Below are 231,196 nucleotides of genomic sequence, written 5' to 3' on the forward strand. Positions count from 1 at the left end.
CCCCGGGTGCCAGTTACATTCGCTATGCCACTGATCCAGAGTGGTTTCCCATTGCCATCTCTGGGGTGCGATGTTATGTGAGGGAAAATCCTTCCAGGAGGACTTGTAAGGAAAACTGGCCCCTATTCAGGTGTTACAAACGTAGAGAAAACCTGGAAAACTCCACATGGCCAGCCTGACTGAGCCCAGCGTGAAGCTGAGACCGAATTCTCAGTATTTAGCGACAGAACTGCTTGGCTACTGGTGGGCTAGTGTATTCACTTACATGTAGTAATAAAAGTAATGTATTCACTTACAGGTTTACCTCAGAAACTCAGGGTTTTACTGTATTAAAACTGAGAGGTAGAACTAGCTTTAGACTTGTTATGTCTCTAAGTCACAACATACTTGAGGTACTTTTGCCTTTACTAGATAGTTTTTCAGTGAAGCAAAATCCTTTGTAATCTTAGGCCCTAAGCTGTGGTTTGTTTAGCTTAAATATATAACTCAGCAAAACCAGATTTGCTGAGAGGACATTACAATTAGAAAATTATCAATGATTTCTTATTGTCATTCTTGATAATTAAAATCCATTATTTTGAACTTATTTCTTCATTCCTTAATATTTTTGCACAAGAAAGTACAAGATATGCTTTAAAGAAGCTAAACATATTGCAGTTTTAGATCATAGTGTTAGTACAGGTATAAAAATATTTAACAACAATAATGAAATATGTTTATCTCTGTAAACTATAAATATTTTCTTGTGTAAAATTTTTATTTTATTTATAATCACTTAAAATAATCTTCATACTACAGAACTATTTCTTGTGTATTTTCTTGATACAGAGGGAGAAGGAAGATTCAACAAAGTCTTTTGAGTATATTCATACCCTTTAGGAAACTTCAATCTTAAATAAAGAATATTTTATTGTTACTTCATTCCACCTAGGTCTTTCCATACCAAATGATAAAATGCAATCCATTAAAATTATAGTTTCACTTTTCCTCATTCTACATCACTTTCAATTTTTCATGTCTTTTTGTAGGAGTTATTTTTAACTTTATTTAATGTTTTATTAAGTTGTAAAGCTTACATATAAAATATTATGAATACATTTGATTGAATCTGATTTCCCATGGAAAGAATTTTTTGAAAAAATAAATGAATTTATGTAAATTATTATTATGTATTAAATTTTTCAGAATAAGCATCATTTAATAATAGAATATGAAAATTTATTGGATAAAAGAAAAATTAAATTGAAATTTTATAGAAATTAACTATAATTAATTACAGTAGAGAGTCGTTAATCGGAACACTGGTAATTGGAATCGCCGGTAATCGGCACGATTTTCAGTCAGACTGTGTCGTGCTGAATTGAACGTTTTTGATACTAAATTTACTTCTAAAGTATAATTTTCATGTTTTTATATTCTTCAATATACTTATTTTGTTTGTACAAAATGCAGAAATAATTTTTAACGATATGATAGCCTTGATTATTATTATAAAAATTTTCGTTAGGCTTAAAATCGATGAAAATTCAACACGAAGCGACACGCAACGGAGAAAAATTTGAACATTGGACAGGTTAATGTATTTTTTCGTACATAATGGGTAATCGGAACAAATGACTAATCGAAACAACCCCAGTCCCCAATTGATTCCGATTTTCGACTCTCTACTGTATTTATATATAATTTATATTATTATTATTATTTTTATTATATATACTCATCATAATTGTATAATTAAGTTTCTATAATAATAGAAGAATATCATTTTTCTTGTTTAAATGAGTACAAGATACAATATATTTTGACAAACTTTTCTGGTCTGCTAGCAAAAATTTTCCTATAGCTTTTTGGTTTTTTAGTATGTATCTTGTTTCAAACAAGAAAGTTTATATTTATGTGAGGAAAAGTGATTATTGCTTATGCAACTTACCTGAATGTAGTGTATAGTTAATGCAATAAGTATAACTAAAAAGCGCTTCCAAAAACTAAATGGTTTTAAAACTTACATATTGCAAAGTGTTTTATGGTTTGGTTGCATTTGACAAAGCAACCAAATCACAAATAATAACTTGCTATTGTTGCAAACTGATTTTAATCATTCTTAAAATAATCTTTAAATATAACTTAGTTAACTGAATTTTAGGCCTTTCTTCATAGCCTATACTTTCTACACAAAAAATATCTTTCCGTCTTTGTTTACTTCATCTTAACAGGTTTAATATATTTTATTTCAAGTTTTTGGATAATTATATTTAAGATACTTATAAATTTCTAGTGAATTAATTAACTAATATCCCTATAGAACATATTATTTTGAATATAAATTTATAATTTTATAAAGAATTTCCTTAACTTTTTTTAGTAATTGTGTTTGATGCAAGATGAAAGTAATATATATCACTATCAAGAAATTGTAATGTATATTATTATTGTTATTGCTGTATCTAAACTTTCTGTATTCACTTTTTTTTATCTGTATTAAATTGTTTTACAAAAATTAATGTCCATACACAGAACTACAGAAAGAAATTTATAAGATTTACTTAATTAACCTCTAAACAGAAACATTGGTCTGTGAAACCATTGCTGTTACATTATGCTACAGTGTGGCAGAACTGTTTGAGCTTCATCTTGTCCTTCCATGATACCTTATTATCAACCATTTGCCTATACTATGCATGCATTACTATTCAGTTTGTGACTTTATTTCAAAATACATACAGCTTTTTTAAGTCTTAATCTTACTGACTATTGTGTGTTGAATGCAAAGGTATGTAAGACTGGATGTTTCATATTTGGACTTTATAGAGTTTTCAATTGTTTTTTTTGTTGCTTCATGGTAAGCTGTTTCTCAATTTTATAACTCTTTATTGTGGATATTCCATCAACAAGTCCTTGTAAATCATCAAGAGCTTTATTTGTGAAATTGTGAAAATCCAGTAAACAAAAATTTGTATTTTATTAAATGTTTGGCTCACTCTCTTTTGTACCCACATATCAAAAAACTGCTCAGTATTCCTAATCTATCCAGAGAGTTTATGGCATTGATATAGGCGGAAATACTGAATATGAAAATGCTGCTGGAGATGATCAAGTTTCAGGAAACAGGCTTGAGAAGAGGAAGACCTGTTCTAAATGTCCATCTTCCAAGGACAGAAAAATTTCTTACAAGTAGGCCTATATCAACTGTAACAATCTAATTTGTCTGAAGTGTTGCAGAAAAATTTGAATTTATTCCTAATTTTGCTTTTTATTGCCCCCCAAAAAACCAATAAACTTGTGTATAGTAACGAATATACAAAACATGAAGTTCTACAAAAATACAAGGTCTCAGACCAACGATAATAATAATAATAATAGTCTTTCTAATATTATTAAATTTGGACATTAAAAAGAATCTGTTGAAATCACTGATACTGTTAATGCTACCAATTAGCTTCAAAATTAGTAATTATGAACGTTTTGAATTGAGGCCAGATTGCTGAGGCAGTAAAGATTATTCTACCTCTCTGGAGACTCAGATTTGAATCTGGGTTGAAAATTTCAAATATTTTTATGGATTTGTATCATACACACTCATTCCTCACTAATTAGTTTGGTGGGTTTAGATAGGCCTACAATCCTTATCATGGACTTCTCTAAACCCACCCAAACTAATTGATTGTAAAAATTCATTAGTCTGAAAAAGTCCTTAGTGCCTACAGGACACAGATTTCAAAATAAAGTTCTGAATATTTAATTAATGCATATACGTTCAAGATTTCTTAATTATTAGGATGTTTAATTCATTTAGTCATTATAAAGTTAACAGATATTAACATTAATGTTAAAGCTGACTGCCTATAGAAAAATCATTAAATTTTTAACACAATCCACATGAGATCGTGTACATAACCTAAGAGGTTACAATCAGCCTTAAATTTTTTTAGTAGTTGTAAAATTTAAATAAATTAGGCTGTGTAATTTCTTTACATAACCAAATGTAAAAAAAATCCAGCTACAAGTTATGCAACTTTCCTGGCTGTTAAGAGATTTTATTTAAAAAAATAACTTTATTCATTAGTAGTATGATTAATAGTATAAAATTGTTTAATGTAAAGCTAATATCAACAATATTTACCAGATACAATTTATTTTTGTAACCACCAAAAAGGGGTTTGTAGACAAACAAGTTTATGTCCTTCCAATCTGACTTTCACCAGAGGTCAAGAATCACTCAGAAGACAATTTTAATATACAGATCTTTATTTATATGCATTTCTGATCAGAGTTTGCACCGATCCCTCCTCAGTACAGGTGTACTCTGACGATTTTGACATTTCTTAGTAGCCTTATATAAGGTTACTAAGAAAAATTGAAAAATCAAAATTGTTCTACTCCTCTCGAGATATACACGAGCATCCTTAATCTCCCTATTGTTTTGATTTTTTGCTACCTAGATTTAATAGTACCATTCCCCTCTATATACAAACTACTATAACAAATTTTGTTCCTTAAATTATTCTTTATCTCATCCTGAGATATGAAGTGAAATAGACACCAACACACACAATCCATGGGATTTTTCCCTGTGTTTATGGCTCTGTTATCTATAGAGGAGAGTTCGTACGGTACCAACCATTACTAATTTTTCGCTACTGGAGTTAAGTAACAGCATTCTACAGACACACACACAAGAAAATCATCATCATAGGTCATATATATTGGTGACTGTTTCGTTCAGATTATGGGAACCACGAGCCAGAGAAGGCATTTGTTAGTATTTAGTGCAACAAAAGTTATTTTCACAGCTTTAATTCTACTTTGAGAATGAGTAGTCAATTTTATTTTAAAATGTATTTTGTCTATAGTAGTATTAGGTTAAGAAAAGTCATAGTTTCACAATATAAAATTATATACAACAATCTCCAAAATGTTACCACGTGGCAATCGTCCAATACTGACCAAAAATAATTTTTAAGGAAATGGCCTTGGTTTTCTTCTCAATTTAGAGAAGAAAAGAAGAAAGTAAAATTGATCGAAGCTGGCATGAAAATGGCAATAGATGAAATTCTTGTGACAGTATGACTCGACAACAGGCAGCTTCAATATTTTCAGTTCCAAAAAACAGTAGATCGAACGAGAGCAATCCAAGTTGGCAAAATGAGAATACGGTCCTTCAGATGGGTAGATTGCAAAGCATTTTCTATAAAAAATCAGGATTAAAAAGTTCATTCAAGAATGAGTACAGTGTTTTGCATGTAAGGATTGAGCACTTCAAATGTGCCGATCAAGAAAATATTTTGTATTTTATTTGTGACAATTGTAAGCAGTGAAGTTCATTGAAAACTTGAAGATTTGTTCCTATGTTTTCCTGGTATTCACTTTTTAAAATAAATGTTGTTATTGGTTATAGTACACTATTTTACTATTGTCAAAGAAATCTGTACTTTTATTTGCTTAAAACTCTGGAACAGTAACTATACTGCAATACTTTCCATTGTTACTTATACATAACAGCCGGGAAAAAAATGTTTAAAAACATTTCCTTTTTATACATGTGTTTTAAGATTATTTCCATATAGACTATCTACATTAAGAGAGAATACAAAAATAATTCAGCAATAAATTAAATTTTGCTAGCACTCTACTACTCGTATTAGCAGTTTGTAATGAGCTGTAATAGTGATTGCATAATTTATAATATAGGGAAATTTAGTGTATTGTGTATGTTGGAATTGATATAATAGAGTTGCCAAGTTCCTTGTATAAAAAAAGGAAGACATACAATGGAGAACATATAACAAGATAAATATTTGTTGACTAACTTGCAAGTGTAAATTATAAAACATTAGACAGTAATTATGGTTTTAAACAATAGCGAGGTTGAGGCCGAAGTTTTAAACGTGAAAACGTGTACGTCAGACGTATACGTTTTCGCGTTTAAAACTTCGGCCTCGACCTCGCTAGTGTTAAATTACTATAAACTAGGGTTATGCGGGAACGGACGGGGGTGATGACACTCAACAACTAGTAAAATTAAGTTGATGAAGATTATTGTTATTGTATATCGCGGATTTTATCCCAGGCAATATTTTACGTCTTCGTATAGTTTTATCTTCATAATGTACCATCCAAAAATTTTTCTTCTCTTGTTGTTATGTTATCTGTATGTTGTTATCTGTATGTTATGTTATCCCGTGTATTGTAATTATGTTTACACATTGATACCGGACAGGCGCATTAGACGTGAAAGAAAGTTTAAAAACGTTTCAAAATAGGTTTCGTTCTTTATAAATCGGATGTTTTTTCTTTTTATTTTTCCTGAAGAAGGTCAATCAACTGACAGAAAGCGTTAGAAGATTTAATAAAAAGACTGCATATTAATTAAAAGGTGTTTTGTAATTTGGTGAATTTTAAATGCAGACAGAAATGACTACAATTGCAGCTAAAAGTAGATTAGCAGGCTTTCACGTTATAACTGACTAATAGTATTTGAAAAAGTTATAAGGAAGAGGATTGATCGAAAATTATTTTTATATAAAGCTTGATAAAATTTATCACAAGAAACTCGAAAAAATTTTGCCTGATATAACGGCCAGGATTGATCCAAAACGTGTTATTGCGCAGCGAATGAATTCAAGGAAAAGCGCAACATGAATACTTCAGTGATTTGAATTTCACAGAACACCATAAAACTGGAACTGAAATTCATATACAGTTTGTCAACTGGCATCCATATAATCGTTTTAGGAATTGTTAAAACCGAAGGAAAACATCAACTTGGTTCTTCTGATTTTCTGCCTAATATTGATTCTATTTGTTATTTTAATATAGATGAATATTTCGATGATTATTTATCCACTTGAGTAACACACGGCCTAATCGGATTGTTAACAGGAAGAAAGTTTGTCACTCAAAGTACTTGCGTAACTCGAACAACAACAACTTTTATTAGCAATAGTAAGATGAAAATTGTCATAGATTCTCTCACCCGAGTTTAGAATATCAAATATGGAGAATGATTTCGTTGAAAATAGCTCTGAATATTCTGAAATATCGTGATTTCTACCAGAATATTTCAACTGACAAATTGAAGAATATTTTAAAAAGTAGCATTTTACCAAATCTTAAAACTACTCAACTCTTTCCGCCCTGTGGGCACTAAGAGGACCTCATTTAGCGAGCCCATTACGGGTTCGGCCAGGCCACAATGAGGCGGCTGGGTGGTGACGGACAGAGCCTGACATATCCAGACGGACCCTCTCAGTTCCTGGGGATTTTTCGACCCGTCCGGATTCAATCCTGGGTCCCCCAGAGTGGTGGGCTGCCACCTTGATCGCTTGGCCATCCGGCCCCATGACACTTGCCTGCATGTAGTAGTGTTGTCCCCATATATCATACTTTTCTTGTTAGCAATAGAGTCATGCCGGTTATGTATCTAAACTCTGTTCGGGGATTAATTTCAAATTGAAATAACGTGACTTGGGTACAAATCGGAAGTTCACATATAGTTAATCTGGTTCGCTTTCTCTTGTGGTTTCTATATCTATTCTCGACTTTTGTCTATCTTCTTCCGTTCTCGAGTTTAAGGAAGGACAGAGACGGACGGACGAATGGAAATTATAGCTCTACAATTTTTTCCAAATTGCAGCCCAATAAGTACTATCCAGTAACCGAGTGGATAAAACCACCGAACACTGGTAGTCAGTCGTGGGTTCGCGAATGGCCAAAGGACTGGCCACGTGGAATTTTCCGGGTTTTCTTCGCGTTAGTATAGGAGAAGGTGGTATTATGGAACCCCATTTTCATTATAGTAAATTGTAAACAAGGTATCATAACTACGCCCACATTTTTTGTGCGAAAAGTACTAGTAACTATCAAAATAAATGTTCCTAATTGGATTTTTCGCCAGTTTAACTATAAGTATAGTTTTTGAAAGCTGTAAGAAAAGTCAGAAAGTCGTTTTTGGGAAGCTGGGTGGTAATATGGAACTCTATTATATGTTTTCAAAAAAATGCTTTAATGTATTCAAAAACAAATAGAAAAGCACAAAAAATAATTAATTACAAAATCATTTACTCCAATGTATTTTATCGAAAAATGCTTTAATAATAATAATAATAATAATAATCCACAAGACATGCCAAATTTTCTTACTCGGCATCACCTACATGAAACCTAAAAACAACAATACCACAGACCCCACACAATACAGACCAATTACATGTCCTCCAACACTACAAATTATTGACATCCTGTATCGCAAACAAAAAATACAAACATATTGAAGAACACGACATTCTAACGGAACAGCAAAAAGATTGCCGTAGAAATCACAGGGATGCAAAGAACAGTTACTCATAGATTCAGTCATTCTACGGCAAGCACACAAACAACACAGAAACATACACATGGCATATATAGACTACAGAAAAGCATTCGACAGCATTCCACACAGTTGGCTGCTACATATCCTACACATGTACAAAATACATCCATCACTCATTACATTCTTCCAAAACACTATGCAGCACTGGAGAACAACACTACATCTCAGGGTTCATAACACTTCCATACAAACAAACCAAATCTTTATTAGGCGAGGAATTTTTCAAGGAGATTCCTTGAGTCCTCTCTGGTTCTGCCTAGCCTTGAATCCATTATCTAACATGTTAAACAACACACAATATGGCTACAATATCAGGCATGAAAAAACAACACAGTATACACTGTCACATCTCATGTACATGGATGACATAAAACTTTATGCATCCACACAAAAACAACTTCATCAACTCCTACAAATCACACATTCATACACCAAGGACATACAAATGGAATTTGGCCTAGATAAATGCAAAACACTTCACATAGAAAAAGGAATCCTGAAGAAAGAAGATTTTGCACTTGGAAATGGAGACATTATTGAATCCATGGAAGAGGGCGAGTTCTACAAGTATTTAGGATTCCAACAGGCCAAACTAACAGAACATGCACAAATAAAGCAAAGATTAATTAAAGAATACCAAAGTAGGTTAAATGCTATTCTCAGAACACAGTTAAATGCAAAACACACAGTTAAAGCAATAAACACATATGTCATCCCAGTACTCACATATTCTTTTGGAGTTATACATTGGACTCACACAGATCTTGAGCAACTCCAAAGGAAAACGAGAACAACACTTACTAAGCATAAACAACATCATCCTAAATCCACCACAGAAAGATTAACCCTTCCACATAAAGATGGCGGACGTGGCCTGATTGACATAGTTAACCTTCACTACAAACAAATACAGTCATTGCGAGAGTTTTTCTACAAAAAACAAGAAATATCACAATTACATAAAGCAGTAACTCTAGCAGACTCGAATAACACACCATTAAACTTACACTCACATCATATGGACACAACACAACATATAAAAAGCATAGACACCATTAAGCAATCGTGGGCTCGAAAGGCACTCCATGGCAGGCATCCTTACGATCTGGCCCATGATTTTGTTGACAAAACTGCATCAAACAGCTGGTTAGCTCGGGGATGCCTCTTTGGGGAGACGGAAGGATTCATGATTGCCATACAGGATCAGGTCATAAACACTAAAAACTACAGAAAACACATACTCAAAGATGCAACACTCACAAATGACACATGCAGAAAATGTCACATCATGCCAGAAACTATACAACACATCACCTCTGGTTGCAAGCTCTTGGCACAAACAGATTATTTACACAGACATAATCAAGTAGCAAATATAATACACCAAGAGCTTGCAAGGAAACACAAATTAGTAGACATCCACGAACCATATTACAAATACATTCCACAGACAGTATTGGAAAACGACACGCACAAAATGTACTACGACAGAGCCATAATCACAGATAAAACAATTTACCACAACAGACCAGACATCACAGCTCATTGACAAACACAATAAAATCATATACATTATAGACATATCCATTCCAAACACTCACAATATACAAAACGCATGCACTGAAAAAATTAGCAAGTACACAGAACTCGCCCAGGAAATAAGGCATCTGTGGAGGATGGATAGGGTGCTTATTGTACCTGTTGTTCTCTCCTCTACAGGTGTCATACCACACACACTACACAAAAGCCTGGGCACATTACAATTGAATAGAAACATATACATCACACTACAGAAGGCCACTATATTGAATACATGTCATATTGTGAGAAAATTCCTGAATACAGACACACACACTGATACACTTCTTTAATTTCTGTTTTGGTTACTATGCCTTGACTTTGGTCCGGCATAGTACACAGCCACTGGTGTTAACCGAGTATCTCTCACTTAACCCAACATAATAATAATAATAATAATAATATGATCTCCATCAACAATATATATTCCAGCATTTCTTTTTCGATATTTCCAGGAAGAAATGGCTAAGACAAGAGTAGAAATGGCTTTCTACCCTTGTCTTTTTCACAAATTGCTCCCGACGAATGTCTGCTTGCAAAGAGAGAGTTCGCAAAGTAGTTTTTGGCCCTTCGTAAAATTTTGCAGCTTTCTTCAGCCCCATTTTCTTGTCCCTTACCACACACACTGTCTGCCATTTTTTCCTGGCTCCATGTTTGTCTCTTCAAGTTTTTCTTTGGATTGTTCAGCTGGGTTTTAAGCATCTGAAAATTAAAATAAAATCAATTTTAAAAATCAGTTAAAAAAAGAAAAAAACACTTATCTATCCAGAACAGTTTTTAAAACTAAAAATAACTTCAGAATTTAGCTAGATCTACTTATCTATAGTTTCAGGTATCTACTTATAATTTTTTCATTCGTCTACCACATACTTTTACAAAATTATTCCATGGCTTTAATTTGTGTATTACGAACCCCAGAGGAGTCGGGTTCCATATTAAAAGCACCAATGGGGTCCGTATTTCACGCATCTCCACCTTGGATTAACTTAACTTTCAGTCAACACCAAACTTTAAAAACGTAAACATCAAACAGATTAACATGTTCCTCTAGGCCAGTGGTTCTCAAAGCGGGTGCCGCAAGTACGCCACAAGGGTGCCGCGAAATTTTTAAATAATTAAATTAAAATTACTTAAAATAATGGAATTAAAGTATTAAATTAAATAAATAATTAAAACAACTATAAAAAATGAATATTGGTTTTTTCTACTAATCTTGTTACGTCACCACTTGTCTCAGTGACTCGGTAATTGGCGACACGTAAATACTAGATAAAAAACGAACTAGTTACTAGTTGTCTGTTCTTCTGTTCCTGCAGCGAGTAGAAGTGCAATATAAATGCGTTGAATGCAGTAAGTAGTTGTTTTTATTATTGTTACATGTTCAGACAATAACGAAAAAGCTTTATATACAAATATTTTTCTTCTTTACAGCAAGAAAAAATAAATTATTAACTTGTAATTAAATTTTATAATAAATAATATATTGAAATAATATTGAATATAATAATATTGAAGTTAATTATGTCGTTCAATATCATGAATAATTTTTTCATTAAAAAAAAAAAAGTGAAGATTCTAATGATCAAGAAATGGTTACTGGTAGCAAAGCTAAGGAATCAATTAGCACTAGTAAATCATCAAAAATTCAGAGCTCATTTTATCATCTTTATAATAATAACTTTTGTTTTGAATGTTTTTGTGTTGTTTGGAAATAAACTTACTTAGGCCGCGACTGCACTAGCCGTAAAAGGGCCGTAAAACCCCTCACCGTAAAAGCTTTTACGCCTGAGCAGGTCGTAAAATATCATGGTCACGTGATTAAAAGCTTTTACGGTGAGGGGTTTTACGGCCCTTTTACGGCTAGTGGAGTCGCGGCCTTACTTTAAAAAACTTATTTTTTTCAAAGACTTTTCATCCTTCATATCTTTACTAACCGTAAAAAAGCAAAAATAATAATAATAGGGGTGCCATGAATTTTGTTTAATAATTTCAGTGTGCCACCAGACAAAAAAGTTTGAGGAACACTGCCCTAGGCCTATAGAACGGGACACATGCACCAGTTACCTACAACTACATGATTTATATTTTAGAAATAATTACATTTACTTACCATTCAAAAGTTTGGAATTGCGAAAAACACAAATGTACTATTTCACTGAACTCAACCGCATAACTGAAGTGTGAGGCATCCTCCCCTTGCTATGGATGTCTGCCTAGTGCAGCACAGCCAAAATTTTCTAGAGTTCGAATCTATTATCAATCTGAAATGGAGGGGTTCCATAATACCACCTTCTGCTCTAACACTTAAATTGGGGCCAGATTTACATCCTCCTTGGCAGATTACTCAAGTGTCGCGTTGTCGTAACCAAATAAACCAAAATAATTCTAACGAGCGATTATTTATTGTGACATCGTCATAATGTTCTCAATTCTTTTAGTGGTGTCTTGTCCCTGCACATCATATTTTTCCTGTTAGCAATAAAGTCGTGCCGTTCAGGGAAAGATTTGGAATTAAAGTAACGCGAATTCCGGTCCATACCGAAAGTTTGTATATAGTTAATCTGGACCTACTGTCCTAAGCTTTCCACATCTGGTCTTGACTTTCTATCTATCTAACTCCTTTCTCGAGATTAAGGTAGGACAAACACGGACAGACAACAGGAGAGGACAGTCAGAATTTATAGGTCTACAATTTTTTCAATTTGCAGCCCAATAATATTTCTGTAAACGCAATATGTACGAGAACATACTTCCCACGTAGTTTATACAATCTGTTGCCAAAATTTAAACACCTTATTATCATATAAAATTCAAGTATTTTTACTGATTTTTTAAAATTTAAACAAGTCTTATATAAAGTCTTTCGGACGTTAATTAATATTAGCAACTTCGATCATATGCGTTCTATCACAACCTGTAACACGGAGACACTTTTCAAATATTAATATTAGACCGGTATTAATTAGCAATCGTTGAGCATCATCTCAGGACCCTCGTTATCTCCTCTACCCTTAAACCTGTTACAAAAATTTAATAGCATCAATCCCTGCACGAAACTCCCTGCAACATTTCAGAAATATTCGACAAAAAGCACAGGAGTTATTAAGCTTCAAACAGGGTGAACAAAATCGTGCCACACACACAAACATACACATTAACATCCACACATACAGAAATTACCCCCCCCCACTCCACCATTTTTTTTTCATTTCTCGACGTTTCAAGATGTCCTAAGTTCAAAAATGTAAAAGTTTTGGAGAGGATTCATTTTTTGATCTCTTGACATACTTTCCCTCTGTTATATATAACAACCGGGAAAGTAGAAGTGCAGCAACGAGTTGCGTAACTTCCCCGACGAAAAACACTAAAACACATTAGCACAAAGTTAAAATTATGCGCGGGGCTATGTATTGAGATTTTATTTTTTTAAAATAAAATAAAATTTTAATCGTTATTAACATTTACAATATTTTAAAAAATTCATTTATCTCTCAAAATTAAGCCATTTGCCGCTTTATGATAGTTAATAACACAGTATAAAAGTTAAGTCCGATCTCGGTCGAGACACGGCCACCTGTATCGCCCGCCCCTAGACTTTAAACACTACAGTTTAATGCATCAATACCTTCTTATACGCAAGCTACAACGGCAAATTTCGTTTCGTAATCTACCTCATTCCGATATATTTTAAACGAAATAGAAATTTAAAATTATTTCAGAATTATTTTCGCGAAATTCAAATTTCAGACCCCGCCCATATCATGACGTAACAGGATTACTCGAACAATAGAAATAATAAAAAAGTATTCAAAAGTTTCCTTAACATGACGTCATTTCCGTAAAATACAATAGTTATGTATTTATACTTATTAAAGATATTATATTAATTATACATATTATTTAAAAAATTAAATAAATTATTAAATGACCTCGAGTTTTATATAATATTTTTACAAGCGGAAGTTATTTTACGAAATTCGTCGGGAACGAGGTTATATATCTATAGGCAGCCATGTTTAATTGGGTATAGTGAAATGTGCTGATCGATAAGAGCATCGTTTATAAATCTGAAGTTGATGTCGATGTGATAAGGTAAATAATCACAGCGTAACGTTCAGGTAAATCGAATAAGTTTATTTGATATTATCATATATTTGTAATGGACGAATATATTATACTTCATTGAACGTGAGTGAAACCATAAATGAATACATGATGCAAACACCTAATTTGGTAAGGAATAATGTGGGTTTACCTGTTTTTATTGCTAAATTATGGAAGATAGTAGAGGATCCCGAGACTGACGATCTAATTTCTTGGGGATCGGACGGTACGAGTTTTGTTATTAAGAATCAAACTCGATTCTCTAAGGAATTGCTACCTCTGTACTTTAAGCATGGCAATATGACGAGTTTCGTACGACAATTAAATATGTACGGTTTTAGGAAGATGACGAATATCGCACAGAGTGGACTTCATCATGAAAACGAAGAGATAGAATTTTATCATCAATATTTTATTAAAGGACAGGAGTTACTCTTGTCGGAGATAAAACGAAAGATTCCCGTTACAAAGAGTAGTCCAAATAAGAAGAAGACGGAAATACTGAAGGACATTATAAGCGATGTCGAAACTATTCACGCCAATCAGGAGACTCTCGATACTACCATACACGAAATGAAGCGAGAAAACGAGGCTCTGTGGAGAGAGGTTGCCATACTTCGCCAAAAAGATCAGAAGCAGCAAAAAGTGGTGGAGAGGCTGGTTCAGTTTTTGGCTTCGATTATTCAAACTAATCGAAACGTTGGACTTAAACGAAAGATACCTCTGATGATCGAAGGAGATGGCGAAAAGATTTTGGTGGGCGAGAAAATTCCGAGATTAAGTAGGCAGTTGTCGAAAGATAAAAGACTGAATGCCGATTTGTGTAACAGTTCCTCTTTTTCGATTTCGGCGAATAGTCCTACCGGTCCCGTAATTCATGAAATTACGGATTTGGTTAACGATCCAATTTTTACCGATAACGATTCCGAAATTAATCTGTCGTCCGAAGTTCAAAAAGACTTAGCTTCGCCGATTAAAGCAACTGTAGACGAAGCGAGTCCAAACTCATTTGCCGATTATCAAGTAGAAACGGAACTGCCAAACGTCTTGGACGAACATCTATTTGAATTAAATGACCCTATCGAAGTGATTAGCAGCTCTGATCCTCTTGATAATTTGAATACGCTTGTTGAATCGAGTAAAGATCACTCCTTGAAAATGAACAAAACTGATGAATCTCCAAAATCCAAAAAAAGCAACAAAATTAAAGATCAAGAATCAAAACACGATCAAATGCAAATTGCTATTTCGTCTAATAGTAATAATTTGTCAAATTCACTTCAGAATAGTTTTGCAGATATACTGGAAAATATTTCACCAGATTTGGACTGGATTCACGAACTTATGCCTAATTCTTCTTTATTAGAACTTAGTGCAGATGAAAATTTAGCTCATCTCACAGAATTTTTACAAGAAGAAAATGATGACGACATAATTAAAGGAAATGAAATAATGAAGTATTCTCCTGTCAATATTGATTCTTCAACTCCATTTCATGAAGATTTGTTTAATGATGTTAATATTGAAAATGAATTGGATATTGATTAAGAAATACATGTGTGTGTATGTATGTATCACTCAAACATACAAAGGAGCTGTGATGTATTTATTAAACAATAGTATTTTTGGATTCTTGAAAAAAATAAAATAAACAAGCTTGTTATTTCTACATATATTAAGAATTTTCCTTGTCAACATTTAATGATTCCTCTAACTTAAAATTGTTACTATTTTTAATGTATATTTTTATTTTTTGTGATTCTTTACAATTTTAAAGAAATGAAATTTCTTATAAAATTGTAATTATCAAAATAAAAATACAAGAAAATAAGTTTAAAATATGTAAAGTTTTTTATTTTTATTATTTTTATCGTAAAAATTTTTTGGATTTAACAAAATTATAAAACAACAAAAGGCTTAAGAAAAGTTTCTCTTGAAATTTTTCTAGTAACCGAATGGAAGAATTTCAGAGTAATAATATACATTGTACTAGCTATGCGAAAAAGAAACTGTTTTAGTAGCTTTAACTACCAATATTTTTCTCATATGGAGGAAGATTTATTAAATATAACCTATGTTGATGTATGATGATTGAAAATTATTTTAGAAATTAAATACTGTAACTCCTTAAGAAATACTAATTCAAAATATTTTTGTAAAATAAGAAATCAAAACTATTTACATGTATATTTAATAAGTATTGCCTTTAATGCATATTCTAGATGTTTCAAAATTGTACATTTACTGTAAATGTAAAATAAACAAATTAATTAAAATAGTAAAAAACTTGTAAGGCAAGTTGTGTAATTTTTAAATATAGTATTTGTAAGATGAAAATACAAAATTTGTGTAAATCATGAACAGAAATTATATAAAGTAAGTTCAAGGACATTTCCGATCTGATTTAAAAGATAAACAATTATAGATATATAATATATGCTAAGCCCGAATTCTACGTTCAATCAGATGTTTAAATCGCTGGATTATTTTTTGGTTGTAACTTAAGTTAAGGCAAAGTTAAATGACTGACTAATGCTAATAATTATAGGTAATTAACTCTAACGCCACTTTAAGTTGTCTTTAGGCCAAATAACATTGTTTAACTTATTCTTCAAAGTTAATATAATAATCTGTATGAGTCAATTTTCATATTTAACTTTAAAATATCAAAAGAGTTATAGATTAATTTTTGAAAAATATGTTATTGAATGAAATGTATTAGTAATAATCAAATATATTAGCTGATCCAATAACCAATCAATAGAAAGTTGTAACTTCAGATTTTGCCCCAAGTACTAATTTCATGTATGATTAAGACTTTAGTTTTAAATTAAAAAGACAAACAGCAACTATTACAAAAAAAAAAAAAAAAAAAAAACAGTATATGTAAGTAAAATACAATGATTCTGCACCATATGAATTATGTAAAGATTAATTAGGTAAGAATAAAGTTTGATAACATAAATATAAAAACTTCACATTAGAGGAGGAGGAGGATCTCAATATGTAAACTATTTCTAATATAGAATGATTGACTTGTGATTGTTAATATTTTTATCGAGATGATTCTAGAGCTTTTTTAATTAATAGAATATATTTTAATGCTGAATAAAATGAAATTTTTTTGATATATTAACTATAAGATATGAAAACGTTTGTTGTTTGAATTTAAATATTCTAAATATCAAAATAGCATTTCTACATAGATTAACAGGATTATAAATATTTAAATATATTGTCCATGCCCAACATTTCAAAACGCATTAATTGACTTATTTTGATAACTTCACTTTTTATTCTGCTTTGCAATATTTTTATATTATGAAACAATTTATTACTTAATTTTTAATTAAAATGTTGGTTAAATAAATAAAGTTGGTAATTTTTTATTTCTTACAAAACTGGATGTTTTGCAATATATATATATGTTTTAATTTGAAACATAAGGAGAACACTGTATACATAACATTGACATATCATATTATTTATATAACAGCTTTAATTGAAACCTAAGGAGGAAAACAAATATGAAAATATTTTCAACTAATTTGTCATCAGGGGTACAAAAAAAAAAAAAAATTGGAACAAATGGTATTGTTTTCTTTCCTATGGTTCAATTTAAAGTTATTCATTTATATATATATCAGCTGAAAGTTGTAAAAAATATTTAATAATTAAATAATTGAGCAGATATTTAGCATAGGAACTTGCACAAATGTTATGGAAAGTGTACATTGGTGGATTTGGTTGAATCTTTGATATTTTTTAGTTCTAGTTCTGGTTGAAAAACTCCATAGACAGAAAATCAAAATGTGGATAGTTTTTGAGTTATCAAGCATTCAAGATGAATAAACAGCATAATTTATACAGCCCTACATTTTTCTAATTTCAAAATATTAAATATTTTCAAATATTAATGTTTGGCACATTATCTAGATTTCCTTGTTGAGAAATCATTATCTGAGTTTGATTCTTGCACCATTTGGGTTTAAACCACACTAGATACAGCATGCTCTTCTGTATGGTGTTTGGATGCCCTTCTTGCAAGAAACACTCATAGATTTGATAATGGTCAATAACAAACTCTAAGAGACATCAGTTTATATTTTCAAAACAAAAAAGACTTAGGACTTCACAACAGTTTGTGAATTATGCTGGTTTGCATCTTGGATGCTTAATAACTCAAACACAATCTATTTGGCTTTGTGCCTACAGGGACTTTTGATCAGGACCACTAGAACTACAAAGAATGAAAGATTCTGCCAAATCTACCAGAACTCATTTCCCATAATGTTTGTGCATTGTCCTTTTTTTTAATATTTTATTGGGCTGCAATTTGAAAAAATTGTAGTTTTATATAATCCAACTGTTGTCCATCCACCCATCTGTCTTTCCTTAATCTTAAGAATGGAATTAGATAGATGAAATCCAAGACTAGATATAGAAACCTTAGGAGCAGGAGGCCCTAATTGACTATATACAAATTTCTGATGCAAACAGGAAGTCACATTATTTCAATTCAAAAATTTTTCCTGAAAGGTGTTACATAGATGACTGGCTTTTTTTAACAATAGACGATTCTATTGTTAAATTAAAGGAAAAGTATGGTGTACAGGGGCAAGACACTAATAATTTGAGATGGAAAGCATATATTTTAAATTAAATAAATAAAAAATTGCAGCCTGGCATTGTGACAGTGTCATAATAAATAATTGCTTGTATTAAATAAATATGGTACTTTGTAATATTAGTATTAAAAGATCTTTATCAGAAACATTCATCTAATATTGATCAAAACATAATTGAAAAATCAATATTTTTAATTTGAAATTGCAGTATTTTAAAATTTAAATCTTCCAAACTAAATTAGTTTTATCTGCTAGATTAGAAAAATAAATATGTAAATTTGTACTTTGTTATTATGTAGTGAAAGTTTTTTATTCTGGCATTAAAGGACCAGTATGGTGCCAAATTATCAGTGAAAACATGAAAAAGAAAAATGTGTGATTATAAAAAATTAAGTGATGCCAGGAAGCATATTTTGTTTTTTCTTGACATGCTCTTTCTTGGGGAGGACCATTAGGAAAACTCGGCAAGATGGCCACTTCTCATTTGTATTGTCCTTTTTTTTTTGTTTTAATTATAATTTACTTTTAGAATTCTGTTCTATTTGTTTCACCACAAACTCTAACACTTTTTTTTACCCAACACTAGATGTTTTTAAATATGTCTCTGAATGGCTCAAAAACAGGCTTTTATACTCCATGTTGTGGTGTCATTGTCTCATTTGTCTATGAACATCTTTTCAGTGACCTTTAATACAATATATGGATACTACAAGCAAATGATATCTAATTCCATGAAAAACATTATCTAGATTTCATACACAAATCATATATATATAGAATGTATATGTTACTGTGAAAGACTGAAATCCTGCAAATGTCATTTATATATTAAATTCAAACTCCCTGGCTTTTCTTTAGGATGGAGAGAGAAAAATGAAAAAAAAAAAAGAAAGTTTACTGATGATGATGAAGTTCTGTGTTCTCCTTATGGATAACTTAAATTGAACTGTTTCTTTCCTTATATGGATCCTTTGTTGATACTAAACTTTTCAAATTTATCATATTTTTCTCATTCTTTCTGCCTGAATTATGATTTATTGTGTTTTTTTTCATAAACACTTTTTTGTTCACTCTTGTTTAAAAGATCAAATATGGACTTTAATTTGGTTCTGAATAGGGTTTCTCATTTCCCAGTCTTTTGCTAGTCCCGGGATTCCGGGATAAAAGTGAACTGTTTCCCGGAATCCCGGGAAATCCTGGGACAAAATTAATTATTTTTAAGATATACAAAATATCATGAAATCAAATGATATAATTATTTTTTATTTTTTTAAAGTAATTTAATACGTTCTGCAACCTCCAAAATCATATTAATAATGCTGTGTAAGATATATATTAAAAATTACCTTTGAATTACGTAGAAATTTTCACAAATAGAAAAAATTTATTAACTGCTGGAAACTGCATACAACAACAAAAAATGACTTTGAATTGAGTTGAAAATTTAAAAAAAAAAAATGAATTTAGATCAAACTTCTAAGTTAGAAGGTAATTTTTGTTTTTTCAAATAAAATATAATACAAAATATTGTAAATTTTTATAAGATTTTAAAAAGCAAAGATGGTCAATACTCCGATCACTCAATCTAATTCTTATTTTAGTAATGAAAAGTCTTGCTACCGAGAATGCCTTTTCTGATTCAATTGATGTGATTGGAATCGTGTTTTTCAGAGAAGACAAATATGTGTTTTTCAGCTGTATCCTGAATGATTTCTAGTTCGTTTTTGAGATTGTAGTACTTCTTTTGTTCCCTAGTATTCTTGATTTGTCTACCTCGACTACTTTAATAGAAACATCATAGCCCAATAATTCGGCAGTTCGTTTGTCTTTAATAATCAGGTTATGAAGAAAAACTTTATACTCACTGACTTCGTACTCGTTTGTATCCTTGCCGAATTTGCACAACTTGGCGTTACACAGTCACTGAAGCTACTGGGCATGGTTAAAAATTAAGACAGCATAAGCACAATTATTCCAGATATTACTGGTAAAGAATCTTGAGAGTCCTGCTACAAATAAGCTACGTATTGATTATTGACCATTTGTGATATGCAATAATGAGCAAAAATTTAAAAAAAAACTAATAAGTAGGTTTAAAATTAATAAATACAAATGTATTCTGACGGTTTATGAGTTAATTATACTTTCTATTTGCAAAATTTCCTCAACCTTAACGTAAAATAAGAAAAAAGTGATTTTTAAGAAATTTGCAGGATTTTCCGGGATAAGAAAAATTTCCCAGGCTATTTCCTGGGTTAAAAAAACAACCGAGATCCCGGAATCCCATTTGAGAAACCTTAGTTCTGAATATATAACTCTGTTAATTTCATCTTTTCCAAACTTTATACAAGGATAAAGTTTTAAAACAGTTGCTATGTATATAAAGGATGGGGCTAATTAAACAAAATAAGAATTGATAAGCTTTTTTTATAAGAAATTTCAAATTGAAAATACTTATGTACATATCCTCATGTTCATAATCAAAAAGAGTGAGCAGCATGCAAAAATGACTACAATCCTACAAATAATCCATTCAGCAACTTTCTCCACATCTTCCTGTCCAGATATACCTCTTGCTTCATGCCTCTTCTAGCAGACTCTTATATTCTCTTTGAGTCAACTCTTTAAATTTCTTTCATGTACTCATCCACTTGTTACAACCAAGACTTCCCCCTATCATGCTTTCCATCCACTCTTCCCATGTATACTCTAAATTAAACATTAATTAATATACTGAAATTAGTTTAAGACCATGTAATAATCTGTATAGTGTGATATTTTCTTTATTGACTTAAATTCTCTGTTGTCTGTTTGTCTGTCTTTCCTTAATCTTGAGAACAGAGTTAGGTAGATGAAAGTCAAGACCAGATATGGAAATCTTAGGGGCAAGAGGCTCTGATTAACTATATACGAACTTCCAATGCAAATTGGAAGTCATATTATTTCAATTCAGAAATTTTCTCCTGAAAGATGTTAGATGACTGGCATGACTATTGTTAAAGAAAAGTATGATGTACTGTACAGGGACAAGCCACTACTGATTTGCAGTGGAGAGCATATATTTTAATTTAAATAAATTAAAAATATGATTAAAAATTGCAGCCTGGCATTGTGACGTCACAATAAATAATTAAAATATCTTTAAAACATAGATTTTTTTATGTAAGTAAATATTCTCAATGATATTTTCATATTAGAAAATTTATATACAGTAGTAAAATCCTGTTTTAAAGTAAACAGAAAAAGTTAATCAAATTTATGCTCTCAACTTTATACTGTTTTGCAAAACTAAAATAAAAAAAAAAAAAACTGGGAGGAAGTAACTTGTATCAGAACAGAGTTAAACTTATGATTCAATTTTCAAAGAGCAAGAATGAAGTAAAAATTTAACTACAGTATTTAAATGTATACTAGGACAAATCGTATTACTAGGACTTACTATACCAGTGTCCAAGTCCTGCACAATGAGGAAACATGTTCCTAACCATCCAGCTGACCCCCATGTGGGTCTGAGAAAAAGGCTCTTTTGGTGACCACTGGCAAAAATAATTTTAAAAAATCAATCATTGCTGGTTAAATATATTGAAACTATTTTCTGGCTAGATTTTATTTTAAATATGCTACAAAATTAACTTGCAAAATAAAAAGTTTATTAAAAATATATTAAAACTTTTCAACTGTATTATTCACCAAATGAGAGATCCAGAACAAAAATTGGATGAGAAACCAGAAATGAAATAAATGATTGTTTGTAAAAGAAATATTTAAATTATTAGTACAGTACTCTGATTCAAGTGATAGAATGATGACCAAGACCATATAGGTATCAGTCTGCCTACTACTATAGCAGACCCAAGTGGGCCAGAAAATTTTACTGGCAAACCTAAGTAATGGTAAGAGATAGACAACCACGATGAAAGAAGAAAGACTAACTTGGGCCTAACAGGGGGCTCAAGAGCATATTTTTTTTAAGTAAATTCCTTTCTTTGCAAGGATCTATTGGAGGAGAGAAAACCTTAAAATATAAAGTTTGGCTGGTTAGGTCCAACCAAGTGGAGAAATATGGTTAGTGTGCTGTCTCTCCATGGGGATTTTGTTTTTAACTCTACCCACAGGGCAGAGAGTTAAAAAAGGCACTAAGAGGGCTCTTTTAGCAAGCCCATTATGGGTTTGGCCCAGTCCACAATGGAGCAGCTGTTTAATGAGGGACGGAGCCTGACATATCTGAATGGACCACCACCGGAAAAATTCCTGGGACTTTTTTGACCCGTTCAGATTCGATCCCAGATCTCCCAGAGAGTTAGGCCACCACCTCGGCCATTCAGCCATTTCTCTCGGTGGAGATGGACCCAACATATTGGGTCTACCCTCACCATTCAACTACCCTCATTACAGGCCTGACCAAACTTGTGATGTGTATGGAAAAGGCTCTCTCAATGTTTTCAGGATGTAGTGTTGTCACTAGGCCGGTTTTCAAATTCATGGTCCGGATTAATTATTAATTTGTTCAGTTTTTGTAGAAATTGTGAAATTATGATGAAACAAAATAAATGTATAAAAATATTTGCAAGTATTTTATTTTAATGGTTAAACAGTTATCATTCATTTTACTTTTAGTACCTGAATGCTTATTGGTTAACGTCTAACTCATTCTTGATCCTTGGGTGAATATAGACATAAGTGACCAGAGCCACCCAGATGGTAACGAGGGCTTGGGACAAAATACATATTCAAGATCAGCACATCGGCTCCATTTCTTATTCTGAGAAATACCATAATTATATAGATGACAAGAAATTCATAAAAACTAAAAGAATGCATGATCGATACAAAACGAAATTATCGGAGTCAGTCTGCTGTTTCATTATAACAAGTGAACATGCTGCGATAATAATGAAAACAATAATTTTTTTATGACGAAAGAAATCATTATCTTTCTAATATTAACGAAGTTTTCTGATTAGCATAATTTTTAGTACTTCTTACGTATATCATTGTAATATTAAGACTAGTCGGAACACTGAGTTTAATGAATGAAAACTTTCAATGTAAATAATTTGTAATACGTTGAAGTGTTCATTCTAACCAGCAATAAATAGCGTTTTTCTGATTGAATAATGCTTCCGGTTCTGTCGGACAGGATGCACCGCTGTTATCATTCTAAATAGCAATAAATAGAAATGAAATTAGGATGTGAATTAACACACAAGTATTTCCATAATATGTGCAGAATATAACGAAGTTTTCAGTTGAAATGTGTTGAAAGTGATTAAGAATCATGATTGAATCTTAGAAGCAGTAGCAAATAAAAGTAAAGAACATATGCATTTATTAAGGGGGGCTAAACATACGGAGAAGCTTTTACAACCAACACTAAGACAGGATGCAATTGCTACTATTTTTTCCAATGTTCTTAAATAACTAAGACTCCTGCATCCTTCCAAACAGCTGCTGCATTTACTACTGTTAAAAACATTTCTCAGCATGTACATGATAAAAAAAAATTGTTAGAATACAGGTATACCTCGAGTTACGTCGTTTGTCAAAAAAGTAGGCCTATATGAAAAAATAAAAATCAAGTTTAAGTCATTTTATTCGACTTTACATCCGTTCGCCACAAATATTTTAGTCGTAATATCACTAGAAAAGCGTTAAAAGCACATAAAACCATATTAAAATATGTACATTTGCGGTAAATGTTAATATAATCATAAATCCTAGAGAACGAAACACGAAAACATTGTGTTTCTGTGTTGTCTTATTTAGCGGTCTTGTTAAGTGCTCATTATTGGCGTTTTCCGCCGTAGTTTCGACTTACGTCGTAACTACACAAGTAACAAGTGAACCAAAGTCGCCTCACCTGGAACCAATTACCAATGTAAGGCGAGGTATACCTGTATTTGATGATATTGTAACAGATAGCAACTTGGCCTTAATCACTTTAGGATGTGAAGATCATTACGGACAATTAGTTTCACACATTATTTAGTTTATCTAACCACAAGAATTCATTTTTTCACAAGAGAAGTTAATAAGTCCATAAGTAGCACCGTCAGTAAAAATGCCAGGAAACTATCTAAATTGTAAGTAACTAATAGAATAAACTTTTATCTATTGAGGAACTTTAATTTTCATTAATGATTTCAGCTTATTTCACAAATCATCATCAGATGGATCAACATTTTAATATCAAAGAAAATTAAAAATATGAAGATTTACAATATATCAGGTCAGTCCATAAGTCCACGCGCATTTTTATGACCTTAAGAAAAATCTTGTTTGCTGTTAAAAATGTCAGTCTGATGTGATAATTTTTACACCGAAGTGTTAAATTGGATCTCGTTCATATAATACTGTTCAGAATTGTGAACATTTCAGTTGTTTATTTTCGTTAAAATGGAAGTAACCGACGAATATAAAAAACACGTTTTATACTTTTTATTTTTAAGTGGTGAGAATGCTACAAATGCAGCCAAAAAATAAATACTGTACATAATCAAATCGTAATTAGTGCAAGGACTGCGCGGAAGTGGTTTGAAAGATTTAGAAACAACGATTTTAGTGTGGAGGATGAGGTTCGTACTGGAAGACCCGTCGACTTCGATGACGATGCTCTCTCTGCACTAGTTGAAGCAGAACCATCTTTAACAGTTGATTAAATTGCGGAACGTTTAAATTCATCCCACGGAACCGTTCATAAACACCTACGACAAATCGGAAAAGTTCCAAAGCTAGGAAAATGGATACCGCACGAACTGTCAATAGCTAACCGACAACAACGTGTAAACGTTTGCACTCCTCTTTTATCCCGTATTGCTTTAGAACCTTTTCTTGGTAAGCCGGTTACCGGAGACGAAAAATGGATCCTCTATAATAATGTGACGAGAAAAAAACAGCGGATGGATGGCGACGAGCAGCCAAAACCGACTGCAAAAGGTGGTTGCATCCAAAAAATATTCTTTTGTCTGTTTGGTGGGATATGTCGGGTGTAATTCACTTTGAGCCGTTAGAACCTAATCAAACAATTACAGCTGAAATGTATTGTGAGCAATTAGGGCGTTTAAATGAAAAATTGAAAAAAAAATCGACCGTGGTTAGAGAACAGAAAGCGGGTTCTCTCGCAGCGTAACGATGCCAGACCACACGCTGCAAAAATAACTGTACAGAAACTCGAAAGCTACAACTGGGAAATTTTACCTCATCCACCGTATTTGCCAGATATTGTTCCCAGCGATTATCATCTTTTTTGCAGTTTGCAGAATTTTTTAAGAGGGAAAACTTTTGAGGACGAGAACGATGTAAAAAAGGCTATTTCTGAATATTTTGATTCAAAATCGAAATTATTTTACGAAGACGGGACTAAAAAGCTACCATCGAGATGGCAAGAAATTGTACAAAATAATGGTGAATGCATTATAGATTGAAATAAAATTTAATTAAAAATTTTTGCTGCTTTTTTTGTTGATAAAAATACGCACGAACTTATGGACTGACCTGATAGAATAACTTACAACATTATTATACAGTCAAACTTATCTATAACGAAACCCCAAGGGACCGAACAACTCTTCCGTAATAGACAGGTTTTCACTATATACAGGTTGGTTACTATAGGTATCACTGGCGTGTAGTCCACGGAAGTTGTGGAAGCACCGCTTCCCTTGTATTTTCTGAAATATAAATACATATTGTGCGATTATTTTCATATTTTAACGTATTTTGAATTACTTAAAATTAATATTTTATTTTAACCGCATTATGTATTTTATTACAAATTTCTATATATGTGAAAAACAATGATAAGATTGCTATTGTACAGGGTTAACAAGAAATAATTTTCCCACTTCAGAGAGCTCTGGAATGCGTTCTACTGCTCGAAATAAGACAAAATTTTGACTACAAATAATTCGAATGATGCACTTGACATTTCTTAAATAAATAAATAAATAAAAATAGTACAAAAATTCGTCAATAGTTGGCCCTGGAGCACACAGTGATATTGAATGTGTGTGCACATATAAATGTTGAATATGTAGCACTAAACTGCTCAATATGTCTTCCTTCATTTTGAACAATATGCTCTAATCGCAAAACCATATTTTCTACAGCTGAACGCAATGAATCTGCCGGAATATCCAGAACATGGCGCTGAATGCTGTCCTTCAGATCTAGCACAGATGCAGGTCTTCTACGGTTGACGTTGTGAGCTCTGAAGTGGGAAACTTGTTTCTCGCTAACCCTGTATATTAGTGGCCAGATGCTGAGTGGTCAAGGTGGCAGTCTACCGCTCTGGGGGACCCGGGATCCAATCCAGACGGGTCAAATAATCCCCAAGAATTTTTCGGGGAGTGATCCGTCCGAATAACGTCGGGCCCCATCCCTCACCACTCGGTCGCCCCATGCCCTATTGTGGGCCATAATGGGCTTTAGCAAGCCCATTATGGGTTCGGCCAGGCCCTGCCAAGCACCAGGCCTTGCGCATTTTTAACCATAAAAGAGGCCCTCTTAGTGCCCACAGGGCAGAAAAAGTGTCCGGACTATATTGGCACGTCACTCTTAGACATAAAACATATTATAATATTATAATTATAATTAATGACGATGTGAACAAAGATGTACTTAAAGAATTATATGATTTAATATCATTAACTCGTTTATTTTTAAAGAATTTTTATAATTTTTTGAAATACAGTAGAGCGTCGTTAATTGGAACGTCGGTAATTGAAATGGCCGGAAATTGGAACGATTTTCAGTCGGACTGTGTCGTGCTGAATCAGAGTCGGTAGATTAACCGACTCTGATTCAGCACGACACGTTAATCTACCGACTCTGGCTGAATCGAACGTTTTTGATACTAGATTTACTTCTGAAGTATAATTTTCATGTTTTTTATATTCTTCAATATATTTATTTTGTTTGTACAAAATGCAGAAATAATTTTTAACGATACGATAGCCTCGATTATTATTATAAAAATTTTCGTTAGGCTTAAAATCGACGAAAATTCAACACAAGCGACACGCAACGGAGAAAAATTCAACAGGAAGCGATACGCAACGGAGAAAAATTTGAACATCGGACAGGTTAATATATTTTTTCGTACAAAGTCGGAAATTGGAACAAATGACTAATTTGAACAACCCCAGTCCCCAATTGACGCCAATTTTCGACGCTCTACTGTAATTGTTTTAACATTATAATAATAACCGACCTCATTGTTTTTAATATTTATTTAGTATTAAATCTTGTTAAATTTAGATCCTTCATATACAAGTAAGAAGACATTATCATAGTACAGCCGTCCTATTAAATTCTGTTTAGCTTAATAATGTTAACAAAATTTTTACATACAGTCTTTTTCTCTTCCGGTGAAGAGAAACAATACTTTTCTCGCCTCTGAAAGGACACAAAATTATATTTTCCTATATGTATTTCTTTTATTGACAGTTTTGGCAGCCATCTTTCTGACGTATAAATTAATAAGCAGCAATCCCAATATTCTTTGCGTAATATTATTTTCCTCCAATAAGAAAAAATAATTTATTGATGCGAGTTGCAGCATGCACAATGCGTTTTTTTAAAATCGGAAGTGATGAATGTGGTGTGTTTTTCGAGGAACACAGGCACTAACGGATACACATTTGAAATACACAGAATTCACACACGTGCGTAACTTACACTTACATTTGGATAGCTGCTTTCTATTAATGCAAAAATACGTTTCTAATGTTATTGATGCCATTATATATATATATATATATATATATATATATATATATATAAAACACGTTTTCCAATTTTGGACCACTTGTAAGTAAAAATGGTTTACTTACAAGTGATCCTTCCCAACACATACGCTCAGACATCCAAACATACACCTAAACATACTCGGAATTTCTGTTTTCTTTGACTTTTTGACTTCAGGGGGTCTCAAAACGTCGAGAAATGTAGTTTCTGAGTTGTAATTAAAAAAATAACGACTTAACCTATTCACATAACAATTTTATACCCCTTCAATTAGATTTTATTTTATTATTTGATTTAAAATTATTCAAAAAAGAAAACTTATTGCAGAATTTTTATTTCAATATTGCAATCTTCAGATCAGCCTAATTAAATGTCTATCCTTTATTCTCGTTTTCTCTTGGACTTTGGCTCGACTAATTCCGAATCCATTGGGCATTCTTCACCATTTCTATCAACCTGTTGACAAGCTCGAACTGATCTTAATGTTTCGTTTACGCTTCTCCCTACGTCCATATCGTTGATAATAGATTGACGAATTCTTCCTCTATCGTCTATGACGAATAGAGCTCTATAAACGATCCCTTCGGCTTCGTTTAACACCCCAAATTTTCTGGCAATACGACAGTTTTTGTCAGCCAATAGGGGAAAGTCTACTTGTCCCACTCCTCCGTGTTCTCTATCGGTGCATAACCAGGCGCAATGACATAGATAACTATCGGTGGAACATGCCACTACTTCGCAATTCATGCATTTAAATTCGGGTAATCTTTCGTTGAAAGCGATGATCTCCGTTGGACAAACGTAAGAGAAGTCCATGGGATAGAAGATGAGAACCAAATATCTTCCTTTATAATCTGAAAGGCTGATTTCCTTTACTCTTCCATTGATTACGGCAGTTCCACAAAAATCTGGAGCAGATTGGTCCAGATTTGAACGAGTTCTCTTTGCACCGCTTCGCTTTACTTTCTTACCCGCCATCTTGATTGTTATTTCGATTGTTGTTATTGTTGATTTTAACAATGTTAAATATAACTTATTTCATAATAATCGAGAATATTAAAGCCAAATTGTGCTACATCTTCTCCTACTCACCATCTACATTTTAGGCCCTTTGAAGCCGCAATTAAGGCCTTTAGACACCTTAGAATTTTTTAATATCTGTGTGTAAACCGATGATTTCTCCCTGTTACAGATGCATTGTAAATTATTCTAAAATGAATTTTATTTTCTATCAATTTATATGTGCAGTATCAACCGAAACAGCTATTTTGAAATTAATATTGAAGAAAATAAAACCTGTTGAGGTTAAATTGTTAAAACTGATTAGGCTTGGTTAGTTCGTTAGGTCGTTGTAATTAGGTCGTTGTAGAAACGATCACGACTGTAGAAGATTTTGTAGAGGTTTTAGAGGAAGATGTCCTAGAAATAGACAATGTATTTGTACTTGAGGTTGTTGATTTTTCATGAATTTCCTACCTTTATGATAAAATTTGTATCTCAATAATTCCATTATAATAGTCAAAACACATGTATTTTAAGAAATTGATTGTAGAGTGCTTCTGAATATTACTGTGCGCTTCTGTACTGAACTTTCATCTTAGGGAGTGGAGTGTCGCTTGTACGCAATAGTGACAGATGTATCAGTACATCTGAATTGTCTTCTTTGCTGCTCTTTAATTAATTAACAGCAGTTCGGGAATCCGGACTTATCTCTCGGCGAATCCGGTGAACTGACGGCTCGAAGTTCTGCCACGGTCGATCAATAGAGCTTGCGGCCGAAGTTCAAACTAAATTTGTACGGCAAGCAGTACACGTTTGACGTTTGAATTTCAAGCAAAACACGTTGCGCCACACGTTTACGTCGCGCACTGATTCATGGGATATTGTTGAAAATGCCGGAAACATTCAAACGCGACAACTTACCAGCGAAGGAAAATAAACAAATTAAACTGTTTCTAGAAATTTACAAACGAATTATGCTGTTGATAGTTAAAGATGCCGTAAAAGAACAAACCTACTTCTACTGTTACGGTAAGCTATTATGAACACAAATATATAAAAATTCTATAGGCACTTCATATCACTTGTAAAAAAATTTAATAATTAAATAATTTCTGAATTAAAATCGTCTGTTTTTTTACAATGTTATTCATAAATGCTTAAATAAACATTATTTTAATAAAATATGTCATAATTTTAGAAAAATGCAGACGTTTAAGCAGAACTTCTACTCGCCATGCTCAACGTTCCAAACGCCATGGTCAAACTTCTAGACTTACGAGATGGCGGCGCTCGACGTTCACATTTTAGAGATGAAAAATTCGGTCGCAACCTCTCTACTGTGAACAGCAGAAGAGGGATTTAGACCCGAAATTCATACTAAAACAATAGTTTAGTTTCAAGTGATTAATTTTGCCATGCTGTTTTAAAACATATCCTGTATGATAAGTCCTACATTTGTCGAGTTGTGAGATTTAAGAAGTACAACAATTGAATAAGACAAGAAGATTCCATCACAAAACGTATTTTTATTTTATCAAAGATTATTTAATTAAAACGATCATTTTCTACAATCATCTATTATAAATTTTTATTGCATTTTAAGATTGATTTTACATAAAAAATTTATACATTTCTTAATTACAATTTAGATGAAATTAAGACAATAGGAATATTTTTGAAAGCTACTTCATTGATCTTTAATTTAGAAAGTTTTATTTTTTGCTGGATATTTCGAAGTTCGTAACAATAGAACGATCACATATCTTTTCATTGCTTAATTATCTGAGATATTAAACAAAATTATTAACCGAATCAATAGCGTATTGCAATGAGTGGGTACTTCAGCAATAATTTTTTGAAATTTATTCAACATCTTTAATGATTAAAAAACCAATAAATGCGTTTATGAAAAAACAAAATCTTTGGCTTAATTTTTATATTAACGAATTATGTTATTGATTTTTTCAGAATTTTTTGACGTTTTTGTTTTTTAGGAATGCAGATTAAGCCGATTACGATTAAAAAAAGCAGAGATCAATTATAGAATAAATGAATATTATTAGCGTATGTTTTTAATAAGATTTAAAAAATAATTTATTAAAAATTATCACCGTGATACTGGTACTGTACAGTACATAGGAATATAGTAGTGATACAGAAAATTAATTAGGTATATAAAATGACTATGGCTAAAATAGATACTTTTTTAAAATTCTTAACGTTGTATCCATACCAAATTCCAAAAAACTTGATAATGTTCTCCTCCAATGCAAAAACGGTAAACAGTTTCTGGCCTCAATGTTCTGACCTTTCTAAATATAAAAATGCTGGATTCTACCTGCTAATCTGATATCTATTGGAATAGTGTGTTTTCTCTTACTGCATAGAGTTTATATACAGAATTGGTGCTCTTTAATTAAATAAAAAATTACTATTTTTGATAACCAGTAAATATTTAATAAGTGTAAAAACTACATTATCATCAATGTATAGACAGGAATAACGGTTAGATTTGACGTGAATATTTATCCTCTTGAATGACTAAATAAACTTCGTCCGGTGTCTTGAAATGGTGAATAACGACACTTCTGATGTTGTCGTAAAATAACGACGCGGATAAACGACGTTATAACTAACGACGTGTTTCCTGGATTATTCGAACGTCGTTATACCGGGGTCTTTTTATTTAATACCTCACTAACTCCACATTTTGTTTTCAACTTATTTTCAAACTACGACAGGTGGGACTGAGAACAGCAGCTCAGTACACAAACCGCGTACAACGCGGGTTAACTCACCCGAATTTTACCTTTAATTAGAATTAATTTATATAAGATTCAAAATTACTTAACTGACCAGTAAAGAAAATACACAATACATTTTTTCTATTCAACAAAGGCATAATCATGCTTATCAAGCTGCCTTTGTTCAATTCGTTCTGATTGTCCAAAAGTAAAACAGTCATTACTTCAGTTCCTGGTATTGATTGTTTGAACATAACTTTGAAAATTTCTATTTCAAAAGCATACCAGTTTTTCAGAACTCAACTGAGGCTGGCTTTAGTGGCTTAATCAACGAATATACAAACATTAATCTGTAAAGGTATAAAAATTGAAAAGTTATGGGACGTGTGTCCCCTCCATTGCTTTGTCGAATTATTCAAAAAGAAAAAAAAAACTCTACAAAATAAGGTATAATCATGCATCTATGGTAACCAAATAAAACATTTAATGCCATTAGTTATGTTGGTTAATTATACCATTACACAGACATATAGATCTACTATTAATTGTCGAAATGCATATTTTTCAAAATAATGGCCGCCTTATACAGGTGACTATTCTTGGAAGGTGGCAGTTATTAAATGTGCCGCTATGTAAATATATATTAAATCATTTGTTTATGTAATACTTTTCTCACTGTATTATAGAATTTTTATTTATTACGCTCGTTTCAATCTTGAATGACTTAAAAATCTTCATTAATTTACATAATTGTTCATTTACGAAGCTAATGTTTCATGTAATTACATATTTTCAATTTCTCATAATGTTATTCTTCATGACTTTGACTATTACTTCCGTGAACTTGTATGAACAAGTAAACCAGGAAAAAATAGGAATATTCATTCTTTTATTATTTATAAATAACGTAAAGTTTTTATTAAAAATACAAAACAACTTTTGTCTTTACGTGGCACCATTATTTTATGAATCCACGAGCCGTCTCTAAATGCAGTTACTTTTAAAAACTTTCTATAGCTTCTTTTTTTTTAACTCTTTCCGCCCTGTGGGCACTAAGAGGGCCTCTTTTAGTAGGCCCATTATGGGTTCGGCCAGGCCCACAATGGGGCGGCCGGGTGGTGAGGGACGGGCCCGACATATCCGAACGGACCATCCCCCGGAAAATTCCTGGGGATTATTCGACCCGTTCGGATTCGATCCCGGGTCCCCCAGAGCGGTAGGCTGCCACCTTTACCGCTCGGCCATCCGGCCGTCTCTATAGCTTCTAGAAAAGTAATCGAGAATGTAAATATATTTTTACCTAACAATCCTTACTTCCTCAGCAGATTTACCAACAATAATACACAAACACCTAATTACTTGCTGAGCTTGCTGATATCTTTATTTTCAAACGTTTTCAACCTAGTTATTATAGGTCATCCTCAGGAAGCGGCCGATGGCCGAGCGGTCAAGGTTAGCAGCCTGCCGCCCTGGGGGACCCGGATCGAATCCGGACGGGTCGAAAAATCCCCAGGAATTTTTCGGGGGGTGGTCCGTCCGGATATGTCGGTCCCCGTCCCTCACCACCCGGCCGCCCCATTGTGGGCCTGGCCGAACCCATAATGGGCTTGCTATAAGAGGCCCTCTTAGTGCCCACTGGGCGGAAAGAGTTACAAAATAAAAAAAAAGTCATCCTCAGGAAAAATTTATTCCATTTTCACATTCGAATATATAGCCTTCGAATGCTCGTGATATTACAACGTTTCGAATTTTCAAAAATTTTAACGGTTTAAATAATAACAAATTAAACCAACTACAAACACATTAAAAACATTACTAATTAACAAACATAAATAAATAAATAAATAAATATTGTATCAAAAGTAGATTAAACTAGTTAAAGCTGCCATGTCCTTTCTACGGGTTTTTTAATCCCATTTCTTTTTCTATTACGTATTTCCATGCTGTTGGAAGATTATTTGCGTCTTTTGCATTTAAACATTTGTTTTCCACCTTACTCTTATATATTTCTACTTTTTCCATCCCTAATGCAATCGTCGGGGAATGGACTGCCTTTACTATTCTCGCTTCATTCCATTTTACGTTCGCTCCTTCCTCTTGTCCCATGATCGCCAAAATGATGTTATTGTGCCCTTTTTTTACATCATATTTGTGTTCTTTTATACGTGTTGCCAAATTACGTCTAGTTACTCCAATATATTCTTTTGTTAACGCTAATTGCTCGTTCTCAAATGGAATCTTATAAACCCCCGCCTTATCCTGCATTCTCATTGCGTCCTTATCATTTCTAAGTAATCTGTATATGCTTGGTGCTCTTTTATAAATCATTTTTGTGCCTTTATATCTACATAACTCTTCTATCACTCCTTCCATTTTTCTGTCGTACGTGAACTTGCTGATCCGATCCTCTTTATTAAATCCTCTGTGTCTATGCTGTTTGTAACTCTTAAGTAACCCTTCTATTACGTTCACTTTATAACCTAACTGTTTTGCCACTTTTTTAATTCTGTCAATCTCCTTAATTTGATCTCGTACATCTGTGCAATATACGTACGCCCTTTTAATAAGCGCTTTAAACGCTGCCATCTACTTTAATCTACTTTTGATACAATATTATTTATTTATTTATTTATTTTATGTTTGTTAATTAGTAATGTTTTTAATGTGTTTGTAGTTGGTTTAATTTGTTATTATTTAAACCGTTAAAATTTTTGAAAATTCGAAACGTTGTAATGTCACGAGCATTCGAAGGCTATATATTCGAATGTGAAAATGGAATAAATTATTCCTGAGGATGACCTATAATAACTAGGTTCAAAACGTTTGAAAATAAAGATATCAGCAAGCTCAGCAAGTAATTAGGTGTTTGTGTATTATTGTTTCACCTAACAATTGTTTGTACGAGTTAATTTATAAATCAATTTCCGTCTTTACATTATAAACGTTGTGTAAATTAATTGAATAATATTGTCAAACAAAATAGCTTCTAAACAATGAAGAGACAATGTAAATATTACAAAAATTCTACTTTTATTTATCTTTTTATTTTGTTTATTATACAGTCAATTATTTTCATAACCAAAACAATAAAAAGTAAATTTATTAATGCAGTTTATCTATATATATAAAAACGAATGTATGTCTGTGTGTGTGTGTGTGTGTGTGTTGTCCTTCATGCATTACCACACCATTTATCCGATTGCCATGAAACTTTGGGAAGTTGTTTAATACATTCCCGCGAAGGTTTGTGGCATATGTGAAGATCACCATTTCCCCCCTTTCAATAATATATTTATATATGGATTAAGGCTTTTATGTCCAACAGATGGCGCTAACTTCAGACGACCTAAGTTTGCTTTTCTGTAAGGCATTATGCTTTTCTGTGAGAATGGACTAAGCAGATCATTTTCTACCTATCTATATAAATAAAATACAACGTTTGTTTGTTCCTACCAGATTCCTTTGAAATTTTGACACAACGTTGCATTCGAATATGCACGTGTTTTTATATAATATACATGTCGAAATTCCCCCACTGGGGGGGAGATGGACAGGATTATGGCTTACCGTGCAAAGAACTCAGCTTCTATTTATACTATTTTACATGCGGTTTTTTGCGTTTTTAATTGCGTTTTAATAGGTGACGTCAACAGAATATACACTAAAAAGGGATTTTTCGATATTCCCCAGCGGGGAAAGAGACAGGATTAAGGCTTACTGTGAAGAACTCGGCTTCTATTTATACTATTTTACATGCGGTTTTTTGAGTTTTTAATTGCGTTTTAATAGGTGACGTCAACAGAATATACACTAAAAAGAGATTTTTTGAAATTCCCCCCACGGGGGAAGTGTTACACATTTATAATAGATACATTTTGAGCCACAACAACGCGTGGCCGGGTCAGCTAGTAGTTAATAAACTTAACATTGCATACAATTAGTTTGTCATACATCGGTATGTCGTCATCTGTTACTCGAGCGCGTCCACAATCGGTGCGTCTTTATCCCTTAGTCACAATTGGTATGTCCATAATCGTTGTGTCATTATACGTTAGTCAATTCATAGATGTCACGTTTTGAGCCAGGATGTCTCTCAGATTGGTGCAAAATACATTTAGTATGGCCGGTATCATGTCAGTCCAGCAGATATAAGTCACAATCGGTGTAAGAAGTGTCATAAGTTGGATTTTTTAAAATGATGATTGCCGAAATGCAGAATTTTATAAATTTTGAAATAATCACGGATAAATTTAAAAAAAAACAAAAAAAAAAAAAAACGAATGAACACGACAAACAACACACACAAACAGAAAACAACAACGATGATGATGATATTTACAATGAACTACGTACAAGCAGATCGAGTCTGCAAATTCGAACTTCTCCACAGGGACGGAGTTCTGTCATGGAATTGTAACAATTAATTAATTTCGGAATAGTTGGTAAAGATATATTACAATTAATAAGCCAAAGATACATACCAAAAGAAGAATCTGAAAAGTTTCTTCAATCTAGAGAATTTTCCCCTCTTTGGTGCATGTTCCTTTGATTGACTGGCATGCACATCGGATGTCATATCCTCGGCTACTCTGTTGTATCAAAATGAAAAATTCAAATTAATCGAAAACTATTAAAATATTAATTTTAATAGTTTTCGATTTTAAGTTTAATATTAAAATATTATTAAAATATTAATTTTAATAATAAGTAATAATCTTTGTTTTTCTGTAATATACTATTAAAAGTATTTTATTCTATAATATAGGAAATGATATAAAAATACGTATTTAAAAAAAAAAAACATAAAAATCTTACCTGTCGAGACAATGGCTAACCGCTTCCAGCTCGACTTTCTGACGATGATTCTCGCATTCGCTTTTATCCACTCGTTGCCAATGAGAATCGGGGTAGCCGAAACAATCTTCGGGAAGATCGAGAACAATATCCGAATAGTTTGTTTGTTGGTAACTTTGCAAGTCACAACCAAAGAAATCATTCCGATCATCATTATCAGGATCAAACTGCTCCTCACTCAACAACTCTGGCTTTCTATAAACAATACAGAAAATGAGATAAAATATTACCTCTTACCTATTAAATGCGTATTAAATAAATACAAGACTCTTACCTGTCGAGACAATCGCCAATAACTTCCAGCTCAACTTTTTCATCACACGATACCTGAGGATTCTCGCATTCGTCGCAAAGAAAGCAAACATCAACTTGTTGCGAATTAGAATCGCCATAGCCGAAACAATCCTCGTCAAGATCGAGAACAATTTCCAAATAATTTGTTTCTTGATAATTTTCCAAGTCAAAACTGAAGAAATCATCCTCATAGTCCAGCTTTCCATCCACAAATCTCTCCATATCGAAATCTGAAAAACACGACGAGTCAATTATTTGTGTCTTAGGGTCATTCGCCATCTCTCATCGTCGAAAGTCGCCTCGCTGATGATCACGCGATATAAAATCAAATCAATCAAGCGTATATTTTTCATAATAACTTCTTTGGATATTTAGCACAAAGAGTATAAAGAAACGGTCGGAGAGAGAAAAATATCACACAACTGATCAACAATCTAAATCACCCTCAGCAGAACAATTCAAAATATATCAGACCTTTTTGTCTGTTGAGATTCGTTTAATTTTGGAAAACGTTTTCAACCTATTAAATAGGCCATCTTCAAAGGCCAATTTGCTTGGAACATCTTTACCGTTAAATATCGTTCCAAAATAGAATACGAGAATAACAACGTTTAAATATTTGAATATAAAGCAAAAATTAAGAAAAATTATGAATAACAGTAAAATACAAAATAAATAACTTAAAAAATATATTAAATAAAACGTGCCCAGCAAAAATTATGTGAGGCTCTGGATAGGTCCGAACCTCACTGAAATTTGCGTTAAAATCATTTCTTTTTAGAAAAAGATTATTTTTTTAGAGGAAAAAAAATAGAAGGTAGAAATAGTTTTTCTTAAAGAAAACGACGCAAACTTTTAAACAATAGAACAATGGGGAAACGTAGATCGTCTATCTCCGAGTGGGAATCGAATTAAACTTCGATTTTGACCTCTCCCGCGCCCCCGAAAGGTTTCGAATTGTCATCAGGTGACGAGAAGAGACCAATCGGAAAGCGGAATCGGAGGAAAACAGATAAAACCTGAGAATTCAAGGACGCGAGGGCTTCTTCTCCCGAAAGTTCCAAGTGACGGATCTATTGTTGTGTGTGTGTCTGGTGCCCATCTTCGTCTCCGTCTCCCGACCTCGGATCGACATCTTTCCATCAACGGAAGTCGACCGCATCGTCCTGGAGTCGCGGAGTCGTCGAGGGAACTGGCCATTCGCGACCTAGAGACACTCCTTCAAAATGAGACTATATTCGAAAGGAGAGGAAGACCCAGAGGCTGCTGCCGACCTAGAACTTCCAAGATCGCGGAAATCTTGTAAGCTTCTTTCGTGTCAAATAAACGGTTTCTTGTCTTGTAACCGTAGAGTCTGTCTCAGTGCCGATCGCCCACATACGACCCTTCGCGACCGCTTGACCTTCTTGACATAGTCGGCACCCAGTCGGCAACCTCACAATTATATAAACAAAATCTAACACCTTATCTTCGCTGAGAGAGTTTAATTTTAAACGAACGTTTTCGGCCTATTCTATAGGCCATCACCAGGCTAAAAAATGCTGGTAGCCGAAACCTTAGGATACAGGAAAAGCGCAATAACAGGAATGGTTAAAAGGTACGAGAAGAACGTAGCAAGAGGCTCTAAACAACGTCCCGCTAAGATCACTAAATTCACTTATAACAGATATGCCAAAAGCATTATGAAAGAAATTGCGAACCGCAATGAGACATCAATAATTCTGAAAAGAGCCCCGAACCTTTATAAGATTTTAAGGAATGACAAGGATAGCATTAGGAAGGAAGAAAAAGCGGGTGTGTATAGGATACCATACGAGAACGCACAGCTGGGAATTAAGAAAGATTATATCGGCGTTACGACAAGGAGTTTGAGTGTAAGACTCAAGGAGCACAAGTATAACATCAGAAAAAGCTCCAACGCCACGGTACTATCCCAAAGGGCTCAGACCGAAAGCTCGATAGTTAAATGGGATGAAGCGGACATTATAAAACCCGTGAGCTCCCCAACGTTGGCGAAGACCGCTGAGAAAATAGAGATTTACAAGAGCAAGCTGGAAGGGGCGTGTATAAATGCGAGGGACGCTGAGGGCCTTCCATCGGCCTGGAAGTATATGGTTAAAAACTCTGCAAGGAACTCTTAATTTACATGTTTATTTTATGGTTCTATGCTTGTGTTTAGAAGTTTTTCTGAGTTTATTTTTGATTTTTATTTTGTTTTTTATTTTATTTTGTTTTTAATTCTATACGATATTAGTTTATTATGTATCATCTTTTAATCCGTTGTTAATTTTTAAATTTAAATATTTGTATTAATCCGTTGTTAATTTAAAGTTTAAATATTTGTATTCGTTCTTATGGAACGATACTATTCGATTTTTTAGCCTGATGATGGCCTATAGAATAGGCCGAAAACGTTCGTTTAAAATTAAACTCTCTCAGCGAAGATAAGGTGTTAGATTTTGTTTAAAAAATATATATATTACTAGTTTCTAACAAACTTATCGAAGATATTTGTACGCTATATTACGGTCGTTTATTAATTAAGTAAAGAAAACCAACAATATAAGCAAACTGTATTAAAAATACAGCAACGAGCTACGTAACCTTCCCGGCAAAATAATTTAAAATTGTTATATCGCCATCTGTTATTACATTTTATTGAAAATACTTTTTATATTATTAATTAATTATTATTATAAAATGGCAAAAAAACTTAATTTTGAAGCTACAGATGAGTTTTGTATTAAAAGTGTTGTAGTTACGGCTAACAGAAATTTTAGCCGGTTGTAGATCCAAAGCGTCTTTGTTATCGACACTCGTGAGTTCGTACCCCAAAATTCGCTCTATACTGAGGTTTTCGAATCGTTTTTTCATTGCTTCGTTCTAGACCACGTCTCAGCACCAAGTGAAGGATTTTGTTCTACTTGTCCGTTTATATCCATTTTCTTATCACCTTAGTTTTGATCTCCCAGAAGTAGTAGCTATTCATTCTCTGTCAACGACCTATCCGGAAATTTATCCGTTACGATTATAAACGCTAATAACGAGTAAAATCATTAAATTCGATTCCACACGAGACCACGCACTCTCTTTTCACTCCGTCAACTTTTAGTCACCGATATTTAACAGAATCAATGCCCCTTATATAAAAGCTACCATGCCAAACTCCGTTTCTTAATATTTACTTTATCCTGTGGTATTAACAATAATTTTTAGATATTCACTCAATTAGTAAACGATTTAAAACTTGACATATAGGCTGAACACTTCTCTTGGTGAAAAGAATGAGTACTACTGTCGACACAGCGTATCTACGGGATTTCTCTCGTATGACAAGGCTGTTTTATTCTGTGGCCCGCGGTAGTATATTCTAGCTTTTTGAGAAATAGCATCATTGTTATATCAGCCATATTTAGTCTGTTTGTCACTGTTTCACTCTCAGTTCGCAGTGTACTGTTGCGTTGCATTAGCGAGGTTGAGGCAGAAGTTTTAAACGCGAAAACGTGTACGTCGGACGTTCAGCGCCACTTTCCTGTAAGCCTAGAAGTTTGACAATGGCGTTTGGAAAGTTAGTGGAACCATGCTCGATATTCCAAACGCTATTGTCAAACTTCTAGGCTTACAGGAAAGTGGCGCTGAACGTCCGACGTACACGTTTTCGCGTTGAAAACTTCGGCCTCAACCTCGCTATTATATTAACTAAAGTGTTTCGTTGTCGTATAAAATGTGGAAAAATTCATAAATAAATATTTTAAAAATGTGAACTCTAAATAATATACATTAAAATTAATTAAATATGGCATTTCTCTAATCGCATGCGTTAATTTATAATTGCTCTAGTGTCGTACGTTTGGAAGCGCCTCTAATGACCGTTTTCGTCATGTTTTCTGCTTTCACGTCCAGGTTCTTGTAGGTGAAGCATGAAACATAAGAAAACAAATGTATTTTCAAAACTGTCGGAATTTGTTTACGTACAAATTTCAAATATGTTTATATTTGAAATTTATGATCATGTAAACACAACATTTATATATATACAGTAAAGTAGAGAATGTTGTATTTTGCGTTAAATTAAGTTCTGCACGTGTGTGTAAAGGTAATGAAAAGAGATCGTGTCTGCAGTTTATGTTATACGATTTAAATGTTGTTTTTGATAATTAAATTTAAATATATTCACAATGAGTTATAACGCAGAACTAAAGTGCAGATTAGAAGAACTAGTAATAAAAAGTGCAGAAAGATTCCCACAAAATGATGCTGTTGTCTTTACTGATGAACAACATTCGGTTTCACTTACTTTTAGCAAATTGCTTGAAATATCTACAGCAATTTCGAAATTACTCATAAAGAACTGTGCTTCAAATCAAGTGATTATGTGCATAAACAAGCCATCAATTTTGACTCCATCTCTTATTTTAGGGTAAATATAGAAAAATATTTTTATATTATAAGTTTGTAGATATTGAGAATATATTTTATTATATTTTCAAAAATAAAAAAGAAATTACCATTATATATTTGATTGTTATGTATGTGAAAAGATATGTTGATTGTATAGGTGTTTGTAATTTTGTTAATTGCTTTGGTTATGCAAGATATTACATTTGTCATATAATTAGAACATTTCCAGAAGTTATTGTATACTTATGATTCCCTTTTTATTTGCTAAAGTTAATGTGTATTGGTCAAATCTTCGGACAAAATGCATAGTCCTTTTTTTTGAAAAGATTTCTCGGTTGAAGTTTACCTTGGTAGTCCCAATGACCGTGCTTTGGTTAGCTTAGGTTGGTTAGGTTAGGCTAATTACCTTTTTAGGTTAATGTTATCTTAGGGTAGCCAAGATGGCAATTTGTCTCTAATTCCAGCAAGGAAACAGTGGGACGCACGTTCTAACCTAACCTAACCTATTCTAATAATTTGGTTGCTAATAATTATGGTAATTTATTAGAATAGGTTAGGTTAGAACGTGCGTCCCACTGTTTCCTTGCTGGAATTAGAGACGAGCCGCCATCTTGGCTACCTAAGGTAACATTAATTAACATTAATCCATTTTTAGTAGACAGAAGCAGTGACGTAGCGAACGTAACTGGCGCCCGAGGCATGACACTTTATTGGCACCCCCTCTCCCCTCCAGAAACACATATAGTAATATAATATATAGAATTTACTCATAATAAGAATATAATACAAATAATAATAGAATGTAGTACCTACCTTAAAATATCTATAATATATTACGAATAGTTACTATTACCTACATGCCCCCTTGCTATGCTACTGGACAGAAGAAAGGAATACCTAAAAAGAAAAAAAAGGAAACACGTACTTAACGTAACTTAACATAATGTAAGCTAACCGAAGTGCAACCATTGGGACTACCAAGGTAAACTTCAACTGATTTCTCTAAAATGGCAGTTTTCAACTTATTTTAATTGCAAAATCCTTTTGATCTTGATAAAAAAAATTTACAAAGAGTTGAATATGATTAAATTCTCCAGGCACTAGACTTATTAGATTTTAATTATTTGATTTGGATTTGGATTATAAACATATTCTGTCTCTTCTTTCTTAATTTGTAAACCAAGTGATTTTGGTTTGGATTTGGAAACAATTGGAATATGGAATAAATCTATTCCAAATTTCAATTGTTTAGATGTAAAAGAAAAGAATGAAATGTTTAGAATAAAAAAACGTGTCAAATGATAGGATAGTTACTTAGTTTGCTGTGGTTCTAAACAATTGAAATTTGGAATAGATCTATTCCATATTCCAATTGTTTAGAACCACAGCAAACTAAGTAACCATCCTATCATTTGACACATTTTTTTTTATTCTCTCTCTAATATAAATGCATTTTGAATCACCTTATCTTTAGTAATTCCTCTTCAGTATTACATCTAAAAATAATATAATACTTTTAAAAAATAAAGATAAATAAAATTCTGGTTATTACAAAGTAAAAGCAAGATAGCTTATAATTGTGGGCTATCTTGCTTTTACTTTGTAATAACCTGAATTGTTTTTTACAGGAGTCTGTCTCCTAAAATGCCTTTTTTTTTTTCTTTTATAAAATTTTGACATGTTTGACAATCATGATTACTTAGCTTACTATTTAATATTTCACTCTGTAAATATGAAAATTCATATTTAGTGATGTTAGATGCTTAGTATAATGAAAATGAGTGTACCTATAGTTTGCAGCTGAGAGTGCATATATTTTCACTGCAGTACCTACAACTTAGTGGTGACTTTTTTCCTATTGTTTATTTCACTTTTCTAAATTAAGATTAAATCTGTATTCATCTCTGAAAATACAGAATCTTTTGCCTTTAGACAAAAATCTTTAAAATACTGAGTATAAAATGTTATTTTAAGTGCATTTATTTTGTCTGTTGTCTATCATCTAATATCAAAATATATCTTCTTCAGTTGAAAAGGTTAATTTTCTGTAATTTTATTTTATTTGAGATTTTCTTTTCAGACTTAAAAAGGCATGAGAGTAACAGTGAAAATATTTCAGACTGCCACTGTTAAAGTACAAAATACTCTGTACAAAGTATATATATAGTAACTCTGCATATTCACTGGAATGAAAATTAATATTAAAATGTAATAATTTAAAGTTTAACAATCATAATTTAAGTGTATTATTTGCTTTCTTCTGTAAAATATTATGTCTCAATATTTAATTTTTGTTCAATGAATGATATGAAGTATCAATTTTTAAAACAAGTTACTGTCCTGTGAACACTGAAATGAAAAGTATACAGTGTATTTCATAATGATATGACCACATGAGTGTTTTAAATAAGACAATAAAGAAAAAGGTCAAGTGCAAATGAGAAACATTTTCGATTACAATATTTAATCATTAATTAAATGAAAATGATCATTCAAACAAAACAAAAATAGAAGTTTTAAGTCCTATTATTTCAAAGATTGTGTGTTGCAAAATGATATAACCATTTCATAAAAATCATAAAATTGCTGTCTTGATATTATGCACAGTTAACTTGTGAAATTTTTACCATTTCAAGTTATGCAAATTATTCATAAAATCAACTATTTAAGCAATGTTTTTACTGCAGAATTTATAGATAACCATGTATAAGATGACTTGAGAAAACCTTTAAGTGAATTTAAAAAAGGCCAGATTATAGCTTGGAAGGATTGTGGCAAATCAATGAGATTAATTGCTAAAATATTTGTCAGTCTCATGATACAGCCCTGAATTTTCTTCAATTGGATGGTGACTATGGAAAAAGAAACTGCAGGTTGAAGAGAAAAGTTTTCTGATAGGCAGAAAAATATGGTTTTGAAAAGACTAAGGATTGGAAAGTTTCTTTTGGACAAGTAGCAAAAGATCCACCTCTTAGACACATTAAGAAATGTGTCTAAATCTATCTTGTCCAGAGTTTCCGGAAGTGTAATGTATGTGAAGTAAAACTCACAGCCACAAATAAAAAGAAAAACAAAGAAAAATGGACTTAACTGGACAAGATAGCATGTTTTGGAAAAAAGAATGTAAGAGAGTGATATTTACTGATGCAAAAAATTTAATTTAGTTGATCTGAACTGATGGTACTACTTGTGGCATAACATCTACAAAGAAAGCCACAAAAATATCTCTCAAACACATGAAATAATGGATAACCTTATTGATATGAAATGCAATGTATGTTTCTAAAGACTGTTGTATTTTTTATCTTTAAAAATATAAAAATAAATTTTCAAAGTTTAATTTTATTTTTAAAATTTAATTAAATTATGAAAAACCTAATCATAACAAGTAATTATTTATTATGGCATCATCACAATGCTGTGCCACAATTTTAATCATATTTTTAATGTATTTAATTTAAAATGTGTGCTCTCCACCTCAAATTAGTAGTGGCTTTTCCCTGTACATCATACTTTTCCTTTAACAATAGTCATGTTGGCCATCTGTCTAACTCCTTTTGGGAAAAATTTTTGAATTTGAGTAACTTGGCTTCTGGTTTGCATAGGAAGTTCACATATAGTTAATTGGGGTCTTCTGCCCCTCAGATTTCCATATCTGGTCTTATCTTTCATCTAACTAACTCCATTATGGATTAAGGAAAGATGCATGGATGGACAACAGTGGGAATTTATAGGCCTACAATTCTTCTGACATTCAATAGGTCTGACATTCCAAACGCCATTGTCAAACTCCTAGGCTTACAGGAAGGTGGTGCTAAACATCCGACGTACATGTTTTCGCGTTAAAAACATCGGCCGCAACCTCTCTAATTTATTTAAGTTTCTTAGATATTCAAGTTTTATTATCTTTATTTATCCTGAAAATGGTCCCCTTTTTGTGAACTTGATACAAGTGTGAAATTACTGAGACTAATTGTCTATTACAAAACAAATAATGGTCTGTCAAAAATTTAACGAAGATTTCTTCAAGTACTGCAGTTGGAGAGACAACATTGATATACATTTTATAGTACGCTTCAGACATCAATATTTCCCATAATTCACATTTAAGTGGATTGAGCTCTAGATTTGACATGGGCCATTCCTCTGTTGTATAACCATGGCATTTCATTATATCTGAACCATGTCTCTAGTCTTTGTGAACAAGAGCTGAATTTTGCTGGAAGCTCCATGACTTATCTGATCTGCAGCAATCTATCATTGGCTTTACCTAGTAGTCCAAAATTTCCTTGTAAATTTTTGTAGTCAGCCTCCTCTTGCTTTTGTCCATCTGTATATTTCATTCTTCTTGATAAGACAAAGCCCATCAAACATTAACCTTCTGAAAATAAGCTGGATTGACACCTTTTCTTTTCTAGAGAAATGCCTGAAGACTTTTTAACTAAAATTCTGTTATTTTGTCAGATGATATATTGCATAACACTGAAGTTCTCATAGGAAAAGACCATTTATGGAAGTTTTGATTTCATATACTGAGCTGTACACATTTCTGATTTCTAGCTTATTTTAGAGCTTTAGTTAGATAATGCCTGTAGTCCATTCAATAAACCTCGAGTCCCAATTCTTCACATTGGTTCTGTGAAGGTTGGATATACTTGTCGTCAACAGTTTAGCCATGACTTTTTGATTCCTTAGAGGATTTCATCAAATTTAAGCTGAAACCCATTTGATAAATTCTGCTATAGACCCTGCTGTTGGTGATTAGTAGATTGATAGTAGGATCTATAACAGAATTGATAGTAAAGAAGGCAGAGAACATCTTGGAGAAGATTAAAGGGAAAATAAAGTTTATGGCTTGATATGTAAATGATTTTTTGGTCATTTGGAAGGATTGCAGTGACATTGAGGATTTTTTGGTTATGTTCTCAGACGAGAGTTTGGGGTTGAAGTTACACAGGAACAAGAATCAGAAACAAGAGTACATTTTCAGTTCAAGAGTACATGTCTTGTATATTGCTATCGTTTCCGTCACACGTGTTTACCGTATATGGATAACCATATGCTAGGAAGATGGATCCTGCAGTTGAAGAGCAACATAACATCCCCAAAACACTACTTTTGTATCTACTTCGAATAAATGGGAGATTCGAACAGCTCCATTCGAGTCACTATGTTGGTCATTGAGTTCAGCTGGTCAAACTATACGATTGCATTTGAAAATTATAAATTCAGAATTGAACGGGAGCTCATACTCTTCACACCGTTGCAAAATGGGATTCAGCATTTTAAATCAACTACTGACAATCTTGTACTTTTAGAGAGCTCTATTTGCAAAGCCTTCATTCAACATGAATGTAGAGCATCAATATTTTTTTTAGTTCTATATTATGTGATATATAAGGAATATAATTCAACAGTTCATTTTCATATATATTAATAACTTTGTTTGTAATATAGCTTTAATGATAAAGTAAATTAATAAAGTTTTTCACTAACATTAACTCTGTTAACATACTGTCTGTTTTAAGTCAGATATATTAAAGATATAAAAGAGATAACTGATGCAGAGTTATATTATTGTATATCATATGGGGAAATATTCGGATATTTGAAACAAAAGCACATTTCCTAATTTGTAGGTTGAGAAGTTTGGATGGCAGTTTTGGACACAAATATATAGGAAAACTACTTTCAAACCTATATACATTCTGCAAGATGTGTATGACCAGCTTAGGTACAAACTTTTTAGAGTATTATACATATTACTACACATCAGGATATATGTTCAACAGACTGTTTGTTAAACATATATCTAGGTTTGGGTCTGTGGTACCAACTTCTGGTGCATATAATACAAAAAATAAACACTGCACAAACATTTTCCAACTCCTGAGTTTTTTTTCAAGTGAAACTGAATGGTTACCTGATGGAATGCTATCAGAACTAATGTGTATTTATGAAAATTTTTAAAACAACATAATTCAAATACTGTTTGAAAATATAAATTTAATTGAACATAAACGTACTCAGCAAAAATATATACTCCAGTAACCACCACCTTATAAGTTGCTGAGGGAATTTTTAATTAAGAAAACTAACATTTTCGATCTATTCCATAGATCATCTTCAGGTTTAAACTGACGAACAAAAATAATTCCATAGAATGGAACACAACGTATTTAAATTAAAAAAAACCGACAATGGCGCAACTAATTAAAATGACAATTAAAGCGTAAAAAATACACAAATGTTAACTAACAAACACATAACAATTCCAAAGTTATTAGTACACGCTAACACCATTTAACAGATAATAAAATATTAAGGTTCTCCAAATACGAAACACATCGCAAATCATGAGCCATTTGTAAGTCTCTTAATTGCAAACTTCCAAGCTGACGGTAATCCCTCAGCGTCCCTGGCGTTAATGCATCTATTATCGAGTCTACTCTTGTATATTTCTATTTTTTCCGCCGTCTTTGCTAAAGTTGGGGAATATATTTGTTTGACGATTTCCACCTCTTCCCATCCAACGAGGGATCCTTCGGCCTGGGCCATCTGGGCCAGTACCGTTGTGTTCGAACTTTTCCTTACAACGGTACTGGCCCAGATGGCCCAGGCCAAAGGATCCCTCGTTGGATGGGAAGAGGCGGAAATCGTCAAACAAATATATTCCCCAACTTTAGCAAAGACGGCGGAAAAAATAGAAATATACAAGAGTAGACTCGACAATAGATGCATTAACGCCAGGGACGCTGAGGGATTACCGTCAGCTTGGAAGTTTGCAATTAAGAGACTTACAAATGGCTCATGATTTGCGATGTGTTTCGTATTTGGAGAACCTTAATATTTTATTATCTGTTAAATGGTGTTAGCGTGTACTAATAACTTTGGAATTGTTATGTGTTTGTTAGTTAACATTTGTGTATTTTTTACGCTTTAATTGTCATTTTAATTAGTTGCGCCATTGTCGGTTTTTTTTAATTTAAATACGTTGTGTTCCATTCTATGGAATTATTTTTGTTCGTCAGTTTAAACCTGAAGATGATCTATGGAATAGATCGAAAACGTTAGTTTTCTTAATTAAAAATTCCCTCAGCAACTTATAAGGTGGTGGTTACTGGAGTGTATATAAATTTAATGCTGAAGTGTTAATATCTAGAGATTTCAAATCTTGTTGACATTAAGTACTTGAGGAAGAAATCTTTTTTTTATTTAGGTTGGTTTTGGAGTATAGAATAGCACAGAATGTGAAAACCAAACAATTGCCATAATGAATCGGGCTATTTTTCAGCTGGAAAATAGCCCGATTCATTATGGCAATTGTTTGGCTTTGATTAATAACATTGAGCTTTGAGATGTTTATATACAGACAGAATGTGTTTTAGAAAAATAGTTATACAAATGCAGGGTTGCTCTGGAAAATTTTAAAAGGTTGCCAATCATTTCACCAGTTTTTAATTTTTTTCTCCACTTCAAATTATTTATTGCCACCAATATTATTTACTAAAGCAAGTGATGGTAGCCTTATCAGTGAGAAGTTTGGAAAGCAAAAGTAACATGTTAAGCTGTCACTTAGAAATAGGAATCATTTTTGAATAATTTTTTAATGAATAATTCCGAATAACACATTTGATCACAATGCTTAAACAGTATTTTGCAGTAAATTACACACCTTTAAAACCTTAAAATTTCAGTAAATAATTTTAATAGACAAATGTTTTTGATGTATTATTAAGATTGTCTTCAGGTCTGTTAATGTTTTGATTTTGGAATGTAAAAATGAACAGTGACATATTGCAAATTTCAGCAATGAGTTACTTAACTTTCTCGGCAACATTTAAAACAGCTTGTGTGGCATCAGCTGTTATGATATTTTATTATTAAAAATTTTTTATAGTTTTAATTATTATAAAATGGCAAAAAGCTTAATTTTGAGGGTAGAGATGGATTTTATAAAAAAATTGTGAATGCTAATACTGAGTAAAATTGTCATTAAGTCCAATCCTACTGGAGATACACATGACTCCGCTTTATCTTTTCACCCCTTACCTTTAATTATCAAAATTTAATAGCATCAATCCCCCTAATTAACAAACCTCTCTGTCAAATTTCAGAAATTTTCAACAAAAAGTACAGGAGCTTCAAAGTGGATGAACAACATCGTGACACATACACACCCACAATGACATCCTTACATACAGAAAAAACCCTCAAATTTTTTTGCATTTCTCGACATTTCAATGTTTACTGAGTCCAAAAAATGTAAAAATCTGGGGGTCTTTTTTTCTGCCAGATTGCCATACTTTTCCTCTGTTATATATAACAGCTGAGAAAGTGAAAATGGAGAGGAAAAATTTTAAAATATACAGTTTTTGCAATATTTTACAAATAACATATTTGTTTAGTGTACAAGAGAATACAAAAACACACTTACGTAAGAACCAGATAACTGGAGTGGTTGATATTAGGGTCGCTAACGTTTTCGTAGTCCCGTCTGGGCTCTTCTTCGGGCTTTGTAGTAATAAATATAAGCCGCACGTTGCATTTCGAATATATTTTCCTGTTGGAAAAAACCGTGTTTCGAATTCAGCCACGTGTAAACGTTCCAACATATTTTTTAAACGAAACAATTGCCGATGTGTGCACCGCACATGCGCTTCGAAACGATGTTGATGCTAATTTTTTAAAAATTATCTTCTAGCAGGATCTGCCACGCTGCTGAAAGGGCCAACTCTTCTTTAAAATTGATGCACGTGATGTTACATCCTGCTCTGTATATTTCCATAGCTTCCAATAATTTGAGATGTTCCGGGTGGTTGGCAGTGAGGATAATGCGGGCTGCGCTAAAGTCTGCCGTGACTTCTTGATCGGTGGCATATGTTGAGAGAGCTGTTGTAAGCCTTTTGTGTAGTATGTCCGCCTTATGTTCTTTAATTCTTATCCCCATTGTACATTTGGTGGAGCCAATGTAAACCATATTTCTGTTAAATCTGTGGTCTCTGAGGAAGATGGTGTATATTCCCGGTAATCTGACTGGGTTCGGAGGATCTTTTCTGTTACAGAGTATTTGGAAAATGGTCTGGCATCTTCTGTAGGCTATACGTCTTTTCATTATCGTAGCATATAACGATTTTAACCGTGGGTTAAAAGTGATAGGGATCCTTTCAGTATTATCTTTTTGAATATTTAAGCACCTCTCCGTCGGATTGTTACATGGTTCCTGGCTATTTCTGTACTGTCTACTTACAAGGTTGGTGTATCCGTGGTCTACTGCTATTTCGTTTATACGTTTGATCTCCTGATTCAGTGCCTGGCGAGAGGAGGAGTGCGTAAAGGCTCTCCTAACCAAAGCTCTGAAGGCCGCTATTTTATACCGAAATGGGTCACAGGATCCTATTGGAATATACATGGAGGTGGTACCAGTTTTGCGATACACCAAAGTGTGTATGTTCGGCCCTTCAAAAGCGATATCTATATCTAAGAAATGGATTTTAGAGTTACTATGTTGCTCCACCTCAATTACCAGACCGTATGGATTTTTGTTCATCGCTTTAATAAATTGATCTATATTTGGTTCCGTCCTCCAAAGGATGATGACGTCATCAATGTATCGAAAAGTAAAATAGCGGCCTTCAGAGCTTTGGTTAGGAGAGCCTTTACGCACTCCTCCTCTCGCCAGGCACTGAATCAGGAGATCAAACGTATAAACGAAATAGCAGTAGACCACGGATACACCAACCTTGTAAGTAGACAGTACAGAAATAGCCAGGAACCATGTAACAATCCGACGGAGAGGTGCTTAAATATTCAAAAAGATAATACTGAAAGGATCCCTATCACTTTTAACCCACGGTTAAAATCGTTATATGCTACGATAATGAAAAGACGTATAGCCTACAGAAGATGCCAGACCATTTTCCAAATACTCTGTAACAGAAAAGATCCTCCGAACCCAGTCAGATTACCGGGAATATACACCATCTTCCTCAGAGACCACAGATTTAACAGAAATATGGTTTACATTGGCTCCACCAAATGTACAATGGGGATAAGAATTAAAGAACATAAGGCGGACATACTACACAAAAGGCTTACAACAGCTCTCTCAACATATGCCACCGTTCAAGAAGTCACGGCAGACTTTAGCGCAGCCCGCATTATCCTCACTGCCAACCACCCGGAACATCTCAAATTATTGGAAGCTATGGAAATATACAGAGCAGGATGTAACATCACGTGCATCAATTTTAAAGAAGAGTTGGCCCTTTCAGCAGCGTGGCAGATCCTGCTAGAAGATAATTTTTAAAAAATTAGCATCAACATCGTTTCGAAGCGCATGTGCGGTGCACACACCGGCAATTGTTTCGTTTAAAAAATATGTTGGAACGTTTACACGTGGCTGAATTCGAAACACGGTTTTTTCCAACAGGAAAATATATTCGAAATGCAACGTGCGGCTTATATTTATTACTACAAAGCCCGAAGAAGAGCCCAGACGGGACTACGAAAACGTTAGCGACCCTAATATCAACCACTTCGGTTATCTGGTTCTTACGTAAGTATGTTTTTGTATTGAATTCTGGTGTGTAAAGGAGATTGGTAGTACAAGAGAATTATTTTAACATTGGTATTTAACAACGGACTGTTTTGCAATAATGTTATGTAAAGGTTGAGTGCAGATAATACAATGATAATACAATTACAAATTGGAAAGAATTTCCATGCATAATTACAAATAAACTTTTTTGTAGTGTGATGCATTTAAAAAATTTTTCATTCTATAAAATTATATTGTACGCTAATGCTTTCATTAAATAATGGTTGTTGAGTACTGATATCACTTTACGTCATAGTTGATAATGTGTCGTCATAATTATAATTACAATCATAATCATAAAATTATTTTCTTCTACATTAAATAAATACTTTGAATGAGAGTTTAAAATCTGTAGCAACATTAATAAGAATTTTGTTTGTTGGATGTTATGGATTTTGAAATTACTGAAACCTTGAAATTTTGAATGTTCTTAATTTCAAAGTTCAAAGATTCTAATTTGTTTAAAGTTTGAAAAGTTCTGAAACTTTAAAATTTTGTGGTTAAAAAAAAAAAATTATTCTAAAGTTCTAATTCTTAATCCCTAAAGATGGACTGTAGAAGTCTGAAAGTGCTTATATGTTTGTTTTATATAATGTGTTCCAATAAAACAGTTTTTTATTCAGATTAAAAAATATAACTTTAAATAATAGTAAGTTATTAATTAATGTTATAAATATACACTCCTCAAAAGTGAAATTGCAACACCATGAAGGAATGCACATAGCCACGTGCAAATTGCAGGACCAGTAGAGGTGACAGATATGTAAATGATTAAGTTTGCACATGCATCAGGTCATGTACCCAGTTTCAGGCTATAAAGACTGGCAGCTGGCTTGGGCCATAAATGCTATCAGTATTGGCTTGCGGCAGTTGAACTTTCAAAGAAGTATAGAAAATGCCTTAGAGACAATAACAAGCTGAATACCACTAGTTAACATTGGAGAATGAGACTGTATCCTGGAGATATATGATCTCAGTTTGTCGATATGCATAGTTGCCATGTGTGTTGGCTCATGATGTGAGTACCATTTAGTAATCTATGACAGGAACATCTATGAACATGGCTGAAGAGGGACTGGTACATGACAGTGCATAGACTGGCAGATTTGCAAAATAGCCCATTGGGACCATTAGCAATGACACATGACATCCAAAGTCACCTGTTGCCATCAATGAATCCATCTGTGTTCATCCAAACTATTCCCAACAGGTTGCATGAAGTTGGGCTGCATGCACATCAACCAGCAATGGGGTGCCATTAACAACTTGACACAGCTGCATACCTGGCATGATGGTGTTGTCATCGCAACTGGACCACTGAATGGCATTGATATTGTATACAGATGAATCCCACTTCTGTCTGTGGATGAATGATAGCTGTGGACAGGTGTGGCAGTATTCCATGGAATGTTATGTGACAGCTGTTTTCACCAAGTATCACACTGGCCCAACACTGAGAATCATGGTTTGGGGAGGCATTATGTTCAACCAGTGGATAGCTTTGGTGCACATTTATGATACTCTGATAGTGGATCTATACATCATGCAAATTGTGGGGCCTGTGGTTTGGCCATTGGTGCAGGCCACACCCGACACTGTTCTAGCAAGACAATGCCCCACTACATGTTGCACAATGAACTCTTACCAGGCTGAACGGAATTCACATTTTTTCCTGGCTGGTAGCCTTGCTCGATCTCTTCCCCATTACAAATCTGTGGGATCTTATCCAATGTGAGGTGCACCAGAGACCATTGCCACATATTGTAGATGGCATGAATGCCACAGTGGATGCAACTTGGCAAGGGATACCTCAGGCAACTATTAATTGCCTCATTGATAATATTCCTCACCATATATTGGCCTGTATACCTGTTTATTCAGTAACAGTAATACCTGAATAAATGGGTTTATGTTGCATGTCTTTGTTTGTTCTTTTAATCATTTGCATATGTCTGGTCACCTCTACTGATTTTGCAATGTGCATATGGTTACACTCATTCCTTTGTGGTGTTGTGATTTCACTTTTGAGGAGTCTGTTAGTGAGACAGAAACATTTTTTTATCATTACATTCTGTTACTTTTGTTTTAGAATTTTCTAATTAATACAAGCTTTCAAATTTTTTCCTCAGAATTTTACAAGCAAATGCATATTTTTCCTTCGTTGATTTAAGAAATCCACTGGAATTTGTTAAAAATTCAAAAAAATACATTTTCCTTAAATTCTTTCTAATTGAAGCTGATGTTTTTGAAGTAAGTATTTTCATTTTTCAAGAAAACTATTATTTATATAGTTTATCATAATGATAGTCATTTAAGAACTACTATAATTTTAGGTGGATAACCCATAATAGCATGTATCTTGCAGAAAATTTAAAGAATAAAAATAAAATCTTTATATAACTAACCTCACCATATAACCTGCACTTCTGGGGCAGCCTTTAAAAGCAAGATAATTACTAGTGTACAGTTTAATAGTTACCATCTCAAGCATTAAAATATTGCTTTTTCCGTTTCATGTCTGTTAACAAATCATTGTAGACATACATAAATAATCAAGCCCAATTATTCTATAACAGGGGTCACCAAACTTTTTTCACAATGGGCCAGATAACTGAGAGAATGACACGCGTGGGCTGTAAAACCATTTTGTTCAATACAGCACATTAAATACACAAAAAATAACAACAACTAACATATTTATTTACCAATATGCAAACATGATGGCTGCAGCAAGCTGGTAATCAATTGCTTTCCTTAGAAGCTTTATTGCAGGTACTTATACAAAAAGCACTCTGATATCCAAAGTTTCAAAAAGCTGCCAAATTTTTTATTTCACTGATTTATCTAAAAATTATATTACTGTCAGATGCAAAAAATCAGATTGGACCAATTTTGGCATTTTTATGTACATTTATTTAAATTTTTTGGTATAGTAAGTTTATCTACAATCTATGATATTTCCAGGCCGGTTGAACTGCCATGGGCCATAGTTTAGTAACCCCTGATCTATAATAATCATAATAATTTCTGGATTATTTGAACAATAGTGGCTAACTATTAAAAATTAATATAAAATAAATTTTTATAAAAGTAGGCAGTTAGAGTGCTGGTCTAGTACATTTTGGTTCAACTGTTTTGGTGCAAGAAAAACTTTCTCCATTAATTAACCATTACCATTTGACATTAATGTTCTAAATGTCAATGTGATACCTCTTTTACACTGATTCGAGGCATTTCGGTTAATGACTGACTATTCACAAAAACATTCTATGGGCTATTCTATTTTGTGCACATACCCTACTCTCTTCTAGTAAATAATTACGGTCGGTCTGTCTTTTTATAATGGTTTTAATTTATATAAATTTCAATCTAATTTTTTTGTATCTGTTGTACAAGACGACCCCGGATTTTGGGGGCCATTTTTTATGATTCATCTATCGTCTTATCTGCCGAGATATACGGTACACATTGTTACATTTTAAATGAAATTAAAAATATTGTTTATTTTCAATAACCCATTGCATACTAATTTATTTTGCATACTTTCAGATTAAAATATCAATTTTAAATAATTATGTCAGATAGATATTTTATCCAGTATTTATTATTATTATTATTTATTTTTGTTGGAAACATGACATTAATTTTGTTATTTCAATGATGAAAACAATGGATGTTCCAAAATGTTCGCTGTTGTTCAAAACATTTAAATTAAAGCAACATATACTTATCAATAAAGAAAAATATTGCACATTTGGATATCTTCTGCCTTTTTTTTAAATTTGTTGCAGACCTTGGGAAAAGCTTGGTGACTTAAATCTTGTTTGGGAAAGCAATTTAAGTTGAGCTAGTTGTTGGTGGTTAACTGTTAACTGGTTTAATATTAAGTCAGTTTTATTCACATTGCATACCTTGAGTTGACTTAGTTAAGCTGGCTTCAAAATTAGTGTGAAAAGGGTATTATTGTAAAAGTAATGTTTAATGAGTCATTCTTTCACTGCTAGAAGTAGGTAGTTACGCTGACATTTTATGATAATTTTAATTTAGAGTATTCTGGAAGAAAAGAATTGACCTGAAGTGGAACTAGAACCAGCTTACTGTGCAAATCCATTGCCAGTAACACTACCAAGTCTTCCATTTGATTTTTGCTTCCAGAAGTTTTAATTAATTAAATAATTATATCTATAATTAATTAATCATACTAGTCACTAACCATAAAATTGTTAATTAGAAAAATACAACTAATTAAAAATATTTAGTTATAAGCGCTTGATCGTAACAATTAGCCAGCATCGCTAATTATTCCAAAATTTTTTGGAATATTTAGTTATATTTCTGTAATTAGAAATTTTATCTTTTTAAAATCACTGAAGTATTGCAATTTCAAATAAGATGTTTTATTATATTGCACAATTGCATTAAAAATGCCAAAGAATGACTACATACAAATAAGGTAGTGCTTATCAAGGCTGATAAGTCCAAAGGAGTAGTGCTCCTTAAAAGAGATTCCTACAACCATAAACTGCAGGATTACATCAGGGACACCGAATGCCAACGTGCTCCTGACAAATATTTAGAATCACTACAACAGAGAGTTAAAAAATTCATTTCAACTCCTTTAGCTCGCAAGTTACGTATGCATAACTCTGTCGTACAAGCACCAAGAACACCGAGAATTTTCGCCTTTGGCAAAACTCATAAACCTAACTGTCAGATACACCCTGTTATAGAAAAATGAGGCTCCCCTACGTTTGAACTTGAGAAACAACTTGTTAGATATATCCAACCACTGACTTCAAGATCACTCGTATGCTATTAATAACTCTGTTCAACTGGTGGATAAGCTCAGAAATATTAGCCTAGAAGACAATGAATTTATGACCGTAATGGATTTTAAATCATTATTTCCATCCATAAAATTACCACCTTGTTTTTGCGAGATAAGAGATTTCCTTTTTACAAATGTTAATAATGCAACAAAATTTCATGAACACATATTAGAACTTGCACACCTAATTTGTTATACTTTGTTTTTTGCATTTGAAGGCAACACATATTTACAACAACGAGGAGTTCCAATGGGGAGCCCGATATCCCCACTATTATGTGAACTAGTATTACGACATTTAGAAAATAAAGTACTGCCTATCTTCAACGACGACATAATTTTATATGCAAGATATGTGAATGATGTGTTCATCATTTGGAGGAATATTAATAACACTAGCGAGTTCCTAACAAAATGAATAACAACCCATATGTCTATTTAAAATTTATTTCGTATACTAGTACTTTCTATATATTAACAGGACTTATTATATGTACAGGACCCAAAATGTATAATAAAAAAATGGCTTGAGAAACTAGATAACGACAAACAACCAAAATCAATAGATAAAGAGAAAAAATTTATTAAATTAAGATATGTTCCAAAATTATTTGAAAGAATTAAAAATGTAATTAAAAATAGAATCAACTTAATACCGGAAAAAATAAATTCAACTAAAAAACAATTATGTTACAGAAAAGAAGAAAAATATGATATAACAGAGGAGAAAGGAATAGTATATTCATTTGATTGTAATTGCAACCCAAAGAAAACATATATAGGAGAAACTAAAAGAAAATTAAAAATAAGATTAAGTGAACATATCAGAGCAATCAAAGGAAAATATGCAAATTCGGCAGTATCGGACCATTGTAATACAGAAGGTTGTGCAATAGATCTAAATACGGTAAAAATTAGAAAAAAGGAAAAAAATAATTATAAAAGACAACTGTACGAGCATTTAAATATAATTAAGCAAACTAATAAAATGAATAACAACAATGGTAAAGAGATCCACCAATCGTGGTTAAGCATTATAAAAAGGGGGGAGGAAGAAGTATAAAAGAGGAAATGGGAATGTATTTGAAACAAAAGTAAGTAGAAACAAACAAACCAAAAGAAGTAAGTGAATTGAAATAATATTTTAGATAATAACTCAATTTATTGTTTTAAACTGATTTTAATGTAAAAAAATTAGGAATGTGTAAAATTGTATGGTTGCTGTGGATCGTAAGTTTAAGTGGAAATGTAGAGAAGATCGGAAATACGGAAATTGTAAGAATTTTTAAATATTTATTGTCGGGAAATGTTTGTGTTCTTAATTAATTTTAGTGATAATTGTATCGAAACATGTTTTTATTGTTGATTATTGTTAATTATAGAAAGTGTCGTTTAAAGGCCTGCTGAGGAGGGACGAACAAGTCCGAAACACATGTTTAGAGTGTATGTGTTCAGGTGAACTAAATAAAGAACATTATTTTTGATCTGTAAGACTAAATATCTGCATCCATAATTTTCCAGTATAATAAGTCCTGTTAATATATAGAAAGTACTAATATACAAAATAAATTTTAAATAGAGTTAGAAAGGACAAAAAGGCATAATAATTAAACAACCCGTATGGTTTAACGCCATCCTTGGAACAAAAAAGTGACCTGAATGTAAACTTTCTGGATCTATCCATCACTTGTAAATTTGGTGAAATATGGATGAACATTTATCGAAAGCCTAGCTATCTACCTATTATTATTCCAAAGAATTCATTTGATCCCAGCAACTTTAAACATGCAGCCTTTAGATCTTGGATAAAGTGGGCCTATACCCACTGTACAAGTATTTATGACACATATAGAGAACTAAATTATATATGCACAATAGCTGTACAACAGGGATATCATTTACGGGATATTAACGCTCTCATTGATAAATTTTGTAATCCAACAAATAAACAACCTACTACCACCAACCAAGACCAAAAGGTAGTTCTCAACTATATTCCTTTCCTACATTCGATCTTTAAGAAAATAGCTCTCAAGAACAATGTTAAAATGATCTATCGATGTAATCCTACGAATTACAGAATTCTATGGAACGATAAGTTGAAACTAAATCGAAACAATACATCAGGAGTATATTCAATCCCATTAACTGACTGCCGTTTTAATTCAGAGTTAGTTTATGTTGGTGCTACCATGAGGTCTTTAAAACAGAGGTTGCAGGAGCATAAATATTCGATTACTAAATTCTTGGACAGTACTGTCCTGGCAGCCTTCGCAAAAGAACAAGATATCAATATTTATTGGGATAAAGCTTCCATAATTAAGACTGCCACTAACAAACATGTTATTAAATACATTGAAAAGCTTGAGATTTACAAGGCGCATAATACCAAAGGTTGCATCAACCATAGAGATGCTGATAGTCTTTCTAGTGCATGGAAATCTTTTTACTACAACAATTAATTCTCTTAATACTTTAATTTATTTTACTGTTTGTACTATTTTTATGTTACTTTTATTATATGTTATTTTTATTTTATTATTTTAAATTTAAATGATGTTATTGCTGGCATTTTATTTTTGTTTTAATTCATTTTAAAGAAGCATTCATTTTATGTTCCATTTTCAATTTAAAGAAACTAACTGAAGAGGACTAAAAATAGTTGAAAACGTTTTTATTTTATTAAATTTACTTTGTTGCTGGAAATACCAAGGTGTTTTGTTTTCATTTTTTATATTCCAGTAAGTTATTTATTTTACAATTTTTAAACATTTAAACAATCGTTTAAATGTTTGAAAACATAGTTGACTTCTAAAATACTTTAATATTCTTTTCTTAAATGATCATGTTTTGTATTTTAATAGATTTTTTAAAATATTTTAATGAATTTATTTCTGCTTCTTACAATTTATATCATTACTGATAATATTCTAAAAGTGACATAACTAAGACTGTTCCATAGTTTAATTCAAAATTCAGTTTCTATATATAATATTTGAATATTCCATTATGTGATATCCTGATGATGGCTGCAGAAATAATGTTTGGTTGAATAAATAAATTTGTTAGTTTAAGGTTGTTTTTTTTTTTGTTAAGATGATTTAGAGATTATCAGAGATTAATTAACAGTTTTTTATTTCAGATTTTAAGAAGACAGAAAAAGTTGAATTTAATTGTAGTAGATGAATTATTTTCAGAATTTAATAAGATTATTTTACTGAAATTATCTGCAAATAATGAAAATGAAACTGATATTTTACTAAGCAAAAATAGTAGTGATTTAACTGATAAAGCATTGGCATATATGATACAAACATCTGGAACAACTGGGCAACCAAAAGTAGTATTTGTACCTCATAGATGCATTGTTCCTAATATTTTACATTTAAGGTAAAATTTTTAAATTTTTTTTTAATTTTAGCAAATCAGTTGATAAAATTATTGATTTTAATATTGAGTTTACTTGGCATTTGAAGAGCAGAATAAGAAAGGAATTAAAGAGAAAAATAAAAGGATTTTAATACTAGAAAAACTATTTATCAATTATTCTTAAGAATAATATTTATCCAACAATGGATATCTTTCTGTTATCAACTTTTATTTCACAATATCACAGACATACAGTCAGTCATAAATGTACAGTAAAGCGTCGTTTATCCAAATCAATTGGGGACTGGGGTTGTTTGGATAACTGATTTTTTCGGATAACCGATTATGTACAAAAAAATATATTAACCTATCCGATGTTGAAATTTTTCTCCGTTGCGTGTCGCTTCGTGTTGAATTTTCGTCGATTTTAATCTTAACAAAAATTTTTATAATAATCAAGGCTGTTGTATCGTTAAAAATTATTTCTTTATTTTGTACAAACAAAATAAATATATTGAAAAATATAAAAACAAAAAAATTATACTTTAGAAGTTAATCTAGTATCAAAAACGTTTGATTCGGCACGACACAGTCCGACTGGAAAGCTTTCGGTTAACCGGCTTTCAGATAAATGACGCTCTACTGTATTTTGGTTTCTCTTAATTAGTATAGTATCTATTAATAATTTCCAACTTGTATTTTTAACATTTTAAAGAAGTTTTACACATCCCAATTATTTATAATTTTTCTCATACACAAGTTCCACACTTGCAAAACTTTACTTTTCTAATTACTTTTCTAAGTAATGAGACACTGCACATAGCACATGAGGTGCAATATTGTAGCCACATTTCTATGCCATCTGAAAAAAGCACTTCTACTTGACTTTGCAAGCAACCTGCAATTCATTAGTGGTAGAATGTTTCATTATAGAGAGCTTTACTCTAGTTTGTATATAAGTGCTCCATTTCAGAAATAAAACAATGCCATTTCAGAACACAACATTTAGATTTTAACTACAGCAGTCTGGCTGGCATCCTAGTGAGCTCATTGTTGTCAGCCTTTATGACAAAAATTATGATGAGGCAATTAGAAGAACATATGTTTCATAGATCTTTTGCAATCTCATACCTTCTTTTTTGATATAGACATTTGAATGATATTTTAATAGGGTAACAACCGTAGTAAAATGACTTGGGTATTTTCTTCAATCATATTAATACAGTGGAACCTGGTTAGCTCAAACCAGGATAACTCAAAGTTGCATTTACTTGAAGTCATTTTCTTTCCCGAGTCATCCCAAATGTGTTAAATCAAACTGGTTAACACAAATTTCTTGAAACTTTTTTAACTTAAAGTCCAAATTTTTTTCCCGAACCAGTTCAGGTTAATCAGGTTCCAGTGTAGTATGTTTCCATGTATTCAGTTCTCACTAGAGAGACAAAATGTCACAGCAGTTGCCTTCCTTGACTAATTAATGTGTTTTCAAGATAACAACTTTAAATTTAATATTTATTGTAAAAATAGCTTGTCTTCAATATTCCCAACTAGAGGGTCATTTCAGTTTAGTAAATTTGTTAATGTTATTTTTATATTGCACATATGGAAGGCTTAAAAATATTTTTTTTCTGCAACTGCATTAAAATTAGATTAGAAATAATTTAGAACTCTATCTGCAATAGTGGATTCTTAGCTTGAAATTTTAATACAGTGGAATTAACTAGTGAGTTTAACTATTTACATCACAGAATTAAAGAAAAATGATTTCTGCTCATCATTTTAACACTAGAAGAAAGGAAGATATGCTTTTTATATATAAACATCTCAGTACCTGATGTTACTAGTTAATGCCAAATGATATCATGATGCATTGGATTATTTATTGGTTATATCATTAATTAAATTTTAAGTAATTTGTTACTAGAAGCTATATTTAGTAACAAATTACTTAAAATTTCATTAATGATTTAGCTGATAAAAAGCTTGAGGCATTACAGTATCATTTGGCATTAACAATATGCTTTTATCCCATCCCTATGATCTTTACATAAAAGTCTTTCTGGGATGCATCCTCCTTGGCAGATTGCTCATGTGTCATGTTCCTATAACCAAATAAACCAAAATAATTCTAACAAGTGATTATTTATTGTGATATTGTCACAATGTTCTTAATTCTTTTAGTGGTGTTGGTATCTTGTCCCTGAACATCATGTTTTTCCTGTTAGCAATAGTTCTTCTTCCTTCACCCATCTTTCTTATCTTTTAAGGCTACACCTTTGAGTACAGCCTTTTTTTCACATGTATGTATGTATGTTAGCAATAGTTCGAGAGAAGATTTTGAATTAAAGTAACATGACTTCTGGTCCAACCCAAAAGTTTGTATATAGTTAATCTGGGCCTCCTACCCCTAAGCTCTCCACATCTAGTCTCGATTTTCATCTATCTAACTCGGTTTTCAAGATTAAGGAAGGGCATGCAATCACAGGGAGGACAATGGAAATTTATAGGTTACAATTTTTTCAAATTGAAGCCCAATAATTGTTTATAAACATGATATATATGAGAACATAATTCTCATGTGGTTTATACAATCTGTTGCAAAAATATAAAGACTTTATTATCACATAAAAGCAATTATTCTGGCATTTTTACAAGATTTTTTTTATTTAAACAAGCTTTATATGAAATCTTTTGCATGTTAAGGTTAGCATCTTTGATCAAGTGCAGGGTCATCACAACCTCTCCAACATTTTTCAAATATTAATAGTAAACTGGTATTAGTAGTCGTTGAGCATCCTCTCTTCCAGGAGGAGGTCAACGATTACTTTTGGTCGAATTACTTTGACCAAAATACTTTTGGTCAAAGTAATTCTACCAAAACACTTCTGCAACAGTTCCTTCTTTCTATTGGACCAGTTGTATGGTGGCATTTGAATAGGAAAATTACATAATACAAGGTTACCAGCCAGCACAAAATATGTTTTAAGTAGTTTTTGAGGGTGCTGAGTTTAAATGTTTGTTTTGTGTTTTGCAAAATTTGATTTGTTGGCAGATTCTTTATTCCTCTACTGTACAGTACATAATTTAAAGAATTTTTAAAATGTGTTAGATTAGGTACTTGGTGTGATAAACTCTTATGTAAGATAACCTTTGTAAATATAAATCAAATACTATAATATAATATAATTGAAGAATTAGAAGTATGAAATAATCTAATAATCTTAATATATATATATATATATATTATATGTATAGGGTGCATAGGAAAGTCCCTTTAACTAGAAAATTCTTGCAAACAGAGAGAGCTACAGCTATGCAAGTGAGGTAATGGTATAGTAAAGCGAATACGCCCAACCTAATGCAAACGACAGCAGTGCCCCTAGTGGCAAAATTTGGAAGATAGGCAGTGCAAATCGAAAACAAAAACAGATAGAGCAAACTTTCCAATTAGAAAGTTTTAGAACATCAATTAATTAGTACGAAACAACATGGGGTTCACATGGATAAGATAAATTGTCGCCTGTATACCCAAAAATGTCTGAAAGCAATGCACGCCATTTTGTGTAAACGTTTGAAAGGAAAAGCCATAAGTATGAAGAAATACGCACAATTTATTGCATAAAATACGTACTTACGTCAATACAGTTTGATAACAATGGCATGTATCGTGAGCAGTGGCAAACTTTTCGAACATACTCGACATTAACTTGTTATCACTGTGTGACAGTTTGCCTTTCTGTTATTTTTTGTGTGATGTTATCAAACTGTATTGACGTAAGTATGTGTTTTATGCAATAAATTGTGCATATTTCTTCATACCTATGGCTATTCCTTTCAAACATCTACACAAAATGGCGTGCATTGCTTTCAGACATTTTTGGGTATACAGGCGACAATTTATCTTATCTGTGTGAACCACATGTTGTTCTATACTAATTAATTGATGTTCTAAAACTTTCTAATTGGAAAGTTTGCTCTATCTGTTTTTGTTTTGCACTGCCTATCTTCCAAATTTTGCCACTAGGGGGTGCTGCTGTCATTTGCATTAGGTCGGGCGTATTTGTATTTGCTTTACTATACTGTTACCTCACTTGCATAGCTGTAGCTCTCTCTGTTTGCAAGAATTTTCCGGTTAGAGGGACTTTCCTATGCACCCTGTATATACACTATTGTATATACTTTTTGATAATAAGTTGATGAATGAACTACAACTCCTGGACAAAAAATCAGAATATTCACCTAACTGAAAGTTTAGTGTATATTTTCTCTTCAACAACACAGAGTATGAAACTTTTTTCGATTCTACATAAACAATGTCTATGTACAGTATATTTATTATACCCATTAATCAGACAAATTAACTCAATTTTTTTTTGTTACAAACAGAAATGAAATGACAAAAAAATAGGGTTAATGTTACCCTAGATATACAAAATGGCGGCTCGTCTCTGACTCCAGCATACAGAAGCAAGGAAACAGTGGGGATGCACATTTTCTAAACCTAACCTATTCTAATAATTTAGTTGCTAATAATTATGATAATTTATTAGAATAGGTTAGGTTTAGAAAATGTGCATCCCCGCTGTTTCCTCACTTCTGTATGCTGGAGTCAGAGACGAGCCGCCATTTTGTATACCTAGGGTAACATTAACCAAAAATAGAATAACAGTTTGACCATGACAAAAAATTAGAATATTAACAAAAACAACCAAACAAACAGCCATAAAAAACTAAACTGTAATGCAAATTTCCATATTGCTGGACAGAGCAGTATAACAGTGTGTAAAAAACAGCAGTGTGTGTAAAAAAATGAATGAGTTTTTATTCTAAAACTGTGAAACTGTCAGCATTATATTAAAAACTACATTTATATGTTTAATTTGTACATTTTGTCATCTTTCTAATGATGTAAAATGCTCATGGACTGCCAAAAGTGCTTTTTTATTTAATAAAGTAAAAATTACATTACAGATACTAGACATATCTTCACTGCATGTTGCAATTTTGCAACATGCAGTGAAGATAGGTCTAGTATGTAATGTCTGTAATGTAATTTTTACTTTATTAAATTTCAATTTCTGCCAGCCCTTTTTACAGTGCTTTTTTATGTTTATCTTATTGTAAGTTGATCCAAAAATGCAAAAATAAACGTCAAATTTTAGAAACTCACTGTAAATTATCTTAACTTACATCAGTTAACATCTGCTTTATGTGAAATTTGAGAAGAAAGTATTATCTTTCAGGGTCAGGGTAGATTATCATTTCAACCCACACTAATTGACTACTAATACTACTGATGTCAATAAGCCACTGATGGTTTCAATACCCTGTATATGAAAACTCTTCTGTCAGTTAAATTACAGTGTTATTGTTTTATTGTACTTGAAGAATGTTTTCTTTAACATTTATTTAACAACTAGTTTCGATAGATCTAATTAATTTTATTCAATTCCTACTATTAGTTCACACTCTCCCTATATATATTTATTTATATCTTGTTCAAATTTTCAATCATTAATAAAATACTTTTTATTCATCCACTCAAGTTCAAATACATTTTTTTAAACTTGTAGTGGATGACATTTGATGTTAATACAGTTTTTTTAAATATTAATTCATTAATTAATAAAATTTAAACTGTGGCGCCCGTCAGCAATATGCCAATTCGGACTGATAGAGGGCGCGAGGAGAAAAAAAAGTGAACTTTGAACTACTCATTCACTTTTCGGACCAACAATGACAGGAGACGGACGTTAGAACAAGTGGTCAGCACAAGCAACCTCCGACCTTCGATTGATGTCGGGTAGTAAACGCATTGTATATTACTGTATATACTTGTGAAGAACCGTTTATTTATTTATAAAACTTTTTTGTTTAATTTTATTTCTAAAAGCTCTGTGGGATCATAACACCTAAATCATAACTACTCCATAAGATTTAATACTACAACACTTTGGATCCATTATTATTATTATTATTTTTTCCTTGAGAAACGAAGGAGATGCATAAATCACAGGAAAAAGTAAAAGTAACAAGTAATATAAAAAAAAAATTTCTCTTATATAAGATATTTATGTAAATACATATTTATATTAATTATAATTATTTAATAAAAAGTAACTAAAATAAAATTTTTCTTTGTTGACCAAAGTAGGAATTGACTTTAAAAAAATTTTTTTTATATTACTTGTTTTTAATTGCAGTTTAACTGGCATGCCATTAACCTGGGGGTCTCTCCCGGTCATATGCAGCATGCCGGCCAATCTGTGAAAATATGGTATGAATATACAAGGTGGCCTAAAAGCCAGTTTCTCATTGTAAAGATTAAATTGTTTCCTTATTCAAATACTTACAAACTTTAAACAGTTGTTCAAAATGAAATCTTTCCTATCAAAACATAAATAACCACTAAATATGTTAATGATTCATATTCTTGGGACTTTACAATTCATATTCATAAGATTTTTTGTAAAATAAATACATTTTATTAAAGATGTATTTATTTATATATTTTATTTTATTTTATAGATCAATATTTGAAGTTCATCCCGAAGATAACATTATACAATTGGCTCCTTTAACTTTTGATCCTAGTGTTGTAGAAATATTCTTAGCTCTTACATCTGGAGCTTCAATTGTTTTTGTACCAGAAAAAATTAAGTCTATGCCAAAGAAACTTTCTCTGACATTAAAAAAACAAAATATTACAATATTGCAGGTATATATATTAAAATGTAACATAAATTAAATAATAAATATTAATTTTTATAGTACAGGGAATTAATTATTGTATTTTTTTATTTTTGTTATACACTTATAACTTGACAATAAGTTTTTGCATTAAAGCAAGATAATTTCTAATCAGATTAAATGTTTTTCTTTTCTAATATACTTCTGATCTTTGGTTCTTATAATAGATAACCACAATTTTAGAACTGTACAAGTTAACTCTTTCTTATTAATATTGCTTACCAGATTATTAAGGAACAAACGTAAGAGAGTAGCAGTAGCTGAAGAAGAATTTTATATTAAACAATTAGTCTTTCATATGTTTTACTTCCATCATCTGTTATATAGGCATTAATATCAATAGCAATGATTAATGATAGGAAACTACTGACCTAATGAAAATCGTCAATCTATATAAGTAATAATTAATTTTTAACATTTTTAACTCATTTCACATTAACTACTTACTAGTATTTCTTCTTGTAATCATGAATGAAAATTATGAGTATGATGTGTATTAGTTTTAATGTTATGTTATATGAACTTTTATACTGTTTTTTGTAAATAGGAGGAAAAAATTCTAAAAGAAATGCAAATTCTTGCTGGCAAACAAATGAAGTGCAAATTATCATTTTGGATTTATTAACATACAAAGTCAAAAAATTAAATAACATTGTTTAAATTCTCAATGTAAATCAGTACAAAAATGTTCAAATAACTTTTGTAATTTCTTGAAATAATTTAAATTACTTTTTGTAATAACTTGGCACTCAAGCATTTCATTAGTTTCTGAGATTTCAGTAGATTCATCATTGAGCAAATTGGTTTTGAAAATGGTGTAGGCATATTGTACCTTATAAATATGTACTTTATTACAGTAATAGATAGCACTGAAATAGACTTATGTCTCAATTTTCCTCAACAAAAGAATTTGAGATTATAATTTTTGCCCTTTTACTTTTCCAGCTGTTATGTATATATATAACAAAGTATTGAAACCATGTTAGATTTGAACTTCCAAGTTCTTTGCAAATCTCTACATTTTGAGATCTCCTGAACCCAAAATAGACAATAAAACAGAAAAAAATTTCATGTATAGTGTATGTTGGCATCCATTTTGTTTAATATCTCAGGATGGAGTAAAGATTAAGAATACAAAATTCAGCATGGTAGCTTGTATATAAGGGGTGTGAGAACCTTTGCTAAATTTATAATTTGTTTTTACTTACTTAATTTACTTAAAACACCACACTCATAACACCTTATAAATTTGCAGCCGTGTTTATTCGGTACAAACGAACGTTTTCGGTCGTATTTAACGACCTTCTTCAGGAAATATCCAAAAAAATCGAACACAACGAAAATCCTGCAGTAACGTAACAAACGTTCCAAACGTTTGTACGTTACTGCAGATTTTCGTTGTGTTCGATTTTTTTGGATATTTCCTGAAGAAGGTCGTTAAATACGACCGAAAACGTTCGTTTGTACCGAATAAACACGGCTGCAAATTTATAAGGTGTTATGAGTGTGGTGTTTTAATAAGGTATGCAGTCTACGATGAGTTATAATTTACTTAAATTTTGCTATTTACTAATTTACTTAAATAATTTTGATAAAATTTTAACTATGAACCATGATAACAGGAAATGATTCCATTTTCCCCATGGACTTGCTTCCTTGTCCAGAGATGACACATCTGACTGCATCACTTTTGACTGAATCAGGAACAATATGAAAAAATTGCTATTGGTTTAACTAACTTTCATTACCAAAAATGGCCATAGAACCCAACAGGGGAGAACTTCAAATTAAAGGGAAGGAGCCCGTCATCATGAGGAGTCTGTCATCATCAAGTGTTTGCTCCCGTCTTAGATAAAAACTACCCATAAAAATCATCGTTGCCAATTATCTCCAGAGACTAAATCCTAGTGAAATCCTATGCACCAAGGGGCAACACCCTCCTTCTAAGATCTCAAAAAAGGGCCTACAACTTCAGGTAAATACCAACTCATGATTGTTTGTAAACTCTCTCTTGTGGTTGGACCCACTAAGATCAGTCAAACGACTTGTTTAATATACTTATCCCATGTATGTTTATATACATGCAAATATAAATATTAATAAACGGGTATTAATTTTGCTAAATGAGTTGTAGAGTGCACTTCTTTCGAGTACATGATTTCCATCCCAAATCTGACTGCTTATTTATGCAACTGCTCGCAAGACGGCAAAAAACGGTCCTGACATAGGCATAGCTGACCTAGTGACGACACTTTGATCACAGGGGCATTGATGCTATTAAATTTTAGTGGTTAATGATCAATGGGAGGAGAGATAGAGGAAGTTACATGTCATATCTCAAAAGGGGTCAGACTTATTGAAGATTTTATTTATTGTTAGCATTTAAAATTTTTTATAAAATTTGTTCCTACCCATAAAATTAAGATTTTTGCCATTAATCTTGACTGAGTTGTACAGATGTGCAGTAGCAGGGACCAGTCTATTTATGTAGTGAAAGGAACAGATTGACAAATCCATGATAAGGTCATTCATTGTGTGTTACCTAAAAGGGGTTTTAGAACTTTATAAAACTTTTAGAGACCTGAATACTACACATACACATTGTCCAGCCAATATATATGAAATGAACTGTAATGTTTTTGTCTTCTAATGCAATTCATGTTGTCAACTGTTATAACATGCTAGTGTATACTATTTCTGTTTCTATGTTATTTTAACACTTATGTGAGTAATAAATATTGTGTTTTGTATTACAAGTAATATGCTTTGTGAATATGTGCATTGTTTTATAAGCGGATCTTAATTAATTTTCTTTTATTCCTACAAATTGGGATATCATTTAAACAAAGACTCTAGTGGCAAGATATCAGAAAGGCCAAAGAAAGTGATCTCTTTTAAAGATAAAATTAAAATTCTAGATCATTTGCAGAAGAAGAATCATTAGTTCTCTTTTTGTCATAAATGAATCAATTATTTTTTAAGAAAAACAAAGATAAGAAATGTATTGTCTTACTTTCAAAGATTAAAAATTGTGAACATTGTCAGAAATCCAATCATCAAAAAGAAATTGGAAAAAGCCATAAACATCAGGATTGAAGATTAGCCATAGAAGAATGTCTCTGAGTAGTTCCATTACCTATGAAAAAAGGAATGTTTGTAATCATTTTAGTGCATGTACTAGTCAAGCTCTACTATGTTTAAATTCATTCTGAAGATTAGTTTCAAAGATTTAAGAAAAAAGTACTCTACATAATATTTAAGACGTAAGATTTCAGGGATAAATTAATGAATGCTTGTGTTGCCAGAATAGTTGCATGAGAAAGAATAGCAAGAGTCAAAACATACATATATTTTTTTTAACTATAAATATGTGCAAAATATAATAATAATCATTTTAAACCAGATGAAAAACTATTTATATAAAAATATAGTTTTATTTTCTAATAATGTATTTTTTTTCAAAATTCTAACCTTGTACTTCTCTTTTCTGTACTTGCAGTTTCCATTTGCAGCTATTTTGTAGAATGTAATTTCTGTGAATACGAGCTTATACTATACTGTATTAATGCAAAAAATTTGTAAAACTATTTAGAGCTTTAGATGAATTTTTCCAATATTTGAAATATGTTGGATTTTAACCGAAAAATGTTATAAAATATCTGGAGATATTAAAATATAATACATTTTGAAAAGTTCAAGATATTGTATTATTCAGAATGCTAATATAATTTAAATGTGAGATATAATTAACTGATTAACTGATAATTAACTGATAGAAGGAAATGTTAATATTTTATTTTAAAATTAATCATTTTTAATTAAGCATTTTTATACATCCGAACAGAATAATATAACCAATAATTTATAATATATTAATTATTGATTGTGGTATGAATTACCACACTGGTAAAATGTAGTTTGATGAAAAAAGTGGTTGAAATATCTTTCTCTAACATTATGAGCATTATTTTAAAGTATTACAGGCAATATTTATCTTTCCTCTGATTTTTTTAAAATAAAAATAAACATATAAAAATATTTTTTAGAATTTCAAAATTGGGAATAATAATTTTATAGTAAAACTTTTGCTATAAGTAACAATTTCTTAATAATCAAGCACTAAAATAGATGTAAATGTAAGATTCAGCATTCCATTTAACATTGAAAATTTAATAAAATTGAATTTCAGTTTAAAATTTATTCTTGTTTCTATATAACCTGAAAATAATTTCAGAAACCAAAAACATTTGCTCTTTAAAATTAAATATAATTCTATAATAAGATTAATAAGAAAATATTTTGTTTCTTGTTTTTAATTTTTTATTTTGTTACTTCATTAATAATAAAAAACTAAATATAAAAACACAACAAAAATGTTTAAATACAGGTATACCTCTCCTTACGTTGGTAATTGGTTCCAGGAGAGGCGACGTAAGTCGAACTTACTTATGTAGTTACGACGTAAGTCGAAACTACGGCGGAAAACGCCAATAATGAGCACTTAAAGACCACTAAATAAGACGACAACACAGAAACACAGATGTTTTCGTGTTTTGTTCTCTAGGATTTATGATGATTATATTAACATTTACTGTAAATGTACATATTTTAATATGATTTTGTGCGCTTTTAACGCTTTTCTAGTGATATTACGACTTCAATATTTGTGGCGGACGGATGTAAAGTCAAATAAAATGACTTAAAGTTGATTTTTATTTTTCCATATACTTTTTTGACAAACGATGTATAATCAAGAACGATGTAACTCGAGGTATACCTGTACTTTTAAATAAATTTATCTATTTAATTACATTAAATTAAAAGGAGACAAAGTTTGAAATAAATAATATAAAGATTGTCCAGAAGTATGAATTTTTGAAATAATTTATCACATCTTAAGGCAAATGTTTTATTTTTAATAACATATAGATGAAGATCTAAATATTACTGTACATTTTTTGATAAAATATTTCTCGAAGAATAAATAATTAATAATTACTTAAAGTATAATATTTTTATAAGTTATTAATATTTTAGGCTACTCCAACTTTAGTGAGCAATTTTGGAATAGAAGTTTTAAAAGAATCAATTTTATCAGAATCGTCATTAATTCGTATTCTTGCATTTGGTGGAGAAGAATGCCCTTTACCTAGTAGTATTAATAAGTGGAAATCTGAAAATAACTCAACTAGATTTTTTAATTTATATGGGATCACTGAAGTATCATGCTGGTCAACATATTGTGAAATATTGCCTGAAGATTTAATGTGAGATTATAGAAATTATTGGTCTTTGTTTAATAATAATTTTAAATGCTTTATATAAGTTATGTTTCAATGTTTAGGTGTATAAACAAAGTTACTCGACTGGGAGAATGCTTTGTCGACACTGAAGTTCAAGTATTAAATGAAGAAAATTTAGAAATAGATTATGGAGAAGGAGAATTATATATAGGTAAGTTGTTATTTCAGTTCTGTGTAAAATTAAGTAATATTTAAAATTTTATGTACAGTAAATAGATAAATTTGATCTACACTCATTGCCATAAAAATTAGTGTAGCAAGAAGGAGTTGTCAGAATCAAACAAAATTGTAACTGTGAGTGTAATGGTGATATAAATAAGTGATTACAAAATTAAAGCAAAAGGATCATTTATTGCAGGAAAAATTACAAATAAAGGAGGTTCTAGTACCCTGTTGGGTTATCTCTAGTGTGAATACTTGATGCAATATGGGTGGGCATGGAGGCATACAGGTGCCGTATGGTGTCCTGTGGCATCTCAGTCCACAATTGCAGCAAGTGGTCCTCTAGATCAGCCAAACTCCTAGGTTATCTAATTTGGTGTCCTAGGTGATCCCAGACATGTTTGATTGGTGACAAATTGGGACCAGGCAGGCTAGAGAAGACTAAATTTTATTTATAATTACTTCTGATAATAGCAATATGTTGTACTGGTATTGTTAAAATATATATTTACAATATACTTTTGTTAGTTACTTATATATTAAAAATATTAATTTAGGAGGTGCTCGTCAGTGTTTCATTAATGAAGAAATTCAGATGAAAAATCTAAACAAACAAATGAGAGCAACAGGAGATTGGGTTTACAAAAAAGAAAATGGTGATTTACTTTTTATAAAACGCAAAGATTCTGTAGTGAAACACAACGGAAAGAAAATAAATATTGCATTAATTGAAAACAATATTAGGAAATTGACTTTTGTAAATTGTTGTTCAACTTTTTACCACAAAGAAGAAAAACTGCTTTATGTCTTCATAATTCCTGTAGATAAACAGAAAGATCCGAATCAGATTGAAATGGAAATTTTCAAAATTTTTAAATTTGAGCAGTCAGTGACTATTCCATTTGTTGTTCAAGTTATTTATTCTTTTCCACAAACAACTCATGGTAAGTAATTTATTTTGTAATTTTAACATGATTTATTAGAAATAAAATCATACTTATTTCTTTTGATATTTTAAATAAACAAAAAGTATGGGTTGGAACATAATTAAGATATAAGTATTTTCAAAATACTTATAAGCTTGTAAATAGCAAAGGAATCTTTAATTTTAATTTGAAATAAAAATAACTGTTGCTTATTCTAAGTTCTTAGTTTCATAATATAGTAAAATAGTGTTAAATTTATAACATTTTATTTTGAATTTTTATTTTTGATTATTAAAATCAGTAAAAATGTATTGTAGGAAAATTAGATTATGAAGTGCTAATAAATTATGTTAAATGTAAAAGAAAAAGGAAAAATATGGAAGATTTTAATGTTCATGAAGAATTATTGACACTATGGAAAGTATGTTTCTGTTTTTTTTATCAAAGTAACTTTTGATTTATGTGTAAAATTATGTATTAATTTATATTGTTTATAAATGTAATGTGATTTATTAAAATAAGTACAGTACAGCATCGATTATCCTACCCCCCGATCAACCGTCACATCAGTTAACCGACCTTGTTCTAGTCAGCAAATTCAAATGTCCACTAGTGATGTGGCGCTACAATATTTGGCTATGTCTTGGTTACTTTAATATTATTTTTGTTAAAATTTTGCATGTTTTATCTGGCAACACTGGCTCGACCATGAAAGGGAGGCCAGTATTTAAACGAGGCTTAATCTGACTGTCAGATTGATTTAATCAGTTAAAATTTATCAGTAAAATTTTGTTAGGCTTAACATCGATGAAAATTCAATGCAAAGTAGGTTAATAGCGATATACTAATATACTAATTACATGGGATATACTAATATACTACACTAATAATGTATTTTTTCATACTTTTTCATACTTTTTTCATCCGTTTTTTCAGTTATCTGACCAACTCCAGTCCCCAATTGAGTTGGATAATCGATGCTCTACTGTACTTATATTTTGTTTTTACTTAACACGTTGACTGCCATCTACGAGATGACTCGTAGTTACCGTTTCTGCCTAGGACGCCACCTACGAGTTATATCGTAGTTTGTTTCCTTGCCATATTTGTGCAGCTACGATGTAATTCGTAGTATATCAGTGTAAATATGAATAGATAGCTTCAGGGGCAAGAACAAAAAATCAAGTTTGGCTTACATGAACAGAACATTTATTAATAAATGAACAGAAAATATAATCATAAAAAGTTTATTCAAAATCGAAAGCAAAACAATATTTTTATTGTTTGTGATAATTTATAAAACAGAAATATAAATTTAAACGAACAGAAAATATTATAAAATGTTTATTTAAAATCAAAAGCAAAACGATATTTTTATTGTTTGTGATAATTTTTAAAACAATCTTCTACGCAAAGGGCTGGCTTCTCAAGACAGATTGGACAGAAATAACGCGTTTCTCGGCGTTTTTTAGCTTTGGTACAAATTCGACATGGCTTTGTCAGATGATGTTTTTTCTGAGTAGATGGGATACTCTGTAAATAGTGGAGCTTCTGCAATTTAATTTTTTTTGAAACTGGTTGAATCTCTTCTCCAATTAACGCTTTGACGAATGCTTCTCTAAACTTTATAAGTTTTATTTTAGAAGAAGTTGCTTTTTGAAAGAGTTTGTGCGCATTATGTATATATATTTCTATAATATGTAATGCAACCTTTTTGGGCCATCTAATAGTCTTTCTTAGAGCTGTGTAGTACGATAGCATTTGATCTGATCGTCAATGCCAGACATTCCATGATTATAATCTCGAATTATATTCGGTTTCATCGAACATTTTCCATTGCGATTGAACACCTCTACCATTTCAACAACGTGCATGTTTGAAATGGTAAGGACTTCTCGTTTGTCTTTCCATTTACATACAGTAACAGGACCATTTCGCTGCCAAATAAACTCCCCCATCCTCACCAAAAATTTTGTCAGATTCTGAATCACTTAGATTAGTGTAGTAATCAAGTTGTTTTTTACTCAGTGGTCTTTTCTTATCCATTTTGGGATATTTATAATTTGATTATAAAAATAAATAAAAAATAACACTCTCAAAAAAGACGTAATGTGATGTGTTCGCCTCTATATCCGATTTATTACTAATGAATTTAGACGCACATCTCCGATTGGCTGTAGCGAAGTGACAGGACGAATCGTGTCTGTGCACGAATTAACTCGTAGTTTGGCTTTAGCGAAGAGCTTTCTGTTACATAAGCCAACTACGAGATAATTCGTAATACCTTTATTTTAAGAAAAACACATTCTATATGCTATTTGATTATTACTATATACTCTGATTAGAGTTTTTAATAATATAATATAATTAAATTAAGTTGGCGTTTTACAACAGAATCCTAAAAAGTCACGTGGCAGTCAACGTGTTAATACTGTCTTTATTCTTAAATTGGATCAGAAAAATTAATTTAATATATCTTGCATCAGTAATAACAATACTTATGTAGGATAATCAAATGTAAAATTTACTTGAAAGGAGTAGACTTGTCAACATGGGAGCTGATCATGTTTATTACTGCATTTCTGAATGTCTTGATAAATATTTAAATTTTATTTCTTCATAACTCTATGATGAAAAAAAAACTATAATAATAAAAAGATAAATGCCGAGGAGATTTTGTGGGACCCACTTCTAAGCAGACTCAAATATCTTGAAATCCTTTCTCAGATAATTTATTTATGATATAAAGTACTATTTTTAGTATCTTAGGAAACCGACACTAACTGCGGCCGGTAAAACTTCCGTTAACCTAACAGGTAGTTTACGCGGATTCGAGATTAGTTTGCCAGGCTTGGTCTTTTACATGTGCACCGAAAATATTAGTAAGAATAACGACAAATATCAAGTCAAAGTAAAAGTTTCAAATATATTTAATTAGTAAATACTGTAGAATTTACTATGTACAATTGTCTATAATCCAAAACAAAATTTATTAATGAAAATCAACAAGTCAACCCGACAATAAAACTCAGCTACTTAGCTTAACTTAATATTAATTCCCCTTTGAAAATTCGACAAATCAAATACTTAGGAACTATGAACAGAATCTCTTACGAACTAAACGTCTGTCCGTCACCTCACTATACTAGGAACCTGTTTCCTCATTTTTTCACTATTGTCAAATCGTCAATCGAATTCCTCTTTAACACCTTGGATCACCTAATTCTCAATCTGGATTTCGACCATGAATCACCTTGCTCTGGAATTCACCTCGCTTTCTTCGGTTGACGTGCTGGTTTTATGCTGTGAGGTGACGTCACAATTCAGCTGGGTTACTCCCCTTATTTACATACTTAGTTTTCTAACATTAAGTTTCTTTCTGGCAGCTTTAATTTTCCGACAAAAGCTTATAAACCGTTTACAAAGTATTTAGCACAATTTTCTGGGATGTTATGACGGTTTAGTAAGTATTTCTTTGCTAGTGAGTGTGGGGATTCCCCCTCCATTTTTTTTCTGCGGACCGTTTACTTCCGCTGGGCAGCGCAAGTGCACGAGATTTTTCCTATGGCACTTGTTTTTTTGTGAGTTGGTTTATCTTCTTTTTTCGTTACTAATAAGTGAGTGGTGGGGAACCTTTGTTCTAAATAAACATAAGCCCCAAACAAAATATAATAAAATGAAAAATAATAATAAAATAAAAATAACGCTCGGACTCAGTTCCTTACAATGACAATTCTATTTTTTTATTTTTTGGTTAAATGCAGATTATTACTGCTTATAAAAGTTTGTTTACAAATTTTTTTTCTATAAATGCAGATGATTTAGGATATTTTCACATAAACTATCATTGTAATTTTCAGTAACTTTTCTTTATGTAATTTTCCATTATAAAAATTTTATGTTCTTTAGTGTAAAACATTCCAATTATCATAACACTTATTAAAAAAAATCAATAAGATGACATTACACTTGAGAATCAATGATATGTGATGAATCACTCAGATATCACTGGTTTCAGGCACTTGCCAAGGATATCTTTTAAGTAAACTTTTCATTTGATTACATAACATAGGCCTAACATGGTGTCTATTTAAACATTTATCCAAGGTCAAAAGAGATTTTTCCAGCACTGCACAAGTGTATACATGTGCCGCATACTTGTGCTAGTGCTAAAATAACTGAAGGAAATCAATTTAAAATGATTTAGCATAATATACAAATACAGTGAAACCCTGTTTACCTAGATCAAATGGGACCAGACCCAATCCAGATGATTGAAAGTCCAGATAATCTGGAAAATTCATTAATGACATAAATAACACAGTTCAGATTTACATTTTATTTTATTTCTTGCATATTATAATGTATTTACTTGCATATAAGATGATCTCGCATATAGGACGAGGTGCAACTTTAAAAATCAAAGTAAAGAAAATTATATTTATTAATACAATTCTAATTTTATTTCATTTAATCTCAGATAAAATATCAAATACATGTAAGTGCACAACATTGTCCTGCAAAAATTACTGGCATTTTAAACTTTAAGGAGAAAACTTGTAAAATTGACAACATAATTTGTTCACGTAAAGCTGGACAATCGGGAACCTGTTTTTTTGCCAATTCTTAACAGTCGAATCCACTCTCTGTCGATTACACTTCAAGAATTTCTTCGAATTCTGATTTCCGAATAATCATCTATTTTCATGTGGGAATGGATTAAAACTTATATTAGGTTTTAGTGTGACTTTGGAATTTCAATTTGGAATTCAATCAAAAAGCTTTGCATTTCCTATTGCTATTCATCGTTACTCCTGACAATATACAAGAATGATTCAAATGATTCAGATAAAATACTTGTTTTTAAATACAAGAGGGTAAGCATCTGGTAAAAAATGTGAATACATGGTTCACAAAATTATTTGCACTAATACAAAGAATCTTTCACTCGTGCATATAGGACAACCTAGGAATTTGAAACTGTGATAAATGAATAAAAACTTTGTTTTATATGCCAGTAAATGCAGTCTGTACTTTTACAACAATATTAACAGTATAAAGCAAAAGACATATCTACATACAGTATCAGTTAGTTGTTTTCTATCAGCTGGTATAGTACACTTACTGTACATAAGATTCCTGACCATTTCGTGTTGGGTAGAACTTCTCTTTATGACCTTTTTCAAGGTCAACCAGTAATTAGGCTTAGCACTTCATAGGGAAACCAAAGGACTAATTTGAATTGAAGTAATTGTGATATACTGTACTGTATTTATTTCTATTACCAGATCCTTGGTTATAAAATTGCAGGTGTTCAAAATTGTCATTGAATCAAGGGAAAACAGTATTTTTACAGTTGCAACATACTCAGGCAAGCACATACTTACAAAGTTAGTTTTTTGATTTGTTTGCATGTATAGGTTTTACATACGTCTTTCTTATCCAGATAAACTAGAGATCTGGATTAACAGAGTTCCACTGTAATCTATAACTGTAAAAGATAAAGACAATATTACAGACTTTAATACAAAAGTATGAACTTTATTTTGTTAGAGAGCACGTTCAAAATGACTACCTTCAGAGGCAATACAAATATACAGATGGTTGAGTGTGACATTATAAATGGCACATACCATTGCTGATGTCACCATTTCACAGGCCTGTTGTATGCATCTTTCTAGTTCACCAACATTGGTGCTGTCTGTTGGTGAACTGGGCTGTGTTGGCCTATCTGGCAGTTGCCAAACTGCTCTGTGAGTCACTGATAAATGCTGTTTGGGAATGAGGTGGTACATCATTTTGCTGGTATAAAATCTACTTTAGTTGCACCAATGGCTAGTTATAAAACCATCATAATTTTCTACTGTCATGTTCAGAATGTTCAGGTATCTGTCATTATTCAGGGTGTCATCAAAAAATACAAAACCAAGAAGCTGCTTATCCCAAATTCCACACAAGACATTTATGGCAAAATGTGCTTTGTGTTGTATATGTTACTTGCATCTTGGACCATGCTCTGCCCAGTGGTGCACATTGTAACTATTATCCATTAGTTCATGAAATATGCTGAAGGAATTGTGATTTGTCATACTGTAAATTTAACATCATGTTTTACTACTCAAATCACTGTTCAGTAATCTCTTTCATATTGTGCTGATTGCAGATAGCAATGGAATGGATATATGTCATGGCAATGTAATATCTAATGTATTTGTCTGCTGCAGTTTACAATCTAACCTAATCTAAGCTAACCAATACCAGAAAGATCTTATTTGTCCTTGGATAGATATTTAAGTAGACACCCTGCAGATGTGAGTGTTTATTACAAAATTATACAATATTGAAATTAGACATAATAACTTTTACTCTTATGTAATCTTTATGTATTTAATAATTTTTATTTTAAATGCATTTTATAATTGCAGTTTTTTTATTGATTATATCTGTATATTATTTTTATTAGTAATAATATTTATGTTTATAAACAAATCTGAATATTCTACTGTATTTTATCTTACACTAACTTATGACAATTAATTTTAGTTTATATAAAAAAAATTACCGTTACATTCACCTTTAGCTTTTTTTTTCTAATGCAATGTCTCAAGTTTTTTAATGTTAGAATTTAAATTACAGACATTACTTCCAAATAATAGTCTTTATTAGAAAATACTAGAACTAGATGAAATTCTTAGAAACAAATTATATAATTTAAATAAATTTTAATGACAATTATTTCAATTTTTTTTTCAAAGTTGAACTATCTTGGCAATGATAAAGGTGTTAGATTATTATTTAATATTTTGCTGAGCACGTTCTATATAATGTTGAACTATCATTTTACAATGTCAAACATTGTAAAGTGATAGTTCAACTTTGAAATAGAGAATATTAGTAATTAATTATAATTAAACAATACTTCAAAAAAATTTTATATTGTATTCTAATTATGTTAAAAGACTCTTAATACAATCAAATAATAATTAAAAATGGTTATTTTTATTTAAATGCATCCTGAAGATGAAAGATTTAAAGCAATAATGCAGCATAAGAATTAAATTTGAATGATCTTGTCAGATTTAATAATTATTTCATCATTTTGAGTCTAAAATTTATTTAATTCTATTTATTAAAAAATTGTTTAATTTTTTCTATTATATTTTATCTTTATATTTTCCTTATTATTATTATTCCTTATAAAATTTATATAAAATAAAAAAGTTTTGTATTAGTAATTTTAATAATAGATGAATATTGAATTAATTGACATACATTTTATATTTTTTATAGAAATATACAGGACTTGTTTCTATTAATGCAACTGAAAATCATCAATTCATTTATGATGGTGGAGATTCAATAGGAGCTGTTCAATTATCAAAAGAAATAGAATGGTATATTGGAAATGATTACCCATTACTAATTGAAAAATTGCTCAATTGTTCACTGCAAGATGTTTTAAACTATTTAATTGAGTTTAATGATGAAGGAAAAAGAGTATTACCAGTAAATGAGAATACTGATTTAAGATTAATTAAAAGATCAAAAATAAATAATCCTCCTGAAGAAATTAAAGACTTTGATGAAAAAAACACTCATAGAGAATATTCAAAAATACATGTTAAAAACGAAGCAAGATCATGTTTTCATGATTTTAGTAGACGTGGAATTGTAAAAAGATGTGCTTGTTTATTATGTTCAAATACTCTAAATTTATCAAACAAAGAAAATTTTAGTTCTGTTTCTTTAAAATGCATTTGGAATTATGATTTAGAAAAATGTATTGATGCATCACCTCTTGTTATAAAAGATTTAAGGTATTGCAAATAACTTTTAATAATACTTTTATCTTGAAATATATATATTTTAAATTTTAACCTAATATATTCTATTTATAGAGAATATACAACTGCATTTATTGGGTCACATTCTGGTCAGTTTGTGGCAATTGATATTAAGAATGGTAAAAAAATATGGGAAATTGTTTTGAATGGACGAATTGAATCTTCAGCTTGTGTTTCTTATTGCGGCAATTATATTGCTGTTGGTGAGTAGAACATTAAACAATTATTTTCTGCAACATTTAATAATAAGAAAATATAATTTAAAATAAAATTCAAAATCTAGGATTATTTGTTTTGATTAGGTTGTTATGATTTTTCTATATATTGTTTGGAAAAAACAACTGGAAAAGTACATTGGAAAATTACTACAGGAGCAGAAGTCAAATGCTCACCTATATCAGATTGCTTTAAAAATGTTTTATACTGTGGTTCCCATGATAAACATCTCTATGCAATTGACATAAATGTAAGTGTTTTACTTTATTTAAACTATTGTGAGAAAAAGTGAAATAGAAAGTTTACATATTAACAACCAATTCTGAATTTTATTAACAAATTATTTAAAAGCCAGATTTCTTTTAGACTGTTGTTATGGTAGACTTTATTTTGTTTGAACAAATGCTGTTTCTGTTAATCAAGTGTTTTTACATATATCAATTACAATTGATAAATGTAAAAAACTGATATACAGTAGAGCATCGAATATTTGAATACCGATCAACCGAAACATCGGTTAACTGAAAGCGTTCCAGTCGGCAAATTCAAATTTCCGCTAGTGCTTTGGTGCTACAGCATTCTCCCTCTCTCTGCCAACCTAATCTGTAGGCCTACTTTAATGTACTACTATATGTAAGATATGTATTTATAAGACGTGTGATACAAAATATATACAGTACAGTTTTTTGTTTAATATATTTTTTCGTAAATGATCAGATATCCGAAAAATCAGTTATCCAAACAACCCCAGTCCTGAATTGTTTCGAATAATCGATACTCTGCTGTAATTAACATACAAATCTCAGAACTCTGCCCTTAATACAAACTACAATAATTAACAACCAATTCTGAATTTTATTATTATAGATAATTATTGTAGTTCTGAAATTTCTGGAACTAACTAAAGTTTATGCTTATGATTGAATGTGCTTTTTGTTGAGGCTTTTTTAAGTTAATAGCAGACTTTTATTAGTCATGCAATTGAAGAATGAAGCATTGATCTCTCAGATCATATTGTATAATTTATTGTGTAATTTATGACTTTGACTAGTGCCTCAATTATTTGATTATTTTGTTGTTTTTTTTATTTGTTCCATTTATTGAGTTTTTATTTCTAATTGTTGGATTTTAGAATTGGGATATTGGAGGAAATTTCTAGGTTTGGGAATGATAATTTATTTGATCTTTTTGTATTTTATAATGACCACAGTAATTTTTATGGTTGTATATGTTATGGACGAAGTGATTAATATGGGCCTTATGAATAATGACAAACAAAATCGGGCACTGTAATAAATTTCAGATTTTTTATCAGATTGATCTGTCATTATGAATACTGCTAGCATTTGGTTGGGCAAAGTGATGATGATACCTTGAGGAGTGATTATTCGACTTACGCTAGCCAATCAGCACTTGCGGCTGATTTGTGTGTGCAAATTGAATTTAGTATCAAAGTTTTAAAATTCATGCAACCAGTAGTTAATTTTGTGCGAGACATTAATTTTACTTTTGCCTCTTAAAATAGTGTTTTCTTCTTTGAAAAAAGTAACGATCATGGCATAATTATTAAGTGATATGAATAACTACTTCAATTAAGTGATTAAATGAGTTAATGGTATTTAAAGGTCAGAACAGTACAGTCAAACCTGTTTTTATGTGGTCTTTTTTTGTGCGATTTTTTATTTGTGCAATTTTTTTACGTGATTTTTTTTTTAGTGCGGTATAGTTGGCGACTAGTCTCGTGCAATTTGTCATGTCTCACGTTGACTTATTATAGCTAAATAAACTTATTATAGCATAAATGAACTTATTATAGTAATATTATTGCATGAATATGCGAAAAATGAAATAATTTATTTTTTAAGTCAACAAAACACCACCTGGACAAAAATATGGAAAACAGACGATAGATGAGACAATGCAATCAAGTGCTGACATCTGTTGTCAATAAATTCTATTTCGTACGGTTTTGAGTTATTTTCTATGCGAGACTTTTTTTATGCGGTCCCTATTGACCGCATAAAAAAAATATTTTTTTAATTGTGTTGCGAAAACTATTTTTTATAGCCACTCGTGAAGTTTCGTCCGATTTCTTTTTATGCGTTTTTTTTATGCGGTCCCTATCCACTGCATAAAAACAGGTGTTACAGCTAACGGGAATCTTAGCCAAGTACAAGTTCAGGATTGTCGATACTCGAGAGTCCGTACCCCAAGGTTCGAATCTATTCTGGGGTATATGTTTGTTCTTGCTCCGCACTCATCAACGTCTTAACAACAAGGGACCAAGTAACAAAACTGTCTGACCCTACCGGTTCCTCTCGTACCGCACAGGATTACTCTCGCAACGACTTCCGTTGCCGCGTCTAGGGGTCTTCTGTTTTAGGGGTGTTTAGTCATAATCCCATGAACAATAGCTTCGCGCCACTAGCCACTCGAAGAAGCACATGTACCAAGTGTTCGTTACAGTTTGACTGTAAAATTTTACAAAATCAGCATATTTGACAATGATACAAAAAGTAAGTGTCAGGAGAAATGGGAAAATTAATTGTGCCTGTAAAAGAAGGTAATGTGATTAAATATTATACATTCACACTGAAGAAATATGTCAGACAATGCCTAATGTCTGTATTGCTATGTCGGTACGACAATATTCACGTCAAACACCGTATAAACGTTGCGAAAAGTTCACTGAGTTCAGCGTTATATCCACATTTTGAATGTTTTTGAATTTTTGCTTTACGTTCATAACGGCTTTAGTAAAGCTTTATGCATTCTATTCTGCATCGGATTTGTTCTTTTTTAAAGTTTTTCAGCAAATTTATGCACTCGCCTGAAGACAACAACAGTAAGGTTCGTCGAAAGTACTTGCGACAAGCAAATGTGGATATAACGTTGAACTCAGTGAACTTTTTGCAACGCTTATCCGTATTGCTATTGCCCATAGTGACAGAAACCATATGGAAAAAGAATTAAGTATGAAATATAAAAATGTTACAAGGGAGATATTATAATTTACTTGAACTTATGTGAAATCTATCAGAGAAAACAGAATGTTCCTGCCACATGAAAAAGATCTAATCATGGTGATTTGCAAAAGTTAGATGTTATTAGTACTTATAGACTTCTAGACTTCTAGCACATAGGGGATGAAGACCTGGGACTACTCAGAGGTATTGCCTGGGTGTGAAATGAAGAGAAAAGTAATACTCAGAGAAGAGGCGAAGGTGAAGTATAAAGAAAAACAGGAAAGGGGATGAAGGAGGAAGGCTCATGGGCGTCTGCATCGTATTATTTACTGAAACCAACAAAATGTAAAGAAATATTGAGTACCGAGTGGTAACTGGAATACAAAATTTGTGTACAGAGCCCACTACCACTTGTGGGTACAGAAAATTAGGTAATATACAGTATTTACATTACAGACACTTGCCAAGCTGTAGAACAAAAGAAACCAAATACCCGCATTGATTTGTGGGTACAAAGAACTGGGTAGGAAGTTAATACAGAGTTGGCAATTGCCGACAACTAGGCGTAGAAGTTTACTTATGCCCACTACACCTTGTGGGATTAGAGTAACCGCTATTTACAGTTTTACATTGTAGATATGCTCAGCTCCACAATTGATCGTAACAGTTATTGTTGTTGTCTCACCGTAAAGTCATTATCCAGTGCCTTTGTCATGTCCAGGAAGTTTATCAAGCTATTAAATATTTCTTTATATGTGATTAGTTTATCTTTTTCACATGGCCAATTTAGGCCTTGTAGGAGCACAGTTCTTATCAAGGCTTCTCTTTGGTCGGTGAATTTGTCTCAATCAAATATGTAATGTTCAGCATCTTGGATGGAGGTGTTATCACAAACACAAAATGGGGCATCTCTATGCCCGAAACGATGAAGGTACGCCTTGAAATTCCCGTGATTTGTCAGAAGTTGACTAGTGTAAAAGGTAATGCAGAAGTGTTTTAATTTGAGTCTGGTTATTAGTACTACAGAGTTGATGAATGGTGAAGAAAAAATAGTTGATTCAAAAATAGAAGAAAAAATAGTTGATTCAAAAATAGAAGAAAAAATAAGAATCATGTCCAAAACAAGGAAAATGGCTTTGTCTAATCTTAAAAAGCAAGCAGAAAAAATTCCAAATACCCAATAGCTAATGTTGGTGACACAGTAAGGATTCATATACCAGATGTAGATGGAGTCTGCAGGACGGAAAAAATATTTTAAGAGTCGTTTTTGCAGTTGAAGATAAAATCCTTTACAAACTTGGTACGAAACATGGCATATTAATTTATTATATTCCAGAAACCAGTTTACTGTTTGTAAAGAAAACTTCATTTCTGTTGGAGATGTACTGGGTGCAGAAATTTTGCTTAGAGAATGTTCAAGGATGATATCAATTTCTGGAGGCCAAGGCTATAGTCGATGCTGCTGCAAAATTGGTTGCAAATCTAATAGGTACAAATGCTATAAAGAAAAAAAATTATGTAATTCCAAATTTCATCAAAATCTTAATTGCTCAAATAAATAAATTTAAAAAATATTTCATTTTCTATGTAATTTATACTAAAAACTGGCATTCCAGAAGTTTCCTTTAAGTTGATTTTTTGATTGAAATATAAATTTGTTAATAATATTTTCTGTTAACATTGGTTTAATTGATACAGTTAATAATACTTACTTTTTAAAAGATTGCATGTTGTTTTTAAAATATGTTGAAATAATTCACAAAAAACAAATAATTCTTAATGAAAAATGTGAAGTTTTTTAAAAATCAAATTGTCTAAAGAGAACGTAGCTATATTCATAATGGCTGGGCATTATAAATAATGCCTGATTAATTACTTGGTCCATAACATATGTGTTACTAATGGTTTTTATTTTTAATAAGAGTTTTTAGTTTATTTATAAATTAATAATACAATTTATATTAATTATATTAGAAATTTTTTATATAAATTAAAATATTTTATTATAGACTGGAATAATAATGTGGAAACAAAAGATTGGAAATGGAAGTATATTTTCATCACCAGTAGTAAATAAAGAACCATATTATGTTGTTGCAGCATCCTTAGATGGAACCATTTCATCTGTCAATCCTGTAAGTATTTATTTTTACAAAAAGTTTATTTCCTAAAATTTTTAACTGTCTGGTAGTCATGTAGTATCTGTGGGACACCCATTACTCTTGTCTTTAACACTGATTTTTCATGAAATTTTGAAAAATCTGCAAAAATTAAAGAGTTCTCCTAGCTTTTCAAGTTATTGAAAATGCAATACATATGGTTTATGCTATGTGACTAGTTTTTATGCAAAAAAATATGCTGGCATCTCACAGATTCTATGTAACTAACTGGACAAGAAAAAATCTGGAGGGCAAGTGGGTATAGCATCACATGTAATTAGCATGATTTGACAAAGTATTATTGTAGAATAAAATACTTATGTTTTTAAATACAAGAGGGTAAGCACTGGTAAAAAGTGCGAATATCTGCGTTCACCAAAATTATTGCAAAAATGCAAGGAATCCTTTGCTTGTGCATATAGAATGACCTAGGTTTTTCAAGCAGTGAAAAATGAATAAAAACCTCATCTTATATGTGAGTAAATATGGTATATATGATGTTCCAGGACTATAAGATGATAAAAGTTCTAGAAGTTCAATATAATAAAATATCTATGATAAATATACGATAAAACATTTTTTAGGACTAAATCCATGTCATCATCAGATCATAAAACATTGAAAATAACATACTAAACAAAAGAACAAATTAATGTACAAATAAAATATTTCTGAATAACATATTAGATTAATAGTTCAAACAAATATTAAAACAGGGAAGAATATTTTTTTACAACTTTTACTTTTTTTGCTATTATAAAATATAACATAGGAAAAGTATGGTAATCAGGTCAAATTCTGACCTTCCAGATTTTTACATTCTCAATGTTTTGACACTCCAGTAGCTGAAAATGTAAAAAAAGAAAGTAAGTTACAAAACTGTGTGTATGTTAGCATCCATTTTACATTATATTTCAGGACTGGATGAACCAAAAATTTTGAGATGGCAGGTTTATTTCTATATATGGGCATTAATACTATTAAATTTTGGAGTTAAAGATCAAGAGGATGAGGAGATAAAGGGAGGTTTTGTATCATGTATCAAGTGGCATCAAACATAATGAAAGTTTTATTTATTGTTAGCATTTATAATTTCTTTAAAGAGTAATTTCTACTCCCAAAGATAATCTTTTTGCCTTTTTATAATAATTAATAATATAAAAATGATTTTTCAATAAAATCTCATAATAGATTGTGCTATACATAACTTTAACCTTGTAAATTATGAATGCTGGAAGAATTGTGCAATAGCCCTTGTAAGCTTTTCATACTTTAACTTTATTTAATTTAAATAATTCTCATTACTAGTAGAGAACTTTTTATGAAGTAAATGGATTCATGTATAAATTTCAAAATATTTGTGTTTAATTTATTCTCAAGACGATATTCAAAGTAATACTTAATATGAAATAAAATTTTTATATAATTGTTACTTCAGATATTTATTGAAATTTGGTTCATGTAAAACAGTAGATTGAATTCATTTGGAAATATATTATTAACATTGTTCTGCTTTACAACTTTAAAACTGTTAACATAAACATGTATGTTCTCTGAAAATGAATTGAAATTAATTCAAAACATTTAGAACAATTCATTTACTGTGAATAAATCATATTGCTAATTTTCTTTAACATAAAGTTAAAACAGTTTAGTTTTTTCTCAAATTTATACAACTTTGTTTATAAATAATTAAGAAACAATGTTACTTTAAGGTGACCAAAACTGTATTTAAAAACTGAAACTCTTTGTCTAAATTTAACCTTCTTCAGTATCAAATAAATTTTTCCTTGCATCTAGTCCTTTATTTTGTTTGTACAAAATAAAAAAATAATTTTTAACAACACAATAGCCATGATTATTATTTTAAAAAATTTACGTTAGACTTAACATCGACGAAAATTCAACGCGAAGCAACACGCAATGGAGAAAAACTTTAATATGGGATAGGTTAATAATTTTTTTCGTACATAATCGGTTATCCGAACAACCCCAGTCCCCAATTGATTCGGATAAACGACGCTCTACTGTATATATATAACACGTCACTCAATAAGTCTCCGGTCTGACACATATATGGCAACACTATTGACAGACCCATATGATTTCTGGATAGTAACAACCTTCAAACGATACCTGTCAAAATTTCATGACATTTTGACAATTAGTTTACAGGTTACAGTGGTTTTAGTGACCCCAGTTTTGTAATTTTCAAAACAATGGATAAAAAAGAATTTTGTGTGTTGAGTAAACATTGCTTTTTGATGGGGAAAAATACTGTTGAAGCCAAACAGTGGCTTGATAAGCATTATGGAGACTCTGCACCAGGGAAATCAACTATTATTGACTGGTATGCTGAATTTAAACACGGTCATACAAACACCGATGATGCTGAATGCTCTGGTCGCCAAAATCGGCAGTTGTTCCAAAAAACATAAAGTCCACAAAATAGTTTTGAAAGACTGTAAAGTGAAGTTGCGTGAGATAGCTGACACCTTAAAGATATCAGAAGGTAGTGTGTTTACAATTTTACACGAAAATTTGAGCATGCATAAGTTGCTTTCAAAGTGGGTGCCACGTTTACTCACACGGGACGAAAACGAACAATGCGTTGACGATTCAGACTGCTGTTTGGAGCTGTTCAAGTGAGATAAAAAAGATTTCTTGCATCGGTATGTGACAATGGATGAAACATGGATCCATTACTACACACCTGAATCAAAAAGATCATCAGCTGAGTGGACAGCAGCCGGTGAAAGTCGTCCAAAGTGACCAAAAACTCAAAAGTCAGCTGGCAAGGTTATGGTATCCGTATTTTGCGACACACATGGTATTTTGTTCATTGACTATCTTGAGAAAGGTAAAACTATCAATAGTGAATATTACATGACACTATTGGATCGCTTGAGTGTAGAAATCAAGAAAAAATGCCCTCACATGCAAAAGAAAAAGTGCTGTTCCACCAAGACAATGCCCTGTTTCACAAGTTGATGAAAATGATGGTTAAATTGAATGAATTACGCTTCGAATTGCTTCCTCACCTACTGTATTCTCTAGATCTGGCCCTCAGCGACTACTGGCTTTTTGAAGACATCAAAAAGATGCTCCAGGGAAAGAAATTTGGCTCAAATGAAAAAGTGATTGCCGAAACTGAGGCCTATCTTGAAAGCAAAGACAAATTGTTATACAAAAAAGGCATCGAAAAGTTAAAGGAGTGTTGGAATGAATGTATCACTCTTGAAGGAGTGTGTGTTGATTAATAAGGTCGAATTAAGGCTCAAAGACCAAAAATGCTCATTGAACGAAAAAAACGACCACAATGCATTGTGACTAATTCAAAATGACCACGAAGCAAAATTCACGTTGTGGTTTTCATGATATTTGACCACTCTGCATTGTGGTGATTAAGAAAAGCTATAATGCATTTTGAACTTAGCTGATGCAACCACAATACAATGGACAGGTTAAAATTGGTTTGAATGTTTTAGTTAGGGTGCCTGATGTTGATAGGGATATGCAGCTCCCAGAAATGTTTTAGCTTGATGTTATGAGCATTAATCTATCAAGTCTCCATCAGTTAGGAAACAAGGAAGGTCTTGATCAACTTTATTCTTGTAATGAATTTACAATTTCTGAGAGTAACTTTATTAACATTCAGGATGTACCTCAACTTTATTAACATTTTGCTCAGCATCCATGTTAACATCTGGAAGTTAGCAAGGGTTTATAATGTGTCACTGTAAAAGATACTGTTTTGATAAAAAATGAAAATGTTGTTCAAAGAACGTAAAATGCAACTGGAAATATCACGGTAATAATTCTTGTATAAGTAAATACCTCTGCAACATTTTCAATTCTCATAAAAAAGACTTATTTATTAATAAAAGTTCCTGACAAAGTAATTATTTTTAGTAAATTAATTGTTTGAAAATGTTGACATCTCAAGCAATGCAACAGATTTTCAGGAATGATTAAATATTGTTGAAAAGTAACCAAGTTACATTTCTGTATGTGGCAAATAATTTTGTTACCTACTTACATAAGATAATTGAAGGTACTTAAATCATAATGAAAAAGAAAGTTTTATTTTCTTATTATCACCTCGTTATTAGTTAACATCCAGAACTTGTGGTGGCTTTTAACCATAATAAATCCATTGTTTTTAACTTTAGCAGCTGATTTTTATGTCATTGTTTAGAGTACATCAAGCACCTACAAGTACATGTAGTTTGACCTTTTGCACTTTTAAGCAAAACAAAAAAAAAACAAATGTGTATTTTTCTCCATACATTTTATTTCTTTGAAATTTTTTTAAGTATGAAAATTAAATTTCTAGGAAAACTTGTTGAACTAATGTCGTCTACCCATATTTTAAAGTTACAAACCACTGTAAGTCGTATTACCCTCTATCATGGTTGCATCAACTAATGTACAGAATGCATTACAGCTTTTCTTAATCACCACAACACATAGTGGTCAAATAACATGAAAGCCAAGATGAAAACTTTACTTTGTGGTCATTTTGAATTGACCACAAAGTAAAGTTTAGAAGTTACAAGTGCCACAACACGAATTTTACATTGTGGATGATTTAAAGAGACCGCAATGCATTCTGGTAATTTATTTCACTCAATGAGCATTTTCAGTCTTTGAGCCTAATATATATACTAGCAGATGAGCCTGGCATTGCTCAGGCAAAAAGTATTGTGATAAAATAACAATGGTAGTGGTAGATTGAAATAACCAAATTCTTTACATGGTTTTTGTTTTAATGGTTGTTATATTATAGTAATTGATTTATATAACTACAAAGGTTATCTTATGAAAGGGTTTGTCACACCAAGTGCCCAATCTAATACATCTTAAAAATTCTTTAAATTGTGTACAGTAGAGGAATAAAGAATTTTAAAAATGTGTTAGATTGATCATTTGGTGTGATAAACCCTTACGTAAGATAACCTTTGTAGTTATATAAATTAATTACTATAATATAACAACCATTAAAACAAAAACCATGTAAAGAATTTGTTTATTTCAATCTACCACTACCATTGTTATTTTATCACAATACTCAGATGGTAGGAAATGGCACAAATTCAATGGTCAAGTAGACAGGAATTGAAAATATATCTTAAATTTTTCAGATATAATATTTTCTAATGTTAACTCTTAAAAAAATGTACTATTCACAGCTGAATATCAAATAGTTATCTGCCAACCAATCAAATTTCCCAAAAACAGACCAAATATTTAAACTCGGCACCCTCTAAAACCACTTAAATCATATTTTGTGCTAGCCAATAACCTTATATTATGTAATTTTCCTATTTGAATGCCACCATACCACTGGTCTGATAGGAAAAAGGGACTGTTTCAGAAGGGAGTTGAAGTAATTCAACCAAAATTAATCGTTGACCTCCTCCCGGGAGGTCAACAAAGTCAATGAAAACAGTAATACCTTGGTTTTCATTGACTTCAGTTATCATTGGTTTCGGTTTTCGTTGATTTTTTTTGCGAAAAATTTGTCTCAGTTTTCGTTGATTGCCTTGGATTTCGTTGGCGTACTCAAGTGACCTTGCTTCTAATTTTGTGAAAACAAAGAGTGACCCATGCATTTTCTGGCTTAGTGTGGTGTTATTTCTCGTTGTGTGAGCATTATCCTGCGACAGCTCACCATTGGCCAATGGTTTCATTCTCTGAACACTGGGAGTTCGGTCGTGGGTTCGCGTTTTGCCAGGGCAGGCTGGCCACGTGAAGTTTTCCAGGTTTTCTCCACGTCTGTAATGCCTGAATAGGAGCCAGTTACCCTTAAACAGACCTCCTGGAAGGCATTATTCCCCGCGATATGACCATCATAAACGCATACAACTACTATTACATGACAATTATGTCACACTTTACCATCTGGCAATATAGGCTAGAAGCTCATGTCCAACTAGCTTCTACAAGATAAGACATTACCATGCTTGTCTGTCCAAACAATTCCATTGCTTTTATCTTAATGCTAATTATCTTTTATCTTTATGCTAATTGGTCTTTTATATTAATTTCTTATTGCTTTTAGTATTTAATGCTATATTAATTTTCTATAAAATGGTTTTTGGTATGTATTTTGGAATGTCTAGAACGAATTAATTGAATTTACATTGATTCATATGGAAATAATTGCTTCGGTTTTTGTCAGTTTTGGATTTTGCCGATTGTTTTCAGACGGATTATTAATGAAAACTGAGGTATCACTGTACTACATACTACTATTAATATTTGAACAGTGATCTGTGTTAGACAGGTCGTAATGGACTCACACTTGATCAAAGTTGCTAACATTAACATCCGAAATACTTTGTATATGACTGGTTTAAATAAAAAAAAATTGTGTAAAAATAATAGAATAATTGCTTTTATGTAATAACAAAGTGTTTAAATTTTAGCAACAGATTGTTTAAACTATGTGGGGAGTATGTTTTCATAAGTATTGCATTTATAAAAAAAGTTATTGGGTTGCAATTTGAAAACATTGTTGATCTATAAATTTCCATTGTAGTCTATCTCTGTCCTTTCTTAATCTCGAGAATGGAGTTGGATAGATGAGAGTCCAGACCAAACATGGAAATCATAAGAGAAAGAGGACCAGATTCACTATATATGAACTTCTGATTTGTACTTCAAGTCACATTATTTCAATACAAAACTTTTTTCCAAATGGAATTAGATATACTCTATCACTAACCGGAAAAGTATGTTGTACAAGGGCAAAACACTACTACACTCTACACAGGCAAGTACTATGTGTTACCTGTTGCAGTAATGGCACATCTATTTTGTGCTATATTGTTGTCACAGTAATTTAGTGAATATAATATATATTTTTTAAAATTATATCCTTTTTAGTAAGAATTATATTCAGTTAATTATTTTGTTAAATTTTTCTAATAGATGGCGTTATATGTTAAGCTAGCAATCAAATTTAGACAGAAATTAATCAATATATAGAAATCCAATCAATAATTTGGGGTAGAATGTATGACATGATCTAAGTTAGAAGTATCTGAATGTAACTGTCGCGTTTCATAGTAATTGGTTGAACGGCCTAGGCATGTATAGCAAACAAACAAACAAACATCGTCATTTATATATGTATAAATGTATAGAGAAATATAGATAAATTAATATTATATTATATTCCCTTTATAGACATTTTTATGCATGAAATACAACTAAAAAGATATAAAAATAGTTTTGTTTTAGGGATCAGGAACAGATTAATCCATTTTATATTGTTTATGAGGAAATTTGTTTTGGTTTTAGGAAAAATCAGTTTTTGAACAACTTTTAGGAACAAATTAAGTTAGAAACCTGAGGTTTGACTCTATTTATCTTCTCCTAATTCATCTGTTCATTCTCCCAATATACACTTTTTTTACATTACTCTGTCATCAATGTAGACAATACTGTCCACATCTGAATACAGGTAACCCTTGTTTAATGTGTAGTTGGGCTCCATAAAAATGTAAGGTTATAAAAATCACATTAAGCAAGACTCGCATCTAATAATATAAGCCATTGATCACGCTGTTTGTATACTTGTCTTGGTAATCCTAAACTCCCACTAGGGGCACCCTTAGCTATTATTTAAATTAACAATAAATTCAGTATATTATTATTTTTATTTGTAATAGGAATTTATTATTGATATGAATTTATTATTTATACCATAGAATGACACCGCTGCTGCTAGATCACCCACTGTAGGAGTGTCCTGGGCTACTAAAAAAGACATAGTGTACTCAGCACCGTAACTAGCCTTTTATGCGCCCGGTGCGAGCTTCTGTAACTATGCCCCAAAACTTGGTCCAGGTCATTTCTATGCCCCCCCCTGGATCTGCACCCTGTGCCTGGGCACTGGCACTGTGCACTAGTTATGGCACTGAATGTACTGTACTATTATATCAATATTGGAAATATAAAATAAAATAGCTTTTTTAAATACATTTTTAAAAGTATCATGATATTGTTCAGGTGGCCAAAGTTTGTTTCTACAACTCTAAAATTCTTCCTATGAGTTTTATATTTATGCATTTATTTTCTATCATTTTGAACAATTTCATTTTCAGATCTAAATGGATTTTAAACATTTGTGGTGTTTTTTGTTTTTTCTTCTCTTGGCTCGAGTCTATTATTATTAAATTTTAAATGAAAAGAATCAAATAGCCTTTTAATTTTTGTTTCTTTTCTCAGTATTTTTAAATGGATATTTTTCTCTTTTTATATAAATAATCCAATACATCTAATTTGAGCATATCAACCAAAACATGTTTATATTTTGGTTTTCTAATGTGTTAACTGAATGATTTAACGCGTTCAGCCCTTAGCCCGAGATATCTCGGGCAAGTTGTATAGCGTTACAAAAAATGGGGTCCTTTAGGACCCCTAAAAAATTTTTTTTTTTTTTTTGATTTTTCGGATGTTTTCTAAGTCTCCAAATTTTTTGAAAAATTTTTACCCGCGCGAAAAAATTTTATTGCGAGTTTAATTAACCTTTAATGACACGCAATTAACGCTTAATGGTTTTTTTATGGGATTTTTTTATAAAACTTTATTCATCTTTCTAAAGTTCTAGTGCGTCGATTTTACTTCGGTAAAGTTATTTAAAGCTATTTTCTGATGTCAAAAACAGCATCCAATAGTTTTTTAATTTTTTTAATTAATAGATTTTATTATATATACGTTTAATTAAGTCGGGGGGGTCGGAAATTTCAATTAAAATCGTAATTTTAAAAAAATATTTAGAAATATACCGCCATCTAGTATTCACCCTACTTTTTACCCTTCTCCTCCCGAGAGTTTCATGAGAATGTCCCGCGAAAGACGACACCAGCTGTTCTCAAGGTCATCCAGCTGTGTAAACAATGACACATCGGTGTCAAGTTTCGCGCTAAGGCGAGACAAAGGAAATTATACTTTGAAGCTTTTTCTTCAAAATTAACACATTTCTATAATTTTTTTTTCGTTTTTATGTTTAACTACATTAAAATTAAAAAGTATTTAATTCGCCGGAGTCCCAAGGAGTTAATTAAATGTAAACACCAACTGAAACCAGATGCCTAGCAAATAGACACCCACAACTGCTGTAAATAATCGGGCTATAATTTGGAAATAATAATTAAGAATTACAAATGAATTTGACACTAAAGGGAGGTGTAAGGTGCTATCTCGTATTAAAATTAATAATTGTAGTATTTAATTAAATAATTTAGATTAGACTGGAAGAAAAGAATCAGCCTGAAGCAGCACTCGAACTCACGACTCCCTCATACCGTGCAGACATGTTGCCAGCTACTCTACCCAGACCTCCCGTCTGATCTCTTCTGATATATATAAGTTTCAGTATTCAGTATATCCAGATTTCCAAATTATATCCTGATTATTTACTGCAGTTGTGGGTGTCTATTTGATTTAATTAAATCATTGTTTTTAAAACTTTTTCATTGTTCAATATTTAATTGTTTTAAATTGTTTCTGATCTCAGAGTATTATTTATTTTTAAGAATAATGATTTTAATTTATAGAACATGTTTAAAAACAGACTTTCACACAGTGTTTATGTAAATTTTTATAAATTCATTCCTCCTCTTGTCATATTTAGCTCTAAATTCTTTAATACTGCTAATTATAATTTTGTTAGGTATATTATAACAATAATATACCAATGCAAACACCAGTAATAAGTGTAGCGAACACCAATAATAATTATTGGCGTTTGCTACACTCAGGTTTTCTTTTAGACCCTTTGGAGGACTACGGCCTTGCAGCATAAAAACTGCATGCTAACATCAAACATAGAGGGTACTGTAGCCATATGTATGCCGTTCAGAGGGATCCTATCTTTCTCTACTGTCTATCTCCTCTCCCTCCTCCTTCCTCTCTCCTTTCCATTACCCTCTTTTCTGCCGGCTAAACACTTCGTGTACGGCCGATGTCTTTCTTGTATGTATGTATATTATAACAATCAAACTTTTTAATAAAATACGGATATTTAATAGTCTTTTCAAAGTATATAAAAATTTAAAAATTTTAAAATATATCATCTACTTCTACAGTAAAATCAGGTTAATGTTTTGTTAAAATCATAATCTTTATAACAATAATTTTTTTCATTATCATATTTAATTGGCAGTTTTCTGATTTGTTTAATTACTTTCATATAATTGGAATAATATCTATAATGGGAGAAATTATTTATTTATTACAAAAAGTTTTTTAAACTTAAAAATATAGTTGAATCATTGCCAAACTAGAGGACACAGCAAATTCCTTGTCATTTTCAAACACCTCTACAAACTATCTTCTGTGGCATGTCAATTGCTATGTAGAACCTATTAATTTTGCTATTGAAAATAGACTTTGCGATCATGAAAAGCATTAAAGCAAGGAAATTTTTGGAAGTGTTTTATTAGGTTCTGAGAATGACAAAACTTTACTAATAATTTTTATATTAATGAATATCTTTATAAAATTCACACAAGCACTTTTGTGTCTTAAAATAATAATTAAATTATTTTTTATAGAGAATTTTTTAAAGCAACTCGAGTAAGATTTATGTTTCTTATTTTTCCAGTATCTTGATATTTTTCATTAACATATTTCATAATAAACTTTGAATGTTCTATTGCAAGATGCATATTGATCAAAGTTATAACTATTAATTGTGTTTCTGAGATTACAAAGCCCTTCTTGTGTAAAATTAATAGATTCTACATAACTTGTTGGTCTTTGTTGAATATTTCTTTCAATATGTCCTGTATGATTCTCAAGCAATACTTTTAGTATATCAGTTCTCCCATTCCTTCATATTTTTTTTTAAAAGGTTTACACATTACTTTTTTCTTTTACATTGCTAATTGAGAATGGTCTTCAACATCAATAGAATCACCAACTCTTGCATATTTGCTGGCATAATTTCTAATTATATTGTTAAAATTTTACATTTTTTCTATTGCAAACATTTTAATCCATCCACTTCTGATTTTAAACTGTATAGTTCCTATTGCAAAACTGCCAGAGGAAGTGATGAAATCATTTCTGGTGAAGTGATGACAAAACTCACTTCCTATTTATATCAGCTTATAAGTAATGTAAACTGTAAAAATACATAAGTAACTAAATTTTTATTGATAAAAGTAATTATTAATAAATGAATGACAAAATTTGCTTTAATAATAATAAAATATTTTTTATGATATGAGAATACAAAAGTAATAAGAGAATTTGTTAGAGAAAAACATCAAAAAGTGTATGAAAATTCGAAGGATGTAGGAAAGGTCCTCTTACATCCAAGTGTACTTTTAAAAATGAACCTGGTTTATATTTTCTTGTAATGATGTCAAAGATTTTTCTTGCAGAAAAGTTTCAAGTTTGGGTGTATGAATATAAACTTAAAAATTAACTTTTATAACAAGTTGATGTAATTATTCAAAAGTAGAATGAAATACAACAATTAAATACATTGGAACCTCGCTTAACAAGCACCTCGCACAACGAGTATTTCGCATAACGAGCAAAACAAATTGTAAAAATTTGCCTCGCTTAACGAGTGATGAGGAGAGAGGAAAACCCGAATTGTGCGCATGTGGCATGCTCCATCAGTCTGTGTTTAGCACTCGTTCTGCTAGCATCTTAGTGTCACTTGTGATCCCACATTTTTCCAAACTTGTGTTCACGCATATTACTCATAAACATCAACAACCATAGCCCGTTATATAATAAACACGCCAAACGATATGCTGAAATTCTTGGGTCATTAAATTTAATGACCAATTCCAAATTAAATTTTAGAAATGTCTGAATTAAAAATTAACTATTTATAATTATTCAATTTAATACAAGATGGAAACATAACTGCCTACCTCTAGTCAAATTAATTAATTTCTAATATTTAATTATAGCCTTTACATAACCCAAAAATTTGGCATATCATTTGGAGTGTTTATCAAACATATTAGCTGTGATTTTTCTTTTTGTTTCTGCAAATTGAACTCTCATTCCAGGATGGTTCGTTCTGTGCTAGAAGAAAAGATGATGATGATTCATGCTCCTTAACAGTGTATATTGTACAATTTTTTTTTAATAAACGTTATACATAAAGCATTTGAGCATTTTTTTGGCATGGAACGCATTATCGTATTTTATATTAATTTCTGTGGAAAAAATTGCTTCGCATTACGAGTAAGACTCTGGAACGAATTATGCTCGTTAAGCGAGGTTCCACTGTATTAAAATAGAAACTATCAAGCCTCATATTATACCAAAAACAAACAGTCTAAAATTATGCAATAAATTTATTCTATGAAACTTTATGATACTGAAGAATATGATTATAATGTTATTAGATGTCAATAAAGAAATATTAAAAGCAAATTAGCTAAAATTAAGGGCAGACATCCAAATTCTGAAATATCACTACATATTCCTTATGATTAAAACTCATTAAATTTATATAATAGAATGAAGAAACAGTGAATAAGTTAAATTTTTATGGTAACTATTTTGATATTAAAGATGATGAATATACTGAGAAAGAATTAATACAAGGGAGGATCAATAAATAAGATAACAAGTGTATTTCTGAACAACCTTTGTTAGTAGAAATGTGAAACTACAGTCAGATGTACAAAGGTAAGACCACTGTTTCCACATAATCATCAGATTTGTTTAGGCACTTGTTCTGGTGTCTACAAAGGCACAGCTGTTTCATTCTTTAATGTTGCAGTGGAGAAAGTGACATCCTTCTTACCTCAGGAATACTATACTTTAGTAACTGTAATGCTTTAGATATAAGGTATACAGTAGGTCATCTTTTCTTTATTGTAGAGACCTTGTTACCTTATTTATTGATCTTCCCTTGTAGATAAAATTAGTGAATTAAACCAAGTCAAACTTGTCAACCCATCTTTTTTCAATCTTTATCATATTTAACTAATTTATTTTCATAGAAAGTTTCCTTTCTCTCTCCATCTTTTAAATGTTTTATTTTATAAGTAATTAGATCTGTTTTTAACAAGTCACAAATACTTCACTCATAAATATAGAGAGATAATTATTTCTAAATAATGTTTTATATTTAGTTATTCTTATCACTAGGCTTGCCAAATTTTTACAATGTCAAACCTAGGACAGGCAAAAGAAGTACTCCTCACATTCCCCATTACAATTCAACATACTTAAATTTCATACAACACAAGATTCAGTAATTACAATAAGAAAACTATAAGCATGCATAAAGAATAGTTAGCCAACTGATGGTATCCTGTCTTTGCTCTTATTTGATAGGTGGGTAGAAGGTGGTAGGGGTGCATTGGAGTAGGAAGGGAAAAACTGATAATAGTACAGCTGCTGTGCTGGCACTGGATGTCAAGATCAAGTCATTTTACAGCCATCGTTTTTAGCTTACAGTTGTTTTGAAAGTTGCTCCTCTCTATTTCCAATTAATTTACATGAATTTTTGGTACCTTTCCTGTAACCAGGACAAAATTACAAACTGGTTGGGATGCTGGGACATCATCTTGAACCATGATATTTGGCTAGCCTACTTATCACCAGTGGTGATATTCAAAATATTTAACAAGGGGTTCGCTAGCAGAAAATTTTTCCCTGATAATTGACAAACGAAATGGAAGTTTTCGCTAGAAATACAATACCTTTTCTTGCAACCATATATCTAACAATCAGTGGCGTATTTAGAACGTAACGAGCCATGGGAGAAGGCCAGGTAACAATAGTATTTTAGAGCTGTCGACCTTTTTTTTTTTTTTTTTTCAAGGCAGAGAAATTCTTTACCGCAATATGGTACTTCTAGAAATAGGCACATGTCATCATCTCTCGAGATACATTATACTTTTTCTTTCGCTGTCCATAGCCCGACACGTGTTCCACAGCCATCTTGTATTGTCTCGCGCGCATGGCATTCTGGGATCTCTCTTATGACTGGATCTACTTTCAAGAACACTCTTGAATCGATCGCGATTAAACCTCGATTGAAACGCTCGAGAGAGATTGCACCAAGACATACTCCCTGACCTTGCTCACAATCTAGATTGAAATGCTCGGTACAGACAGGGTATAAGGCCCTAGTTTAGTAGTATTACAGAGTATAATACGCATATTTTAATATATTTTTTTAAAAAAACAAATCCACTGAGAAATGTTCCGTGTGTTTAACAAGGTTCGGGAAACTGAAAATTTTAACAACGGGTTCGGGCGAACCCTCTCGGAAAACTGAAAATTTTAACAACGGGTTCGGCCGAATCTGTGCGAACCCGCCAAATATCACCACTGCTTATCACCAACATTGTACTTAGGTTTAGATATAAATTTCCTTTTAAACAAATTTTGATTAAAAATTGTGACGTCATTCCTGTTTAGCAAAACAAGCCTCTGTAGATTTAATTCTTTTGTATCATTAAATAAAACTTTTATTTCTTCACATTTATTTTCACATAATTTACATACTATGTCCTCATAAGCAAATAAGCTTTATACATTACTGCACATGGACGAAAAAGATAAATGATATGAATATAGGGTACATTTGAATATAGGGTAAGTCACAGCATTTTATTTTTTTAATTGTTAATGTTATGGACAATTTCCTCGTATGCTCATGTTTTTTACAATTTAAATATCACAATTCCACCATATCTGAAAATAAACATGAAGAAAATTTTATTTAAATGTAAGAGTTAAATCTAGAGATGCATTTTCTGTAAACAGGAAATGACATCACAATTTTTTATCTCTTGTTTTATAAGCTTTAAATGTGAGGAATAATAATAGTAATAATAACATGGTAAAATTATCACATTACATGTAAAATAGAACTAAACTAAAATTTCAAAGGATTGAACCACTTCATTTAGCTTTAGTGTTTTGCATTTCATTTGCTCTGCTATCACCACTCTTGGATATGAAACTTTCAGACTTATAAGCTAAATATTAAATTCTCAGAGACTCGTTTTTTTGGAAACGCTTAAAAAGTGGGTGCTATTATTTGGACAAGGAGCTGTTTGTGTTTAGGGCTACGTACTCATCACGTTTCATTTGAATCGGAAACCTGAATGTCTGGTCCTCTCCCTGTAAGTGACAGTTTAACAGGTTACTTTTGCTTTCCAAACGATAAACTGATAAGGCTACCAGTACCTGCATTAATTAGTAAGTAAAACTAGTAGCAATAAATAATTTGAAATGGCAAAAAAAATTTTAAACTAGTGAAATGGTGGTGATATTTTAAAATTTTCCAGAGTAACCCCTGCATCTGGCAGTTGATTTCCACCCCCTAGTACATAACAAGCCTAAAAGAAGTTCAAAATACAAAAGACAATGAAAAACACATTCAAATCTATAACACACAACACAAAAAATATAAATGGCAGAAAAATATATATATATAAAAACATATATTCGACAGTATACTAAATAAAAAATGTAATTGTAAAAAGGATGAATAAAAAATATAATAGTAATCATAATAATAAAATAATAATAATTAAGAAGTAAAGAGTAAAAAAAAGATTTGTTATGTAAAAAATGTCGACATGCCCGCTTATAATGTGCTTATAATGAGCAAATTTTTCATGAAGTAGACATTCCATCAGGCCCTTATTATCAGCTGTTTGATAAAAAAAAAATATCTGTGACAATGGCAAACAAAAATGAGGAGTATGACTACATGTAGTATTACGGGTGTTTCTTCCAGAGCTTCTTAGATTTAGCCAATGTTGTGGAATTAGACAGTTAAAAAAGTATTTAAAAAAGAGAATTTGATTGAAATATTTAATTTTCTCAAAGAAATCCAGACGTCCTAGTTTTACTCTAGCAACATTCGGATTATTGTTTTGTTGTAGGTTACTAAACTTATTTAAAAGTAGGTAAAGTTTACTGATTTCTATCAATATTTTAGCAAGTAAAGAGTGAGCACCCATGGACCAAATGGGAAGTAATCCATGAGGGATTGAAAATTGGCAAAAAATTTGGATCGTAAAACAGAATTAGAGGATATGGCTTTACAAAAATGTCATAATATCCCATGAAAGATAAGACATTAAAATCATTGGTTATCTATATGGATTTTAAAAGTTAATTTAGTGCCAACAATAATTCCACAATTGCTGTATGTGTTGACATATTGCAAAGCATGAGTATTTATAAAAAGGGTGATAGGGAGATATATTACAGATCTTGCTGTGATTTAATGAATTATACTGGTAATTTTAAAATACAATGTCTTGCTATTATTTATTTTAATTTCTACAGAAAAATGGTGATTTCTACACTTAAAATATTTATTTGTAAGATGATTTATGATCTAAAATATGACTAAGAGTTACCTAGAGTTGTTTAACATTTTTCATTTGCTATAATTTAGGTTATTCTGTTCATTTGTTGTTTATTAATACATTAGGATGTGTTATATTTTTTATTGAAACATAGTTAGATTTAGTGATACCAGATGGCGCTAGAATACTTCAAAATGAGTGAGGTTATTCAATCTTGATCATATTAAGATACTTTCAACTGCTGTATTTGATAAAACAAAATTCATAGCTTAATCTTTATACATAGACTTGAAACTTTGGATTATACTGCAAGATAATAGGCTAAACATATCCATAAATAAGCACTAATTTTATATTTTGTATTTATATCTTTATTTTCAATAAATTAAAAAATGTTAATAATTATATTCCTTTTCAAAAATGTTGTTATATATACAAATTTACATCTCATTTATAAGTTTAACTGCAGAAATTTTTTGCAAAACTTCTGGAAATTGTTGGTTATTTGATGCCTTTGTTTATGTAAATGATAACAGTGTAAGATCGCCAAAATGGGGGTAGTTTTTATTCCCAACTGTCGGGATGGCTAAGGGCTGTGGTATGTGGGTGGCGGTTTTCAGGAGGCAGAAAAATAAGCATTTCACAAAGAAACCATTTATTTTTGTCAAAAAATGCTTACGTATAATTGACAAGGTCCTCAAAGGCACTGTCCAGTCCGTTAGATGTCCAAGGGTTTTCTTTCGTCCTGGCGATGGCGGACCCTGGGGTGACGGCGTATTAAAGTTCGGCTTGGATATGTAACACCAGATAGAGGCGAGCAGAAGCACGGAGTGCAGAGGGCGACGATTCCAAAAGATTCGATATGTTATGAAGGAAATCTCGTTTTTTTTTTTTGCAGTCGGAATTTAAGTTTTTCGGCTTATCTTTGAGCTAATTGGACAGATTATTCTTCTGCGCTTTCTAATTGGTCTCCCACCTGTCTCCAGGTGTAAATGGAGCTCCATTTAGGTCGCGGGAAAGGTTGGCAATAGAAGGTTTATCCGACACCATCTTTTAGACTATGATCACGTTTAATTGTTGACTATGACACCTACGCTCATTTTGATATTTTTTTCTTTCTAGTTTTGTTTTGCTTTCTAAACTGCGTCTTAAATTTTTAATATTTTTCTTTCTAAATTTTGTTTTTTCCGTTACTCTTTATGAGCGTTGACATCAAAGTTTGGTGTTGCCGACTCAACACTTATAAAAGTTATAATCTTGGGGTTTAACTTAACAAATTTGTACATATCCCCTTTTTTGGGGGCTATTTCCGGGCCTCACAACAGTAAAAAGAAATAGCTCATAGAAAAAATTTTTATTATTACAAAATATTGATTTTGTTTATATAACTAAAATAAGTATCAATTAATTGAAAAATTATAATTACAGTTGAATGTCTAAATGTAACCATTAATTAATGTTTGTGATCATTCAAACATCAGTTAATTTGTTTATTTTTTTATTAAAGTAATAAATAAAATAAAAAGATGTTTTAATTTTTTCAAGTATTTTCCTGATCATTTAAAGTAGGCATTTTGTATTGAGACCTAGTAATAGGTTTTATTTGAATTAAAAAATAATATACATAACACTATTTTGAAATAGTTATCAAAATTATAAAAAATAAAATGATATAATAATATATTACAATAGTTTTACTTTCCTAGCTGTTGTAGAATAAAACATGGAAAGTAAGGTGATCGATCAAGTTTTGACCTCCTCCATCAGTGCCTGATTTAGCCTCTAGCAGGCCCTAGGCAAAAATCGTCTAAAGTGGGTTTCTAAAGAAATGTGAAATAATATCACTTAAAATTTTTATTAATAATAAAGAATACAAACACTAATACGTGTAGTATGCATATTCGGAGTTATCACATATACATAGTTCTAGTACAGTATGTAGCACCAAATCTGATATTATTACTGTATCAATTATTATGATGTTATTTTTAAATAATACAAATGTCATAAATATTCTATTATTAAAGATTTATTTAAAAAATGTGTGATATATATATATATATATATATATATATATTAATATATATTTATTATTTATTTTTATTTTCTGTAATGAAACCGGGTCCCTCTGAATTACGGGCTCTAGACATTTGTCTTATTTGTCTATTGGCTAATCTGGCACTGCCTCATGTTTTTTCTTGACATTTTCACTCTTAAGGAGCCTGTAAATGTAAAAAAATCCCATACATAATTTATGTGTGTGCACGTCAGCATCTATTTTGTATTGTATTTCAGGATTGTATGAATCAAAAGTTTTGAAATTTGGCATGATTACTTCTATATATAGGCCATTGATGCTATTAAATTCTGGTGGTTAAAATTTGAGAGTATGAGGGAGTTAGATTGGGGTTATATGTCATGTATCAGGAGATTAGACTTTAAGACATTAAATGCCATGTGTTGCAAATATGCAACACATCTAGCAATTCACCCAGGCTATGTGTTGCATTTCTGCAACACATAGCCTGGGTGAATTGCTATACATTGAAATTTGTGCTGTGTTATTTTGGAGCAACAGGCTAGCCATATAAATGTAATGGAAATAGTTAGAGCATGGCGTGTAGAAATAGAAATTGCATTTGGCCCAATAATTTTTTTTATCATAGAATGCTAACAGAAATTTAACTTTTTTATTTATAAAAGATGAGAAATATACATAATTTGTTTTTGCTTATGATTTTCCTACACAATAAACATGAATAAGTATTGTACTTTCTCACCACACCAGGCTGTGTGAAAATTTCAAAATGGCAAACATTTTCAATGCCCCCTCCTGGGCTCTACCTCAGGCTTAATTTGTTTCTTCCATTGGAACTGGATTTTTTAATTTAAAGGTTTTTTAAATTTGGATTTAATTTTTTTAAAATCTTTTCACGCCAGTTATTGGCTGTGCGTTCTGTGTGTTGAAATGAATAAGTATAATATCATGAAAATATGAAGCACAAAAACTAATATTTGAAAAACAATCTTTATTATTATTATTTTTTTTTTTTTTTGTAAACGAAAACAGTAGAAAAAAGAAGTATTTTAGTGATCATTCTATTTTTCTTGCATTTATATCAGTCCATTTATGCATTTATATAGTAGAAGTTTTGTTGAATTTAGAACCTGATGAGCATAAGACACAGCTTAACATGATCAGAAAAAAAATCATTCAACTTGTACTTTGCTCCAACCCCACAAGTAAATCAACTTTCTTATTTTCTGACCATTGGCATGAAGTTGTACAATAAGTAGCATCTCTTGTAGTTCTTTGTTAAACACCACATCTTATCATGATTGTTTCTTTGATATATATGTTACAGTCAAAACCCGTTTTGTCTAGTTAAAACTAGTTTTAACTCAAATTCATTTTTGACTAGCAGTAAATTCTATATAATCTCTCTACACACCGGAATATGAAATAATTAAATAACTTCCTTCTAACCTTTTAACCGATGTCGATCTATTTTTAGAATCGCAAACTGAAGAAGAGCCCAGGAGGGGATGTGAAAACGTTTGCGATTCTAGAAATAGATCGACACTGGTTAAAAGGTTAGAAGGAAGTTATTTAATTAGTAAATTCTAGTTTTAACTGGACAAAACGGGTTTTGTCTAGTTAATTTACTGCTGTATATCTTTTGATTTTAGATAAAACTAGTTTTAACTTTTAACATTAGTTAAAACTAATTTTAGCTACATAAATATGTTTGGGGGAAATAAATAAAGTTATGTATAGTGATTTGGGGGAAGATGCCTAACATTTTGCTTATGAAGGAAATTATAACGATAATTTGGGTTTTGGAGGCCTCTAACGAAAATATCATATTCTTGAGCATGTTTTTCAAATAAAACCTTCGAGTATATGAAAAATAATTGTATATTGTGTTTGCAATGACGACTTTTTTACTGTCTGGCATTTTAGGCACCTCACCCCAAGTATCCGGGTGAGATGCCAAATGCCATTAAGGTAAGATAACAAATATAATTGCATAAAATTAATTTTCGAATATCTTAACCAAATTTAATTTATTGCATATGTAGTACAAAGTACTTCATAGTATAGTAAGTATAATAGCGCAGTATAAGTATTGTTAAGTTCCCGCTCATTCTAACGTGCTCTATAGCTAGCTGAAAGCTCTTTTCAGTCCAAAAACCTTTTTGAGAAGTCCTTATATAATTTCTATGCATATCCTGCAATAAAACGAGAAAACAAAAATTTATTAAAAATAGGCATATTGGAATTCAATTAACAAAAAATAGCCATGTTACTTCAAGAAAAATGTGGCGTCTTTCCCATTTGTCGGGGTAAGATGCCTAGCAGAGTCACATGTTCTAGTGTGTTCGATCGGGATCAGTGGTAGCTCACAATGGAAACTTGAGAACCTTAACTACATCACACATTAATTGGTTTTTGCAATTTTTAATAAATTCTATTTTAACTTTTAGTTTTAAAATGATTCTAGAAACATTTCACAACAAAAACTTTGTTCTTATCTTGCTTTTATTCTTCTCGGATGTAGAAAATGAGGTAACGGTAGCCAACTACAGCTTTCCGCACTCAATATTGGCCCAGTGATTCATCATACAAACACATGACAATGTCTGACGTCACCGTTTGAAAATATCAAAAAGTAGGCATCTTCCCTCGCTTACCATCTTACCCCGAATCACTCTATATGTTGCAGTCAAAACCAGTTTTTAGTTAGAATGCATTTTAATTAGTTGAAACTAGTTTATACTGGATGTCTTTGTTAAAACTAGAATTTACTGCTAGTCAAATGAATTTGAGTTAAAACTAGTTTTAACTAGACAAAACGGGTTTTAACAAAGACATCCAGTATAAACTAGTTTCGACTAGTTAAAACGCATTCTAACTAAAAACGGGTTTTGACTGTAACATATACATTTTAATTATAATATTATGAGGTCTTTATGTACAATAAATTATTGTAAACTCTATATCAACCCTGCATGTGTATTTAATTTCTGGGTTCCTTTACTTTGAATTGCCACCATATGATATTTTCAGCTTAAACATTTCTGCACATGATATTTTTTTTTCACAGTTCCAATTTTTTAGTGTTATTTCTAAGAAAAACAGTTTGAATCATCAAAATTGTTAGAGTTTATTAATAAAACCTGTTTTAATTGCATATTAACACCAAAAAACTGATTTTATTTAATTGCTGTGGGTTAATGTGAGCCTAGGTATATAAAATGGCGGCACTTCCGGTCGCCATCTTGTTTGCACACGCAAATCTGCAAACAAGATGGCAACCGTCGACAATAATCTAGACGCGCCTATATTTAAACTTTTTTAAAACTAAAACATTTTTAAAACGTAAATTTGCTACTTACTTTTTTCCCTGCTTTTAGTTACTTTTCCTACTCTTGGACCAGAAACGAAAAATAAAAAAGTCGTCATACTACCTATAAATTTAATCGATGCATGGACGTAGTGAATTACGAGATTCTATACATCATAAATTTTACTCCCCTTAAGAACTGCAGTCTTACGATTCACATCTCTCTCACCTTTTCATCTACGACAGGCAGCGTCTCCATAGAGGGTGACACCTGCGATCCACTGCCACCTAGCCTTCCATGTGTTGTTCACATTGTCTTTCGGGTCGGAAATCACTATTACATATCCTTGGTTATGACAAATTTAACACGTTTAACACACATTTAAATACTATAAACACCCATTTAAACCACATTTAAACACATTTAACTCACATTTGCACACTTTAAACGCACATTTGAACCACATATAAACCCTTTACACAATTTTTACCTTACTTACACAATGTTAACACACCTTTAATACACTTTTATGACATTTAACACACATTAAACACATTAAGGACACATTTAACATGTTAATTGCCATTGGCAAACTTTCCTCCTCGATAACTTGAGACTTTGAGTAAATTGTACAAACTTTAAAAAACACACACACTTTTTTAAAAATTAACAAGGTGCATAATCCGTCTACATCGTAACCAAAATTCGAAATTTACATTATTCGTCATGTTTCCTGAACGGAATTTTTTGATGGATATTTGCATACGAAGGCATCATTACTATCAGCTCCATCTGCTTTTTTTTTTTCTAAAAACACTTGCCATCGAGGTTACCGGAAACGCCACCATTTTGTATACCTAGGCTCACATTAACCTTGCTGGGTGTAAGTTTTAATTAAAATCTTAATTTCACAAAAAAAAATTGATTTATAATTGTCAAAACATATAAAATTATAAGATGATTCTAGCAGTGAAGAAATAAAATGACCCTTTAAAATATTTCATTGCTTTTATAGCAGTAGCACAAAGGGGATGAAGACCCAGGACTACTCATAGGTATTGCCTGGGTGTGAAAGGGGGATAGGAAAGATGAGAAGAGTTGAGGAAGGCGGGAGATGAAGAAAAAGTAAGATAGGATAGATGGTGAAGTACGAAGACTCATGAGCGCATTTATTAACCAAACAAAAGATAATATACAAAATATATACAATGAATACATAAGTTACAAGTTAAAAAAAAAAGATGACAAGGAAAAAACTAAGTAAGGTGTAATGGGTGCATTAATACAGTAATAAACATACAAACATTAATACAGTTATAAACATATAAAAGGTCTAATAACAGTAGGATGAACTAGTTAAAGGTAGGGTCCAGTGTGCCGGTAGCACGGATGAATTTTTCTAGGGCTGCAAAAATATCTGGATCTTCCACGAGAGCTTGTGGTGGACAGGGCCAATTGAAGCCTTTTTTTAGCATTACTCTTTCCAGATTAATCCGGTGATTGTCATGTTTGGTGCAGTCAAAGATCAAGTGAGTGGCATTCTGTAAGGAGATGTCATCACAGTCACAATAGGGATGTTCCGTAAGTCCAAATCGATGTAGGTATTGCCGGAAATTTCCATGATCTGTCAGGAGCTGTGTGTTATGGAAGTTGGCGCAGAAGTTCTTGTTTTGAAGTTTGGACGAGATGTTTGGAAAGTATTGGTAGGTCGCTCTTCCAGAGTCTCTGTCTTCCCACTCGCGTTGCCACAACTGGATGGCGGTACTTTGAATCGTGGTTTTAATAGCGATGTCTGAAGCTTTCCAGTAGGTGGGGGTGGCAGAGGAAGCAGCAGCTTGCTTTGTAGCTGATTGATAATTAAATATTATAGATTAATTAATCCGGTAATTAATCATTTTAATTTAGTAGGAATTATGGTTTTCATTTATGAAAATGATTATATAAAAGTTTTAAGTAATTAAAAATTAATAAAGCAAATTATGTAACTAAACTAAAACATTCTTAGGAACCTTTTTTACTTCCAGGCAAATTTATAATTAAATTTTATTTAATTAATAATAATATAAAAAATTATTTTATAATATTTTAGTAGCATTTGTTGTTCCTCATGCAATTGACAAATTTAAAGCAAATTATGTAATTTGCTTAATTAAGTATTAGCCTAACTACATCCCAGAAAGCTAGTGTTTAGATATTTGGTTATTTCAAGATTATAAATAGTTAAATTATTTTGAGATTTTGTATTAAAGATAGGCAGTTAGACTACCAGTTTTATTTGTTAGATTAATAGTTTAATAGCCTGAAAATAATCCATATAATTAGCCTTAATTTGATTATATAATTTACATTTTAATTATATTATGTACTATGGCTTGAGGAAATTGTGTTTGCACAGAGGTATCTAGCAAATGCAAACATTGGGAACATCTGTGTTCTGTCCGATGAGCTCCAGAAATCCAAAAAAAAAAGTTTAAAAAATTACTGTTTAATTTTTTAATTTTTATGCTTCTCAAATACTGTTTGTACATATGACTTCACGAATCCTTTGCTGTAAAAAAATAAACATGCATTAATGGACATTAATGGTTCTCAAAGGGCGGCATCATTTATATTTTCTGTAAAAGGATCTTTTAGCTCACTCTAGTCTTGATTATATGTATATTTTCAAAACATGACACAATTATCATTAGTACAGAGTTTCATAATTTAATTACAAAATATGAAACAGGTATACACAGAACTGCAGAATTCAATAGATTTTTTATTGAGATTTACACATTAGCCATATTTCAAACTAATTGAATTTGCTATTTCGAAATTTGAAGTGAAAATTCCGTTGAAACTGTGATAAGCGTATGTTAACTTGTTCAGTTAAATCAAAGTGCATCCATGCTGTAAGAGAACAATAGACCAAGAACAACTCCAATCTGGTCAATATGGCTTTGCTTGTATCATCTTACCTGTGGATTACCCTTTTTTTTTTCTTATCTCATAAAATACAGCTGGTTTTCAGGATTGAAAGATTGAGCTCTAGGCTACTACATTTTGGCAACACTACTGTTTTGGTTACTTTAAAAGTAATTTGGGATATATTTTGAGAAATTCTGCTTTACTTTTTATAAAACCTATCTGGCAACTTGTGAGATTCTCACCGGACATGTGCTGTTTACCTTCACATTTATATTATTATTATTAATTATTAATATTAAAAAAAATATTGTTCTGAATACATATCCATATTCCATTTGCTTAATAAATTACATCAGTTACTTGGCATTTGGTTTATTTTATAGAAATATATAAATCTTGGTAATTCAAAGTCACGATTATTTTGTCCCACGAATTTCAAAATAATGAGGATTTCCTATAGTTGTATGTGTTGAGGGAGAAAAGTGAAAGAGATCCTGGTGAACATGGTGGAATAATACCATATATTAAATAAAACTTGCCTTATAAGATTATTTCAAAATACAGTACATTTCAGTTAATTGGGATTGCTGTTCTTTTGGGATATGTTTTGAAAAATGGAAACAAAAGAGATAATATAAGGCAAATTTACTTTGCTTATTTGGGACAGTACATGCAGGGTCGTTGAGAGGGTTGGAGAGCTGGGAATTTTTTCCTGGGCCTGGAGAAAATTTCAAGGTCTGTAGTGATTTCGGCCCCTATAAAATTAATGTTAATTTTACTAACAAAAAATAAAATATTCAAGACTGTCTTTAATTAATAAATAAATACACTACATATTTTGTTTGTTCAAAACAGCTGGCAAAAGAGGCCCGGTAAGGCAAAGGAGGACTTCCTTTACTCTGGGCCCCATACAAACTATTGACAATGCAGCAAAGAGGAGTATATGTAAATGGGCTGATGTTAAAAACCAAATCAGAAGAGTTATCTACAAAGATGGGTTATGTGAATTTCAAAGCTGTAGATGGGTGGTTATCACAATGAAAACCAGACATGAAATGAAATTTAAAAGGACACACAGTGGGAAAGAAGTGCTGACTCTGTGAGTGCCAAAGAATAGAAATTAACTAAATTACCTGAAGTGTTGCAGAAATTTAGTTCTGATCAAATTACAATGCAGATGAAACAGGACTGTTTTACTATACCAGCTTAGATGGTTCCCTGAGTTATAAACATGAAGTTCTGTTTGGTTCAAAAAAAAGCAATGGATCACATTACCATATTGTGCTGCTGTAATATTGTGAGGTTAGCTGACTGGAGGGCTGTCTCGATAACTGAGTGATCAACACAGTCATTGGGAGTGGAAAGACTCACCAAGACAGGTTTTCCATCTTAAAACTGTTTAATAAAAATAGAAGTTTCTTACAACTTTCTTCAAAGCTTGGGCAAAACCCAATTCTGGGAACGAATAAAAAGTTTTTTTCTTTCTTTTTGGTTGAGTGTCCAACATTCGGTCTGAAGTTCTCTCAGTCCCTCAACAATGTATGTTTTGGTAGACGGCCTCGGGGCATGCGGCACAGTTTTTAATTGAAAGTTTGGGAAAAGGGTGAATCTTGGAGAAACACGATGTCTCCAGGAGTGATGGTTAGTTTCGGGCATCGACTAGTTGGTCAATATTGGTCTACATGGTGGCAAATCCTGATGGCGAGCACCAACAACTGAAAACCAAGAACTCTGAATGTCCTTGAAACGGGCATTTTTATGTTTTTCATCCAAAGTCGCCTCCCCATTGGTCTCTCATCGTCACCTGGTGACAATTCGAAACCCAATGGAGGATGCAGGGGAGGTCAATGTTGTAACTGAATATGATTCCTCTCCAGCCGCGTTTCCCTCGACTTTAGTCTTTTCTATTGTTTAAATAGTTTACAAAAAACTTCCACTGTTCGATCAAGACATTTAATTCCTCCTATTCGCATCTGAAAAGGAGATCTTTAATTTCTCAATTGATACGCCACATTTGGACCTCCCAGTCGACCCTCGTTCGGGTCCTCACAATATGTCAGGAAGTGATAAATGGAAGTTATTAGTCATTGAAAAGCACGCTATGTTGGATTGTAAAAATGTACTTAATGGGCATTCATACAATCCCCAGACCCTTCAAATAGGACATCTATCATATTTACCTCTAAATAGTGGACACTCTAAAGATGCTTTAAAGATCTTACAATCTACTATTTACCACTTGAGTATTATGCCAATAACAATGCATAGATGACTTTCAATATTTTTCTCAAATGGCCTAGGAGTTGGAATGCAGCACTGCAAGAAAGTCAAGAATAATTCTGTTACTCTTGAACAACTCTGCTGCTCATTCTCATGCAGTGTTTGAAAAACATTCATCAAGTTTCTTCTGGCTAATATCACAAGCTTGATACAACCATTGGATATGGGAATCATAAAAAATTTGGAAACATATCACAGAAGTCTGGTACAATACATCCTTGAAGCAATTGAAGAAAATATCTTATCATCATCATCTACAAAAGCAGACAAAATTAGTTCAAAGTTAACTATTTAACAAGCAACACAATAAGCTGTAGCACAATTAGAAACTGCAGAAACTTTTCTCATTGCAGTTTTAAGACTTCAGAACAGCAAATGCTAGATATAACCAATAGTGAAATTGCTTATGAACTACAAAAGGTTAGAAATCACAAAGAACTTTTATACATTAATAACAAACTTCCATGTTGCAATGAAAGTAAGGATTATACAATCCTCATTTGTAGTTATCAGATGCAATTATTGAACAAGTTGTTTCAGGAAAATACCTAAAAACTAAAGATAAGGATAGTGATGGAGACAATACTTCTAATCAAGAAATGGTGACTAGGAAGTTGGAAAATTTATTCCTGAACTAAAATGATATTTTTATACAAGATGAAAATAAAGGAAGTCACATTTCTGCATTGAATTCCTGTATTGATTTTGTCCACTTGCAGAGTATGAAGAAATATGTCAAGACCAATACATTTCTTCTAAACTAATTGTTATTTTTTTGTTTGATGTTTATATTTTAATATGTTATTTTTGAACTTGAATTTATTTGTATATATACCACACTAAATATTAATTATATTTTTCAATAAACTCTTTTGTCTTTATTGTTCATTTGTTTTTTATTTTAGAGTTTGTTCATTTCATTAAAATTTGCTTTCTTAGGACAGCTGCTTAATTAAGAGAAATAAGTCAGGTCTTGATATGTCCCATTTAAGAAGAATCAACTGTAATACGTATACAGATAACTTTTATGATATCCTAACAATACTTATCACTGAGAAGTTAATTCTTACAGTATATAGAAGACCACCAGCTAATTATAGATATATTTTTGATTTATTGGAGTAGATAATGGACTATTATTTGCTCCAATAAATCTAATTGGAGAAAATAACAAAAAGCACAAATTATATCAAAGATGCTTACATATTGGATGATTATAAGACAAACTTATTCAACATTGATGACTACAATATTAAATATTTCTTAAATTTATCATGCTCTTATAACTTAAAAAATATCTGTTGACTTTATAATTCCAACAAGAATAGGAATCAACTCTTATTCTATATTAGACTGCAGTCTAACTTTAGATGGAAATGTGATTTATATCATCATAGATTGTTCATTATTGGATCATCGGTGGAATCATGCTCGACATTCCGAATGCCATTGTCAAACTTCTAGGGTTACAAGATGGCGGCACTGAACATCCGACCTACACATTTTTGCATTGAAAACATCGGCTGCAACCTCTCTAATGGCTTTATGGTGTGGAGTAGAGAGCATAATATATTTATGAACATTTTTGTTTTTGGAAGAATAAACAGATAAAGGAATAAGAGATTATTTGCAAAAACCCAAGATGATGGGATGAATTATATGAAATCTTAGATATTGACATTATGACTATATATTTTAACAATAATAAATAAATATTTGAAGCAGAGTGTTAGCAAAGCTTCTTCTATGAGGCTTACAGAATTGTATTCATTCTCAAAATGCATTGGATAGATTATGATTAAACTTTGCCATTTTCCATTAATTGAGATGCAGAATCCAAAAATGCAATAAAAAATGGTGGCCCATGACTTCATTTTTGAGATATAAGGTCATTTCACAAGCATGCGTGACAAAGCAATATCACAGGAATCTCACTACTTTGTCATGTAATGTTTCACGGTCGCTAGCAAGTCTTGTATGGGCTTACAGAATCAAGTTTGTTCTCAAAATTTAATGGATCAATTCTGATAAAACTTTGCCATCTGTTATTAATTGAGATGAGGAATCCAGAAATGTAATGTGGGTCCATTTAAATGTAAAAAATCCAGCAGCAAATTGCTTAACTTTTCAGCAATATTTAAAATTCTAGTGGTGCTTTCTGTTACAATATAACATTAAAAAACTGTTTACATTTTTAATTATTATAAAATGGCAAAAAGGGTAGAGATAGGTATTATAAAGTTGAGGGTAGAGATAGGTATTATAAAAAATTGCAAATGCTAATAACAAGTAAAATCATCAAGTCCAACCCTACTGGAGATATGACACACAATCCTTTTATTTTTCCACCTCCCTGACCTTTAATTACCAAAATTTAATAGTATGAATCTTTCTAATACACAAACCTTCCTGCAAAATTTCAGAAATTTTCAAAACCACAGGAATTAAGCATCAAAGAGGATAAACGAAATTGTGCTACACACATCAACATCCATACGTATAGAAAAAAAACTCTGAATGTTTCTGCATTTCTCAACATTTCACAGTCTCCTAAGTCCAAAAATGTAAAAATCTTGGGAAGGGTCATTTTTTGACCAATTGCCATACTTTTTCTCTGTTATCTATAACAGAGCCAGGAATGCAAAAATAGTAGTCCATGACTTTGTTTTCAATATGTAGTTAAACCTCCATGAAATATCTATGATGAAAAATATGGTTTATTGGATCATCATCAATACGGTTGTTGTGCACGTGTTAATAAAAGGTACTTAATAATTATTCAAATATTTTATTGTTAAGCTGTGGTCACACCAGGCTATTTCCAGCCGTGCAGGTGACTGCAACAAGTGTGAGTCATGTGCATCTTCTTGTGGTCCCACATTGTTCGCTAGCATTGCAACTTGGAAATATGTGACCCTATAATAAACCAATAAAATTACAGTAGCTTGTTTTTGACTACTTTCATGAGTTTACCGACGGTTTACATTTTACTTCAGAGTATTTATGGAATTTTTGCCACTTTTCTTATTAAAATGGCAAGCAGTTCCTTTTCTGCAATGAATAAAAGAAAAAAGGCAATCATTTTCAGAGCTGGTGAGGATAAACAGAGAGTTAAAATCTTTAATAAATGAAGAATTAAAATTCCACAGGCATTCATGAGCCTGAATAAGTTTATTCAATCTCGATTTTGTAAAAGTATCAACCCTCTAATTTTCCTCCATAATGATGAACTATTTTCAATGTTGTTACTGTATGACATGGCACAAAGGCATTTGCTGATTGGATGCGTGTTTGCAATCGGCGCGAGTAGAACAAACTTTTTGTTTCTAGTCGCAGTTGCAGTACACCGGTTTTCAAAGGGGGGTTTACTAGTTAACGAGAACAGCTATCGCAGTTGCAGTTCCTGCGCGGCTGGAAATTGCATGGTGTGACCACAGCTTTAATGGGATAAAACTTGAAAGAACTGAGATGTAAATGACTACTATTTTTGAAATCCAAAAATCAAAACTACTTTTATATTTAAGGAATGAATGAAGAATTTGTATTACAAATGAACAAAATGTTTTTAAAAATTTTTTTATCAAAATTTATGTTTGGAAGTTTCTTGCAATATAAAATAATTTTAAACATTTGTTTTATATAATTAACTATATTTTTTAGCAATTTTTGCTCATTGCATTGTGTTGAATTCTTTATATGTAATGCAATGTGTCGAAGTCATTATGTAATGCAATAAATGTTATTAAATTAAGATTAAAGTTTGTTGTAACTTATTACATATTTTCATAATGTGTAATAAAACGTAATTTAACGAAAAATAAAGCATGATGTTGGTTGCCCTAATTATAACATTTTACCATATCAAATTATTAAATTAATCATTAATCTTACAATTATCAGGTCAGTCCATAAGTTCATGCGCATTTTTATGACCTTGAGAAAAATCTTGTTTTGCTGTTAAAAATGTCAGTCTAATGTGATAATTTTTACATCGAAGTGTTAAATTGGATCTCATTCATATAATACTGTTCAGAATTGTGAACATTTCAGTTGTTTATTTTTGTTAAAATGGAAGTAACCGACGAATATAAAAGACACGTTTTATACTTTTTATTTTTAAGTGGTGAGAATGCTACAAATGCAGCCAAAAAAATAAATACTGTACATAATCAAATCGTAATTAGTTCAAGGACTGCGCAGAAGTGGTTTGAAAGATTTAGAAACAACGATTTTAGTGTGGAGGATAAGGCTCGTACTGGAAGACCCGTCAACTTCGACGACGGATCTTCCGGTACGAGCCTTATCCTCCACACTAAAATCATTGTTTCTAAATCTTTCAAACCACTTCTGCGCAGTCCTTGAACTAATTACGATTTGATTATGTACAGTATTTATTTTTTTGGCTGCATTTGTAGCATTCTCACCACTTAAAAATAAAAAGTATAAAACGTGTCTTTTATATTCGTCGGTTACTTCCATTTTAACAAAAATAAACAACTGAAATGTTCACAATTCTGAACAGTATTATATGAATGAGATCCAATTTAACACTTCGATGTAAAAATTATCACATTAGACTGACATTTTTAACAGCAAAACAAGATTTTTCTCAAGGTCATAAAAATGCGCACGAACTTATGGACTGACCTGATACTTTCAAATTTGCAATGCAAATTTATAGAAAAAGAGAAAAATTTCAAAAAAATTAAACTACTTATTTAAATGAGTAATCTTAACATTTTTAGAACTGAATATTTAGCTAATTAATATTTTATTATACAGTAACTAGCTTGGAAAAATGTCTTCAATAACTAGTTATCAACAGTTCTCAATACAAAAATTTACGTTTCAATAAATGGATACTATGGATATTTGTTCCTAATTTTTGTTTGACTGAAGACTGAAAAAAAAATGGAAGAATTGAAGTCCATAAATGAATCTATTTGTTTCTTTTTTTTCTTTTTTGGACAAAGTTGGTATAGGATATTTGTGTAATTGTATGCCACTTGAATCTGTTTTTAGCTCTCCATAGTATTTTTTTTTTTTTCACGTAAGAATTAGGAATGTTTTCTCTGGTTGAAAATGTGAATTTGATTGATGTTGTTTGTTAAATATGTAGGGATTAAACTATTTGCAGTTTCTTGCCAAATAGTGACACATCTTAGATTTGGCATTTTTGGTGAATTAGGTAATAAAACCTAATTCACCAAAAACCAAATATGAAAGAAAAAATTCTTATATAGTAAATTGTACTGTTTATGCCATTGTTTTGTGCATTATTCATGTAATTAACAAAATAATAAATGTTCAGCACCATATGTTGTTTATTATTCCTTAGTGCAGTTAACGGGGTTGATCGAAGACGTGTGGTATATAACTTTGAAGATGAGTATGTATGATAGCATTAGGGATTGTTACAGGAGTGGGATGGTAGTTGGAAGGTATAAAAATAGCATTATATAATTTATGGATGATCCTAGGATGGGTGGCCAACAGTTTTTGCCCCTGGGCGGGATTGGAAAGAAAAATTTTGCCACGAGCTGAACGGAATATTAAAATTAAATGATGTTAAATAACAGAAGTTCCTGACACATGCACAATGTCATTTTACAATGTGAAGAAATGTACAAGCCAAAAAAAAAAAAAAGGTTGAAGGCAGGCGATGCTGTGTGTCACATGTCAGCATAAACAGAGTGACATAGCGGAATGGCAGATGAGTTTCAGTGAGTGTGGGGTCTTTCATTCTTCAAATAGTGTAAATTTATAACAGACGAATACAAAAGTTGTAAATCTCTACAATGGAATTTTTTTAAAAAATGAAGAAGTATTGCAAATCCATTTGATCAATTATTGGAAGTTAAGTAGCTAATATTGAAAAATTAATCATGGGCCGGATAAACCTATTATGCGGGCTGGATCCGACCTGCGGGCCATATGTTGGCTATCCCTGTCCTAGGACATAAAGAAGAAATCTTAAACTCAGAAGAAAGGATAGCTTCATATGTCCCTTATCTGAAAACCAAAAATAGACTTTTAAAACTGATGATTTGGAATGTACAAATTTTATATAAAGTGATCAAAATGGACAACCTGTTTCAAGAACTATTTAATGCTCAATATAGACAAGATGGAAAGTCAGGCAAGATTGAAAATGAAAAGTTTAACTTGATTTATTCAGGAGAAATTAGGCATGCAAATTGCACTTAGAAATGACTTAGATGACTACATATTGGGGCTCTGGCCACTAAATTATACAATTATGGCAATAAAACCAGATGCAAATATTTTCAGTCTGTTTATTATTCATGAGCCTAAAACAGATTACATAAATGAAATAGATCAATTTTATGAAAATATACAAAATGCGATAAAATCCTCTAAATCAGATGATATCCTCATTACAAGGAGATTGGAATGCCAAGATTGTGAGATCAGAATAGGTATCAAATTGTATGGAAAACCAAGGTCTAGAGAAAAAGAATGAGAGAAGAGAAATATTGATTTACTGTAATTTTGTGTATATAACCTACAATGATATATACCTCATAGAAAATTGCAAGAGCAAAAATAAAACCTTCATATAATTCACCCTACCATATACCTTGCACCTTGGGGCAATTGTTGAAAGCAAGATAATTATTGATATGCAGTTTAGAAGTTGCTATCTCAGGCATCAAATATTGCTTTTTCTGTTTCATACCTGTTAACAAATCATTGTATATATATGTTACCGGCAAAACCAGATTTTACACCAAACTAGTTTTGCCTGGGCTCACAGCAATAGCTGTGAGGAAGTCTACCAGATTTATTTATTTGGATTAAAGAGACATACATTCACATTACGTATATACAGCTACCACATCTGACATTGAGAAGAATAGGTTAGGTTAGAACGCGCGTCCTCACTGTTTCCTGTCTTCTGATTTCTGGACTCGGAGATGAGCCGCCACCTTCGATACATAGGGTAACATTAACCCTGCTTTTTATAATTAAGTAGACTATGTTTGAATAAATATTGTTCATCTAATTGATTGTCTTTTAATTTTATTTTAACCGTTAATATACTTGAATAATAATTCTAAATTAGTTTGGCCTGACACGCTTACGCCAAACTAGTTTGGTGTAAAATCGTGTTTTGCCGGTAAAACATACATAAACAATGTTGGTTCATATTATTATCACAGTAGTAATACATGATTTATAATATTACTAATCATATATTTCTCAGTTATTTGGATTATATTTGGCTGATTATTAATAATTAATATAAAATATTTTTTTCTGTGGGTAGGTGGTTAGACTTCTATTTTATTATAATTATTAGTTAATGTTAGTGTAATTTTTTAATTAAGTTTAATTCAAAATAATAATTAATTAAATCAAACCTAAAGATATTTCCTTTTTGCTTTATTTGTTTAAACTCTGTAATGTAGAAATGTCCATTTTACATTAATTAAACTAACATTTATATAAAATTTAAAATATTAAATAACTTTCAATCTGAGTACACATTTGGAAACTGTACTCATTTGCCACCCTCATTTGCCACCATTTGATTGTAGGTATTTATGAACTGTCTCAATTATGTAAATTAAAACTAAAATAAAACTTCTCCAGAAACTGAGCTGTATTATAATATACAAAAATTCACTACCTTGATATTCACCCAGCTGATTTTTCAGAAAAAATTTCATCTTTTTGGTCTATTTCTAAGATCTGCTTCAGGTGAAAAATTTCAAACATTGAAATGTTAAAAGTTTCACCTGTTTGAAATTTTCCACCTGAAACAGATCTTAGAAGTAGACCAAAAACATGAAATTTTTTTCTGAAAAATCTGCTGGGTGAATATCAAGGTAGTGAATTTTTGTACATTATGTAAATTAAATGTAAAAATAAACAAATACAATTTATAGTTTTTATTTTATGACTAATTTTCTTTGTCCAGTAATAGTAATAAAATAAACCTGAAAAATTAGACAGAAAATAATTGTATTATAGATATTAAGATTCTGTTATTTTTGTTTGAAATGTAACATTTTAAACAGGATTTTATCATAAGTGTTTCTTGTTTTAATTTTGTAATACATCATTTATTATTTTTAGAATTTTGTCACAAGTCTATGATATTAATATTTGTTTGAACTGTTAATGTTCTTTTGTAGTCACGAGTAGAATTTAAAATCAATATATAATCCACACCTTCTTTCAAACACAGAAAACCTGTGGGCTATCAACACTAAATCACAGTATAATCAATTACTTATTACCAATATGCTAAACATCATACTAGAAAATTCTATACTTGGAGAATCCCAGGAGATAAGTATAGGAACCAAATTAACTTTATCACAACAAAGGAGAGACTTAAGATTATAATTAAAAATGTCAAGACATCACCTGAAGCAGACATAAGATCTGACCCTGTTCCACTGGTAGCAAAAACAAAGCTAAAACTAATAAAGAAGTTGAAATATAGCCTAAAAATTAAATGATATAGAATTAAAAGAAGGATTTTTCTAATCAGAAAGCCTCCCTTTCTCTATCAGAATATAACAATACCAGTAGAATGGTTAAAGGTATTAGATAAAAGAGGTTAATATTTAACAGATTTATGATATTGGATGCATGTAAAAAAGATCTGAAATTTATGAAGACTGTAGTAGAGAGAGAGAAAATAGGCTTTGTTGGTGGCAAACAGTAGTTGACCTCCTGGAGATGATGATAAGATCATTTTTTAAAGAAATCTGTAGTAATCTGTGGGCTGCAATTTGAAAAAATTGTAGACCTATAAATTCTCGTCGTCGTCTGTCTATCTTTCCTTGATCTCTAGAACAGAGTTAGATGAAAGACGAGACCAGATATGGAAACTTTACAGGCAGGGAGCTCTGATTAACTATATATGAACTTCTGACAAAAACAGGAAGTCACATTATTTCAATTCAAAAATTTTTTCCTGAATGGTGTTAGATAGATGACTTAAATGAAAAGTATGATGTACAGGGGCAAGCCACTACTAATTTGAGGTGGAGAACATATATTTTAAATTAAATAAATTAAAAATATGATTAAAAATTGCAGCCTGGCATTGTGATGATGTCACAATAAATAATTGCTCATTAATCATTTATATACTGATTGCATTGATAAAATTTGTTACAAGAAATTAAATATCTTGATGTTTTATCATCAAAATATTCTATTTTATTTGTATTTCTGCTTTCATGGTAACAGAATCATTTTACATTTCCTGATGATGAGCCATCTAGGCTTGAAAATACTTGAACATTTTTCTTGATTTATTTATTAATTTTTTCTTCTTATTCTTTTTTATTCTCTTCTCTTTATTCCTCTTTCTTTCTCTTGATTTATTTATTAATTTTTAAGGTAGTTTTTTCCCATATAAAAATCATATACTCTACAAACTATAAAAATATATCATAATTTTAGATTTTCTGATTGTTATATTTTTAAAATTGTAAAGCAATTTTGTTTTAATATGAATTGTAGCTAGGGTTGTCAACTTTCAGAATAGTAAGTTCCAACCATAATATAAAAAGAACACAAACGTAAAAAAGGGATGAGAATTTTAGATTCTCTATGAGAATAAGTTATTACGATATCATCCACATATATGATAATGTTATCTACTGCTATGTGTTTGAACAGATCATTAATGTAAATATTAAAGAGCAAAGGACCCAAGACAGTCCTAGGGAATACCCCTATTTGGTTTAAAGAAGCTATAGATAGAATTTTCTAATTTGACATAGGCCTAATATCTTTTTGACAAATAAGACTGTAACCAGTTCAGAGAAATTCCTCTTAGACTGACGTTTTGCAACTTTTTTCTAAAATCTGGAAATCCAGAATGTCGAATGCTTTAGAGAGATCCACAAAAACCAAAATCACCAAACTTCATCCATTCAATTACAACGTAATTAATTGCTTAAGATGCATTAACGCATTCATTGCAGAAAAACTTTGTTTGAAGGCATATTGATAATGATGAATACTTTTAATTTTATGTAATTTGAAAATCTTCTGTAAAAAAATTTTCTGTAATTTTTGTTAGAATAGAAGTGATTATTATTGGACAATAATTATTGATGTCATACTTGGATTCTTTGTCTTTATATATTGGAATATGAGATGATGATTTAGCTTTTCCAGGAAGAAACCATTTTCAAAAGACCTATTTATCAAATATGATAATGTTTTAGCTATCTCTCTCTCTCTGCATGCCATATTAGAATCCTGATTTTGGCAAGCATCCAGTGCAGGTTAATAAGTGGTTAATAACGTGCCAAGGTGTATCTTGGGGAAGTTACATCCAGAGTGGTTCCCCGTTGCCTTCTCTGGAGCGTGGTGTTATGTGAGGGGAAAGAATGCCTTCCGGGAGGTCTTGTAAGGGAAACTGGCCCCTATTCAGGTATTACAAACATGGAGAAAACCTGGAAAACTCCACATGGCCAGCTCGTCCAAGCGCGGTGCGAACCCGTGACCGAACTCCCAGTTAGCGACAGAACTGCTTGGCCACTGGTGGGCGTTTTAGCTATAATATCAGATATATATTACATTATGTCCATGCTTAAAAGATCCATATCTAGAGTGCTATTTTTTCGGTTCATTATTATGTTACAAATTTTCAAAGGAGTAGAATTTTCCAAAAAGATAATATTTGATACATTAGAACGTGTTATGTAATGTTATGCACTAGTACTGTCAGAAACGATAAGAGAAAAACCATCCATGGATCTATAGTGATTGGCAAATATATTGTTTGTTGTGTGCTGATCGCTGATAGGTTTACCTTCATAAGTTATTTGTTTCATCTTGGTCACTTCTGAAGGTTAATCCTCTTCCAGAATTCAGATGGAGAATCAACATTGGAGAACAATCTTTCATAACAGTTTTTTTTCTTTGTTCGAATATTCCTTCTTATTTGTTTATTAAAAATTTTTTTCCACAAAACATTTATTTTCCTCCTCTTGAGCTATAGTATTTCTCATTTTAATATTTCTAAACAAAGTTTTTTTTTGTTTTATTAAGGCTAGAGTATGATCCAATAGAATTTTCTTCAAGAATGCTTTTCTATGAGTTCTATGGTTTTCTGTATATTTTTTCCTTGGAAAATATTAACAACGATCAGTAAAATGATATGCAGATAATCCGCCAGTTGTTCAATTGTGAGATTTTGGGTTTAAAAATAATTCCATGAGAAACAAGATGACAAAGCATTTCGTAATAGGCAAATCGAAGACTTATTAATTTTAAGACGGGTAATTTTAACATTCTCACCCATGGCAAAGTCTTCTAGATGTAAAGACTATCATAGGTAAATGATCAGAAATTAAGTTGTGGTATATAAGAAACTCAAACTCACTGACATCTGTTAGGCTTTGGTCTATCAAAGAGTGAGTATTCTTATCAAATCTAGTAGGCTGATTCAAGTCTACCAAAACTGTTAAATTTTCTGCAAAGCACAAGTTAACCAATTCAGATGTATTGGGAGATTTAGCCTTCAGCAAATTTATGTTAAAGTCCCCTATTATCTGTAATTTATACTTCTTATATTTGGTTTTATTATAATCAATTAATTACAATATTTATTACGTCAAGAAAAATACCATAATCAGTGGCTGGTGAACGATAAATTATTACTTTCATAATTTTATTTATGAATATTGTTACAATGTGTATATAGTCTTTTGGGTATGTCGGTTTTGATATAACTTCATAATTCATATTTTTATGTATATATAATACAATACCTTTACACAATACCTTTGTGTTTATTAGGTTGCCTTTCTGTTTTTCTATACAATAATCTTTTATTTTTGGAGCAGGATTGTCAGCATTTGTCCAAGTTTCACAAATAGCCAGTATATCAAAGTTTGTCATATTGACCTGCTATATTAATTATGTCTAAATATTTATTATTCAAGCCTCTAGCATTACAATATAGCACAAAGAGACCCTTTCTAGAGAAGTCAGCTATTTTTCTGTGTATCAGTAGTTTGTCCATTCTGAGAAAGGCTATCTATACATTCCAATGATGAGACTCGAACTGAGGGAGAGGTAAGATTCTTCCTCAAAAAATTATTACCATTGTTTATTCTTCTATACAATATCTTTCCCTGTTTTTTTTAACTTTAGAGTTTTGAAAAAAGATTCTTGTTATATGCTATGAGATGTTCATTAATGTATATCTTACATTCTTCATTTATAATACCATATGCATTTCTCATTATTTTAAGTTTTTTCTGTTTAATAGTATTTATAATCCTCTGTTTTATAACAGGACTGATAGTAGGGTTTCTCATTTCCTGGTCTTTTGCTTGTCCCGGTATTCCAGGATAAAAGTGAACTGTTTTCTGGGATCCCAGGAAATTCCGGGACAAAATTAATTATTTTTAAGATATACAAAATATCACGAAATCAAATGATATAATTATTTTTCATCTTTTAAAATTATTTAATATGTTCTGTAACCTCCAAAATCATATTAATAATGCTGTGTAAGATATATATTAAAAATTACCTTTGAATTACGTAGAAATTTTCACAAATAGAAAAAATTTATTAAAGTTGGCTGGAAACTGCATACAACAACAATAAAAATGCCTTTGAATTGAGTTGAAAATTAAAAAAAAAATGAATTTAGATCAAACTTCTAAGTTAGAAGGTAATTTTTGTTTTTTCAAATAAAATATAATACAAAATATTGTAAATTTTTATAAGATTTTAAAAAGCAAAGATTGTCAATACTCCGATCACTCAATCTAATTCTTATTTTAGTACTGAAAAGTCTTGCTACCGAGAATGCCCTTTACAATTTAATTGATGTGATTGGAATCGTGTTTAATGCATTTAAGAGAAGACAAATATTATGTTGTTCACCTGTATCCTGAAAGATTTCTAGTTCGTTTTTGAGATTGTAGTACTTCTTTCGTTCTCTAGTATTCTTGATTTGTCTACCTTGGCTGATTTAATAGAAACATCATAGCCCAATAATTCAGCAGTTTGTTTGTCTTTAATAATCAGGTTTATGAAGAAAAACTTCATACTCGCAGACTTTGCACTTGTTTGTATCCTTGCCCAATTTGCACAACCTGGCGTTAACACAGTTATTGAAGCTATTGGGCATGGTTAAAAATTAAGACAGCGTAAGCACAATTATTCCAGATATTACTAGTAAAGAATTTTGAGAGTCCTGCCACAAATAAGCTATGTATTGACTATTGATTATTTGTGATGTGTCATAACCAGCAAAACTTAAAAAAAAACTAATAAGTAGGTTTAAAATTAATAAATACAAATGTATTCTGACAGTTTATGAGTTAATTATACTTTCTATTTGCAAAATTTCCTCAACCTTAACATAAAATAAGAAAAAAGTGAATTTTTAAGAAATTTGCGGGATTTTCTGGGTTAAAAAACAACCGGGATCCCGTTTGATAAACCCTAGCTGATACACTTTGCCATAATCAGTCTTAATTCAGTTGCTGTAGTTTTTTATTATTATTATTGTTAAGTCTGATTCTATATGCATTTAAAATAAGAGATTGATTAAAGCTGTTACCGACATGTGACAAGATTTTATGGGTAATCTCAATCAAATTTTCATTTTGAAGTATTGGCATGCCTACAATTTCTAAGCTTGAGTTGTTTAAATGTTTTTCTATCATATGTAATTGTTCCTGCAAAGATTTTAATTCAAGTCTTACATGACTCCTTTTTTTTTTATTTGCTTTAAATCAGAAATTGTCTCACCGAGTATAATATAACTTTTTCCGAAGTGCCGATTCTCTCCTCTATTCTATCAAACTTGTTAGACAAAAACTCTATCAATTCCTGTATATCACCATTTGTTTTATTAATATTTCCTAATTCCAAATGTATTATTTTCATTTTGTTCAGAAGTTTTTCAAAATTGTTTGTCAATACGTTGGGGTGAGAATGAGATTATCTTGTATTTTCCCCATATTTAGATCATAGTTACAAAGATACATGTTAGTTTCAGCACACTCACCTAATCTTTTATCTTCTTCTGAGTTAATTATCGTATTTTCATTATTCTTAATAAGTTTTGATGACTTACAGTTGTCGCATTTCCAGGTTCCCTTGTACAATTTACTGAACTTACGGAAGTTAACAGATTCAACTCCAAAACAATAGAAATGTGCAAATTTAGAACATCTAGAACAAAACAACAAATCATTTTTTAGAACTTTATGTTTGTAGAGAAAACAGATGTTCAAATGATGGCTCACCATTACTCTCTGCCAATTATCCTCACCACCTGTAGTGTTTGCATATCATACCAAAGTGTTTTATTTGATAATACCATAATTTAAGATTAATTTTAAAAAATAAATAAAATAGTTTTATTTATTATACATTATCAGTGTGTTCAATTGTAGTTATTCTATTTAAAGAATGATTGATGATGCTTGTAATGTTTAGAAATGAAAGTACTTTTTTAAAAATAATCTATTTAAATTCAATATTGAGAATTATGTATTTAAATTAATTTAATTTATTTATTATAAAGTTTACTTATTGAAACAATTGTTTTTAAAATAAAAATAGACAACCATTCCAACTTCAGCAAAAATTCTTTAATCCTAAGAATGTTTTCAAACGCATTAAGCGTCCATCCTCAGTTACTTCTTTAAATCAAATATGAAATTCGAACAAATATTACGTAAATTAACGGTATGATTACAATAAATAAATAAAAATAAAATAAAATAAAATAAACAGGATTATCGTAATTTACAAAATTATGCCAACATTTCATAAACAAATAAAAATAAAATAAAAATAAAACAAAAAATAAAAACGAAACAAAAAACAAACATGCGGTTTAAACCAATCACGGATTATCGCAGTATTTCTTTACAATTATCCTCATCCGTTATTAAAGACTTAAAACAAGACCAATATCAGCTCTAGGATTATCGTACTTCTATGTTTAGTCCAAATCATCGCACAAAGATTTCCAAGCCGTGGAAAGTCCATCAGCGTCCCTATAATTAATGCATTGCGTACTTCTCTGCGCTCTGTGGATTTCCAATTTTTCGAAAAACTTTATTGCGTGCCTCGATCTAGTAGACCTGATGATAGAGGCTTGGTCCTTAATTGTTTTTGTTGGAACAATAGAAATTATTTAAATGTTAGAATAAAGGTTATTGAAAATAAGATAGTGTCATGCCTCTTTTCTTATATAAACAAGTAATGATATTTTGATGTTTCTATTTGAAACATTAACTTTTTTAAAATTTCATCTATTAGTAAATATATTTTCAGGTGCAGGCTTTGGTTATATTGTATATATGTATAATGCTTTATTATTTATTTGTATGTAATTGTAATTTTTTTGCCTATATCAATTATTATTTTTTAAATTAACTTTAAAATTTTATTGTATTGAATATGTTATGATCAAAACAATTAGTATGTTACTTTACCTATTTATAATTATTTTTAAAATTTCGAGTGTTATATTTTGTAAAAGTTCCATTATGTGAATAGTCATATTTTTATTTGGTAAATGGAATGTAAAGTTAAACTGTTTTGTTGTATGAAGAGAGCACAATAAAAATTAGCAGACATTCTTTAATAATAAAAAGTTATTTGATCAACTTGAAAATTTATATAATAATATGTGAATTTTATTGCATATCTTGAGACTAACCTACTGCAAGATCAATCATTGTCAATGGACATAAACTTTTAAAGACAAACACCTTCTGATACTTCGGATCCATTTTAAAACCCTATAATGATATTAATAATGAAGTGTGAGTAAGTATTAATGCACCCTGGCTACAATGGAAGTTATTGGCATCGCTTGTGACAAGAAGATGCATACCTACCTGAAATCAAAAATAAACTGGACAATGATAAGACCCATTACTCTTTACAAAGCAGAATGCTGGCATATCACAAAAACAATAGCACAACAACTATATGCCATGGAAATGCACATGGTCTACTGGATGTTAGCATCTCTCTTCTTGACCATGACACTAATGATACAATTTGAAAGTTTAGCATTGCATCCATTGACCTAAAAATGCATGAAAGGCAACTTAATTGCATATAAGACGATCTCACATATAGGATGAGGTGTGACTTTAAAGATCAAGATAAAGAAAATTTGATTTATTAATATAATTCTAATTTTATTTTGTTTAATCACAAATAAAATATCAAATGCACATAAATGCACACATTGTCCCAAAAAAATTACTGGCATTTTAAACTTTAAGGAAAAATCTTGTAAAGTTGACAACATAATTTGTTCATGTAAAACTGGACAATCGGGAACCTTTTTTTTTGCCAATTCTTAACAGTTGAATCCACTCGCCATCGATTACACTTATGAGTTTCTCCGAATCCTGATTTCTGAATAATCTTTTTTTCACATGGGAATGGATTAAAACTTATATTGGGCTCCCATGTGATTTTGGAATTTCAATTTGGAATTCAATTCAAAAGCTTTGCTTTTCTTATTCATCTTTACTCCTGATAATGCATAAGAATGATTCAAATGACCCAGATAAAATACTTTTGTTTTTTAAACACCAGAGGGTAAGCATCTGGTAAAAAATGCAAATACAGTCAAACCTGTTTTTATGCGGGGGATAGGGACCGCATTAAAAAAAACGCATAAAAAAAATCTCACGAAACTTCACGAATGGCTGTAAATAATAGTTTTCGCGGCACAATTAAAAAATATTTTTTTTTATGCGGTCAACAGGGACCGCATAAAAAAAGTCTCACATAGAAAATAACTCAAAACCGTACGAAATAGAATTTATTGACAACAGATGTCAGCACTTGACTGCATCGTCTGGTCTATCGTCTGTTTTACATATTTTTGTCCAGGTGGTGTTTTGTTGACTTAAAAAGTAAATTATTTCATTTTTCGCATACTCATGCAATAATATTACTATAATAAGTGCATTTATGCTATAATAAGTTTATTTAGCTATAATAAGTCAACGTAAGACATGACGAATCGCACGAGACTAGTCGCCAACTATACCGCACAAATTAAAAATTCGCATTAAAAAAATCGCACATAAAAAGAGCGCATAAAAACAGGTTTGACTGTACATGGTTTACAAAAATTATTGCAAAACGCAAGGAATCCTTTGCTTATGCATATCGGATGACCTAGATTTTTGAGCAGTAAAAAATGAATAAAAATCTCTTCTTATATGCGAGTAAATATGGTATACTGGTTCAAGTATGTTTTCCAAGCAGCTTCCAATTCTGTTTCAAACGTTACTTACATTCTCAAAGTCAATCCCCAGAATTAAAACAAATGGTGGTTAAAGATCCAAATAGTAGACCTACCCAAGAGAAAAAAATGCTAGTATAAAGAAGATTCAAGTCATCTTAATTTTGATGTGGTCTTCTTAATTTGGAAGTGCTAAATTCAGATCCATTTACACTTTCTGAAAATAATAATAAGATTAATGACATGTGTTTTTAAAATCCAGCAGAAAAATATTTTAAATATCATAAAATTACATTCACTTTGAGTTTGTCAAAAGACACAACTAATTGCATTATTATTTTTTTTATAGATATAATAAATATTTATGCAATGAGTTATTTCAGTTAATTCATTTTCTTGATATACCAGTTTCAGTTGTTGTAAATTGGAGACTGGCTGCTTTTTTGTAATTTTTGATTTTAAACTTTTACTGTGTTGCTTTAAAATTAATTATTAATATGTTTCTTAAATTTGAGGATACTTCTTTTTAATTATTAAACATCTTTACAAATTGCATTATTTTACTGCTGATATACTAAGGAAAATTAATGACTACGTGAACTTGCACAAATTATATGACACTAAACATTTTTTATCAACAAACAAAATTATTCCCATAAATTATACTTCACTGTAGATTATAGGCAGGAATTACAGTAATTAAAACTACAATTTTTCCAAAACAACTTATTATTTGAATGTTATGTGACATAAAATCTTAAAGGATACATTGATTTATTGAAAATTAATAATGGATAAGTATAATTACTAAATGTTTCAGGATAAAAAAATCTATTTTCAGGATAATGTATGTGGAGAATAATCTTAACCGTTAATATTAGAAAATTTGAGTAGAAAGCTTGTAATATAGAATATTTGAACTGTTCATTGATGTGAGGTTGCAAATATAAAATTGAAATAAATTTTGATATGTGCTTCTAGTCCTTAATTATTCTGCCTTTGTCCACTTTTGACTTTCTTATGAACAGGGACTTGTTATACTGAGGGAAGAGAATCACACAATTTCAAATTAAAATATCTTTAATGTAACATAATCCTGTATGCTACTACATTTTAGCATTTCAGGCTAAAGCCCCTCCTCAGCAAACATTACATTTTCTAATTACAATTTAAAAAATTATACATTAATTTATACAAAGTTTTTAAAATATATATATATATAAGTTTATATTTTAACATACCCATATATTCCTTTCAACATTTACAGAACAGACTTTTAAACCACTATTTTTAAAATTCTTTCTATACTGATCTATTTAATTCTAAATTACTGATATTATTTCTGTACTAATTATAAATCATTTTGCCAATAAAATTTCTTGATGTTTTCCTGTTTCTTAAAATGCAATATCACTTATTTAAACAGCACTTATTCTTTATACAAATTACCAACAGTAGCGTATTATGGGGGTATATTATGCACTGGGCACCACTCTCAGAGGGGTGCCCAAATGGTCTCCAAGACAAACTATATGTGTTTCTGGAGGGGGAGAGGGGTGCCAATAAAGTGTCAGGTGCCAGTTATGCCCCGGGTGCCAGTTATGTTCACTACGCCACTGACCACCCAACAGGGAAATTATCATGCCAACACCACTACCGGTTGTGCTTTTTGCAGTACTGGTGTTGTACTTTTTTTGTGCAGCAAATAAAATTGATTGATTGCCAACACCACTAAACCCTACAGCATTAACTTCTCTTTAAAGTTCTTATGTGCCTGTATGTTTACAAACTGTACCAGGATTTATCTATCATTCTGCCCATACTTTCATTTATTTTTTTATCTTCAGATGAAATTATTTCCAAATGTTCAAACAATTGTCTTTTCTAGGTATTCTCCTCTGTTTTTTCTATTTTCACTGTATTTTGATTTATTTCACATCCATATGTATCACAATGAGCCACTACTGCTAAATTAGATAATTATACTTTATTCCTCTTGTGTGTTCGGTTAACTTTTTTTGTAACTTTTTTTTCCTCCATCGTATCTATTTTTTCAAACAATTACATTGGAAAGAGTATACGATATCCATTTTATCAAATGTACCAATGAGTAGCTCTTCTTTATTCAACCTTAGTAATTTGTTAAGTTTATTTGTTTGTTCTGGAATTAATGTAATGCCTTCATTTTTAACAATTGTCTTTATCATTTCAAATATTTCAGGAATATAAGGTAACTTAATATATTTATTATTATTCCTCTCAACTTCTGATTTATTTCTTGTATTTTCATTTAACTATTACTTAATAATGAGTATGGTATTGATTTAACATTAACATATCTATTACTGATTTGATCTCTTCATCTTGTTTTTCTGTTTTTAATTTTTTCAGTTAATGTTACCTTAGATGCCAAGATGGCGGCTTGTCTCTGATTCCAGCAAGAAAACAGTGGGACGCACGTTCTAACCTAACCTATTCTAATAATTTGGTTGCTAATAATTATGGTAATTTATTAGAATAGGTTAGGTTAGGTTAGGTTAGAGCGAGCATCCCACTGTTTCCTTGCTGGAATCAGAAGCGAGTCGCCATCTTGGCACCTAAGGTAACATTAACCATTTTTTTAATGTACATTTTAAAAACATTTCACTGAAATTGGAACAGATGAATAATAGTTTATCACTTTTGGTACAGTAATCCAAAAAAATCTTTAAAAATAGTGGTTTAAAAGTCATGGTTAGAAGTCATTCAATGACAGTTGAATTCTGCTTGGTAAAAGCTGTGTCCCTCCATCATTCAGGGAGAGAGAGATGATGTCCCTGAAATTATGGATGAAATTGTGACAACTGCTAGAGATCTGGAATTAGAGATGAATAAAGATGACATTGAAGAGCTCATAATGAAATCTGAAACTGATCTGATGACAGAAGAACTTCAAGAACTCTTAAATGAAGAACACTAAGAAACTCAGTGAGATGTGTTTTCTTCTGAAAAGGAGGAAGATGAAAAAGGATCAATGCCAACATCTGCTATTAAAGATCTTTTAAAGAAGTGGGAGGATATCAGAACAATGGTCTTAGAATGGCATCCAAACAAGTTGAGGTTAATAGGCTTTGGGATCTCTACGACAACAATGCTATTAATTACTTTCGAAAAATCCTGAAGAAAAGAGAAAAGCAATTGACATTAGACCAATTCTTTAACCCCTACAAACAGAAAAATCATGACTAATAAAAATGCAAGACTAATAAAAATGCAAGACTGTGTATATATGTGTGTATATATGTATTTTTATTACATATAAATAAACATAGTAAGAAAGTATATATACAGTAGAGCATCGATTATCCGACTTAATTGGGGACTGGGGTTGGTCGGATAACTGAAAAGTCGGATAACCGAAAAGTATGAAAAAATACATTATTGGTATAGTGTATTAGGCCTGGTTTAAATACTAGCCTCCCTTTCATGGCCGAGCCAGTGCTGCCAGCTAAAACATGCAAAAATTTAACAAAAATAATATTAAAGTAGCCAAGACATAACCAAATGTTATAGCGCCACATCACTAGCGGACATTTGAATTTGCCAACTAGAACGCGGTCGGTTAACCGATAAGTCGGTTAATCGGGGGTCGGAAAATCGATGCTCTACTGTAATTTTTTTTTTTTTCGGGAGTTTGCAGAACAAATTAATCAAATTCCCATAAAAACTTATGGTAAATCGGTAATCGGTTAACGAACAATTCGGATAATGAACAAAGTCTTGGAACAGATTATTTTCGTTAACCGATCACCCACTGTATTTGAAAATTTGATTTAAAGTTTTGAAATTTCATTTGTTATAATTTTAGATATTTAGGAATTATATAAATTATTTATATGATTTATCTAACTACTATGTCTAAAAATCTGCCCTATTAAAATAAAGCTTAAACAACCTTGTTGTTTTTTTTAATCTCAAAATGTGAGAAATTATTTTTTTAGCTAATATATTGTCACAGAAATCCTAATCTGTAATAATATAATTTAGTAACAGCTAAACATACATAAAACAAAAATTATCAAAGCATTTGTTTTATGACTGAATGTATTAAATGCACCGGAATTTTGATTGTAGTTTTAATAGTTTGTTTTTACTTTTATTTTGACTTTGACTAATAGTAATGATTAAGCAGTTTTGAGAATTTTGTTTATTTACTTTATTTACCTATTATTACTGTTTTTTTCTATTATATTAGTTGAAAATTATTATGGATTACATTATTTTTCTATACATTAGCCATTAAATTTTTAATGTAATATAATCTGCTTCTTATAGTAACAGATATTATCATTAGTTATCTAACATTACCAGTATTAATTACCGTATTTTACGGACTATAAGATACTATGGACTATAAGACGCACCTTAATTTTTAAACAATTTTTTAAAAAAATGCCTATAAGATGCTATGGACTATAAGATACACCTGAATTTTGGAGGCAATTTTTTGAAGAAAAAAGTGCGTCCTATAGTCCGTAAAATACGGTAGCATGTCCAAAGCATGAAAGTTAAAATACAATTATAAAACTGCTTATTGTAATATATTTTAGTTAGTATTTTGTTGTATTTTATCTATTTGTCTTCAGATAAATAGATATTTTTAAGCTGTGTTTTTGAACTGTCAGGCTCAACTTGGGACTAATAATGTCTAATTATCATTACTTATCAGTTATTGTCTGTTTTAATCAGTGCTTTAAATTTTTTGCTATTTTAATCATTATTTGCTCATAGTACAATAATTTAAGTTGCTGACATTTCTTACTTCAATTACACACAAGCAGCTGTTAAAGGTAACATGCAAAAAAATAACTGGCTCCTTATATTTAATTTAGTAAATATAAGTAATGGCCTTATTTTTAAGAAGTTGTTACAACACTCACTCTAACATTTTCAAAATAATTTTAATTTGATTTTTCAGAAATTCTTGTGAAGGTGAAATATGAAATTGCTCTGAAAACGTTAAAATGAATGCTATAATGGCTTCTTAATAACAAGATCATTATTTACTCATATTTATTAAATCGTATTATTTTATTTATAAAAATGAAAATAAATTAGCATTTTCTTTATGTTTTGTAGGAAAATGGAAATATATTATGGACATACAATTGTCAAAAACCAGTTTTTTCTTCTCCGCTGAATTTGAAATGTGGATTATGTATAGGCTCTGTAAATGGAGATATTCTTTTTTTGAATCATCATGGCAAGATTGTAAGTAAAAGTTTTAGAATTTTAATTAAATATATAGAACTATTTGTGTTTATTTTAAAAATATGTTTATTGTATTTTCTACAAATGTAATTGAAAAATTTATGATGTTTTTATGCAAAGCTTCATGAATTTCTGTGTTCTTAAAATTTAAAATTCTGTATTATTCTATATAATCTTATAGAATTTTTATTCTTTCTTTTGAGTTTTTAAAATATTCATTATGTTTTACTTTTATAACTGCTTAACATTTCATTTTGTGTCTCCAAAATCCTCTTTATGTCCTTCAAATCCAACATTTACCTGAGTTCAAGAATTACTCAGAAGACGATTTTATTCCCAGATATTTTATTTAATTGCAATTTTTTTCTTATACATTCCTTATATAATGTTCTATTTGTGGTTTGGTTTGCCTGATTGAGATAATTTAAAAAATGACTGAAAACATTAGTATATGCTAAGATTATTAAAGCTGTTTGTTGCTAGTAGTTTAATGTGTGTTGATATAGTTTAAAATGAAATATGTGTAAATAAATTTTAATAAATGATTAACACATCAATACCAAAAATCCAGCAAAACATGCTTTAATAGACAAACTAATGTCTTCAACTGTCTTAAATAGTCATCAGGCTTAACCTAATAAATTTGAACAGTAATCATAATTAGAACAAATTTTTAAAATAAACAGTACGTTGTGATGGTGCAATCAATTGTACCACATAACAAAACTTAAAAAAAAAGAAGAAAATTGATGGACAGTGTTTATTTGTATTGTCCATTCTGTGAAGAGAATGGCAGAATCTTGGTTAAGATACTTCTTATACAGGCTTTTAAATGGGGGAGAGAGTCTTTTCTGCTTGGTTCCAAGCAGAAGAGACAAGAGAAACAATCTATTTGAACCAAGTCCACTACAACCTTGGCACAGTTTGCTAGCAAGCCTCGGGTGTCATTGTGCTGGAATTAGGCTAGGTTAATGAGAAAAGTTTTTGATAACTGAAAGATAAGAATGTTGGAGTCATTTCAAATCTTTAAATATTTAGTAATTCAAGTAATAATCAGATTTATGGATGTTTATATTTGTATATATACACCATGCTGAGGTAAAGTGATAGCTAGCTGGCCATGTAGGAGTTATTGGCCATGGTCATTGAATCATCCCCAATTGGTGCTGTGAGTAACCAGTATAGTTATATCTAAATTAATAATTCTGGAAGCAAAGATCTTATGGAGGTCCAGATAATGTCATCTGTATAAGTGCAAAACCTGACACAGACCCCTAAGAGGTGCCAAAATTGTTTGTTTTAATAGAGAATTTGATGTTTGAAAGAGTGTGAAAGGTGTTGTTTAATTTATGCAAGAAGCTTCAAACTCTGTGATTCAATGTTGGATCAGTGCTCCCATAAGATGGTGCTGATTGCACTTGAAGTTAACTTGGTCTTGAAAACAAGGGATTTAGTTTTGGTCAACATACAACAAATGAAAAACTACATAAAAATAGTTGCTTGGGAAATGGACAAATATCATTCATTAGTTTCTTTTGGACAGACTTGTCAATAGATAATTCATGACTTCATAGGCTAGAAGTCATGAATTATCTATTGTTGCTGACAATGAAATTTGGAACCTCTTGGGATTAGAAAAAGGGCAACCCAGATGAAAAAGGGGCAAGTGCTCCAAGTATGGTCACCCCTGATTTCTCACATTAATTACTTCATGTTTTAAAGTCTCTTAGTATAAATAAATTTGAAGACAAAGCCTGTCCAAAAGGAATTACCATTTATTTACTGTGTGTTCCAGAATACAAACTTTTCTGATGACCGACCTTTCTTTGTAGGCTACTTGGCCATCAAAATTAAAAAGTCTTTTAAAAAATAAAAAATATCCAATTAAAAATACAAAATTTAAAAATCGGAACTGGTGGCATTACAGACATCATCTTTCTTTCCATCCTTACCACTTGGGGATGTTTTAGCTTTATATCTACTGGAGAATAGGTGCTGGCAAATGTAGATTTTTAGCTGTCGCTTGGTGACAAATCTTTTCAAAAAATTTTCATTTGTAGAATTTTGTTGGCTGGCGATTATGTAAAAATAAATTTGAAGCCTTCCAATGAAATTCTATAATTGAAAATTTTTTGAAAAGATTTTTCACCAGGAGACAGCTAAAAATCTACATTTACCCGTGCCTATTCTCCAGTAGATATAAAGCTAAAACATCCCCAAGTGGTAAGGATGGGAAGAAAGATGATGTCTGTAATGCCACCAGTTCCGATTTTTAATTGGATATTTTTTGTGTTTTTTAAAGGACTTTTTAATTTTGATGGCCAAGTAGCCTACAAAGAAGGGTTGGTCATCAAAAAAGGTGTATTCTGGAACACAAAGTAAAGAAATGGTGGTTCCTTTTGGACAGACTTTGTCTTCAAATTTATTTTTACATAATTGCCATCCAACAACCCTCTTAGGGATGACTGAAAAAATGAAAATACACTAAGTCCTTCAGGTCTCTTACCAATCTTATGATTTTTGCTGCCCAAAAATCTATGTCCACTTCTTTATCATATGCCACTTTACTTAACATTATGTTTTCTTTATCTTAAATCTTTCTTATGTTCTTTTACTTATTTTTCTGAACTTCTGCCTTTTCCTTCATCAGATTTCTGTATATTCCCCCTCCACTGTATTTTTTAGACAAATCTTTTCATTCACCTTCCTAACTGCTAATTCTGCTACAAAACCAGCAATTAGGGATCCAATTGGAAGGCCATGTCTCTACCTTTGTGTTTTGTCTTTTAAATCTATATATCCTTTATGTATAATCAAATGAGCAACCTTTGAAAGTATTCTAAAATAAAATTTTTCAAGTCTTTATGTGTCACTAGGTAATTCCTTGACAATAAATGCAAGTTCTTACCACATTCAAGGGTATAAACCTTTGAAGTCAAATGTAGACAGAATGTACTCCATTTGAGGTTAACATCTTTTACCTTTTCTATGAATTCACAACTATTTTTTACTGTAAACTAGTATGCATTAGGTTATCTCTGTAATTTCCTTGCCAATTTATTTTTTAACTAATAGGTGGATGCCATTCTTTTCACCGTTATTAGTCAAATGCTGTGTGAGCATTTGTGTGTTTTTATAACCAAACAAAGAGGGGAGGCATGTTCTGTTCACATTTGATTTCAAAGCAGAACCATATGAACAGTTTTGGTACCTGGGACAAACCTCATACCTGGCACACCTGTCTCATATCACAATCTCTAAGTAATTGTCTCTGCTCTGCCAAATGGTACAAAGAGACTGTCTTAATCATAGGCTTGATCTGGTACCAGTGCCATGCTGTCATTGGAAGCAATGGAAGTGCTGCTTCCACCTTCCAATAACCTTCCCTTGTATTTTATAAAATATAAATTTTCATATTTTAACGTACTTTGAATTAATTAAAAGTAATATTTTATTATAACTGCATTATGTATCTTTTACAAATTTCTATATTACATGTGAAAAAAATGATAAGATTACTATTGTATATTCAAATAATTCGGTGGCAAAAGGAATATCGAAACCGGGTCAGTTTCCAATCAGCCAAATTATATAGGCATTGGCACATGCGGTTTACAGAGCACCAACCCCACCCGGTTTAGCTGGTAGAAGCGACACACGCGTAAAGCGTCCAATTTTATATCCAGGACCGGTTCTGAGATGTTAGCAGCCTGCCTGTCAACTTCCAAGCAGCCAGATTATAGGCATTGGCGCATGCACTTTACAGAGCACCAATGTCACGGTTTAGCTGGTAGAAGCAACACAGGCATAAAACATCCAATTTTATATCCCAGAGCGGTTCTGGGCTGTTAGCCGCCTGCTAGATATTCGGCCACCCTCGCTTGATTATGTGAATCATGAGCAGACTAGATCAACGGCGGGCAACCTCTGGTCCACGGGCCAGCTACGGCTCGCGAAAAGTTTCTATCCGGCCCACGAGATCTTTAATAGATTATTAAATTGGAAAAATAACTAATTAATAGTTATTTTTCCAATTTTTTGTAATTTTCGAAAACGATAAGAAAAATAAATGTAGTAATTAACTTTTTATTTATTTATTTCATATTTGCAGACTAAAAAAGTTACAAGTCACAAGAAGGCGTCAATTAACTACTACGGCCCACGGAAAAAACGAAAAATTTATTCTGGTTTATGTTATAAAAAAGGTTGCCCACTCTAGACTACATTTATAACTTAACCCAACCGATAGGAGGTTACTGGCACGTTTTTGTGATAGTTCTGTATAGTTGACAGGAGTTTAAAAAAACTCCATTAAAATATTTGATATATTTATTCTGCATTTATTCTGCTCTCCCATCTTATATTACTTACGGATTTCAATGTTAAACCGGTGATATTACGATTTAGTATGTCGCATCTGTAAGGGAATGCAGAAAAAACGTGTACAATTCTAGTACAGTGTTAAAAAATTAACTGTTACTTTGGCAGCATCATTTACAACCAAATTTAATGAATGAGATGTACAAGGTACAAAAAAAGCTCTAGAATTTATTTTCCTTAAATTTACGATTTATATATCCATTGTCATAAAAATTTGTCTTTCCAATGTTTTCCCAAGACTACAGATACAAAGTAACTGGTTTCGACTTACTTCTACTAAGAAGTAGTTAAATAATTAAGAGATTAGGGAATGGGGACATAAATAAAACCCTGCTGAAAGAGCCAGAATTTTACTTAAACAAAAGCTTAACCGAACCAATCACTAGCTCAGTACAGTGGGGAACTGATTTCCGTGTACACCTGGTACTAAAACGAATTACAGTAGTTAGAAAACAAATGACTATTAAGTTTAACATATTTACATCTATGGTGAGAAACGTTTAAAATTTACAACAGCCCTGTGGCGTCCTTTGAGATATACTAGTGATGCGACAAAAGAGGCATTGGACATTGACCGGTATTGGCACCTCGGGATTTGGCAACCTGTGTGCGTGCACGCGCCGCACACCTACCAGGACGTCTCTGATTCCATTCATTAGCCACTCGTAGGGTGCTATTTCACTAAGTGGATTGTTTTAAGATTTAAAAAGTAAAGAATATTTTGTTATTTTTATGTACGTTTCTTCACAGAATTATATTTAATTATAAGTTTCTTTAAAAGTATATTCATACAATTGAAGAATTTTTTGTACTAGGTATGTATATTCATCACACATTTTGTTTTATCAAGTAAGTTTTTTTGATAATTTTAATTTTAGCCCTTATATCGTGGCTAGTGATTCAAAAATTAATTTTAAAAAAGTTTTGGCTCAAAACCATATTGTAGTGAGTATGGTACTGGTAAAGATCGGTCTCACAATTGGTGAGGGAAAGTAAGGGCCGTACAAGAAATAACACGTGAATACTAAGAAGGAAATACTAAATTTTATAAATATAAACAAAAAAAAACGTATAACATTCAAAATCACTAGTATATTAATTACAAAATAAACAAAAACCCGCTTATTCTAACAGTATATATACAATATGTAACAATGATGCATACATGCTGGACGAACTAAATACGTTGAATATCATTCATACAGAACAAAGACCTCACAACAGATTGGCGTACTACGCACACTTATAGGTTGTCCTCCTTATCGTAATTCTCACAGCCACCTTGATTACGCTATCAGTAGGCTCGCCTTGTGGATGCACACGGATTTTCACACGACCTCAGTCCAGCCACTATCCGTCCTTCTCCACTTACCTCCTATGTCCGAGCTTCTCACTCCTATATCCGTCCGCTGGCGTGTTTTCCTCTTACCTTGGCCAAGTCCCAGGAAGTAAAAGGTGCTCCTGCATGTTAGACACACCTTTTTATAACACTTCGCCATCCGGGGCTTTTGGTCAGACACATGAGGTTGCCACAAACGGAGGTACGCGACAATGTATGGCTCCCAAGCAGGGCCGATCCCGATACGCGAAAAAATAAAGAAAAAAAATATACATATACAAAATAGTGACGAAGCACTACAATATGATGAAAAAGAAAACATTATTAAAAGAGAAAGACCAAAGCTTGAATCTATATATATAATCAAGACGAGTTGATGATAATAATAATAATAATAATAATAATAATAATAATAATAACTCTCCCGTGGTCACCACCTGGTCGTGGTGGAGAGCCCAGTAATTTTACTGATCCATAGGGCAATGCAGGCTGGAGCATAAGCTCCTGGTAGGGACACCCATGCCAGTAAGGTCTATGGGGAGAAATGAAGCTAAGAGTGACCACACCCACATTCTGTGGAGATATTCATCATGGTAATAACTAGATCAAAGTGTGATACCGGCTCGGACGTCGCCCGGGTTAACAAGGTCCGCGTTCGTGGGTTAGGCAGAGGCTCACGTTCGAAAAATAGGTCACAGTCTCCCTTGGTTACCGGTGGCGAAAGCAGCACCGGCCCAAGCATGGCTACTGCAATGCCCTCAACAGATGTGAGGAACCAACCCAGCCTTGGTGTTTCTGTGGCAATGCATCCACAGACCACAAAGGCTGGAAAACCACGCCAACGGATGAAATGGACAGTAGAAATGAACGAGTTTATCATCTGTACTTATTACACCATCACAAAACTCGAAACAAACATGACAGCATACAGACAACAACTACACCATAGATTCACGCAACAGTATCCTCATCTCACTGTCACCGAACAAAGGGTTGTTGATCAAAAAAGAACAATTATACACAACAACCTTATTCCACAAACAACACTTGAACTTATCAAACAACAGGTTGCTGATCAAATACATCAACAGACAGAAACATCTAACATTAATGAAGATCATGTAACCTGTCAGGATAATCCAGCAACAAGCATTGATAATAACACACATACAACAATTACCACTAATGATACTACAGACACTTCCTCATCCATCACTGATAACATAGACATGGATTTAGTTAATACGCTCTCACTTATATTTCAGGAAACACTCACTAAATATACAGGTACAGATCCCACACAACGACCACGAATACCAAAAATCAACACGTCAAAGGAAGTAGGAAAAACACTAAATTATGTAAACACTCACTTACTACCACACTACATTCATTCAATTTCTACACTCGCAGACATTCATACATTAGTTTATGCTGGGGCAGTCACAGTAGTGACACACCATGGACTGAAAGTACAATCACAGACAAATACACAGAAAACACAATTCTATCACAAGCCTGCCTGGCAGAGAAGAATAGAAACACAAATAAATGACATTAGACAGCAATTAGGCAGGCTAACACAATACACTAAAAACAACATAACACCCAAATTAAGGAAACAGCTCAAAAACATTTTCAAGAAAATAAAAACACACACAAAACATGAACATCACAACACACACATTACAGAATACATTGATACACTAAAACAAAAACTTGCTGCCAAAGCACGTAGACTCAAACGATACAAAACATGTACACTACGAAAACAACAAAATAAATTATTTACAAACAATAAAAAACTCTTTTACAGACAAATTAATAACAAAGCAAACACTGATACACAGCACAGTGGCACACCAACAGAAGAAGAACTCACAACATATTGGTCTTCTCTTTGGTCCAGTGCTGTCACGCACAATGCTGAAGCAGGCTGGATCGAGGAGGAGAACAAAAACTTACTCAACATACCAACTATGCCCTGTGTTGAAATAAACATACAGGATTTCCAATACACTGTTAACAGAACACACAACTGGAAGACACCTGGTGTAGACAACATTCACAATTTCTGGTACAAAAAGTTTACATCACTGCACCAGGAACTAGCTAAACACCTAACACACATCATCATCAATCCACAAGACATGCCAAATTTTCTTACTCAGGGCATCACCTACATGAAACCTAAAAACAACAATACCACAGACCCCACACAATACAGACCAATTACATGTCTTCCAACACTCTACAAATTATTGACATCCTGTATTGCAAACAAAATATACAAACATGTTGAAGAACACGACATTCTAACAGAACAACAAAAAGGTTGTCGTAGAAACCACAGGGGATGCAAAGAACAGTTACTCATAGATTCAGTCATTCTACGGCAAGCACACAGACAACACAGAAACATACACATGGCATATATAGACTACAGAAAAGCATTCGACAGTGTTCCACACAGTTGGCTGCTACATATCCTACACATGTACAAAATACATCCATCACTCATTGCATTCTTTCAAAACACTATGCAGCACTGGAGAACAACACTACATCTCAGGGTTCAGTAACACTTCCATACAAACAAACCAAATTTTTATTAGGCGAGGAATTTTTCAAGGAGATTCCTTGAGTCCTCTCTGGTTCTGCTTAGCCCTGAACCCATTATCCAACATGTTAAACAACACGCAATATGGTTACAATATCAGACACAAAAAAACAACACAGTTTACACTGTCACATCTCATGTACATGGATGACATAAAACTTTATGCATCCACACAAAAACAACTTCATCAACTCCTACAAATCACACATTCATACACCAAGGACATACAAATGGAATTTGGCCTAGATAAATGCAAAACAGTTCACATAGAAAAAGGAATCCTGAAGAAAGAAGATTTTGCACTTGGAAATGGAGACGTTATTGAATCCATGGAAGAGGGCGAGTTCTACAAGTATTTAGGATTCCAACAGGCCAAACTAACAGAACATACACAAATAAAGCAAAGATTAATTAAAAAATACCAAAGTAGGTTAAATGCTATTCTCAGAACACAATTAAATGCAAAACACACAGTTAAAGCAATAAACACATATGTCATCCCAGTACTCACATATTCTTTTGGAGTTATACATTGGACTCACACTAGATCTTGAGCAACTCCAAAGGAAAACAAGAACAACACTTACTAAGCATAAACAACATCATCCTAAATCTGCCACAGAAAGATTAACCCTTCCACGTAAAGATGGCGGACGTGGCCTGATTGACATAGTTAACCTTCACTACAAACAAATACAGTCACTGCGAGAGTTTTTCTACAAAAAACAAGAAACATCACAATTACATAAAGCAGTAACTCTAGCAGACTCGAATAACACACCATTAAACTTACACTCACATCATATGGACACAACACAACATATAAAAAGCATAGACACCATTAAGCAATCGTGGGCTCGAAAGGCACTCCATGGCAGGCATCCTTACGATCTGGCCCAGGATTTTGTTGACAAAACTGCGTCAAACAGCTGGTTAGCTCGGGGATGCCTCTTTGGGGAGACGGAAGGATTCATGATTGCCATACAGGATCAGGTCATAAATACTAAAAACTACAGAAAACACATACTCAAAGATGCAACACTCACAAATGACACATGCAGAAAATGTCACATCATGCCAGAAACTATACAACACATCACCTCTGGTTGCAAGCTCTTGGCACAGACAGATTATTTACACAGACATAACCAAGTAGCAAATATAATACACCAAGAGCTTGCAAAGAAACACAAATTATTAGACATCCACGAGCCATACTACAAATACATTCCACAGACAGTATTGGAAAACAACACGCACAAAATGTACTACGACAGAGCCATAATCACAGATAAAACAATTTACCACAACAGACCAGACATTACACTCATTGACAAACACAATAAAATCACATACATTATAGACATATCCATTCCAAACACTCACAATATACAAAATGCATGCACTGAAAAAATTAGCAAGTACACAGAACTCGCCCAGGAAATAAGGCATCTGTGGAGGATGGATGGGGTGCTTATTGTACCTGTAGTTCTCTCCTCTACAGGTGTCATACCACACACACTACACAAAAGCCTGGGCACATTAGAATTGAATAGAAACACATACATCACTCTACAGAAGGCCACTATATTGAATACATGTCATATTGTGAGAAAATTCCTGAATACAGACACACACACTGATACACTTCTTTAATTTCTGTTTTGGTTACTATGCCTTGACTTTGGTCCGGCATAGTACACAGCCACCGGTGTTAACCGAGTATATCTCACTTAACCCAACAAAATAATAATAATAATTATCCAACATGTTAAACAACACAGCAATATGTTATCCAACATGTTAAACAACACACAATATGGCTACAATATCAGGCATGAAAAAACAACACAGTATACACTGTCACATCTCATGTACATGGATGACATAAAACTTTATGCATCCACACAAAAACAACTTCATCAACTCCTACAAATCACACATTCATACACCAAGGACATACAAATGGAATTTGGCCTAGATAAATGCAAAACACTTCACATAGAAAAAGGAATCCTGAAGAAAGAAGATTTTGCACTTGGAAATGGAGACATTATTGAATCCATGGAAGAGGGCGAGTTCTACAAGTATTTAGGATTCCAACAGGCCAAACTAACAGAACATGCACAAATAAAGCAAAGATTAATTAAAGAATACCAAAGTAGGTTAAATGCTATTCTCAGAACACAGTTAAATGCAAAACACACAGTTAAAGCAATAAACACATATGTCATCCCAGTACTCACATATTCTTTTGGAGTTATACATTGGACTCACACAGATCTTGAGCAACTCCAAAGGAAAACAAGAACAACACTTACTAAGCATAAACAACATCATCCTAAATCCACCACAGAAAGATTAACCCTTCCACGTAAAGATGGCGGACGTGGCCTGATTGACATAGTTAACCTTCACTACAAACAAATACAGTCATTGCAAGAGTTTTTCTACAAAAAACAAGAAATATCACAATTATTGGGTTGTTCGGAAAGTTCGTAGCGAATTTTAAGAGAAATAAAAGAAATTGTTTTAATACTAAAAATATACTTTTATTCCATTATGTATGCGCCATTGTTTTTAATGACGTGTTGCCATCTATGGGGCAGCTTCATGATACCCTCTTCGTAGAACTTTTCAGTTTTTTCCGCGAAAAACTGATCCACGTGGTTTTTGCAAGCTTCCAAAGTATCAAAGTTTTTATCATGAAGGAAATTTTGTAGAGAACGGAACAAATGGTAGTCTGACAGGGCAAGGTCGGGTGAGTAAGGGGAGTGGGGTAAAACATCCCAGCCTGGTTCCAATAATTTTTGGCGTGTTCGTAAAGACGTGTGAGGTCTGGCATTATCTTGGTGAAACACAATGCCTTTTCTATTGGCCAGTTCCGGACGTTTTTCTTTAATTGCCATGTTCAGCTTATCCAATTGGGAACAATACTTATCAGAATCAATTGTTTGATTCTGTGGAAGCAGCTCATAGTACAGGATTCCTTTCCAATCCCATTAGACAGTGAGCATGACCTTCTTTGGATGAAGACCGGCCTTTGGAGTTTTTAATGGTGATTCATTTTTCTTACCCCACGATCGTTTTCGGCTGATGTTGTTATAAATGATCCACTTTTCATCAACTGTCACTAAACGCTTCAGAAAAGGGTCATTTTCATTTCATTTTTCAAGAGAATCACAAATGGAGATGCGATCCAGTAAGTTTTTTTCCGTTAAGTTGTGAGGTATCCAAATGTCATAACGATTCACGTATCCGAGCTTCTTTAGATGTTGAAATACAGTACTGTTTGATGACTTCACTATGTCTGCAATCTCTCGAGTTGTGTAATGAGGGTTTTCATCCAATAATGCTTTGATCTGGTCCTCTTCAATAACAGGAGGTCTTCCTGAGCGAGGAGCATCTTCAAGGCTGAAATTACCCGTTTTAAATTTTGCAAACCGCTTTCGAACAGTTGATTCTGACACAGCACTCCCACCATAAACATCACATATCTTTTTTGCTGTTTGTACAGCATTTTTGCGTTTACGAAAAAAGAAAAGAAACAAGTGTCGATAATGCACGTTGTTCGCATCCATTTTTGCAATGAGCCAAATTAAATGCTATTTGAATAATCTTAACGGTTTTTTTGTAACGGACGCGTCTCAAGGTCATTTATCGTAATATTCATTGGTTTGTACAATTCTAATCATTTTTGCGTCAATCGGTGTCTCAACTGTCGGCTATCAAAAATCGCTACGAACTTTCCGAACAACCCAATACATAAAGCAGTAACTCTAGCAGACTCGAATAACACACCATTAAACTTACACTCACATCATATGGACACAACACAACATATAAAAAGCATAGACACCATTAAGCAATCGTGGGCTCGAAAGGCACTCCATGGCAGGCATCCTTATGATCTGGCCCATGATTTTGTTGACAAAACTGCATCAAACAGCTGGTTAGCTCGGGGATGCCTCTTTGGGGAGACGGAAGGATTCATGATTGCCATACAGGATCAGGTCATAAACACTAAAAACTACAGAAAACACATACTCAAAGATGCAACACTCACAAATGACACATGCAGAAAATGTCACATCATGCCAGAAACTATACAACACATCACCTCTGGTTGCAAGCTCTTGGCACAAACAGATTATTTACACAGACATAATCAAGTAGCAAATATAATACACCAAGAGCTTGCAAGGAAACACAAATTAGTAGACATCCACGAACCATATTACAAATACATTCCACAGACAGTATTGGAAAACGACACGCACAAAATGTACTACGACAGAGCCATAATCACAGATAAAACAATTTACCACAACAGACCAGACATCACACTCATTGACAAACACAATAAAATCACATACATTATAGACATATCCATTCCAAACACTCACAATATACAAAACGCATGCACTGAAAAAATTAGCAAGTACACAGAACTCGCCCAGGAAATAAGGCATCTGTGGAGGATGGATAGGGTGCTTATTGTACCTGTTGTTCTCTTCCTCTACAGGTGTCATACCACACACACTACAACAAAAGCCTGGGCACATTAGAATTGAATAGAAACACATACATCACACTACAGAAGGCCACTATATTGAATACATGTCATAATTGTGAGAAAATTCCTGAATACAGACACACACACTGATACACTTCTTTAATTTCTGTTTTGGTTACTATGCCTTGACTTTGGTCCGGCATAGTACACAGCCACCAGTGTTAAACCGAGTATATCTCACTTAACCCAAACACAATAATAATAATATTCAGTGCAGAGCCCAAACGGTTAGGAGTTGAAAGTTGAAATTTGGTACACAGTTAGGGTATGTCACGAGAACGCACACTAAGAAGGGATTTTTCGAAATACCTTCTAATGGGGGAGAGGGACAGGATTAAGGCTTAACACTTCCATCACCAATGGAACTGTTAAGTAACAATGGCAATGCCAACAATGGAAGTGTTGCATAACAATGGAAGTGTTGCGTAACAATGGAATTGTTAAGAGAAAGCGACGTGCAAGATGCAGATGCAGTTTTTGCGGGAAATCGAACATATTTTTAAACCCATCTAACAAGTCTGTAATTAGTCTGGAAACAGGGAGAACCTAATTCTTGCATTCTGTGAAAATGGGTAAGGTTGACTGTAACGTAATAATCTTCATTTTTGCTAATATGGTTAGGAGTTGAAAGTTGAAATTTGGTACAGTTAGGGTACCAAAGTGTTAAGTAACAATGGAAATGTTAAGTAACAATGAAGAGCAAGAGAAAGCGACGTGCAAGATTTACGGGCTCTGGAAGAAAAGAAAAAAAAGAAAAAGAGTAATGTTAGATTTTCAAATTTAAACAGATTAGTTCGGTTTTTCTCGACCTTTCTTTCTTTAGAACATTCGATGAAAATCGAATGATATAATCAGAACACAATTGTGAAAATTGAACAATATTAGAACATTCAATTTTCAAATTCAGCCTTTTTTTCGAAATACTTAGTTTGTTGATGAAATTACTCTTTTTCTTTTGTGACTATAACTTTATAATCTTAATTATCGCTATCGTTACTTTTGCCCAAGCAACGCTGGGCCTACCTGCTAGTTAAAATATAAATACGTCAACAAACAAATTTCCACATTTTGACGATAAAACTTTATGACGAACTGACAATTCTTTTGTAAAATTGAAGCAATTTGGAAATCAAAATAGAATAGAATTTAACATTGGTAGACATATAAAATAAATATTGAAAATTATAACAAGATAATTATGATTAATAGATATATCTAAATTAATAGATGTTATATGTTTTTTCTCAAAGCAAGAATTGGCATTTAGAGGGCATAGGGAATTTATTGAATCTAATAAGAAAGTTCAATATAATTACCTTTGTTATTTATTAAGTACATCAGATAATCTATTAAAAATACATTTAAAGAAGTATATGGTTTTACTGGTTTATCGAACAAACGAATACGAACGGGTCCCGACGCGCAATTAATTGATTGCCCCTGTAAGTCGGCTTCTTACAGAAACACAGCTTCCCTAACATCAAATGTCACGGCATGCCACTGTCTGGTACCCACTGCCACTGGGTCTCTTGGACTCTTTTAAGTCAAACCTGAGATAAATGTTTGGGCTCAGACTCCAGCTCTGGTGATATAACCAAAGAGGAACCAAACTTTCCTTGCCTTTCTCACTCCCAAGTCCAACCCTCTTACTGGACATACATTTTGGTGCAGCCTGTACTGCACATAGAGTTCTCTATCAAAGAGTGACCAACTCATAATAACGGTCAGTGGGGGGTCCCCTCCCCTAGAAAAGGGAGCCCTGACCAGTGCATCCACTGAACTTATAGGTCGAAGAGACCTAATACTTTTCCCATCAATTCCTTTAGTTTTGATAGGTTTCTTTTACTAGCTGCAAGCATTCAAAGTACTTGTTTGGAAGGTTTAGACCAGTCCGAGGGCTGACCAGTTTTCGACTTGGTCAGCCCTCGGCGGAAGTCCTCGGAAGAGTTCTGTCAAGCTACATAGTGCCTTGTGTCATAAGCCAATCACATCACACTGGAGTTTGGCGTTACTTCAGGCACGAAGACATATGTTGACCTACTTACTGTACTTTGAGTCCAGCGCTACTTGCCAACATGTACTCATTACAGTAAAGCAGGGATGGCGAACCTTTTGAGTCCGTGTGCCATATTGTAAGCATACTTAGCTTTAAAGATGTTAATGCATGCCAATGTATTAGACTTCAAATAATGATATTTAAAGAAATTAAACGAATATGCTTTAATTTGAATAAATGTAAAAAATATGATTGAAAAAAGATGATCAGGTGATAAACAGAAAGGATGATTGAAAAAGACAGAAATCATATGATACATTGCGTGCCAGATGATTTTTCTTATGTGCCACAGGTTCACCACCACTGCAGTAGAGTACCATTCCTTATATAATGTTCTATACCCTACCTGAAAATATTGGGAGCCGCACTTAATGTTTTTGGTATAAAAATATTTTTTTAAAATTTCAGAATTATAATGTATTTATTTGGACAATTTTTACATATTTATTATATTTTTGTTATTTACTCTTCGCTAGTTGAAGGTTTATGAATTTGTAATTAATTATCTTTTGTACCTTATTCAATTTTCTGTAAGTCCTAAATTCTAATTTATATTTTTCCTTTCTGTTGTATGATTTAAATAGTTAATTCTATTCCTAGTTTCGTTTTCTATTTTAAATTTTATATTCTGATTTAATTTATTAATTTTATTTTATCGATGTCTATAATGCTATCATCATACTGTATATTAGAAAGATATCATTGATGTATCTCATAGAATTTTACACCTTTTATGTTGTTTATATTAAGATCAATAGTCCCTATTGTGAGTTCTGCCAATTTTGGACCAATTATGGATCCGATACTTATTCCTGTTTCTTATGTGTAAAAATTATTATTCATAAAAAAATAATTATTTCTGTAAGTAAACTCTGTAAGTTTTATTATGTGGTCTGGCACATCTAAACTTTTTAATTTATTTTCAATCATTTTCCATGTTAAGGAGGGATATATCTCAATTACATCTAAACTAGCCATTCTGTGGTGTTTCTTTATTTGTATACTTTTTAGTTCATCTATAAAATTATCTGCATTTTAAATGGAAAATTTAGAATTTAAATATATTCAAACCTGTTTTTATGCGGGGGATAGGGACCGCATTAAAAAAAACGCATTAAAAAAAATCTCACGAAACTTCACGAATGGCTGTAAATAATAGTTTTCGCAACACAATTAAAAAATAATTTTTTTATGCGGTCAACAAGGACCGCATAAAAAAAGTCTCACATAGAAAATAACTCAAAACCGTACGAAATAGAATTTATTGACAACAGATGTCAGCACTTGACTGCATCGTCTGGTCTATCGTCTGTTTTACATATTTTTGTCCAGGTGGTGTTTTGTTGACTTAAAAAGTAAATTATTTCATTTTTCGCATATTCATGCAATAATATTACTATAATAAGTGCATTTATGCTATAATAAGTTTATTTAGCTATAAGTAAGTCAACGTAAGACATGACGAATCGCACGAGACTAGTCGCCAACTATACCGCACAAATTAAAAATTCGCATTAAAAAAATCGCACAAATAAAAATCGCACATAAAAGGAGCGCATAAAAAACAGGTTTGACTGTATATTCTTAATTTTGTTCAAAAAATTTTCTAAATTATACAAAACTGTCAGTAATCTATCAGTAATCTGTCTTATTTTTTCACCAACTTTATGTGCTTTCAGTTGAATGTGTAATTTTGGTGTTCTGCTATTCTCAATATTTAGTATAAATTGTTTTATTTCTTTTTCTGTTTTATTTGTTTTTTGTAATTTATTAATTCTATTTTTTTAATTCTACTCCTATAACTTCTGTTGGATCTATTGGTAACATTCTAAATTTTCTATTATTAACTGACTCAAGTTGTTTATTCAATACCCATTCTTCAGTAACAAGAACAATCTGTTTAGATTTATCAGCTTTTATGACTTTTAAATAATTATTTTTTAGAAAACTATTTAATAGCTTAATTTTATTATTATTCTTATATAATATTTTTCTTTAATTTTTCATTTCCCTTTTATTTCTGAAGTGTAACATTTTGCTGTATTACTAACTTCCATTTTTAAATAATCTACTTTTTTATCTAATAACTTTGTATGTAATGTAATATGTAACAATACAAAGTTATTAGATAAAGCAATATCACTTTCAATGGCAAACCTTCATTTTAAATAACTTTGTACACTTGGCACAAAACTGTGAAAAAACCATTCTTTAAAAATTGCACTATTCATCCAAGCACATTTCTGGGACGTGTAAACAACTGGCAAAGAAGAAATGTTTGTATGTTTTAAAGAATGTGGATTAACAGATATTCCAACCAATACAAAGGGCAATTTATGTTTGCCTGAAGCATTACTGCAAGCAAGCAATGTGATCCTCTCTCAGCTTTTTTTGCCACCTCTAGCTGAATTTTCTAATTTTGAAGCTAAGGTCTTTCCTGGTAGCATGTTGTAAAAAGGACCAGTTTCATTGACATTATAAATCTGATCTGATTTTAGCTTTTCAAACTCAGTTATTTTCTTAAGTTCCTTTTTTGAAATGTTCACTACTTACAGTATCACCAGACACTGCAAGTTCATGTACCATGACAAGTTTTCCACCCGTTTAACCATCCTCGGTTAGCCATGAATGAGGGAGCCCCTTCAGGTAGTTGATATTTAAACTTGGTGCTTTCTCCTGTAAAATTGGACCTGATATTGGAATGCCACAGTCCCACTAATCACTGAACCATAAGAATAATGTGTCATCAAGTGATTCATATTTTGCCTTCTTTATTGTACTTCTAATTTGTAGACTGTTTTTGGAAGTCATTTTGCAACAAAAGTCTTTAATTTCTTTATGATTCTTTTTCCAATCTGACACAGTAAAAGTTCCAACTCCAAACTCTGTAACAATTTCACTGATTCACTTTTATTGATTTTGCCGAAGGCTTCTAATTTCTTCTCCATCATAACAACCAAGTTCTTTCTTTTAGACATCATTTTACGATTTTTACTGTACTGTACATCACAAAATATTGAAGGTCACTGAAACTCGGCAGAACAGTAATGTAGCTGTGGGTGTTGAGTGAATACACCTAATACAGTGCAGTTAATAACTTGCAAGATAACAAACGATAAACTTACACTACTGTATTGATTGTTTTCTCTCAGCTGGTACAGTACACATACATAAATTTCCTGACCATTTGTGTAGGGTAAAACTTCTCTTTCATTTTTTTCAAGGTCAATCAGTAATTAGGCTTAGTGCTCCATAGAGAAACCAAAGGACTAATTTGAACTGAAGTAATTTGTTATACTGTACTGTGTTTATTTTTGTTACCAGATCCTTGGTTATAAAGTCATAGGTGTTCAAAATAGGCATTGAGTAAGGTGACCAGACGTCCTGCTTTTGGCAGGACAGTCCTGATTTTTAACAATTTGTCCTGTGTACTGTGGTATCTTAAAAAAGTCCCAAGTTTTGGAAAAATTAAGTTTTTGTCAATTATGTGTCATAAACTTATGTCTTATGTTTAAGATTCATTAAAGGTCATTTTGTATCATACGCAAGGTGTGCGTGAGTATCAGAACTAAAGAATGCTGCACTGACAAAACCCTTTGTGTTCATAGCAAAGACCAACAGAAAATGGTTTGAGGTGCACAGCTGCCGCAACAGAATAGCACATGTTCACAGGCTGTCCAAACGAGCAAACATTTTGTTCATTGCATGTTACATGGCACAGAGCTCTCATCTGTTGCTGCCTTAGAAAGCTAGCGACTAGCGAGAATATCACTTTGCACATCGGTTTGCATCTTTCTGTTGCTAGCAGTTTGGCTTGGGTTCATTTTGGTTTTGACAGTATTATGTAATAAAAAATTATAATAATAAAGTGACACAAAAGGCAAATTCAGAGGAAAAGTAATACAAATTATTATTATTATGTTGGGTTAAGTGAGATATACTCGGTTAACACCGGTGGCTGTGTACTATGCCGGACCAAAGTCAAGGCATAGTATCCAAAACAGAAATTAAAGAAGTGTATCAGTGTGTGTGTCTGTATTCAGGAATTTTCTCACAATATGACATGTATTCAATATAGTGGCCTTCTGTAGTGTGATATATGTGTTTCTATTCAATTGTAATGTGCCCAGGCTTTTGTGTAGTGTGTGTGGTATGACACCTGTAGAGGAGAGAACAACAGGTACAATAAGCACCCTATCCATCCTCCACAGATGCCTTATTTCCTGGGCGAGTTCTGTGTACTTGCTAATTTTTTCAGTGCATGCGTTTTGTATATTGTGAGTGTTTGGAATGGATATGTCTATAATGTATGTGATTTTATTGTGTTTGTCAATGAGTGTGATGTCTGGTCTGTTGTGGTAAATTGTTTTATCTGTGATTATGGCTCTGTCGTAGTACATTTTGTGCGTGTTGTTTTCCAATACTGTCTGTGGAATGTATTGTAGTATGGTTCGTGGATGTCTACTAATTTGTGTTTCTTTGCAAGCTCTTGGTGTATTATATTTGCTACTTGGTTATGTCTGTGTAAATAATCTGTCTGTGCCAAGAGCTTGCAACCAGAAGTGATGTGTTGTATAGTTTCTGGCATGACATGACATTTTCTGCATGTGTCATTTGTGAGTGTTGTATCTTTGAGTATGTGTTTTCTGTAGTTTTTAGTATTTATGACCTGATCCTGTATGGCGATCATGAATCCTTTCGTCTCCCCAAAGAGGCATCCCTGAGCTAACCAGCTGTTTGACGCAGTTTTGTCAACAAAATCCTGGGCCAGATCATAAGGATGCCTGCCATGGAGTGCCTTTCGAGCCCACGATTGCTTAATGGTGTCTGTGCTTTTTATATGTTGTGTTGTGTCCATATGATGTGAGTGTAAGTTTAATGGTGTGTTATTTGAGTCTGCTAGAGTTACTGCTTTATGTAATTGTGATGTTTCTTGTTTTTTGTAGAAAAACTCTCGCAGTGACTGTATTTGTTTGTAGTGAAGGTTAACTATGTCAATCAGGCCACGTCCGCCATCTTTACGTGGAAGGGTTAGTCTTTCTATAGCAGATTTAGGATGATGTTGTTTATGCTTAGTAAGTGTTGTTCTTGTTTTCCTTTGGAGTTGCTCAAGATCTGTGTGAGTCCAATGTATAACTCCAAAAGAATATGTGAGTACTGGAATGACATATGTGTTTATTGCTTTGACTGTATGTTTTGCATTTAACTGTGTTCTGAGAATAGCATTTAACCTACTTTGGTATTCTTTAATTAATCTTTGCTGTATTTGTGTATGTTCTGTTAGTTTGGCCTGTTGGAATCCTAAATACTTGTAGAACTCACCCTCTTCCATGGATTCAATAACGTCTCCATTTCCAAGTGCAAAATCTTCTTTCTTCAGGATTCCTTTTTCTATGTGAAGTGTTTTGCATTTATCTAGGCCAAATTCCATTTGTATGTCCTTGGTGTATGAATGTGTGATTTGTAGGAGTTGACAAAGTTGTTTTTGTGTGGATGCATAAAGTTTTATGTCATCTATGTACATGAGATGTGACAGTGTAAACTGTGTTGTTTTTTCATGTCTGATATTGTAACCATATTGCGTGTTGTTTAACATGTTGGATAATGGGTTCAAGGCTATGCAGAACCAGAGAGGACTCAAGGAATCTCCTTGAAAAATTCCTCGCCTAATAAAAATTTGGTTTGTTTGTATGGAAGTGTTATGAACCCTGAGATGTAGTGTTGTTCTCCAGTGCTGCGTAGTGTTTTGGAAGAATATAATGAGTGATGGATGTATTTTGTACATGTGTAGAATATGTAGCAGCCAACTGTGTGGAACACTTATTATTATTATAATTGTTAAAATATAGTTAACCATCTGTAATAGTGTAAGTCAGTTAAAGAACAAGGTGCAATAAATCGTGCAGATTTCATAAATTACGTCAAAAAGTTCTGTAGTAACTGCTTAGATTATTTAGAAGAGTGACGGTCCATTACAATGATATTGAACATTTTCATTGGGTTATATTAAAACAAGAACATAATTGGGAAGATGTGCAAAAATCATTCAATCACATTAGTCAACATTTTCCAGATAGTAATATTTCCGAAAATGATTTTTTTAATGAAGTATCATTATTAAATAATATATATTGATAAGGAAAAAATCTTGGGCATCATCAAATATCTCAACAAAGAACAAATGGTTAGAAATATTTCATCATTTTGAAAGAAACTATGTTCCATACAGTAATGCATTAAAAATTGTGGAATACGTACTGTCCTTACCATGAACTAATGTCATGACTGAATGCATTTTTCTACCATAAATAAAGTGTGGACATCTGATAAACACAATTAAGTGTTGAGACTTTGAAAGCCATATTATGTGTGAAATATAATTTAACAAATTCTTGTGAAAAAATTTTATGACATTTTAAACTACTGCAATCTAATAAAAAGATTCACTCAACTGAGAAATATGTGAAAGAATAAAGAATTTTTAAAGATTTATAATAGTATATATATAATATATATATATATATATATATTTGTAAATTTTACATATGTTAAAATTAAAAAATATGTAATACAATACAATTTTTGTGTTGTTTGATGATAAAATTTTACTGCTCTACAACAATTTTTTCAACAAAACAACCACTCCCCCGTCAATTTTGTCCTGCTTCACAAATGTTAAAATCTGGTCATTTTAGCATTGAGCCAAGAGAAAACAGTATTCTTACAGTTGCAACATTATACTCATGCAAAAATGTACTACTTCAAGTTAGTTCTTTGATTTTTTCATGTATATAGGATCCGAATAAATAGGGGCTTACTATAAATAATCATTTTGATTTTATTATGTTTATTTTCAGTTGTGAAAATAAAGACATTTTAGTCTAGTTCTTTGATATGCATATAAATGGCATCATTTTAGTAAAAGTTTTTTAATTTAATAAATTATCAATGATGCGTACATATATTCCTTTCAATCTGAGAAATACAAAATATACTGTAGCAGATTTATTGTAAATATATCAGGCTTACTCAATCTCTTTTTCAGAAACATGTTCTCCCAAAGTAACATATTATCACTGTCAAGCAAGAAAATTTAACTTCTAAAAATATAAAATTTTTAGTTATTCTTTATATAAATTTAATTTTGTTAATAGAAACATTTTTAGATCAGTTAATTCAATAATAGTGTTCTCAAAATGAAATAAAACAAATTTTTATTTCTTTTTGTCTTAATAATGAAATGTTAGTTTTAACATAATCTTTAAATAAAATTTTAATGTGATTATAGTTACTTTTAAATCATATTATATTGTCTATGTAATAGAATTTTTAAAATAATAATTAAGATGTGTTTTCATTTAGTTTCATTCTTGCATTAAAAAGTTCTATTAAATGACAAAGAAAAAGTAAGAAGAAATGGATGTTTTACAGTAATTTAATCGTATTTACTCCATTTTTCCCATATCAAAAATTGTATACATCAGTGATGTCTACACATCTATTCTTGAGATTTAATGAAAAAGTCAAAAGGATATTACTTGTAGTATTATTCGGATGGAATTAACTGGAAACTTAAATAATTTTAATTTCAAAAAGGACAGTGTTAAAACAGTATTTGTGCATGATGTACAAATTAATATTCACAACACGAATTCTAAATAGAAAAATCTCGTAATACACTTAACCCATTTTTTTCTGATTGTTGGCAAATACTGAGTTCTATAAATAACACCATAGACTAACATATTAATAACTTTTATAATTGGTAATTTGAAGAAAAAAATGATCCTTTTATCAAACAAAATTTCTTACTTAAACATTTTCAACTTGTTTGACAACTCAACTTCAAGTTACTTAAACTTTGGGTATAGAATGTATCAAATAAAAACAATTAAATATTGTTTCTACATACAATCATGGAACACCGGGGATGTAAATCACACTTTCGAGAACCTCTTACCGGTGTTGGATACAAAACGAAAGATCGTCGTAAATGTTTTTGAACTCGGTAGTTCTTCTTCAGATGGTAAAAAACTAGTAACGCAGATCGAATAATGGAACGAATTATTTTTAAACTGAAATCGAATGCTTCAAGATGCAGCTGGTTGATCAGACATGTGCATTCGGTGTGAGTGGAAGGCGGATTAAAGGTCCGTGTCGATGAGGGTCTGCCAGGCGGTGGACAAATTGAGTTCTTCTTTATAGTTTATGCAGGTGGTGGCGCGGCTGTGTTTGTAAATGGAGATAGCCTCCAACCACCTCAGGTGTTCAGAGTGAGGCGATGTGATGATAAGTCTGGCTTGGTTGAGGGCCGCTTTGATGTCCGGATCGGTTGCATAAGTAGAGAGAGAGCCGTAGAATTTCTCTCATGGAGAATATCTGCATTGTGCTCACGTATTCTGATTCCCAAGGATCTCTTGGTTGAGCCGATGTAAACAAGGTTTCTGTCAAGCCTGGTAGTGTGGTAAATTAAATTAAATATTAATTTTCTCTCCTTTAACTTCTCATTAATTCAGTTTTGTATTTATTTATGTTGGCAATTTTATGTGAGTTTTAAACTTAATTATTTTTTTATCTTGCTGTTAATTAATAATAATAAACATGCTAAACATTATAACATAATATCAAAACATATGCATACACTGCTTGGTTAAAGAAACCAAAACTATTTTATTCATCAGAAATGTTTTTAATCTTTTTGAAGCCATTATCAGCTACTGAAAATAGGACAGTTACACAGGCCTCGGAGTCGCTCAATTACTATCCATGATATAAAATATTTCAATAAAATTAAAAATATTTAAATCTTATTTATATAATTTTAATTTTGAATGTAAGAGCAAAGCGTAGCATACAATTACATTAAATAATAAAAATAAAAAAGTTTGAAGTTTTGAAGTTATATAATAGCGAGGTTGAGGTCGAAGTTTTAAATGCAAAAATGTGTACGTCGGACGCTCGGGACAGCTTTCTTGTAAGGCTAGAAGTTTGACAATGGCTTTGGAATGTTGAGCATGATTCCACTGACTTTCCAAACACCATTGTCAAACTTCTAGACTTACAAGAAAGCTGTCCTGAGAGTCCGACATACACATTTTCGCATTTAAAACTTTGGCTTCAACCTTGCTAACGTTGACATTCTCTGTTTTTGTTACCTATTTATTTTATTTTTTATTTATTATATTTGTATATCTTTTTTATTTTATTTTTTTTTTATGTTTTTATTTATTTTGTACTCCTTATGTTTAATTTACCACACTACACTTTTTGTGTTGCCGAGATAGTTTTATTGAAAAACTAATGTTTTCGGCCTATTGAGTAGGCCGAAAACATTACCCAACCCACAATCAAAACAATTTTTCATAAATTGTGCATCCTGTTGTAAAGTTTGAAGTATTAACCGAATAATCTTCAGGCTTAATGTGAGAAATGGAACATTGGCATTCCATTAAATAAAACTATCTCAGCAACACAAAAGGTGTAGTGTGGTAAATTAAATTAATTATTTGCTGAGCACGTATCTGTTTAACTCCTTATGTTTTTGATTTTGAACATTTAAGATTTAAAAATTAATAATAGAGTATAAAAATTTTAAATCTAATATTAAATTATGTAAGTGATTTATAGTATACATTAACTCTCATCAAACCTTTAACTACTCTTTGGAAAAGGTAGAAAAATCTTTAAATTTCAAGTGTCTTTCAAGTCCAATTGAGTTGAATCTTGTGAATTAATTATCCTTATTAATACTTAGATCAGTGGTATACTAAGATGGGCATATGTCCTGGGTGCTGACCTTGGATGCATCAAAATGAACCAGTAGACTTAAAAGCCCATAGAATTTTTTTGTAAATTAATGTTGAATTGGGTGCCAAAACTGCTCAGTGTGGCCCTGACTTAGATAAAACATGGTTATATATTAGTTCTAATAATCTAATTAAATAACAGCTCTTTAATTCATAAACTGTCTTACACCTAATTTTCTTTATCCATCACCCATATGTTTGATATGTTTATTGGCTAGAGTTGGTACTAAATTTAATGATGTTTGAAGCTAAATATAATTTTTTGTTTATTGAATACATGGATACTAGAGTGAATAACTGACCTAGTTTCTAGGTCGTATAGACCCAGAAAATGTGTTCATTGTCCTGCCTCCAGGATAAAGTCCATCTGGGTCATCAAAAGTCCTGAGTGTCATGAATGAGATTTTAACTATTAGGCAGAAAAATACAGCAATCCTCATCACTACCTTTTTAAATCTTAAAATTTTGATGTTTCACTTATTATTTCATAAATTGAAATAAAATTAAGCTTGAAATATTTGCAAAATAAAATTTAAAAGATATATGAAAAAGTTTTAAATAACAATGTGAAAATTTTGGTTCTCTGAAATTTGTGCATTACATAAGAATAAAAACACAAAAAGAGTATTCATAAAGAGCATTAGAAAAAAGGGTTAGATAATATATTATGTGGATATATGAACTTGTTGAAAAATGTGAACTTTTATGCAGATTAGGTCCCAAGAATGAAGAAATTTAAACTTGTGCAATGTCCATATGTAGAATTAAATTTTTTTTGTGGGTATTATAACATTTTATGATAATTATTGTACATATTTTATGCTGAATTATATTTTAAAATCTTTTTGCACTAATTTCTCTGCCATCTATGGGGAAGCTTCACAATACCCTCTTCGTAGAACTTTCCAGTTTTTCCTGCCAAAAACTGATCCATGTGGTTTTTGCAAGCTTCCAAAGTATCAAAGTTTTTATCATGAAGGAAATTTTGCAGAGAATGGAACAAATGGTAATTTGACAGGGCTAGGTTGGGTGAGTAAGGGGAGTGGGGTAAAACATCCAGCCTAGTTCCAATAATTTTTGGCATGTTCGTAAAGATGTGTGCGGTCTGGCATTATCTTGGTGAAACACAATGCCTTTTCTGTTGGCTAGTTTCAGACGTTTTTCCTTAGTTGCCATGTTCAGTTTATCCAATTGGGAACAATACTTATCAGAATCAATTGTTTGATTCTGTGAAAGCAGCTTGTAGTACAGGATTCCAGTCCCACCAGACAGTGAGCATGACTTCTTTGGATGAAGACCGGCCTTTGGAGTTTTTAATGGTGGTTCATTTTTCTTACCCATGATCGTTTTCGGCTGATGTTATAAACTTCATGTTGCTATAAATCCACTTTTTATCACTTGTCACTAAACACTTCAGAAAAGGGTCATTTTCATTTTGTCTTTCAAGAGAATCACAAATGGAGATGCGATCCAGTAAGTTCTTTTCCGTTAAGTCGTGAGGTATTCAAATGTCGTAACAATTCACGTATCCGAGCTTCTTTAGATGTTGAAATACAGTACTGTTTGATGACTTCACTATGTCTGCAATCTCTTGAGTTGTGTAATGAGGGTTTTCATCCAATAATGCTTTGATCTGGTCCTCTTCAATAACAGGAGATCTTCCTGAGCGAGGAGCATCTTCAAGGCTGAAATTACCCATTTTAAGTTTTGCAAACCGCTTTCGAACAGTTGATTCTACTACAGCATTCCCACCATAAACATCACATATCTTTTTTGCCGTTTGTACAGCATTTTTTCCTTTACAAAAAAAGAAAAGAAACAAGTGTCAACAATGCACATTGTTCACATCCATTTTTTGCAATGAGACAAATTAAATATTTGAATAATCTTAATGGTATTTTTGTAACGGATGCATCTTAAGGTCATTTATCGTAATATTCATTGGTTTGTACAATTAAATTTTTCACGTCAATCAGTGTCTCAACTGTCAGCTATAAAAAATCGCTATGAACTTTCTGAACAACCCAATAGTTACTGCTGTTCAGAAAGCAAGTTATTTGCCTTATAAATTCAAACATATAAAAAATCAAGGACACAAATCTCTTCATTCCCACAATATTATACACTAAAAATGAAAAAATAACCTCTGTAAGCCCATCCATTCTATATTTAGAATCAATTTCACTACATGTAGCTAGAGTTTTAAAAGATATGGGCTTACCATTTCAATCAGGCTGCAAATGCCATTATTTAGATTGCTTTGTAATGATACAGATAGTTTCTCTACATTAGAAAAATTGGATATTTATATGATCCCCTGATAGCAACTAAATACAAACACAAAAACATTTTACATTGGAGCTACAAACAGAAAATTTTTATATTGACTAATTGAACATCAGGGAACATTTTAAACAACAGATATATCACAGAACTTTTCAGGAATGTCTTAGACTGTGACTATATCATTATGGGCTGAAGCATCACTCCTCAGACAATGTACTAAACTCATGTAGCTTGTGTTAATAAATTTTACTCTATTGAAACACAAATACAGGGGGGGAATAATTAACTTTCCAAAAGGGATTTTTGAACTTTCCACATGGTTTATTTGGGGATAGGACTAGAGATCACATTTGACCATCAAGGAGAGAGGAAGAGTTTAAACTTTACAACAGGATGCACAATTTATGAAAAATATTGATTGTGGTTGGGTAATTTTTTCCTCAGTTAAAAGCTAAAAGCTTTTTGGGGAGTGCATTTAAGGGCCTTGCATTAAAATTTTGAACCATAACTCAAAATGAAATTTTTTTCTCTCTGACAAATACCAGCATTTTGTAGTGTTGTCTTCAGATCTTCAAAGGTTTGAAATATTGTCTATGTGGCTCCAGGCTGATACTTTGTGCCTAAGAATGGCCTTAAAGGTTAGCCCAAAAAGTCAATTAATAACTGAGATATATTATTATTAAAAACAGTTGATATTGATTTTGAATGGTTGCATTGTTCATGATCTACCAACTTCCCTAAGCAACTGAAGCAGAAATGACAACATACAGCTATTCCAAACTGATTTTAACTATTCTTAATATAACAGCTATATTAAGTATCTCATTATATGTTTCTTAAAATATGTCTTAATTAATTTTTGGTCCAACATGTATATTATTTGTTTTTATTAATTACTAGTTTGGATCTGTGAACTATTTTTATTTTTATGATGATAAAATACTAACATTTTAGATATACTTTTTCAAATTTATGATAGTTAATTTATTGTATTTCATATATATATATATATATTATATATATAAAATACAATAGATTAATTTTATATGTGCTTTGAAGGTGTTAAAATTACTAAAAGTATTTAATATATAATGAATATTTTTTAAATTATAGAAATAGTAAAGTTTGAAAATAGAGTTTCTACAAAACTAATTTCCAAGTTAATTTCTTTTTTATAATATATTATTATGTACTGTATTTTTTCTCTTTACTAATGAGTTTATTTCTTTTGATGCATTATATGAAATTAAAACTTTTATTTTTTTCTTCATATTTTCCTTTTCTTTATGAAATAAGATCTTGTAAATTTGCAATTTTATGAAAATATGTATTCACGAACTAATTTAATATTATTATTATTAAAAAATAAAAGTTAACCATCGTTATCATAAATTAATTTAATAAATTTAATGTATAAAATTAACTAAATTTTAGATTTAGAAAAAAAGATGACATTTTGTTTATTTTGTTAAATTAGTTAATAAAATACAATAATTTAAATATTATTATTAATCAATAATTGTAATAAAATTTTTCTATTTTGTTTTAATTTATTTGGAAAAGTATGAATTAAAAATTTTTATTGTTAACAAATTGAATGATGATTTTGAATAGTATTATCAATTATCGAACAGAAAATTTTCTATTTTTTTTGTTGATTTTAACATTGAAAAATTGATCGATTTAAGAAACCTACTTAATAATAAATGACGCAATTAAAAAATTTTATATGTAAAACTTTTTTAGATTAATTTTTTATTAAATAAATGTTTTTCATAGTCATATAATTTTATAAATATTGATTTTTAAGAAATAAAACATGTTTACACTGAATCATTAAATAAATTAAGTAATAGAAGTACAGTAGTAATAGTACTTGACAACTCAGTGGAAGGGACAATAAAAGATTTTTTGAGTTACAGAAACTGCCATTATTTTAATGAGATTGTATTTTGATATTTACAAACACGATAGTTAGACTTTAAATACATTACATTTTATTATTTTTTAAATACAATTTGTTCGAAATGACAAAATACTGACAATATTAGTGAAAAAAAGTGTTACACCAGCTTGCTTTTGATGATTCATTGCTTCTTGCTCAAAAATGTTCTTTATGCAGTTGATCACTCAAAAGCATCTTGTATTATAATTGATGTTATTTCTAAAAAGCCCCTTAATAACTCCAGACCTTTTCTGAATTTCTACATGTAGGGAAAACAGGATATTTGTCCTTGACAAGATTTATTTCTTTCACATCTTCATTGCTTCTTTCTTCTACCATAATTTCATATGGATAATCCACAGCAGCATGTAACCTGCAGAAAATTGCAAGAATGAAAATAAAACCTTTGTATAAGGAAGAAATTGTACTGTTCTTGTTGTTTTGAAGTTTCCATGACTAAAACTTTATATACTCGCATACAATGCCAGATATATTGGGTTGTTTGGAAAGTTTGTAGCGATTTTTGATAGCCGACAGTTGAGACACTGATTGACGCAAAAATTATTAGAATTGTACAAACCAATGAATATTACGATAAATGACCTTAAGACGCGTCCGTTACAAAAAAACCGTTAAGATTATTCAAATAGCGTTTAATTTGGCTCATTGCAAAAATGGATGCAAACAATGTGCATTATCGATACTTGTTTCTTTTCTTTTTTCGTAAAGGAAAAAATGCAGTACAAACAGCAAAAAAGATATGTGATGTTTATGGTGGGAATGCTGTGTAGAATCAACTGTTCGAAAGCGGTTTGCAAAATTTAAAATGGGTAATTTCAGCCTTGAAGATGCTCCTCGCTCAGGAAGACCTCCTGTTATTGAAGAGGACCAGATCAAAGCATTATTGGATGAAAACCCTCATTACACAACTCAAGAGATTGCAGACATAGTGAAGTCATCAAACAGTACTGTATTTCAACATCTAAAGAAGCTCGGATACGTGAATCGTTACGACATTTGGATACCTCACGACTTAACGGAAAAAAACTTATTGGATCGCATCTCCATTTGTGATTCTCTTGAAAGACAAAATGAAAATGACCCTTTTCTGAAGCGTTTAGTGACAGTTGATGAAAAGTGGATCATTTATAACAACATCAGCCGAAAACGATCGTGGGGTAACGATCGTTTTCGGCTGATGTTGTTATAAATGATCCACTTTTCATCAACTGTCACTAAACGCTTCAGAAAAGGGTAATTTTCATTTTGTCTTTCAAGAGAATCACAAATGGAGATGCGATCCAATAAGTTTTTTCCGTTAAGTCGTGAGTATCCAAATGTCGTAACGATTCACGTATCCGAGAAAAATGAATCACCATTAAAAACTCCAAAGGCCGGTCTTCATCTAAAGAAGGTCATGCTCACTGTCTGGTAGGATTGGAAATGAATCCTGTACTACGAGCTGCTTTCACAAAATCAAACAATTGATTCTGATAAGTATTGTTCCCAATTGGATAAGCTAAACATGGCAATTAAAGAAAAACGTCCGGAACTAGCCAATAGAAAAAAAAAAGGCATTGTGTTTCACCAAGATAATGCCAGACCTCACACGTCTTTACGAACACGCCAAAAATTATTGGAACCAGGCTGGGATGTTTTACCCCACTCCCCTTACTCACCCGACCTTGCCCTGTCAGACTACCATTTGTTCCGTTCTCTACAAAATTTCCTTCATGATAAAAACTTTGATACTTTGGAAGCTTGCAAAAACCACGTGGATCAGTTTTTCGCAGGAAAAACTGGAAAGTTCTACGAAGAGGATATCATGAAGCTGGCCCATAGATGGCAACACGTCAGTAAAAACAATGGTGCATACATAATGGAATAAAAGTATATTTTTAGTTTTAAAACAATTTTTTTTATTTCTCTTAAAAATTGCTACGAACTTTCCGAACAACCCAATACAATTTCTTCCTTATACTATAGGTGGCATCATATACTCACATACAATGCCATCTATAGTATAAGGAAGTGGGGTGGGTTGATTATATAAAGTTTTAAAACCTTTATATAATCAACCCGCTATATACTCCATAACCTCTGAGACAGCATTAGAAGCAAGATAATTACCAGTATACAGTTTAGAAGTTTCCATCTGAAGCATTCAAATATCGCTACTTCTGTTTCATTTCTGTTAACAAATCATTATAGATATATATAACAATCAAGCCAAAATATTCTATAATAATTGTATTAATTTCTGCATTATTCAAACTAATTTAGCTAACTATTAATAATTAATATAAAATAATTTTTTTTTATAGGTAGGTGGTTAGACTGCTATCATTTACTAACATTTACAATAATTTTTTAATCAAATTTTTGGGATTTAATAATTTTATTTAATACCTATTAAATTAATTCAAAATGATAGTTAACAAAATTGAAATTAATGCTGATGTTATCTTTTTGCTTTGTTTTTAAACTCTCAATTGTAAAAATCCGTTTACCCCTGTATTCACTGGTTACCCTGTAATTTGATTGCATGTGTTTATGAGCTATCTCAATCATGTAAATTAAACATAAAAATAAATAAATACAATTTATCGTTTTTATTTTATGATTAATTTCCTTTGTCCAGTAATAATAATAAAATAAACTTGGCAACAATCAGGGGCAAATCCTGACCAAAATTTTTGGGCATGCTGAAAGTTATAATAAGAATAATGGCCTATCTCTAGCACTAAACAATAGGCAGAAACGTTATTGTGTGAATAAAAAAGTATGGACTGTTATAAAGCCCATTATATCTACAGATGAAATATATGAAATATATTATAATAAAAATGTATTAAAAATTTATGATAAAAATTCAACTTTTGTGGGCCCTTATCCTGGGTACCGCAAGCTCTCGATACAATCTGGTTGTGTTAAATGCTTAGAATGACATCATGTGCATGCACTTGTTTGCCGTGGCAAACCTCCACACAAGCAAGCGATTGTGTGGAGGTTTTTTTGCACTTTTACTTTAGTTCAGGTGAACTAAATAAAGAACATTATTTTTGATCTGTAAGACTAAATATCTGCATCCATATTTTCCAGTATAATAAGTCCTGTTAATATATATAAAGTACTAGTATACAAAATAAATTTAATTTTTTGATAATTGTTCTTTAGGACTTTTAAAGTAAAGCATGTTTAATTTCAATTACTAGAAAGTTATCAAAATGTAAATATAAAATAAGTATTACAACTGCATTTATAGTTTTGTTAATAGATCTTGAATGCGGAAGCTGTTAATCAACAAAGAAGAAGACATCTAATATTTTCTGGATTGTCTCAATACATAATTAAACAACCACTCACCTCACTGGGATATAGTTAATCACGCACTCTGAACCAATTATGGTGTGTAGATAACAAAAACAAACATTTTCAAACTCCTTCCGAGTTCTTCATCAGGTTTTTTAATGATTTCTCGATGGTTCTACGTGCATAAATTATAAAGAGGAAATGGTTTTGTCAATGGCTTGGCAAGAGTTTACAACATGGTTTAGCTGTTTGTTGAGTCCTGGTAGGATGATTCTTTGCACAAGTGTGGCATGGCGTGGCTTTAATAATTTTTTTTAACTTATATTCAAACTCTTGTTTGAATTTTAATTCAAAATGAAGAACCATTGAGGTTATCTACACATTGTAATTGGTTCAGAGTGCATGATTACATAATTAAAAGTTGTATGATGGAAAGTCATATCTATCTCAAAGATATTTAACTTAGCTTTGAATAATGTTTATTTTTCTCAAAACTTCATTAAACAAAAAATACGGTGGTATAATAAATTAAAGCAAATTTGAATTTTTTTTTAAATGTTGTGTACTAAAAGTTTATCATTATTTTGATTATTATGTTACTTATTAAAATTATCGGTTAATGTTATCTATGGTTCCAAGATGGTGGCTCGTCTCTGATTCCAGCAAATAGAAGAAGGGAAACAGTGGGGATGCACATTCTAACCTAACCTAACTCTATTCTAATAAATGACCATAATTATTACCAACAAAATTATTAGAATATGTTAGGTTAGGTTAGGTTAGAACATGCATCCCCGCTATTTTATTGCTAGAATCAGATGAGCTGCCATCTTGGAACCATAGGTAACATTAACCAAATTATCAAAAAGTTTGTTAAAGATTACATTCATGTATTTATGTATATAATATTGTTTGAAACAATGTTTTATTTAACATTGTTAATTTGTTATCATTATTTGATAAATTTTTATAGAGAATACTTAAACCTATATTACGTTAATAAAATTTTATTATTTTCATTTTTAATCTTTTGCCACTTATTTTTTTAACTGTTGTGAGAGTTAAGTGATTAAAATATTGTTTAAAATATCCTATAGTTTACAAATAAATTTTTAACCTTCCCATGTACGGTAGACCCCCCTATAACATGGGTTCATATAACACGGATTCGTATAACATGCTGAAAAAATTGTGATTGTGTTCGTATAACGCTCTAAAAGAGACTCGTATAACATGGTAAAACATCATCACTGACTCGTGTCACGGCAGGATTGGTCAAATCTGGACCAATAGCGGATATTGTACAAACCGTTGAGTTTAAACGAGCACTGGACCTACTAAAAAGCATTTATTATTCAACGGCCATAAAAATTATATTTTTATTAATGATGTCTCCAAAGTTAAGTTATTTTTCTGCGAAAAATTTGCTGATTAAGAAATGCACCTGCCCTTCGATGAGCCGCTCCGCGACAAAAACAAGCTTAAGCAATGGCATCGTCGAACGGTGCACACTCGGTAAGCAATCCTGCAATTTTTTGTTTATAGCATAATTTATATGGATTATTCCCAAAAATTATACGTGATTTGGAAATGTTGAGTTAAATTAGTCTAGAATCGATTCATTTTATGGAAGAAAACCTTTCAAACAGCCATAGCCTCTAAACTACACACGTGCCGGGCTGTGATTGGCTCGTGTATTTAAGTGACTCGTACAACACGGATTCATATAACACGGAATGTATCTACCGTGTTATAGGGGGGGTCTAATGTATTTAAAAAGAAATATTGTAGATTATTTGTTATATAAATTTTCTCTTTCTGTTTGATGACAGAAAATTTAACCGTTTTGCAAATACGTAATAATCAAATGTTATTTATATTTGAGAAGAGTATGAACTATAGTTTACTCAAGTTTATAGTTTATTGGAGTATTGGGACTATTATAAAGTGTGATGCTAAATTTTTTAGAATGATACAAATTAATTATGTTTTGGAAAATATATACATATAATTCATAAAATAATAATGATAATTTATTTTTTACGATAAGGTTAATCTAAAAATAATTTTATTATAATTTAAAATGCATAAAATTATATCGAATCAAATCAAAATTTTGAATTCTTTTTAATCTGAATATTTACAATTCGAAGATTAAAAAATTATAAATATTTTATATACTTATGTTAATATTTCAGAATTATCTTCACTTCATAATAAACAAATTCATTAAACAGATCAAATGTATATATGATAAATTCACAATAATTATAAAAATTAATAATAAAAAAATAAAAGTACAATTTGAGAAAGTCAGTTGAACATCTTTTGTTTTAGGAAGTAAATTTCTTCAGAAGACCCTTTTAAGTAAAAATGCATTATTTTTTTATTGCTATTTAAAAGAAAAGGATTAAGCTTATCTGAAACTCTCAATAAAATTTTTGATTATTGTATTTTTTTAATTACATTTTATATATATATTTTTTAATTTTAGTTTAGAATATCACGTAATATTGATTTTATAAAAATACAAGGTTACTAACTCAAATTGTGAACATTGTATAATCAAAAGATAGAAGTGAAAAATTTTGGCACCCAGCCAAAACTACATTTGTCATTTTGATGTAAACATTTATTTATAGAAAAAGAGGTTGATGTTGAATGATAATATAAATTATAATAAAAGTGAATATTTTAAACATGAATAACAGCAATAAAAAATTAATAGAATAATTAAAATTTTTATAATCATTATTTTAATACTAAAAGTTGAAAAATATATAATTTATATTTAGTTACAATCGTACTGATTTTAAATTCATTATATAAAATGACAGTCATATTTAATCAGCTATAAGTTAAAATAATTTATAAAATATTAATTCTTAATTTATATCTACATATTATATGTTATATGCTTTATATATCAATATTTAAGCTTTAACATTGTTCTAAAATTAATGTTTTAATAAGAGATATTGAGTTAAAATATCAAAAAATTTTGTATTTTGATATTTTAAAATTTATTAGTCATTTGATATATGTTGTATTAAAGTTTAACAATTGCTTTTTTAATGGCATAATTTTAAAATTTATAAATTATTTAACAAATTCAATATATAAAAATTAAAAAATGAATGGAAATTTATGAAAACCATCATACTTTTCTTTAAAATGTGACTTTTTCATTGATTTTCCAAACCAACAAGTATAATAAAGATCTAATGAGTTTTGGATTTGAACTATAAATCTTTAGATAACTGTTCTAATACTCTGCCAGATGTGTCATATATTATTTATTAGCTGGCGACTGTTAAGTTGCCAACTAATTAATAATATATGTAATTTTTAAATATCACAGATTATTTCTTGATATGTCATGTGAGACAGCATACTGATTCTGTTATGAAATAATTAATTGAATGAAGAAAAGAGAAACCAATTAATTGTAAAGCAAAAACAAATGGTCTATTTAATGATGCATTTACTTCCTAAGACAGTATCAGTTGACTCTGTCTTTGGAATTATCAATTACATTTTAGTACCTTTCCTAGTTAAAAACAATTTCTGAAATTATAGAGTTGACCAAATAACATAGAAAATAAGAAAATGTTAAATGTAACAATGGTTGGACTTCACGCCAATTATTGGATAAGCAAGAAACAAGAAAATTATCATATGGGCATTAAACTATGTACAAATATTGACAAAACTATTTCCTTCTTCATCAGGTAGATAAAAATGGTTAAAATCCTTTTTTGAACAAAACTTTTGTGATAATTTTCTTGTTTCTTGCTTAAGAAAATGTTAATGTGAAAATATAGTAAATCCAGTATTGTACTCACTTTGGGACTTTGCAATTCTGATAATAACTGAACATTAAAAAGAGTAAATAAAGAAAACTATAATTAGAAAGTAATCTGTTTAAATTTATGGTATTCATTATTTCAATTATACATTGGACAAATTACTAATAATTAATAAATCTTCATTTTATACATTTTTTTAATTTTTTCAACATGTCCTTTTAATTTCAGAATCAATAAATTTTGCAGCTGATATTCATTATAAAAGATAAAATGTGATTTTAGATTAAAAAAGAAATTAAAAAATAAAATTTGTAATTTTAAGTTAATGTTTAATATGATAAAATATTTTGAGATTAGATCCTGTGTGCTTTTTCATAACTAAATTTACTTATTTGAGCATGAACAATTAGAATTTGTTGCCTAACTTTACTTCCAATTGCAAGCATTTATGCTCTCATTTTCATTGTTCACACTGCCATTGCCAATGTATATGCTAAGTTAATTGTCTTCAAGTTATAATACTCTAATTTATTTTTTGTGATTAAGTTTCACGTTGTAAATGACCAGTTTTTAGATATTTATTAAAATAAATAACCTCACTTTACATAAACAGTATAGTAATTTTAATTTGTAAATTAAAGACGAAAAATTCAGGCAACATATATTTGTACAATATTGAAGACAAAATACAAAAGGTATTTTTGATGTTCTTACTGAACATCCATTCACAAGCATAAAACACAATTATGACTAGTGGAGTTGACCTTACTTTATAGGTTTTTTGGTACAATACTGAAATCATTGACAGATGCTCACAAAAACCCCAGAATAACATTTACATGTGCAGTTTTAGACCACTACCAAAGAGAAGAGGATATTTCTTTTCTTACATTGTAACTTGTGATGAAACATGGATTTCTTACGTCAATGTTGAGTCCAAATAATAATATAATTAAGGTTCGGATTTTTGGGTGCTGCACCCGTTCAGTTTTTGAAAGGGGCTGAGAGTAGAAAGACAAACTAAGTCAGTTTTAGTGCAGTAGGCCCACTTATTGCCAAATTGTTTAGCACCCAAATTGCAAACCTGCCCCAAAATTGTGACTAGCATCCAAACTATATATTTTGCACCAAGCTTCCTCCTTTTTTACATTTTCAATGAATATATTGACAATTATCTTTTTTTGGTGGTCTTTATTCATTCACTTGAGGGTAAAAAAAAACAAATTCGTTAAACCAGACCACGTATGCTGAGAAAAAAAATATGATAATTAGCTTACTCTCTTCTTTTGTTGAGAGTGAGGGGACCGTTAAGGGTACCTCTCGATAGTCGAAGTCGGCTAGATCGGTCAATCCGATCGCATCCACGAAAAGGGTCGTCGTGACGTTGAGTGGTGTGTTCTCGGATCGAAGAAAAAGTCTAAATGCCGTTATTACGTGTTTACTTACAACTAAGTACAATTATATATACAGAAAGTATAACAATGTCAATCGTGGAGACAATGGTCGGAGCGCACGAGGTGGACGTCCGAAACGAAGCACGTCGAGCCCAAAAAGTGGTTAGCCTCGACTCTGACGTCACGTTGGTCGGGGACGGTGGTCAGTCGCAGTGTTGCCGACCGCCGCAAGAGAAAAGGAGATAAAGCAGAATTTTCTGGACTAAACAACTAAGCCTTAGGATTGTTCTAAGAATGTAAACAGATTCACTGAAAATCTGCAACACATGTTTTCTTTTCTAAGAAAAGAGCCATCTAGAAAATTCTGTATTGAGGTCACCTTACCCTGACTTGTGAGCGCAACAGTTTCAATTTCCTTTGTTCGGTGTTGGTGACATTAGAAAATGGCAAAATTGTCCGCATCTAAACTGAACATTTTAGCAAATAAGTTTAAAGATGAAGGTATATGCACAGACAGAAAAGTTCTTCGCTGTTCCATTTGCGATTATGTGATTTTGGTGGATGTGAAACACCAAGGAACGAAAATCAGGCGAACGAGTTTAGAAAAGCGTAGAGAAGGCAAACAAAAAAGGAGGAATTTCAAGCAGATATTTATAGGGGCTTCATTTCAAAGAGGAGAAGAATCTCAGAAAGCTAATAATACGTTTTATGCAGATTTAACACTGCTCTTCTGCAGGCAAATATACCTTTATATAAGGTAAATAATCCAGCCTTTAAGTCATTTCTCCAGAAATATACAGGAAAGCTTGTCTCTGACGAGAGCACCCAGAAAAAGCTATGTGAAACCAGTTTATGATTAAACAATATCTAAAATCCAGGACATTGTCAGAGACAATTCTGTAGTGTTTATACCCATGAAACAACGAATTCTATAAAACAATATGTGCTAGACATTCTTGTTGCACCACTGACCAGATGCTATGCACAACCAATGTTGTTCAAAATGTACCAACTTGAAAATACAAACTCAACTATAGTGTCCCACTCTTTCAATGATGTTTGTGTCAAGTTGTGGCCAAATGGTGTCCAGTACGAAAATGTTTGTTATGTCGTTACAGATCAAGCATCTTACAGTTGTCAGCATTCTCAAATTTGAAGTGTATCTGCAACAACCTAAAACATTTGACTTGTCTTGCCCATGCCCTACACCGAGTATGTGAACGTATTCATGTAGAACAGTGTATCTCAGACTTTTTGGTCCGCGACCCCCTTTTGCATTTAAAAATTTCAAAGGACCCCAAAGAATAAGTATGTGTAGAAAAACATCCCGGAGGTAGTGGGTCAATTTAAATTCAGGAGCAGTTAATTTCTGTTGTTTAATTAATCTATCCCATGTTGAAATTTCTCTCCATTGCGTGTTGCTTTGCGTTGAATTTTTGTCAATGTTAAGATTAACGAAATTTAAAAAAAAAATTATTTCTTTATTTTTCACAAACAAAATAAATATTTTGAAAAATGTAAAAACAAAAAAAAAATATATTTTGAAAAATAATGTAGTCTCGAAACGTTCCAATTCAGCACAACACAGTCCTCAGAAAAACAAGCAAAACTTACCACTCACGATGGGAAAAATGTCTCGTTCAAGTACTGGCGCATCCTTAAGGACCCTTTCATGGTACCTCCCAGTGCTGCCAGCTAAAAACACATATCAACTAAAATAATATCGGAGTATTCCAAGACATAGCCAAATATTGCAGGCCACAGCACTAGCAGAAATTCGAATTTGTGGACTGAAACACATTCAGTTGATCAGTTTTCGGATAATCAACACTCTACTATATTTCTACAGATGCAACGCTGCTAGTGAACACCATTCCAAATGACAACATTGTTCTATCATAGTTTAGGTGGAGAGTGGCACTCGGGGCACCCAATAGCGCATAAATTTATGAATATTATATTTAGGCTCATATTTAAATATTTATACTGTTTTTATTATTTATATGTGCAATTTATTTAAGTAAAAATTATTTTATATATTTTTGATTTCTATTATTTCTAAACATGAATCTATAGTCAATTTATAAAATATTTGGAAAAAATTAATCTGGCATCACTTTTTCAGCGACCCTCCAAATATTTTTTACGACCCCCACTTTGAGAATCACTGATGTAGAGAATATAGCAAGACCAGTGACTTCATTTTGAAAATGAAAATGGTTTTTCTCACATGACCTAGTCAGGAGCCCTTGTACCGAGATGTAACTGGACTGCCATTACCACCCAGTCCAGTGGTCACTCATTGAGGGTCTTGGATAAACAGTGTGGTATTCTACTGCGAGAACTTTGAGAAAATTAATGAGTTTATCAATGAACTTCTACCTGGCGATTCTCGACGGTGTCAAAAAACTGATTGCTGATCCAGTAGTGACCACAGAGCTCTACTCCATGCATTCGTACAAGTTATTGGTGGATAAAATCAACGAGCTGGAAAGACGTGGAATGTTGTAAGTCAGGTGCTTGATGTACTGGACAGTTTTGCCTTGGACAAACTCAGATCTGGGTTATCAAAAAATTCTGATTTGAAAAATATTTTGGATTGCACCAAACTAGAATTCTGAGTAAAAATGAAACATGCCCCCTTAGTCTCGGTCGATGCAGAGAAATCTTTTTCCTTATATAAAGACATTGTATCCTCCAAATGAGTAAACTTCACTTTTAAGAACATTTAAATGGTTACTGTTGTAAATTACAATGCTCATCTTTATGTCTAAATTGCAATTATGTAATTTGTAAATATAATACTTCTTGTTGGTTTTTGTTTTAATTAATAATACAACATTTGAAAGCACCCAAACTAGCACTCAAAATGGGGAAAAAAGCATCCAAACGAGCACCCAATCCATTCTAAAAATGCACCCAAAACTCCAGACCTTAATTATAATCCGTGCAGCAATGTCATTCAAATTCATCAAAGACAAAAAAGTTCAAGCAAAGTTGATCTACCTGAAAGATTAGGACACCTGTGTTCTATGATCTTCTAAAAAGGCGTGCTTTCTGGTAGATTTCATGAAACCAGGAACAACAATCCTAGCGAAGATATATTATTGAATACTTTTTAAACTGAGACGTGCCATTCAGAACCAGCATTATGAAATGCTGATGTTAGGAATTGTTCTCTTGTACAATAATGCACATTTACACACCGCTGCCTCCACTGTTCAGCAGTGGCATGCCGTGACATTTGATGACAGGGAAGCTGTGTTTCTGTAAGAAGCCGGCTTCCAGGGGCAGTCAGTTAATTGCGCATCAGTGATGGTCTAGGGCAGTGGTTCATAACCTTTTTATACTCACAGCCCACCAAATATTTCATAATTTTTTTGTAATCTCCATTTTTTTAAATAATAATTTATATTTGATAATTTATCTATAATAAATTGATTTTTTTATTATTGTTTTATTTTTTATATAATAAATGTAAATCATAACTTTATTATTTCATTATCTATTTAAATAACATTCAAACTTCACAATTAAACATGAAAAACTCATTAATTTTTAACAGAAAATAAAATAAGAAACATGTCGATAAATCGATCCAATGCCGATGCCAGAACTAAAAACGCCCACTTGTCGTAAGGATTTTGCATATCTTTTGCAAAAATATTTAAATTTTCAAAGCCTACTATTTTTCCTAATTATTTTTAAAATTCCAAGCATTAATAGTTTCTTAAAATTGCTTTGGAATAAAAGAAGTAAATACTGCGGTGTAAGTAGCATATTTACATTTATTTCTTCTGTACTAACAAAGTTGTATGTAGGAAGAAATACAAAATAAATAAATAAAAACTAAATAGGAAAACTTTATCTTTCTTATTTCACTTTTCAATACGATATTTGGTTATACATCAATTTTCTTTTTATTATATTCTGAAGGAAATTTTGTATAATTTGGCGGCCACCTGGCAAACTTCTTATGGACCCCCAGGGGCCGCGGCCCCCTGTTAAGAATCACTGGTCTAGGGTCCATTCGTATTCATTTGTTCGATAAGCCAGTAAAAACTGTAGACTTCTCTAAATGTATTTTTAATATCACAATTACATTTTGAATTGCTAGCCATGATATAAAGGCTAAAATTAAAAATAAATTATAAAAACTTACTCGGTGAAATAAAATGTGCAATGGGTATACATACCTGGTACAATATATTGTTCAATTGTATGAATATACTTTTAAAGAAACTTATAATTAAATATAACTTTGTGAGGAAACGTACATAACAATAACAAAATATTCTTTACTTTTTAAATCTTAAAACAATCCACTTGGTGAAATAGCTCCCTACGAGTGGCTAATGAATGGAATCAGAGACGTCCTGGTAGGTGTGCGGCGCGTGCACGCACACAGGTTGCCAAATCTCAAGGGTGCCAATACCGGTCAATGTCAAATGCCTCTTTTGTTGCTTCACTAGTATATCTCAAAGGACGCCACAGGGCTGTTGTAAATTTTAAACGTTTCTCACCATAGCTGTAAAAATCTAAATATGTTAAACTTAATAGTAATTTGTTTTCTAACTAATTTGTTTTAATACCAGGTGTACATGGAAATCAGTTTTCCACTGTACTGAGCTAGTGATTGGTTGGGTTAAGCTTTTGTTTAAGTAAAATTCTGGCTTTTTCAGCTGGGTTTTATTTCTGTCCCCATTCTCTAATCTCTTAATTATTTAACTACTTCTTGGTAGAAATAAGTCGAAACCAGTTACTTTGTATCTGTAGTCTTGGGAAAACATTGGAAAGACAAATTTTTATGACAACAGATATATCAATCGTAAATTTAATGAAAATAAATTCTATAGCTTTTTTTTGTACCTTGTACGTCTCATTTATTAAATTTGGTTGTAAATGATGCTGCCAAAGTAACAGTTAATTTTTTAACATTATACAAGAATTGTACATGTTTTTTCTGCATTTCCTTACAGATGGGACATACTAAATCGTAATATCACCGGTTTAACATTGAAATCCGTAAGTAATATAAGATGGGAGAGCAGAATAAATGCAGAATAAATATATCAAATATTTTAATGGAGTATTTTTTTAACTTTTGTCTACTATACAGAACTATCATAAAAACATGCCAGTAAACTTCTATCGGTTGGGTTAAGTTATAAATCTAGTCTAGGGTGGGCAACCTTTTTTATAACATGGGCCAGAATAAATTTTACGTTTTTTCCACAGGCCATAATAGTTAATTGACACCTTCTTGTGACTTGTAATTTTTTTAGTCTGCAAATATGAAATAAATAAATAAAAGGTTAATTACTACATTTATTTCTCTTATCGTTTTCGAAAATTACAAAGAATTGGAAAAATAACTATTAATTAGTTATTTTTCCAATTTAATAATCTATTAAAGATCTCGCGGGTCGGATAGAAACTTTTCGCAAGCCATAGCTGGCCCGCGGGCTGGGAGTTGCCCACTGTTGATCTAGTCTGCTCGTGATTCACATAATTGGGCAAGGATGGCCGAATATCTAGCAGGTGGCTAACAGCCCAGAACCGCTTCGGAATATAAAATTGGATGCTTTATGCGTGTGTTGCTTCTACCAGCTAAACTGGGTGAGGTTGGTGCTCTGTAAACCGCATGTGCCAACGCCTATATAATCTGGCTGATTGGAAACTGACCCGGTTTCGACATTTCTTCCGCCACTGAATTATTCGAATATACAATAGCAATCTTATTGTTTTTTTTCACATGTAGTGTAGAAATTTGTAAAAGATACATAATGCAGTTATAATAAAATATTAATTTTAATTAATTAAAAGTACGTTAAAATATGAAAATTTATATTTTATAAAATACAAGGGAAGGTCATTGGAAGGTGGAAGCAGCGCTTCCATCGCTTCCAATGACAGCACGCCACTGCTGTTTAGATCCTTCAGCAATTTGGATGGGATCTGTTTGATTACCCTTCTTTACAGTTCTGACCTTGTGGTCAGAACTGTAATCTAATGTCTCATTTCTTCCTGCACTTAGAGAAGTGGCTTGCATTTTAACAATCGAAAGAAACTGAGGAGTTGTAAATGGCAGTGCTGGACTGGTTGAATTTGCTTGCATCAGAACTTTATACAGGGGGCACAAAGGAAGCTTGTTTTATGGACTAAAAGTGTTTTGGGAGAAATGGTTACTACATAGAAAAATGAAGGTAGTTATGTATGTGTTTGTAATTAATAATAAATTTTTGACAGTGTTTCTGTTGGTTTTATGACTATCTTTCTTTTTTTTAATATACCTCATGTTAATATATTGAAATAAATAAAATAAATTATATAAGATAATTAAATTCACTAAGCATTCAGAGCATTTGAGGTATTTAAATATTCAAGTTCTGGTTAATACTTAACTTTGAGAAAAGTGATATTCATCCATCTCTAGTTTATGATTCTTAGATTTTGAGTAATATCTCCTAAGTAAATATATTGTTTGTGTTGTTCAAATGGGCAATTATTGGCTGCAATTTGAAAAATTGTAGACCTATAAATTCTCACTGTTGTCTATCAATCTTTCCTTACTCTCAAGAACAGAGTTAGATAGATGAAATCCAAGATCAGATATGGGAACTTTAGGGGCAGGAGGTTCCAATTAACTATATACAGTGGAACCTCACTTAACGAGCACCTCGCATAATGAGCAAAACAAATTGTAAAAATTTGCCTTGCTTAATGAGCGATGTTTCGCATAACGAGTGATGAGGAGGGGAAAAGTCCCGAATTGTGCGCATGCGGCATGCTCCATCAGTCTGTGTTTAGCACTCCTTTCGCTAGCATCTTAGTGTTGCTTGTGATCACATATTTTTCCAAACTTGTGTTCACACATAGGCCTATTACTTTTAAACACCAACAACCATAGTCTGTTATATAATAAACACGCCAAACGATATGCCAAATTCTTGGGTCATTAAATTTAATGACTGATTCCAAATTAAATTTTATAAATGTCTGAATTAAAAATTAACAATTTATAATTATTAAATTTAATACGAGATGGAAACATAACTGCCTAACCTCTAGTCAAATTAATCTATTTCTAATATTTAATTATAGCCAATTATGTACCTTTAAAAACCTGTTACTGGTGCATATTTAATCATTAAAAAAAATCCAAAATCCTTTTTTTTTTTTTTGATGATTAAAATTAAAAACGATTCTTTTTAAATACACATCGATAGCAGGTTTTTAGAGGTACGTAATTGACTATCTTCTGGTGTTGAGTGAAGAGAAGTTTAATTATAGCCTTTACATAACCCAAGAATTTGGCATATCATTTGGAGTGTTTATCAAACATATTAGTTGTGATTTTTTTTTTTTCCTTCTGCAGATTGAATTATTATTCCAGGATGGTTTATTCCACACTAGAAGAAAAGATGATGATGATTTATGCTTCTTAACAGTGTATATTGTACAATTTTTTTGAATAAATGTTATACATAAAACATTTGAGCATTTTTTCGGCGTGGAATGCATTATCGTATTTTACATTACTTTCTATGGAAAAAATCGTTTCACTTAACGAGTGTTTCGCATTACGAGTAAGACTCTGGAACGAATTATGCTCATTAAGCGAGGTTCCACTGTACAAACTTCTGATGCAAACAGAAAGTCACATTATTTTGATTCAAAGCTTATTGTCCTTGTACATCATGTTCCTATATTTAGTGGCTTTAGTACAAGGACAAGCCACTACTAATTTGAGGTGGAGAGCATATATTTTAAATTAAATTAATTAAAAATATGATGAAAATTGCAGCACACATTTTGACGATGTCACAATAAATAATTGTTTGTTTAGTGTTACTATATATCAAGTTATTCTTCATTTTCTGTATTCTCATTGTTTTTGTTTTATTGCAACTGATTTCTATTCAATAGATAAGGAATGCACTATTAAGCTGTTAACAGTAAAGTTGCCCACTCTCAGCTGTTAACATCATCTGCCCACTCTCTACCTTTGCTATTATACTCTCACCTGTCGAAAATAAAAATCAACACAAAACTTAACGAGTGCCCGCTTGACAGTCTCGCAAATACTATAAAAGAATTGTTTCTGTCAGAATAATAAAAGGCTGGAATTATAAGGGAGAATTTCAAAGTTGTGGGTTGATAAGCCTGTATTAAAATAGTTATAATTAAATTTAGTCTGTTTTGGAAGGGATTCATTTGTCTTTCAGGACTTTTTTTGTATTTTGTAATAATAAATGTATAAATAAATATAAAGTTGTTGCAGTAAATGAATATTGTAATATTGTAGATTTCTTCTCAAACTGTAAAATTTTATTACCAAGAATTTATAAAGTTTTTGAAAAATTTTTATTTTAATAGATGTGGACAGTTTATAGTGAATCTCCTGTCTTCTCATCAGCTTCTCAAATATCCTTAGATGCAAATACAATGGACAGTAAAGACTTTGTTGTTATTGGATCAGATTCTGGTATTGTATTTTGTATAAACTCAACTAATGGAGTTATGGTATGGACATTTCAATGTAATTCATCTGTTTATGCAACTCCATTTGTTTCTATTAATATTAATCAAACAGTTAAATATTTAGTTGTCATTGCTTCAAAACTAGGAACATTATATATTTTAGATGGTCTAACTGGTAAAGAATTATGTAAGTATTTTCTTGGTGGAGAAATTTTTTCTTCACCCGTTATCTGTGATAATTATTTGATAGTAGGTTGTCGTGATAACTTTGTATATTGCTTTAAAATATCATTTTTATAATAAATTGTGTTCAAAACAAAATTTTTTCATAGTCACTATTCTTTGTATTTTGTAAAATGTTAGTTTATAAAATATAATTTGTATATCAATATAAGTTAACATTAAAAAGAAAAATTATTTATTACGATGAAATAAAACAAAAATTTTAAAGATTGCAAATTTCTAAAATTTTTTCTTTCTAAACATAGCACCTTGTTTAAATTCAGGTAATTTACTGAAGAAGGCCTACAATATTAGGTCAAAAATGTTCTGATTTATTAAATTTACTGCTGAAGTTACAAGATTTTCTGTTTATTCTGTTTCTTATTCTCTGGTTAGATCTTATTTATTTTTTCTTTCTATAATAGTACAACAGTAAATGAAAGTAGTTTTTAATCATACAAGGTGTTTATGTTTGGAATTTATTCCTACAATTCATATACAGTAGAGCATCGATTATCCAACTTAATTGGGGACGGGTTGGTCGGATAACTGAAAAGTCCGATAACCGAAAAGTATGAAAAAATACATTATTAGTATAGTGCAGGGATGGCGAACCTTTTTGAGTTCGCATGCTATATTATAAGCATACTTAACTTCAAAGATGTTAATGCGTGCCAATGTCTTAGACTTCGAATAATGATATTTAAAGAAATTAAACGAATACGCTTTAATTCCAATAAATGTAAAAAACCTGATTGAAAAAAAGATGATCAGGTGATAAACAGAAAGGATGATTGAAAAAGACAGAAATCATGTGATACAATACTTGCCAGATGATTTCTCTTATGTGCCACAGGTTCGCCATCCTTTGTATAGTGTATTAGGCCGGGTTTAAATACTAGCCTCCCTTTCGTGGTCGAGCCAGTGCTGCCAGCTAAAACACGCAAAAATTTAACAAAAATAATATTAAAGTAGCCAAGACAACCAAATATTGCAGCGCCACATCACTAGCCGACATTTGAATTTGCCGACTAGAACGCGGTCGGTTAACCGATAAGTCGGTTAATCGGGGGTCGGACAATCGATGCTCTACTGTATTATAAAAAAGCTGTTTTTTGTAATTTGGAAATTCTCCAGTACAAATGAATGAATTATGTTCAAATTTCATCAAGATCAATTGATCAAATATACTCAGAAGATTTATTGCAGTTTAAAGAAATGTTTACAAATTATTAACATCAAGTGATTGACATATTATACTGTACTTTTGTCTCAATTAAAATATATTTACTGTAACATAATCTTGTTAATAAGATTATGTTACAGTATGTTATGTTAATGTCAGCTAATCTTGTTAATAAGATTGTTACAGTAAATATATTTTAATTGGAAATTGTGTTTTTCTCTTCCATCAGTATAACAAGTTTTAGTTCACAAGAAAGTCCAAAGGGGACAAAAGTATAATATAAGTAATTAAGGACGAGAAGTTTGTATCAAAAAGTGTTTGTATCAAAAGTGATCACAGTAGACTGGCTGATATCAAACTGCTATTCATCTTAAGACTACAGGATAACTTCACTATGAGTTTAAAGAAGAAACATTGCTTTAATAGAATAATAACTAACTGTAATCAGAACACATTTTAAATTTTAAATGTGGATTAACTCATTTTAATTTATTTTTGCATTATTTCTGAAGAAGATATTTTGGAACCCAGAAAACATTTTATTTATTTAACTAAGACATTAAACATCAGAGCTGAAGGTTATGAAGTTCTATTCTCTGCAATTCACGAATTCTTTGGTGTAACATAATTATTTTAACATATCATTAATAATATTATTCCTCACGTTTATAGCTTATAGAACTAAAAACCTGATATTTTCTTTCTTTTGAGTTAATATTTGTGGTATAAGCCTTGCCTGTTCTATTGTATAAATGTATTTTTAAAAGATATGAAATTTCATTTTACAAATTTAAATTTACATCTACAAATTTAAAATATTGTTAGCATTACAATGCATTTACATTTAATTGCTAGTGTTTGTTTTTTTTCTACACTTTCAAAAATAATAAATAATTTTTACTTATAAATAATGGTATAGAAAAAGGTTGCTAACCACTAGTGTTGCCTGTTTTTTCATAACAGTACCTCCATGCATAGGAAACCTTAATGGCAACATTTGTGTTAATACAGTTGCCATGCAAGCCGGCTTTGTAAATTTCTAATGCCTCAAGGTTCCAATAACTGATGACATGCAGTGGTGGAATACAACCAATATCTAAGCTCTATCTATAAAGAAATTGCTGCCTGTATGAGCACAAAAATTGCTTATAGGAGATCCATCACGGTATAAGGACAATTATGCAACAGCAAAGACAGGACTGATAAAAGTCGGGCACTGGGTGTATACATGGTTCCCCTCAGAGACAACAGATTTCAAAGGGATTTAGTATACATCAGGTCCACAAAGCACTCTCTAAGCAAAAGGTTACAGGAGCACAGATATGATATCACTAACAAAAGGCATACCACCTCCCTATCCACCTATAGCACAGACTCCGACATATGGACTGACCTCCATAAAGCCAAACTGGTCAGATTGTCACATCGAATTTGAACACTTCTGGAACCTTGAGGCATTAGAAATTTATAAAGCTGGCTTGCATGGCAACTGTCTTAACACAAATGATGCCATTAAGGTTTCCTCTGCATGGAGGTACTGTTATGAAAAAATGGGCAACACTAGTGGTTAGCAACCTTTTCTATACCATTATTTATTTTGTATTATTCACTGTTTATGGTATAGATATATTTCTATCACCATGGTAATTTTTACTTATTTAAAAAATGTTGATGCTATAGATGAAATTGGGACTGCTTTAACTGAATTCTGCACTAAGTGGCCAGAGTTTCAAGACAAGGTATTGAAAATTTAGTAAATCAATGGAAAATATATAATTAATTAAAAGCTGTTAGAAAAGTGTTTTATTTATTATTTTCAGAAGTATAGAATTCTTATTACTTATAGAATGAATTAATGCCATTGACTATTAAAAGATACCCAGTTTTATTGATGTTTGCATCATCAGTAAAACAATGTCTCTTAATTTGGATTTTTTGGTATGAAAGATGCTTATATATTTTTATTTATATTATTGAATATAGAGAGATGAATATACATTTATAGTCTGAAAAGAAAGGTGGTTGTCTTTTCTGATTTCATTTTTAGTTGTAAAATAATGAGATTCAGTTTATTAATGTCATGGTGATTGAATATCACTGTAGAGGATCCAATTTTTTATGCAAAAACAATTTTAAAACAAAAAAGAAAGATAGTCATTACTGTTTATAACTAACTGATCAACTACGTCATTTTCTAAATTTCATATAATAAGACAGGATGAACAAGAAAAATACTTATAGAAAATAATAAGTAAATATGTTCAATGACTTTATATTTGAGGAAATGATAAAATTATTGGTAAAAGAGTTGAGAGGGCTGTCCTTCTTGTGAATCGAAGGACTTAGCTTAGAGTGTGAAGAGGAAGGAAGAGGGAAGAAGGTTAGGGAATAAGAGGGAAGAAGAAATAAAGCAAGACAGGAGAGTGTGAAGAGAAGCTGCCAAAGGGTCTCATGGGACCCCACGGTCATCTGCCTGGCCTTTATTGAATTAAAAAGCAAATGATAAAATTAGAATTATAACCAAAGCAAGAATATATTAACACTTTCAGGACTAGGAAAGCCCATGCAAATGCTCTTGCATGTGGCTGGCCAGATCTAGGTAATTTTCAAATGGGGACAAAGGTTGGTTTAATGTAATTTAATCAAAACTTATAACATCAACATATATAAAAGTAGTACTGTTTTATTAAAATTAATTAACAACAAACTTTTATAAATTACAATAGAATTAAAATTTTACTTTATGGGCCTTTTGTTCCTTAAATTGTTCCAATTTCTCCAAATTTAAGTTATGAGCTGTTTGATTTTCTATAACATAAATGGCAAGTCCAGATAAATGTTTCTAATTTATTTTTAGATTTTTTTAATAAATCATAACTTTTTGAAACTTTACAATTTACAGATGAAGTCAGAAACATGCAATATATCTTCAGTACTATGCATACATTCAATTTCAAGGGTACATTTGTGTCAACTCAAATTCATTGAAAAATGCAAAATGAGAATGTAAGTTTTGACACTCAGCCTTATCAATTTAATGATTAAATGATCAAAAATGATGTACAGTTGTTGCAAAAAGTTTGTTCAGATGTGAACACTCAAGATTTATTTGGAAGCAATTTATCAAACATTTTATTACAAACTTGCTTCTGAGAAAGTACAAGTTTTATTTCCATTTTTTGAGCAATTATTTTTTTTTCTTTCTATTTTTTTCCATAAAAGTGTTTCTTTCATTCTTTGCAAATTTTAAACCAAACTTGCATTAACTCAATAAAACAAAATAATGATGTCTTTTTTCCAAATTTTGTTGTTCACTCAATTAATTTCTCAAAGTACACCGTCCAAAACAGTTGCAGCATCTGAAAAATTAACATTAAAATAAATGTGATTTCAATACACAAAATAGGAACTTAATAAACTTTATTATCAATTTCAGCTGTAAAAAACTTGAATTTTTTGAGTTACAGCTAATACGATGTTGATCCTCCATTTTTGGCAATACAGTAGAGTCCCGAAAACTTGGCCTAATGTGGACTGAAGGGTGGCCGAGTTCGTGAAAATGCCGGGTTATCGGGAATGGGGTTAAAAAAGAATAAGTACGAGTGCTTCCTCAGAAAATACTGTACTGTACTTGTATGTATTGTTTGCTTGAGAATACAACAGAGAATAAACTGCCTAAATACCCTTAAACAAAGGATAAGTACATACTTTATGAAGGCATAGAGCCTTTACTACATGAAAATGAAAATTAATGAATACACAGTGTACAGTAATTTATCTGATAAGACAGCCCTCAGAAAAATACTTTGAGGCATAAAAATGAAAATTAATCAGCTGACTTTAAAAAAAAAGTAGCCAGTTTTTGCAAAGAAATGTGTAATGTCCTGTTGTCTTCCACACTGCACTCTGCATTTTGCTGCTTCATCACAAAGACAATGAAGGAACAGTAAGTCCATTACCAATGCACCTTGTTGTTCAAAATACTGAAGGGCTGTTTCGACAGCCTTTAGTTCCTCACTATGTGATATTTTAGGAGCTTGTACGGTGGAGTCCTCAACGTCAACATCTTCATTATTTTTCAGCATTTTTTCATTAACTGTGACAGCAGCAATAATTTCTGCATCGGACATAATGCGCCAGACACTTGATAGAGGAGTGAGAGTGTGGCCGAGTTATTCGGACTGTCGGGTTATTGAGTGCCAAGTTTTCGGGACTCTACTCTATAAGCAGCCACTCTTTGTAGAATACTCATACAGATTTTTTGTCTTCCTGGGGACCACAAAGCAATTTCTAAACTATTTCTCAAATCATCGTTTGTTTCAAATGGCTATAGTAAAGAAAGAAGATACTGCCCCATCATGTCCCAAACATGCTCAATTGAGGACTTTGAGAAATATTGAAGGCCATGGAAAAACATTAATAGAATGAAGGGCCTCTTGAGATATCTTAGCAGCATGTGAATGGGCATTATCCTGCTGAAATAATAGCATGTTAAGTATGACTAAGAAAGGCAATGCCACAAGTTCTAAAACTTGCATACTACTGAACTATAAGACTCATGAGATGAAAATAAGTAATGAGTGACTAATAGTATACCTTAAACTTTAATGTCTACACATTAAGCAGTGTGGTGCTGAGCAATGTTGACTGAGTTGGAATACTGATCATGACATCACCATACATGTGTATAATTGCTATCTGCCTCCAAGACTATAATTAACTTAATTGGCACTAAGTTCATTGAATTAATTATCAAATAAATATTGATCGATAAGTTTCTGGTGAAAATACTAAGAATTCAATATACTGATCTACCTCAAATCCTTTTATTACCATCCTTTTTATTCTCCTCTCATTTTTTTCACTTACGGGCTATTCTCTTTACATATGCACTACTCCAACACTGTTTTTTTTACCCTCTTTGTTTCCTACTTCTTTTTTTTAACCACTTAGAGGATCTAAGTTAATTCCTTAGTGTTCTACTAACTTTGTAATGTGAAAATAGCCCTTTCCAGAAATCAGCTAAATACAACACAAAGATAAAAGAACAAGCAGGTTTCAACAGACAAAGGAAGAAGGAAAATTATATACACTATGTTTTATTTAATTCTATATCTGATATAAATTGAAATTAACATAAAACAAGTCACATGGCAGGTGATTCCCAAATTTTGATATATCTTTGAAACCCTATTGGTCATCAAAAAATATTAAAAAATTAAAAGTTTGAATAAATACTTAATTACTTATTATTATTAATTCTTATTTGCAACTCATCAAATAAATATATCTTTATTAGTATTGCACTTATTAACATTCGTGTTTCGATTGCTCAAGCTTGCCTAGACGATGACAGAAAGAAGACTAAGGAGGAAACTCTACTTGTATTACTTTAACTAACAAGTAAGGATTATTTGAATCGGATATCAGGTTGATTACTGAAGAACATTGTATGTTGTAAAAGGAGTTTGATTCTGGTATGTGATTGTATGTAGAAAAGTATATATTGTCTGATCAATTAAGAAATTACTGTTTTTTCTATAGATATTAATTGAAAATTTCTACAATCACAAACGAACGTTTTCTACCATTGAAGACGGTAGAAAACGTTCGTTTCGAAGTGAATTTTTGCTGGTTTTTCAGTAATGACGTATTTATTTTATGAAAATTTCTTTTATTAAACTTGAATACATCAGAAAAAAAAATAAATCTTAGTTATATTTCAAAATATTAAAACATGCTAAATGTTAAATCCCAATGTTTAAAGGCAACTGAAGATTGATGAGATATTCTTCCCATAGAAACTGAATTACTTAACATATGTTTGCTTTGGTTAAAATAAATTTAGAAATTTTGACAGTTTAAAAAATATTCCTTGCATTTAAATAAACATTTAGAACAAAATCTCAACTATGTATATAGTGAGATTTTGTTGTAATTTTTGAATTTATTTCTAATACAAAGAAATTCTAATTTAATGTATAATTTAAACTTGAAAATTAAAGCCATTAAAATTGCAAATCTTATTCTGTATAAATATTTGTTTATTATTCAAATCTAGTAGCAGTTCTGTGATGAATAGATTTATATAGAATTTTCATATTTTATTTTCATTTGTGCATAACAGCTTATATGCAAATAATGTCAGTTGGAAACAATGAAATCTTGTTAATTTGTGTGAAATTATTAATATTTTATTAATAATTTCACATAAATCATATTATCATATTTAGTAAATTCTTTTCTCATTTATTTAATCAAACTGCTTCTTTTGATTAGTTTTATAATCAAGATTTTATATTTTTTTTGTAAAGAACATTTTTTTATTCATCCCCTTATTTATATCTTTGTCAATAATACTATACTTAACAAAAAGTTTGAAAGATACCTGGAGTTCATGGAGATACATGGGACTACTTTGAAACACAGCCGTTTACTGTAATGATTCCATGGATGCCACCTTTCCATGTCATCGAGAATATGCCTACCACTTCACCAATCAACAAGTGGTCTCATTTTTGAATATACATGTTCCATCTCAAGCAGTTCCAAGATTGAACAACAAATCCTGAAAATGTCCTTTTAAGATGGAAGAAAACATTTGCTGGATTTTTGTGAGTTGTTTTGCTGGTTTTTGATTATAGAGAATGTGGTGTTTGTAAAATTAAAAGATTGATTTTATTATTATTATTGTTATTATTTCATAAATTTAAAGAAATATTGTAAATATTCTATTAATAATTAAATATAAATGGAGAATAGATTATGATTATTGTTTTCTGTTTCTCTGTATTAAAAATAAAAGAAAAAAGTTAAGCTTATGTAGAAAAGTTAAAATAATGCAGCTTTGAAAGAACTAATTGTTTTATTTTTATTAAAACCAAATTTATATGTATGAAGTCGTGTATATGCTACGGTGGGCATTGGCTAACTCTAAAATCTCACCCACCTGTCTGCTCACTTTGAAATAATTTATTTGAGTCTACCTTACTTTAAATATCAAACAAACAACCATAATGACCATAAAATACACTTCATACTAACGTTCAGAGATTAAATAATTGACACTTTAGTGTTGTGGCATTACAAATAGCGACTTGTTAAAATTCAGATGTACTCGCAAGCACTTTCAATAGCTTATAGCTATCGTCGTCAGGCGAAAAATCGAATATACTTATTTTTGAATGATCAGCTTTTTAATGGACTTTTCAAATTACGTAATGCACATAGATGGAATTTAGAATATAATTATTTCAATTTTAATATTTTATTCTAAATTCCATCTATGTGCATTACGTAATTTGAAAAGACCATTAAAAATTGATCATTTGAAAATAAGTATATTCAATTTTTTGCCTGAGGATGATAGCTATAAGCTATTGAAAGTGCTTGCAAATACATCTGAATTTTAACAAGTTGCTATTTGTAACACTGCAACACTGAACTGTCAATTATTTAAACAAACAACTATTTTTTATTATTCTATGTAAGGCTAATTAATTAGCCTTGAGTGGCCCAAAATAGAATTTGCTGTTTGTTTAATATTTAAATTAATTAATTATCACTTTGTTTGCAAATATTAATATTATCTACCTGTAGTGATCATTATTAGGGGGTCTCTTTAAATACAAATAAATTGATTGTTTACTAAATAATTACACATTCTTAGTAAACTTTTTTCCACTTATATTCATTATAGAAAACAGATCATTAGAAAAGAAAACTAGAGTACAAACCACTATTCATTTCATCATAATCTAGAGACCCTTATATATTTAAAACATTAGCCTAGAAAATCCCTAATCAAAAGAGTGTTTATTCACTCTACCAACATCATCGACAAAAAGATAGAACTGAACTAGGTTGCAAGAGTAGCAAAACAACATGGGTGTCTTTCCAGCCTTGTTCAATATCTCATTTGTAAATATCAATCTGGGTACACATCTAAGAACAACAAATCTAAAATCTACAAAGTTGTCAGGTTTGTTAACCAACATATTTCTAAGGTTTATATTCAAATTGTGAGAGTAAACTGAGTATCTCCTACATGAGAAATATAACTGTACTGTCTTTATTATGAAATGTCAAGGACCCTATCAACACACACAATTCATCTGGGGTGTATTCCATCCCCACTGTAGGTAACAGATTCAACAAGAAATTGGTCTACATAGCAGCAATGGCTTGATCTCTTTACAAGTATATTAAGGAACATCTTGATTCTATTCAAAAGAGCCTTTCCACCACAGTGTTAGCAACATTTGCATCCAAAAACGATATAAAAATACTTCTCACTGAAATAAGTTTGGTCCAGTTCCTACTAGGATATATTAATCTGAAACATCTAGAGATATTTGAAATATACAAAGCTAATTTTTGGAAGGAACACAACCATAAATTACAGAGATACCAAAACATTCTCCAAAGCATGGAGATCTATTTTTGAAGTACTACTATAAGTTAAATTTTATTATATTAAAAGTATTTGGTTTTGTTATCATTGATATCAGCATTTTACAACCAATCAAATAATTGTTCCATGTGTTTTTAATGTAATGTTCAAATTTTCATGTAGATGTTCAATGGTCTTTAACCTGAAGATTTGTTTTATTATTTTTTAGTTTGTGTTGGATATTTCTGGTATAGTGAAGTGCTTTGGATTTAAATTTATTCATATTCCATTTTAGAAGAAAATAGAGAAAATAATATTCAATAGATAAGGAAAGTATATTTATAACAACAATGGTTTATTATTTTTATCCAGCATCCAGAATAAACAGATTTGTTCCTTAAACAGTGAGAGTGAGAATTTATTTCTTTATTGTGTTTTAATAAGATTATAACAACATTAACAGAAAAAACTTTAAACAAATAGGATAATGGATGGAATTATCTGGACTTTTGGAAACAGTAGAAAAGATGTGGAACCAGTAATTAAAGAAAAATTTATGGATTTATACAAAAACATTAAAATATATATTTCTTTCCTTATGTGTAAGATGGGTTTTTTTTTTTGTATTTATTATATGAATTTCAATTCTATGTAGACAAAGCATAAATGTAGAATCTTTGATTAAACATCAGACATTTTTTCTTGAGAATCCTGTTATGTAAAAATGAATTCTTTAAATCTTAATAAGATTTCTGTTTATTAGGTTAAATGTTTAACATGTGTTTAATATATATTAAATGTGTATCCATATAATGTAATAAGTTAGTCATATATTAAAACTATATATATTAACTATATATGAACTATATATATTAACTATATATGTTGAAAATATGAACTACCGTTTGATTTGTGGCACAAGTCACATTATTTCAATTCAAAATTCTCCCCAAAAGAGTTAGATATATAACCAGCTTGACTACATTGCTAACAGGAAAAGTATGATATATGGGAGCAAAACACTACTACACTCCATGTAGGTAAGTGATAAGTGCTGCCTGTCACAGTAATGGCGTAATGGCACATCAGTTTTGCCCTATATCATTGTTGCAGTAATTCGGTGAATATAATATATATGTATTTTTTAAATATAACCTTTTTTTGTAAGAATTATATTTAGTTATTTTGTTAACTTTTTTGCTAATAGATGGCGTTACGTGTAACACAGAAAATCAAATGTAAATAAAAAACGATTTGATTTATAGAAATCCAATTGATAATTTGAGATGGGATGTGCAACATGAATTAAGTTATAAGTATTTGAATATAACTCCTGAATTTCGTAGCAATTGGTCAAATGGCCTAGAAGTGTATAGCAAACAAACAAACAAAGATCCTCATTTATATATATATATATAGATTTTATATAATAAAAGTTACTACTGTAATATTTTATATAATAAAAGTTACTACTGTAAATAACAGAAATTCATAACATAAATTGAAATTTTTAAAATGTGTGTTTGAAAGAAACTATAAAATTAATATATAAAAATTTGTATGTTTTTAGTATTTTCTGAAAATATTGTTGAACATTAATCGGTCCATTTTATTTTCATAGAAGAATGTTTATAGCTTTTGTCATAATATAAAGAATTTTTTAAATTCATTATATTCATTTTATTATTATAAATGCCCATAATAATTTATTAAATATATTTAAGCTTATGTTTTTTATTTCATAATAATCTACAGTTGAAAGTAAAAATTAAATTTACCAGTCTTGCAGATATAATTTAATTTTTAAAAAACTACTGTTTTTTCTCCTCAAATCTTGTATAGTACATCAGGTTTATTAATTTGGTTATGTAAATTGATTTAAATAACATTCCTTTATAGCTAATTTGATTGTGAATGGCTAATTTCCCATAGACTTTATTTATTAAGCTGTTTTTCAGAGAAAATGAAAAGAAAATTAATATAACAAAGATTGAATTTTAATGAACAATTTTTTGATATAATTTGGTTTTAATAACTTTTATATAAAAAGTTTATTTTGAAGATATAACAAATATATAAAAACTTTCATTATTCTTAATGAATTTTTGTTAAATTGCTTTTATTTAAACTTTTTAAAATTATTTATAGGCCTTACACATAGAAGGCTTTATGGGGACAATCTGCAAATTCCCATTTATTATTGTAAATGTTTAATATATATTTAATATGTGCTAAATGTGTAATTAATTATTACTTTATACAGATAAACACTCAGAAATTTGTTCAATATTTTTATGTAATCATCTCTATAAATAAACTCGTCAAAGGGGCTGCCCATAAATGATACAATATGATGAGGGGGAAATGATTCTTGACATCGTTTCATATTTACCATTTATCATATAGTACAGGTTTTTTTAATACAGTATATCACATTTAAAACATATTGTTTAAAACTTTAGTGTCTGTACTTAAACTATTTTTAGTGTTCTTATATAAATTTATGTATATCATACTCTTACATTACTGTAGCTGGTAATAAACAATTTGTTATGGCCATAGTGAAGTGATTGGTGCAATTTCTATGACTGTAATAATGTGGAATTTATATCATCACATTCTCATTATTTATATAGTACAGTATATTACACTCTTCAGTTCCTGCTTTTACAAGCCTGAAGTCAAAAGAATGTTAGGATAAGTTGTTATGAAATTTTTGTGCCATTGGTATGTAGTCATAGGTTATTTTTGTTTCTGATCTGTTGACATAACAAAAACAAGTGCAAAATTACCTTGTTAAACTTAATACTGTTGAGTTAAACAATGCAATCTTCTATACATAGTGGTTGCCACATATTGAGATCACTGGTTAATGTTATCAGCTACTTAATATAATCAAAACATGTTTTCCCAAACCACTTCTACATTTCTTGTGTAAAATCTTATATATTAGGGGTTATGTTGATCAGCCCTCTGCTTATTGCTATCATAGTAAACTAGGGCATTTATGCTATTTATAACTGACAAATTAGAATTAGTTTAAGATTACTTTTCAAAAATATTAGCTATTAATTTGCTTGCAGTATTATTTAATAATTATCTTTACTATTTTTTTAGATGTAGCACAGATTATAGATTTATTAAAATGTGTTCTGTGCCAGTTGGCATATCATTAATTTAGAACACCAAAAAATTTTAACATGTAAATAAATATTGGAGTTATTATTGTAATGCAATATCTGTCAATATTTTTATTTATTAAATAATACCATAAACTGATTTCCTTTAGTTTTATATAGTTTTTTTTATTATAGTTTAATGTGCTATCGTATTAATGCTGTAGGACCAAGGTCTATAAACAAAAGGTCAGGACATGATTCCATGATTCATTGTGGCAGTCACCATATTGGTCCTTTTGGTAGACTGAATTTGGCAATCTGTTTTTTTGAAACTCAGTTAGCTGGATTTCACATTAACTATTTTTGTTCTAAATGGTTTGGTGTTTGGCACCAAAATGTAAACATTTTTCAGTAAAAGTTCTGTTTTCTCACTGACAAAGCCAGGAGAGCTAAATGGTTTCAATATTGCAGAGATAAGTGGAAACAACTTCGAGGCTGTATGAGGTTAGTGGATAAAATAATGTTGAAAATATAAATTTATGAAGTATTTACAATAACTTTTGTAATGTAATGTATTGTAACTGAATCTTTTAGATACATTTTTGAGGAGTCACAATTTGAAGTTAAAAGACCGAATGGGAGAAAATTACTGCAACTGATACACAAAACTTAAATGTATAACTATTGTTAATATGTCATCGCTTTGTTTTAAATTACTAGATATATTTTTTATTATATTTGGTAAATTTTAAATTTGTAGATAAAACTTTTCCATAAACAGTACTGTTCATCTTAAACTGAACAGTAAGACACTGACAATGTATTTTCTTTAGAGTTTGTAAATAAAATCTAGCCACGTACAGTATACTATAATGTCCAAAATTATCCCTTAAAAAGATGTCGTTTATTGCCGTTTTTTAGTGAAGATTTTCACTAAAAGAAAGGTGAAAACAAGGATAAAAAAACTGCATCTAGTAAATCTTCTCTAAAGAAGTTTCAGATATTGAATTTCTAAATAATATTTATCCTTGTACTGCAATGGCTAATATCAATTACTTATTCAATTTAGAAATAGAGTGTAGTATTTTTGTACTGTATTCTATAAGTTTTGATCAAAGAAGTTCGAGTTTTTCAATAGTTTAATCGTTCTTGTAATTATATTAAAGTACAATCTCAGATCAGTACCAATCCATAGACTGTGTTTGTTATAATGTTTGTTTTCTAATCGGTTGTATAACAACATAATGTGACTTATTAGACAGAACAACAGAAACATTAGAATAACAGATTTATTAAACAATAAGTCTGTTATATGTTGTTTGTGGACTGAATATGTACTTTAAAATTTAAAAGAAAATGATTGAATTTAAAACTTTCACTCATTTAAATTATTTTATTATAAAATAAACAATAGAATAAAGATGAAGCTGATATTGCCTACTGTTTAATAAATTTTTATAAATATATTTATTTTAATTCATTATAAAAATAATTAAATTTAGTTTATATGCATAACTTCCTTCATTTAGGGATTTTCTTATTATCTCTTGCAAACACTTCTGAAGATATACTTTACTTTATATATAAAGTTTGTGAGAAAGGTTTTCTTTTATTTTGATCTAATTTCACTTTTTAAAAATGTTTACTCTGATGCATCTCTTGGCAGTTGATGTAAAGTTGCATATGAATATAGAAAAGTAAATATATACGTATTTTAACAAGTATCTCCAAATTCCTTCTCTAATTTTACATTTCAGAACAAAATAAATGTATCTTTCTACTGTAAAATACGAATCATTGACATAGCTTTTTATTTTTAAATCTATTTAGTTAAAGTCTTGAAGTAATTGTCAGAATAGCTTCTGAATGAAAATATACTCTTTTGGAATTTTATAAGGAATTCTGTGTCTTGAATTCGAAGGAACTTGCAGTAAAGAGCGTGAAATCCGTACCTTGACCATGGAACTTAAGAATCAGAATGGCGATTCAATAAGGAACAATGGTGTCCTGATCTTGGTAGGACAGGTGGTCAACTTTTCATTGCTGCGATCGACTTTCATTATATTAAAATCGGTCACCGTCTACTGTTAGACAAAATAAAGTAACAGTTACGTTATTTTGTTTAACAGTACGCTAAGTTTTTGGTAACATCTATACCAATTATGATCCCTCTGTATAGTACAAGAAGTATTCATGTTTTCTCTCGTGATTTAATATTGAAAATAATGTAATATTTTTTTTAATTCGATAAAAAGATGTGTTACGAATTTGTGTTACTGTGTAGATTGATCTATCGATCGCGATCTGGTTGGCCACTCTTGTCTTAAACACATGTCCTTATACACTGATTACCGTGCAAGGTGATGGCTGCTGGATATTGTTTTCAGCCATTTGTTATTGTCAAAACAGTCTTGAATTAGTCTGATCGTTATAAGTGGCGACCATTATGCGTAGAACTTCGATATCAATTATGGCAAGGGACTGACAAATGAGACCAAGTATACTATTACCATGTATATTTAACACTTTAAACAAGTCTAACACTGGGAATAACTGCTTAGACTTGTTTGAAAAAGTTTATTTTCAGAATGTTACTAAAGAAATATGGAGTTGTCATACTTGATGACGTTATCTAAATCTGTAGACTGCAGCACCTTTCCATGGACTACAGGGAAACAACTTTTGAATTTGTTTGGAACCTTTTATTCGAGAATGTAATACAGATATTGAGCGTAAGGATATTGCTGTGGTAGACATGTTAGCACAAAGAATTTTCATGGACGGACGTACCTCCAACATTTCCGTTGTGTCAACTGAAGTACACTTTACAAACCCATTAGAGCAAGGTATAGACATAAATAAAATTTTGATTTAATGTAATTCTATTGTTAAGTAGTGTTTTATTTTGATAAAAGTGTAAATAAATCATTTTATTTTAATATTCATTACAGAATTGACGGCGTAATTAGGTCGTAATACTGCTAAGACTGTTGAGGGTGACGATCGTTTGTGAGGGAAGCTTTGTCATAATCTAACAATGAGGAGGAAGGTTAAAAATATGGAATTTTATTATAACATCATTGGCAGATGGCCTCAAAATTTTCTTTCAGCAATTTTTAACTAATAAGGTTTATCAATAACCATTTTTAGCTTAAAATATCTGAAATGTAACAGAGAATATGAGTGGTTTTTCAATGGAAGATCGAAAGTTGCGAAGAACGTAGAAGAAATAATGTATTTGTGACGTATAATTCATGCACAGACTAAAATATTTATCTTTAGATGCGATATAATATGAATTGTTTTATAAAGGTAAATAATAGTTACATTTTTTTAAAGAATTTGTCATTTTTAAATCTTTTAACTCTGTGAACGAAAAAATCTTTATCTTTACAGCATAAAATTTTCTTTAATCTTTCTATTTTAAATTTTCTACTGTTTTTGTAAAGGATTATTTGCGTTTAATGACAGAAGCTTATTGGTGCAGACAAACAATGGAAATTTGAATACGAAGTCGTATTGGTAGAATTAAAATTATAATTGAAATCTCATTGGTAGAAGTTTGAAGATAATGGAACCAATAAGAAAACTGCAGAACACTGTATAAAAGGAACCCCTTTCAATAAACATAAGGTTTTGTGTAATATTTCTCGAAGAACTTGGGTCTGTATCTAGTTATTTCAAAATCATGTCGTTCATTCGAATTTTTAAGAAGCCGAATTCCGAGACGTCTGAGAAACGTGTTCCGAAAGTTTTAATAGATTTTGATAAAATAGAGCTAAAATTACTTAAAAAACTAGATATACTTCAAAATAAAATCAACAAAAAGACAAGTATTGCTGAAAATTTACAGAATAACCAAAAGAGTAAGATTACCGAAAACCGCCATGTTTATATCTTACATTTTATTTTTACGTTAAGAAATTAATACTTTGGTTCTTTATATAATAATTATATACCTATATATAATTAAATATAATTATTTTTATGTTTAGAATTATGTAAAGTATTGAAGAAAATACGTAAATACGAAGAAAAATTTGACAGGGTAACATATGAGTTAGCCTGTATACGGCTACAACGGTAAGATTTATTTTTCTTGTCGATAGAAGTTTATTTCTGAAAATTGTTCGAATATAATTTATATATTTAATGTTTTTTTTTTTCTTTTTTACGGCAGAAGAGTAGCAATATTGGAGGCGAGAAAGTATTAAAATTAGCTGCTGGTTCCCGTAATTTGATTTGGATTTAATGTTCTCGTCATTGGAAACATGAAGATTATTGTCTAATATATTTCGTATCTGTCTAGTCAATTTTAATAAATGCAATATTTTGAATAGAGTTAATTGGTGTTTAATTTAAAAAGTGTGTTTTCTTTCTGTATTTTATTTATTTTTCAATTTTTGGTTAAGGAGTGCATACCTCTTTTGTTACCGATGCACACACGTGTCGTTACATGTGTGCATCGGTTACATGTGTAACTGCTTGATGATTTACTTTTCTTAATAATAATAATAATCAATTAAATCCTTATTTTGGATAGTTTCGATATTCAAATTTGAAATTTTAAACAGAACTTTTGCTGTTGATAAAATTCTAGAGTAAATGAAAACTGTTTAAAATTCGAATCTGGAATAATGTAATTATCCAAAGAGATTTGATTAGTGAAGATTAAAAAATGTTAAAAATTGTCTAATATTATTATTTTAAAGAAATAATTAAATATTTTTTGTCAGATTTTAAAATTCTTTGTTCTAATCACAATTTGTCCCGAAATCCAAATTTTAAATTAGATGAATAAATATCTGATTTTCAGATCAAACGTTCGAAATTTCTTATTGTTTTCATTTAAATAATCTTATTATAATAAGTAAGGAAAATATTGCATTATTTATTTGAAAGTATTCATATTCAGACAAATAATCCTTACAAAATAAACTAATTTAATCCATTATTTCCCTCTTTTTTTCATTTTACGATTAATTTTTGTCAAGGCACGAAATGAATCCTACAAAAGATAACTAAAATTTAATTACATTTAACTACGAAGTAATCGATTTTATAAATTAGGATAAGCTATATATAATCTTCTGACCTTTGTTTAGTACCAAGCATGGCAATTTTCTAGCAAATATCTATTAATAGATCGTCTATCTTGGATGTGAGAGAGTTTTCTAAATCGAAGATTGGCATTGAAATTTCGTATTTTTTTGACAGGATTAAAAGAAAAAAATTTCAATTCGTTTTAATCATTTTTTAAAGAAATTGACTTTTGTAAGTTTTAATGTTATGAGTAGTTTAAAGAACTCAATAAACAGTTATTTTCTCTGTAAATTACACTTTAAAATTTTGAACTAACGAAACGTCTTGATTGTAGCTATTAACTGGTTATCTACCGAAACGTTAATCTGATAAATAAATCCATCTGCCACGTTTAAATTAAAATAATAGACATTTTTAAAGGCTTATATTTTCAGTAATGAATAAAATTCTTCTTTTATAATAGATCTTTTATGAGAAAGTATTTCCCCAAAGAATTACTTCGAAGAAACACGTCTGAAGTCGACGCTGTACGTGGCCCCCTAATTTAAATTTGTCTGGGCCCCACGAAACTAACGCGCTACGGAGTTAGGGCCTCGTTAACGCTTGATATATCCGACATCTCGCCTTAAAGCCCATTAACGGTTTGTCAAAAATGTTATAAATAGAAGCCTTTGTTGTAAATAGAATCTATTTACAACATTTTTGTTCTTTTGCAATGATTCAAAGAAATTATCTGAGGGTATTCAAGTGTTAAAATGGCAGAAACAGCCAGACTTCGACCAGTGCTATTGTTTGATTGTTTCTGAAATCAACACTAAACTGAAGTATCTGAAACAATAAGAACTATATAAAATAATGGCGTTTACACGTGAGTCTGAGCGTTTGAAAATTACGATTCGGTGATGATAATGCCGTTTGCAATATAAAGTTGTACGTTTAATAGGTTAATTCAGATACTGAAAGGACCTGTTTACAAGTATTTATTGGTGGGTACTTGGGTGTATTGTATCGAGAGAGTTTTGACTGTATTTTAATTTAAAAAAGACGAATTAGTTTTCATTGAAATGTAGTGCAATTTATATACAGTAAATATATATATATATAAGTTTAAGACAAGCGTTAAAATTTTTTAAACAAGATTATATAGAATTCTTAATATTTTAATATACAGCATACAGAAAATATTTTTAATGGACTTTTTTAAAAATTAAACATCCGTTCAACGAATTATTAGATATTAATCGTAAGAAAATAAACGAAAAAAACATGAACATAGTTTGTCTTTTGTCATATTATGCTAGTTGTATACTGTTGGATGGGATAAAAATATGGAAATAATTCGCAATATTCTATATTAGAATTATATACATAAATTTATAGGCCTATACCGAAACATTTTATAAAGTTCTCCTTTAAAATATTAGTTATGTAGCTGATGGTAGTAACATGAAAATATCAATTTAGTAATTATTTTTACATGAGATAACTGTTTAAATTTACTGTACCTTCATTAACAAATTATAATTGAAATAGATTTTTATAGAAATCTCTCTTTAAAATACGAAGTAAATGTTTGAATTTTAAAAGTAGAAGCTCTGTTTGTTAAACAAATAAAAACCGAGATTCTGAGAGAGATTTTTTTTATATCAACTTGTACTTGAAACGTTGTCATCTATAATTTTGAATTGTACAAAAATACTGTGTTGAAAAATAGAAATAATTCAGAAAAGATCTAAAGGAATGGTTTTTCAATATTTTCTGCAATAAGCTTTTAGCAATATCGCAAGATTTTCTGAATTTTAAATGTAATAAATTATCGGATGTCTGTTATGATGCACATACACACCAACAGAACACAACATAACACACATCAAAGTCAGTCAGTTAAGGTGCCGGCTTAAAAAAACGAGTGTCGAAAATCACTGCTCTAAAGTGTTAAATTTCAAAATTAAATTAATTAACCATGTTTAAATATTTTTTAGGTTTAAAAAAAGGTTTAAACACGGTTCTTAAATAAATGATTTTTGTGTATCAAGTTTCAGTTTAACCGTTCTTTTTAATTAACCGATAAAATTGTTTTTTTTTTTTTTTTTAGAACAAAATGTATTAATAAAGATTACTTTATAATTAATAATATAAGATTTTTGTTCTATCAAACACGAGACAAATGTGAAAACTCATTTAGCACTGCTTATTTCTATCCAGTGGCGCCTTATCTTATGGACAAAAAGGGGCAATTACCTGGGATCCCACCAAATAGGGGGGGGGCCAAACCAATTTTTTATAAGATATTTCCCTCTGGAGAAAAATGTCTGTGGAGCCCCTTAATTCTAATTTACCTGGGCCCCATTGCCATTGTTTCTATCTTTATTTTAAACAGTGTAACCATAATAATTATCTTCTAATAATTTTTAAAATAGTTTTTTTTATTTTATATTTATGAAATAATTGTTGTAGATTATAAAATTTACATATTTAAAACAATAATCATATCAGTAACTTAATTTGTAAAGATTATTTTTTAGTGATCGAAAGTATATTTTATAAAGGTTTTTTTATGTTTTGGATTATTGGAATTTGAAACATTATATTTTAAACAGTAAAGAAGTATAGATTTATTGATTTATTAAACTTATTATTTTTGTAATAATTTATAATTGATTATCTATAAATTTTTAAAAGAATTTTTTTTTGTTTTTTTACTTTTTAATAGAGGGTTGTATTTTACTTTGAATGATAATTATAGTAGAATTTTAATATAGTGAATAGTTTGTTGGCCTTCTCTATGTAAAATATATAACATACTCTTGGTATAGTGAAAGATACAGCTCAGTCCTAGTTCACTATGTGGAGTGTTTATTGAACTTAATTTTTTTTGGTAGATGAATAAATAAATAAAATTTTTAATGTAAAGATTACAGAGTAGTTTAATTAAAGGTACAATTAGAAAAACGAAACAAATTTGTAAAAGTAGGATGCTTTATAACCATACTTTAATTCAATTTTTCGAACATATTTCCTATAACAAATTTTTTATGCATTCTGCTAAGGTAAATCTGTTTTTTTTTCTATTATTTTTTCGAATGTAGAAAATAAATCAATGATTTAAATATTAAGCAGTTTACAAATGCAGTTCCTCAGGAAGAAAAACAGTGCTTTAGTATTATTTTTTTTTTTTTCAATACCGATTCTATATATTTAAACAATTTTTACAGATGATTGTCAATTCATTGAGTATTCTGGTAAGTGTTGTAATTATTTAATTATTTCTTTGTTTGTAAATTGTAATTTTTTAATGAGAATTTTAAAAATATTTATACAACAATTTGTTTTTTTGTATTTAAAGAATCGAATCAATTTTTTTAATCAAGATTATAAGGAAGAAAAGGGTATGATAATCCTATAATGAATTGTAAACTTCATGCATCCTTCTCAAACAAGAAAGAAATTTATAAAGCAGATTTAATTTCAATGTACTGGTATATGGCGAATGTAAACGAATATTTTTTTACATACGTCTGTGTCGCAATTATACGTCCGACATTGAAAATATTGCTTAAAGTTACAACGTTTTCCCCCATTTTCTTTTAAAATATTTGGAATAGAGATTCTTTAAATTAAAACACATATTTACAGATGAAAATTTTATGAAACAAACGTACAACAAACGAAAAATTGATAAATATTTAATGAGTGAGAAATTTTTTAAACATGTATGAAGTTGTAGAAATAAATGAACTTTTAAATATACTCTGATTCGTTTATTGCGAAATTTATGAAATGTTTTTCAATGATTTCATAGAAATTAACGTCAAATGTTTTTGTTTTTCTCTTTTCTCTATTTCTTAATATTGTTGTTTGCTGTTATTTCCTCGTGCAATTATTGTGTACTTAATTTTAAAGTGGTGAAGTAAAAACTTCGTAAAAACGTGTTCTGTTTATTTACTTACATAACCTACATACATACATGCATATATATATATATATATATATATAACACCATTTTATATATATTTAAACAATTTCCATTTATATGCACTCGCATTTGTGCTTACTACAACATGTTAATTAAAATCAATAGGAGTTATGTTAGTAAGTATGCATAAATGCATGCATACTTATTACATAATTCCCATTGGTTTTAATTACCTTTACCTAATCGACATTTGTGTGTTATTTAGTGCAGTGATTCCCAACCTGTGATCCGTGGACCCGTGTCTTCAGTGGCATACGAAGGAGTCTGCGAAAAATTCAAGTTTCGTTTCAACTGTTTTATTATTTTAACTGATAAAATTACGCGACGTACCTTTAAATGGTCACTCGAATCTGTTTGGTGCATCCAAATATCTTTCGCTACTGCTTATTTCATAACGTCGGCATTTAAACTTTGATGTTAAGTAAGCATAAGTCTGCTGTGTATGTAGTTAAAACACGTTGTATGCCTGTTTTTGGTCATCTCCTTTCGGTTTCTTAACTAGTAATGTACAATCAGTAGTTATAATTTCTGGATACTGAGTTGTGATTTGTTATATATTAATCTTACACACAACTTTTAATATATTTTCTGACGAACAGAAGATATCACACACCTAGGCTCTTGCGCAAATTTGCATATTTTCCATTAAACTTATAACCTTATAAATAGTGTAGTGTTGAATATAATAATAATTAATGGATTTAAACTTTTTATGCTTCCGGTTGAGAAAATAGCCTTTAGTATCCGCAAATTTTTAAACTGCAATATGAGCCAGTCATTTTAAAAGGTTGGAATTGCTGGCTTGGTGTTTGATAGGCCTAAATTTTCTCTTTCAGCTAATTTTAAATTAAACCATATCCTGTTCTGTACTAAATACAACATTTTTTTAATTTTTAAATAATAAATTAGAAAGTTTATTCGAATTTTGTTCGATTTCCATATGTAAATTGTGACATAGTTCATTAAACATAAAAGAATTTTATTGAATATTGGATTCTTATAAAAAAAAATAATAATAGGATTACGTTTGATCCTACTTTTTACTGTAAAATATTTGTTTTTAACTTCACTGTTAGGAGCTGTCCATTGATTAGCCTACTTAAACAGTTTAATGGGGCGCGAAAATACATAATTGTAAATAAAGAGGAAGATGATCGGAAATGGTTTTAAAATTGTGGGTGTAATTAGTGGATGTCTTCTTATCAGTTAGATATAGTATTAAGCTACATTTCGTTGGTCTCCAACGGGTTTCAAAGATCGAGAGAGGTCGGAGCCATTTAGCTTATTGTGGCTTCATTATATAATATTTTTTAAATAATAAAATTTGATATTTTAAAACATAATGGTTTTTCGTATACTAGAAATCCGATGGGATGAATAATGAAGCCCCTGTAACAAATATTTTTGATGCCTTCGTATTGTAAGACTCAGACCAAATGGCCCTGTTGGTCTTCTGATTACTATTCGAAAGCTTAAAAGCAGTGTAAACTAAACTAATGTCGTGACAAAAACTCGTTCGTAACTAAAAGTATGCTCCGTCTAATTAAAAAAAAAAAAAAAGAAAAGCATCATTTTCGAACAGTTTATTTATTTTAGAAAATTGGTAATTTCTAATGAGAATTTGAGAAAATAAAGCCAAAATCCGTGTCAGGAAAACGTTGACATTAATTAACGAGCATAAACAATAAATATAAAAGTAGTCAGTCAAACTAAAACACAAGCAGTGGCTAGTTATCCAATTGGCAGAAAGGGCAATTGCCTGGGGCCATCTATCAACAAAGGGCCCCAAACCAATCTTTTATTTAAAAAATATATATTTCCCAAACAAATTCCCCCGAAGAAAAATGTCTGTAACTAACACCGCATGCCGTAATTCAAATTCGCTATAACGAAACTATAACGTGCTACCGAATACAAGGAATTTAAGAACAATACTATTAAATCGTATAGTATTATAATAATAATACCGTAGCTGTTTATTAGAAAATTAAAATACAGAATTATAGTTTCATTTGCTGGCTGCAAACCTAAAATTGGGGAAATGTTTAATAGCATGTAATATATTGTAGATACAGTAAGACCCCGCTTAACGCGGGGAATGCGTTCCTAGTTGACAGAGCGTTAAAGGTGGTCATCTTAACACGTAAATAAGGGGAATACGTGAAACAGAACAGAGAATAGGAAAATTTATTAGGTTTTTTTTGTTTTATTTTGTAACATTTATTGTTAAATACTTTTTTATTACATTAATTATAGACTTATTTATTGCTAATATCGATATTTATTCATAAAACATTCATGAAAGTAAAAAAAGTTCGAGTAAAGAAGTTATGTTTGCGATGAGGAAGGTTCTTCCTCATTTGACATCTTTTGTTTCTTTGTGAAGAAGTCATCTAACGTCGTTTGCATTTTCTTGTTTCGTTCAGCAAGCAGTTGTCGATAGCAAGACATCGCATCCATGACACTTCGTCTGGCCTTTGAACTTCTATCAAAATTGAAATCATTTTGTATAAACTGATCCATTATTTCCGTTATACTGGCTAAACTTTTTTAAAAAAATTCGTTGAAAGTTCTTTTTGTTTCTCATCTTCAGAAACGCTAATTTCGTCATCTTCATGCACCTGTTGTTCTACTAATTCTTTAAGATCGTCGTTGGAAAAACTTTCTCCAGTTGTAATAATTCTTCAATATCCTGCGCATTTATATTATCCAACCCTGTTTCATTAGCTAGCTTGACAATTTCGTCGACATCAACAATGGATTCTCTTGTGTCAACATCCTCGCTTAGCTCCGGCCATACATTCTTCCATACTCCTTTCAAAACATTTCTCGGTCACCTCATTCCAGAAAAGATTGATGTTGTCTACAGCATCCATGATTATAGTTTTTCCAAAAATCTCTAATGGATTGTTTATCTGCTCTATCTGTTTTATCAATCAGTTATCGGAATGTCCGCCGCGGATAATAAGCTTTAAAATTTGATATTACGCCTTGATCCCAACACTGCGTGCGACCTCGGGGAATTCCAATACTACCACGTAATACCGAAACAGCGAGTCTTACTGTATAAAGACTCGAAGCAAATCTAGTTAGATTTGTTTTTCTTCATCTTAAGTAAATTTCCAAGAAAATGTCTTAAGGTCCTAAACTTTGTGACACCCCAATCGTGGCGCCGTGGCACCCCGGTTGAAAAACACTGCCTTAGCCACTGGGTAGGGAGCTATCTGACTAAGTGAATTGATTAAGATTTAAAAAGTAAAGAGTATTCAATGTTATTTTTATGTACGTTTTTTTTTTGCAAAGTTATATTTAATTATAATTTTCTTTTAATTATACTGTAATTGTATTGACAGATTTTCAGGCATAAAATCTTTAGAATTTTTATCACTTTTAGATGTTAATAATTTTAATATTATGAAAAAAAAAATTTTCCAAGCGTGTTTTAATTCTTTAAATTAAGTAAATTTTATGGGAAATTTTTTGATTTATCTAAATTACGTAGTGAATCGCAGTATTTATATTCGTGTCCGGACTATATTGACAAGTAACTCTTAAACATAAAACATATTATAATTAATGTCGATCCGAACAATGACGTACTAAAAGAATTATATGATTTAATATCATTAATTTTTACGGTACCTTCTACCGGTGGGTCTGCTGAATGCAGTTTTTCGACCACGAAGCAAATTCATACATTGGCCAGGAACACTCGGACAGAGGAAAAATTGTGATCGCTAGTGTTGCTTTCGATAGAAAGAGAGCTTTCAAATACGTTGATGGAGTTGACGACCAGCGACTTTTATGATAAAGTAATTAACGACTTTGCGGGAAAAATGGCCGAATAGAGTTAGTTTATAAAAAATTAAAAAAACAAGTTTTTCTATCATTGTTTGTATCGTATCAATTTGTATTATATAAGTATTATTTGTATTTTAGAACTAAAATACATAAATTGTTTATTTTTGTCATTTCCGGTATTTGTTTAAAACTTTTATGGAAATGTGATGTATCGGACAGGTCTGACCCGTCACGAAAGACGCGAAAAAACGGTTAATTTAGAAAAAAATTTATTAGTTTAAAAAACAGGTAAAAGTCATTTGTAGTCGGACACCCATTGTTTATATCAAACTGTCGGGCAGAAACCACAAATCGCGGAAGGAAGTCGTCCTATGATCGGTGGAAGATCGAATTCGTCTTCGATTTTGACTTTTCTCGCGCTCCAGGTAAGTCTCGTTACGTTTAGTAACCATGGGCCAACCACTCGGGAAGCGTGATTGAGAAAGAACGACCAATCAAAATGGATGAAAGAAAGAACGGAGATTGATATAATCCCCGACAATTGAGGACACCTGGCACTCGGTTAACGTTCCGAATAACCAAAACGCCGCGTGTCAACGCGCAAGAAAAAAAAAAATACAATTTCTCGTCTATTGTGCCAACCTGTAACCCGTGCCACTTCGGACTTAGACCGTGTTCCCGACGCCAACAGAGGAAGTCTCCCCGTTCCCTACAGACTCGTCAACGCCAATGTCCCGGGACCACCTTCGATCGACCATCGAAGAACCACATCGACGCCCAGGATGTCCGAATGGCTGATAGTCCTAAAGCAAACTATTTTGTACATAGTATATGTTTATTTTATGTTTTTTTTTTTTTTTATCGGTTTTTGTCAGGTACGTCTCTTCCACCACCACGCACGTACGAATGGACCCTAGGCCATCACTGACGGGCAATTAACTGATTGCCCCTGGAAGTCGGCTTCTTACAGAAACACAGCTTCCCTATCATCAAATGTCACGGCACGCCACTGGAATATAACCAAAATTTCATCTGGATTGGACAAAGATTGCAGGAGTTATAAGGAATTCACACACACACACACACAGACGACGGCTTTTATATTAGTAATGACAAGAAATACTGTATTTCTGGAACATAGCTCATACAGTATATATAATCATATACGACTAATTCAAAATTTTGCAGAATAGAACGTTCCTGGTATATTCAACACGTTCTGTTTCGGACCATAAGTCACATGTAAATTCCAAACAGTTACGTAATGTACGAAGAAATTTTTATTGGACATTAGAAGTTTGATCCTATTTTCAAATATCTGCTTTTTGAAAATTACGGTTTCGTTGTTGCGTATGGTTCTATACCCACGATTATATATAATAGAATTCGTACAAAATTATTTTACTTTAAGCAAACACAAATACAAGCAGAATGACAAAATACTTTTTCTGGAAAACAAAAATAATTTTTTACAAATAAAGAAAATAAACAATCCAATTCCTTTGCGGGTAGTAGCATCTGTAACATGAGGGGTTATATAACATATTCAATCAAACCCGATATAACATCGCGTTACAGAATAGGGTCTTGATCGGATCTACATAAAATATTAAATGGAGAATCTTTCTGTATCTGAGTTAACACGATTTTGCATTGAAAACTATTGTTTTTTGAGATATCACGCGATATTTTAACGCGTAAACATCATTACTAAAAACTATAATTCGTATTGTTTAAGTAATTTTAGTAACAGATTCGATTTAGTGCCAGTTTCAGAGGTGAAGAAATAGCAACGCTAAATCGAAGTTCGACTTCATGTCTTGTCTTAAACCAAATAGAACACAATGTTATAATGGCGTTTACTCAGAACCGCTTAAGTATAACTTGAGTATATTCTAAACAGTTGTTTAGGCTATTTAACTAGTAACTTTACGTTTGTAATCACAGTATTTTATTTTGTTGTCTGTGAAGTTTTTAAAGATTCTACCTTAATTTAAATTACACATTTTAAATTGTTTTCGATTTAGAATTTTAAGTGACACAGTAGTAAAAACGAATACAGAAACGACTGTAGATTTTACATTAATCGATTTGTGGCAAACTTTTATGGCATCAACTGTTGTAGTTTCGATTGTTCTGTTTTAGAAATACAAATTTCAATGATCTGGTGTGACAAACGCAATTTATCGCTTATTAGCAGTGACTCGATGGAAACCATCGAGTCATTGCTAATAAGATTGTTGCATGTAAGCGAACATCCGGTTTGAGAGTATAATTCACAGCATTCTCGCTTTATCAAGATGGCTGTGTTCATGGATGGACTCGTAAAGATTGATAATTCTTGATTATAATGTCACTTTTCAATTTGTTAAATAATAAAAGAATAAATACATAAGAGTTTAAACGCTTGTTCGATGACTATACTCGTTGAGCTTAGTCGAGCATTAAAATACTTTTGAATTATAGTTAATGCCATTCTTTATCTTTTGTCAAGAAACAGTGGCAAAAGAGTACATTTACTTCTATTAACAATAAATATCTCGTCGAAAAATGATATGTTCAACTGTGCTTCGAATGTGTATGCTAATTAATGAATTAAAATTTATAAATATAGGCTAATATCTTGAGGTTCAGGTTTCGTCTGTGCTAATATTCGAAATAAAATATTTTTCTGTTCATCGTTAATATCGGGTTCATTTATTGACAGATCGAGAAAAAATTAACGCCATAAAAATATAACAAGTAAATAAATGTATTTGAATCTATGCAGTCCTTAATTTAAACCCAATGAGAGCAATATTAATTAAATGTGTAAAGAAAATTATTGTTGAAATAGAAGAAATTAAGTCTATTATTCGTTTTAAAGATGGAATGACAGTAAAAAGTGTTAAAGTGGTTATCATAGATCAATACACGATATGATATTCTAAGAAAACACTGTGTATTGTTCTATGCCCTTTTAAGTTTTAATCTGCCTCAAGGCTATTCTTTTGTTTCAAGACACGTTTCTACTTCGCAAACATCAGGTACTGTTTAACTTAATGAAGCTTAAATAATTGAATACAATAGAAAACTAAAACTAGCTTTTCTTTAAAAAGCTTCTATTCATAATCTGAGCGTGTTGCCAAAACCTGACCAGATGTTTTCAAGCCCTTAGGCACCTGTTGCTGCTGTCATCAGACAAGATGGCAGCCACTACGAGACTAGTAAGAGCTCTATTTTGCATCGACTATTTTGAATTTAATTTATTTGTTGATGAATGTACCCTGAATAAATTAAAATTCGGTTAATACATTAACAGAATATTTTAATGTAGTAATATATTTACGTAAGACATATTTTAACAACTTAAAACAAATTTTATAATCTTAGGATTGATTTAGTTATTTATAACTCCTGCGTAAATTTTTTTAAAAAATCTACATCTCTACGAAATATTCATTTTTTATTAAACTGTTCTCATGAAATAAGTTCAAAAATAAATTTAACGTAACGTGGAAGTCACATCATTCGCCATTTTTCTTGTTTTTCTTTCTCAATATTCCCTGCAGTCAGTGTTTGTGTTGTTTCGTAAACGCCAGCAGCTGCATCAAACTGGATTCATGCTGAGATTTTGAATATGCCCAATGCTCTTAACTTGTCGATATTCATTAGTATAATATACTCTGCTTGTTGTAATCATGAACAATATTGTAAAATAAACAAATCTCAAAACATACAAGCTATGACGCATCATTAAACTTGGAGTATTGTAATCAGAATTCAATTATTGTTATAATTAGGTTCGATTAAATAGGCCTTTTTATGTTCTTTTCGTATTAGCAGACAAAGGCTAATACTGGGTGAATTATTTAGTAATTAATTATAATTAACAAATTTTCAAGTTATGCATCTTTTATTTCAAATTTTCTTGAAACAATTTCTTAACATTGTTTTAACATTAGAGTTAACGAAACCAGAATTTCTTCTAATTGTAATCTTATATACTTAGTATTAAGTGATTACAATAAATGGAGACAACTTCTGTTTTTTAATGAGTTTCGATAATTCACATACACAGTTATTTGAACTCTCGAAAGTAAATTCCATATAGAAAGCGGGCATTTTTCCCCCTTTTTTAAACAATTGCTCCAGTTAAAATTACTTTGAATGAAACGAAAAATCTCAATAATAATTAACAGAAAGTAATAAATATAAAATATTATGTTAATATTATATAAAACAGATTCACAATGATTTGAATTTCTTTGCTTTAAGGCAGGGCCCTTCAGGGTCTAAAGAGAGACTCGGGTCTCTTAAGGCCGAGTCTACATCAACGGAAAAGTGATGTCACTTCCTGTCCGGAAGTTTCCGATCGGAAACTAAAGTAAAAAATATTTCAAATGTTTTGTTTCTACTCCGTCAAAACCATTGTGTTTTTCTATAGATCAAAATACGACAGAAGATCCAACAGTAACAAAAAAAAAACTGAAGTACTTTGCATTAGAATAATCCCATCTTTAGTTAAAATCACTTTGGATTAAATCTAATAATAACATTATTTTACGTATATAACAGTGAATATACTATTAAAAAAACAAAGGTAACTTTAAGACATTTATCTGGAATAGTTTAAACACTAAAGAAAATCATTAAAAAATAATTCAGTACCATTCCTGTTTACTAATTTTTAAAGAAAAATTGATTAGAAAAATAAAGTTTTTCTTAAATACAAAAAAAAAAAAATGCAACAGAATTAATCATTTGCAAAAGTAAACAAATGAAACTCTAAATAAGTCTTCACCAGTAATATTATTTATTCCCTCAATCGTTTTCGTCTGTTTCAGCAGCCATCATCAGGATACACACGAAACGACTATTGCAACTTTACATAACGCTTAAAGTTAAATATGCAACACGTATTCTTATATATTACAACGTATTCTTGAAGCCCCGTAGACGTAAGGCTTTGCTAGCATCGATTGTAATAGGGCCTGAGTATTATGTGAAACTTTTACAATGATTTCAAACTCACTCGCTTCCTAATAAAGTCTATCTTTGAGAGATGAAGTAACGCAGATATTAATTTTTGAAATTATTAAATAATAGTTTATTCTACGCGCGAAAACAATTTTCTTCATCTACTTGTAATTGTGTACTGTACTTGTTAAGTGTATGTATAATTACTGTACTTGTGTAAATTTACTGACATGACTAACCATTTTGCTTCACAGCGTTAATCATAGTTTTATGCTATGAATAACGCTATATGAAAGTATTATTTAAAGATAATACATATTTTGTGGAAAATCATAATTTCTTCGTAATTAAGCTTAAAAAATTCAATGTTATATAATAATTATTGATAAAAATATGTATTTTCGACACAATTTTAGGTTAAATATTCGGCGATGAAAAACATAGAATCACTCATCTTTGCGCTATCTTAAGATATTGGACTTTTGCCTTGAAAACTAAATGATAAGATTCCGCTGATATCGTTTTATCGAAGTAAGTAAAAATCTTAAGATTTATAAAATATATTTTAGAAGTATTAAGTACTAAACTGAAATTTCTCATCTTTATTTCTTGAATTTTTTTTTTTTTTTTTTAATTTTAAGAAATGGTTAATAAGTTCATTGCAATTAGTCGAAAAGAATGTTACAGTTAAGTACATTATTTAATTAAATTAATAATAAGTTTAGGACGACAAACACAATTTAATTTTCTGACATTCAGTTAATGGAGGAATGGAATTTAAATTAACTATAACTATATTCAGGTTAGGTTTATTATCATCATTAAACTTTTAAGTATGTTATATACATGTTGTGATTTAATTGTCATTGAATATCAATTTTTATTATACAATAATATATAATTATTTATTTAAATGTATAAAAGAATATTTTTAAAATTTCTTATTGTTTTTAGTTAATGATCATGATTATCTTTTAGATCCTAATTTATCCTTAACTAACTCAATATTTATGGAAATACATTTGTTTTTCATCAACTATGGAATTAATTGAGGTTTAATTAGGGATGTTAAATTGAGTTATGGTTAATTAAGGATGATTAGGATTTATTTCTGACTATTGGTTAAATTAAAGGACCAAAAGTAATATTTTTTTTGCAGATAAATGAATAATGTTTCTTTCTTGTATAACGAAATAACGCCGGTGTCAAAATCTGCATTAATTTTTTAAATCTTTTCTATGCAAACAAAGCTAAAGTTTTTGTTTTAAAAAAATTAAATAATTCATAAATATTACAAACTGTTTTATAATTTGAGGTAAATTGCCTCGAATTTTAATTATATTTTTCGTTTGTAAAAAAGATATTAAATATTATTTTACTTTTGACATTTAAAATTATGAATTGCTTTCATCTCGGCTATTATGCAGTATGATATAATAGATTTTTGCAACGATATTAAAACTTATTACAGAAAACTTTTATATGAAGAATTAAAGAGAATAACAAGGAATTGAATAAGATGAAGAGCAAATAAGATCAGCGGTTTTCAATCTTTTTCAGACTGTAGCCCAGTGTTTCTCAAATTATGTGTTCACGGACCAAGTCTTTTTTTTCTTTTTTTTTTAATTAAATCTCTCACGGATCAGTATTTTAGTGAAATTAAATAAAACTAATTCTAAAACGGCGAGAACGAAGTTCAAATACACTTTTTATTTTATTTTTTATGCTGAATTAGTAAGGAAAATACAATAAGAAATAAAATTACAATTTAAATAATAAAAATCTAGCAACGAGTTGCTTAACTATCTCGGCCACCACCTGTTATGATATTTTATTTAAAAACTTTTTATATTTTTAATTATTATAAAATGGTAAAAAGCTTAATTTTGAGGGTAGGATGAGTTATATACAGTGGTGCCTCGTATAACGTACGCCTCGAATAACGGACGCTGCGAACAACGGACTTTCCGGCATAATTGGTGACTGCTCCATGGGTGCGTTCTTTAACAGCGGTCGCTCTGCGTCTCCGCTACTACGGGAGTGCGCTGCTGTTTGTAGGCATTTAGGAACGACGGTGAAAGAAAGAAAGATGGCAGCGCCCGTACTATCGATAGTATCGTGATGGAGGAATCTATAATTTAAAAATATGAGCTTTTAAAGGCAAAAGAAGAGTCCCAATTGTAAAATTTAATCTTTCAACAAATAATCCATTTTATGGATTATTTGTTGAAAGAGCATTGAAAACAGCCACGAAAAAAATTAGAATGCCGGCTACCATTCGAAAAAAATTCGTAAAGACACTTACATTACCGCGTGCGCTAACTCGCGCTTTCACAATTTCTAAATTTTCATTCATAAAACCACATAATGGACCCGGAAACGAAATTATCTGAGCCATGGAGGACGCCATGTTGCTTTTCACCGTAAACTACTGCTACAAGCGGCCGTTTTTGCCGTTCGACGGCGCGCACTCCCACCGGAATTTAGGAACGCGTTCCGCAGGAATTTTTAAACGGATGTCGCTCGCGCAGAGTTACGCGGAGGAATAAAAGAATGCACCCCATGTTCATTTTTTTAATGATACAGTACGGTTATTTTATGCTGCGGAACGAATTAGATGTTTTAACATGTATTTCTATGGGAAAATGCGTTTCGTATAACGGACGTTTCACTTAACGGACGTGCACCTGGAACGGATTAAGTACGTTATATGAGGCACCACTGTATATATAAAAAATATTGTAAATGCTAACAACGAGTGGACCAAGCGGTTCCTTTCTCTGAATACTGGGAATTCGGTCGTGGGTTCGCGCCTCGCCAGGACGGGCTGGTCACGTGGAGTTTCCCGGGTTTTCTCCACGTCTGTAACGCCAGTTACCCTTAAAAAGACCTCCCGGAAGGCTTCCCCCTAGGCACATCGCCCAAGTATTGCGTTGCCATAACTTAATAAAACCAAACCAAATAGGTAGAATGTTTAATAATAAAAAGCGGTCCTAAAGATTTTATTTTGTTTTAGCAAAAATAACATTAATTTTATAGGAGTAGGAATCATTACGGGTTCCTAAATTTTCTGTTGACCCGAGGAAAAATCTTCAGCTTCTCCCTCTCGACGTCCCGTATACACTTAATAAATGTGTAGTTCCTATACATTTTAGAACATTTTATCATAATCGCAAGAGATCCATAAAGCACAGGTAGGAAATCTTTGACATAGACAATTATAATGACTACATCATTTTACATTATGAACTCGTGCCAATGTTATTAGGCTGTATTATTAATATAAAGATAGATTTTATTTAAAATGTCTGCTTACAACTAAAAACATTAATATATCAATAGATATATATATAGCACGAAATATATATATAAAAAAACTGTAAGATTTGTATTGTTTTAGTTTACTCTGGTGACCGCCAGTAGCCGAATACCGAGAAACTACTTAACACTGATAATTGGTCGCGGGTTAAAACCTGATTCACGCATGGAGTTTTCTTCACGTATCTAACACCTAAATAACCGTTAATAATAATGTACATAAATATTTATTTGTGAGAGTTTCATTCTTAATACAAATTATATTTGAAATGGCGAGTCGTATCTCTTAATAACGAGCGTTACTTTCTATAGACCAGTAATAAGAAAAAAATTTTAAAATATACCTACCGTATATTATACATTTTACATATTTCATTCTATATTAAAATTTGTTTGTTAAGTGAATAAATACAATGCCTATTTACTGTAGTTATTATGTTTTTGATAGCAACTGCAGCAAAATAATGGCTATTATCACAAATCGCTGACAATGTGAAACCGCCTTTAGCAATGGCGAATAATTTACTATTTTGATTTTATTTATTTATTATTATTTATTTTTTTGTATTGTTAGTTTAAATTCAGAATTATCACGAAAAATAAATATAAATTTTAAGTTACCATAATGATCTACGTGAAATGGAATGTATTAAAGAAACTGTACCAAAAGCTCTGAAATTCGTGCCACCCTTATATAAATTTATTTTATTGTGCAGAAATTTGTATGAATTATAAATTAAATTAAAACTCATGAATATTACACATTATTTATATAATGTTTTCAATTGTCTGAGATAATTTTTCATCCAAAAGTAGAGAAAATTCGTATTCTACAACGAAATTGGTAACACCTGTTAATTAATTAAAAGAAAACGAATAAGCCTCTTGGGAACACTGCGCATAGGGATAACGTGGTTGTGGCGAGTCTTTATGTGATATAGGGGAAATACGTACAAAATGACATGCAACATAATTCGAATTTGGCGGTCTCAAGCGCGCAACTGACCACGACACCACGTTATCCGAGAGGCTTTTACTAACCTGTCAAAACGTGAACGCACTCCTCTCATTCGCCCGGGTATCATGGCCGACGACAAGCATTTATACGTTACGAGTTTTTTTTTCCTTGCAACAAGTTTTTTGTATAGATGGTGAGTTTTTCACTATTTTATCTATTTGTGTAGAATTTATTTCAACCCTCAAGAAGTTGTTGTTGCACTTTTAATAACTTTTTCTATTAAAAATATCATCTTTGTATTTATTTTATAATTTTGTTTTTTATAACGTTATATGGACAAAACGACATACATAGGCTACGGACATAATGACATAAGTATGTCATTTAGTCCATAAGAGCTCGGTCAAGGAACTTACCTTAACCTCTTAACTTTTTATTAATTATAAAAAACCTCACACCTAACGACAATAATACAGCTGAAATAATAGCACCTACCGAACAACAAGCCGATAATTCATCTCAGGTTCCATCAGCAAACACCGAGCAAGGACTTTTTTTAACTCGTTCAATTCAATATCATTCATCTGCTGCTACTAAAGAACGTCCATCGTCCTCTACTCTTGCTGTGTCCATTGAGGAGATTTCTCCAGTCCCAAGAGGACGTTTGATAAGTGTGACCACTTATAAAACGTCCTTTCTACGTTTCCCCTAGGAAAACGAAAGCCAAAGGACTCGACAAACCTCTTTAGTTTTAACTTCTACTTCTAATATAACGGCAATTAAATCAAAAAATTGAGCCCAAAGCTCCGCCAGAGAAAAGGAGACGAAGCGTTACTTGAAGAAGACAGTGAAGAAGAAAATTTTCCTGAAAACTCTCAAAATGATGAAGAGAGTCCATGATGTCCATGCATATATCGCAATGATCTTTTTTCCCGATCTAAGACTGGAGAAGACTGGTTACGGTGCTTAAATTGTTTCCGTTGGACTCACGCTTCTTGCGCTGGCGTTTCTAAAAGAACCAAGCGTTTCATTTGTGAACTTTGTCAGTAATTTTATAGTTTTTACGTGTATGTCATTTTGTCCTTACGTAATGTGCCATATGGATTATGGCTGATCTCAATTAAATTAACAATATATTTATATATTTTTTTTCTATTATTTTCATATTATAAATGTTTATTATATTTCATAGGTAAAGAACCAAAGATGATTGGTGTAGAATATGACACTGCTGTGATTTAACAATAAAGTGTTATGAACCTAAAATAAAACCATATGTCATTTTGTATCTATTTCCCCTAACTGCCCCAGACAGATAATGGAATGAAAATTGGTCCAAAAGTTCAATTAATGAATTCAAAAGTTCAAAAATTTAATCAATTAAACTATTCGACCAAATTTTTCACTAATTTCAAGGTTACATACGAAAATGTGATTTTTGAATTTTTCAAAATATCATCGGTCTATTTGTGTCAAATTGCAAAGTAAAAAATCTAGTAACGAGTTTATTAACTGTCCTGGCAGTATTTAAAACTACCTGTGGCACCATCCGTTTTATTTAAAAAATTTTTAATATTTTTAATTATTATAAAATGGCAAAATCTTCATTTTAAGATTGGGGATGGGTTTTATATGTATAAAAAAAAATTGTAAATGCCAGTAACGAGTAAAATCTTCGTTAAGTCCCACCCTACTGGAGATTCGACACTCGAACCCCTTTATCTCCACTCCCCCTCGACCTTTAACCACTAAAATTTAATAATAGCATTAATTTCTTAATAAACAAACCTCCCTGCAAAATTTCAGAAATTTTCGACAAAAAAAGCACGGAAGTTATTAATAATTATGCCTCACAGAGTGTGAACTAGGGTTTCTCATTTTCCCGGTCTTTTGCTTGTCCCAGGATTCCGGGATAAAAGTGAACTGTTTCCCCGGGATCCCGGAATAGAATTACAGTAGACCCCCGTATAACACGGTAGATACGTTCCGTGTTATATGAATCCATGTTGTACGAGTCACTTAGATTTTACAAATACATGAGCCGTTCACTGCCCAAAGCGATTAACTTACTTGTTATATTTAAAATAACTTTCTTTAGTAATCAGGCTTAAGGCACTACATGACAACAATTTTTATGGCCGTTGAATAATAATTTTTTTTTTTTTTCACAAGAAAACATAACTTTACCGCCTAAACTGTCGGTATTTACGCGTGCCGCTGGACGGCGGTCATCCAATATTGGTCCAGATCCGACCAATCCTGTCGAGACACGAGTAGACCATGACAATCTGTCTCATTCTTTTAGCGTGTTATACGAACACGATTACAATTTTTCCGCCGTGTTATACGAATCCTTTTTATATGAACCCGTGTTATAGGGGATCTACTGTAATTATTTTTAAGATATACAAGTTTTTTAAGATTTCAAGTTTTTATCTTGAAATCAAATGATATAATTATTTTTTATTTTTTAAAGTAATTTAATACCTTCTGCAACCTCCATAATAACGCATTAATAACGCTGTGTAAAATATATATTAAAATTACCTATTAAAGCTTGTTAGAAACTGCTTACAAAAAAAAAATGCCTTTGAATTGAGTTGCAAATTTAAAGAAAAAAATGAACTTAGATCAAACTTCTAACTTAGAAGATAATTTTCGTTTTTTAAATAAAACATAATACAAAATATTGTAAATTTTTATAAGATTTTGAAAGATGGTCAATACTCCGATCACTCAATTTCAGTGGCGTAACGAGGGGGGTGCAAGGGGGTGTATCATGCACCGGGCGCCACTCGCAGAGGGGCACCCAAATGGTCTCCAAGACAACTATATGTGTTTCTGGAGGGGGAGGGGCGCCAATAAAGTGTCGGGCGCCAGTTATGTTCGCTACGCCACTGCTCAATCTAATTCTTATTTTAGTAATGAAAAGTCTTGCTACCGAGAAAGCCCTTTCCGATTTAATTGATGTGAGTGGAATCGTGTTTAATGCATTTAAGAGAAGACGGATGTTATTTATTATTATTTTTTTTTACCTGTAGCCCTGGAAGATTTCTAGTTCGTTTTCGAAATTATAGACTTCTTTTGCTTTCTAGTTTTCTTGATTTGTCTTCCTCGGCTTCTTTAATAGCGGCATCGAGCTTATATCCTGATAATTCGGCAGTTCGTTTGGCTTTAATAATCAGATTTATGAAGAAAAACTTCATACTTGCAGACTTCGTAATCGTTTCTATCCTTGCCCAATTGCACAACCTGGCGTTACGCAGTTATTGAAGCTATGGGCACGGTTAAAAATTAAGACATTAAGACAGCATAAGCACAATTATTTCATATATTACAGGTTCTGACAAGTAAAGAATTTTCAGAGTTCTGCCACAAATATATATTGATTATTAACAATCTGACATGCCATAACTAGAAAAAATTAAAAAAAAAACGAACACAAGTAGGTTTAAAATTAATAAATACAAATGTATTCTGAGAGTTTATGAGTTAATTATACTTTCTATTTGCAAAATTTCCTCAACCTTAACACAAAATAAGAAAAAAGTGAACTTTTAAGAAATTTGCGGGATTTCTGGGATGAGAAGAATTTCCTGGGATATTTCCCGCGTTAAAAAAACAACCGGAATCCTGGGATCCCGTTTGAGAAACCTTAGTGTGAACAAAATTGTGCTTTCTCCCCACACACTAGCATCCATACATACAGAAGATTTTCCATTTTTGCATTTCTCAACGTCTCAAAGTCCCGAGTCCTAAGATGTAAAAAGCTTAGAAGACAGTTTTTTACCGATCGCATACTTTCTCTCTGTTACATATAACAGAGCCAGGAAAGTAAATACAGTGGGTGATCGGTTAACGAACACTTTCGCGAAAGATTTTTATGTTCGGACAACGAATACATGTTCGGATAACGAATATCTCACAGAACAAACACAAGAAGCGACGTAAAATAATGAATACCGATTGGTATTCATTATCTTCCGTTGTTTTCGGGCAACAATTCGAAACTTTTCGGAGCGCGAGAGACGTCGACATCGACGCTTAACCAGGTATATACTGATCGGATAGTATTCCTCCGAACTTTGAAACTCTCCCTTGTAATTCCAGCCTTTTATTTTTCTAACAGAAACAATGTCTTTATAGTATTCAAATGTATAAATAATCTAATAATAATGTTTTAGTTTTTAGATAGACGAGGGAACAGGTTTCGACATTTTTGAAAATATTTATATTACACAGTTATATACTAAGAAAAAATGATCAATTTGATTCGACGTCGTTAAATTCTTAAACATCGATGTATGTGAAAATTTAATAATTAATGAAAATGTATTTCATTTGCAGTATCTGGCATGTTATGATATAAATATAATAATTAAATAAAGTTAATAGTTTTCTTGCACTGATAACATCATACTACTGTGAGATAAATGTTTATTTATTTATTTTTAATGAATTCATTTTAAACCACGCAATATTTTCGGTGGAAAAATGGAATACATTCAATGTGGACGTACGTCTGTAGATAAATCTTTGGATTAATTTCTTTTGTTCGATTCCTGATAAAATATAAAATTATTAAAAATTATACATATAGTCTATTTTATATTTTAGGCAAATTTTGCATAATAATTTTAGACTTAGAATAAACTAATGCAATGTTTCTCAACCTGTGATCTGCGACGATGACACGGGCGGTCCGAAAGCAGACCTAAAAGTAAGTAGTAACATAATTATATCATATTACTTATATGTTTAATAAAGATTAAAACTTTTTTGTTAGGTGGTAATTCACTTTTAATAGTCTTTACTACCAATTTAATTGATTATGTGAAAGCATAACTACAACATACTCTGCCATTTATAATAATAAATCTAAGAACATTGTTTCCATATGTGATTTATGGAAACAGTTAATGTGATTTATAGAGTTATAATGTGATAAATGGCACAGTATGGCGCAGTTGGTAAATATATTTAACTTCCAGTAAAATGATATAACATGAATTTTTTTTTCATTGAAATAAAAGATAATGCACAGTACTATAGATAATAATTACTGTATTGGCATGCCAAAAATCAAGATAAATAAGAGTTTCGAGTTGGGGTAAATTTACGAGTCTTATTTAGCCGAATGTTCATTAACTTAAAGACTTGTGGTTAGATTCTTTGATGAATGACACTTAAAAAGCACTTTTGTGCTTTATTTAACATTATCCGATTTAAGGTTGGTTTACTGCAATATAATTTCAACAATATTTTTCTTATGTAAGTCACGTATGTTTTGAACTTAATATTTATAATCACACAACGATAAGTGTTTTTGCTATTATAATAATTTTAAAAAATCATTTTTTTTTTACTCCTTATTGTTAGTAAGCCTATTTCAGTATGTCTACGTAAGAATTTAATATTAAAATGATTGAATAAATCAACATTGCATAAAGTTAAATGTTATAATTGTTTTATTTTGCAATATAAACAGTTAATAAAAATGAAACTATAACAAATATTTGATAGAATCTAATAAATAAACACATAGTATTATAATGGATTAATAATACCTGCATTGTCATATATAGTGTATTAGTAGTACAGACTGTTTAAAATAGGAAAATTCCCAATTTCTACATATAAAAATGATTTTTACACATGGACAATGGTGAACTCTTCCAAAACCTATCTAGAAACAAGCTCTCAGGGTGGTGCTATTAGGCCTATTTTCATCTAGAGTATGTAGCACAATGCACAATATAGCATTAAACTGTACACACAGTATATACTGTATCGTGCATATATAGTTTATACGGATGTACGCGAATTAAAGGCATTTTCGTCGGATAATAAAACTTACTTACACACCGTTATTTTAGGTTAAAATATCAAATTTAAATACAATTATATTATTTCTTATTAACACAAAATATCGTTACTTTATTTTGTATTTTTATTTAATTACTCTTTATATTTATTTTTGTTTTTGTTTTATTTGTATGGTAATATAATTATGTTGTAACTTATTCTATATTGTAAACCTTCGTATTTTTAACTTTCTTTGATATTGAAATGTTGATCCATCTGATGATGATTTGTGAAATAAGCTGAAATGTTTAATGAAAATTAAAAGTTTCTCAGTAGATAAAAGTTTATTCTATTAGTTACTTACAATTCAGGTAGTTTCCTAGCATTTTAATTGGCTATTTTGCTACTAATAGACTAATAGACTAATTAACTTCTCTTGTGAAAAAATGAATTCTTGTGGTTAGATAAAACTAAATAATGTGTGAAACTAATTGTCCGTAATGATCTTTACATCCTAAAGTGTAGGCCTACCAGTGGCCAAGCGGTCTTTGTTCCCTGAACACTGGGAGTTCGGTCGTGAGTTCGCGCCTTGCTCGAACGGGCTGGCCACGTCGAGTTTTCCGGGTTTTCTCCGTAGAAGCCAGTTTCCTTTAAAAAGACCTCCGGAAGGCACTTTCCTAGGCAGATCGTCCAAGTGTTGCGTTGCCATAACCAAACAAACATCCTAAAGCGATTAAGGCCAAGTTGCTATCTGTTACATCATCATCAAATATTCTAACAACAATTTTTTTTTTATCTTCTACATGCTGAGAAATGTTTTTATATAACAGTAGTAAATACAGCAGCTGTTTGGAAAGATGCAGGAGTTTCAGATATTTAGGCACATTGGGAAAAATAATAGGAATTGCATCCTGTCTTGGTGTTGGTTATAAACGCTTCGCCGTATGTTTTCCCCATTAATAATTACATCATATGTCATTAGCGGCTAACCATAAATGATGTCCATACTGGAAGGGAGGGAGGGTGGGGGTTATTACAAGTTAAACAAAGTCGGGAAAGGGGAAGGGTTAAACTTCAATGGACGTCCGTTTTATTTCATTAAATTTTATACATTTTATTATTCATAAAGTAGTAAAGATTTTGGGAGGGTTGAATTTTGTTGGACGTCCGAAGAGGGGAGGAGGGTTACGGAAACTTGGACAAACTGTAAGGGGAATAAATATTTCAAGATAAATGTAGATGTAATTTATGGACGACTTATAATGTAACGACTATCAAAATGCAACTCATAAACAAAGAGGTTCTTGGTGATTTCAAAGTCTTTGGAGGGAGAAATGGAGTGCTGGAGAATTTCATCGTCACATTCCCGTCGTAGATCGCGGAGAAGAGAGAAGTGACACTGATTGAAGTTTTAGCGATCACTCAACACCGGGTCTAAAGCGAAAAGGCAGACGTTTTCTCGAGGGGAACCGAACGGACACAATTGCATTCTCTCCGAAAGAAAAGAAAAACCCATTTTCTGTAATCTACGGGACAATCGATTACCGATAGCACCATCACAATCTAGGTATATATGCATAACTTTATTGTTTTCTTAAACGCGAATAGTATTGTCAATCCGTATCCAGTACCACAACACCCATGCGATCCTTTACATAACAAACCTGCTAAAGCAGTAACCAACGTGACCTGACTTTCTGGCAGTGGTTAAACTGTAAGCGAACGAATGACAGCCCATTTCAAATGAAATGGGTTACGTCAGCGCTTACGTATACAGCTGTACTAATGAGAATGTGTCAAGCAACGTGACTAATCCAATCGGCCATAGCCTCCATATGACCCGGGGGAAGAAGAAGAACGTGACCAATCACAGCTCATTTCAAAAGACAAATGATTATCCATTGTTAACGACTATTTTAGAGAAGGCTAGAATTCTTTAAACAAAGAGTTTTTCGAGTGTTCATTAAACAAAGGTTTTGTGCTGCCGTCTCGTCTTTTTTCGGGTAAGTGAAATGTATTTTAATTAGCAAATAATCAGTATAAATTGTGGGAGATTAAAAAATTATATATTCTATTTAATTTACATTTAAAAATAAAAATTTAATTAAACCATTTACGAAACTTTTCGTTGCTATATTTCAGTCTTTTTGGTTTTATTGATCTATTAGTTAGGTAAACCGCGATTACTAAAATATAAAGTTGAATAACTCCCATAAGAAATGCGTGGAAAAAGCGTGTAGAGACAAACTTTGCCACCAGGACGGCGCCATAGTATAAGCAACAAGTAGTTTCATTTGATTGTGAGCGCGAAGTATAAATGGAATGCAAAATCATATTCACCTGCTGCGAGCGATCCTGGCGGTTGGGGTATACACTATCGCCTGCACACCAACCAATTAAATTAAATTCAAACGCAACCACTCCAACCAATTAAATTTAAACATTAACACGTCGCATATTGCGACGTGTGTATGTTTGAATTTCCATCTGTTAAATGCTCTTTTTTTCTGTATGAATAAAAATATACATTAACAGTTATATCCTAAACTTTTGACTAGCACTCCAGAGAATGAAAAATTACTAATGCTGTATTGAATCTACTGTATTTATGTACTGGAATTATATAATATATATATGCAGAAGTAATTAAATAAAGTAATTTTTATTTTTAGTTGCTATATTTTCTTTAGCAGATTGCTTTTTTCATTATAGGTTATTTTAAATTTTATTTTAAGTTAGATCTTAAACTTTTGGTCATCAGCACATATATTCTATTGTAGGTTTTGTATTCTTACATTTATGTAATGTCTGATTATATTCAGTTTGTACAATGCTGCTATATTTTTAAAATCAAATACATTATGATGCTTTGTGAATCTGTCATTATGGATTATAGCGTGGCACACAAATCTTTTGTCTATTGTAAACAGTCTAACTATATAAGGCTACAATGCATAAGATTATTTTACTTTATTAATAATTTTAAGAAAATAAAATGGTCATTTGTATTGTAGCAAATGCATAAAGGAAAATATCAAAGGGAACGATGACGTCATCATCAGTTAGTTGTCACCCTAGCCGTTAGGATCGCTTCTGTACGATGGACAAGTTTTAATGCATACAGAGTATAGAAACTGTCCACTCCATTTATACTTACTCCGTGATCGTGACGATCTATCCCCTAAGCTCTATTTAGCCATTTTGTACAATAATTATCCCAGAAAATTTTTGAAGATTTTAAACCTCTATTAATAAATTGTTAAAAATTTTTGCTCTTGTTATATATGTTACAGTGAAAGTGGAAGATGCGGTGTATGTACATATTCACTAGTGAATATATACAAAGGCTATTTTTTAAATAAGGTCCGTTTTTTAATAAGAAGAAAAATACTGTAAATATCATTAAAATATATTTTTTTCCATATTCTACATACTTTTATCTACTTTTCTACATAATTTCCATTTTGTTTAAACATTTGTCATACCGCTCAACAATTTTTTGAATTCCGACTTCAAAGAAATCTGCCGCCTGTCAAGAAGCCCAATCCACGACTGCAGTTTACACTTCTTCGTCGTTGAAATGTTGACCACCAAGGAACTCCTTTAAGTATCGAAACAAGTGAAAATCACTGGGTGCAAGGTCTGGACTGTGTGGATGATCGTATCGAGTCAAAACGATAAAGCGCTGTTTAATCTTTTTGTTTTGTGATCGTCAGAAAGCAGTCTTGGAACGCACCGAGAAAACAATTTTCGATAATTCAGTTTCTCCGAAACAATGGTATACAAAACTGATCTTGAAATCTGTGGAAATTCAATTGATAACGTTGAAATCGTGAATCGTCGGTCCTCTCGAATTTTGTTATCCACATCACGAATCAAATCTTCAGAAATCAGAGAAGGTCGGCCAGGGCGTGACTCATCATGCACATTAACTCGCCCATCCTTGAACATTCTTACCCATTTTTGAATTTTACTGTCAATCATAGCATTATCACCGTAAACTTCACAAATCTGACGGTGAATTTCCGCTGCTGCCAAGTTTCTTGCATTCAAGAATCGAATAACAGATCGTATCTCACAGTCGGCGGAAGACTCAATTTTCTTAAACATTTTAAACTTCTACAGCTCAGCATACAGACAGACGATATGGCTGCAAATGGCGTCAAAACGCGCGCCAAGCTTGCTCGGAGTAGAAGCGCATGCGTACTGCCGTGATTGCGCATTATTCTCACTTTCATTCACAAACGGACCTTATTTAAAAAATAGCCCTCGTACATACAGTCTTTTAAAAAGAGTTAGAATATTCAGTTTATATTTAATAGCTTTATATTTAACAATTAACTGTTTAAAAAGTAAATTATTTATGAGAAAACTATTTTTGACTAACAACGTTTTAAATATTTAGATATACTTGCAATAAAAAATGATTTTAATAAACAAAACAATTAAAAAATCTTTATTTTGTTTATTATTTGTATATTATTTAGCTATTAGTTTGTCGCCCAAAATTACCAGTCCCTGAACAAAACCATAAAATTAAAAAGACAAGAATACCACTTTTAAAAAAATTACAATTTAAATTCTACAAACAGTAATTTAATCAAATAAATCATAAAAATACAAAAGTTTTATTTTAAATTGTTTACAATTTTTAAACATTTCGAGTGAGAAATAAATTTTTAATTTAAGTGAAAAGCAGCGTATCCTAAAATTTGGTATTGCTTGCTCACCAGCATTTTTCTTCCTGAAAGCTAGGAGCACTGGCTACAGGATGACGTTGTGACGACGTTTCGAAGTGCCACATGATCAAAGGGACCGGTTTTTAAGTCAAACTAGTTGTCGCTTATACTATGGTTCTACTATGATGTTCTTGATAAAAATATGGAGCATTATTTTAGATTCAGCATTACTGGTACTAAAACTTTAGCTTCTTTTGAGAAATGTCGTGTCAGGAATGCAATAATCAATATTCAAACATCCGAATCCTTAAGGTCCTGAAATTAAAATATAAGTTACAGATTGTGCAATTTCTTCTTCAACTACGTGTACCTCGTAGATCAAAGAAAATATTGTACTTTTAATGGAAAAGGGAGTAACTGACATTTTTCAATATATACAGGTGATTTGTAGAGATTCTAGAGGTTGACCAACGCACTATTGTGTTATATAAATTTTACTACATCAGTCTATTATGTAGTATAAATGTAAATTTACTTAGCCTAGAAATTTTACTGAGACAGAAAACTTCGAACTTACATTGTTCAAAATCATTATTTTGCTAGTTACCTCCTGTCTGTAAGCCTTTCAATTAACAAAACTATCAATGCTGGAATGGTAGAGGTAATCAGGGCAATGGTGCAAAAATTAAAAAAAAAAAAAAAAAATTGGTATATATCACAGCATGTGATCGAAAATTTCGTTAAATCACTGTTACAATTGTATCTTAGGCGCATCCATACATCAGCTATTCTTGGAATTCCGAGCAAACATTTGGCGAATACCAAGTAGTGTGGATGGTTTATTGGAGGCGAATATTCGCCTTCATGCATTTTCTTTGTTTTGTTCATCAATATTGCTATTTTAGTCTTTATTAAACTAGACCTAGTTAAGATAAGCAACTAAAGTAATTCTAAGGTAATTGAGTAACATTCTCTGAAAAATGGAGGGCATCCCGAATCTGAGAGTTTCAGATGCAGGGAGCATGTGCCTTGCCCCACCCCAGAATCTGCCTTGAACAGCACCCGTATTCCCAAGATTCTGGATACGCCACTGGTTATCCAGAGCAGTTTTTTTTCTTTAACTCTTTCCGCCCTGTGGGCACTAAGAGGGCCTCTTTTAGTAGGCCCATTATGGGTTCGGCCAGGCCCACAATGGGGCGACCGGGTGGTGAGGGACGGGGCCCGACATATCCGAACGGACCACCCCCCGAAAAATTCCTGGGGATTATTCGACCCGTTCGGATTCGATCCCGGGTCCCCCAGAGCGGTAGGCTGCCACCTTGACCGCTCGGCCATCCGGCCGTTGATATCCAGAGCAGTTATTTTCAATGTATCTAATGGTTCGTACATTATATTCATTGGTTGAATTCAATTCAGCGTGTGTGCCAATCGGTCGAGTTCACTTTACTGAATTAATTCGAATGTTTCGAAACACTGAAATGAATTATTTTGCACAACACTAGCAAGATTGCCACTTATACAAAATTGAATTCGGTATATTTCGACGGGAAATTTCAGTAGATTTGGGTGATTTTCTGTAGATTTACAAACTTTCTGATTTTTAAACAAAATTTTACAATATATTGCTTTCAGTTTTTACTTCGGTATTTACATTTAAAATTGTTACGTAGGATTATAATAGAAAATATAATACAATAAGTAAAAAATTGCTAATTTAATTTGAAGATGTAAGTTTCACCTACATTGTTAATAAAATTAATAATAAAACTGTTAACTTTTTATTAATTTCGAAACTAAAGCATTTTTGCTTCCATCATGCTATTTGGTATGCAGTAATACTACAATAGCTCATCGTTTTATTTGATTCATTGTTTTGTCTTTATTAAAGTTATAGAGGAAAATATTTTCTCCACATTTCAAGAAGAATGAAGCAGGCATAAAATATTTTGAACGAAATTCCTTTACAAAAGAAATGCAATTTTTAACTTCCGGATTTATGGAGACATATGTTTACTTTTCCCGCTATTATATATAACAAAGAAAGTATGGCAATTGGTCAAAAAATTACCTTTCCCTACGATTTAAAAATTTTTAGACTCAGGACCTTGGAACGTCGGAAAATACAAAATTTCGGGTTTATCTGTATACAATATATGAATGTTAGTGTGTATGGGGCACGATTTTGTTCATCTACTTTGAAGGTTAATAACTCCTGTGCCTTTTGTCGAAAATTTCTGAAATTTTGCAGGGAGGTTTATATATTAGAGGGGTTGAGGTTGTTAAATTTTGGTGGTTGTATGTCAAGGAGTGAGGAAATAGAGAGGAATCTTATGTCGTATCTCGAGTGGGGACGCACTTATAAAGATTTTTTCCTTATTAGTAGTTACAGTTTTTATGAAACTCATCTATCTTGTCAAAATTACGCTTTTATAAATAAAATCTTTTAATAATTTGATCACAACTTTCAATGTAAAAGTGGGTTTAGAACCTGTGTTTGTTTAGTTATGGCAACGCAACACCTTTTAGTTATGGGGCGATCTGCCTAGGGGATGCTTTCCTGGAGGTCGTTTAAGACAAACTGGCCCCTATTTAGACGTTACAGACGTGGAGAAAACCCGGCAAAACTTCACGTGGCCAGCCCGAGCGAGGCGCGAACCCACGACCGAACTCTCAGTTTTCAGGGTATGAAGACCGCTTGACCACTGGTGCGCACAGAATCTGCGTTTGAAAAAAAGTCTTTGATCGTTATCAAGAGCTGTATTCAAAGTTATTGCAATGATAACAAAATAAATATTTTATAGTTTTTAAACATTTTTGTGTATTTTAAAATATTTTTTTTACCTCAAAAATATTTCTACGTTCAGCTTCAGGAAAATATAGTTTTAAACGGTTATTTCAAACAAAGTAACCGCTTCAGCATCGGACAATTGTACAAACCCGAAAAAGCAATGAACCAAGGTAACTCAACTCATGAGCCATTTGCCAGGTCAGTAGAGGACGTAGGTTTTTGCTATCCTGAAGCTCGAACTGTTATGGAGGCCCTTTCTCAACCAGTAATACAGCAACATCCAATAAGATCCAAAGGGCCTTGCTACTCTTTCAAGGAAGGATCTATAAGGAACCTTTAAATAATTAGGGATGATACCCGACATAAATTGTTTATGAAAATTTCTGATGAACCAATTCGGTTTGAGTCAGAGTCCCTTAGAATGGTATGCAAAGGATTTTATCTCGTTAGCTTTCCATTCGTCCATTAAATGAGATATCTACATCAGCTCGTGAGATCAAATCTTAGATCGCATTAATGAAAAAAGCAAATATTAATTTATAGGAGATGTAATAATTTTCTGTCCGAAGAGATATGGAATTATTGAAGAAATTCAAAATTGAATTCTTTCAGAATTGTTCTTACATTTTTCTGTACCCGAATCTGCTAGTAATGTCGATTCTCATACTTTAATTACTCGATTTGATAAACCAATCGTAGAGCCATTAGCCCATGAATACTTCG

At 31.3% G+C, this 231,196-nt stretch overlaps 4 protein-coding genes, 4 long non-coding RNA genes and 1 pseudogene across 9 annotated transcripts; 5 read left to right on the forward strand and 4 right to left on the reverse strand.

The window, feature by feature from the left end:
• The first annotated feature begins 13,950 nt into the window (after positions 1 to 13,950).
• Positions 13,951 to 15,767, forward strand: LOC136988558 (heat shock factor protein-like). Its single transcript, XM_067286447.1, has one exon. The coding sequence runs from the start codon at positions 14,162 to 14,164 to the stop codon at positions 15,599 to 15,601; it is 1,440 nt and encodes a 479-aa protein (XP_067142548.1). The 5' UTR covers positions 13,951 to 14,161; the 3' UTR covers positions 15,602 to 15,767.
• Positions 15,768 to 28,744: 12,977 nt separating this feature from the next.
• Positions 28,745 to 29,406, reverse strand: LOC136988516 (peroxiredoxin 2-like). The gene has a single exon (XM_067286388.1). It carries the CDS (start codon positions 29,404 to 29,406, stop codon positions 28,810 to 28,812), a length of 597 nt encoding a protein of 198 aa, XP_067142489.1. The 3' UTR covers positions 28,745 to 28,809.
• Positions 29,407 to 34,070: 4,664 nt separating this feature from the next.
• LOC136988517 (uncharacterized) lies at positions 34,071 to 34,760 on the reverse strand. Its single transcript, XM_067286389.1, has one exon. The coding sequence runs from the start codon at positions 34,758 to 34,760 to the stop codon at positions 34,071 to 34,073; it is 690 nt and encodes a 229-aa protein (XP_067142490.1).
• Positions 34,761 to 36,528: 1,768 nt separating this feature from the next.
• LOC136988578 (uncharacterized) lies at positions 36,529 to 37,194 on the reverse strand. Its single transcript, XR_010882776.1, has 3 exons — positions 36,990 to 37,194; positions 36,656 to 36,763; positions 36,529 to 36,574 (listed from the first exon to the last, which is right to left on the reverse strand). It is a non-coding gene; the product is annotated as an uncharacterized lncRNA (long non-coding RNA).
• Positions 37,195 to 41,441: 4,247 nt separating this feature from the next.
• Aasdh (Aminoadipate-semialdehyde dehydrogenase) lies at positions 41,442 to 182,851 on the forward strand. Of its 2 annotated transcripts, XM_067286409.1 has the most exons (14): positions 41,442 to 41,742; positions 54,453 to 54,573; positions 60,294 to 60,541; positions 67,049 to 67,238; positions 72,308 to 72,537; positions 72,615 to 72,724; positions 73,293 to 73,679; positions 73,979 to 74,082; positions 80,952 to 81,478; positions 81,560 to 81,708; positions 81,808 to 81,971; positions 86,697 to 86,822; positions 136,089 to 136,220; positions 182,123 to 182,851. In XM_067286409.1, exons 1-14 carry the CDS (start codon positions 41,501 to 41,503, stop codon positions 182,525 to 182,527), a joined length of 3,135 nt encoding a protein of 1,044 aa, XP_067142510.1. In that variant the 5' UTR covers positions 41,442 to 41,500; the 3' UTR covers positions 182,528 to 182,851. The 2 variants fall into 2 exon arrangements, with proteins under 2 accessions (XP_067142510.1, XP_067142511.1); XM_067286410.1 differs by lacking the exon at positions 54,453 to 54,573 and having other exon boundaries at positions 41,609 to 41,742; positions 182,123 to 182,850.
• Positions 88,933 to 90,106, forward strand: LOC136988509 (histone-lysine N-methyltransferase SETMAR-like; annotated as a pseudogene).
• LOC136988584 (uncharacterized) lies at positions 165,264 to 167,424 on the reverse strand. The gene is made up of 2 exons (XR_010882784.1): positions 167,359 to 167,424; positions 165,264 to 165,601 (listed from the first exon to the last, which is right to left on the reverse strand). It is a non-coding gene; the product is annotated as an uncharacterized lncRNA (long non-coding RNA).
• A 14,439-nt stretch (positions 182,852 to 197,290) lies between the features above and the next one.
• Positions 197,291 to 198,384, forward strand: LOC136988580 (uncharacterized). The gene is made up of 3 exons (XR_010882779.1): positions 197,291 to 197,992; positions 198,098 to 198,195; positions 198,297 to 198,384. It is a non-coding gene; the product is annotated as an uncharacterized lncRNA (long non-coding RNA).
• Positions 198,385 to 199,139: 755 nt separating this feature from the next.
• LOC136988581 (uncharacterized) lies at positions 199,140 to 199,487 on the forward strand. The gene is made up of 2 exons (XR_010882780.1): positions 199,140 to 199,229; positions 199,327 to 199,487. It is a non-coding gene; the product is annotated as an uncharacterized lncRNA (long non-coding RNA).
• Positions 199,488 to 231,196: the final 31,709 nt, after the last annotated feature.

This window comes from Centruroides vittatus, unplaced genomic scaffold, assembly GCF_030686945.1.
Source record: "Centruroides vittatus isolate TY-2023 unplaced genomic scaffold, ASM3068694v2 scaffold_3315, whole genome shotgun sequence".
NCBI lineage: Eukaryota > Metazoa > Arthropoda > Arachnida > Scorpiones > Buthidae > Centruroides > Centruroides vittatus.

Coding starts and splice junctions, on each gene's coding strand:
- Aasdh (XM_067286409.1), top strand. CDS start 41,501: ATGAGTTATAACGCAGAACTAAAGTGCAGATTAGAAGAACTAGTAATA. Junction 73,680..73,978: donor TTTTCCACAAACAACTCATG/GTAAGTAATTTA, acceptor AATGTATTGTAG/GAAAATTAGATTATGAAGTG. Junction 86,823..136,088: donor CCATTTCATCTGTCAATCCT/GTAAGTATTTAT, acceptor TATGTTTTGTAG/GAAAATGGAAATATATTATG.
- LOC136988516 (XM_067286388.1), bottom strand. CDS start 29,406: ATGGCGGGTAAGAAAGTAAAGCGAAGCGGTGCAAAGAGAACTCGTTCA.
- LOC136988558 (XM_067286447.1), top strand. CDS start 14,162: ATGATGCAAACACCTAATTTGGTAAGGAATAATGTGGGTTTACCTGTT.
- LOC136988517 (XM_067286389.1), bottom strand. CDS start 34,760: ATGGCAGCGTTTAAAGCGCTTATTAAAAGGGCGTACGTATATTGCACA.